Source organism: Marmota monax, unplaced genomic scaffold (assembly GCF_021218885.2).
Source record: "Marmota monax isolate L192 unplaced genomic scaffold, Marmota_monax_Labrador192_F-V1.1 WCK01_AAM20220418_F8-fsc00092, whole genome shotgun sequence".
In the NCBI taxonomy this organism is placed as follows: Eukaryota; Metazoa; Chordata; class Mammalia; order Rodentia; family Sciuridae; genus Marmota; species Marmota monax.
In genome coordinates this window covers 2018736-2266857 of record NW_026692583.1, presented here as the reverse complement: position 1 = coordinate 2266857, position 248122 = coordinate 2018736, and the positions used below count along the sequence as shown (strand labels likewise).

Here is a 248122-nt window from a genome sequence, read left to right as displayed (position 1 = left end):
CACGCTGAGGGCTCTGGGGCAGAGTCTAAGCTTGTTGCTCTTCTGCTGGGTCCTTCAGGGCTTCCCAGGGGCAGCCTCAGGCTCTAACATAAGCCCTGTCCCATCCCGCCAAGCCCGGCCCTGATGCTGTGCCTCCAGTGCACATGTGTGGGCCCGATGTCAGGCCCCAGCACCCTGAGTCCCCAGGACACTGTTTGTGATTATTCAGTTTATCTTCCCTTTATGACAAGGGCCCAGGGCCTGGTACCCAGCAGAGAACTAGCACATGGCGGGGGCCAGGTAACTATGGAATGAACTCAGTCCCAGAGCTGCCTCACGCCCTCAGAAAGGTGGAGGGGGGCAGGGAGGTGGAAGCCAGCAGGTACAGACGTCAAGCTAAAGAAGGCATTGAGTCCTAAGATGATATGTCAATTCCAAATTTCAATAATTTGGGTTGTAGATGTAACAATAATCTCCAAATGGCATTAAAAGCATTCCATGTTTTATTTATTTCTTTATTTGGTACTGGGGATTGAACCCAGGGCTATTTTACCACTGAGCTACAGTGAAGACTGAGCCCAGTCATTTTAATTCTTATTTTGAGACCTCAAACTTGCGATCCTCCTGCCTCAGCCTCCTGATCTGCTAGGATTCACAGCACGCACCATTGTGCCCTGAGAAAGCTTCATTCATCTTCATGTAGCCTTGGTTCTGTGGACCTCAGTTTTACTTCTTATTTTTGGTAGCTCTTTTTATATATTAGGATTTTACTTTAAGCCTATATAGTATGATTTTTTATGTTTTTAGTTCTGAAAATCTCCAGTACACCCAGAAGTAGAGAACGCTATGGTGAATCATCATCACTTTAACAACAGTCCACTGTGGGACAGTTTTGTTCCATTTATACCTCAGCCCTACCTCCATTTTTTCAAAGCAAATCCTAGGCACAGTATGGATTTCACCCATCAATAGCAAATGTGCTTTTTTATACCACTTCCAGAATTGTACAGATTCCTGCAGGGTCCGTCATTAAAAAGTTCCCAAAGGCTTTGTGAGAAGCTATAGAAGTCACCCTCAGTGAGAAACCTGGGGAATGGGGTGTAGTAATTGATCAGATTTTCTGTTTTGCTGAATCATTAGCTAGAAAACCCTACTGTTTAGTGAGGGGAAAAGCTTTCTAAGATAAGAGTCTACTTTCCTGCCTAAGTGGGCATGGTACAGCCAACAGCCTAATCTCTTGATCTAGTCTGACTGAGCTGAGCTCCTGGGGGAAGGGACCCAAGGGCTGCCTGGTTCTGTGACTGTTGTGTGGTGGGAGTGGCCCGAGCGAACCCCACCCTCATCCCAGACTGGTACCAGCTCCTCCCGAGGCCGTCCCTCCCGAGGCCGGTCCTCCTTGTCCAGCTTTTCCTCTTTCCGCTCTTGTCCTTTGATCAAGACTGGCTAAGTTTGAGCGAGGTCAGGGAATTGATGGTATTGAATCTGAGCAGTGAGCCTTGTGAGACCCCAGAGGAGCCAGAAGGGGGCGCCTGGGGACAGCCCTGTGGTAGATGGCACCTGGGCCAGGAGCCTTCTGGCAAGCAAAGGAGCCCAGCAGAGGAGGCACTGGGGAGGCCGAGCCCCGCAGGGAAGGGCAGACTTCAAAGGAAGAGCCGGTTACCAGCCTCGCATGCTGCCTCTTACGTTTTCCTAGATCCTGTCCCTTTACCTCCCTGGGGGCCTTTCCTTGTTCCTTATCTGTCCTGTCACAATTTCCTTTTTTCCATTGACTCATTCATCTCAAATCTCCCTTAAGTCTCTCTCCCACCCAAACTTAATGTGAAGTGGGCTCCACCCTCTCTGCGACCTTTAGCCTCCCCTGCCAAAACCCTCTTCATCCCCAAATGCTCTGCATCCCATGGCAGCACCCGGCTGCTCAAGCCAAGCCCCCCACCCGGCCTGGAATGCTCCTCCCCTTCCCACACTCACCCCATTGGTGGGTCTCCCCGTTGCTCCCTCAAAAGGGCACAGTCCACCTCTCCTGCCGTCCCAACGGCCTCTTACCTGGACACCTTCGTGTCCTCCATGCCTCGCTTCCTGGGCTCATCCATCAATTCACCACCCATGAGGCCGGAATGGTCATTCTTATGACCCTTGGGATGGTGGCCTTCTGCTCAAGCCTCCCAGGGCTCCCAGTGCCCTCAGCCCAAGATCCTCATTCACCAGGGGGCCTGGGTGCGGGATCCCGCTCCAGCCTATTGCAGATTAGAATGGTGCCCGCCTGCGACTTTGGGGATGGGATGCGCCAGGGCGATCTGCGCACTGTGGGTAGCAGGTCTTGTCACTTCTCATTTCTTGAAACTACGCCTGACGAATTTCATCTTCCATGTTTCTCCTTCTTGTTAAAGCCACCCTTCGGGCCACCATCCTTGGTGACACATGGAGGCGTTCCTGAGTTCCCTCAGCAGCCTGCCCTCCGCTTCTCATCTGTCAAAGAGTGTCACCAACAGTGGTCCCATCTCATTCTGTGGATGTGACTGGCACTGGCCAGGGTCATCTCCTAACAGACTCCCCGGCTCTGATCCACCAGGGTCAGGGAGCTGCTTGCGGACACCCATCCCTTCCGACCCCACCCTCTCCCGCCCGCCCCAGCAGGAGCACTCCAATGCTGCTCTTCCAGGGGAAGGCCCAGGCCCTTGCCCAGCGCTTGGGACAATACCAGCTTCATCTCCTGTCACCTCTGGGCTCCATATTCCAGCATGGCATGCTGGCCACATGCCACATGTCTTTCTTACCTCTGCCACCCGTCCCTTCCCCACCCTGAAGTCCTGGTGCTTTCTCCTGCTCCCCGTGGTCTGCCCTGGCCCGGCCCACCCAACCTTGGACTTTGAACTACTACCGGAAGTACACCATTTCTGTCACCCATGTCACATGCCATCTTCTGCCTGGTGATGTAATTCAGTGCCACCTTCACATCACCATCTTGCCTTATGGACAAGGACATCTCATTTTATCAGCCATCTCGCCTAGCACGCAGCTTTTGCACCCTGAGTACTTAGTAAGGTCATGATTTAAATCACATCTACCACTCCCTGCAGGGATGATGAAGCAGGTGCTATTATTACCCCCACTTTAGAGATAAGGAAATTGAGGCTGAGAGAGTTACATAACTGCCCAGCGTCACTACCGCTGATCTGAGCTGTAGTCCTGGGGCGTCTGACCAGAGCCCAGCCCCACCCCACCCCCACCCCCCCACCCCCGGCAGCAGCAGACAGTGGGGCATCCCATTGCCATTGTCCCATACTTATATTTAAAAGACCCTAGGAGCAGGCGTGATTTCCTCACTTCACACACAAGAACCAAGCCTCACCACTCATCCTCAGAACACTCAGCCAACCAGGAGCAGAAGGGAACTTCCTCAGCCTGATAAAGGGCTTCCAGGAAAAACCCACAACGGACACGGTGCTGAACAGCAAAAGACAGAAACTTTCCCCCAAGATCAGGAGCAAGACACTGATGTCTGTTCCTATCTCTTGTCAACATTGCTGAAGGGTCTACCCAGAGCCCTTAGGCAAGACGAAATAGCAGACGATTGGTTTAGGAAGCCAGAAATAAAGCCAGTACTCTCATCTAAGTCCTAACCAGGGCTGACCTTGCTTAGTTGCTTAGGTCAGATGAGAGCGGGTGCATTCAGGGTGGAATGGCCGCAGACAACTCTATGAATGTGTAGATGACCTGATTCTCTATATAGGAACCGTAAAAAGATGCATGCACACAAATGCCCCTATGAGAGCCAGTGAGTTCAGCAGAGTTGCAGGAAACAAGACCAATATACAAAAGGCAGCTATACTTCTGAACACTATCAATAAACAACCCAAAAATAAAATTAAGAAAAGAGTTCCATGTACAATACCATCAAAGAGAATAAGATCCTTAAGAATAAACTTAACCAAGGAAGTGCAAGACTGTTACCCTGAATACTATACAACATCACTGAGGAATATTAGTTATCCATAAAAAGGAATAAACTAATGATACATTCTACAATGTGGATGAACTTCAAAAGCATGCTAAGTGCCAGGCGTGGTGGTGCACACTTGTAATCCCAGTGGCTCAGAGGCTAAGACAGGAGGATTGCAAGTTCAAAGCCAACCTCAGCAATGGTGAGGTGCTAAGCAACTCAGTGAGACCCTATCTCTAAATAAAATACAAAATAGGGCTGGGGATGGGGCTCAGTAGTCGAGTGCCCCTGAGTTCAATCCCTGGTATCCAAAAAAAAAAAAAAAAAAAAAGGCATGCTAAATGAAAAAAGCCAGAGGCAAACAGTCATATACGACTCCATTCAAATGAGATTTCCAGAGTAGAGCTAGCCACAGTGAGAGCGCAGACTGGTAGTTGCCAGGAGGAGGGTGGGGGTAAGTGAGCTTTGCCATCTTAATTGTTACAAGGTCTTTTGGGGATGATGCAGTGTTTTAGAATTTACTATTAGTAGTGGTTACACAACATGATGAACCCACTAAATACCACTGAATCGTACAGTTTATGATGGATAATTTTGTGTCATATCAATTTTGCTTCAGTAAAAAATATTGAGAGAAACTAAAGAAAGTCTAAATAAATGGAAGGACATCCCATGTTCATGGTTGGAAAGACTTAATCTTGTTGTAAGATTGATGTACTCCCCCAATTCAGAGATTCAATGCGGTCCCCATCAAAATTAAAAAAAAAAAAATTTGGTACTAGGGATTGAACTCAGGGGCACTTGACCACTGAGCCACAACCCCAGCCCTGATTTGTATTTTACTTAGAGACAGGGTCTCACGGAGTTGCTTAGCACCTTTCTGTTTGCTGAGGCTGGATTTGAACTTGTGATCCTCCTGTCTCAGCCTCCTGAGTTGCTGGGATTACAGGTGTGCACCACCACACCTGGAAAAAATTCCAATTTTTTGTTGGCCTTTTTTTGCAGAAATGGACAAGATGGTCCTAAAATACATATGGTGATGAAAAGGACCCAGAACAATCAAAACAATCTCAAAATCACCCTTCCCAATTTTTTATTTCCACAATGGCGAGGAGCACTTTCCAATTTTAAAACTTACTACAAATCTACAGTCACCACCCACCCCCCAAGTATTATTCTGGAAATAGGATAGATTTGTTGACCAAGAGGCCAGAACTGAGAGTCCAGAAGCAAATCTGTCCTCTGCCAACACAGCCCAGACCACGGGAAAATCATAGCCTTCATTACTTTGGAACTCAGAGAAAATGCACTGATCTTCCTGATTTGGGACTGGGCAATGGTTTTTTAGATAGGACATCAAAAACATAAGCAACCAAAGGAAAAATAGGCAAATTCATCTGTTTATTTGCTGCACACATTTTTATGGTGGCTATAATTAAAAAACAAAAACATCTAGGCATGGTGGTACACACCTGTAATATCCAGAAAGCTGAGGCAGGAGGATCGAAAGTTCAAGGCCAGCCTCAGCAACTTAGCAAGACCCTGTCTCAAAACAAAAAATAAAAAGGGTGGGGATGTAGCTCAATGGTAGAGTCCTCTGGGTTCAATCCCCAGTACTACAAATAAAGAAATAAGCCAGGTGTGGTGGCACACACCTGTAATCCCAGCGGCTCGGGAGGTTGAGACAGGAGGATCATAAGTTCAAAGCCAGCCTCAGCAACAGAGGAGTGTTAAGCAACTCAGTGAGACCCTGTCTCTAAGTAAAATATAAAATAGGGCTGGGATGTGGCTCAGTGATCGAGTTTCTCTGAGTTCAACCCCCAATACCAAAAAGAAAGAAAGAAACTAGGTGAGGCTGGGGCTCAGTGGTAGCGCACTTGCCTGGCATGTGTGAGGCACTGGGTTCGGTTCTCAGCACCACGTATAAATAAATAAAATAAAGATCTATCAACAACTAAAAAAGTATTAAAAAAAAAAACAAAGAAAGAAAGGAACTAAGTGTTGTCAAGAATCTCAAGCTATTGAACACTTGTGGCCAGTGGGAACAAAAGGGTGCAGCCTCTCTGGAAAATAACTAAGTTGTTCATTTAGAAGTCAAAGACAGAATTGCCATATGACTGAGCAACTGCAGTCCGAGGTACATGCCCCAGAGAAGTGGAAGCAGGGAGCTTCCCACCTTTAATCCCAGTGACTCAGGAGGCTGAGAAAGGAGGATCCCAAGTTCAAGGCCAACCTGGGCAACTTAGTGAGACCCTGTCTCAAAATAAAATAAAAAGGGTTGGAGATGAAGCTCAGCACCCCTGGGTTCAATCCCCAGTGCCAAAACAAAATGAAACCAGGGACTCCACCAAGTCGTGTGTAAATATGTCACGGCAGCTTCATTCCTAACAGCCAGATGCAGGAATGATCCAAATGTCCTTGTACTGACAAATGGATAAATCAAATTAATTTATCTGTGCTGTGGAATGTTATTCAGCCATGAAAAGGAATCAAGTCATTTGCCCAGCATATGCAAGGTCCTCGGGTCCATCTCCAGCACTACAAAAAAAAAAAAGGAAAAAGAAAAGAATCAAGTTCTGACCCATGCCACCACGTGGACGGACCTGGAAAACAGTGTGCTAAGGTGTGGGGGAGAGGAAGTCCAGAGGGTCACTTAGAGTACAGTATTTACCTTCAGTGTAAAACTGGAGTGTAGGAAAAGCGACAGGAGGGATGTCAGAGAGGAAAGTTGGGAGCAGTTAACACCAGAGAGTCACAGCCCCTGACAGTCAGGAGGTGGGGGAGGGGCAGCCTGGCAACAGACAGACCTGAGATGCTGGCTGTCCAGGGAGATCAGAAGAACCCAGCCCTAGACAGTAAAACTCAGGCCCTGGGGACACTCCCGCCCCACAGTCCTCAGCCAGTGAGGAACCCAGAGGGGATAGAATGCTGATCGCAAAGGCTCTGGGTGTGTCACTTACCCAGACACCTGGGCCGGCAGGAAAAGCCTTGCTGGCTCTGTACCTTGGGTCTCAGTCCATTCTTTGGGTTTGGAGAGGTGAGTGTGTTTCTCACATCAGGAAAGAATCCAGGCACCAAGGCCAGACCTGGGGGGTTCTCTGCTGTGGATGTACAGAACAGGAGACTAGGCAGATGAAACAGGGAAATGGCTGCTCACAGGGCGAGAAAGTGTTCTGGAATTAGCTGGTGTTGACTCTGTTCATACACACACACACACACACACACACACACACACACACACACATTGGTACCAGGGATTGAACACAGGGGTACTGGAGCCACTCCCCAGCCCTTGTTCATATTTTATTTAGAGACAGCATCCTGCTAAGTTTCTTAGGCCCTCACTAAATTGCTGAAGCTGGCTTTGAACTGGAGATCCTCCTGCCTCAGCCTCCTGAGCAGCTGGGACTACAGATGTGCTTCATCTTGCCTGGCCCCAGATTGTATTCTTCACAGAGATGAGGTAATTTGTCTAAAGTTACAGCACAGTTAGTAAGTAGAGAACCAGAAACTGAAACCCAAGAAGATCCGCTCTTAGCACTAAGAGAGAAAATATGTCTGGGGCCGCCAAGCAAGTAAATCAATTAAGTTAGGATATTTGTCTTTTCTTTTTCTTTCTTTTCTTTCCTATACTAGGGACTGAACCCAGGGCCTTTCACTCTGAGCTACATCCCAGCCTTTTTTTATTCTTTATTTTGAGATAGGGTCTTGCCAAGTTGCCCGGGTTGCTGTGGAACTTGCCATCCCTCCTGCCTCAGCCTCCTGAGTCACCAGGGTTACAGGTGTGCGCAATGGCACCCTGTGTAAATTGGAGTTTTGGGGAGCCTCATGATTGTCATTTTTTTCCTTGTCATTACAAAGAATTGTCATTTGGATAGTCCCTTAAAGACTTAAAGATCTGGGAAAAGTGATAGTGCCTTTGTGTACTGAGAAACTGGTTGTGCAAGGAAGAGTGTCCCCTAAGGGGCTACTTTTTGTGCCATTCAAGCCTTGGATCTGGAGAGCAGGGCACAATGGACCCTCGGCTAATCTTAGATCAGTGAGAAGAAACGCAGGGTCCACCCCACTGCTCTGGTGGCAAGCCAAAGCGTTTGACCTCTGCTGATCCTTGCAGAACTCTCCAACTCTCCATTTTTCATCTTCTTTTCTCCAACTGCTATTTCATTATTATCATTATTTAGTTGTCGATGGACACAATACCTTTATTTTATTTATTAATCTTTGTAAATGGTGCTGAGGATGGATCTGGGCCTCCCAAGTGCTAGGCAAGTGCTCTACCATGGAGCCCCAGCCCCAACCCCTACTTCTTAAAATTTGAAATCATGTTTATTTTACTAACTTCTAAAATGATATATACTAATTATAAGAAATTTCAGGAAATATAAAAATATAAAGAAAACTATTCCCCTCCCCAAAGGTCCTATTTTTCAATTTTGCTTTCTGTGCATCTGTGAGATAAATATGTTCACTCAGACAGACGGACGAATACACGACACGTGCTTTTTAACTCCGTGGGGGTGATCCTTAAGTAAACTTTTCTGGATGGCGTTAGACTCCATCCCTCTACTTGGGGCATTTTACTGTGCCATTTGATAATTCTTTGAGAAAATGGCCTTGGTGGGCCACCTCATGCCATTGTGGAGACAGGAGAGTATGTCTCCACGTGGCCTTGGTTTTAGTCACTTGGGTTGCATGGTGGTCGTGGAAGGAAGGGTGCCTCTCAGGCCCCATTTTGGGAAGTACAGCTGACAGAGGTCCCATCAGCTTCCCCCAGCCAGTGACCTGTGGCAGGCACCTCAGGGGGCTCATTCCTGGGAGACAGGGCTCCTCGGATGGGTGACTTTGGCTTGGCTTGAGGATTCTCCCAGGGCCCTGCTCAACCCTCCTAGGATGGCCCAGGCCGAGGCGCAGTGGCTGATCCTCTCTCCATCAACAAGGACACAGCTCCCTGCCCTCCCTCTGGTCCTCACTGGTTTCACTGCTAGCAAATCTCTGGCATGATGACCTGGACAAGCAGGTCACATCACTTTTTTGGGTAGGCTCGGATGCGACTCTTAACGCTACGCTACGGTGGCGGACCTGTGGTGTCTGCCTGTCGTCCAGGCCCCATGGCCTGCTTGGGAAGATGCTCCTGGGGGGCTGAACCCTCCGTGAGAGGATGCTGTCTCCGGAAGTGGCTGAGCGGGGCTTTCTCACCAGCCTCATCTCCAGCCTGATCACTTGCAAGGCCTCAGCTGTCGTCACCGTCACCGGCAGAAGGCTGCCCCTGCTGTCTTCCTGGGCACTTGTGGGGCTGAGCAGTTTCACATTTACTGGCTATTTGATTTCTGGGTTTTACATTTAAGCTTTTCTTTCTCTTCTCTCCTCTTCCCTCCCCTTCCCTTCTCCTCTCTCCTTATCTGATGGCCTCTTCTATTTCCTTTCTACTTTTACTCTCATCTCTTAATTCTCCAGAATAAGAAAATGACATTGTTTAAAAATCCCCTTCTTGCTGAGCCTGGTGGTGCCCACCTGTATTCCCAGGTGCCTGGGAGGCTGAGGCAGGAGGATGGCTTGAGCCCAGGTGTTCGAGGTCAGCCTGGGCAACCTAGCAGGACAAATGTCAAAACAAAACAAAAACACAACTTTTCCCTACCTTTATTTATTTATTTATTTATTTTTGGTACTGGGGATAGAATCCAGGAGCGCTCAACCACTAAGCCACATCCCCAGCCCTTTTTTTAAAATATATTTTATTTAGAGACAGGGTCTCACTAAGTTGCTTAGGGCCTCACTAAATTGCTGAGGCTGCCCTTGAACTTGTGATCCTCCTGCCTCAGCCTCCCAAACAGCTGGGATTACAGGCGTGCGCCCCTGTACCTGGCAGGATTCCCTATAGTTATATTACCTCTTCTTCTATGTTTCCTTTATAATTTGACATGCATGAGCTTTTAGTCAACCTTAGAGAATTCCTCCTGAGCTAAATAAATAAATCAGATGATTACATTACTTTTTCTTTTCTGTGATCCCTGGTAGGTTATTTTCCTTTTCTCTGTGGTTTATTGGCACTGAATTTTTTAACAATTTTTAATTTTTTGACGCTAGGGTTTGAACCCAGGGGTGCTAAATCACTGAGCTGCATCCCCTGCCCTTTTTATCCTTTGAGACAGGGTCTCACAAAATTGCTGAGGCTGGCCTCAAACTTACCATCCTCTTGCCTCACCTTTCTGAGTTGCTGGGATTACAGGTGTGCGCCACTACACCTGGTGGCCCTGGACTTTTAAAAGTCATTCTTTTGGGGCTGGGGATGTGGTTCAAGCCGTAGCGCGCTTGCCTGGCATGCGCGGGGCGTTGGGTTCGATCCTCAGCACCACATAAAAATAAAATAAAGATGTTGTGTCCACCAAAAACTAAAAAGTAAATATTAAAAAATTCTTTCTCTCTCTCTTTTAAAAAAAAAAAGTTATTCTTTTTTTTTTTTTTTTTTTTTTTTTTTTTTTTTTTTTGGTGCTGGGGATTGAACCCAGGGCCTTGTGCATGAAAGGTAAGCACTCTACCAACTGAGCTATGTCCCCAGCCCAAAAAAGTTATTCTTTTGGATGGTTTTGGAAGTTGTCCTGTGAGATATAATGTTAAATTTGTCAACAAATATTAAGATCTGCTTGTGTTTTTTTCTTCTTTCTAGATTTGAGCAGATAATTATTACCCCCCCAAAAAATTCTAGTTATTTGAGTTTGCACTTGCTGGGTTTGTCACACGGACCAGATGGGGTTGGCTCTGTCCCATGTTGCTGCTTTGCAAACAGGAATTGGATGTTTTCCCCCTTGCATGGAACCGTGGGAGATGGTCTTGATCTAGAGGCAAATTTCTACTGTAATCTCCTCCCCTGTAAATCTTTCTTGTTTCTGAGAATCTGTGGGCAGAGTGAGCATCACGGCAGATGTCACCACAGTAGTTGACCACCTCAGGGGCCCAAGAAGCAGCACGCACATCCTGAGACCTGTTGCACGGTGGGCGAACCTGGCGAAGGTGATGCTAAGTGAAAAGAACCATGTGCAAAGATCACGTGGCCTGTGATTTCATTGATGCTAAAGTCCAGAACAGGCGGCACGGGGAGCCGGTGGTTGGTAGTGGCTGGGCGAAGGGGCCGGGTTCTTCCGGGCTGATGCAGATGTTCCGGAATGGTGATGGTTGACTGCAAGTATACAGTCATTTGTCACTTAAGGACACCGCCACCCACTGAGAAGCGTGTCGCCAGGTGACCACTAGTCCTTGTGTTGTACCGACATAAACCAAGAGGGTGCAGGTCGGGTGCTTGGCTAGGCTGGAGTGGGTGGGTGACGGGGTGCTGCTGGACTGAAAGGAGTGCTGGGGTGCAGGCGCTTTTTTTCTTTAATAAGTGGAAGGAGTGCACCCTGAAATAATGAGGAAAGTGTAAGATAATGCTATAGTTTGGACTTGGACTGTCCCCCAGGCTCATGGGTTAGAGGTACTTGCTCCCACCTGTGATGCTATTGGGAAGGCATCAAGGTCATCTGGGGTGTGACCATAAGGGGATTATTGGGACCTCAGCTTCTTCCTCTTCCTCTCTTTGCTTCTCAGCTGCCATGAGGGGGATGGGTCTCCTCCAACACAGGCCCCAGAGCAATGGGGCCCAGTGACCCTGGACACTGAAACCTCCAGAACCATGAACCAAAATAAGCCTTTCCTCTTTTTAAGTTGATTTTCTCAGGTGTTTTGTCACAGCAGCAAAAAGCTGATGAACACATACATTAAGCACATAAGCCAGTAACATAGCCATGTATTATCCATTTCAAGTATTATATACTAAACCTACTTGTATGTACTGTACCTTTTGCGGGGGTGGGTGCTGGGGCCAGAACCCAAGGCCTCGTTCTTGGGTTTTAGGCAAATTCTCCACCACCAAGCTGCTCCCAGCTCTATGGAGCTGTGCTGCATGCTGTTGTATGACTGGCAGTGCAATTTGTTTGCCCCAGCGTCATCTCGTACAGGTGAGTCAGGTGCTGCACCACGACATTAGGATGGCTACACTGACACTCATCAGGAATTTCTCAGCTCTAGCAGTATCTTTTTTTTTTTTTTTGGTACTAGGGATTAAACCCAGGGACGCTTAACCACTGAGCTAAATCTCCAGGCCTTTTTATTTTTTATTTTGAGACGGAGTCTCACAAATTTGCTTAGAGCTTCACTAAGTGGCTGAAGCTAACTTTGAAATTCAGGTCATCCTGCCTCGGCCTCCCGAGTCGCTGGGATTACAGACATGTGCCACTGCACCCAGCTGCTCCAGCATAATCTTATGAGATCACTGACATAGATACCCTGTCATTGGCTGAAGCACTGTTGTGCACAAAAACCAAACTGTACACTGAAAATGAGTGACTTTGCCAGGTGCAGTGACACAACACCTGTAATCCCAGCGGCTCAGGAGGCTGAGGCAGGAGTTCAAAGCCAGTCTCAGCAAAATGCAAGGCACTAAGCAACTCAGCGAGACCCTGTCTCTAAATAAAATACAAAATAGGTCTGGAGATGTGGCTCAGTGGTTGAGTGCCCCAGTTCAATTCCTGGTACCAACAAACAAATAAAATGAGTGACCTTTCTAGTATGTAATTTGCATGTCAATAAAGCTGTGTGAAGGACAGATTCCAGGGACCAGCCCAGACCTACTAAATCAGAACCTCTGGTTGTAAAACCCAGGAATCTACATTTTACCCAAATACTCCAACAGGACCCAGCTGTCTACTTTGTTTGAAAAAATGGTAGGAATTTTGAGATGGTGGCAGAAACAGAAATTAAAATACTTTGGGGTCCTTCTGGACGTGGAGCCTGGTGACTGCCTCTGGGCTCCCCCCAGCTGGCCTTGCACCCCAGAGGAAGGTTTGAGATGCTCCATCCAGAGGACGGGGGAGTGTTCAGCGGCAGGCCTCTTCATCAGAGAAGCCAGTTGGGACCAAGCTGGGAGCTGGAGAGGAGAAATCAGAACATCACAGGGTTTCCTCTCCCAGCAAGAGCTGAGGTGGTTTTAATCAGAAGGCTGCAGCGAAGGACCCGAGTCCCGGGGCTGACTCATCTCCAGAGCTGTGGGTTTTCAGTAGCAGGAGAGAGACTGAGCCTGCTGCCAGGTTTGCCAGAAACCCGGGTCAGTCCACCAATCCACCTGTCCTGACTGATTCCAGCAGAGCTGGAGGAGATCAAGGGTACTAGGTGGCCGCAGAGCTGCTATGAGGCCATTGCTCCCTGGGGACCTGTCCCCAAAAGAGGCATAAGCAGCCACTAAGCGCTGGCCTCTGCTGCTCCTGAGCCTGGACCTCTGTGCGTTTGACACCTCTCCTAGCAAGAATTAATTTCCACCATCCCTGCAGGTTTAGGTCACTGGCTCAGGACTTAAAGTCTGCCTGTATTGTCATGGTCACAAGCCCACACCCTAGCTAGCCTCAGGGAGGCTGGGAAGGCAAATCTCTCCTATTGTCAGCTTCTATAGCAGGAAGTAGGCTTTGCTACCACCAAAAGGCTTCTCAGACTATCAAAACATAGCTCTCACATTGCGTGGGCAAGGTTTTATTTAACTTTTGGGAAGAAGACCACAGAGAGCAAGGCTGTCACCAGGCCATGTCAGAGAGGCCAGAACCAGTGGGACTGGTGACAGCCAGCTGGATGGCTTCCTGGAGGCAGTGTCAGGTCTCCCTGTCACCTTGCTGTTTCCCCTCCTGGGATCTGTTCTTGAGAAGCATCCCCCAAGCCAGACGCATTGATGCACAACTGAATCCCAGTGACTCCAGAGGCTGAGGCAGGAGGATCGCAAGTTCAAGGCCAGACTCAGAAACTTAGTAAGACCCTATCTCAAAATAAAAAAAAAAAATAAAAAAGGGCTGGGGACATAGCTCAATGGTAGAGTGTCCTGGGTTCAATTCCCAGTACCACACACACACACACACACACACACACACACACACACAGAAACATCATCTCCCAAACCTGCTGGGGTTAGGAGGGAGTGACAAGTTGACAGTTGAGCTCCTGGTCCTGGAGGAGGAGCCTAAAATATGTAGATATTCATTTGTTAAAACCACTACCATGATTTTACCGCTAGGGGAGATACTTCCATGCCATGGAAATTTCCTGTTTGTCTTTAAAGTTTCACCCATTTCAGCATCGTTCCGAGGATCTTGCCGGGGACCATAATGCCAAGATGCTGTGATGATTTCTGCTTTCCTCTTCCTTTCTCTGTTTATAATTAAGTCATTCTGTAAGGAAACTTTGACCCCTTCCCTCATTTACTTACCTAGTCAATTATTTATATCCTGATGGGCTCGTGGCTAGTTTGCTCTTTGAAAGATTTACAGTGGTCTTTTTTTAAAAACATATTTATTTTTTAGTTGTAGTTGGACACAATGCCTTTATTTTATTTATTTTTATGGGGTGCTGAGGATCGAAACCAGGGCCTCGCACATGCTAGACGAGTGCTCTACCACTGAGCCACAACCCCAGTCCCCTAGTGTTCTTTTTGCCTGTTTCCAAGTTTTGGATAACTTTTAAAAATAACAATGAAGGTATTCTGATACAGGAGAGTCAAAAAGGGTAACTGAAGGCCACCATGGGGGAGTTCTTGGAAGGACAACCTAAACATTGTCACTGGAGACTGGGTCATTGGGGGGCTCAAAAGCCAGGTGTGGGATTGGATCAGAGACACGCATGAGCAGGAATGAGCGGTCCAACACACAGCTGCCTGGGCCAGTCCTCCTGCGACCCACTTCTGCCTGGTTTGTGCGGGCCTTCTCTCTGGGCCTCGGGTTCCCCATAGTTAAGATGAGGACTGTTGAAGGTGCAGGTGGCTCACATCTGTGCTTCTCAGCTGAGAGAACATTGGGATGCCCTGCAGGGCTCGTGAGAACCCAGACTGCTGAGCTGGGGATGTGGCTCAGCAGTAGAGTGCTCGCCCGGCATGTGCAAGAGCATGTGCATTGGGCCCCCAGACCCACATGCACAAATGCACACACACTCACACACATGCGTGCACACTCACAACCAGAGTGCTGGCTCCAGTGTCCTACTATCTGAGCCAGTGGGCAAGGTCAAGGATTTGTATTTCTTTTCTTTTCTTTTTCTAGTTATAGATGAACATAATACCTTTATTTTATTTATTTTTTTTATGTGGTGCTGAGGATCAAACCCAGTGCCTCACACATTCGAGGCAAGTGCTCTACTGAGGCCCAGTCCCAGCCCCAGCCCCAGCCCCCAGATTTGTGTTTCTAATGCAGTGCCAAAGGCCACTGCTGCTGCAGGTCCACAGACCACACATGAGAACCATTGGTCCACAGGATCCCCAAGACACTTAACAGCTCTGGTCACACATTTTATTCAAGGCCTGGTGTGAGGAAGTCCCAGGTCTTTGCAGATGCAGAGGCCCTGGGAATCCACTGGGGAAGGTGCAGCAGCCACTGAGAAACTGCTCTGTGCCAGGCACGGCAGTCGGCACCTCTGAGACCCAGTCACCGCCCAGAGAGGGACAGAAGTCGGGTAGAGCACCACAGCTCAAGCTGGAATCTTGTTTCTACCACTTAACAACTACATGGCCTTGCCCAAGTGACCGAATGACATCCTGCCTCAGTTTCCCCACCTATACAAAAAGGACAGTGATGACATTTGCATGACCTGACATAAAGAAATGCTCCATAAACATTCATCAAAATGTTTTAAGCATAAATAAAAATGGAGCTGGGTGCTGTGGCGCACGCCTATAATCCCAGCAACTTGGGAGTCTGAGGCAGGAGGATCACAAGTTCAAGACCAGCCTCAGCAACATGCAAGGCCCTTTCTCAAAATTAAAAATTTTAAATTGCTGGGAATAAAAAAAAAAATCTCCGTGTTCGAGCACCCTGGGTTCGATCTCCAGCACCGAAAAACAAATAAACAAAACCCCATAGTTATGGCTGCACTTATTATGGAGTCTGTCCTGTGTGGGGAAACCGTGGTGCAAGAAGTGCTAGCTATTTACAGAAAGTCCCTGTCCTCCCTCAGCCATGCCACCACCAACCCAATTCCCACCCATTTCAACCCCCTCACCAAATCCAAAGCAGATGCCCATGAGAAAAATTCAATATAATTTATTAAATAGAGTCTGAGGGCTCCTCAGTACAATAAATATCAATAAATTAACAGAGCTGGCCTCTCCAGCTCTCACATATTAAAAAAATAATTCCATAAATACCAAGACGAATAACAAGGACATAACAGTAACAGAATCTCTTTCAAGTCAATCCAGACATTTAAGTCTCAGCGCCCCCAGGACTGGCCCAAGGCTCCTCGGCGTCCTCCTTTACTTCATGAGGGAGCACCTCTGACCCTCCTTTGGCAGGCTTTTTGTAAATGCTTCCCGAGTCTCGGCCATGCAGCCCGAGAACTGGTGGAGGACAGCCAGGATGAAGCTCTTCCCCTCATAGGCATCCCTGGAGGACGCGGGCGTGGTGGCCAGGGCCTCAGGGGTGCTGTCGTCTTTGAGCTTGTCAAGCTGTTCCAGAACGTCAGCGACCATCCCATCCATTCTGTCCACCCTGTCCGTCCTGTCCGCAGTAGTCTTCCTCAGGTACGCCTGGATGACCGAGATGTTGTGCGAGGCTTGGGGCCCCGGGGTGAAGCACGGCAGCGGGTATTTCTGGATTACCCAGGCTTGGCTGTCTGGCATGTCAGACTCATTCTTCCTCTGTAGGAAGGGGGGAGAAATGGCGGGCATGAGCACTGGCTGTGCAGTGTCACCCAGAGACGCTGACAGCTCATCAGCGGGAGCTTCCCCTGTGACAGACCTGGTGGGCACCCTATCCAACTGGTGCGACCACCCTCCGAGGCTGTGGCCAGCGCCAACCCCATTTCCAGAGGAAACTAGGCCTCTGTTGGTTTACGGAGCTGGCCCAGGATCAAGTGGCAGACCCAGCATTCCCAAGGCCATAGTTCCAAGCCTGTGTTTATAACCACTGCCCCATCCTGTCCCCTCGGCCCCATGTAGCTGAGGTCAGCTTGGGGGCTCCAGGGATGGAGACTAAGAGCAAATCTACATTTCCACACTAGCTCCCTGTTCTTGTCCCCCTGTATGAAAGCCACTTTGATTTCTTTGGCTGGTAGAGGATGATTTTATGCTTGCTTAAAAAGGTCCCCAAGAAACTAGGGAGAATTTTCAGAAACAAACTGAGGACTCAGGGCCACCCCCCTGTCCCTTGCCCCTTCCTAAGGACTAAGGCTTTCAGGTTAAATGGAATGATTAAGAGACCTCATCATCCCCAGCACATCCACCTCTGTATCTTAAAAAGCCAAGCCTAGGGTTTAAATGCCAGGGAGGGTAAGAAGAATACTGGTCTCATGATTGTATTAAGCTCTGGTATTTATTTGTTTAATCAAAGTTATCTAAGAGGCCCTGCCTTGAAGGCAACCCAAGAAAACCCAGTAGTATTCACATTTATTTAGTCTTCCACTCCACTGCCGGGGTCAGGTTCTATAGTCACTAGGCAGAGAAAGCAGCATGCACGCAGACCCTCATCTGCTCACGGCCACCCTTCTCTGATGGAAGAGACCCTCAGAAACCACTATCAACGCCCTGCATTGGCTGGGACATCCTCTGCAGCCCTGATGGACTTTTGCTGCTCAGAAGGTTCCTGCATGTAAGATGGCCCATCTCTGAGGGTGTGCTCAGGCAGGAGAACTCAGATAATAGTACCGTGAACCCAGCAGGCTTGAGATAGAGGCGCGTGAACACACACCCGGCTGGAAACCACTGAGGTTGTGACTCTGGCCGACCTTGTCTCCCTCCCCACTGCAGTTCACTGTCTTAAACATTCCTCCTTAGCTCATCTCCTTCTTCCCTGTCCCTTCCTGGGATACCCACAGCTAGATCAGATCTGGAAAGAGCAGCTGCTTCTGGGGGCAACCGAAGGCTTTTTAAATAAGTGCTTTGGAAAAGATATCTCTAGGGCACTTACGTAGTCTTGCAAAAGCTGTGTCGACAGGTTATCCAAATTCTTGAGTATCAGCTGCACTTCACATACCGTTGGCCCATTGCTGGGCCTATCAGTGGGGAACGTGTGGATGGACGTCCAGGCTGACACACAGCACAGCAGCATCAGTGCAGGCTTCGTGGGTCCTGGAGAAAGAAGAAGCTGTGAGGCACACAGAGCAAACCCCCTGCCCGCCTGTCCTCAGTCACAGAAACCAGGTGGAACAACCGCTGGTGGAGCCCTTCTTTCCAGAAGCTTCCTCCCTGGGGGAGACAAGACCATGCCCGAGAGTCAGCGTGAGGTACCTGTGACAGAGATCATGGTGAGAGAGGAGGCGCAGCTGGCCTTGGCAATGACCTCTGGAGCCAGATGTGCTTGGCATGGCCCCCAGGAGATATATAAAGGGTCAGCGTGAGGAAGAGGAGTAATCGATGTCCCGCCCATGGCAAAACCATTGCTCAGCTTTTCTCCAGAAAACACTTTCAAGATTCTGCCAGCCCGGGCTGGGTGAAAGTGGGGCTGGAAGGAAATGCTGAGGTTACCCTCACGACAGCCGGAGGCCTGACGCAGAGAGCCACCAGCACCCTGCACAGGAAGGCGCCCGCCACTCGGCCTTTTCTTCTTGGAAAGAGCTGTTTGATTTGACTAGAGGAAATTCTGAAGCCCAGAGTTGACAGGCACAACCACCAAGGAACAAGTGACTTACGGGGATTGAGGGTCAGTGCCCAGGGGGATTTTCTGGGGAGATCAGGTGGAGGGTGCATAGGCTTGGAGCTGGTGGGGGAGATCTGTGGACTGCGTTATCTTTGGGAATTTCTGAAGCGTGCCCAGGCTGTGTGCGGGGATGGCCCTCATAACCACTGTGGGTACCGTGAGTCAAAGGCCTTGGATATCCCTGGACTCTCAGCTGTACCTTGCAATCCCAGGCCCTAGAACCAGAACCCAGGATCAAGAGCCACTGAAATCATTTATACCTACTTTGAGTGCTAACTTTTTTAAAAAATGTTTAATTTTTAGTGGTAGATATATATAATACCTTTATTTTATTTATTTTTATGTGGTGCTGAGGATCGAACCCAGGATCTTGCACGTGTGAGGCGAGCGCTCTACTACTGAGCCACAACCCCAGCCCCTTGAGTGCCAACTTTGAACAAGTCCTCTTCTAGGGTCGTAGGAATGGCAGCAAACAAGTTGGACAAGATCCTGTCCTCAAAGATCTGGCACTGGAGTGGGGTAGGGACAGCAATTAAAAAATTAACAAAAAGGGCTGGGGTTGTGGCTCCGTGGTAGAGCACTTGCCTGACATGTGTGAGGCACTGGATTCAATCCTCAGCACCACATAAAAATAAACAAATAAAATAAAGGTATGCTGTTCATCTACAACTACAAAAAATAGTTTTTAAAAAATTAACAGGGGGGGCTGGGGATGTGGCTCAAGCGGTAGCGCGCTTGCCTGGCATGCGTGGGCCCGGGTTCGATCCTCAGCACCACATACTGTTAGAGTCTGTAAACAAGTCAAAATAACACCTGGCATTTTGCCAGGGGAATGTTAGAGTTCATAAACAAGTCTGGATGGTGCCTGGCAAAATGCCAGAGGGAGTGGTTTGAGAAGTAACAAAAGCGAGCCATTAAGTGTGGAGATTCCTGATTGGTTGACTGATGTATCTAGTTTATGCTAATTGGATGAGCTGTGTGGAATGTATAAATACTGCTCCTGTCCTGCAATAAACGGCTTCCACTCCTGCTGTACCAACGTACACAAGTTATTCGTCACCCCCCTGATTATTCTGCTGCAGCCGGACTGCGGCAACATACAAACAAAGATGTTGTGTCCGCTGAAAACTAAAAAATAAATATTAAAAACTCTCTCTCTCTCTCTCCCTCTCTCACTCTATCTTTAAAAAAAAAAATTAACAGGGGCTAGGGATGTGGCTCAAGCGGTAGCGCGCTTGCCTGGCATGCGCGGGGTGCTGGGTTCGATCCTCAGCACCACATAAAAATAAAATAAAGATGTTGTGTCCACTGAAAACTAAAAAATAAATATTAAAAAATTCTCTCTCTCTCTCTCTCTCAAAAAAAAAAAATTAACAAAGAAGCCAGGAGAGGTGGCACACACCTGTAATCCCAGAGGCTCGGGAGGCTGAGACAGGAGGATCACAAGTTCAAAGTCAGCCTCAGCAAAAGCGAGGTGCTAAGCAACTCAATGAGACCCTGTCTCTAAATAAAATACAAAATAGGGCTGGGGATGTGGCTCAGTGGTCCAGTGCCCCTGAGTTCAATACCGAATCAAAAAAAAAAATTAACAAAGAAACAAGAAAGCACCCAGGTAATAAAAGCTATAAAAATAAAACTACATGATTGGTTAATGAATAATGGGTGAGATACTTTGAGAGCGGGGGTCAGAAGAAGTCTCCTTGAGAACATGACATTTAAACTGAGACCTGAAAGGTAAGAAGAACCTATCAGGGAAAGATCTGGGGAAGGCAGAGGGGCTGCGGAATGTGCTCCCAAGAGCAGGGAGAAGGTTGTGGTCGCCGGAGTGTGAGAGAGGTGGGCAGAGGCCAGGTCATGAGGGCCTCGAGGCCATGATAAAGAACTTGGGTTTTCTTCCAAGTGGGATGATGTCACAGGAAAGCAGGGACCTGAAACTCCACACCTCAGTTCTTGTGTTCCAATGAAAGAAGATTTGAAGTCAGACACCAAAATTCATGCAAGAGAACTTTGTTAGAAGTGAAAATGAGGTGAAAAAAAAGTCAAAGAAAAGTGAGGCGTAAGCAAAAAGCACTCTCAAGGGAGAGAGTGGTCATCTCCAAGAAGAGAGCAGCACAGGAGACAACGCTGTCCCCAGTTTTATTACTATTTGATGTTTACCAGCAGAACTGGGGACAACCTTTGGGGGACCACTCTTTGCCAATCAGGTCTTCCACTCCTCCTTCACTCACCTCAGGCGGTGGAGTTTTTGACCTTGTTGGTCCTCTCCAGAACTGTCATGGTGGCCTTCCTATTTAGGGGGGCTTCACAGGTCAATCCCATGTTAACGAGGACGCTGGGATCCATAACTGATCAGAAGTTACCTTAGTGCACCTGTGCTACCAAAGGTACCTTCCTTCCCAGGCAAATGGAGACAGTGTTAGCCATAATCCCTAGCTCCAGCTCCATACCAACCTCAGTGGACCCTGCCAAGAGTTAGTCCCAGGAATCCTTTACTCTGGACGGGTCTTCCCACTAGCTCCTTGGCTTCTGTTTATTTTCTACTAATTAACTACCACCCTTTGCTCTCTTGTCTACTTTGGAAGTAGTCGAAAGAAGGGCCCTAAATAATTTAAAGAATACTCTTGACCTGGCCTGCATCTCACAGCTCATTGCTAGCTAATCCCTAACAATAAGATCCCAGTGGGTGGCTTTAGGTAGAAAAATACAGGATCTGCTATATTTTAAAATTAGAGAGAGAACAAAACCAACCAGACAACCAACCCAGGCCATTGAGTAGAGAGTGGGGAGCGGGAATCACTATGGAAGCAGGTGGACCAATGAGGAGGTTGTACAGCTTTCCAGGTGCCAGGTCCAGCCTTTCCAGCTTGGCCCAGGGCAGAGAGGCTGGAGACGGAGGTTACAGGACTGGCTGATGGGAAGTTGTGGAAGTGAATTAAAGAGATGACTCAAACTGGATGAGGTGGCGCATGCTCCTAATCCCAGCAACTTGGGAGACAGAGGCAGGTGGATCGCAGGTTGGAGGCCAGCGTGGGCAGTGATACCCGGTCTCAGTATAAAAAATAAAAAGGGCTGGGGGTGTCCTCAGTGATAAAGCACCCCTAGGTTCAATCCCTAGTACCAAAAAAATTAATTAAGATTAAAAAAGTGGGGGCTGGGATTGTGGTTCGATGGTGAAGCCCTTGCCTAGCACATGTGAGGCCCTGGGTTCGATCCTCAGCACCACATAAAAATAAATAAATAAAATAAGGTCACTGTGTCCATCTACAACTAAAAAAAATATTTTAAAAGAATAAATTTTAAAATAAAGGTATTGTGTTCATCTACAACTAAAAAAAAAAAAACAAATTTTAAATGGAAGAGGTGGGTAGAAGAGGAAGTCCAAGAGATTCCAAGCATGAGAAGGACTCAGCTGCCATTTTGCTGGCTCAAAAATGGAAGGGGCCATGTGGAAAAGTGTGAAAAGGAAGCAACGACTTGGCCAACAACTTTGATCTTGGGAGAGGAGCCTGAGCCTTAGATGAGAAAGTCAGCCCCAGCCAATACCTTCCTTTGAGTCCAGGAAGCCCCTGTCTGCAGGGTGCCAGACTTTGGACCTACAGAAACAGTTAATTTGCAGTTAGTGCAACAGGGAAGAACACAGTCCTCAGTGGTCTTGTGTTGCCAGCCCTACAGATTCTTTTCAGTTTTCCTTTCATGATCCCTCTATGGGATGTAGTAATGCCAACACTTTTCACCTTCTTTATTTTATTTATTTATGGTTTTGAGGATTGAACTCAGTGAGTGCCTTCCACATACTAGGTGATGGCTCTACCACTGAAATACATCCCCAGCCACTTATTTCTTCTTAAAAACCTACCTCTTCCTTTTTTAAAAAAAAATATATATTTTTTTAAACACTTATTTTTTAGGTATAGATGGACACAACACAATGCCTTTATTTTTATGTGGTGCTGAGGATCTAACCCGGGTCCTGCCTGTGCTAGGGGAACGCTCTACTGCTGAGCCACAATCCCAGCCCCTTTAATAATTTTTTAAGTTGTAGGAGGACACAATATCTTTATTTATTTATTTTTATGTGGTGCTGAGATTCGAACCCAGTGCCTCACACATGGAAGACAAGTGATCTACCACTGAGCTACCACTCCAGTCCCCTACCTCTTCCTTTCTGTAACAATGTTATCCTGACACTCTGATAATGCCTTCTCTGTATTTGAGACTCAGTACTGGCCTGCGGAGCCTTTTATGGACTATCTCCAAGGTGTCCACCTTGACATATATTTCCTATACTTTAATGATTCTCTCCTTCAAATTCTGGGTCTAACGGTCCACCTGAATGTCCCACTTGTACCTCCAACTCAACATACCCAAAGGTGAGGCTCTGAGCCAGGGGAGCAGTGATATCGAAGATGAAGAGGTGTGGATCAAGTGGAAAAACGTACAAGAGGTAAAATTCATAAGAGGTGATGATTGACTGGATATGGAGATGGTGGGATGGGAGGAACTGAGGATGGCTTCCAGGTTTCTGGTTTGGGCAACCGGAGGGATATTGGTTCTACAAGAAGAGAGGATTGCTGGGAGAAGAAGCATTTGGGGCTTGAGGAAAGTGACCCCTGAGTCTTGTACCTGGTGAGGTAGAGGTGTTAGGGAACTCTCAGGTGAGGACACACAGAGGGACATTGTACATTTGCATTTGGAGCCTAAAGGAAGGAATGGAGATTTAAACTTGGGTGCCATGAATACGTTGTGGTTGATAAAACTGTAATCCTCTAAGAGATACCATTCCAAGAAACAGAAGCCGAGTGTGGAGGCTCCGTCAGTGGAACAGGAATAGGAAAAGGATTTAGCAGTATTAGAAGGCATTCTCAGGAGCAAAAGTACAAGAAATCATGTTGTCATGGAAAGAGATAAGAAGTGGTTTTTCCAGAAAGAGGAAATGGTTGGCCTCATCACAGGCCATGAAGAGGTCAAAAAGATAAGCCTGAAGAGATTCACTAGGTCTGGCAACATGAGGTCATCACAGGAACTTTCTAGGGGGTGTTAAACAAATTGTTGGGGTGGAAGCCAAATTGTAGCCGTTCAGTGTGGTGAGGGAAAGGTAAGCACAGGCCATTCCCTCAAGGAGCATGCATGAGAGAGGAGAAAAGAGAGAGAGCAGCGGCTGGAGGGAGAGTGGGATCGAAGGTGGCAGTGGATTCCTGGTTGAGTCCCTTCTGCTGCGTGTCTTGAGGTGCAAGGACCACCCAGACGACTTCAGACCCCCAAATCTGCTTCACTTGCTTTTTGGGACTTGCTTTTAGTTAACTTTACGAATCACAAATTTTGGAGGTCATGCAACTGAGCGGGCTCTGTAATGTGACACCTCTGACGTGCAGGTCATGATGGTAATAGTTACTCAGGTCCTTTTAGGGATTTGAAGGCCATTTTTATCAAAACTGCCAACTCTTCCCTGGGGACTGCACAGGTGATCAATAAGTGACCTTTGGAGGTCAGAAGGCTGAAAACCCCATCCTTACACCACACTGATGCCTGCATTTTTGAACCATCTTCTCTTGAAGAGGGAAGATAGATTCTACATGTGTGGCCCACCATGATGTGACCTCTGATCACCTCTCTCCACACCTTAAATCACCCTGCTTCTTTATCCCATAAATGTCCCCAAACCCTATCCTTGGGGATATGGATTTGAGACTGGAGTCTCCTGTCTTAGTTGCCTTGCAGATAAACTCTGTTGTACAACTCATCATTTCTGTGACTGCAAAATGGCCTGGCGTGGTCACCCTCTTTGAGCCCTTGACTCCTATCCCATGACTGATGTGCCATTGAGTAGATGCCTGTTGGGATCTTGATCTGATGCCAGTGGGCAGCTCCACAGTGGGACTCCAGCAGAACTCTGACCTGCCCCGCAGGCTGCTCTTCCTTGACTGCACACCTCCCCAGTCGCTTCACTAAAATCCCAGGAGCCATCAGTCCTTCATGTTGCTGTGTTTATTTATTTATTTATTTAAAGTTTTTTACACCTTTACTTTATTTATTTATTTTTATGTGGTGCTGAGGATCGAACTCAGGGCCTCGCACGTGATAAGTGAGCTCTCTACACTGAGCCACAAACCCCTCTCCAATTTTGATGTATTTATATCACTGTGGATACCTGGGTGTTTATTTGATCCTTTCAAAGGACATATGGTCATCTTTTTGCCTTATTTCCCAGTTTGAGGATACTTTTGAAGCCAGATTTAAAGTTAGGTAGCCAGTGTAGTTAGGTAAATCGGGTCTAATATTGAGTAAAATCAAAAATGGAAGCCATGTTCAGGAAAAGCAGAACAACTCTTGGAATGTTAATGTCCCCAAGGCCCAGAGCCCATCCCAAAGAAGTGTTAATGAAACAGCTCCCAGCAAACTTGAAGATGCTGACTCAAAAGTCCTTCCTGCCCAGATTACTTCTTTGGCCCACCTGTGCCCCACCCTTCGGGCCTTCCCACCTACATTATATCACTGAAAGAACTATAAAATGGGGAGACAACCGCACTTCCACGAATTCCATCTCTTGGGTCCCCTTCTTCCTCTTGGAGAAGTCTTTTCTGCTGTCCTTTAATGAACTTCTACTTTCCACTCTGACCTTGCCTCGGCGTGCTTCTCTGGTGTTATACTTCAACATTGGGGAAGGAAGGACTCGTCACTGGTCAACAATGGTAACATATTGGAGGTTCCACCGAGATTCTATACCGAGGTAAGCACCTCTCCACACATCACATGTCTGTCTGAGGGCCTCTCCACACACCACATGTCTGTCTGAGGTGCATCTTTCTCTTTCTTTCTGGAGGGTAAGGTGGGCACCCGATGGCTACTTAAACTCAATTAGTGCAGCCGCCACTCTTCAAGACTCGGGTGAGGTTTCCCAGCCTAGGCAGCTCTCAATCACCTGTTCAATATAGAGCAGGTATGTTGGGTTCTGCCAAAGCCGCTTCCAACTTTTCTGGTCTGGGCCCAGAGAGCAATTGGCGTGAGTACACAGTGTCCCTAATCCCGATCTGCCTTGGATGCGTGGAGGTGGAGGAAGGAATTTGGAACAACTGCAGAATTCCTGTCTGGGTTACGCTCAGATGTATTCCTAAGGTTCCTTTCTCTTGAGCCCCCTTGCGACAGCCCTAAGGGGTATCTAGGGTGATCGGTAGATGAATGGCACTGAGGGAAAGCCCCAATCACACTTGCCTCCGTGTGGGCTACGCAACACTCCCAACTCCGCATCCATTCCCTCCTGGATGCTCCCCTTCCTTCCTCGGTCAGAAATTTTAGCAAGTCAGGTTGTAGGACTGAGAGAAAGGCATGGGATAATTAGTAAAAGCTGCCCAGGTTCCCTAAGGTGCATAGGTAACTTTCACTAGTCTGTTCTACCGCTTTGATGTTTAAAATGTGCTGTGTTCTCTTTAAGCTGCTAGAGGGAGGCTTTTTTAGAATCAACTCTTCCGGTAGTCTCTCCAGTAAAAAGCGCTACCTTACAACCAGTAGAAGTCCCTTACCCTCAGGAGGTTCCTTTAGTCTACAGAGCAAAGGCAACAAGATGAGTGTGTGATTTTCTTTTGCTGTGGGTATTTAGTGGCAGGGAGGAGAGCAGTAAGGCCCTTAAGTCTGAATCCTCCCAGGGTCTCTGGCACAGGGCAAACTGAGACCCCAACACTTTGCCAAAGGGGACCAGAAACATGCTTGGCAAAGCAAGGCGAGAGACGGGTTTTCTGGACCGTTTAGGAAGCTCAAGCTTAGGAGACATCCCTAATGAGAATAAGAACAGTTTTCTCTGGTGCAGGCGCCTGAGTCCTGTTTTTTTCTCTTCTCACTCAGATGGGAGCTTCTCTCTCCAATATGCCAGGTGCATCACTAACCTGCATACTGAAAAATTGGGATAGATTTGACCCTCAGATGCTCAAGAAAAAGCACCTTATTTTCTTCTGCCGCCAGGCCTAGCCTCAATACAAACTCCCTGATGGAGAAACCTGGCCACCAGAGAAAAATCAATTTTAATACAATTTTACAGCTTGATAAATTTTGCAAAAAGGAACGGAAATGGTGGTTTTTTCTTTGCTCTAAGGGAAAACCCTAAATTATGCCAACAATGTAAAGTAGACTTAGCTATGATATCTGCCATGAAGAGAGAAAATCTTGGGGACTCACCTACTGAGGAAAAAGAATCAGGAGGACCCACAAAATCTCCATCTGCTGTTGGTGCGCAACAACAGCCCTCCTGTCCTCCATATCCTGGCCTCTCTGCATCTGCCCCAACAGGCAGACCAAATATATTACCTCTCCAGGAGATGCCAGGAGGAGAATTTGGGCCAATCAAAGTACATACCCCCTTCTCCCTTCAAGACCTAAAGCAGATAAAAACAGACTTGGGGAGATTTTTGGAGGACCCAGATAAATATATTGAGATATTTCAAAACTTATGCCAGGTATTTGACCTCACCTGGAAAGATATTTTGCTATTACTCAACCAGACCTTGACTTTCAATGAGAAGGAAGCAACCCTGAGAGCAGCTGAGGAATTTGGGGATGACCTACACCTTGCTCCTTCCCCAGCAGAACAGACTAGGAGCAAACCTTGTCATCCATCTGGAGCACAGGCAGTTCCCAGAAATGATCCTGAGTGGGACCCAAATTACGAGCAAGATGCTTGGAAAATTAGCCATTTCCAAGTGTTGATCCTTGAGGCCCTTAGGAGAATCAAGTAAAAGCCCATTAACTATTCTAAGATTTCAGAAATTACTCAGGGACCTCAGGAAAGCCCTGCTATTTTCATGGAGAAACTCAGAGAGGCAATGAGAAACACACCACCGTGGATCCTGAATCCACAGAGGGCCAGTTACTTTTAAAGGACAAATTTATCACTCAGTCAGCCCCAGACATTCGGAGGAAGTTACAAAAATTGGCATATGGCCCTGATCAATCTTTAGATAACATCCTCCGACTTGCTACTTCGGTTTTTTATAATAGAGATATAGGGGGGAAAAAAGGAGAAAGAGCTCAGAGACAGAAAAAGAACTGAAGCGCTGGTATTTGCTCTTAGAGGAGTAAGCTCCCAAGGTGAAGGAGGAAGACAAAATGCTCCTCAATCCACAAAAGGGACTTGTTTCCATTGCGGAGAGGAAGGACACTTCAAACGGGATTGCCCAAGAGCCAAGCGACCACCTCAAAGGCCCTGCCCTAAATGTCAAGGCAATCACTGGAAGAGTGACTGTCCTCAGGGACATAGGTCCTTGAAGCCAGACTCCTCCACACAGGCCTGACGGGCCCGGGCTCGATTCTGGCTCCCGTAACTCCTATCACCACAGTGAGCCCTGGGTATGCTTCTCTGTAGGGAGCCGAGAGGTCAACTTCCTCTTAGATACTGGTGCCAGTTATTCTGTGCTCACCTCTTACCCTGGACCTCTTTCCTCTAATACTGTAACCATACAAGGAGTGTCTGGATGGCCTATTACCAGAAGGTTTACTCCCCCACTGAGTTGTGAGTGGGACGGGGTGATGTTTTCTCATGCATATCTGATAATCCCAGAATGTACTACCCCTTTATTGGGAAGGGACTTACTTTCAAAACTTCAGACATCCATTACAATGAATTTAGGACCGAAAGGACCATTATGTTTGCCTTTATTAGAAAGTAATATAAACCCTGAAGTGTGAGCTACTGAAGGCAAAATTGGAAGGGCAAAAAGTGCAGTTCCAATCAAAATAGTCTTAAAAGACCCTTCTGTCTTTCCACATCAGAGACAATATCCCCTATGCCCAGAGGCAAAAAAGGGCTTATTGAAGATCATTCAGAACCTCAAAAGACAGAAACTTTTAGTGCCCTGCAATAGCCCATGTAACACACCCATTTTAGGAATTCAGAAACCCAATGGGGAATGGCGACTAGTTCAGGACCTGAGAATAATTAATGAAGCAGTTGTTCCTCTCCACCCTATGGTGCCTAATCCATAACCCTGTTATCCGAGATTCCAGCAGCCACTGCCTGGTTTACCATGTTAGATTTAAAGGATGCCTTTTTCTGTATACCCTTAGACTCCCAATCACAATATCTGTTTTGCCTTTGAGGAACGAGATAGTGGATCTCAACTAACTTGGACTGTATTACCCCAAGGTTTTAGAGACAGCCCTCATTTGTTTGGCCAAACCCTAGCTAAGGATTTAACAGAGTTCAGAGATAAAACATCTCTGACTGTCCTATAATATGTAGATGAGGTAATTGTGTGTGCCTCTACTCAAGGAATGTCAAGGCTACTAAAGAGCTTTTAAACTTCCTAGCAGATAAGGGTTATAAAGTCTCCAAATATAAGGCAGCCAGCAAACTTCCCCGATCTCAAACATAGATGGGGACGATCTGTGTTTCCTTGGTATGATCATCTAGCTTTAGTGTTTATCCCACAAATGGGTTTAGAAGATGTAATGTGGCATGTAGAGACTTTAAACAATTATACTCAAACTGCCCTTCATGATGTTGAGGAAAGTATCTCTCTCCTTAACACTGAAATAACACTTATGAGGAAGGCCATCTTACAAAACCGGATGGCTTTAGAAGTCCTCACTGCAGCTCAAAGTGGTACTTGTGCCATTATTAAAAATGAATATTGTGTTTACATCCCTGACAATACTGGAAATGTGACAAATATCCTTAAAGATTTACATGCTCAGATAGAAGCCATATCCTCGCCAACCTTGTCATGGGAACAATATCTTAGCTCTTAGTTCTCTGGTACTTCCTGGTGGAAAATATTGTTAGTCTCTGTCTTTGTCATCATACTCATTGGCATATTCCTGTGCTGTGGCATTTATTGCTGCTTCAATCTGGTTCCAGTACTAATGAATTCTTGTTTCTCTTATAAACCACCCATCACTCAAATGGTCCTCCAGCCTATTACTTCTCAATCGGACTTCTATCTTGGACCACTCGATAGACCCGATTATTAAAGGGGGATTCCAAACTGCTTGCCCAACATCGTCCCCTTTCAGCCTGAAGAAGCCAGAACGATCTTTGCCATCTTTCCTTACAGGAGTAAGGAGTTCCCAAAATTAGAGGGGGGAATGAAGCCAGATTTAAAGTTAGGTAGTCAGTTAGGTAAATCAGGTCTAATATAGAGTAAAATCAGAAATGGAAGCCATGTTCAGAAAAAGCAGAACAACTCTTGGAATGTTAATGTCCCCAAGGCCCAGAGCCCATCCCAAAGATGTGTTAATGAAATAGCTCCCAGCAAACTTGAAGATGCTGACTCAAAAGTCCTTCCTGCCCAGATTACTTCTTTGACCCACCTGTGCCCCACCCTTCGGGCCTTCCCACCTACATTATATCACTGAAAGAACTATAAAATGGGGAGACAACTGCACTTCCACGGATTCCATCTCTTGGGTCCCCTTCTTCCTCTGGAAGAAGTCTTTTCTGCTGTCCTTTAATGAACTTCTACTTTCCACTCAGACCTTGCCTCAGCGTGCTTCTCTGGTGTTATACTTCAACATTGGGGAAGCAAGGACTCCTCACTGGTCAACAATGGTAACACTTTTTCTAATAATAGTAAAGATATTCCACCATAGGACAGTCAAAAAGATACACAGATGGCCGTCCCAAAGGGCCATTGGGGGAAAAATGACAATCAGTCAAAATTCCTCAAAATTAAAATTTTGGCTCCTCTAAAGACACTGTTAAGCAAGGGCTGGGGCTGGGGCTCAGTGGCATGTGCTTGCCTAGCATGTGTGAGGCACTGGGTTCGATCCTCAGCACCACATGAAAATAAAGCAAATAAAATGAAAGCATTCTGTCCATCTACAATTACAAAAACATTTAAATAAAAAAGATAAAAATAATAAAAAAGGTACTGTTAAAAAAAGCCTAGCCTGGGAGAAAAATATTTGCAGGAGCTGGGGATGTGGCTCAAGCAGTAGCGTGCTCGCCTGGCATGCATGCGGCCCGGGTTCGATCCTCAGCACCACATACAAACAAAGATGTGTGTCCACCGAAAAGTAAAAAATAAATATCAAAAAATTCAAAAAAAATATATGCAAATTCCAGATCAAACAAAGGATTGGTGAACAGGATATATGAACAATGCTTACAGCTCAGCTTTGTAGAGCAGGGAATAGTTCTTTAGGAGTGAAAACAAAACAAAAGCAGTCAAAGAAAAGATACATCATACTTCATCAAAATCAACAATTTATCTGGGTGTGGTGGCCACGCCTGCAATCCCAGCAGCTCTGGAGGCTGAGACAGGAGGATCCCAAATTCAAGGCCATCCTGGGCAACTTATCAAGGCCCTGTTTCAAAATAAAGAATAGAAAGCACTGAGGATGTGGCTCAGTGGCAAAGTGCCCCTGAGTTAAATCCTCAGTACCCCCCTGAAAAAAAGATTAAAATTAAAAATCTAATCAAAAGTTTTTTTTGTGGGTGCTGGCGGTACAGTTCATTGGTTGAGTGCTTTGGGCTCCATTCTAGCATTGTGAAAAACAAACAATAACAACAAAATCTTTTGTGTTAAAGGACAATCATCAAGAAAGTTTGGGGAAAGCCAGTAGTTGTGTGGTGCATGCTTGTAATTCCAGCAGCTCAGAAGGCTGAGGCTAAAGAATCACAATTTCAAGGCCAGCCCCAGCAATTTAGTGAGGCACTGTCTCAAAATAAAAAATAAAAAGGGGGTAGAGAAAAGAAAAGAAAGTGAGAATATTACTCATAGAATGAGAGAAAATTTGTAAAATCATCTATAAGGGCTTAGTACCTAGAATGTATGAAGAACCCTTACAAATCAACAATACAAAGAAAATAAACTAATTAAAAAATGGAAAAAGGATTTGAATAGATTCTTCTCCAAAAAGAGGTACATGAAAATATGCTCATTTTCATTTGCCATCAGAGAAGTGCAAATAAAATCACAATGAGCTACCATTTCATCTCTACTAAGGTGGCTACACTAATAAAAACTATGGGATATGGAAAAATTGGAACCCTCACATATTACTGATGTGAATATAAAATGGTGCAGCCCATGGGCTGGGGTTGTGGCTCAGTGGGTAGAGTGCTTGCCTCACACATATGAGGCACTGGGTTTGAGTCTCAGCACTACATATAGATAAATAAAATAAAGATCCATTAACGGGCTGGGATGTGGCTCAAGCGGTAGCGTGCTCGCCTGGCATGCGTGCGGCCCGGGTTCAATCCTCAGCACCACATACAAACAAAGATGTTGTGTCCGCCGAAAACTAAATAAATAAATTAATTAAAAAAAAAAGATCCATTAACAAATAAAAATTTTAAAAAAATGGTGGAGCAGATATGCAACACAGTTTGGCAGTTCCTCAAAATACTAAAAATATAGTTACCAAATGACCCAGTGATTCTATTTCTTGGTATCTACTCAAAAGTGAAAACATGTTCACACTAAATCTTGTACACCAGTGTTCACAGCAGCATTATTCAAAATAGCACAAAGTGGAAACAACCTAAGTATCCATTCACTGATGAATGAACACATAAAATATGGTCTATTCACACAATGGAATATTATTAGCTATAAAAAATGAAGTCCATCGAAGATGAACCTTGAAAATATCACACTAAGTGAAAGAAGCCAGATACTAAAGAACAATACTGTATAAGATTCCTCTATATAAAATATCTATGTTTTAATAGTCATTCCACTATTTTTAAAAAGGGGTGTGTGTGGCTGGGGATGTAGCTTGCTGGTAGACCACTTGTGGATTGAAGCCCAATAACACCCCCAAAAATTAAAGAGATGACTCAAACTGGATGAGGTGGCGCATGCTCCTAATCCCAGCAACTTGGGAGACAGAGGCAGGTGGATCGCAGGTTGGAGGCCAGCGTGGGCAGTGCAGCGATACCCAGTCTCAGTATGAAAAATAAAAAGGGCTGGGGGTGTCCTCAGTGATAAAGCAACCCTAGGTTCAATCCCCAGTATCAAAAAAAATTAATTAAGATTAAAAAATTGGGGGCTGGGGTTGTGGTTCCATGGTGATGCCCTTGCCTAGCACATGTGAGGCCCTGGGTTCCATCCTCAGCACCACATAAAAATAAATAAATAAAATAAGGTCATTGTGTCCATCTACAACTAAAAAAATATTTTAAAATAATAAATTTAAAAATAAAGGTATTGTGTTCATCTACAACTAAAAAAATTTTTTTTTTTTTAAATGGAAGAGGTGGGCAGAAGAGGAAGTCCAAGAGATTCCAAGCATGAGAAGGACTCAGCTGCCATTTTGCTGGCTCAAAAATGGAAGGGGCCATGTGGAAAAGTGTGAAAAGGAAGCAACAACTTGGCCAACAACTTTGATCTTGGGATAGGAGCCTGAGCCTTAGATGAGAAAGTCAGCCCCAGCCAATACCTTCCTTTGAGTCCAGGAAGCCCCTGTCTGCAGGGTGCCAGACTTTGGACCTACAGAAACAGTTAATTTGCAGTTAGTGCAACAGGGAAGAACACAGTCCTCAGTGGTCTTGTGTTGCCAGCCCTACAGAATCTTTGCAGTTTTCCTTTCATGATCCCTCTCTGGGATGTAGTAATGCCAACACCTTTCACCTTCTTTATTTTATTTATTTATGGTTTTGAGGATTGAACTCAGTGAGTGCCTTGCACATACTAGGTGATGGCTCTACCACTGAATACATCCCCAGCCAATTATTTCTTCTTAAGAACCTACCTCTTCCAAAAAAAAAAAAAAAAAAAAAATATATATATATATATATATATATATATATATATATATATATATAAACACTTATTTTTTAGGTGTAGATGGACACAACACAATGCCTTTATTTTCATGTGGTGCTGAGGATCTAACCTGGGTCCCGCCTAGGTCCCCGCCTAGGGGAGCGCTCTAGTGCTGAGCCACAATCCCAGCCCCTTTAATATATATTTTTTAAGAGGACACAATATCTTTTTTTTTTAAGGAGAATTTTTTAATATTTATTTTCCAGTTTTCGGTGGACACAACATCTTTGCATGTTGTGCTGAGGATCGAACCCGGGCCGCACGCATGCCAGGCGAGTGCACTACCGCTTGAGCCACATCCCCAGCCCACAATATCTTTATTTATTTATTTTTATGTGGTGCTGAGATTCGAACCCAGTGCCTCACACATGGAAGACAAGTGATCTACCACTGAGCTACCACCCCAGTCCCCTACCTCTTCCTTTCTGTAACAATGTTATCCTGACACTCTGATAATGCCTTCTCTGTATTTGAGACTCAGTACTGGCCTGCGGAGCCTTTTATGGACTATCTCCAAGGTGTCCACCTTGACATATATTTCCTATACTTTAATGTTTCCTCTCCTTCAAATTCTGGGTCTAACGGTCCACCTGAATGTCCCACTTGTACCTCCAACTCAACATACCCAAAGGTGAGGCTCTGAGCCAGGGGAGCAGTGATATCGAAGATGAAGAGGTGTGGATCAAGTGGAAAAACGTGCAAGAGGTAAAATTCATAAGAGGTGATGATTGACTGGATATGGAGATGGTGGGATGGGAGGAACTGAGGATGGCTTCCAGGTTTCTGGTTTGGGCAACCGGAGGGATATTGGTTCTACAAGAAGAGAGGATTGCTGGGAGAAGAAGCATTTGGGGCTTGAGGAAAGTGACCCCTGAGTCTTGTACCTGGTGAGGTAGAGGTGTTAGGGAACTCTCAGGTGAGGACACACAGAGGGACATTGTACATTTGCATTTGGAGCCTAAAGGAAGGAATGGAGATTTAAACTTGGGTGCCATGAATACGTTGTGGTTGATAAAACTGTAATCCTCTAAGAGATACCATTCCAAGAAACAGAAGCCGAGTGTGGAGGCTCCGTCAGTGGAACAGGAATAGGAAAAGGATTTAGCAGTATTAGAAGGCATTCTCAGGAGCAAAAGTACAAGAAATCATGTTGTCATGGAAAGAGATAAGAAGTGGTTTTTCCAGAAAGAGGAAATGGTTGGCCTCATCACAGGCCATGAAGAGGTCAAAAAGATAAGCCTGAAGAGATTCACTAGGTCTGGCAACATGAGGTCATCACAGGAACTTTCTAGGGGGTGTTAAACAAATTGTTGGGGTGGAAGCCAAATTGTAGCCGTTCAGTGTGGTGAGGGAAAGGTAAGCACAGGCCATTCCCTCAAGGAGCATGCATGAGAGAGGAGAAAAGAGAGAGAGCAGCGGCTGGAGGGAGAGTGGGATCGAAGGTGGCAGTGGATTCCTGGTTGAGTCCCTTCTGCTGCGTGTCTTGAGGTGCAAGGACCACCCAGACGACTTCAGACCCCCAAATCTGCTTCACTTGCTTTTTGGGACTTGCTTTTAGTTAATTTTACAAATTGCAAATTTTGGAGGTCATGCAACTGAGCGATGTGTTATTAGTCACTTCGGGCTCTGTAATGTGACACCTCTGAAGTGCAGGTCATGATGGTAACAGTTACTCAGGTCATTTTAGGGATTTGAAGGCCATTTTTATCAAAACTGCCAACTCTTCCCTGGGGACTGCACAGGTGATCAATAAATGACCTTTGGAGGTCAGAAGGTGAAAACCCCATCCTCAGACCACGCTGATGCTTGCATTTTTTGAACCATCTTCTCTTGAAGAGGGAAGATAGATTCTACATGTGTGGCCCACGATGAGGTGACCTCTGATCACCTCTCTCCACACCTTAAATCACCCTGCTTCTTTATCCCATAAATGTCCCCATACCCTATCCTTGGGGATATGGATTTGAGACTGGAGTCTCCTGTCTTAGTTGCCTTGCAGATAAACTCTGTTGTACAACTCATCATTTCTGTGACTGCAAAATGGCCTGGCGTGGTCACCCTCTTTGAGCCCTTGACTCCTGTTCCATGACTGATGTGCCATTGGGTAGATGCCCGATGGCATCTTGATCTGATGCCAGTGGGCAGCTCCACAGTGGGAGTCCAGCAGAACTCTGACCCGCCCTGCAGCCTGCTCTTCCTTGACTGCACACCTCCCCAGTCGCTTCACTAAAATCCCAAGAGCCATTTGTCCTTCATATTGCTGTATTTATTTATTTAAATTTTTTTACACCTTTACTTTATTTATTTATTTTTATGTGGTGCTAAGGATTGAACTCAGGGCCTCGCACGTGATAAGTGAGCGCTCTACCACTGAGCCACAACCCCTCTCCAATTTTGATGTATTTATATCACTGTGGATACCTGGGTGTTTATTTGATTCTTTCAAAGGACATATGGTCATCTTTTTGCCTTATTTCCCAGTTTGAGGATACTTTTCCTAATAATAGTAAAGACATTCCACCATAGGACAGTCAAAAAGATACACAGATGGCCGTCCCAAAGGGCCATTGGGGGAAAAATGGCAATCAGTCAAAATTCCTCAAAATTAAAATTTTTGGCTCCTCTAAAGACACTGTTAAGACAGGGCTGGGGCTGGGGCTCAGTGGCATGTGCTTGCCTAGCATGTGTGAGGCACTGGGTTTGATCCTCAGCACCACATGAAAATAAAGCAAATAAAATAAAAGCATCATTGTTGTTCATCTACAACTACAAAAACATTTAAATAAAAAAAGATAAAAATAACAAAAAATATACTGTTAAAACAAGCCTAGCCTGGGAGAAAAATATTTGCAGGAGCTGGGGATGTGGCTCAAGCGGTATAAATATAAATAAATTAATAAGCAAAATAAAGTCCATCAAAAATTCTTTTTAAGGGCTGGGGATGTGGCTCAAGTGGTAGCGCGCTCGCCTGGCATGCATGTGGCCCGGGTTCGATCCTCAGCACCACATACAAACAAAGATGTTGTGTCCGCTGAAAACTAAAAAATAAATATTAAAAAATTAAAAAAAAAATTTGCAAATTCCCGATCAAACAAAGGATTGGTGAACAGGATATATGAGCAATGCTTACAGCTCAGCTTTGTAGAGCAGGGAATAGTTCTTTAGGAGTGAAAACATGTTGAGAGCCACAGCCGAGTTGGGATGGAGCCTAGCATTTGCCAGTACTTTTGAGTTCTTGAGGAGTTCTGGTTGAGTTCGTGGTTGAGCTCTCTCGGGGATTCCTGGAGAGTTCCTGTTGGTGGGTGAAGTTCCGGTGGAGGGAGTTCTGGTTGGTGTGTGGTGTTCCTGGGGGCTGCGTGGGTGGCGTTCAGGAGAGTTCCCGGGGATCGTGTGGGGAGTGTGCTGGTGGATTTCGGAAATAAAGTTTGTTCCTGCTTGAGTGGCTCCTTATTTGTGCGTGCCCAGCCAGACTTCGGCAAAAACAAAACAAAAGCAGTCAAAGAAAAGATACATCATACTTCATCAAAATCAACAATTTATCTGGGTGTGGTGGCCACGCCTGCAATCCCAGCAGCTCTGGAGGCTGAGATAGGAAGATCCCAAATTCAAGGCCATCCTGGGCAACTTATCAAGGCCCTGTTTCAAAACAAAGAATAGAAAGCACTGAGGATGTGGCTCAGTGGCAAAGTGCCCCTGAGTTAAATCCTCAGTACCCCCCTGAAAAAAAGATTAAAATTAAAAATCTAATCAAAAGTTTTTTTTGTGGGTGCTGGCGGTACAGTTCATTGGTTGAGTGCTTTGGGCTCCATTCTAGCATTGTGAAAAACAAACAATAACAACAAAATCTTTTGTGTTAAAGGACAATCATCAAGAAAGTTTGGGGAAAGCCAGTAGTTGTGTGGTGCATGCTTGTAATTCCAGCAGCTCAGAAGGCTGAGGCTAAAGAATCACAATTTCAAGGCCAGCCCCAGCAATTTAGTGAGGCACTGTCTCAAAATAAAAAATAAAAAGGGGGTAGAGAAAAGAAAAGAAAGTGAGAATATTACTCATAGAATGAGAGAAAATTTGTAAAATCATCTATAAGGGCTTAGTACCTAGAATGTATGAAGAACCCTTACAAATCAACAATACAAAGAAAATAAACTAATTAAAAAATGGAAAAAGGATTTGAATAGATTCTTCTCCAAAAAGAGGTACATGAAAATATGCTCATTTTCATTTGCCATCAGAGAAGTGCAAATAAAATCACAATGAGCTACCATTTCATGTCTACTAAGGTGGCTACACTAATAAAAACTATGGGATATGGAAAAATTGGAACCCTCACATATTACTGATGTGAATATAAAATGGTGCAGCCCATGGGCTGGGTTGTGGCTCAGTGGGTAGAGTGCTTGCCTCACACATGTGAGGCTCTGGGTTTGATTCTCAGCACTACATATAAATAAATAAAATAAAGATCCATTAACAAATAAAAATTTTTTCAAAAATGGTGGAGCAGATATGCAACACAGTTTGGCAGTTCCTCAAAATATTAAAAATATAGTTACCAAATGACCCAGTGATTCTATTTCTTGGTATCTACTCAAAAGTGAAAACATGTTCACACTAAATCTTGTACACCAGTGTTCATAGCAGCATTATTCAAAATAGCACAAAGTGGAAACAATCTAAGTATCCATTCACTGATGAATGAACACATAAAATATGGTCTATTCACACAATGGAATATTACTTAGCTATAAAAAACTGAAGCATCAATACACACTCCATCGAAGATGAACCTTGAAAATATCACACTAAGTGAAAGAAACCAGATACTAAAGAACAATACTGTATATGATTCCTCTATATAAAATATCTATGTTTTAATAGTCATTCCACTATTTTTAAAAAGGGGTGTGTGTGGCTGGGGGTGTAGCTTGCTGGTAGACCACTTGTGGATTGAAGCCCAATAACCCCCAAAATCACAAATTTGTACACTTTAAATGGATGAGTTTTATGGATATAAATTAAGTCTCAACACAGATGCTGCATTTACCAATTACAGGGAATAGTCAAATTCATGAAGATAAAGAGAGAGCATTTTTGCCGGAGACTGAGCAGATGCGGATATGGGGTTTGAGTGCTTAATGGGCACAGGGTTCCTTGTAGATTGAGGGGAAACGTTGAAAATCATAGCGAAGGTTACATTACAAAAACTGTAATATCGTGCATATACTAAAAGGTGCTCAGAGCCAGTCACGGTGGCACACACCTATTATCCCCGCAACTCGAGAGGCTGAGGCAGGAGGACCACAAGTTCAAGCCCAGCTTCAGTGCGACCAGAACAATCCGAAACAGTCTCGGGTTCCACAGTGACGACCCCCTGGCTCCGGGGTCAGAGCGACCTACACTGGAACCCCCCCGACTGGAGATGCGTGACCCTGGGCTCTTTCCGCCTTCCCAGATCTGCCAAAGGCCCTTAATAACCCGCTTCTCCTCTCGGAGCCCCTGGGAGGGGGAGAGGACCGGCGGTCGGTCGCGCCCTCAGCCTCTTGGCCCAGCGTTATCCGTTATCACAGGGTGGGGACAAGAACCAGCCTTCACGGAGGAGGTCGGGGCAGTGCCAGGGGCTGGGGGCTGAGCCGGGTGCGACGCGCATGGCGCGTCGGGCGTTGCCTAGCAGCGCGGACGTGCAGGCGTCGGGCGTTGCCTAGCAGCGCGGGAAGCTGGCGGCTCCCACCCGCAGGCATGGAGCAGCCCCCGGCCAGCGGCAGCGACAGCGACAGCGACAGCGGCAGTCGCAGCGCCCCGGAGACCCTGAGCGAGGTGGTGCGGGTGCACCTGCGGAAGCTGTGTCTGCACGAGTTTCCCTGCGGCATAGGCAGCTGGGTGCGAAGGGGGGCTGGGAGGGCCTGGGGGACGGCCCGGGGGACGGCCCTGGAGACTGGCAGCGCCCACACACAGCAGGTGGCTGACCGAGACGCCCCAGGAGAGGTAGTTCTTAGTGTTTGGGCGAGGAGGGTGGACTAAGGGGACCCTGAAGCTCAAGGTGTGGGCAGAGGAAGCTCCGCCTGGGCCTGGGGGCACTGACTTCAGGGTGCAGACCTGGCACCTTCCCATCCGGAGCACAGCAGGCCAGTCTGCACCATGCAGGTGCTTCTGACTGGGTGAAGTTTCTTGGCTTCATGGAGCCCCAGAGCCACGTGCGGGAGATGGTTCCACCTGGGCCCTGAGGCTGCAGAGGCATGGGCCTCCCCTTCTGAGGCTTGGCTGGGAAGGCTCTGCCACTTTCTGTTTGTCTAGAAGCTTCCCTCCTGGAGGAGAACCTGAGGGCTCAAAAGGCTAAGCAGTGCACCCTCTGGCCCACCCTTCCCTGCCGGGGAGAGACAGAGAGCAATGCAGTGTTGAGGAGCCTCAAAACAGGGTGAAAGAGGAAAATTTGCTGCCCATGAAGGTCCTTTTCTCTCAAGCTTCAATCTGTACATTGACCCTGCAGACAGAATCTGTTCAGTGGGGCCACAGGAACTGTTGTCCTCACCTAGGTGGGGTGTCATCACAGGGTGGGGACAAGAGCCAGTGTGCTCAGGAATGTCTTGAGAGTTCTGAATGGGCCAGAGGCTGGGGCCACCCCATCACTCCATGGAAAGGAGCCTAGGAAAGCTGGTGTTCCCTTTTCATAGGAAAACTGAGAGCATTCATTGATTTGCTTAGTCAGATGTTGGTTGAGCACCTACTATTTGTTAAGCTTTAGGGTTTCAAAGATGCATCTTGGACTGGGGCTGTAGCTTGGTGGTAGAGTGCTTGCCTAGCATGTAAGACTCTGGGTTTTATGCTCAGACTGCACCTCTTCTGGAGGTAGGGGTGGGAGAGAGTAAATTCTGGGAAAAGCACTCTTTCATCTTCCACTTCCTGAATTTACCTTTTCCTGGGCTTACCTTTTCAGCCTTGCTACTTCCTCTTGAAAAATTTTTCCTTGATTATATCCTTATATCCTCCGCCATTGCCTGTTGAGCCTCATGAATTGCATAGATTGTGTCAGATATGTAATTAATCTCCCAGAGACAGGAATTGGACCTTTATCTGTACTCATATCATGGCTAATCATCAGCCAAAATTACTGGTGGCTCATCGAGATTTCTAAATTCTTTATCCTCAGTCATCTAGTCTTACAACTGAGTTTCTTTACAAGGACATGTGAGACCTAATGAAATTCTCCACCTCCAACACTGCAGAACAGGTCGCGTTTTCTTCCTCAAACATGGCGAACCTGGAGGGAGCTGACTCCCAGGGAGGAGGAGACGGTGAGCCCAGGGGAGGAGACTGTGGAGGCCCTGCTGGGACTGGTGCGTAGTCCCCACTCACCCTGGGCTCTGGTGGAGGACTCCAGTGCTGAGGACCATTTTCTGAGAGAACTGGCCATCCAGAATCCACTGATGCTCAAAGACACCTTCTTGTACTCCTATTTCCGGTCGCTGAGGATGGTGGACAAGCAGGTGGGTGCTGCAAATGAGCACCAGATTGTAGGGGGATCTCCTGTGAGAGCTGATCCCAAGGTCAGCCCTGACTTCTCATTGAGCTCACCAGCTTGTACAACAAACAGGCCGGTATTCAGCCATGCTTTGTTGAAAGTCTTCCTCCTTCACCCTTGGAGGGAGTCCATGTGCCTCTTCTACAGCCAATTCTTAGCATGCCCTGCACTCGGCCCTCCTGGGTCCTAGTAAAGACCTTTCAAAGGACCCATATTGCTTTGGTTTGGTTTGGTTTGGTTCTAGGAATTGAACCCAGAGGGCTGAGCCACATCCCCAGCCCTTTTTACTTTTTACCTTTAGACAGGGTCTTGCTAACTTGCTTAGGGCCTTGCTAAATTGCTGAGGCTGGCTTTGAACTCCTGATCCTCCTGCCTCAGCCTCCCAAGTTGCTGGGATTACAGGTGTTGTATGCCACTGTGCCTGGGCCATATATATATATTTTTTACTTTATTTAAACTGTGGGGGGCTGGGATGTAGCTCAGTGGCAAAGTGTCTGCCTTGTATTTGCAAAGCCCTGGGTTCAACCTCCAGTTCCAAAAAAGCCAAAAAAAAAAAAAAAAAAAAAAAACCCACCATAAATAAATAAATAAAACCCTTTAAACTGTGGGAATCGGGTTGGGGGTGGGGCTGGAGAACATTGGCATAGTGTTGACTTATTTTATTTCTGTTACTAAAAAAATCTTTGCTTAGAGGGGTTGGGGATGTGGTTCAAGGGGTAGCACGCTCGCCTGGCATGCGTGCGGCCCGGGTTTGATCCTCAGCACCACATACAAACAAGGATGTGTGTCCACCAAAAACTAAAAAATAAATGTTTAAATTCTCTCTCTCTCTCTCTTTAAAAAAAAATCTTTGCTTAGAACAATAACAGTTCAAAAGTTGTATAGAAACTGAGTCTCAGCCTTCCTAAGCCTTTGCTTCCTTTTATGGAGAAACTGGGAAGTTACACGTAACCAGAAAATGAATAGGGTGACCAGTTTGCTTGTGACTTTCCTTGTGTTAGTGCTGCAAGTTTTATGTCCTGGAAAGTCCCTCCATCCTAGGCAAATGGGCATTGGTTGCTCTAGGGAAAAGAAGCCCCGCCAGGAAGGACCCCTGATATCCTTGAGATCACTCAGTTCCTTGGGAACTGAAGATTTATGGGTAGGATGCTGAAGTTTCTCCTCTGACCTTGCTCCGTACAAGCCAGGGTGATTTCTAAATACTTTAACCAGCTTTGGTGCCAGACAGGCAGTAGGTTACCATGGCTCTGCCCTTCCAAGAATCTCAAGGTCCAGCAAGGGACATAGGACATTGGCCTGGAAATCCCATAGCTACTGTCAGTGAAGGGGCAGGGGAGGAAGTGGCCCTGGAGCCCTGCGAGTGGATACAGTGAGATGGAAAAGGGATGGAGGGGTTGGCAAGACTGGAAGGACTGTGTGTTCCTGTTGGCTTGTGCTGCGATGTCACCTGGCCTTCTGGAGGCCTCACTTCCTTCCCTTCCTTTCAGGTGAGCCTGGTGGATAAGGACCTCCTAAAATTTGTAAACCTTGAGGAGCTGATCCTAAGTGCCAATAAAATCAAGCAAGTCAATGCTGCCAATCTGCCCCCAACACTCAAGGTACAGGAGCCCCAGAGACCCTGTCTCTGATCTTCCCTGCACAGGTTTGGCCAGGGAGGCTCTGCATTAAGGCCCAACCTCAGGCCTTTAACTGTAGGCCATGTTCCTCAAAAAGGGGATCCACAACACCTAAAAGGACAGAGGGCAGGATCCCTAACAGTTTCCTGTTCATCAGCGTTTAGTAGCCAGAAGTGGAAAGAATCCATGTGTCTACAACCACACACCCGAGGACAAAAGGTGACCTGTCCACGTAGTGGGATATAATTCATCCATTCAAAGAAAGAAATTCTGATGTCACTGCAGTGTGAGGGACCCTAGAAAACGGCATGCTGGGTGAAAGGAGTCAGACCCACAGGGGCCAATCTCATTTGATTATACTTCTGTGAAATATCTAGAAGAGGCAAATTCACAGAGATAGACAGGGATTAGAGGTCACCGTGGGCTGGGAGAGGGAACAGGGAGTGAGTGACTGCTTAGAGGTCTGTTTGGGGTGATGACGCTTTGGGGAACAGTGGTGGTGGTGGCACAGCATTATGGATGTCACTGAACGGTACACTTACAAATGGAGGAAACGGCAAATTTATGTTAGGTATGTTTTCCACAAAGAAAAGAGGCAGGCGGGCTTCATCGTGCTCTGCTGAGCATGTCGCATGTCCCCAGCCCTAAGCTGAACACCGAGAGTAGTGACCACGGAGGAAGAGAGCAGGTCTGGCTCTGGCTGGAGACACCAGGCTCGGCCCTGGGTGACACGTGTGAGTGAGGAGGACAGTTTGCACATATCCACTTAGTGGGATCCATTCCCTCTTCCATCGGGGCTTTCCCAGGGACACTTTCCCACTGCGTGTCTGCAAGAACTTCCTGCACACCTCTATCACCTCCCCTTCCAAGCTTCGAAGTCACCTTCACAGAAGGGAAAGGAATCTTCCCTCTCTGCTGCAGGAAAAAGTTCCTCCTGCATTTTAAAAAATGCAGTCCTGTTGGGCACAGGAAGGCAGGCCCCAAGCAGTCCACGATTCCTTTCCTGAGTTTCCCGGGGCAGCGGGCAGAGGGCAGGCAGTCAGGCAGAGCCCTCCAGTCTGGGCCTCCTCTGCTGTCAATAGGTGCTGGAGCTGTATGGCAACGAGATCCGCAGCATGGAGTGTCTGTGTGCTCACCCACCCCCTGGGCTCCAGCATCTGGGGCTGGGCCACAACAAACTGCTGGGCCCCTTGGAGAGTCTCTATGTCACCAACAACTACTGGTAACTGGGGAGCTGGGAGGGCAGGTGCGGGAGGGAGGCTTGCTTCTATAACTTCTGGGTGGCTGCAAAGTCGGCTCAGGATTTCAGAATGACTCAATAAAAAATCCCACTGACATCCAGGGAAGGGTAGAGGGAGCCTTGCTTCAGAAGAGGATCTCTCAACGTGGGCTCCATTGACACTTGGGCCTGTCACTCTGTTGTGGGACTGTTCTGGGCATTGTAGCATGGGTAGCAGCATCCCTGGCCTGAACCCACTCAATTCCCTCCTGGGACAGTCAGACAGAACCTAGGAGGAGGGGCGGACTCAGCCCAGGCTGAGAACACTGTCCTAGAGACAGCCCTCGCTTGTCACTACAACTCCAGCATCCATCAGAGTTTGTGCAGAACAGTCCCCTCTTGGTTGTTGACATTGGATTTTGTCTCCTTGGTGGGGGCGGGGGGTGGGTGACAGTGGAAAACTTAAAATCCCAGACCTGAGAAGTGAGAGGGTCACCCACCATCCCTAAAAGACTGCCATGGAGAGCTGGGGCAAAGGGAGCACCCTGCAAGGAGAACCGGGGTCCAGCACCTTAGCTAGTGGTGCTGTGGGTGCAGCTCCCCTGCTTCCTCTGTCACAGCCTGGAAAGGGCTGGAGGTCAGCACAGAAGGCACCTCCTTCCTTGGACAGGCCTTGTGCTCCAGCCACACCTGCTTGGAAGGCAGGGTGCAGTGGAGAGGAAAGTCCCTCTCTCATGATTTCCTCCTTCCTCCCCTTGCTCTGCGGCCCCTGACCAGGCTCGGCCCTGTCCAACTGGGATTCCTTTCTTCCATTGCCCATGGCCATCAGGGAGTATAGACAGAAAACCATATACTTTGGACTTCTTAGGACAGCAAATTTAGGCTCTTGCTGTTGACAGAGTACCAGGTGTCCTGATTTTGATTTGGAAAACATGCCCAACCTGGTGCTTCGTGCCGAATGGGGATCACGTAGAAACCTGTACGTGAGCCTCTGTCTTGGGCTGTTTGGGAATCAAAAGGACATCTGTGCTGATATTGCCTGGTTCTCTTGAAGGTCGGGTCAAGGCTGTGTGCTGATCCCCACGAACTGTTCCTCTTGCATACTTCCCTCTGACTGGCCTGTGACTATCACGGGCAGGACAGGCCATCAAAAGAGGCGAGGGAGGAGAGGGAGGGGGCTGAGTTCACTGTGTGGAAGGTGCTGCTGATGGGTGTTCCCTGCTCTTTTCCTGGCCTCTGTCCTCAGAGCTGAAGTCACTTTGCTTTCTAGTTTGTGACAGTGGGAAAAGCTGCCCCACTCTCTCCTGTGCCTGGCTCATCACCCAGGGCCCTGGGATTCTCCTTTGCCCGCCCTTCCTGCCCTTCACAGGCTGGGATGGGAAACGTCTCCTTTCCGCTTGCTGGCACGGTCTTCACTCTTGTCCCCCAAGAGGCGAACCCAGTGGCCATGTGCCAGTCTGGCTTTGAAGAGTGACCTCCAGCTTGAGACCCCTGGACCCTACAGCTTCACCCACCCTCCTCCCAGGTCCCCATTCCAATCCCACTCCTCCCCTTCCTGCTCTTCTCCACAGTGACTTCCTGTTTGTCAATAGGGAGAACCTTCTAGATGCACATGAAGTTGGAATTTTGGCTAGAGAGCTCTGTGTGACTGGGACATAGGGGTAGGTTGTGAGGGCTGTCTCTGGGCTCTGAGGATGGCAGTGTTCCAGAGAGGGGAGAAGCAGGCTTGGGCATAACCCTGTGTCCAGGACAGAACAAAGTGTGTGGGCCGAGCTGTGTCCTGGGTGTAGGGCATGTCCCCTGCTTACCAGGGTCCCTAACTCCTGAGTGGCCTGCCCCACCTTCCAGGCCCAACCTTGTCTCCCTGGATCTGGGCTTCAATGACCTGACAGACCTGCAGGGCATGATGGTCAGCCTCAGCACGCTCAGGCACCTGTGGCTGCTGGTGCTGCAGGGGAACCCGCTGGCCCTGGTGCCCTACTACCGAGGCTTCACCATCGACAGCCTGACCCGGCTGTGCGTGCTGGATGACATCACTGTGTCTCCCAACGAGAAGCATCAGTTCCAGGGATTCAGCCTCAGTGGTGGTGGGTACAGCCATGGAGGGAGGGGGCAGGGACCCGGCTCCACACCTTGAACCTTTGTCTGTGGCTCCCCATTTGACCCGGGCCCTCATCAGATGTAATAAACCTTCTGGATCTGGGTTTTCTCAGATATTGACCCCTGTGACTGGGCCCTGGGGACAGAAGTGGTAGGAGGGCTTCCACAGCTTTTAGCCAGTTTCTTCACTTTTGAGGTGGCTTGAGTTCACCCCCTTGTGGCCCATCATGCAAGGTGCATCAGAGCCTTCCCAAGGTCAGACAGAAGCCTGACAGCTTCAGCATTCCAGGCACAAGATGAGATGGCAAATATTCCTAACCTCTCACCCTCTCAGAACTGGCTCTGTAAAGCTTCTATTAGAACCTCCATTTTAAAACTGGGAGCAGTGGCACAGGCACCGATGCTGAGGCAGGAGGATTGTTTGTTCAAGGCTAGCCTCAGTAACTCAGCAAAACCCTGTCTCAAAAATAAAAGATAAAAAGGACTGGGATATAGCTCAGTGGTAGAGCGTCCCTGGGTTCAATCCCTGAATCCCTAGTACCAAACAAACCCCAAATAACTCCCATTTGACAGATCAGGAAACCAAGGCTTCAGAGAAGCCAAATGCCATATCCTAAATCACTCCCATTGAACTTGGTGGAGCTGGGACTTGAACGTCTGCATGGAGGGAGGATCCAGGGACGAGTGCCTTCCCCATCCTGTCTTGCTGTCTGCCAACTCCCAGCCCTCCGTGTTCCTCAGTCTTGTCACTCCTTCTTGCAGACTTCCTGGCACAAGAAGCACAGTTTGTGGTGTCCATTGGAAACGTCAAGGGCGTTGTGGACACCTCTATCTGGGACCCAGAGCCAGGCCCCGAAGGCCCTTTCATCACCTACAACTATTACGTGACCTACGACTTTGTGGAAGAGGAGCAAGGCGAGGGGAGCCAGTATGGTGGCGTGCTGGCCAAGGTGCCCGGCTGTCAGGGAGTAGGGTGGCTCCTCGCCCAGGCCCACGGGGTTTCCTGTGCAGGCAGAACAGCCCCTGGAGGCCTGGGAAAATCCTTAACATGGATTCACAGCCCCTTTCTGCTTAGGGCCCTGGCTCCAGCCCAGCCCCAGCCAGGATGATTGTCAGCAGTGAGCACCTTGTGGCCCTGTGACATCTGAGCCTGACACGGGAGCAGCCTGGAATTTTATACCCAAGCCCAGAGCTTCTGGCCCCACTCTACAGTTTCCACGATGTCTTTCACCCCTCCACATCCTATGAAAAGCAGGGGCTCCGTGGGGCTAGGAGAAATGTGCTGCCTCCAACTTCTCATGAGGAGGTTGTGCTTAATCTTAGGTCTCCCAAATGTGCTGCTCACGCCTTGGGTTCCTGCAAGGCTGGGGTGTGGCTCAGTGGTGGCCTGCTTACCTAGCATTCGAGAAGTGCAGTGTTCCATTCCAGCACTAAAAAAGAAAATCCTACTGCCCTGATCTCTGTGTCCGTAGACACTCAAGGAACTTCAGAGGATGTGTCCTGTCTTCCCTGGCAGATTGTCAGGCCCTCCAGCGCAGAACTTGTAGGCGATGAGCTGCAGGGGGTGTCAGAGGTGCAGCTGTTGGAGGAGGCCAATGAGTCCCAGGAGTCGGGGGCGACGGAGATGGGAGAGTCAGAGTTGTCCTTCATCTCAGGCCGCTCAGCCCTGCCAGTGCCCCTCTCCTCCATCAACTCTGCAGAGGAGCTGGCAAAGCTGCGGCCACGGATGGATCCCCGGCTCTTCCCATCCCCTGGGTAAGGATAGGACCCAGCTAGGAGCAAGGACTGGGGTCTCCATCCAGGGTGACAGCAGACTTAGGCTGCACCCACTGCCTCCCCTGAGCATCCTGATGGCTGAGTGCTCCAGCCGAGGCCACAGTCTCTTTAGCTGGCCCCTGGGCCAAGAGCCATAGGGGGTAGGTGTTGGATTGGCAGTCAGCACTCCTTTCCCAGAACCCTAACCTTCCACTCAAGTGCATCTGAACCTCAGGTCCCTGAAGGGCTAAGCTTTCTAGAATGATTGACTTTCTCATTGCATTTTAGCCCTGGGATTGGAAGCTTCTCATACAAGCTTTTGAGTCCATCTGGAATGTACTCTGGCATACGAAGTGTGGCAAGGACCTTCCAGTCTGTGCGCCAGGTTCTTCCTTGCCCTCAATAACTCCAGTCTCATCCCCTCCTCAGGTTTCGCATATGCCACCGGTTCTGCCTTCTTTGTTCCGGAAGCTTCTTTGATGATGGAGAATTTTACTGGAATCCAAGTCAGTTCCCACAGTGTAGGAGCTCCATGAATGGAGTTTGTAGAGTCTCAGAATGTTGAGCACATATAGATTTACTTAGGAATTCCTGTCACAGCTCCCTAATGCTTGTCAGTTGTTTTAACTATGGCTCTCTTCTGTTGGTGTTGGGGTCCCCAAGACTAGGCCCAGGTTTGGATCCATTAGGACTCTCAGGGCTTGGCATCCAGCCTTTCTCATGGCTGAGATTTATTGCAAATTTATTAAAAGCCCAGAGGAACTCAGACATGGCTGCCAAGAGTCCTGTCCCAGAGGACATGCTGTGTTTGGGGGAGTTCCTCTTTGATTCTCTTACCCATTTTTAAAAATCGCATTGCCTGTCTTTTTCTTACTGATTCATAAGATTTCCTTTTGCATACAAACGTCTTCTGGATATACACTCTTCTTGGTGACAAGCGCAGCAAGTCATTTTCCCCTTTGTCTGGTTTGCCTTTTCACTCCCTACATAGTGTCATTTGATGAACAGAAGTTTTCAATATTAGTGCTTTTGTTTAAGGAATCTTTCTATACTCTGCACTGATTTTTTGTTGTTGCGAATTTCCCATTTCTCCACTGTCTTCTCTGTGCCATGTTCCTTCCTGGTCTCCTGCTCCCCTGGTCCTCTCCGGTAATAGCCAGACTCCCAGTCTCGTGCTATTTTGGGGTACGTAGTCTTTTTTGGAAGTCCCCTTAGAGCCTTGTTCCAGGTTCCCAGCCACAGCCCTGGGTGATGGCGCCCATGTCTGCATCTCCCCCTAATCAAGGACCGTCCTCTTCAGCACCAACCACAAGCCCTGGGCTGATGTCATTTCCTACAACTATGAGATGCAGCACACCTTCAAGGACCTGGTGCCACTCAAGGCCTTCCTACTGTCGGGGACCACTGTGACTATTGTGGAGGAGAAGGTGGGCAGAGGCCTGACTCCCTGGTTAGATGCTTCTCAGCCCCTTTCTAGAAAGAGCGAGGGAGAGGTGACTCTGCTTACTTGAGGCCATGTTATGTTCCCCAGATCGTCTCCTGGGCTGTGGTGCCACTTCCTGTTGAAATTCCCTTGCCTGCCAAGAAAGGAAAAGGGGAGAAAGACAAGAAGGAAACTGTTGGGAAAAATAAGAAAGGGAAAGCGGAGAAGGAACCCCGCAAGGTACTGGCACACCCAGCCCACAGCAGGGGACCGCGCGTGGAGGGGACACATGCCTGGCATGGTCCTTTGCCTGGCCCTGTCCCACCCTCCTGGCCTCCCACCACAGGAACAGAAGGCACCCAAGAAAAAGAAAGAAATTCCCAAGGAGCTCCGCCAGGAACCATCTGTGCTGCGGGTGCTGGGTAGCGACTTGGTGGCCCTGGAGCCATTGCTGGCAGGGGAGTCCCAGGTGTCCACTGTGTGCAATTATGGGGTCATCCGCACCCTGGAGTCTGACAAGATGATATTAACTAGGGTAAGTGGGCCGCAACCATGTCCTCTCCTTCCCCCTCTCCAAGAATGCTTGCCCTGCCAGGAGCCTGGGGAGGATGGAAGAGGGACCTTCCCCTGGGAGTGCGGCTGATGCTCCTCCGGTGTGGGCCAGCTCAGGCACCTCCTCACGTGGAGCCCCCCACCCTCCTGGACCAGTCAGAGGCCCTGGGATGGGTGGGAGCCCCCAGGCCTCCTTGGGGTCTATATCTGCCCCTTCCCCAGCAGCCCCTGACCCCAGTCAGCATCTTATTTGGTCATTCTTTCTTTCAGGATTTAAAGAAGACCAAGAAAGGGGCCAAAAAGGGTAAGAGCCAACGCGTGTGGTGGCAGATGGCAAGGGCTGGTTGCTGAGGCCCTGCTGAAGGGCCAGCCTTGACTGGAAGCCACAGGGTGGGTGACTGAGAACTGTATCTTCCAGCCAGTGGGGAGGCCACATCCACCCTGAGGACTGGACCCCCATCCTCCCTGCATGTCCCAGAGGCAGCAGCCTGCTGTGCGGGGTGATGGGTAGGGAAGGGCATTGTGGTGCCCTGGAGGAAGGACCGAGCTGAGGTGGCTCAGGGTTCTTCTGGCTGCAGCTCTAATTGGTCAGATAAGAAGCCTGGATTTATTCTGAGTGGCCAGTGAAGTTTCTGAACTAGGTAAGCTTCAGATTTGTGTTTTTAAAAGATCAGTAAGGGAAAGCAAGATTTGAAAGGATCAAACCTCACTGTATCTCAGGACAAATCTCATTAAGAATACAAAAAAATATCCCTCAGGTAAAATTTACGATGTCTGTCATCCAATAAAAAATTACTAGGCATGAGTCGGGTGTAGAGGCGCATACCTGTAATCCCAGCAGCTCTGGAGGCTAAGGCTGGAGGATCACAAGTTCAAAGCCAGCCTCAGCAAAAGCAAGGCACTAAGCAACTCAGTGAGACCCTGTCTCTAAATAAAATATAAAATAGGGCTGGGGATGTGGCTCAGTGGTTGAATGCCCCCGAGTTCAATCCCTGGTACCCCCCACTCCCCAACCCCGGCAAATTACACAGCATGGAAAAAAAAACAAGAAATACAATATATAATGAGAACCAAAATTGACTCAGAAATGACATGTAAGATAGAATCAGTAGACAAGAATATTAAAGCAGTTATTATAATTTATTCCATACACTCAAGAAGCTAGAGGAGCTGGGTGCAGTAACACATCTGCAGTTCCAGTGACTTGGGAGACTGAGGCAGGAGGATCACAAGTGTGAGGCCAGTCTCAGCAACTTAGAAAGGTCCTGTTTCAAAATAAAAAATAAAATTTTATCTCTCTCTCTCTCTCTCTCTCTCTCTCTCTCTCCATATATATAACTATAATATACCAATTAAACAAAGAAAATAAATAAATAGAAAGAAAACCAATAGACTGGAGGAAGGAGATCAGGGCTTAGAGAAGAGGTTGTGAGGAAAATAGGGAGTATTGGGGATTTAAATTCAGAAAAGTATGTTATGTGCATTTATGACTATGTCAAACCCCACTATAATGTATATCTACAATATACTAAGATATTAAGAAAGATATAAAAATAAAAAAAGAACTGGGAATGTAGCTCAGTGGTAAAGCGTCCTTAGATTCAATCTCCAGTACCCCCCCCCCAAAAAAAAAATCTTGAGGAAAAATTGAATCTGTTAAGTAGCAATAATGAATATAAACTTTTAGAGATGAAAATTATAGTGTCATATGAAAAATACATTCAATGGATTATTGGCATATTAGACAATATAAAAGGAAATATTAGTGAACTTGAGCAGTAGAAACTGTCCAAAATAAAACTCAAGGAGAAAAATCAGTAGGAAAAAATGAAAGAGTATCAATAAATTTTGAGACAAATTTCCAAGGGCCTAATATCCATGTGATTGGAGTTTCTCAAAAGACAGGAAAGGGGCTGGGTTTGGGGCTCAGTGGCAGAGCGCTTGCCTAGCATACATGAGACACTGGGTTCAATCCCCAGCACCACATAAAAATAAGCAAATAAAATAAAGGTATTGTGCCCATTTACAACTTAAAAAATATTTTTTAAAAAATGGGAAAAAATGCCTGAAGAAATCATTGCTGATACCTTTAAAGAACTTGTTTTTTGTTTTGGTACTGAGGATTGAACTCGGGGGCACTCGACCACTGAGCCACATCTTCAACCCTTTTTTTATTTTTATTTTTTTTAAAGAGAAAGAGATAGAGAATTTCAATATTTATTTTTCAGTTTTAGGTGGACACAACATCTTTGTATGTGGTGCTGAGGATCGAACCCGGGCCGCACCCATGCCAGGCGAGCGCGCTACCGCTTGAGCTACATCCCCAGCCCATCAACCCTTTTTAAAAATTTTATTTAGAGACATGATCTCACTGAGCTGCTAAGTGCCTTGACAAACTGCTGAGGTTGCCTTGAACTCAAGATCCTCCTGTCTCAGCCTCCTGAACTGCTTGGATTATAGGTGTGCACCACTGTGACCAGCACATTTCAAAATTTGAGCTGGGCATGGTGGTATGTGCCTGTAGTTCCAGCACTGGGGAGGCTGAGGTGAGAGGATCCTTTGAGTCCAGGATTTCAACACCAGCCTGGACAATACTGCAAAATCCTATAAAATGGGGGGTGGGGTGGGGGGAAGATGAAAACTGAAACTGTAAAATCCTGATCCAAGAAATCCCAAATTTTTTAGAAACTAAGCAACATACTTCTAAATAACCTGTGGGTCAAAGAAGAAATAGCATTGAAAAATATGATATAGGAATAAATGTGACAAAAGATGTGGAAGTCCTGTTCACTGAAAACTAGAAAACATTGTGAACAGAAATTAAAGATCTATATCAATGGAGAGGTATACTATGAGCAGGGATTAGGAGATTCAAATATTGTTAAGATGTAGGTTCTTCTCAAATGATCTATAGATTCCACATAATGGAATGATCCTGCCAAGTCTATGGTTTATAGAAATCAGCAAGCAGATTTTTTTTTTAAACTTAAGTATTGCCCCTCACCACCAATATTAGAGATTGAATCAAGGGGCACTTTACCACTGAGCTACATCCCCAGCCCTTGTTGTATTTTGCTTTTGAGAAAGGATCTCAATGAACTTGTGGAGACTGACCTTAAACCTGTGATCCTCCTGCCTCAGCCTCCTGAGTTGCTGGAATTACAGATGTGTGCCAATACACCCAGCTCAGCAAGCAGATTCTAAAATTCATAGGAAAAGGACCCAAAACAGTTCTGAGAAAGAATGAATTGGGAGGTTCATACTATTGGGCTTTCAAGACCATGCATATATGGGCACATGATTTGTGGCACTTATCTGTGGAGATAAGATAGTTTAACTTTTTTCTGCAGTACTGGGGAGTGAACCTGGGGTGCTGTACCTCTGAGCTACATCCCTAGCCCTTTTTATTTTATTTTTACTTTTGAGAGAGGATCCTGCAAAGTATTGTCCTGGAATTTCTAATCCTCCTGCCTTAGTTTCCTGAGTAGCTGGGATTATGGGCAGGCTGCCTGGTGATAGTTAAATTTTTTTTTCCAAGTTTGTTTTTAAAGATCTTTTAAATGTCTGGATTAACAGGACAGTGGATTCTCATATCTGCGTCTACAGCAAAACTCTTGATATATTGCTGTTGAAGTGTATGAGGAAAATCCAACCTCATACCAACACATAATTAGAAAAGAGGGGAATATTTTAATAGGCTTTCAAAGAATTATGGATATTCTTCCTTGATGTTACAATGAATTTGACAAGCTAGCTTATTACATTTGTTACAAAGTGAAAACTGAATATATATTGATTTTTTTCAATCCAATTAGTCATTAAAGTACATTGATACACACACACACACACACACACACACACCAGGAATTGAACTCAGGGGCACTCAACCACTGAGCTACATCCCCAGCCCTATTTTATATTTTATTTAGAGACAGGGTCTCACTGGGTTGCTTAGTGCCTCGCTTTTGCTGAGGCTGGCTTTGAACCTGATCCTCCTGTCTCAGCCTCCGGAGCATGCGCCTCCATAACCGTTTTATTTTGCATTTTGAATGGATATTTTAACCATGCACTACTGGTAACACGGTTACTTGTAAAATAACAAACATTGATTTACACATTCCATTAAAAATCCAAAAGTCACATTCGTTTTTTAAAAAAGCATTTTCAGTTGTAGATGGACACAATACCTTTATTTTATTTATTTTTATGTGGGGCTGAGGATTGAAACCAGTGCCTCACACGTTGGGCAAGCGCTCTACAGCCAAGCCACAACCCCAGCCCCAAAAGTCACGTTCTTAAATATCACCACCCACATCATTAGAAAAGACTTGGAGTATTGGGAACCTTGAGTTCATGGTGGCAGTGTTCCAAAATTCTAATTTCTACCTGAAAGTTCAAATGTTATAAATTTATCAAAATGCTTTCAGTCCCGTGTTTTCCCCAAAGTGCCATATTTACTTCATTTTAAAGAAAATAATTGTCAAATACCCAAGACTGTACATGCATAGTTCGTCAGAGTTCAACTTAAAATGGTCTAAGAAAGAAACAGCTAATTTTCTTGTAACTCAAACAGCTGTGACTCATTAAATGCTCCAATTAAACGCAATTCTATTCCCTACTCTATTAACAGAGCTGGATCCAATTCAGAGTTGTGCCTCCCTGGACTTGGGTTTTGGGGATGTGTTCCGTGCTTGGAGACCGCAGTCCCCACATCGCTCCGGACTCATTGCTTATGTTTTAATTTTCTCAGAAAAGTCAAAACCGCAGATGCCGAGCTTCGACAGCGACTACCAGCCGGAGCCGCTGACGGTGGAGGTCCAGATCCAGCTGAATCAGTACCGCACCGCGGAGGAGGCGCTCCGCTTCTAGGCGCCCGAGTAAAGGCTGTTCTGCGCACTCGCGCCTCCGCTTCCGTCTCGCCGCGTGTCTGGGCCTCCGGGAGCACCCCGGGCGGGAGGGCGGCCGCAGGGTGAGGGAGAGCGAGGCGGGGCCGGAGCCCCCGGGCTGCGGAGGCCACTTGGGCCGGCGCGCGGCGGCCCCGCCCCCGGAAGCCCCGCCTCCGCCCGCGGCCTAGCCGGCGGCCCGAGCCCCGCGAGCTCGGCTCCCTGAAGCGCTCCATTTTCTGGCTCCGCGGTGCGAGCTTCTCTCCTGTGCCCCGACCCGGAGTCACGCTTAGGTACGTCAGGGGGACAGGTCGTGCAGGGCCTGGGACGGCTGCCACTCTTGCGCGGGGAGGAGGCGTGGGCTGCCCGTGCCTCCGCGCCCGGCACTGCGCGGCTACCGGCGCCGACTCTGGCCACGCACTTCCCGGCTGGTGGGCGACCTCCGGCTGGCGTGGTGCGAGGCCCCAGGGCCGCTAGGCTTTCGCGCCTCTCAGGGCAGAATGGTGCCCGGGCCCACCTGGGCAACCTGCCCCGCCGCCGCGCGCTACCCGCCGTGCTCCGCCCGGGGAAGAGTGTGTACCCCTAGCGGTGCTGGTCCTTGCTCTGGCGAGGGCAGTCCTTTTCATCCACAGAAAACCCTTGTGTTGGAAGAATGAATCTGACGTTGGCCCTTTCTCACCCAGTAGCGTGTTGTCAGTGAGGAACCCAGGCAGCTGTCACCCCAGGAACGCGCGCAGCCCCTCAGGACTCTGCATCCCTCTCGCGGGGTGTGAGCACCCTCTGAAGCCCACGCCGGGCTTTGGGGTCAGCAGAGCGATGGGGGAAGACGTCAGCTAGCAGGAGTTAAATTAGGATGCGCAGGTGTGTGGGACCAAGGCAGGCCCCCTGGCGAGATCCTGGTTCAGGCCGTCGGTGGCGTTCGATCCGGTTTCTCCTGTGGGGAATTGCGTGCAGTTTGGACGGCGAAAGGCGGATTTACGCAAGTTGGCGAGCCAGGGAGAGCTTTCTAAGATATCACGAACAGAACCAAAGCTCTGCGCCCTTCTCTGCTAGTGGAACCTCCCCGCGTCTGGGTTCCTTCCTCCCCTACAGCCGCAGATCCCGCATAACTGAGATCCAGGAGCTGCCACAATGCCACAGCCACACCTTGAATTCTAATTCATTCTCTAGAGGGTCTCCCTGTCTTATTACTTGGTTTTCTAATAGTCCATCAAAGCAGCATCAGCGACAGTGACCTTAAAACAATGAAAATTCTTTTGCTTCTCTGCCACAGCCTCCAGTGGTGCTCCTCAACCCTTCCCTGACCGCCTCGGGCTGCTGCTTTCACTTCACTTTGGCTTTGCTAGTTTTCCTCCTCCTCATTCACAGCAAATCACACTCCAGCGCACTTCCTCAACCCTGGCTACTTTAGCTCTACAAACAACTGTGGCCTCTGCCTGGCATGCACTTCCCCACATTTTTATGTGATCTGACCCCTTGCTTCAAAGGTCTTGCTTGAACATCCCCTTATCAAGTTCTTAGGTGAAGCAACCTTCCCCAAGCCACTTCATTAACTTCTTCTCAGTACATCTCTTGGTATGCATTTTGTGTTGTCTTGAATTAGCACTAGAAATGTTAGGGACAAGGATGATGTTAATACAGCTAGACATACTGAAGGAGAAAGATTGGGATGATGTGGCAATGAAGATCAAGGAAAGGGGACTGAGGGTGAAAGGGGAAAAGAGGCAGAGGCAAATGACAGGAGAAATTGAAATTTGGCTTTTCTCAACCTTCTCTTTGACAAACTTCACGACAGAACTCAAAACTCAGTAGTGGTAGGAAGGGGTAGGTGGCAGGGTAGCCTTAGTGCATATTCCCTGATACAGGTTTTCTTCCTGTCATGCTGTGTGATTTTTGACTTAAACCTTATTTCAGCTCATTCCACCAAGAAATCCAGAACACTGAGAGAAGATAGGTGGGGAGTGTTCTCTTGCTACCCTGCTGCATAGCTTCCAGTCCCTAACCTCAGTACCTGGGGCTCTGTCATCAGAAACACCCAACATAGGGCCTGCCATTTAACTGGTGCAGTGGTTTGGAGAGCTCTGAATGTCATCTCTCATGCTTAGAATGAATTTGACGCAAAGCTAAACTAAGTTTGCCCCATTTCACTGAAACTTTGTCAGGTAGTTTCCTGGAAAGGCTGTGAATGTTTATGGTGTCAATACGAGTGCAAGTCATTTTGGGAAAACATTGACCCCAGAGCCCTCCCCTCAGCAGAAAGCAGGCCAAAGCAGGTGTACTTAGTTCATCCTTGGGGGTGGGAAGAAAATCAAAGAGCCAAAGGATATGTTGAGAATAAAAGGCAATCCTGAATGAAGGCCAGCAAAGACTAGCTGCAGGGTTTCAGGACTCTGCTCAGCTCTCAGGGTCAGGGGTAGAGCACAGGAATGGCTCAGGCACTCTCTTCCTGCAGGGCCCACCATGTTGCACAGGCTGGGCTGGCTGCTGTTCTACAGTCTCATGGTACTGCTGCTCAGCTGTCTGCTCTTTCTGAAGGAGGTCCCCCTGGCAGGGGACCTCAAGACCCACCAATCCTTCTGGGAACCCTCTGGGGCTCACCACAGCCAGTGCCTACCCAATCGCACAGTGGCTAACACTTCCCTATCCCTGCCTGGTCGTCACCGCCTCTTCTTGACTTATCGCCACTGCCGAAATTTCTCTATCCTGCTGGAACCTTCAGGCTGTGCCAAGGACACCTTCCTGCTCTTGGCCATCAAATCTCAACCTGGTCACGTGGAGCAACGTGCAGCTATCCGCAGCACTTGGGGCCGAGCAGGGAGCTGGGTTAGGGACAGGCAGCTGAAGCTGGTGTTCCTACTCGGAGTGGCAGGGCCCACCCCCCCAGCTCAGCTGCTGGCCTATGAGAGTGGAGAGTTTGATGATATCCTACAGTGGGACTTTGTGGAGGATTTCTTCAACCTAACCCTTAAGGAGCTGCACTTACAGCGCTGGGTGGCAAGTGCTTGTCCTCATGCCCACTTCATGCTTAAGGGAGATGATGATGTCTTTGTCCATGTCCCCAATGTGCTAGAGTTCCTGGATGGCTGGGACCCAGCCCAGGACCTCCTGGTGGGAGATGTCATCCACCAGGCCCTGCCCAATAGGAACACCAGAGTCAAATACTTCATCCCACCCTCCATGTATAAGGCACGCCACTACCCACCCTATGCTGGGGGTAGAGGCTATGTCATGTCCAGAGCCACAATAAGGCACCTCCAAGCAGCCATGGAGGGGACTGAGCTCTTTCCTATTGATGTCGTCTTTGTGGGCATGTGCCTGAAGAAGCTGGGGGTACACCCCACACACCATGCTGGCTTTAAAACATTTGGAATACAGCAACCTCTGGACCCTTGCCTATATAGAGGGCTCCTGTTGGTACACCGCCTGAATCCTCTGGAAATGTGGACCATGTGGGCACTAGTGACAGACGAGGGGCTCAAGTGTGCAGCTACCCTCAAGCTTCAGCACTGAGGAGTGAGTGGAGCGACAGCCCTAGAGTTGACTCAGTTGATTCTCATGAAGACAAACTGAAAACCTCAAAAATGGATCCTTGAGGGTCTAAAAGAAATGCCGATTTCATTTTTGTAAACCATTCCTATCTTGTTAGCTCTCATTAAAAATGCTAAAATTGGGGCTGGGGATGTGACTCAAGTGGTAGCGCACTCGCCTGGCATGCGTGTGGTACGGGTTCGATCCTCAGCACCACATACAAACAAAGATGTTATGTCCACCGAAAACTAAAAAAAATAAATAAATAAAAATGCTAAAATTTGGGGCTGGGGCACCACATATAAACAAAGATCGACAATTAAAAATTTTTTTAAATTAAAAAAAAAATGCTAAAACTTGGTGTATCCAGCATTAGCTGGACGAGAGCCAAAACTTAGCAAACACTGCCAGAAATCCAAAGGGGATCCCTAGGGCCCTTTGGGGCTCTGCAATGGGCAATGAAGGAAGGTGCCTGCATAGGGCCCCAGAAGACACACAAAAGTTAAGTGGAAAAAAATACATATATTCTCCTTTGGCTACAATAGAGAAACTCAAAGAAGGAAACACGAGAAGCATGTGTTAAGTCCTGTTGGGAGCACCAGGTGAACACTCTGCATTCATTCCCTTCACAGTTACACTCTTGGCTCCTTGGCCTTACCTGTACAAGGAGCTGGTGGTAAGGCCATATCAGAGAAGGCATTACATATGCTTAAAGAGAAATCTTAAAAACCTGACAGTCTCCCCTTCCCCACCAAACTCAAATTCCTATGGAGGGAATAAACACTAAATCATATTTGAAAATCTGAGTAAGCTTGAAACTGAGGTTAAACAGCTATTGAACTTAAGGAAGTGACTAAAAGACCCCTCTCTGGCCCTGGCCAGTGAAATGCTTTGGGTATAAGGTTAAAAATGAGAGAGCAGGTATGCTGAGGGGGGTGCAAGGTTAAACAGGGCACATACAGTGCCCATGGATTAACAACCAGGTCCAGTAAAAGCTGAGACCATAGGGGAAAGGGCCAGGCATTCAGAGCTCACAAAGGCTTCTGGCCTGATAGGCCAGGGTAGGGCCTGCCGCCTCTTCTCTGGGTAGAGAGAATTGTGCTGTGCTGGGTGGATGGCATCTACCTCTGCTTTCCCCACTGAGTGGGTAGAAAGGGCAGCCAGCTTGGGCCCTCAATCTTCACGCAGGTAGGCCTCCTGTTCCTGGTCGGCCCTCTCGTCCCTTCCCTCTTGTGATTTCTGGTGTAGCTCCTGTGTTTGCGCTTCAGCCAGCTTGGTTTCTGCTTTCTGGGAGAGCTGGCGCACCTCCTGCACCTGCGATTTCACCAGCTGAATGTGGTTTCTGGCAGTTATAGAGGCCTGATCTGCTCCTGCCAAAAGATGGGACAACTGCCTGAGCAGGGTAGAAGGCACACATGGACACAAGGAAAGCCTGGGGCCCTGAGGCTGTCATGTGAGTCCCTCTTGGGGTCATGTTCCCTAACTGGTCTAGCTACAAGGGTGGTCATTTGTCCTAATATGCAAATAAAATGTTGGTTATTTTGGAAATGGGGAAAATTTCTCAAAGCTAAATAATGGTCATCAATTACATCATCTAATCTAAATCTCTAATCTTACAGCTAAGATGAAAAATCAACTGGTACTTCCCTTATCAGAAACAAAACAAAAAAACCCTTCAACCTACCAGATTGGTATGCAGCTTCTGCTGCCATCTCTGAAAGACCAACTGCAGTCATCCAGGTGGTTTCAAGCTTCAAGTATTCTTGTTGTTTTGAAGTCATCTGTAAAGTTAGCAAAAAGCTTTAGGCAATACAAAGAGTTAAATGGATTTATTCAAACTAGCAGATTTAGAATGAATAGTTTATTAGACACTTTAATCCAAAAATTTGGAAATCACAATGAGGTAGGAACACTAATACAAAAGTGCTTGACAATCTTTTGCTTACCTCAACTCTGGCTCCTATAATCACCTGCCATACTTCATCTTCCTCCTGTGAATTCATTTTCCCAAGTAAACTTGTATATTGTCGGTACAGAGAAATTAAGGTATAAACAGCCTACAAATACAGAATGAATAAATCTGTGTAAAATAAGTGAGGCACATCAGAAGGATTAGTGATATTTATACCTCAAAGAGGTGAAGTCCCATTTTAACAAACTGGCTCTCCAGTCCTTGTGCCTCACTGAAATTACACTACTCTTAAGAAATAAAGGCATCATTCCAGAACAGTTACATCTTTACCTAAAACATGTTTTTTTTTTTTTAAAAAAAATGTGCTAGCAATTCAGATGCAAAGTAGAGGAAAAATCAAAAGGTTGAGGGGAAAAAAGTACTTACAAAATAAACGTGTAAATAAGGCATTTACAAAAAAAAAAAAGTTTGTTTTTTTTTTTTTGAGAGCAGGTCCATGTTATTCATTATTCAGCCTGGCCTCCAATTCCTGGGGTCTACCCTCCTGCCTCAGTCCCTTGAGTAGTCGGGGAGTTGGCTGCTTTTAAATACCCATATATGCTTTTCTTTTAGCTCTAATCACTGGTTTTAAAACAATCCTCACAGGGTAACCTCTGATGGTAGACTTTGGGCCCTTTTATCCCTTTTTGAACCAGATTATCTTGGAGTGTGTTTTATATAGAGAGCTACTATATATATTCCGCCCCCCCCCACCCCCGGAAAAAAAAAGGAGGGAAATTCTACAAAAAGCATAAAAAAAAATTTAATGAAGACTCAAGCAGCTTTTTTTTTTTTTTTTTTTTGGTAAAAGCTAGACAGTAAATATTTTAGGCTTCAACAGAGGACTAAAACTACTCAAGGACAATGCATAAATAAATGAGCTGGGCTAAGTTCTGATAAAATAAACATCCCACCAGATTAGGTTGTGAGCCATAATTTGCAAACAACTGGTTGAGAATATCAAAGACTTAGCAAGAGACCTACCTTAGTATATTCAGTGATTGCTTCAATCAATGCATATGTAGTTTGAGAGAGAAAGGTGGAGGTGCTATCTGTTACCAAAGACACAGCCCTCCTCATTAATGCTTCATTACTAAGAGAATGAGGCTCTGATTTCTGAAAGACACAAACATTATCATTTGACTTCCAACCTATATAAAATAAAGCTCATGCTGAGAACTTCATCAAGGACAGCCAAGAAAAAAAAATTCTCATGGTTGCTTATACACTGCAACTGTGCTATACTTATTTGGGCTAATTTTTATTTTAGGCTTTATGATGACTATTTTAGGCAATACAGAGAAAAAAAAGAGTGTGCCTTCTATTTTTCCCCCCATTTTCCATTCCAGAGAGCAAAGTACTTTGTGTGTGTGTGTGTGTGTGTGTGTGTGTGTCAGAGAGAGAGAGAGAGAAGGGGGGGAGTATCTAACCCAGGGGTACTCTACCACTAAGCAACATCTCCAACCCATTTTTCATTTTTTTTACTTTGAGACAGGGTCTCGCTAAATTGCTGACGATGTTTTCAAACTTGAGATCCTCCTGCCTCAGCCTCCTGAGCCACTGGAATTACAGGCATGTGCCATCACGTGCAGCTGCAGCCCAAGAAATAATTTTTGATACATGAACAAATGAACAAACATTCTTATAGATAAAATAAGAATTTTATCTACATCTTTCAATCAAGTAATTACCATGTACATGTATTGAGAAGCTACAAAGGGAAGAATGACATATTGGCTCACAAGAAGCCAATTTCTTTTTAAAAAAATTTTTTTTGGTAGTTGTAGATAGAATGCCTTTATTTTATTTGTTTATTTTTACATGTGCTAAGGATTGAATCCAGTGCCTCATACATGCTAGGAAAGTGCTCTGCCACTGAGCCCCAACTCCAAGAAGCTAATTTTGACATAATATACCGATTAACTTAAGCCTACAGAATATGCTGGTTTTTTTTCTTTTTTTTTTTTTGGTACTGGGGATTAAACCTCGGGGTGCTTTATCACTGAGCGACATCCTCAACCCTTTTTATTTTTTTAAATTTTCTTTAATTTTTTTTAGTTGTGGACAAAATACTTTTGTTTTATTTATTTATATGTAGTGCTGAGGATCGAACTCAGTGCTTCACACGTGCTAGGCAAGTGCTCTACCACTGAGCTATAACCCCAGTCCTTTTTATTTTGAGACAAGGTCATCTTCTTTTTTTTTTTTTTTAGAGAGAGAGAGAGAATTTTTTAATATTTATTTTCTAGTTTTCGGCAGACACAACATCTTTCTTTGTATGTGGTGCTGAGGATCGAACCCGGGCCGCACGCATGCCAGGAGAGCGTGCTACCGCTTGAGCCACATCCCCAGCCCGAGACAAGGTCTTGATAAGTTGTTTAGGGCCTCGTTAAATTTCCTAGGCTGGCCTTAAACTTGGGATCCTCTGGAATCACTGGTATTATAGGCATGTGCCACTGCACACAGCCACAGTGTGCTAATTTTACAATGTGTTTTTGCTTGTTCCTCACAACACTGCAGGTATGACTTCTTTTTAAAAAATGATTAAATGGAAGCTCACAGAACTTACGTAACATTTTCAAAGTCACACATGTAGCCCTCAATCCCTTTCCCTTATGGTCTGCAGACAAAGTAGAATGTCATGGAGACATCATCAGATATCAAAATATACATGTTAAGTGGCCAGAAAGAGGGATGGTTTTGGGCCAGAAACGAGGACAGGTTTTATAGATAGGACTTGATATTGCAGACAGCTAGGATTAGAATGGTCAAGCATCATAGGAAGAAAAAATGAGGAAAAAAAATACATTTGTTACACAAATGTAGCTCAGGGTTTTTAAAGTGCTCCTGTGTTCAGTCCCCAATACTGCAAAATAAAAAATAAAAATACCCTGTGGCTTTTTCAGAAATAAAATTCAAAGCTTTACAATAGTCCACAAAGTACAAAGCATACGATATGATCCAAACTTAATCCTGTGACCTTACCTATTAACTTACATCCTCATTCTATTCTAGATGACATTAGCATCTTTACTGTTCCTCAAAAATACCAGCATAAGCCCGGTGCAGTGGCCTACACCTGTAATCCCAGCGGCTTGGGAGGCTGAGACAGGAGGATCTTGAGTTCAAAGCCAGCCGCAGCAAAAGTGAGGCACTAAGCAACTCAGTGAGACCCTGTCTATAAATAAAATACAAAATAGGGCTGGGATGTGGCTTAGTGGTGCCCTTGAGTTCAATCCCTGGTACCAAAACAAAAACAAAACAAACACCCAGTATATTACTACTTCTAGCCCCCTCCCCCCCCTCCACTTTGGTATATTGGGAATTGAACCCTGAAGTGCTCTACCTCCAAGTTACAACGCCAGACCTTTTAGATTTATTTTGAGACAGGGTCTTCCTAAGTTGTTGTGGCTGGCCTCAAAAACTTGCAATATTCCCACCTTAGTCTCCAGAGTAGTTAGGATTATACTTTTAGGTCTTTGCACCTAACAATTCCTTCTGCCTGGCAGTCTCTTCCCTCCACTGGATAGTATAATATTTCGAATCATAATTCAGATTTCTAATATTTAAATTTTACCTTATCAGAGTAGCTTTTCTTGACCCATTTGTAAATAATAATAAACAATTCCCTCCTAGTATACTCCCCATTTACTATTTGTTTTCTTCAGAGTGCTTATCACCAGCACACATTTTATATTTCTTTTCTTCTATCTTCCCAGAATGTAAATTTTATGACAACAGGAATTTCAAGGTTTGTTTTTGCTCACTTTTAGATTCCCAGTATATGACATACAAAAGTTTTTCATTAAATTATTGCTGAATTATTATTTTGTTGACATGATATTCTTTTATTTCACTCTACTCATATGCAACTTGAGGTACTGTTCCTATAAAATGAGACAATAAAAAAATGGTAACATAAATGTACCTGCTCAACTCGGAAAAGAAAATGCTGGCACAATAAACAGCATCATGTGGGGGACTGGGAAGACTGGTTGTAACTACAGCAGTTTGTATGATGTTCACTTGAGACTTCAAAGGGATACCGCTAAGAAACAGTCACATAATAGTACTTCACCTGAGCAATAGGAACTGCACACAAGGTTACACCAAATGCAGCCGCCACCGTTTTGTGCCATGGTCTTATTAATAAGCGTTTCCTAGAATTAACCACAACAGGAACACACTGTCGGTACCTAGAAATAGAAGCCAAACTTTTAAAGTGCGACCATCAATCTGTAAAAAGCCTCTATGACTTATTTGTAAGGGTTGGAAACGCAAACCAGGCCAAGCAGGACGTGAAAGTAGCCTAAAAGTGACACTAAGTGTGTCAGAACAGTGGGAGGCTTGGGGCCTGGAAAGCCCCTGCCTTGGGCCAAGGGTCGGGAGCTTTCCATCAGGTGTGGAAGTCTGAAATGTAGCTTCAAGGCTGCTACAAACTTGAAGCCAAATTAAACTCCTGCAAGCAGGATTTAGCTTTGCCCAAGAGCTCCGGCTAGAATCGCCTGGACAAACTGGCGAGACCTTGTCGCAAAACAGAAAATAACAAGGACTGTGGCTGAGCGGGACAGCCCCTGGTTTGGTCCCCAGTACGCAAAAGCAAAGCCCCGAGCGGACAGGTCGGGAGGGCAACGCCGACTTTGAGACGTCGTCTCCTGGCGCGCGCCCGCCGCGGAGACGACGTCCTCCACTTTTCTCTCTCTCCCTCCCCAGGCCCTCTCTCAACCCCCTCGGGACGCCGTCCGACTGATGGAACATCAGCCCGGGCTGGGGGAACTCGCTCTAGGGAGCCGGAGTAATGGAAAAGGGGAAGGCGAAGCTGGACCCAGGCGCGACCGAAGACGGAGGCGGAGCCCGAGTCCTACTGGGCTTCAAAGGGGGGCGGGACGCCGCGTCCAAAGGAAGAGCGCGCACCAAGGTCGGCGCTTCCGACCCGGCACAGTGCTCTCTGCGTTGCCTATCCTCCTCCATTTCTGCCCCAGTCCACGACCGCAGCCGTACCTGAAGAAGGAGACTACGCTTCTGGATAGCCAACTCCTCACAGCCGCCATCCCGCGGCGGGCGGACGCCGGACGCACACGCCGGAAGTGACGCAGCATCGCGAGCGGCGGGCGGGGCACCGCCTCCTTCACCTGAGAGGACCTGGCCCCCATGGCCACGCCCTCACCCGAGGAAGCAGTTAGGATTGGACAGATGGGGAGCGAGGGGGCGGGGCCCGGGGCAACGGCTGTAACGGCCGCGCCGGGCTCGCAACCGTTGTAGATTCCGCGCGGGGCGGGGAACGCCTTGGGCCAGAAGGCGCTGAGCTGAGTCGCGCGTGATGACACGAGCGATGGGTCGGGGTTTGGGTTGAGGCCGCCCCTCGAGGGGCAACCTGGGCGCGCGCGTCAGGCGCAGAGCTCTTTGGCTAGCCGGTCCGGCTGGGCTCAGCCGTCCGCCGAGGGGGGCGGAGCAGCGCCGGGTTCGTGCCCGGTGGGGGCGGGGCGCCGGCGCTGTCACTTCAGCACCAGGAAGTAGGTGGTCCAACCGGCCAGCAGCAGCGCCCCGATGAGTACCGTGTAGCTGAGGAGAACGAAGGCGAGCAGCTCCCGCAGCACCTGCAGCACGTGGATGGTGGACGACGCCGGCATTGCCCTGCGGGAGCCGTGGAAAGACCCTGAGCTCGCAGAGGACAGCTCCCGAGCCAGCCCCGTCCTGGGCAGGGGTTGTGGCGGAAAACAGGTCCTGGCCCTCAAACTGAGACCCCAACAGTGCCAATTCTTCCAAAACACCCTCCGCTTTGCATTTGCAGTGGAGAGCTGCTTCTAAAGCAAAAGTCGCTCTCATTCTTCCGCTCAGATCTGGGCTCCGAGGAGGCAAAAGCCTGGTCCTTTCCAGCCCCAGCCCTCTCCTACTCCTGAATTTTTAATGCCGCGGGTGCCACTAATGGGCTTGTGGAGTAAAGCTTGCTTTTCCCATCACTCAAGCTCAGCTCTGGGAAGGAAGGGAAGGCACAGGCCTTCACTGTAGCCCCTCTGCCATTTCCCTGGCCCCAAGGCTTCTCAATAGCAGACTTTGAGGATTTTTGCTTTGTAAAGTCCAGCATGCTTGTCTTCTGGCCAGCCAGGATTGCTGGGGTGCCAAACTGATTGCTGGAGCATCAGTTTGACTGGGCTTGTCTCCCTTCCACCGTGTCTTGTGCATCTGTCCCAGCCCTCCTAACTTCACCTCAGACAGAATCCAGTGGGGTAAGAATCAAAGCAGCTTTTTACCTTCTTTGCTGCCTGCCCAGCAGCTCCCCTCAGTGCCAGCCATTAGCTTCCCTCTTTCCCTATTTCACTCACTTGGCAAAGTTTCCACGACTCTTCCACTGTCGCAGCTTGTGGCTCCTCTCTGTTCTGGTGCTAAAGGTTGGCTTCTGCACACTCCAGCGATCTGAGCAGAGCTGTGAGGTCTTCAGGCAGCAACCGCTCTCAACAACTAGGTGTGGTCTAGCGACCAATTACAACCTCGGTGTGGTCCCTGAGCTCTCAGGAAACTGCGCAGGCAATCCCCAGGCCAGGCGGGGCACTGGCAACTCTGTCTGCCCTCTCCTGTATCACCTCCATGGCCCACAGGGCTCCGCAGGAGTTTGCAAAATTCCTGGCTCAAATGGGCTCAATAAGCAATACACTAGGGGGTATTTCAAGCCTCTTCTTGTCTTGCTAGTCTAAACACTTTAGGTGGACTATGGTGCCAATAGTTCTAATAAACAAGTCCCATCTACTCAATCTGGAAAGCCATTGCCTTAAAATACGGGAGAGCATGCGGTGCGTGTGAAAACCAAGCTTAGATGACCAAGGGCTCCAGAGTACTAGATTCTAATTTACGAAGAGTTTAGCAGTTTACAGACTCCTTACACAGGCATCTTCCCAGGCATCTGTTTCCAATGTCAAGCCTCCAAATGTGAGGCTAAAGGAGCCAGGTGGGAAAGCAAAGAGCATTTTCCCAGAGGTAACAAGGAAAAGTATAAACTTTATGCTGCTTCTGATTATTTTGCTTATACTAGATTTTAGTTAAAGACTTTTTTGACCTTTGAAAAAGCAGGTACTGTGGATATCAACCATTTTATAAACATCATCATTCAGGAGCAAATGGTTCCTTAATTTAATCAGGATCTCTTATTATCAAATCATTGCCTTGGCCACAGCCTAACTAAAAACATGAGCAGAACATTATCAAGCTGCTCAGGAAGTAGTAATTGCTCCCCCAGAGAATTGGTCATCTGAAGGGCTTCAATGTCTTACCTTGTCAGAGGAAAGAAAGGATGGCTGAGATTTATAACCTTGCCCCATAACAAATAAGATAAAAAAAGTCGGGCTGTTCAAAGTAGGACCTATTCTGTGCGCTTTTAAGCTCTTATATCCTTCAAATGGCTATGTCAAGACAGTTACATGATCTAAACTTTGCAGCTTCTACTCACCCCCCAATTTGGGGATTTATTTATTTTTTTAAAAAGAGAGAGAATTTTAATATTTATTTTTTAGTTTTTCGGCGGACACATCTTTTTTTTTTTTTTTTTTATGTGATGCTGAGGATCAAACCAGGGCCGCAAAAGGCGAGCGCGCTACCGCTTGAGCCACATCCCCAGCCCCCAATTCGGGGTATTTACAGAAGTGGAGTAATTGAAGCTAAGAATGGCCACATGACATGAAAGCCTCATGAATTTGTTTAGAAGTTAGAATCTGAGAACTTTTATATCATTGCCCTTTCCTTCAATTTTCTGACAAAAAAGCATTCTCTATTTTCATAGTATGTGATTAAACCATAAGATTGCTGGGTTAGGCGTGGGGATATAGCTCAGTTGGTAGAGTGCTTGCCTCTTATGTGCAAGGTCAGCACCACATATGCACACACACAGGGAAAAAAACAAAACAAAACAAAAGCCCTGCTGGGTTTGGTGGTGTACGCTTAAAATCCCAGCCACTTGGGAGGCTGAGGCAGTAGGATCTCAAATTTGAGACCAGTCTTGGCAACTTAGCAAAACCCTATCTCAAAAGTAAAAAATCAAAAAGGGCTGGGTGTGTAACTTAGTGCTAGAGCATCCCTGGGTTCAATCCCCGCTAGTGCAAAACAAAACACAGGACTGAATACATCAGATACTATCTAGAGTACAGTTCATCATCTACAGATGGTCTGTGAGGCCTGCTTTCCTGTGCCTTGCTATCTTTATCACAGCCTCTCTTCCTGCCTACTTTAGTCACCTAGTATTTTAGTATTTTCTAAAAAAGTATTTTTGCTTGAATTCAGCTGATGAATACAAACACTTCTGTGCTTCTGTTGAGTGACAGGCCTTTTTTTTGGTGCTGGGGCTTGAACCCAGGGCCTTTTGCATGCTAACACACACTCTACCAATGAGCTTCACTCATCCCCAATCCTTGAATGTCTGTTTTTTAATCTTTCCTTTCTTAACTGTTACACTCTTACTCCACAATTAAATCAGTTAAAATACTTATTTCCCTGTTGGATGAAATTCGCAACTGTATAAGACACAAAACAGTAAGCCCAATTAGTCTTTAACATACAATTGAGAATAAGACATAAACCAGCTTGAAAATTCATTTCCAGTGGGAGTAGAATGGAACAAAACTCAACAGACCTTTTCAATTCTCTCCAAGAATGAAAATTACATGTTTTTTGGGTTTTTTTATTTTTGGTTTGGTTTGGTAGTTCTGGGGATTGAACCTAGAGCCTTGAGCATGGTAGGCAAGTGCTCTACCAACTGAGCTACACTCTCAGCCCCGACATGTCCAGTTTTTAATCTTTCCTCTCTTAACCATTACTCTTTTGCTCCACAGTTAAAATACTTATTTCTCTGTTGGGTAAAATTCACAATTGTATAAGAATTATATGTAATTATACATAATTATCTACGTAAGCCAGATGTGGTGGCCTATGCCTATAATCCTAGCAGCTTGGAAGGTGAAAGCAGGAAGATGCCATATTCAGGGCAACTTATAAGACCCTGTCTCAATATAAAAAATAAAAAGGGCTGAGGATGTAACTCAGTGGTAAAGTCCAGTGCCCCTGTACTCAATCCTCAGTACCAAAAACAAAACAAAAACAAAAAACCCCCACAAAAAGTGGTTATCCATGTAGACCTCTTTATTAAAGGGACACTGTCTACCCAATAGACAAAAATCCAGACCCAATGTAAATAATCTGCCTCTCTGAGAATAAATGTGCCATTCACATATCCTTTCTCAATTTCAAGTATTAAATAAATGTCCACAAACACATATAATATGTAATTATCCACCACTTTTTCTTTGCATACAAATGAAGTAATTGATGTCTCATCAATGTTGAATGCATTTTTAGACGCTGACCTAGCTATGCTCTGAGTAAGCAAATGCAGAGTCACAAGTGAATGCAGACACATGAGATTACAACTGAGTGTCTGTTTATAGAACAGAACCCCCAGCCAAGGAGACTTGACCAGACCTGAATTGAATCCCATGAACCAAAACCACGGAGGGACAAGATAGATTTCATTCTCTAAAGGAGCTGAGGCTGAGACAACTGTTAGGGCTCCAAAGTATAAACTAATCTCCCTGGAATAACAAGGATTTGAAAAAGGATTTTCTAAAACAAGAATGGTTTTCCATTTCCAAATAATGAACGTCAAGGCCAGATTAATTCCATGAGAAATCTTTTAAACATCACCTCTGCCACCCTTCATCATTTTACTAATTTTTTTTAAATACAGATTTTCTTTTACGCGTAACATGCACCATACTCATCAGAATCCTACTACTGAAAAAGGTAAGGGAAAAACCTATGTGATTAATAGTTAATGATAGAAACCACACCAGGGATGGAATCTGGCAAAGCTCCCCAGGTTGGTTTTCTCCTGGTTGACCAAGTAATTTTGCTGGAAACTTGGGCAATGGCAGAAAAGCTACCAACTTGGTCCCCTGCATGGTACCCTTAACTCCCCCAGATGCTGGGATGAGCAGAGGAGAGGCAGGGATCACATATGAACTTCGAACTTCTCCACTCACATCCCTACTGTCCAGCACAGCTAACAGTCCTCAGTAGGAATAGTGGCAGCTGAGGTCACCAGATCTCATCAATGAAATCAACCAGGGGCAGCTGAGGTCACCAGATCAAGGACTGCAACCAAACTGAATATTTTCAAGCAAAATGGATGAAAGTGGCCACTGGGAGCTACAGAAGTGCACAGAGTAGTTGGTAACAGGGGTGGAGTTTCAGTATGCTGATGAAGCAAGAGTCACCACTGCTCACGGTGGGACCAACTAGATGTTGGGCCCATGTGGACAGGGAAGAAAACCTAAACCTCAACAGAGGCATCTGTCCTGGAGTGGTTAAATTCTCTGGAAACTGTTCCCCAATTATTATATTCTTCAGTGTAGAAATAGAAAGCCCTTGATAAGTATGGAACCTACACAGATGTAGCTGATCAGAGAAAATATAAATTTTGTGTTTTGGGGCAAGAAGCTCCCTAAAATCTCTTGATGTTTAAGAAGGAAACAAAACTTGCCTTAGGAATAAGATAGAAATTGAAAACACAATTATAATGTGCCATTCCTCTACAGGAAAAATAAATCACTAAGGACAACATTAAGCTCTAGCCCTCAACACATGACCACTATCATAGGCCTGATGCATTTCCTAAAAATATAAAACTGTAGACTAGAAGTTGGACTTCCCCTTCTATTTTCATTTTTACCTCCACAGTGTCTGTGTTCTTATTTTAAGAGCTGTCCCCATTTGTATAGCTATATGGATTATCCAGTCCCACCATCTTTACTGCATTTCCAGAGTCCTATAATGAAGATCCTGAACTTAGAAAATTCAAAACCAAAGTCTCTTTTACCCAGGTTAATTTTCTTCTTCTTTCTTCAAGAAATTATGAACACAGAGGAGCAGAAAGGAGTAAAGGAACAGAAAATAGTATAAGAAGCAAAACACAAAGTAACTTCTGTATTCCTGTTTCTTCTGTGGGTTCACTTCCTTTCAGCAACTTGTTCAAAAGGCAGCTTATTCTGTAGTGCACTTGTGAAGTCTCCTTTGAACACCCTAGAAAGGTTTCTCCATTAGAGCCTCTATCCAGCTAGTTCCATTCATTAGTTTAGTGGTGGCAATTACATACTCTGTACCTCCATCTTCCAACTGGGAGAGAAACCTTAGGGCAGCAATTTCAGCAAAGGTTACACCCCCGAGGAAAAATATCAGAGTAACTCGGTTTTCTCCTGGTTGACCTAAAATGTAAACATTTCAGAATTCAGAAGTAATTATTATTGGTGCCTTTCTTCCTGCCTCTTAATAGATTTTTCAAAACTCATAAGAATAAAAAAGTCAAATATGTCTTAGTACAGACAGCTCATTTGAAACCAGGAACACTGATTTTAATCTTAATGCTTTTTCAAACTCCTGAGAGCCTCACTGCGGAGACTGAGAGTTGTTCCTCCCAAGAGAATAATATGGCTCAACTAACAATATACATTAGCAAGTAACAGAAGAGGTACACTTGACTCTGATACCTAAGTACTTTACAAATGTCTTTTACAAAGCAGCTGCACAATACATGAAAACCACACTAATGGCACATAATTATCTGTAGACACTGGACTGAGACTTACGTTTTTTTTGAAGCCCTGTGGGCAGTGGCTGCCGTTCTTCAAAGTGGGGGCCTGGGAGGATGCGAAGAACCTCCTCGATACTCCGCCAGCCAGGCCTGGAAAGCAGCTGAGCCAGTCGCACACTGAGGGGGGCATAACCACTGTACACATAGGATATGTCTGTGGGATTCTGTCAAATAAATAAATAAATAACACCTGGAGATAGAGATTCAGAGCCACCTGTACCTTTAGAGGAGCCCCAAATTACCTGATTTGAAAGCAGAAACACAACTCTCTCACCCATGCCCTGCTCCAATCCACCCCAAATGGACTTTAGTTTCGCCAGCTAGGACTTCATTTTGACTCAAATCTTGAAAATTCACTCAAAGAAACTCTGGGTATTGAAGATGAATAAGTATCATTTGATTTGCCAAAAAATTTCTTAGATGGTACCATGACACTTTAGCTGAATAATAATGCCTACAAACCTTTGAACCTAGCAATTATATTTTTAGGCATTTATCCTACAGAGGTGCTTTTAGACCATTAGAGATAAACCAAAGAAAAAAACATATTGATTGTAACACAGTAATTGCAAAAGGCTACAAACTGCCAAAATTTCTATCTTAGGAATCTGTTAAATCACAAAATAAGGAATATCCTTAAAACCACCCTGTGGGGACTAGGGATGTAGCTCAGTGGTAGAGTGTATTCTCAGCAATGTGCAAAGCTCTGGGTTCAATTCCCAGTACCAAACAAATAACAAATCAAAAGCCCACTAAGTAGCAATTAAACAGAATGACTGGTGTGATTCTGTCTGCACATCTGTTCTCTGAGGAAACAGTCATATATTTTCCATTCTTCTCTCCCACCTAAATGCATGCATGGAAGATTCAATGGACATGAACATGAGCCCCTTGAGGACCCAGAACTATCTTTTCAGCTAAAGGCTGACAAAGATTATCACATTAAGGTGGATACTGATGAAAATGAGCACAGTTTCTCTTGGGGGCTTTGATATTACACCACCTGTGGACTTAAATTGGAAGTGTGGTTTGGGTCCTGTGCATATTAGGGGACAGCACTTCCTAGTTCTGTAGAAGATATTAATGCAAAAATGCAAGCAAATATAGAAAAAGGTGGTTCTCTTCCCAAAGTGGAGAAGCCAAGTTCATCAATTACGTGAAGAATTGCTTCCAGATGATGGACTGATCAGGACGCTATTTAAGATCTCTGGCAGTAGAGGAATTTTCTTTAAGAAAATAGTTTGTTAAAATTTTCCATCTTATTTCATTTCTGCAATAGTTGATATCTGGCTGTCCTTTTATAATGCAAAGTGAGAACTTTCCCTACTGTTTGATAAATGTTATCCAGGTTCCACTGCCAAGAATGTGTTGTTCAAAATGCCTGTTTGGTTTTTTAAGATGGAACTCCACCCTCTGTTTGGTTTTTAACTAACTATATATGGAATGTTATGATAGGACATAGTAGTAGTTGTGTTCAGACATGGAAATAGTTGTGAAACAAAAATATAGACATGTGAAATAAACTCAGTATTTTATTTTTTAATATTTTTTTTAGTTGTAGATGGACATAATATCTTTATTTATTTATTTATGTAGTGCTAAGGATTGAACCCAGTGCCTTGCACATACTATGCAAGTGCTCTACCACCGAGCCACAACCCCAGCCCCTAAACTCAGTATTTTGATAAAGTAAAAATAAAAAAGAATGAGAAAGAGCAGGAAGGATCACCGAAGCATCTTCAATATCTCTAGTTAAGTGATAGGTGGGTTTGGAGGGAGGAAGATAAGAATGGTAAGGAGAGCTGAACTAATAGATTATGCACATGATGCAACACAAAAATTAAGGGTATCTATTTTCCCACTGGGGGAAAAAATAACCCAATTTTGCTATTGATGGAGAATACTAGTTATAAGCATTTCTTAACAAAGGCAGTCCAAAAAAGTCCCCCAGAAACAAACAAACAAACAAAAGCCTAGAAAACAAAAACCAACCAACCAAATAAAAAAGACAATAAGAAAAAAAATTTAGAACTATTACAAAATACAACAAATGGAAGCCAGGCATGGTAGCACATGCCTGCAATCCCAGCTACTTGGGAGGCTGAGGCAGGAGGATCACTAATTCAAGGCCAGCCTTGGCAACTTAGCAAGACCCTGTCTCAAAATAAAAAATAAAAAGGACTGGGGATACAGTTCAGTGGTAGAGCATCCCTGGGTTCAATCACTAGTACAAAAAAAATAATAATAATAAAAATAAAGCTAACAAATGTAAAGCAAAGTATACATGGGCTGGGGATGTAGCCCAGTTGGTAGAGTGCTTGCCTTGCATGCACAAGGCCCTGGGTTTGATCCCCAGTGCGCTCATGTGTGTGCGCACACACACACATACACTACACAAATGTATATGCTACTTCGGAGCATAAAAACGTTTGTATGTGCATAGAATCTTTCTAGAAGAGTAGATTACAATTGGTTCCAGTGGTTTTACTCTGCAGGAACTGGGTAAGCTGTGGAACTGACTGATTCTTGCTGGTCATTTCCCATCAGCACCTCCTGAGGTTCCCCAACCTTCTCCACAGAGCTCTGTGCCCTGGAGATGGCCTGGAGGTGCTATGTCAACACTCTCCCACACCCTGTTTGTGTTTGCACAATTGCATGGGGAGGGGTGGTGGAGGGCAGCTGGAGAGTAGGCAGCAGCATGAGGTCAAGGCTTGTACCTCCCTGCCTTCTATCTGTGACACTTCTGGGGGCTGGATGTGTGTCTCTACAGTTTTCATCAAGCTTTCTAGAATAACTTCTCTGCCCTTCAGGCCTCAGTTGGTGAGGACTCACCACTGCACTGCCTACTAGTCTCTACTGGTTCACATCTTTATTTTTTTTAGGTACCAGGGATTGAACCATTGAGCCACATCTCTAGTCCTTTTTATTTTTCGAGACAGGGTCTTGCTAAGTTGCTTAGGGCCTCACTAAGTTGAAGCTGGCTTTGAACTTGTGATCCTCCTGACTCAGCCTCCTGAGCCTCTGGGATTATAGGTGTGTGCCACTGTGCCTGGTGCCCACATCTTTATTAATCCTCAGGCTCTCCAGTTTGATAGCATTATGTTTCCTCCTGAGATTCTGATGGACACAACACACAAATGCATTACTTTTTCAAAAAATATTAGATGTGTAGATTAAGTAGCATATGTTGTCACAATAAACTATGAAACCAGTAACTGACTGCAGTTAAAGTGGAGGAGTGCATCTTACTTGTTCGTTAACATCATCCATCCAGAGGCGTAATGTTTTCCGAATTGTTGGGTAGTTGTTTCTGCCCCCTGTCTGTGGCTTTAGCAGGCCGGCCTTCTCTAGGTTGTACAAGGTCAGTATGTGCTCATAGCCATAGGTCTGCAAGAGAAATAATTTGGCCTTGATGTCAGATCAGGAAAGGGGCTTCTTCAATTTTCAAAACAGAGCACTTTGAACAAATCGATTTGATCTGTACTTCAGACAAAATAACAAGGTCCAGCAATAACTCCTGATGAGCACAGGGGACAGGGCATGCTTGTCCATTAATATTAAGGCAGTTCATTGTTTCATAGTAGGATTTAAATATATTTTTTAAAAATTTATTTAAATATAAAAAAATTTAAATATATTTTAGTTGTAGGTGGACACATACCTTTATTTTTTATTTATGTTTTTGTGGTGCTGAGGATGGAACCCAGGGTCTCACACATGCTAGGCAAGTGCTTTTCTACTGACCTACAACCCTAGCCCAGGATTTAAAATTTTTAAAGTCAGAATTTATGGGCTCAACCTAAGTAAGCATCAAATAAATTCTATTTATATGTGGTATATGATTAGCTCTAAAAAAGGATGAGGCAGATCTACACATTCCAATAAGAAGTTGGAGATGGACACATTTATTTACTTTTATGTGGTGCTGAGGATTGAATCCAGTGCCTCACATATGCTACGCAAGCGCTCTACTAATGAACCACAACCACAGCCCATGAATATATTTTTAAGGACAAAAAAGAGTTAATAATAAAATATTATGTATAATAGGATTTTATTTCTGCTTTTAAAAACGATATAAATAGTAGCCAAAACCTGCAAAATACTTTCTATCAGCTGAGCATGGTTCTGGCCTGAGCACTTCATATTCTTTTATGGCTCAGTCATCCTCATAAACCCATAAGGTAGCTGGGCATGATGGTACACACTTATAATTCCGGCGACTCTGAAGACTGTAGGAGGAGGATCACAAGTTCCAAGCCAGCCTCAGTTTAGTGAGGCCCTAAGTAACTCAGCAAGACCCGTCTCAAACAAAAAAAATCCCCCAAAACCAGGAGGTAGGTATTATCTCCATTTGAGTTACTTATTTGGTATCTGAGACTGAACCTAGAGGTGCTTAACCACTAAGCCACATACCTAGCCTTTTTTATTTATTAATTTATTTATTTAAGTTTTGAGTCAGGGTCTATAGTCCACGTCCTGAGTGAGCTATGGAAACCAGGGTCATTCGGGTGAATTTGGGCTGACGCATACAATTCACACAGACATGGAAAATACCTTTGTCTGGGCATTTAGGATGGCTTCTCCATTTCCAGCTGTAAGCTCCCACAAGGTGGGCAAGAGAAAAACACAGGAGGCTGGTGAGAGAGAAGGAGCACGTCCTGAAGCTCAGCTTTTATTGGGGGAAGCTAGTCAATGGAACATTCTATCCAAAAAAGGGCAAGTGGTAGGTTTATAACAGGTGGGTGTAACTCAACTCCATCAGGTAACACCCAATCCCAGAGCTGCACCTCTCCTGGACGAGCAGAGGTAAGTCCACATGCATTGCAGTGGGCACAGTGCCAATCCAGTACCTCTTTACTCAAGACTCAAAGATGCCAGGGCTGGGGATGTGGCTCAAGCAGTAGCGCACTCGCCTGGCATGCGTGCGGCCCGGGTTCGATCCTCAGCACCACGTACAAAGATGTTGTGTCTGCCGAAAACTAAAAAATAAATATTAAAAAACTCTCTCTCTCTCTCTCTCTAAAAAAAAAAAAAAAAAAAAGACTCAAAGATGTGTGCATAACTCTTGTTCAGGGAAGCCCCCCAACAAGGGTCTAAGTTGTTGAGGCTGGCCTTGAACTTGTGATCCTCCTGCCTTAGTCTCCCAAGTTTCTGGGATTACCAAGCCTGCACCACCAGGCCTGGCTTCATTTGAGACTTTTAAAGAACTTGCCCAAGGTCACACAGCCAATAAAAGCAGAGCTGAGCCAGGATCCAGCCAGTATCACTCTGACATCTATGTACATAAATGCACTTTGAATACATTTGAAAATAGGAGACTGGAAGGATCCACACCAAATGGCTGATATGGGACACATCTGAGGAGGGACATGGGACTGAGTATGGGTCTGAGGGATGTTCATCTTTTGCTCCATGTATTTCTGCATCCTTGGAATCTTAATGCATATGTATGCTTTATGTATAACTCAAAAAAAGACAAATGCAAAAAAAAATTAACGAGTCCTTAATTTTAATGATAATAAATTTAAGAATACAGGTAACAGCAAATAAATACTGCCTGAGACATTTTTGAACAGGGGGATTTTTTAAAATAGCAGAGGAAGCAAAACAAAAACAAAAACAAACAAAAAAACAAGCAAAACCAAAAAATAAAAATACATACATAAATAAAACAACTGTGAACGTCTTCCTTATTATAAAGTATTAGGCTTGGGGTGGAGTTGTAGCTCAGTGGCAGAGCGCTTGCCTAGCATGTGTGAGACTCTGGGTTTGAGCCTCACAAAGATAAATAAATAAAATAAAGGTGTGTCCATCTACAAATTTTTATATATATATTTATTTATTTAAAAAAATAAAGAAACAGTTTATTTCTGATAGTAGTTCCTTAACAGGGAACTGTTATCAGAAATTTGCAAAGTTATCTTCCTCCATCATGCAACTGGCTCACTGAGGTGAACATTAGGCCTAAATTGCCTGGGTTTTGGCACTGGTTTTGACATTTACTAGCTGGTGACCTTGGGCCAGTTATGAAACTAGTATATCCCTTAGGGGTTTCATCCACAAACAGGGGATGATAAACTCATCGGGCTGTTGTGAGAGTTAAACAAAAGTATATTCATAAAGCTCTTCAGATAGGCCCTGGCACACAGTAAATGCTCAGTAAATGCTTGCTACTGTTCTTACTATCAGATACAATAAATAACTATAGTTAATCAGAACAATTCCTCTAGGTGTTAAAAAATTTAAGATTGTGGTAGCAATATACCAAAATAGCCATTTTGTCACTTTCTTTTTGCTTTCCCCATTGACCAATAAAAGACTTTAATATATCTTACCTGGAGAATTTCTCTTTTGTAGTAATCCAAGACTTTTTGTTTGAGTCCACTATTGCACACTGACTGGAGGCAGAGCAGCCTTAAGACCTTGGTCAGTGGATGCTTTTGGGCGATGCAATCCTCTATGTAATTGTTGACCTAGAAATAAAGTATATACATAGACTGTTGCTTTTAGAGACTTAAAGAACTTGATGTTTAGAATTATTTTTCTAAGTTAAAGAAAGGAGATGTGCAGGAGAAAGGCTCATTATTTTTTCTCACTTCTCAACCCTGACTAAGGTAGCTACCTCAGCCCCTGCCACACACACTCCCAGGCACCACACAGACACACCAGTTCTCAGGTCAAATTACAGGAGCACCAAGCAGTGAAGACAGCTGTGGCCAGTCCCAATGCCTGCCCTGACAGGTCTATTTCTGTGGACAAACTCCTGAGAGATTGCCAAGTGTTTGGGACTTGTGGGACCTAGCCTATCTCAAGAAAAGCAGCAATTTAGTGTAAAATAACAGGAATATTTTTAGAAGATGGGAATTTTCACAAATGGAATAATTTAGATAATTAATAAGGCTGAATTTTTTTGGGGGGTGGTGGTGCTAGGGATTGAACCTGGGGCCTTGTGCAAGCTAGGCAAGTGCTCTACCATTGAGCTACACACTAAGCCCCTATGGCTGAATATAAAGTCATGATATAACAAATTCTCTCGAAAAGTAAATATCTTGTTTTTGCTTTTTGCAGACTGAACCCAGGGCTTCATGCATACCTGGCAAGCCCTCTACCACTGAGCTAAATCCACAGTCCCAAAAGCAAATATCATTTTTTTAAAGTTTTTTCTTTTTAGTTGTAGATGGACACAATACCTTTATTTTGTTTTTATTTTTATGTGGTGTCAGGGATCAAACCCAGTGCCTCACACATGGTAGGCAAATGCTCTGCCACTGAGTCACAGCCCTGGCCCCCCAAAAGCAAATTTCTTAATTTACTTATTATAGTCTTTAAAAATCTTGGATTTCAGGGACCATATCCCATTCACCATGTATTGCGCAAAGTATCTTACATAGAGTAATGCTAAGTATTTTTACCCGACAAAATCCACATTTTCACATTTTGCATTTGCTCATAAAATTATTTAGGCATGGCACAGGTATCAAAGCAATTGTTTATTTGACTACAATCTTACGTTTGGTAAACTTTCAACTATTTGTTATAACAGTTTTATTGTCTACATACCTTGTCAGTGTCTATTCCAGACATAAACTCTTGTTCCACTGTTAATTTATCAAAGAAGTCTTCAGAAGCTAAAATATAATTAGCAAATTTTCAACTCAGAAATTCAATAAAAGTGAATTTGTTTAAGTGGTTTGCTTTTATACACAAGGTGTGATTAAGAAACAGGACATGCAAAAAAGAAAGCAAGCACAAGTTCAAATCATCAGCCAATGAGTGTATTTTACCACTGAGCTACATCCCCACTTTTTTTTTTTTTTTTAATTTTGAGACAGGATCTCACTAAGTTGCTTAGGGTCTTGGAAAGTTGTTGAGGCTGGCCTCAAACTTATGATCCTCCTGCCTCAGCCTCCTGAGTCACTGGGATTACAGGAATGCATCATTAATGCATTATGAGTTAATGAAAACTCATTTCCCAAGAGTATTTCACTTTTGTCATCAGATTCAACCAATTTGATTTCCACTTCTGTTAACATAAAATCAAAGGACTGATTTTCTAACACAATGTTTAAGATACAAAGAATACTTCATAATCCAAGGCACTAAATAGGTTGTAAAAGCTGAGTAGGAGTAGGCACGCCTACTCAGCTTTTACAACCTATTTAAAATTTTTTTTTTAGTTGTAGATGGACATAATACCTTTATTTATTTTTTTACGGTGTTGAGGATCGAACCCAGGGCCTCACATGTGCTAGGCTAATGCTCTAGCACTGAACCACAACCCCAGCCCCAACAACCCTATTTTTTTTTAGAGAGAATTTTTTTTATATTTATTTTTTAGTTTTCAGCGGACACAACATGTGGTGCTGAGGATCGAACCCAGGCAGCACGCATGCCAGGCGAGCGTGCTACCGCTTGAGCCACATCCCCAGCCCAACAACCGTATTTTTAAATGAACAAACTCAGATCCAGTTTAGTAAAAATCTGAGCTTTTTTCAAAATACTCAACACAGGCTTTCTGTACCAATTTTGCAGAATACTCTCAAGAGAAAATAAAATTAAAAAAACCCCAGAAACACCATATTGTTCTAATTAAGTAATCCTTCACAATAGGAAAAAAAAATAGACTAAAAAAATTAACTGCCTATTAATATGAGAGCAATATTATGCATAAATTTGGGACAGGGGGCAGGGTAGGGGGATTGAATCCAGGGCACTTTACCACTAAGCTACTTCCCCAGACCTTTTTTATTTTTTTACTTTGAGATAGGGTCTTGCTAAGTTGCTGGACTCCTGTGTGATCCTCCTGCTTCAGTCTCCCAAGTTGCTGAGATCACAGGTGTGTGCCACTGCACCTGGATGCATAAATCTTTTCTCTTATCTATATTCTAAATATTTTGTCATCACTAACTGCTAATGTGCACATTTACTTACTACTGAGAAACATAGGATGTTAAAACAGCTGACTGGGCTGGGTGTGTAGCTCAATGGTAGAGCACAAGCTTTGTATGAGCAAGGCCTTGGGTTGCATCCTCAGTGCAGAAGGAGTAAAAAATGCTGACTTTCCCAAGGAAGCCTCAGTGTGTATGGGAGTCAGCTCCAGGTGGAAGATCATGTCAAAGGATACTTACTAGTGACGTCTTTGATCAACTCTGCAATCGAGGTATGATTTGCAAGTGAGCCCCTTGCTGCCTGCATGTGGGGCAACTGGGAAACAAACTGCTTAATTTCCCCCACAGTCTTGGCGTTGTGCCTTTCCTGAAATAGACAAGAGGGCAGCGCCATCAGCAGCAAAGACATTTCAGATGACCGCTAATTACGTTACTGCGAAAGAGTGGACACATACTAGTCAGGCCAAACCCGTCCAACATCACACAGAACAGGAAAGGTAAATATATCACTGAAAGAGGCTGGGGATATAGCTCAGTTGGTAGAGTGCTTGCCTTGCATGCACAAGGCCCTGGGTTCGATCCCGGCACTAAAAAAAAAAAAAAAAAAAAAGCCATAAAAATCTAAAATAATTTGGGCTGGGGATGTGGCTCAAGCATGCATGAGGCCTGGGTTCAATCCTCAGCACCACATACAAACAAAGATGTTGTGTTTGCCGAAAACTAAAAAAATAAATATTAAAAAAAAAAAAAACCCTCTCTCTCAAAAAAAAAAATTAAAAAAAATTTTTAAAAAATCACTGAAAGAGTTCATGGAGTCTCTTAACGACATTAGCACTTCTTTATTATTATTATTATTTTTTAGTTATAGATGGACACGATATCTTTATTTTTTTTTTTTATGTGGTGCTGAGAATTGAACCAGTGCCTCACATGTGCGAGGCGGGCGCTCTGCCACTGTGACACAGCTCCAGCCCCAGCACTTCTTTTTTTTTTTTTTAATATTTATTTCTTAGTTATAGTTGGACATAATTCCTTTATTTGATTGTATGTAGTGCTGAGGATCGAACCCAGGACCCCGTGCCTGCCAGACGAGCGCGCTACCACTGAGCCACAACACTAGCCCCCAGCACTTCTTTTTTAACAACAACAAAAAAATATTTCTTTTTTAGTTGTAGTTGGACACAATACCTTTATTTCACTTATTTATTTTTATGTGGTGCTTAGGATCGAACCCAGGGCCTTGCACATGCGAGGTGAGTGCTCTACCGCTGAGCCACAACCCCAGCCTAGCACTTCTTTTTAAATAAATAATTAATTATTTTTTGATACTGTGATTAAACTAGAGGCGTTCTACCACTGGAGCTACCCCAGTCCTTTTTAAGTTTTTATTTTGAGTCAGCTAGACAAGCTAAGTTGCTTATGGTCTTGCTAAGATCCTGAGGCTGGTCTCCAACTTTCCAATCCTCCTGCCTCAGCCTCTGGAGTTGCTTGTGCCACTGAGCTTTGCACATTAGCACTTTTTTTTTTATAGAGAAAGTGCCTACAATTCTCTTTTCCTGTGTATCATTTCATAGGTTTTGTCAGTATTTTGTGGGCATTCAAGTATTAGTGGACAATATTTGGTAAACCACACAAATTTCTGAGTAAAAAACTAAGATGAAAAAAATTAGTCCTTCTCTGAATGTCAATCTTGAGTATAACAAAATGAACCTGGTTTAGTGATGAGACTGTTTTTCAAGCAAAATTTGGTAATTTCAACTAAAAGTATCCTCAGAAATATAAAAATTAATTAATGAATATAATTCCTAAGACTGAAAAAATTTAGAACTACTCAGTGAAAAAATTTTCTAAAACTTTTCTAATTTATATCTTCTAAGTCTAAATATTCAGAGTCTATCAGCTTACTGATTCCCATGTTTCAAAAAGGAGCTTTAACAAGAAGAAACCAGTGGATGGGCAAGAGGAGGCAGGAAGTGATAATGAGGCTCTGGGCTGCCAGGGACTTTAGTCTCATTATCATCCACCACACATGCAGGGTTCCCCTGCCACTGTCACCAGTGGCTAGACCTGCAGTTTTCATCATGAACTGCAAGTTCTATCACAAAAGAGCTTTTATTTTTAGTACAGCTGGCTTCCTCTTAAGTAGGAAATAATTTAAAGGAAGTTATTGAAAATGTTTACACAGAAAACTTATAAACTACAAATGTGTGCCCTATGTCCTCTACAAAAGGAGAAAAACCTAACAGGACCTCTTTTGTCATGGGTCCGAGAAAAAGTCTGAAAAGAGAGAAATCCCTGGGTCCTTAGGAACCTGCAATTACTCAGGGTAGGAAAATGCGGCTAGCTATTTGCGGCTGTGTGGTTGGAGTTCTTATTCTCCTGCAGGTGGGCACCCTAGCAATGGAAGGTAGCAGGATGACAATCAAAGCTCATCTCACCTCGAAGGCAGCAGAGATGATCTTTGCCTTCTTGCTGAGCACGGAGCCCACCGCATTGAAATTCTTATCTCGGATCTCAGCATAGAGCTCCTCTGCAGAATTCAGCTGCAGCTTCTTTGCTTCTGTGGGGAGGTCCTTCCCACTGTCACCCTGCTTCTTAGGTGCAAATTTCTCTGGGGGTAATTTCACATAACCTGAATGACAATGGGAGGAAACGAGCACCTATGTGCAATTACTGGAAGAAGCAACAATCAAGTACCCAGGCATAAAAGGGAATTTCCAGTTCAACAGAGAATGGAAGACAGCTTAACAAGACAGTGACACATAGCTCTGGGTTTTTATATCCCATGATACAAGTACAGGAAAGAGTGACTCTTGATGGGCATGGTGGTGTACTCTGGTAATCCCAGCAGCTCAGGAGGCTGAGGCAGGAGAATTTTAAGTTCAAACCCAGCCTCAGCAACTTAGCAAGACCTTATCTCAAAATAAAAAATAAAAAGGGCTGGGTGTGGCTCAGTGGTTAAGCACTCCTGGATTCAATCCCTGGTACTACAAAAAAAAAAAAAAAAAAAAAAAGTAATAGTGACTCTTTAGCATTGATACCATGGTTCCATTTTTCTTTGGGGGCACCTATATATAAGCTACCATAGCAATGTCCAGTTCCTAAACTTCTTGAGGAATTAGGTCCCTTTTCCTCTTCTAAGTTAGGTGTGATTCAGTGGCACAGGAATTGCCTAACTTGAGTGAGGCCCTAGGTTTGATGCCTAGCACCATAAAAAAAACTTACAAGGATCTGCCCAATGTCTCCTATGGTTTTCAGACTGTAAGTAATGTCCCATTAGGTGCCATGAAATCAAGCCACTGAGTGGCGAGAAATATTAAAAAACAGAAGAAAACAAAACAGCAACAAACAAAAGAGGAAATACCAGAGTGTATCACATGAACTAAGGGCAGGTGGGGTTTTTATTATTAATAAAACTTCTGTTTTTGTTTTATACATACATATATGCATGTGTGATATAAAATATATTTCTTACTGATCAACAATAGTTTGAAAGCTATTTTCAAACAAGGGTCAGAAACTATGGCATGAGGGCCAAATTCTGCCCAATTCCTTTTTTTTGGTACCAGTGATTGAATTCAGGGGTGCTTAATAATTGTGCTACATCCCTAAGCCTTTTTCAAATTTTGAGACAGGGTCTAAGTTGCTCAGAGCCTCACTAAGTTGCTGAGGCTGGCTTTGAACTCGCAATCTTCCTGCCTCAGCCTCCCCAATTGTTGGGATTACAGGCATGTGCCATTGCATAGTTTTACTTCCTGTTTTTGAAAATAAAGTTTTATTGGCACATTGCCACACCCATTCCATATGTAGTATGCATAACAACCCCTCCCCGATCTTCCTCCTCCTCTTCTTTTTGCAGTACTAGGTATCAAACCCGGGGCACGTTACCACTGAGCTACATGCATAGCCCCCTCCCTTTTTTTTTTTCCCCTAAATTTTGAGACAGGGTCTCATTAAATTGCCCAGGCTATCCTTGAGCATGTGCCTCAGCCTCTCAAGTAGCTGGGTTTAATAGGTGTGTACCACCATACCTAGCTTTTCTACTATTTTTCCAGTTTCCCTAATCAATGTTTAACTTGTTAAAAAAAAAAAAATGCTACAAAGAGGCAGTGAATTAGCTGGATGTGGTGGCACACACCTATCATTCCAGAAATCTGACAGGCTGAAGCAGGAGGATCACAAGTTCAAAGCTAGCCTTAGCAAGTCCCTAAGCAACTTATAGAGACCCTGTTTCAAAATAAAAAAGATACAAAAGGGTTGCAGATGTACCTCAGGGGTTAACTACTCCTGGGTTCAATCCCAGGTACCATAAAAAACAAAAACAAAAGAAAAAAAAAAAAAGAGGTTGTGAGTTTACACGTATGCTTTATTTTCTTGGAAAATCCCTGCTGACCTTTCACCTTGTTTACACAGCCATCTCCTGCAGCCCTTACAGGTCACCCCTTCCCATCCCAAACTCTCTGGAGTGGGGAGTGGTGCACACCTGTAATCCCAGCTACTTGGGAGGCTGAGGCAGGAGGATTGTTAAATCTGAGGCCAGCTTCAGCAACTTAGCAAAACCCTGTCTGGCACTTTTTTTTTTTTTTGGCAGGTGTTGAGGATCAAACCTAAGGCCTTATGCATACTAGGCAAGCACTCTACTACTGAGCTACATCCCCAGCCCAAGATCCTAAAGCCTCAGAAATAAAAGGAGCTGGGGATATAGTTCAGTGGTAGAGCATCCTGGATTCAATCCCCAGTGCAAAGTAAGAATAATAATAATAAATTAATTAATTAAAATCTCTCAGATTTTAAATGCTGACAGAAACAAAGAAGTATCACATGGGCCACAATCAACCAAACAAAACATGTTTGTGACCTCTAACCTAATAACCTGCTATGCCCCAAACCTAGCAGGCCGTCCGATCTTCCACCTAGTGACCCTAACTTCTGTATCAGCCTTGTTCCTGAGGATTTCCCCATCTGTGCTCTCTCCTTTTGTGAGCTTGCTATCACACCACAGGTAGCATTCAGCATGCTGCTCACCCCTCCCCAGAGCCTCCGCCTGAACTCTACCCTTCTTTCCACCCAACACAGCCACCTCTTCACAAGCTCTCCAGAACTATCGCCAGCCATGAGGCACGGTCTGGTTATTCCTCCTCCAGTTATTTTCTTCTTTTTGGATGCTCTTATTTGGTCATTTTATGTATACTATGTATATAGATAGATAGATAGATATACATATAAACTATATATTATACACACATATATAAAATTTATAATTGGCTATGTAGTTACACATGTTCCACATTTATTATTTTATAAAGTTCTCAACCATTTGGATTATTCAGAAAATTCTAGAAAAGAAATGGAAATACAAATTTTTTTGTAAACCTCCTTGATCTCTTTTTTTGGAATGATTCCTGAAGGGACGTTAAAGCTTTGGATTTTCTTGAGCCAAGAGTGAAAGTCTTATGAGTTGTCAAACTGCCGCAAAAAAGGTTTATGCTAATCTACACTTTGAAATCACCATTAGAAACTGGATCTTTAAGTTTACATAATGCTTAAGTATGCCACATAAGAATGGCAGCCTCCACAAAAAAGGGTATTTTTATCATATTACCTATTAATAAAAATAGATGTCACTTACTGTTCTGAATGCCATAGATTTCATCAATGAGTCCTTCATATGTAAGCTGAGTGGCAAGAGGTGTTAATAAATCCACATTTCGATCAAGCAATAAGAGGTTGTCAAAAACAGGAAATATTGAATTTTGGCTTCCTGTAAACTCTCTCTTCATCCTGATCATCATATTGGCAACTTGCTGGAAATAAAATACTGGATCAGGTGGCGCCTTCCAGAACTAGCAGATTTAAAACTTCAGCTAAAAACAGATCATCAAAATAGGAAAAAAACTGCAAGAGTGAGACTGATTAAGAAATAAGCGCTCTCTCTGCTTCCTGGTCACCATGATGTGAGCTGCTTCCCTCTGCCACACACGCCGCCATGATGTTCAGCCTATCAAGCCCCAAGAAATGGAGCCAGATGTCTATAGACTAAGACCTCTGGAAACACATGGTTGTGACCTTCAGTGCTCTAACTTCACGTGTAGAATTCGGGGCTATAGCATGAGAAGAAAAACAGCAAGTGTCCATGGTTCAGAAGAAAGAAAATGATTTCAGCCCCCCCCCGCCCCCCAAAAAAAGGGAATAAGCAGCTATTGGGCTGGGGCTGAAGCTCAGTGGCAGAGCACCTGCCTTGCACATGTGAGGCACTGAGTTTGATTCTCAGCACCACATAAAAATAAATAAATAAAGATATTTAAAAAAGAAATAAGCAGATATCAAAAAGCATTTGCTATTGGCCACCACTTAGAGCCAACAGCAGCCACCAATTCCCAGTAAGGCAGAAAATCAGTTACACTGTGCTTGCTATTTGAGGTTCTACAAAGTCACTGAAGCCACTGAACTTGGCTAGCTAACCCTGACCCACTGCTCCTACGGAAATACAATGGGGTACCTGTGAGCCACTGCACAACTTCTGTCAACTGATCAACACAACATGATTCCACGTGTGTTTCTGTTTAAAGACTCTGACTTTATATATATGTATCACTCACAGCCAACAGCTCTCTCACTGGCCTGAATGAAACTTCTCTAACACACTGATTTCTCCACAAGGCACATCGCAGGTTTTCTGTGCTCAGGAACATTTGGAAGCACTTCAGCACTATACTTGAGGGCCTACTTCAAACAGCAAAATCATCAACAAAAACTATAAAGAGCAGAAAAACAGGACACTAACAGACTGGAAGAGATACTTGTAGCCCAAGAGTGGAAACAAGAAGGCAGAGCGTCATCTTGTTCAACCTCAGCCAGCAGTGTGTTCAGTGTATGACAAATTTCTCACTTCTCTGTGCACGTCCACAAAGTACCATGAGTGCTAACTTGAGGGTCACGCCCAAATTATAGAGAGGAGGAAAAGTCCAAACACAGAATTTGTGAGTTATGGAGCCTGGCTGTACTTGTGAGGAGTCTCCCCTTCCTCCCCAACTTTGGGTGCCAGGGGCCCCCCTTCACCACCAGAAAACAGCTGGTTCTCACCCGAGCACACTCTCCTTTCCCAAAGATCTGGGGGATTGTTCCATACAGAGCCTGCAGTGTCATCAGCCCCTTCGCAGCATGATACAGGCTTGTCTGGTCACCCTCTAGGTAGCACTCCTGTGGAGAAGAAAGGCCAGTTACTATGGATCAGTCTTTTCCCAGGGGCCAGCCAGGTGCCTGCCTCTGTTCCAGTGTTAGGGTTCAGCAAGGGACAATAAAACCAGTTCCAGGGCTGGGGCTGGGGCTCAGCGGTACAGCAGTTTGCCTCACACTTGTGAGGCACTGGGTTTGATCCTCAGGACCGCATAAAAATAAATAAACAAAGTAAAGATATTTGTCTACCTACAACCAAAAAAACAAAACAAAACAAAAAACAAACCCATTTCCATATATTGCAAGCTCTATAAACAAAGTAGAAAGACAAATAGCAGCCAGGCGTGGTGGCTCATGCCTGTAATTCCAGCTATTTAGGAGGCTGAGTCAGGAGGACTGAAAGTTTGAAGCCAGACTGGGTGACTTATCAAGACCCTGTATCAAGGGCTGGGGTGTAGCTCAGTGGTAGAGTGCTTGCCTAGCCATGTGTGAGGCACTGGATTTGATCCTCAGCACTACATATAAATAAATAAAATAAAGGTATTAAAAAAATCAACAACAAAAAAATAAGAGACCCAGAATAGCTAAAGCAATCCTTAGCAAGAAGAGTGGAGCAGGTGGCATCACTATACCAGACCTTAAACTATACTACAGAGCAACAGTAACAAAAATAGCATGGTATTGGCACCAAAATAGACTTATAGTCCAATGGTACAGAATAGAGGACACAGAGACAAACCCACACAAATATAGTTATCTCATTTTAGACAAAGGCACCAAAAATATATATTGGAGAAAGGATAGCCTCTTCAACAAATGGTGCTGGGAAAACTGGAAATCCATATGCAACAAAATGAAATTAAGCCCATATCTCTCACCATGCACAAAACTCAACTCAAAGTGGGTCGAATTAAACCAGAGACCCTGTGCCTAATAGAAGAAAAAGTAGGCCCAAATCTTCATTATGTAGGATTAGGTCCCAACTTTCTTAATGAGACTCCTAGAGCACAAGAAATAAAATCTAGAATCAATAAATGGAATGGATTCAAACTAAAGAGCTTCTTCTAAGCAAAAGAAACAATCAGTGAGGTGAATACAGAGCCTACAGAATGGGAGCAAATTTTTACCACATGCACATCAGATAGAGCACCCATCTCTAGAATATATAAAGAACTCAAAAATCTTAACACCAAAAAAACAAATAACCCAATCAATAAATGGGCCAATGAACTGAACAGACACTTCTCAGAAGATGATATACAATCAGTCAACAAATACATAAAAAAATGTTCAACATCTCTAGCAATTAGAGAAATGCAAATCAAAACTACTCTAAGATTTCATCTCACTCCAGTCAGAATAGCAGCTATTAAGAATACAAACAGGGGCTGGGGTTGTTGCTCAGTGGTAGAGCGCTCACCTAGCATGTGAGAGGCCCTGGGTTCGATCCTCAGGACCACATAAAAACAAATAAACAAAATAAAGGTATTGTGTCCAACTACAACTAAAAAATAAATATTAAAAAAAAAGAATACAAACAACAATAAGTTTTGGCAAGGATGTGAGGAGAAAGGCACACTCATACTCTGCTGGTGGGACTGCAAATTGGAAAGCAGTATGGAGATTCCTTGGAAAACTTGGAAAGAAACCACCATTTGACCCAGCTATCCCACTCCTCGGTTTATACTCAAAGGACTTAAAAACAGCATACTATAGTAATGCAACCACATCAATATTTACAGCAGCTCAATTCATAATAGCTAAATTGTGGAACCAATCTAGATGCCCTTCAGTAGATGAATGGATAAAGAAACTGTCGTATATATACACAATAAAATATTACTCAGCATTAAAAGACAATAAAATCATGGCATTTGCAGATAAATGGATGGAGTTGGAGAATATTATGCTAAGTGAAGTTAGCCAACCCCAAAAAAACAAATGCCGCGTGTTTTCTCTGATTTGAGGATGCAGATCCATAATGGGGATGGTTGGGGAAGCATGGGAGAAATGGAGGAACTTTAGATAGGGCAAAGGGGAGGGAGGGAAAGAGAGGGATAGGAGAGATGGTGGAATGAGATGGACATCATTACCCCAAGTACGTGTATGAAGACATGTATGTGACTCTATCCACTTTGTGTACAACCAGAGACATGAAAAATTGTGCTCTATATGTGTACTATGAATTGAAATGCATTCTGCTGTCATATAAAACAAATTTGAATAAATAATTTTTAAAAAATGGTTAAAAAAAAAGACCCTGTATCAAAATACAATTTTTTTTTTAAAAAAATGGGTAGGGATGTAGCTCAGTGGTAAAGTGCTTGGCAACCAGGTACAAGGCCCTGGATGGGATCTCCAATACCACAAGGGGAAAAAAAAAAAAAAAGAAAGACAAAATGGCAAGGGCAGAAGACATCCTGGATGGCCTACAGAGCAAGGGCTCCCCATGCACAAGGCCACCTAACAGTGTTAGATGCTTCAAAAGAGGACTGGCTCAATAAATCATGGTACATTCAAATAATGGAACACAATACAGCTTCAACTACAAACACAGCAGCACTTTCATAAATGGTAGAAAATGACTCCCAAATGTCTTATTAAAAGCAATATATCAAGGGCTGGGGCTGGTGCTCAGTGATAGTGCACTTGCCTGTCATGTGTGAGGCACTGGGTTTGATTCTCAGCATCACATCTAAATAAATAAGATAAAGGTCTATCAACAACAAAAAAATATTTAAAAAGTAAGATATCAAAATGTGTGTGTGTATGTGTGTATATACAACCATGTGTTTAAAAATGAGAATACTATACATGTTGTGAGCTGCAGCTGCATAAAGCACCTAGAGAAAAAAAGAGTTAAACACACACCAAAACACATCCCGGTGTGATGGCACACACCCTTAATCTTAATGATTCAGGAGTCTGAGGCAAAGGATTACAACTTCAAGGCCAGCCTTACCAACTCAGCAAAGTGCTAAGCAACTTTGCAAAAACCTGTCCAAAAATAAAAAAGGGCTGGGGATGTGGCTCAGTGGTTAAGTAACCCTGGGTTCAATCCTTGGTACCCTCCCCCCAAAAAAAAGAAAAAGAAAAAAAAGAAAAAGAAAATACACACATACATACACACACAAAGAAAGAGTTAGGAATAGGGATTGTTTCTGGAAAGAACTGGTCAGTCTGAGAACTGGGGTGGAGAGTGGCTTACTCTTCACCCTGTGACCTTTCTGACTCAAAAAAATTCTACCATGAGCATGGATTAAGTTCACAAAACATTTTCAAATTATTTTTTAAAAGATAAAGTAATATTCTTATGAGAGAATGTGTTTATTGGAAGAAAAGTAGCAAATAAATACATAAAACACACTGGCAAAAAGACTTGCAGAACCAGAGAGAAAAGATATGTATATTTACTGATAAACCTATGCTAGAAAATAATCAGTGGGCACCAGCAATGCTGGGCCAGTGGCTGTACACCTGAAAGAAAACACGCCAACACCATCCGCCACACAGCACACACACAAACCCAAGTCAGATTCAAGACCTGTGAAGAGGAGAACTCAAAACTTTTAAAAGAAAATGAAAGATTTTCTGTTTTCAGAGTAAAGAATTTATTCAGATACAAAAAGAACAAAGCAAAGCAAAAAAAAAAAAAAAAGTGAGAGATTTAAGTGCTTTGGTTGAAGAACTCATATACTTCCTCATTTCAAACTTACGGCAAAGCCATAGTAATCAAGACTGTGTTGCAGGCAGGAAGACAGACAGATCAACCAAAGGACCAGAATCGAGAGACCAGAAATAAGCACACCCTTATACTTACGGACAACTGAGTTTTTGCAAAGGTAACAAGACAATTCAAAGAGGAAAACAAAGTCTTTTCAACAAATAGTGTTGGAACAAATGGATATCCCCCCATGTTTAAAAAAAAAAAAAAAAAAGTTAGACCCCTCTCTCTTATGTTATACACAAAATTAATTTTAAATGGGTCAAAGACCTACATGTAAAAAGTAAAGCTACAAAACACTTAGAAGGAAACACTGGTATGAATCTTTGTGGCTGGGTTAGGCAACAGTTTCATGAATTTGATACCAAAAGCACAAGTAAAAGAAGAAAAAAAGAAATTGGATTTTATCAAAATTAAAAATATTTGTGCATTAAAGGATCCCACTTTCACTAAGAAAGTGAAAAGAAGCCACAAAATGGAGGAAAATATTTGAAAATCCTGTATCTGATAAAGAGATTTGTATCTAGAATACAATAAGAATTCTTGCTAGGTGCAATGGCACATTACTTCCTGTGTCTCAGAAGGTTGAGGCAAGAGGATCATAAGTTCAAGGCCAGTCTCAGTAACTCAGCAAGACCCTGTCTCAAAAAAGTAAAAATGGCTGGGGATTAGGTTCAGTGGTAGAACACCCTTTGTAAGTGGTAGATCCCCCCCCCGCCCAAAAAAAAATTCTTATAACTTTGTGTTAAAAACAGATAAATAACACAAAGTGGGCAAGTGACATAAAAAGACATTTCTCCAATAGATGACATATAAATGTCCAATAAGCATATGAAAAGATAATCAACATCATTTGTCATCACAGAAATGCAAAGTAAAACCACAACGAAAAACCACTCATACCCAGTTGGAAAAGACGAACAATGACAGTATCAGTGAGAAGGTGCAGCAACTGCTAGTGGGAATATGAAATGGCAGCACTACTAGGCAAGAGTTTGGAATTTCTCAAAGTGTTAAACACAGTTGCCATATGACCAGAATAGATCATCTCCAGAATAGGCCAGTCCATACAGATAAAATAGATTAGTGGTTTCCAGTGGCTGAAGGAAGGAATGATAGAGAATGGCTGCTAATGGGTGTGGGATGTCTTTTGCAGATGATTAAAATGTTCCAAAATTAGAGTGTAGTGATAGTTGCAAAACTCTAAATAAACTGAAAACCACTAAACTGCATCTTATAAAGGGATGAATTTTATGATATGTAAATTATAATAAGTAAATCTATTAAAATTTTAATTATTTATAATGAGAAATGTTAACTACATCATCATTATTATTACTTTGGTACTGGGGATTGAAGCCAGGGGCACTTATTTAACCACTAAGCCACATTCCGAGCCCTTTTTATTTTGAGACAGGGTCTCATTAAGTTGCTTGGGGCCTCACTGCATTACTGAGGCTGGACTTGAACTTGTGTTCCTCCTGTCTCAGCATCCCAAATAAAGTAGCTGGGATTTACAGGAATGACCCACCACACCCAGCAGAAAATGTTTACATTATAAAAAGCATTATAACAAGATTAAAAGACAACCCACAGACTAGGAGAATATACTTGCAGCTTTTATAAACCACAATAATGAGTATACAGAATATAAAAAGGACTCCTAAAAAATAAGCAATGAGCCAAGAAAATGAAAAAGCAATTTGCCAAAGAAAAGATCTTGAACATCAATAAACATGCACAAGCCTCAGCTTCACACTAATCATGGAGTGCAAATTAAAACTGTCTTGTGGCACTTGCATGCTCATAAATTTGGCAAAAATTCAAGTCTGATGTCAGGGAAAGCCCAAACTTACTTTGAATGCACCCTCTGATTCCATGGACAAGAGATCTCCATCAAATGGAATGAGATCTAAACTGTACTCCTCTCTGTGGATAAAGGATCCCAAAACACCAAGGTCCTTCAACCGCTGTTCACACAGCAAGCTACGGCGGGGCACAAACAAAATGTGGAAATCTCTCACTGGGCCACGTCTGTCTTCACTGCAAAGGAAGTAACATCTGTTAGCTTATGATCTCTTAGGTTCAGAGACTATACTGCTTATTTTGACCCCTTTGCCTGGCACAACATGGGCAGTAAATAAACACTGGTTAGATAAATGTAAGAATACTAACTCACAGATCCAAATTGTTCAGAGTTCTATGTTTTCTCTTTTTCAACTCCCAAACAGGAAAGCAGCATTGAACACAGCTATTACTTTGTGGTATATTTTCTAGAATTCTTTTAAATCATTTATGGGGCATCAAAGCTCTCAGGTTTATTAAAACAGGATATCTATACCTTACTAAAAACAAATGGTTCTTTAACAAAACCAGTGCAACAACAGTCTGATATTAAGATGAGACATCACTCTTGATTCCCACCTTCTATTCTCCTTGACAACGGACTTCCAAAAATAGCACATATGCTTTTAAGATTTTAGGGGCTGCAGCCATCAATTGTTCCACAGAGTGCAGACTATGCAAGATGACTTCCTCTATAGATTGGATCCATGTTAAATTTTAATCAGCTCTTATTTTGCTTATGAAATTCAACCACATTACATTCAGTATATTGGAAAATTTTAACCATTAGACTTCCTTGCCTGTTCTAGTTTTCCAAAAGACCACCTTCTAGTGCACTGGCAAGGGTGGGGGTTTGTAATGACAAGGAGCTCAGTACATTAAAACCATTGTAAAGGGCTAGGGTTGTGGCTTAGTGGCAGAGTGCTTGCCTTGCACATGTGAGGCACTGGGTTCAACCCTCAGTACCACATAAAAATAAACAAAATAAAGATACTGTGTCCATGTATAACTAACTAAAAAATATTAAAACAAACAAGGGCTGGGGATGTGGCTCAAGCAGTAGCGTGCTCGCCTGGCATGCGTGTGGCCCGGGTTCGATCCTCAGCACCACATACAAACAAAGATGTTGTGTCTGCCAAAAACTAAAAAATAAATATTAAAAAAAAAATATTAAAACAAACAAACAATCAAAAACATTGTAAAGGGCTGGGGTTGTGGTTCAGTGGTAGAGAGCTCACTGAGCATGTGAAGCATTGGATTTGATCCTCAGCACCACATTAAAAAAATAAATAAAGCTATTTTTTAAAAAAGAAAAGTATTTTAAGGACCAAACCTCTTTTGACCAAACAAAAGCTCTGAGATACCTGAGCACATTTTCAGCGATTATATCCATCAATTCTAGCCTGGGTCTGACAAAAAATATAATATTCTTGACATCTGCTGCTGGCAAACGACTTCCTTTAAGTGTAAACATTTTTTCCACTTCATGTTCCTAGGAAAACACATACACAAAAGGTTAACACAATCCCTGAAATTTATCTATCATTTCCAGACTCAGAAATCATATATACTCCTAATATAATGCATGGTAATGATTTACTATCAAAATTTAGGTCCCCCACAGCCAAATACATAAAGGACGAAGTTTCAGTATGAAGCCACACTCTATTTTTTTTTTTAATTTATTTTTTTTATTGGTTGTTCAAAACATTATAAAGCTCTTGACATATCATATTTCATACATTAGATTCAAGTTGGTTATGAACTCCCAATTTTACCCCAAATACAGATTGCAGAATCACATCGGTTACACATCCACATTTTTACATAATGCCCTATTAGTAACTGTTGTATTCTGCTACCTTTCCTATCCTCTACTATCCCCCCTCCTTCCCCTCCCATCTTCTCTCTCTACCCCATCCACTGTAATTCATTTCTCTCCTTGTTTATTTTCCCATTCCCCTCACAACCTCTTATATGTAATTTTGTATAACAATGAGGGTCTACCTCCATTACCATGCAATTTCCCTTTTCTCTCTCTTTCCCTCCCACCTCATGTATCTGTTTAATGTTAATCTTTTCTTCCTACTCTTCCTCCCTGCTCTGTTCTTAGTTGCTCTCATTATATCAAAGAAGACATTTGGTATTTGTTTTTTAGGGATTGGCTAGCTTCACTAAGCATAATCTGCTCTAGTGCCATCCATTCCCCTGCAAATTCTATGATTTTGTCATTTTTTAGTGCTGCGTAATACTCCATGGTGTATAAATGCCACATTTTTTTATCCATTCATCTATTGAAGGGCTGAAGCCACTCTCTATATCAGCATTTAAATGACTAACACAACAAACTATTGAAAACACCAAGTAATGATTACCTTATATCATGCACAGAGCATTGCACACAAAATGTTAACCATACTAACCAAAATGTTAGTATTTGTGTTTATAGATCCAATTGTTTGCAAGCCAGTCACTCATGAGGAAATATAAAATCATATGTGTTATTATTGCTAAAATTCAGAATTATTAATCCAATAACAAAACCCATTAGCTCATTTACCTTCAGTAGTGAATACTGTGCAATCAGGCCAAAGGGTCCTGTTAGGTACTCATCCCAAACTATTGCCTGAAACAGAGAGAAATTGTCTCTTATTACAGATAATCTCAATTTCAACAATATCAACAGAAAATAGCAGTCATATATAGTAGGAATATTTCTTCAAACTTGGGAGTTAAAATTTTTAATTGGATCACCAAATATGGTAGCACATGCCTGTAATCCCATCTACTCTGGAGGCTAAAGCAGGAGGATTGCAAGTTCAAAGCTAGCCTGGGCTACTTTGTGAGAAATTTTCTAAAAATTATTATTATTTTTCTGGTACCGATGAGTGAACCCAGGAATGCTTAACCACTGAACCCTTTTTAAATTTTGAGATAGGGTCTCACTAAGTTGCTTAATTTTTGAGACTGGTTTTGAACTTGTGATCCTCCTGCCTCAGCCTCCCAAGTTGCTAGGATTACAGGCGTGTGCCACTACACCCAGCTAAAAAATTAAAAATTTAAAAAAGGCCAAGAACACAGCTCAATGGTAGAGCACTTGCACAGAATATGGGAGGCCCTGGGTTCAACCCCCAGTACATAAAATTAAAAATGTAATTGGCTCTGATCACATTCATAGCCTAACAATCTAAATGAAAATGGCATATGATGCTAGTGTGGGTCACAGAGAAATTAAAGAGCTAATTACTGTCCTCAACAGAAAGAAGGAGCTATAGAACCTTTATATCTAAATTGTGGTTTTATTAAATTGAACTATACAGAAATTCCAATTATACAGACCTAAAACCTATGATATAAGCATTACAAATCTTATTTGGGCAGAAGAGGAAAATTTTAAAAGTTTAGGAGTTTAAGTAAGTATCCAAGGCCATATAAGCAACTTGGACTTTACCTATAGCACAAAGAAGTCAAGACTGCAACCTAGGACTTTTTGACACCATAAGTCATTGTTCTGGGACCCATGTGAGTATATCTACCACTAAACTCCAGCTTCATTTCTTTCTTTTTAAATTTGTTATTTACATAATTGTACATTGTCTACTTGTAAAAAATATGACAATCACTGTGCACTTTGCCTGTTTTCCTCTGGTAGTAACAAGTAACTTTATGCAAAACTATAGTATAATATTACATTTCAGTATACTGTCATTGACACAATCTACGATCAGATTCAGATTCCAGCATCATCTGCTGAATTTAAACAAGGGCCCTGTGATTCAGCCCGCTTTCTTCTCTCAAGGGCTGCCAGCCAGCACTCTACCTCTTGGAGTTCTATTCTCTCCAACACTGGTTTCTGAGCTTCCTCAGTTCTAAGGAAAGAGTGGTTACTCAAGGAAACGGACAAATGCTAAGGGGAGAACAGGGCGGATCAGGACAATGTTTCTGGTCTACAGTGTCTGACTCCCTTCTGAGGTGAGTGCTCAGAAGGAGAGAGAACCCTATTTTAAGAAAGCAAAGTTAAAATGACATCATCTCTCATGATGGGTGCGAGCAGGTTACAAGGCGTCGGTGCTTCAGAGACTTGCGAAGGTACTATCTGAACTGACACTTGCGGTCGCTGAAACGAGTGGACACTGAGCCATTGCACCCCCGCGCCCAACTTCAAGCTCTCTCCAGGCGCTGGGCTGCCTATCACGGTGGCTTATCCTGCCGTCACGGGACCACGGCATCTCCGGGTTGGGTGCCCAGGCCCTCCCTGCCTCGTCGTTGCCGCCTGCACCTGGACGCAAGGACAGGGCCCAAAGTTCGCCCCCTTGGAAGACGCAGGGGACCTCCTACACTCGAGCTTAAAAGGTCGGGGACCGGACAAAGCCGGGCCGGCCACGGGAGGAGATGGAGGTGTCGCAGGCTCCGGCTCCTCACCTTGCTTCCCGCGCACTTGTCCAGGAACTCGCGCAGCTCGCGACGCACCGCCTCGCGCAGCACGTTCAGGTTCACTCGTCCGTAGGACAGGTGCGCCGCCATCTTGCCCCCTCCCCTTTCCCTCAGCCCCACCGCGTCCACAGTTCTCCACCCCCGGCCCGCGGTCACGTGGCTGTACATGCACGTGATCAGAGCTGCTGACGCAGGCCAAACCCGGAAGCCGGAGTCGGCCGGATGCGCTTCTCTCCAGTCGGGTCCTAGAGTCCAACTCTTTCCTTTACCTCTTCGCTTCTTCGGACCCTACCTCGGTCCTGGAGTCGTCTGGCCTTGAAAAGGGACATTGGAATTTTGGAAATTGATCTCATTTGACTCTTTTAAAAATCGCCACCAAGAATACTTGCTGTGTAATGGTAATTTGAAGCTAAATTTGTATGCAAATCTTTTTAAATTATAAAAATCCGAAGGTCTGCAGGGCAAAGTGGACCACGGTTATAATCCCAGCTTGGTCTCACTGGTAGACTAATAAGGCAACATGGTATTTCACAGGAATACTGTCAAAACCCGGCTGGCTTAACAGCAAAATCCCTGAGTTGTGAAGACGAAAGAGGATGTAAATTACATCTTGTAACCTGCGTAAAAGGATGAGCTCGGTGCCTGAAACTTAACTGCTCAATAAATTATTAGGATATGATCGTTTCCATACTTTGGGGCAGATACGGGTCATTTTGAGGTAGGATGGAAAATAAAAGGTAGTGAGCTGGGGACTTAGCTCAGTGGTAGAGTACTTGCCTAGCATGCATGAAGCCCTAGGTTCAATCCTCAGTACCACACACACACACAAATAAAAATTTAAAAAGTAGAAAGGAAACAAAGAGAAACAACTAAGGTCCTAAAGTTCCTCATAAGTTCCTCATGCCATTTCTCCCCAGGCCAGTTTTCTCCTTAACTGAGAATGTCTTATCTTAACGCCTATGATAATGTTGAGCTCAGCAGGCCATGTCATGAGCTATTTAAAGATGAGGGTACAGTTTAAGCAGTAAAATGCCCAGGCATTCATGAGTGTAACTAACTGAGGAGAAGCAGTATGGTAAACTGTCCCTAAGCAGGATCAGGATGCCAGAAGATTAATAATGGGTACTTTATTTCCCCGTACATACTACTTATTGTGTGTTAAAAGACTGTGTGTGTGTTTATAAATATATACATATATGAGAGTGAGAAGCACAGGGAGAGTGCGCCTTTTAATCACCTCAGGTCAATACCGAAGTTGAGAACTATTATTGTGGATTATTTAGGTAAGAGTAATGCTTTTCCTCAAGTAGTGTTTTGGAAATAGCTATTTGTTGATAACTGTTCATAAACTGGATGTTCAAAAAACTAGCAGTTGGTTCAGTAATCAGTTTTGTAAATACCCAAGCAACGTTTGAGTTTCTTTCTAAAACCCATCATGGATTAATAAAAATGGTACTATATGGTGCTAATGATGCCACTTAAATTTTTGGCAGATGATACAATGTGATACAGCAGTGGGTAAAACCACAGATAATTACTTTTTGCCAAGTGAGTCACAAAACACTTGAAGAAAGGCATACCAGTTTATTATTTTTTTCTTTTTTGGTACTGAGGATTAAACTCAGGGGTGCTGTACCAAGGAGTTACATCCCCAGCTCTTTTTTGTATTTTTTGATAGTCTTTGAGTTGAGGAGGCTGGCCTTGAACTTTCAATCCTCCTACCTCAGTCCCCCTAGTAGATGGAATTATAGGCGCCAGCCACTGTGCCTGGCCCAATTTATTTTTTTAAGGAAAAAAAAAAAAAAGTTTGTTTCTCATGTTGTGAGATGAACAGCCTCAATTGGTGGAGTAGCCATTTCGTGAATTCACTCAAGGGTCCAGGATTCCGGCACGTGATTCCACAATCCTTTAGGACATTATCCTTGGTAGAATTGGAGAGAAGTCATTTCAGTTTCCAATCTTTGTACTCTCTCAATTCTTGGAATCCACAATGTAATCTGAAGGCAAAACAATTTTCTGAGCAACACTGGAGAACAGCATTTTATAGATCAAGGCCTACAAATGCCTCATATCTTTCCACTTTTAAAAATCCTCAGATTCAGTTAACATTCACAAGCACTCAGGACTCAAGTCTCCAGATACAGTCAACCTCAGAAAGCTGCAGCTGGTATTTTCTTAGCAGCAGCCAATACTGCCCTTGTTGCTTCCAGGGCCACCTGTTCAGGACATACCAATTTCTTAACTGGTGTTTAGCAACAAGACTGTAGTAGAAATTGCTGTTTGGGGTGGACGTGTAGGCTGGTGGTAGAGTGCATGTGAAACATGCAATAAGGCCCTGGGTTCCATCCCCAGGACAGAGAGGATGGAAGGAAGGAAATTGCTATTAGGATCTATAGGGCTTTTTCATTTGAAGAAAAACCATATGACAAATGTGAGAATAATGTGAAATTACTAACACTGGCAAAAAAAAAAAATTATTAAAGAAGATACAGAACACTTGTATGCTCAAATTTTAATACTGCTTTACATGTTTTCTTTTTGTGAAACAATTCCTATTATATTAACCAAAAATTTCTACTGGTAACATTTAATATTCACTTGTCAAACACAACTGATAATCTTAGGGTAAAATACATCAAAGGCATATATACAATTATAGAATTTCTTATTATACATGTAGCATGGAAGATACATTTTATTACATTTTACATATTCTAGAAGACATTCAAATGAAGATAAATAGATTCAGACTGGTTGATAAACTATTCTGGAGGTTGAGGTCCTTCACTTTATTATTTTGTGATAAGAAAATTCAAAATTATTAATGTTGAATTTCTCATCGTACATTCATCTAAGAATAGTTAAAAATCTTGTAAAGGAAGACTGTAGATTGGTTAATTTAGGCATTTTACAGTGGCTTGATAATTCAATGCTGGGGATGTTTGCTAGAGAAGAAAAAATAATTACAGGAAATTCTTTCATCTATTTAGATCTGGTAAAGAACCAAAATGGAAACAGAAGATAAAATAACTGTGAAGCTGCAAGATGCTATTTTTGGCCTAGTCTGTTACATCCTGATGATTTTACAAGTGTTTTATTTTTCATAAAGGTAAAAATCTGAACAGAAAAACATTTTGTTTTTCCCCAAAATATAGATTTTTTTGAAAAATATATACATATGATATATATATATATATATTTGCAAATATATATATATATATTTGCAAATATATATATATATATATTTGCATATATATATATATATATATATATATGCAAAAAATTATGTAAAACCAAGAAAGAAAACACCACAGTTGAGTAAGTGGATGCAGCATATAGATTATAAAATGTCCCCACAGCAGTTTGGGGGCTTTCCCCTCCCTTCTACCTGTTTCATGATTTATAATCACACCCAGTATTGTCCAGCCTACAAAAAAAGGCACTACTGACAACAGGTAGTGCAAAGAGCTCAGATATTATAAAATACTTTTAAATTTAGAGTAAATGAAAATGCAAAATGGTATCTTTTGCAACTCATTCCAGTGTCAATGCTTAACCAAAAAAACCCCCCCAAAAACCAAAAACCTAAATATACAAATGCAGCCCAGAAATATTTAGTGCAAATATGAAGAGTAACAGCATAATTTAAAGTTTCTTAAATAAGGTAAGGGAAGGGCTTGTTCTAGAGGTCTCTGTAGAACAATAAATGTAATGGCATCTGGTGCAGTCTTAAAACTGAAAAATCAGGAAAACAAAATTAGAGGTGAACTCTCACCTACTAATATTTATTATTCTAACTTATAAGGGGAGACTAAAAGATGATTTGTTGAAGACCAAAATATTTTCTTAGATTTCTTGACAGGGGTCAAAAATAACATGAGTTCTCCTGAAGTCTGCGCACGCAGTGCTGGTGTTCAGTTGCTGAGATGCGAGTGCCTCTGAGGGCCCGTGCTGCACGCCACCACATCAGAAGGTCTCGTCATCATTGCAGTTGGTTGCCCAGTGCCCAAACATCTCACAGATCTCACAGTAAGGCCGCTCCTCACTCCGACTACCATGATGTGTGGAATGGGGTGGGTCCTCGGACATCTGTGCCTGGGTGGGACAGTCCTCTGTGTCATGGAGATCGAAGCAGTCACAGATATCACAGAAGAGGCGGGGCTTTTTCTTGGTCTGTTTCTCCTGGTCATCGCTACAAATATCAACATATAAAATCAGAGATTTTATCATAAGAAATTCAAGAGAAAACATCTCATGTAAAGAATTTTAAAAATAAGTAAGAACTAATTATGGCCAACTCTGAGCCTTCAGGGAAAGTAATACATTCCATATTTTAAAAATGCCAGATCAGACCATTTGTAACCTCTCTCTTTGCCGGATTTATGGCAACCATTTATGGCAAAGTAACTGCAGAGCAACTGTACCTTTCTGGTTGTTTGACAACCCCCTGAAGAGCTGAACTTTAAAAACACATTTATCCTGATGCCCTGAGGTTCTAGTCAGTATGGCTCACTACGAAATACCTGTCATAGGTGTTCAGGTCATCCCCATTGCCATTAAGAGCTGCTTCTGACATCATCTCCACCTTCATTTTGAGGTCTTGATTCTTTCTTTGAAGGTCCACTATTACTGAATTTAGGAAGTCAATCTGATTTGTCAAAAAAGAAAAGAAACAGTGAGGTGGGTAACATGTCTAACGTGCACAAGCTGCAGTACCAAGAAGTATGCAGATGTCACATAAGGGGCCACAGTGCCTGTCACTGGACCCATGTTGTTCAAGCCCCCCAGGAACAGAAGTAATGAGATTCTTTGACAAATAGCTGAATTTAAATGAGGCCATATGGCTAGGTGGTAGGGCTAAGGAGGTTTCCCTTTTCCCCTTTCTATCTCTCAACACTCTTCAAATGTTACTGAGTATTTTATATATACTTTAAATCAAGTCTCATTGAATATTTCCCACTGTGAATGCATAAGCTTCACTTGTCATTGAGGCAAATAAAATTATACTTAAATAGCTAAATCTGAGGGTTGTGGAATGCTACTGATTGATGGAAAGTTATTTCTTTCCATAGGGGAAAAAATACAAACTTTCCATCATTCAAAAGCATAATTTTAGATTTGTAGATACATGGGCATGAGTTTTAATTTTTCCTTCTACTACACAAATATATATATACAGATTTTACAAAACACATAAAGTTCTTTCATTAAATTCTAGAACCCATTTGGGATTGTTCTGGAAGACTTATATGGATTTTCTCTTAAGACAGCCATTAACCATTGATAATGACGGTAGGGAACATGGAGGGCTGTGAAGGGGACAGCAAGGCTCCCTTCCTACTGAGGAGAGATAGGCACATGCTAACACAGCAATGTTTGGGAACCACATACTAGAAGGGGACCTATGCTGAGGGTCCCTGAGCGGCAAAGACAAGATGACCACCAGAAGGAAACTATCATCCTAACTCTTCCGTTCAAGCCAAGAGCAATTTAAAACCCAAAGGGTTCTTCAAATAGTGAAAGGTATCCTTTCTCTAAATTGAAAAGATCCCAGTTTATAATATTAAAAATATGTACACACACATACACACATGCACACATTTTGTGGGTTTTTTTTTTTGTTGTTGTTGTTGTTTTGTATCAGGGATGGGATCCAGGGACACTTAACCAATGAGCCACATCCCCAGCCCTTTTTATTTTTTGAGACAGAGCCTTGCTAAGTTGCTGAGGCTGACTTTGAATTTGCAATCCTCCTCCTCAGCCTCTGGATTACAGGTTTGTGACACTGCACCCAGCTACTTTGAAGAAATATTTGGTCTTATTCTCCTGCTGGGAGGGTTATGAGCAATCAGCCCGGTCTTTCCCAGCATTTTATTCCAGCTTCAGCAAGGCCACCTTAGAAAGTGGATGTGCTGAGTCTATTTTTCATTTCTCAAAGTGCATTTTCTAAGTCATTTCCATTAGGACCTCCATGTCAGGAAGAAGAAAAAGCCACAGACTGGACGTAAGTATAGTGGGAAACCACACACGCACAGGCACACACAAATTAGGAAACAGAAAACAAACCATTTGCTGATGGGAAGAAAAGTGTTGTCAGCAGCAGCAGAAACGAATGGAAGCAGAAAGAAAAGAGGGGGGAGAAAACAGTGTTAATTATGTGCCACTCCTATGACACACACTAAGCAGACAGTGCTAACCCAGGGTGAATTAGTCTAAGTCTGATAGCTGTCCAAGATAATTCCTTATAGCATCATTTATGATAACGGACCTAAAGGGTCAGAGACATCCAAAATGTCATGTCAACCAAAGGGAACCGACTTAATTATGGCACATCATATAGCGAGATACTACATAGCTACATAAAAGACAACTACAGAAGGGTTTATGTTGTATGCACTACTCTTATTTTTAAATTTTTAGTTGTTGGACCTTTATTTTATTTGTTTATATGTGGTGCTGAAAGTTGAACCCAGTGCCCTCAAACGTGCTAGGCAAGCGCTCTACCACTGAGCCACAACCCTAATCCTCATTTTTAAATACAAATTGGGGGTTTTGTTTTAGTATTCACTTGAATATGCATTTTGTTGTTGTTGGAGATGGAGTCCTGCTACTTTTCTCAAACTCCTGAGCTTATGCAGTCTCCCACATCAGCCTCTGATTAATTGGGACTACAAGTGCTTGACACTGTGTCCAGCTATACATTTTTATAAAGCTCTGCAAAGGTGAGATACTAGGAATAGTAATCACCTGTTTAGGGATTTGGGAATTGGAACAGAAGAGAGGGTTTGGAGGAAGACTTTTTACTATGCACATTTTAGAACTGCTTACTGTTTGGAACACAGGAACACAATACCTATTCAAAAGATTAAATGATTCTGAAAAGGACGAAGACGACAGAGCAGTGAGGAAGAATGTTACCTGACTCTCCTGGGCTCTCTCATCCTCTTCTGCCTGAGTATCAGTATTACCTTGTATTGTGAAAAACAAAAAACAAGCAGAGGCTGGTTAAGAAAAACCATTACAATCTTTTTCCTTGTTACTTATGTAGTGAAGAGCCAGGGTAGGAAACTCATTTCCACGTGGACTTCCCCATGCACCTCAGAGAACACAGAGCAAGTTCCCAGTCCCTCAGCACTGACTGGCCCTCCCTCCCACTTCCAGGGTTCTCTCCCAGACTGGCCACTACTGGGTGGGAATGTATGTCACCTCCACTGTCCATCGTCCTCCAAAGGGACCAGCCCTGCCCTTTACTGCCATGTACTTTCAGACCCCGCGGTTGCCCTGTCTTAAGTGTGTGACAGCACTCACAGATTACAGGAAGGCCCAGGAGCAGCAATGCCAGGCATCCTGGTGTGGGGGGGCCAGGTGTGACTGGCTTCCTTCCATTAGAGAAGGAGACTAGGGACAGGCAGCGGGGGCAGCAGGGGAGGAGGAGCACCAGGAAGGTGGTGTGTTACCTGAGGAGCTGCCGAGCTGCCTCTTGTTTTCTTTGAGTTGAAGCTCCAAGTTCTTTACCTTGAGCTCGAGCTTCACCTTATCAGACTCTAGAGTCTGAACAACCGAATGCAGAGACTTGGCAGAAGCGTTTTCTCCCCTGAGCACTGTGACCTGCAACACAGTGATTGAGCTGAGGCTGGGAGGTGGACAGGCGGTGGCAGATGTAGGAGGACCCCCGGGGTGCCCTACCTCATTCCTCAGCTTTTCCAGTTCTGCATCCTTCTCTGTGAGTAAAGCACTAGTAATACTGATGGATTTCTGTAAGGAAGCTTTCTCTTCATCTGTCTCTTTTATGTACTTGGATTCTCTAAAAGACCAAAGGGTTAAAGAAGTTCCAGAAATCAACCGAGAGTCATCAGCATACAGTTTTAGAGCAAGCACGCAAATAACTTTAGTTGATGCAAAAAAAAAAAAATATATATATATATATATATAAGGCTATTTATGCTTGCAAAATTTGAAATTTTACTTACTGTGAGGGGAGAAAAAGTTTACCTATGTATAGACATGCCAGAATCTGCATATCATTGTATCCATTTGAACTTAAAAAGACAAATTAATAAATTTGGAAGATGTAGAATTTTTTAAAAAATTGTCGCACTCCCCCACCCCCCAAAATTATACCAAAATAGAACCCCCAAGTTGATTTTTGTTACTTCTGGAATCAATTATTACCAAGCAATGACAATTAAAATACATACATGCAAAGCAGTTATACAGATGTCATGCAGAGCAGTTTTATGCTGGAAGTATCAGTTGGTTCTCACTAATTTCAGTAACTTATTAGCAAGTTCCAAGAGTGTATTTTTAAGGTCATGTGGGCCAAAACAGCAGTAAGATTATCACTATTCAAACTGAAAGATCATGACTTTTCAACCACAGAATCTGAAGAGAACACTGAGTTGCTCATAGAAATTAAATTGCACTTAAAGGCTAGAGCAGAAAACACCAGGAGAGTTCTCCAGGGACAGAATGGAGGCGTGGGGATTCTGAAGGGGAGAGTCAGAGCAAGGCAGAGGGCAGGGCAGGCCTTAGTGAGAGGGAAGCATCTACCTGAGGATCCAGGCAGTGGGCAGAGAAGGAGGAAGGGGAAGGTGAGGGCAAGACACAGAGTTGTGCTGAGGGGCCGGTGTGTGAGTGAATCTTTGTTGTAAAAATTGCATGTGTGCAAAAGTGCTGAGGTCGTGAAAGACAGAAAGAGACTCAGTGAGGGACCATCACTGGATTGGAGAAGCCTGAGGAGACAGGACACCTAAATGCAGTGGGGTTTCCTAGCCTGGAGCCTGAAAAAAAGACAGACAGCCTGGGAGGGCGGGGACTTGGCTCAGTGGAAGTGCACTTGCCTAGCAAGGCCAGACCCTGGCTTCAACCCCCAGCGGTGCAGAGGAAAAAAAAAAAAAAGAAAAGCTGAATGAAGTGGAGAGGCTGGCTAACAGTCCTATATCTTGTTAATTTCTTGGTTTTGATACATGTGTCACAGCTATGTAAAATGTTCACATGTGGCATCTGGGAGAGGGCATGGGGAATTGGCTACACTACCTTTTTGTAGCTCTTCCATAAACCTAAAATTAGTTTAAAATGAAAAGTTCTAAAAAAAAAAAAATCACATGCAATGTGAAACCTGAGAGAAAGACCTCGTTTTACAAAAGTATTTTAGGGAAAACAAAACTGAGAGATGTCCCAGGCAAGCCCTAGGGCTACAAAGCCTATCATCTGAGAGAGAAAACTTAACTTTCACAACAAGACCACAGCTCCCCTCTGTCAGAAGCAGCTGGGTGAGTGCAGAGTATGTGATGGTTCAGTCTGATTCTGAACCAGCTGGAGGAGCAGGGAATAGAGGCCCAGGTTAGAAATGGCAGAATGTATGTCTGGTTAGTGAGACCCAAGATATCCGGCACACGAATCACAGAATTCTCATGGTTTATGTCAAATTGAATTCTACGTAACAATGAAAATATAAGTGTTTTATTTATCTTCTTGTGTGGCTTACACTTACACTTCAGAATGATAAGTAGTAAGAAAAGAATCTGAGACTTACGGAAGTTTCTTGAATTAAAAACAATGGAAAGAGGTCAGTATTGACATATTGTTATGTTACTGAGTAATAACTTGCTAGCAAATGGGTCTTGTTTAGATTTAAACAAAACAACTTAAATGGAAAGAATGTGCAGGCACTTTTTGCTATGTAAAGTATGTGATGTCACCCAAACACTATTAAATCTTGATCTCCTTAACCCATTTTTGCCCCATGGTCCCAGATATAGAACCTACAAAAATTTAAATATAGTATATAATATACAACTACATAACAAATATATTATACATGTTAATTACATAATTATATTAATGCTAATATAATATATATAAATTCTCGATTATTATTTTCCACCTATTTTAATATACCTCTGCCAACTTCACTGAGATATTTGCAGAATTGAAAACATGGGAGTTAATGAGCTGAGTTTCTATGAAACTTATTTGGAAGTTTATTCTATAAAAATGATTTCTAGAGCTCAATATCGGGATTGGGGATTGCCAAGGACAGACCCTCCTACACTCAGCTCTGATTGGTCAGGATCCCATGGACTCAACCTTGGAGAGGGATAAACGCCACCAGCTGGCAGGAGGGAAAGGGACAGGTGTCCTTCTCTGTGCTCACCATCACGTATACACACAACCTCTCCACAGGCTGTTTTCCACAAGGGCCATAGGAGCATTTCCTGTATAAGCTACCAGAGGATGCACAGCCAAGAAAGCTCTGCCAAGTGACAGCATAAGCAGCCCGTGGCAGCTGGTCTTTGTGCAGCTCTCCATTGCTGGCCTGTGCCCACCAGGAGCGGCTGAATTAAACCACTTATGCCAACATTATTTACATCTGAGTTGCAAATTGTATTGTGTTTAAGCCATGTTGGCTAGAATGGCTTGGTATTACTAACGCTATCAAGAAGGGAAGATAAACACAATATAAAATAAGGGCTATAGGGGCCAAAAATTTCTCTCCCCCATCCCCCAAGGGAACACATCACTCAGATTCTTTTCTTACTACTTACATAAGAAATAAATTCCAGTAATGAAGCAAATACCTTAAAGTGTTACTGGGCAAGCTTTAAAAATGCAAGATAACAAGAACCAAATATTAGAAACATGAAGAGAAATGCAATACAGTAAGGAGAACTAAATTTGCACTGAAGTCCTGTGCTGAATAGAGATATAAAAAAGAAATGTGTGTGTATATAATATGTATACACTGCTGAGTATATTTTACAAAACAAAAGCAAGACACAGAGGGACAAAGGCAGCCAAAGAATATATACAACAATTTGGTTTACTAAAAATATATGAAATTTATTTATTATAACGTGGATAGACTTTCTTTAGTCTTACCATGAAAGACACACAGATATAGCAAAGGAAGCAAGAGTAGGAAAGGGAAAAGAGAGGGGTGAAATGAGCATTGGTAAGTAGCGCAAGCTCGGAGACAGTCAGACAGTTCCAACCCACAGTGAGCTGAATGAGCGGAGGCAGCGCAGAGGGCTGCAGACCTGGGAGCCAGCATCGCCAAGCCAGTTTCCATTCCTGACACACACCTTGCATTCACACCACAGAATGAATTATGGCTTCAAGGGCTGTCAGTGTCTGAGACTCTGGCATCCCTTCTTTGACATTAAAAAGCCTAGCGAAGGGAGGGCAGTAGAGCCAAGTCCCCAGTCTGTGCTGGGCTGCAGCACCACAGAGGAACAGACCCGTCCAGTCCTGACAGAACAAGTCAAGTTCTACTCTGTGATTGCTTAGATACCTTGGAACATGTTCTGAAAAAGCTCTACTCAATTTGAAGACTGGCTTTTCAAATGATTACATCTTTAAGCTTAGAGAAAAACCTTGACCACATATTGCTTGCAACTCAATGTTACAGACACCAAAAAAACCATAGTAAATACAGAAGGATGCTACTAATTTCTTTGTTTGTTTTTGCAGTGCTGGGGATGGAACCCAGGGCCTCACATATGATAGGCAAGTGCTCTACCACTAAGCTACACCCCTAGCCCTTTTTATTTTGAGACAGGATCTTGATAAATTGCCCAGGCTGGCCTTGAACTTATGATCCTCCTGCCTTATCCCAGTTGGCTGGGATAATAAGCATGCCTAGTGATGCCTGGCCAGTGCTACTACTGACTTCTTTTCTTTTCTTTTCTTTTCTTTTTTTTTTTGGTGCTGGGGATTGAACCCAGGGCCTTGTGCATGCGAGGGAAGCACTCTACCAACAGAGCTATATCCTCAGCCCCGCTACTGATTTCTTAACAATAACTTCTCTCATCCTACAGTCAGAAGTAAGTTCTGCATGTCAATATCAAGACCATTTCAGTGAAGTAGTTACATATTATCTTGACTAGGTATATTCAATGATCACTTCTAAATTAAATTGTTGACTAAGCACTTGGTTCTTAGATGAGTGAATACATTTCAAATACCTTTATGACTTACACTCTTGGACAAGACTTTTAAACATACAAAATATCAAGCTCTTTTAAATACTATAGTCTTGATAAACTTACTTACCCATTACACACACAGATCCACATACAAAATCCTTTACCAAACTGGCATTTATAAGGCATTTGAGGATCTAACTTATTACCTAAAATACATTTACATTCAGATTTTGAAAACAGAAATAACTTTCCATTAAAGTTAATTAACAAACCAAAAAAAATAAATAAATTCTAAATAAGAGAAAAAAGGTTCTAAATTTTTTCACTTCCAGAAAAAGATTGTCATCTTTATCTACATTTGCTCACCAAAATGAGCAATAGTGCTGGGCATGTGCACGCCTGTAATCCCAGCAGCTCAGGAGGCTGAGGCAGGAGAATCATGAGTTCAAAGCCAGCCTCGGCAAAAGTGAGGCACTAAGCAATCCAGTGAGACCCTGTCTCTAAATAAAATACAAAATGGGGATGTGGCTCAGTGGTTGAGTGCCCTTGAGTTCAAACCCCAGTACCAAAAAACAAGCAAATATTTTCAAGAGACACTGTCCTAAATACCCAGGACATAAAATGGGAACAGAGATAGTGAAATGAAGAGAGAGAATTTCCTAGTCCCCAAATTTGTCCCTCCTTTTTAAGCCATGAAAAAAGTCACAGGTCTAATCATATTTTGAAAGGCATGTAAATTTAGTTATAGTCACAAAATTAGTAAGGACTAGTGAAGCACAGCATCTTTTTAAAATATTTTTTTTAGTTGACAATGGGCCTTTATTTCTTATTTATTTTTATGTGATGCTGAGGATCGAACCCAGGGCCACACATGCTAAGCAAGCGCTCGACCCCTGAGCCACAACCTAGCCCAAAGCACAGCATCTTTTAAAATAATAAATTAAAAGGTTTAAACTACAGGGAGAAGAGAACCCAGGTCTGAGTCTTAAGCCTGCCTCTGCCACTCGCCAGCCTTGTGTCCCTCACAAGCTGCCTGTCTGTTGGGGCTTTAGTGTCATCATTTTAAAACGCGAGCCTCACATCTCTTTCCCTGGGTTGGTTGGAGATGAGATGAATTTGAGAATCATGAAGTGCTACATAAATGAAGGTGACTGTGTCAGTGCTACGCCTGCCCGGTTTTATATGTTCCTCTGTCAGGAGAGTCACAGGAGCAAGCCCTGGTTATTCTTCACATGTTCTTGGTCACTGCTTACTCAAGATCTTTTAAAGAAACAGAAGCTCATTTCTGCAAAATTAAACACCCTGTGGCCCATGGGGACAACGTAGGGTTGGCACACAGGAACAGCCATAGGCAGAGGCACAGCCAAGTGGCCACTATTTCTTGTTGTCCTGGGGAGCACTAGTCATGGCATACACATGTGCACTCTAGAGAATAAACACCACCTTAGTGAAATTTGAAGGAATGAATCTAAGTAGTTTTTTTGCGGGGGTTACCAGGAATTGAACTCGGGGGTACTTGACCTCTGAGCCACATTCCCCAGCCCTATTTTGGATTTTATTTATTTAAGTAGTTTTTTGCGGGGGTTACCAGGAATTGAACTCGGGGGTACTTGACCACTGAGCCACATTCCCCAGCCCTATTTTGGATCTTATTTAGAGACAAGGTCTCAATGAGTTGCTTAGTGCCTCGCAGTTCCCGAGGTTGGCTTTGAACTCAGGATCCTCTGCCTCAGCCTCCCAAGCTGCTGGGATTACAGGGGTGCGCTACCATGCCCAGCTCTTCTAAGTGTTTTTTTTTTTTTTTTTTAAGTTGTAGACAGATACAAAATACCTCTATTTTATTTATTTGTTTTTATGTGGTGCTGAGGATCGAACCCAGGGCCTCACACATGCAAAGCAAATGCGCTACCAACTAAGCTGCAACCCCAGCCCCCTAAGTGGTTTTTGTATGTTTGTTCATTGGTACTAGAGATTGAACCCAGGGGCACTTCACCAGAGTCATGTCCCAGTCCTTTTTTTTATATTTTATTTAGAGACAGGGTCTTGCTAAGTTGCTTAGGGGCTTTCTAAGTTGCTGAGGCTGGCTTTGAACTTGTGATCCTCCTGCCTCAGCTTCCCAAGCTGCTGGGATTACAGGTGTGCGCCGCCACCTGGCTCTAAGTGTTTCTTAACTGAAAACAGAAGGAAAGGCATCTCTGGACCAAGGCCTAATGTCCCATATAGTTTGTGCAATCCAAATATCTTTGTGGGCTAAGTATTAAGTCCTCAATTCCCAAGCATAAGACACACATGTCAATTGAGAGTGGGACGAGGAAACCCTCTGTCCTGACAAGAAGGAACAAGATACTTCCTAAGAACATGGAAGAATTCTTGGGCAGGCTACTCTTGAGAAGGTTTGCTTTTATTTTTAGTTTTTAGTTTAGTTTTGTTTTTTTAATAAGCAAAAAATCATGCCACTATGTAGCCTGCATCTATTCAGTACTCTGCAGCACCACCCTGGATGGGATGTGGCTCTTGGTGACTGCACACACTACACTCATTTGGTAGAAGGTGAGTCACAGAATCATCCTAGACAAAAATGGCATCTTTAAAAGAATAAAGACTATCAGGATGTATGAGCATCAGGCTTCTGACTGTGTTATTTCTGCAGGCCAAGTTCATCCTTACTCAAAAGTACCAGAAAAATTATACTAGGTTCCATTTGAATATCATTTAAATATAATGGAAGGAAATTAAATAATAGAGCTAATTTTTATTAAAAAGTAAATAAAACATTTAAACTGGTGTTACCCCCTGTAATTGAAAAATCAACATTTTAATATAATTTATATGCAGAGCAATTACTAAATGTAAAATTACAATGTTTTTAGTTACTGAAACTAGGAGGTAACTAGGAGGTAATATGAGACATTTGATTTTAGAACACTTTGAATAAATATAACTGAACATGGCTTAAAATTTTAATATCTAAAACTTCTGTAAATGAATTTTCACAAATTATCAATTATCAGTACCAAACTATCACAATGCCATTTTCTGAATATAGAAAGGTAAATTTTTTTTTCTATTGCAAGTCCACACACACCATGTTCTGAAATTTTCCTTATTAAACACACACACATACACACACATACACACACACGCACACATCCAATATACATATAAGTAAAGCCTACCTCTTTTTCATTTCTAATAACTGATTATTGAGCACAGATCGTTCTTCTTCCAGCTGGGGGGGGAAAAAAAGAGAGAGAGTTCAGTTCCCACAGGTCCAGAGAGAGGCCTCTTCTTCACTCTACATGCCACATCCCTGGGCTCCAAGGGAAGAGAAACACTTGGCTCTCCTCACAGGACCTGAGGCCCAGCAAGAAGTCACTGCACATGGGATGCAGTTATTAATCTACAAATCACTTATGACCTGGTGATTCCTTCCTCCTGGACTTCAGATTTAAAAATATTAAACAACAGCACCTTGAACATGGACATCTTAAGCTTTCAATAAGTGTGGCAACAGCTTTAATGAGTGACACAGCTCCACTACTAACACCATCATTCTTTTAGTTAAATCAGAGAGGTCCAGTGTCGCTAGCTAGCAGAGGAAAAGGAGCAGGTCCTCTGCTCTCAGTAGGCTTCACCTGACTTGCCTCTCACTTCAACAGTTGGTAAGGGGCTACTTTGTTCTAAGCACTTGACTATACATTTATAAAACAAGGAGGTCCCAAAATCTCCAGCAGTTCTTTCCTTCTTAAATCCTATTATTATTATTATATGAACCATAAAAAACCAAGATTCATATAATCTGTGAAAGAAGAGAACTGCTCTCAGTATGCACCATGCATCACCATTTTGCCAAATATCAATTTCAACTCACACTGTTAATAAAACAAAAGGGTGAAAAAGCTCTTATGAGTTGTTTTTAACCCAATGATACCTAAAGGTCATGTGATAGTTTCCAATAGTCCACAATTTAAGTTTCTAATTCTTCATATGTTATAATCACAATTAATTATGTATCAGGTATGTATGTGCTTTGTTATGAGGTCATCATATTTAAAACATTCTCACACATACATACACATATGGATTGAATATAACTGTACATTCATCATGAAGTCTAGAGTCAACATCCAGGCTTTTCACTGTTGTCTCTACTTTCCCCGTCCATTAAGATATATGCTTTTGCTGCATGAGTAATTCACAGAAATGCTTAGAGGAAGCAAAAAGAGGGGGAGGCGAACTTTAAAAATGAAATGAGAAGCATAACATCTGGAGAGTGGGATGTGGATGAGAAGGGCTTTCACTTTTGCTTTTTATTCAATTTATAGTTCTATGTTAAACATGAAGCCTATTTGAAAAATTATAACAGGGGCTGGAGAGGCAGCACACATGAGAGGTGCTGGGGATGAGTCCCCAGCACCAAAAAAGTAGAAGAAATACAAACTGCTAAATACAGCTAGAAGATAAAACACTGTTTTCTATAAAGATCAGTACAATGCTGGGCATGGTGGTGCAGGCCTCCCACTGGGGAGGCTGAGGCTGGAGGATCTTAAGTTCAGGGCCAGCTAGGGCAATTTAGAGGGATCCTGTCTCAAAATAAAAAGAACTGGGAATATAGTTCAGTTGTACAGTGCCCTGGGTTTAATCTCCAGTACAAACAAACAAACATATCAGTAAAGGACTGGAGCTGTAGTTCAGCGGTACAGTGCTCGTCTCTCATCATAAAGCAGTGGGTTTGATCCCCAGGTCCACAGAAACAAACAAAAAACCAAAACAGATCAGTATAGTAAGTACTAAACTTCTATAGCTTGGAAATCTGGGCACACTAATCTCCAAGGAAGAGGGAGAATCTCTGCACACTGTTTTTTCTTTATTTCATTCATTCATTTTTACGATACTGGGGACTGAACCCAAGGCCTTGCACATGCTAGGCAAGGCCCTAGCACTGAGCTATATCCCCACCCCTTTTCAATTTTATTTTGAGACAGGGCCTCACTATGTTGATGAAGCTGTCCTTGAACTTGCAATCCTGCCTCAGCCTCCCCAGTGATTGGGACTGTAGGTATGCACCACCATGCCTGGCTTGCATGTTGCTTTTTGTGGTACTGGATGATTTTTTCAAATGTTCATTTATAATTCAAATTTTTGTTTTTGAGTTATGTCGTGTCCTTTATCCATTTATACATTCATTATAAGCATTTTCCAACCTTAAATGTGTTGATTGTAAAAATATTTTATAATCAAATATAAAAATAAAAATATAATAAAAATATTTTTAGGGGCTGGGGTCGTGGCTCAGAGGTCGAGCACTTGCCTATCATGTGAGGCACTGGGTTCGATTCTCAGCACCACATAGAGGCAAATAAATAAAGGTCCATTAATAACTAAGAAAAATATTTTTAAAAAATATTTTTACTGGGCTGGGGATGTGGCTCAAGAGGTAGCGCGCTCGCCTGGCATGCGTGTGGCCCGGGTTCGATCCTCAGCACCACATACAAACAAAGATGTTGTGTCCGCTGAAAACTAAAAATAAATAAATATATATATATATATATTTTAAAAAAATATTTTTACTTCTTGGAACCAAAGATCAAACCCAGTGCCTTGTGTGTGCGCTCAACCACTCCTATTAATGATTTCTAACTTCACAATACTGTGGTTAGAGAACATACATTGCAATGTTTCAAATTCACTAAAAACTATTTTATGGCCTAATATGTATTCTATCTTGGAGAACGTTCCATGTGAGGTGTGAAGAATGTGTCCTCTGCTGTTGGGGGACAGAGCGCTCTACAGGCCACTGCTATGTCTAGCAGTGTTCCATTTCCTTGTTGGTCTTCCGTGTGGTTGCTTATCCATCACTGAAATAGGGAGTACTGAAATCTCCAACTGGCATTGGTGAACTGTTTCTCCTTTATGGTTCTATCGGGTTTGCTTCATGTATCTTGAGGCTTTGTTATGCAAAGCAGGTGTTACATCTTCTTGAGGACTGACCTTTTCGATCATTATCAAAAGTCATCTTGTTTCTAGTAACAACTTTGGCTTTCTAGTCTATTTTGACTATTAGTACAGACTCTCCAGGTTGCTTCTAGTTACCGTTTATGTGGTAGATCCTGTTCCGTCCTTTTAGTTTCAGCCTCTTTGGATTTCTAAATATAAACTATGTCTTACAAACAGCTAGTTAAACCATGGTTTTAAAAAATCCATTCTGCCTGCTGATATTGTGATGCACACTGTAATCTCAGCTTTCAGGAGGCTTAGACAAAAGGATCACAAGTTCAAGGCCAGCCTGGGCAACTTTGAGACTCTGTCTTAAAATTTAAAAGGGCTGCAAACATAACTCTGAGACAGAGAAACTGTTTTTTGAAAAAATCCATTCTGCCAGTCTGGGGCTGTGGCTCAGTGGCAGAGCACTTGCCTAGCACATGTGAGGCCCTGAGTTCAATCCTCATCACCATATAAAAAATAAATGAATCCATTCTGTCAGTCCCTACTCTTTAAATCAAGTACTTAATCCCTTTACATTTACTGTGGTTATGAATAAGGTTACATACTGTTTGATTCCATTTATAACCTACTAGAAAAGTCAAAAACTATGGGGCCAGAAAAGAGATAAGGGATTTGGAAAGATGAGATGGTGACTACTTTATAGGCAGCATGAGAAAACCTCTTGGGGTGAAGGAAATCCTAATTGTAAGGTCAGTTATATGACTATATATATTCATCAAAACTCACCAAACCCCATACTTACGAAGGATGAATTTTATGTAAATTTGACCCCAATAAACAAAACTTGGAGGTAAAACAAGTTCAAATAATTTGTACAATATAACTTTTATTAAAAAATATAACTATGTGGGGCTGGGGATGTGGCTCAAGCGGTAGCGCAATCGCCTGGCATGCGTGCGGCCCAGGTTCGATCCTCAGCACCACATACAAACAAAGATGTTGTGCGCCGAAAACTAAAAAATAAATAAATATTAAAAAAAAATAACTATGTATATGTGTGCATTTGTAAATGCTGCTAAACACATAGCAAATAGTAAGAAGCAGGACATAAAATCAACATAAAAAAAATCAATACTTTTCCTATACACCAATAACAAATTTGCTGAAAAAGAAAACAAATACAATTCACAGTAACCTCAAAACAACAATAATAAAAACCCAGGAAACCCCAACCAGGGAGGTTAAAGACCTCTACAATGAAAACTACGGACACTGAAGAAAAGAAATTGAAGAAGACCTTAGAAGATGGAAAGACCTCCCAAGTTCTTGGATATGTAGAATTAATATTGTTAAAATGACTATATTATTAAAAGCAGTCTACAGATTCAAAGCAATCCCCACTGAAATACCAATGACATTCATCATAGATTTAGAAAAAACAGTCCTAAAATTTATTTGGAAAAATAAAAGGCCCAAAAGAGCCAAAACAATTCTAAGCCAAAAAAACATTGCTGGAGGCATCACAATACCTGACTTCATATTACATTACAAATTTATAGTAACGAGCCGCATGGTACTGGCATAAAAACAGACACATGACCAATGGTACAGAACAAAAGACACGGAAACAAACGGCACAGATAAAGACATCTGATCCCTGACAAAAGCACCCCAAATATACACTGGAAAAAAGACAGCCTTTTCAAAAATGGTGCTGGGAAAACTGGTTACCCATATGTAGGAGAATGAAAGTAGACTTTTCTCTTTTTTAAAACCATGGTTTAACTGTAGCTGTAAGACAAAGTTTATCTCTCTCATCCTGCACAAAAATTAACTTGAAATGGACTAAAGACCTAGGAATTGGAGCAGATGCAACTCTTAGAAGGAAATGTAGGGTCAACACTCCAACATATAGACACAGGCATATAGCCTTCCTCAATAGGATCCCTAAGCTCAGGAAATAATACCAAATATAACAAATGGGATGGCATCAAACAAGAAGCTTCTGCACAGCAAAGAAAACAATTTACACATGAAGACAGAACCCACAGGATGGGAGAAAATCTTTGCTAGCTACTCTTCTGACAGTATTAATATAGAGAATATACAAAGAATTCAAACTTAACACCAAAAAAAACCTAATTAATAAATAGGCAAATAAGCCAGACAGACACTTCTGAAAAGAAGTACAAAGGGCCAACAAATAATGAAGACTTGTTTAATATCTTTAGTAATTAGGGAAACGCAGATCAAAACAACACTGAAATTTCAGTTGAGTAATAGAGTAAACAAGTAATAGTAAATGCTGAAGAGGATGTGGAGAAAAAGGAACATGATCACACTGTTGGTAGAACTGTAAATTAGTACAGCCATTATGGTAATCAGCATGGAGGCTCCTCAAAAGACTAGGCCTGAAACCACCCACGAGACCCCGTTACACCATTCCTCAGGATTTATCCTTGAAGAATTAAAGTCATACTACAGCAACACACGCACACCCACCTTTAGAGCAGCACGATTCACAATAGGCAAATTATGGAACCTGCCTAGGTGTCCACCAGTGGATTAAAAGAAAATGTGGTAGATATACACAATGGAGTTTTATTCAGTCATAAAGAAAAATGAAATTATATCATTTCTTTTTCTTTTGAGAGAGAGAGAGAGAGAGAATTTCTTAATATTTATTTATTTTTTAGTTTTCAGCAGACACAACATCTTTGTTTGTATGTGGTGCTGAGGATCGAACCTGGGCAGCATGCATGCCAGGCGAGCGCGCTACCGCTTGAGCCACATCCCCAGCCCATCATTTCTTGAAAAGTGGAGAACATCATGCTAAGTGAAATAAGCCAAACTCAGAAAATCAAGGGTCATACGTTTTCTGTGGAAACTATAGAGAGTAAAAAAAAAAAAAAAAAAAAAATGGGGGCCAGGATATCTCATGAAAATATGAGCTCAGTACAAGAAGGGAACCAGGGCAAGGAGAAAGGGGAGGGAAGGGGAGAATCCCACTATTACGTATAATTATAACGTACCAATCAAGGAGAAAATAAAACAATGGTAAAGAAAGATAAATAACCATTTTTAATATTGCCTCAGTGGAGTGGTAATGGGAGGAGTAATGATTTTTAAATTACCCGTATCTGTACTGGTGGTTCATGTTACAAATGTGTGATACCTCTAGTTTTAAAATAACAATACAGTTTAAAAGGAATAAGTAATTCTTATTTTTTAGAGATGAAAATATTTGTAGATGAAATGACAGGAATGCATTTGCTTCCAAGCAATTGGGGCAGACAGGGTGGGGGCCAATCGGGAGTGCAACTGAAACCAGAGAGGCCAGGAGCTGGGCTGGGCTGGGCGGCAGAGGCTGCTCACAGGAGGCCCTGGGTTCCATGTTTGCACTGGGGTGGGGTGGGGGGGCCTCTTGGTGAGTGGAACTCACACAGGCATGCTGTACTGCTCACACTGCCTCTATGTTGTGCTTGAATTTTTTTATATTGAAAGAATAAAAAAAAAATAGCACAGTTTGGACCAAACTGGATCAGAAAGTCCCAATAGTTCTGTGAACAGACATGGTAGGTGCTTTGCTTTAAATCTGTCATTCAAGCTAAGACAAGTCCTAGCTTGACTGAACTGAAGGCCATGTAGAAGTTCAATGTCATCATGTGCACAAATCTTACTTAATAGACTCAGTAAAACCACCAAATAAAAATCTTTGTGGGGAAGAGGAGCACTTTGTTTTGTTCACTGCTATTTCTAGTTCTGGAACATGGGCACTTAGTAAGTGATCACTAACTACACCAAGTGAAGGACTGTGATGGTGGGTCAGAGGCCATGCCCCTGGTGAGCGCGAGGCAGGAGTGGCCTGTGGCAGGGCTCCCACAGAGCCGGGCACTCCGCTGAGCTGAACCAGGTAACCAAGCGTCTTAGGCTGGCTCCTCCCTCCTGCCTCTCCTCTAGGCAGGCAGGCAGGCAGGCGTCTGGAGCTCCACCTTGACAGCACAAAGCACACTTCCAAGGTCTGAGGCTCTGGTATGCCTCCCACACAGATGTCTGCTCTTGGAAATGGAGATGGTAATGGGGAGAAAGGAAGAGGAGAATTCAGTGACTCTCAAAGATTTTCGTGGTAATGCTCTTTCATAGAGGAAAGGAAGGTATGCTGCTCAGACCCCACTTTCCAGGCAGGTCTCGTAGCCCAGCGTCAGGAGTGCTGTAAGGAGACAGCTCAGCTGAAGGCCCGTTCAGGGGCTGCCAAAGTGGCAGAGCCCCCTCTGCTCAGGTCACATCCCCTTGCCAGGATAGACCATACTCAATGACCAATCAATGTGGGATTTTATAAGACTGGCTATCTCAGTTCAATTTAGAACAAATCTGAAAGGCCACTCCAGCCAGAGTTCTCCATGGGGTCAGCCAAGGCTGACATGGGGCCTGCACAACACCTCAACATATACACCTGCCCACTGCTGCTTCTCTCTCCACAGGTGCTTCCCCAAGGCTGTCCCTAGGAAACGCCAGCCCTTGGCGCTCTCAGCCTGCTTCCCAGGGAATTTAACCTGCAGTGGTACAGTGGTGTGCACCCAGTAACCAACCTAACTTTTTTTGGTACTGGGGAGTGAACCCAGGGGTACTTAACCACTGAGCTATATCCTCAGCCCTTTTTTATTTTTTGAGACAAGTTCTCACTAAATTGTTTAGGGCTTTGCTATGTTGCTGAGGCTGGCCTCAAATTTGTGATCCTCCTGCCTCAGCCTCCCCAAGTTGCTGGGATTTTAGCCCAACCTAAGTTCTTGAAAGAGTCAGAAAAAGAGAGCATGCCTTAAAGACTGGCTTGAGTTTACATGAATACATAGATGGAGTATATAAATAAGTAAATACGAGTGTGTTTGCATCCTCAAATACATATACACACAGTTTTCATGGTCCTTTATCAAAGAAAGCTGCTGATGAGCCAGGCATGCCTATAATCCCAGCAGTTTGAAAAGCTGAGGCAGGAGCCTGGCACGGTGGCGCATGCCTGTAACCCCAGTGGCTTGGGAGGCTGAGACAGGAGAATCGCGAGTTCAAAGCCAGCCTCAACAATTGCGAGATGCTAAGCAACTCAGTGAGACCTTGTCTCTAAATAAAATTAAAATAGGGCTGGGGATGTAGCTCGGTAGTTAAGTGGCTCTGGGTTCAATCTTAGGACCAGAAACAAGGGGAGGGGGTATAAATTCACATTCACCAAATGATCAAAATTAACATCAGCAATAAGGGAACAAAGTTACATTATGTGAAACCTCCCTGCAAGGTAGAAGATCACTCACACAGGCTCCTGCTCACATAGGACCCCCCAATACCACCGAGGAAACATCATACAAACAGAAAACAAGGGAGTTTATAAAACTTAACTGTTTTGTTTGTTGGCTTTTTATTTTGAGAAAAGTCTTGCCAAGCTGCCCAGGCTGGCCTTGAAGTTGCAATCCTCCTGTCTCAGCCTTCCAAACAGCTGGAACTATAGGGGTGCACTATTGCGCCCAGCAGGCCTGTTCTCTTAAATGTCAGTGTCAATAGACAGAGGAAGCACTCCAGAATGAAGGACACCAGAGAGACACTCAATGAACATAATAGAACCCTGAATCCAAAAACAAACTAAAAAGTGCCATAAAAGGCCAGGACTGGGACCCCAGGAACACGGCCGATTCACTAGGCCACCTATGGAAGTGGTACCAAGGTGAGACTTCCTTAACAGCTCCACCATGTTTACATAAAAACCATCCTTGGAGTATATGAGCATGCCTCGCTCCATTCTTACAACTTCTCACCGAGTTTGAAATAATTTCCAAACAAAATGCTAAACACTGTTCTGCATCTGCCACTCCCAGGGCCGTTCGCTTGCCTGTCCATTTACTAGACTTAACTTTTAGTTTTTGATGGACCTTTATTTTATTTATTTCTATGTGGCGCTGAGAATCAAACCCAGTGCCTCACACATACTAGGCAAGTGCTTTTCCACCGAGCCACAACCCCAGCCCCTAGACTCAACTCTTACGTCAGTATTTTTTCCAGTTTTTCTTTAACTAGGGCCATGTCTCATTTGGCCTGATTTATCATTAGGTGGCTACACAGTTTTCTGATGTCGAATGTGGGCTGCTGAACTTTTTCTTAATTAAAATATTTTATAAGAAATTTGTTTTTCCTGCCTGAGCACTGAGGAATTATTTTTTTGTTCTTGAGTTTCAATAATAACCAGGATTTGGGGGATTGTTTTGTTTTTCTGGTGTCAACTGTTCTGGATTGACTTTTCCAGTGGGTCCCTATAGGGTCTCCATTCAAAGCATCCTGTCCTTTCTGTCTGCACATTCAGTTCTTCCTTCACTTGGGGAAAATTCCTTACTCATCTCCCAATACAACCATGACGCCCCTGATCATGTTTTGGTGAACAGTGCACCCCACACATGATGTTGGTCCATGAGATTGCCACAGATCTGGAAAGTCCCTGTCTCCTAGAGATGCCCGAGTTATCCAGCTACTCACATTTGTGGGCATGCTGGCGTAAACAAACCTGCTTAGATGTGCACACATAAAATTACCCGTGTGCTATGCACAGTACATACTGTCATCTGTGAACCGTAGCTGCACAAAAGGCAGATCCCCAGAATTTGGGAATAAGGTTTAATGTACTTTTTCTGTTTTTGTTTTTGAGGTGCTGGGGATTGAACCCTGTGCCTTGCACATGCTAGACAAACACTTTACCAATGAACCACGTCCCCAGCCCCAGCCCTACCACTGTGTTATAACGGTAGTCAGTACAGGAACCCTCTGTACAGGATTTATAGCTTTGGAGCAATAAGCTGTGCCCTATGACCTACGTGAGCAGGAAGCTATACCATCTAGGTTTTGTTGTTTTTTGTTTGTTTGTTTTTGTTTTAACACTAGGGATTGAACCTAGGCAAGCCTCTCCTCCTGAACTACAGCCCTAGCTATTTTATTTTGGGGCTGGTCATAAACCTACAATCCTCCTGCCTCAACTTCCCAAGGTGCTGAGATTACAGGTGTGGGCCCTGTGCCTGGCCCCCACAGTCTGTGGAAGTACGCTTGATGTTGCTCAGGCAACAAAGGCAACCACCTAAAGACATTTCTCAGAAAGTGTTCCTGTTGTCAAACAAAGCAGAACGGTCCTTTTTCCTTACATTTATTGAGTTTGTTACTGCACGGATGCTCATCACACCCATTTGGATTATCTTCATACTTCATCATTATTATCTTTCATCTAATTGTTCCAATATCTTTGTTTTCTTACCCATTTATGATGAATAGGCCAAGCCTTTCCTTGATATATTTGGAAACATTCATAAGGTTCCATTTCTGATTTTTTTCTTTTTTGTAATTTTTCTTTTTCCTGTTTCTGATTTACTTGGTAGTTCTAATATGGCATGGTTTTTGTCTAAAATTTCTTTTTTTCTTCCCTTCAAGACAGGATCTGGCTAAGTTGCTGAGGTTGGCCTTGAACTTGAGATCCTCCTGCCTCAGCCTGCCAAGTCTCTGGGATTACAGGTGTGCACCATGCACCAGGCTTCAATTTGTTTCCTTAGCTTTTCATTCTTGGTTACAGTTATGTGGTTGGATCACCTCTGTGAGCACTTGGTTTACTCAAATAATTTAAGTTTTTATAAAACATGAAGCACTATTTGGTTAATGGGTATTGTCTGAGTAATGTTTCCTCATGGCCTGAATTTCTCTTCTCGTTGGACTCCTATGTTCCTTTCTTTTTTCCCTTTTACTATAATGGGTATTCAACTGTTCATCTCATCATAGGCAGGTTTACACCTTAATTTGCTAGGTGCATTTCCCCTGAGACCTTCCAACCAGAAGGCCTTTTCTCTCCACCCCCAAGCTAAACTGAGAAGCTGGGCACTGCAGTCTACAGTTTCGGCAGCCCGAGGGCCCTGGGGTAGAGGAAAGATGGCGGGAATAGGAGCAGTGGAATCTGTTAGAGGTCTCTTTTCTTTAGGGTCCTGTACCTCATTCTTCTGTCTGAACAGAGGTGATCCTGTCCCCACAGGATGCCCTTAGGCATCAGTCTTTGGGCAGACATTACAGGGAAGCACTTTCAGCATCTGCTCTCTCCTCCCTGGAGAAGGAAGCTGGCCTCCTGTGGCTGGAGGCCTTCGTGTGATTAATGCTCTCCTGGAGGTCTGAGCTTTTCTTCCTGAATAAGAAGGTGAAGCTGTGAGGAGAGTCCTTGCCTTCTCAGTGGCCTTCCCCTGCTTCCCTCTGGAAGGCACGATCTCTGGAATAGACAAGAACTAACGCTGAGGATGGAAGCAAAGCAGAGCAGAAAGGAAGGGCTGCTCCGCGAGGCCATTCCTGAGGGGCTCTTCCTGCTGGATGCCTACCTGTGGACTGTCAGGGCCCACCAGTGTTTGCTGGCTGGACAAACTGGAAAATGACAATTGGCAGTTTTTCCCACTTATGATAAAGTCCTGAGGTGGAAGGAGAGGACTTCTGCACTCACAAATCTCCCCTGGACTTTCCCCAAGCTGCCTCCTTGCCTTGGCAGTCTAAGGTTTTCCTACTGGATTGAGCTTGAAGATAGGCAGAATTAAAGCAAAAATTTCCAGAATTTTTCTATCCATCTTCCTTGCCACTCACCACTGGAAACACAAGATCAGTCAAACCACAATTGTGTTTCTCCTCTTGCTTACCAACATTAAAGTTTACAGAGTGAAGTTGATTAGCTTTGCTGGTTTTCTGCTTCCAAAAATATATACTTTCGGTACTGAGATGGAACTCGGGGATCCTTTAACCCTGCCTAGGTTAAAACTTTATAAACCTTTTTGTTCTTTATTTTGAGACAGGTCTTACTAAACTGCCAAGATTATCTCAAACTAGCAATCCTCCTGTCTCAGGATCCAGAGCAGATGGGATTACAGGCGTACGACACTGTGCCCTGCTGGAGATATATTTTTTTAAATATTTATTTCTTAGTTGTAGTTGGACATAATATCTTTATTTTATTCATTTATTTATTTTTATGTGGTGCTGAGGATTGAACCCAGGGCTGCACACATACTGCTGAGCCACAACCCCACCCTGAGATTTATTTTTATAGTTAAAAAAAAGTGTTCATATCATTAGGTGTTGAAGGGGGAGAGATTCTGAGATCCAGTTTGAATCAGTCCTATTTGTGCAGAAGTCCCCTGAGCCCAGACTAAAATTATAATAGCTTATTGTCAGGGACTAGAAGGAAATTCTCCTTCAAAGATTAGCCTGACAGCCCCCTGGGAGACATCCTGCCTGGGAGGCATCCTGTAGCTACCTATCTCCCTGGGATATCCTGCGGCCACCTATCTTCCTGAAACCTATCTTCCTGAAACATCCTGCGGTTATCTCACCTTGTGCAGACATCCAGCAACTGCCGATAAGAGAGCTTCCCCATCCCCAGCATATAAATACCCCTGTGTGAACAATAAAAGTTTGCAGCTTGATCAGAACTTTTGTCTTGCTGTCATCCTTCTGTGTCTCTTGTCCCTTCATTCCTCCCCATCTAGGTTCGCTGCCCACGTTGATGTGTCCTGCCGGACGGGACATTTGGCGCCCAGTGTGGGGCTCGAGCCTTTGACTGAGGGGGAACGCCGTCCTCCGGGAAGACTTGGCCAAGCGGGAGCACGAGATCGCCTCGGCAGACACGACCGAGAGAGAGATCCAGGAGGAGAGTGAGGACGACGCAAGGTGAGTGACCCACCATGGGACAAGCAGTTTCGTCACATGAGTTGTTTTTCTCAGGCCTCAAGGAGGCCCTCAAGACACGGGGGGCGCGTGTTAAGAAAAAGGACTTAAAATTATTCTTTTCATACATAGGAGAATTGTGTCCATGGTTTCCCCTTGAAGGGACCATTGATGGTAAAAGATGGCTTAGAGTAGGAGACTTATTATGAAGATTATTATTATTATTATTATTATTATTATGAATGCTTTGGCCCAGAAAAGGTGCCTGTTCCCACCTTTTCTTACTGGAACCTAATTAATTCAGGAAAAAAAAAAGAAAAGAAAAAAAAAATATATATATATATATAATAAAAGAGATATTTTTTGGCCTTTATGTTCTAGAAGTCTGTGCTAGGAGAGTGAGAAAAAGGGAGAGAAAATGTGATGTTTACCTGGAGAGAAATAAGTTTCAATTTTCTACTGTTTTTGTCAATACTCAGAAAGTATGTACGGACCTTTTTACTACATGATTGTCCTATGAATCAGAATGGCTATAACTCAGCCACTGGGGACAAGAGACTTTAGCCGCTGCTGCTTGCTGCTGCTATGGGGTCCTAGCCCCTGCGGGCAGCAGTGCTTTTAATCCTTGAATTACTTGACCTAAATGCCAAACACAGACTAACTTAAGATCTGATGGTAATGCTAGCATTTGCTGCTAAAAAACCTTTGGAGCACCCATGTGCCACAGAAAAAAGTGCAGCATGTACACGAGCTGCAACCGCAGGTCGCAGAGACAGAACAAGCTGCTACCGCAGTAGGATCTTGGCCAGGCAGGGGAAAAGGCAGACAAAACCAATCAAAATGCAATCGGCTAGGAAAACTTTTGCCCCGAAAATGGGCAGCGGACTCCATGTTGTTTGCATCACCATGGTAACCATGGGGTGACTGGCTGGAAGAGCAGGCTTCCTGGTCCCACCTCCCACACTTCCGATTGGTTCTTCCACAGTCACTCAGACAGGACATCTAGTCCCGCCTTCCAGCCACTAACCTGTACTACTGTGTTTCAGATTTCTACCGGAGCTGTTCAGAGCCTGTATTTTTAAGAATGCCTACCTGTAAATGCTAACGAAAGATATCTTTTTCAGACAAAATTTAATTCCACAGGTTTCTATGTTGCAGTCCTAAATTTAAGTTAGTTCTGAGTTAAATAACCTGACTTTTCTCTATAGTTGTGTTACTAAATAATGTTCTATTGATGAGAGATCAAACATGCTTCTTTATATTTTACTTTTAATTTTGGAGGTTATGAGGATGCATTTGCTCGCCACAGGAACAAAGCCGGCAATGTTCCTGTGATGACCAAAAAATCCTTATTCTCATTCCTAACTATAAAAAATAAATATGTATACTCAACAAGGATTTTATTTCAGTTACATCAAGTGACGTCACATAGAAGAGTGCACTCCTAGTTAAAAATAAATTAAAATGGATCCAAATATTTTAAAACCACGTGGTTACATAAAATTAATACAATTATAAGTTATGTTCTTATTCTTAATATATATATTTTTAAGATATTTAGATAACCTATATTTGTTAATCTATAAAATAATTAGCACATGCCTAATTGATTAGTTAATATATATTTGCCTAATTGTTTTTCTTCAACAGAAAACCCATAATTTATGTTTTATAGTTACATTTATCAGATACTCTGCCTTTCCAGTTACAGATATTTGAGATAAATGTGCTTTTAAGTGAAAATACAATCTTCAAGTAGTTTCTAATTCTCAAAGTTACTGTTCAAACTCATAAGATGATAAATAATTATGTCTACAAAATATCTAAGGATTTTAACTATATTTTCATTGATATTTCTTATCAAAGTACAATAATTTGTTTATAGATTCTAAGGTTTTCAGAAATTGTTCCAAGTATAACAAAAAAATTTTTCTAAAAGAAAAGGATGCTTCAACAAAGAAAAAGCACACCTGGATCCTAAAAAGAAAGAAATCATCTTTGGGTAAAACAAGGTCTTTATATTCATATTTCAATGATAAAATTATTTTCCTAAGTAAAAAAGATTTTTATATTGCTATCTAAACAGATGATGTAAAAAGTTAGAAAGATTAAAAAAGAGATTTATATATACTAAACTGACTATAATTAATTTAAGGGTATTTCAGGCTATTTTTCCTAGTTTAACTATACTAATGTGAGCTAAGATTTTGTCCATATTTTGACATGATAAACAACCTATTAAAATGTAAGTTTATTTCTTTAAAGTAAGATCCTTATTGCCTAATAATTCTTACTGTTTAAGACAAAGATTAGTTTTGGTAAATAAATTCACATTGTTGATTAAACATTTAAGTATATTGAACTACTAACTTAAATCCGATTTTAACAATTGTCCTTAGAGACTAAAATCAATTGATTCTAAGACACTGAGATACTAATTTTTACATATTTTGTTTGTTAGATAATCATAAAATTAAAAAAAAAAAACATTTTATTAAGACTAAGGTTCTCCAAATTAAAGTTATATTAATTTTAAACAATAAAGGTTACAAACTTAAAAAAATTCATTGATATTATATAAGTTCTCTGACTAGATCTATTGTCCATAAAAAATACAGTAAGATTTATATACTGCTCCCTACACAGGAAATAACCTTAATCATATTTTTTAAAGGCAACCTATTTAAAGGATAATATTCTAAAATATAGATTTTGGGATCGCCTTAACCATGCATTATTTGCCCTTAATTTTCTTACCCTAGACAGTGAAGGCCATTCGGCCGCAGACAGACACTGGCATCCCTCGTCCAATTCTGTTCGCCCACCTGTAATGTGGCGCGATCCCCTTACAAATAAATGGAAAGGCCCAGATCCTGTCCTCATCTGGGGACGAGGCTCAGCTTGTGTTTTGGACCAAGAGCAAGCAGCCCCAAGATGGTTACCAGAATGCCTGGTTAAACAGGTTAATGACTTACCTCAACCCAGGGACGGAGGCCCTCCCCCTGAGGACAAATTTTCCTCTTTTGCAGATGCAGCCAACAATCTGTGTGAGGATCCTGCTTAAGGCACTTCTGCTGAACAGGTTTGTATACGGAGGCCTTAGCCCTCCACCTTCCAACATCAGGGAGTACCTTTTTGGCCCCCCCTGCGAATGCAGGGGAGGATCTTGGACTCAGGCTCCCACTAGTTGGACCCAGACTGCTGACTGCTTGACTAAGGTGGCTTACCTCCGTGCTGAGGCTGACCATCAACTCGGAGGATTTCATCAGCCTGAATGGGTATGTGTTAACAAGCCAAAGATTATTCCCCCCAGTACAAGTAAAGCTCTCCAAAATTGTTCTGCAACTTGTACGCATACCCAGGCTATGCATGTCTCTTGTTATGCGTCAGCCTCAATTTGTGTTAACAAGCAGGGAGAACAATTTTTTGAAGCCACCCTAACTAAAACTCATGCAGCAGAGGGGACCACTATTCATTATACCCCCCTCCTCTTTGACCGGGGAGGAGAAGGCATATATACCAAGTTACAGTCAGCTGGGTGCCAAGGCACTGTTGGTAAACCCTCCTGCTGGCCCATTAAGGCCCCTACAGGGGTCTCTGATGGTGGAGGACCCACTGATGCTGTCAAGCATCTTCAGATAATCAAACTTTTGAAACCCCAAATCCCTGAGCTCACATATCATCCCTTAATGCTGCCTAAATCCCAGCTCCCAGATTTAGATACCAATACATTAGATATTTTGGAAACTACCTTCTCTTTGCTTAATAATTCCAACCCCACCCTTGCTCGTGATTGCTGGCTCTGCATGACAACAGGGGCAATCATGCCTATGGCAGTTCCTATTAATTCTATCATAGACAGTGATAATACATGTCAACCTGGATTTCCTTTTAAAGTACAGCCTATAGGCACTTTTACATCATGTCTTTTAGGCACGATGCAGAATAATACCTATGATATTGATGTTGGAGTTACTTCCTTTGGAAATTGCTCAACAGTAAAAAATTATCCCTCACCCACCCCATCTCTTTGTCCCCCCAATGGCACAGTTTTTATGTGTGGAGGAAACTCAGCCTTCCCCAGGCTTCCAGCGAATTGGACCGGTGGCTGTGTTCTTGCCTTATTACTCCCTGATATAACTATTGTCCCAGGAGATGAACCTCTACCCATTCCTAGCCTAGACACCTTAGTCAAAAGACACAGGCGGGCAATACAGGCCTTACCACTCCTTGCCAGCCTTGGAATAACAGCTGCTGTGGGCACAGGTACAGCTGGCTTAGGCACAGCTATACACTCTTACCGTCGCCTATCTCAACAACTTATAGATGATGTACAAACTCTATCAGGAACTATTAAAGATTTACAGGACCAAATAGACTCCCTGGCAGAAGTGGTCCTTCAAAACAGACGAGGCTTAGATTTGCTGACAGCTAACCCGGGAGGTATTTGCTTGGCCTTAGGGGAAAGATGCTGCTTTTATGCCAATAAATCAGGCATAGTACGCACTAAAATTAAGCAGCTTCAAGAAGATCTAGAAAAGAGAAGGGAACTATTTGAAAATCCCCTCTGGACTGGGCTTAATGGATTTTTACCCTACCTTCTTCCCTTATTAGGCCCTTTGTTGGGTTTGCTTTTAATGGTGTCCATAGGACCCTGCATTATAAACAGGCTGGTACAATTTATTAAAGAACAGATTAATATTTTGGCCTCTAAGCCCATACAGGTCCACTATCATCTTCTGGAGATGGAAGACCGCGCTGCCAACATTTAAAAGGATGTTCTACCCTTCTCACAGGCTTATTTCTTAAGTTTACATCCCCACAGATCTCTCTTTCTTATATAAAAGTATAAGTAACAGCTCTGACCAACCATCTTCTGCCCTTGCCATAAGGGTTCTCTCCTCCATGGGCCCCTCCGCTTGGGGGAGGACGCACCCATGGAGTGAGGACGTTAGGCCATAATAACGGAGGGTGCAGGAAGGACTGCAGGAGGATGGATCCACGGATCCCAAAACCCAAGACCTCTGAGTGACACGCTCTGGTGCATGGCGGTTGGCATGCTCCCCCCTCAAAGCCGTCTCCTCCAAAAACATGCCAAGGCCACCACGAAATCTCCTAGTGAAGACGCTCGCTCGGATCAGGAGATATTCTAAGGCCTCCTAGAGGAACAGAGCCTCTATCACCCCCTAAAAACATGGCCAATAAGGTATGGTCAAATATTTTATATAAGAAAGGGGGAAGATGTCAGGGACTAGAAGGAAATTCTCCTTCAAAGATTAGCCTGACAGCCCCCTGGGAGACATCCTGCCTGGGAGGCATCCTGCAGCTACCTATCTCCCTGAGACATCCTGCGGCCACCTATCTTCCTGAAACCTATCTTCCTGAAACATCCTGCGGTTATCTCACCTTGTGCAGACATCCAGCAACTGCCGATAAGAGAGCTTCCCCATCCCCAGCATATAAATACCCCTGTGTGAACAATAAAAGTTTGCAGCTTGATCAGAACTCTTGTCTTGCTGTCATCCTTCTGTGTCTCTTGTCCCTTCATTCCTCCCCATCTAGGTTCGCTGCCCACGTTGATGTGTCCTGCCGGACGGGACATTTGGCGCCCAGTGTGGGGCTCGAGCCTTTGACTGAGAAGGAACGCCGTCCTCCGGGAAGACTTGGCCAAGCGGGAGCGCGAGATCGCCTCGGCAGACACGACCGAGAGACAGATCCAGGAGGAGAGTGAGGACGACGCAAGGTGAGTGACCCACCATGGGACAAGCAGTTTCGTCACATGAGTTGTTTTTGTCAGGCCTCAAGGAGGCCCTCAAGACACGGGGGGCATGTGTTAAGAAAAAGGACTTAAAATTATTCTTTTCATACATAGGAGAATTGTGTCCATGGTTTCCCCTTGAAGGGACCATTGATGGTAAAAGATGGCTTAGAGTAGGAGACTTATTATGAAGATTATTATTATTATTATGATTATTATGAATCCTTTGGCCCAGAAAATGTGCCTGTTCCCACCTTTTCTTACTAGAACCTAATTAATTAAAAAAAAAAGAGAGAGATTTTTTGGGCCTTTATGTTCTAGAAGTTTGTGCTAGGAGAGTGAGAAAAAGGGAGAGAAAATGTGATGTTTTCCTGGAGAGAAATAAGTTTCAATTTTCTACTGTTTTTGTCAATACTCAGAAAGTATGTACGGACCTTTTTACTACATGATTGTCCTATGAATCAGAATGGCTGTAACTCAGCCGCTGGGGACAAGAGACTTTAGCCGCTGCTGCTCGCTATGGGGTCCTAGCCCCTGCGGCCAGCAGTGCTTTTAATCCTTGAATTACTTGACCTAAATGCCAAACACAGACTAACTTAAGATCTGATGGTAATGCTAGCATTTGCTGCTAAAAAACCTTTGGAGCACCCACGTGCCACAGAAAAAAGTGCAGGATGTACACGAGCTGCAACCGCAGGTCGCAGAGACAGAACAAGCTGCTACCGCAGTAAGATCTTGGCCAGGCGGGGGAAAATGCAGACAAAATCAAACAAAATGCAATCGGCTAGGAAAACTTTTGCCCCGAAACTGGGCAGCAGACGCCATGTTGTTTGCATCACCATGGTAACCATGGGGTGACTGGCCGGAAGAGCAGGCTTCCTGGTCCCACCTCCCACACTTCTGATTGGTTCTTCCACAGTCACTCAGACAGGACTTCTAGTCCCGCCTTCCAGCCACTAACCTGTACTACTGTGTTTCAGATTTCTACCGGAGCTGTTCAGAGCCTGTATTTTTAAGAATGCCTACCTGTAAATGCTAATGAAAGATATCTTTTTCAGACAAAATTTAATTCCACAGCTTTCTATGTTTCAGCCCTAAATTTAAGTTAGTTCTGAGTTAAATAACCTGACTTTTCTCTATAGTTGTGTTACTAAATAATGTTCTATTGATGAGAGATATCAAACATGCTTCTTTATATTTTACTTTTAATTTTGGAGGTTATGAGGATGCATTTGCTCGCCACAGGAACAAAGCCGGCAATGTTCCTGTGATGACCAAAAAATCCTTATTCTCATTCCTAACTATAAAAAATAAATATGTATACTCAATAAGGATTTTATTTCAGTTACATTAAGTGACGTCACATAGAAGAGTGCACTCCTAGTTAAAAATAAATTAAAATGGATCCAAATATTTTAAGACCACGTGGTTACATAAAATTAATACAATTATAAGTTATGTTCTTATTCTTAATATATATATTTTTAAGATATTTAGATAACCTATATTTGTTAATCTATAAAATAATTAGCACATGCCTAATTGATTAGTTAATATATATTTGCCTAATTGTTTTTCTTCAACAGAAAACCCATAATTTATGTTTTATATTTACATTTATCAGATACTCTGCCTTTTCAGTTACAGATATTTGAGATAAATGTGCTTTTAAGTGAAAATACAATCTTCAAGTAGTTTCTAATTCTCAAAAGTTACTGTTCAAACTCATAAGATGATAATTATAATTATGTCTACAAAATATCTAAGGATTTTAACTATATTTTCATTGATATTTCTTATCAAAGTACAGTAATTTGTTTATAGATTCTAAGGTTTTCAGAAATTGTTCCAAGTATAACAAAAAAAATTTCTAAAAGAAAAAGATGCTTCAACAAAGAAAAAGCACACATGGATCCTAAAAAGAAGAAAGAAATCATCTTTGGGTAAAACAAGGTCTTTATATTCATATTTCAATGATAAAATTATTTTCCTAAGTAAAAAAGATTTTTATATTGCTATCTAAACAGATGATGTAAAAAGTTAGAAAGATTAAAAAAGAGATTTATATATACTAAACTGACTATAATTAATTTAAGGGTATTTCAGGCTATTTTTCCTAGTTTAACTATACTAATGTGAGCTAAGATTTTGTCCATATTTTGACATGATAAGCACCTATTAAAATGTAAGTTTATTTCTTTAAAGAAAGATCCTTATTGCCTAATAATTCTTACTGTTTAAGACAAAGATTAGTTTTGGTAAATAAATTCACATTGTTGATTAAACATTTAAGTATATTGAACTACTAACTTAAATCCGATTTTAACAATTGTCCTTAGAGACTAAAATCAATTGATTCTAAGACACTGAGATACTAATTTTTACATATTTTGTTTGTTAGATAATCATAAAATTAAAAAAAAAACAACATTTTATTAAGACTAAGGTTCTCCAAATTAAAGTTATATTAATTTTAAACAATAAAGGTTACAAACTTAAAAAAATTCATTGATATTATATAAGTTCTCTGACTAGATCTATTGTCCATAAAAAATACAGTAAGATTTATATACTGCTCCCTACACAGGAAATAACCTTAATCATATTTTTAAAGGCAATTAAGAGATACCTATTTAAAGGATAATATTCTAAAATATAGATTTTGGGATCGCCTTAACCATGCATTATTTGCCCTTAATTTTCTTACCCTAGACAGTGAAGGCCATTCGGCCGCAGACAGACACTGGCATCCCTCGTCCAATTCTGTTCGCCCACCTGTAATGTGGCGCGATCCCCTTACAAATAAATGGAAAGGCCCAGATCCTGTCCTCATCTGGGGACGAGGCTCAGCTTGTGTTTTGGACCAAGAGCAAGCAGCCCCAAGATGGTTACCAGAATGCCTGGTTAAACAGGTTAATGACTTACCTCAACCCAGGGACGGAGGCCCTCCCCCTGAGGACAAATTTTCCTCTTTTGCAGATGCAGCCAACAATCTGTGTGAGGATCCTGCTTAAGGCACTTCTGCTGAACAGGTTTGTATACGGAGGCCTTAGCCCTCCACCTTCCAACATCAGGGAGTACCTTTTTGGCCCCCCCTGCGAATGCAGGGGAGGATCTTGGACTCAGGCTCCCACTAGTTGGACCCAGACTGCTGACTGCTTGACTAAGGTGGCTTACCTCCGTGCTGAGGCTGACCATCAACTCGGAGGATTCATCAGCCTGAATGGGTATGTGTTAACAAGCCAAAGATTATTCCCCCCAGTACAAGTAAAGCTCTCCAAAATTGTTCTGCAACTTGTACGCATACCCAGGCTATGCATGTCTCTTGTTATGCGTCAGCCTCAATTTGTGTTAACAAGCAGGGAGAACAATTTTTTGAAGCCACCCTAACTAAAACTCATGCAGCAGAGGGGACCACTATTCATTATACCCCCCCTCCTCTTTGACCGGGGAGGAGAAGGCATATATACCAAGTTACAGTCAGCTGGGTGCCAAGGCACTGTTGGTAAACCCTCCTGCTGGCCCATTAAGGCCCCTACAGGGGTCTCTGATGGTGGAGGACCCACTGATGCTGTCAAGCATCTTCAGATAATCAAACTTTTGAAACCCCAAATCCCTGAGCTCACATATCATCCCTTAATGCTGCCTAAATCCCAGCTCCCAGATTTAGATACCAATACATTAGATATTTTGGAAACTACCTTCTCTTTGCTTAATAATTCCAACCCCACCCTTGCTGGTGATTGCTGGCTCTGCATGACAACAGGGGCAATCATGCCTATGGCAGTTCCTATTAATTCTATCATAGACAGTGATAATACATGTCAACCTGGATTTCCTTTTAAAGTACAGCCTATAGGCACTTTTACATCATGTCTTTTAGGCACGATGCAGAATAATACCTATGATATTGATGTTGGAGTTACTTCCTTTGGAAATTGCTCAACAGTAAAAAATTATCCCTCACCCACCCCATCTCTTTGTCCCCCCAATGGCACAGTTTTTATGTGTGGAGGAAACTCAGCCTTCCCCAGGCTTCCAGCGAATTGGACCGGTGGCTGTGTTCTTGCCTTATTACTCCCTGATATAACTATTGTCCCAGGAGATGAACCTCTACCCATTCCTAGCCTAGACACCTTAGTCAAAAGACACAGGCGGGCAATACAGGCCTTACCACTCCTTGCCAGCCTTGGAATAACAGCTGCTGTGGGCACAGGTACAGCTGGCTTAGGCACAGCTATACACTCTTACCGTCGCCTATCTCAACAACTTATAGATGATGTACAAACTCTATCAGGAACTATTAAAGATTTACAGGACCAAATAGACTCCCTGGCAGAAGTGGTCCTTCAAAACAGACGAGGCTTAGATTTGCTGACAGCTAACCCGGGAGGTATTTGCTTGGCCTTAGGGGAAAGATGCTGCTTTTATGCCAATAAATCAGGCATAGTACGCACTAAAATTAAGCAGCTTCAAGAAGATCTAGAAAAGAGAAGGGAACTATTTGAAAATCCCCTCTGGACTGGGCTTAATGGATTTTTACCCTACCTTCTTCCCTTATTAGGCCCTTTGTTGGGTTTGCTTTTAATGGTGTCCATAGGACCCTGCATTATAAACAGGCTGGTACAATTTATTAAAGAACAGATTAATATTTTGGCCTCTAAGCCCATACAGGTCCACTATCATCTTCTGGAGATGGAAGACCGCGCTGCCAACATTTAAAAGGATGTTCTACCCTTCTCACAGGCTTATTTCTTAAGTTTACATCCCCACAGATCTCTCTTTCTTATATAAAAGTATAAGTAACAGCTCTGACCAACCATCTTCTGCCCTTGCCATAAGGGTTCGCTCCTCCATGGGCCCCTCCGCTTGGGGGAGGACTCACCCACGGAGTGAGGACGTTAGGCCATAATAACGGAGGGTGCAGGAAGGACTGCAGGAGGATGGATCCACGGATCCCAAAACCCAAGACCTCTGAGTGACACGCTCTGGTGCATGGCGGTTGGCATGCTCCCCCCTCAAAGCCGTCTCCTCCAAAAACATGCCAAGGCCACCACGAAATCTCCTAGTGAAGACGCTCGCTCGGATCAGGAGATATTCTAAGGCCTCCTAGAGGAACAGAGCCTCTATCACCCCCTAAAAACATGGCCAATAAGGTATGGTCAAATATTTTATATAAGAAAGGGGGAAGATGTCAGGGACTAGAAGGAAATTCTCCTTCAAAGATTAGCCTGACAGCCCCCTGGGAGACATCCTGCCTGGGAGGCATCCTGTAGCTACCTATCTCCCTGAGATATCCTGCGGCCACCTATCTTCCTGAAACCTATCTTCCTGAAACATCCTGCGGTTATCTCACCTTGTGCAGACATCCAGCAACTGCCGATAAGAGAGCTTCCCCATCCCCAGCATATAAATACCCCTGTGTGAACAATAAAAGTTTGCAGCTTGATCAGAACTTTTGTCTTGCTGTCATCCTTCTGTGTCTCTTGTCCCTTCATTCCTCCCCATCTAGGTTCGCTGCCCACGTTGATGTGTCCTGCCGGACGGGACAGCTTATGATCAACATTTTTTCAAAATAATATATGACAAGCTAAAAATAGCTTTCCTTTCTAACCATTCATATCTGAGAATTCAATTTGGATGATGAGCCCCAGTGGTCTGTGCACAGCCTCTGCTGCGGAAACCACTGGTGAGCTACAGCTGTCGACTTATCTACTCCCACTCCCGTCCCATTTCCAAAAGCAAACTGATCCTCATCCTGCAAATAACCAGGGGAAATCAGCACTGTTCCCATAGTGACTGCTCAGTGTATTTGCTTTCTTTACAGGCTGGAAATCTGTGAGGCTTGGAAATGATAAATCAGACATCTAAAGGTGACCACCCAAGGCAACTACTTCTATTGAAGAACTCACACTATTATTTTTAGCATTCCTTAAGAAAAGAAAGTAACGCTCTGTGTGGTGTCCATTAATCTTGAAGCTACATGACATAACTGAATTCACACTGACTGTGTCCACCATCCCCACACAGTAGATGCTCCACTGATTTGGTGATCAGGCTTTTGGCAACCACAACTGTGTGACAAAGGTATGGAACCAGCAGTGGCTGAAACCAGGTGCAGAAGAGGAGGCAGAGAATCCACCTCTCATGACGCAAAAGAGGACCCAGGGCCCTGGGTAAAACCAGATACTCATCCAGCTCCACATACCCATGCCTGGGCCCCTCCCTTCACACTCTGTGACGCCCACCTACTCTGCACAGAGAGAGGCACTCACGGCAGTGTTCTAAGGAGCAGAGACAGCTACAGAGCAAAGAAGGCGCAGCTTGCCCTGCTGGAGCACAGGCAGTGACATCTAGGATGGGACGATACGGGACCAAAGAAGGGGAGGACAGACAGAAATGCCCACAGGTGAAGGCTGGCAGCCAGGAGTGCAGGGCAAGCAGAGAAGCAGGCACAGGGGTGGAGTCAGCAGGAAAGCTGGGGTACATCGGTGGCAAGGCCAAGGGCTCAGAGAGAGCAGAAAGGAAGCCACTCAATTTTGCCATTACTAAGTGATGACTTTAGTCAGAGCCATTTCTGGAGTGCACTGGTGGCTAAGAGCAGGCAGCAGAGGATGGGAAATGGGAGGTGAAAAATAAAGGCAAAAACCAGATTCCTCTCTTAAAGAAAAGAGTATAAGATGGTAAGTGTGAACAGTGTGGCAAGATTTAGAACTGCTGTTAAGGAAAGGAGGATTTCCTGTCCTCTATAAGATTCTAGAGGCAGCTGCTGTAGGATGGGCTGCAGGCAACAGGGACTGGTGACAGGCTGAGTGGAGAAAGGAGGCGTACAACACTGACCAAGAGGATGAGCAAACTGTGGTACACCATCCAGCAGAACACGATCCCGCCCTGGGAAGGAAGGGAGCACCCACTCCTAACCAAAGTAGGGACTGACACATGCTTCAATCTGGATAAATGCAAAACATGCTCTGTGAAGGAATCCAGTCACGAAGGACCACACAGCATGTGCTCCTATTTCTGTGAAATGTCCAGAAGAGGCCAATCCTCAGAAACAAAAAACTGGCTGCCAGAGGCCAGGGAAGCAGAATGAGAAGGGCCTGCCTCATGGCACAGGGTCTTCTTGGGGTGATGAAAATGTGTTGGAACTAGATAGAAGTGGTGGCCACACAACACTATAAATGCTCAATTAAACGCCACTGAACTATACACCGTAAAACGATTAAAAGCAACTTTTACGTGTATTTTATCTCTCACACACACACACACACGCACATAAGCACACATGTACACATACACACAAACCAACCTGAGGTGACAAGAAACATGGGCAGCAAACAATCAGGGCAACCCTAATTCAGGCTTCATCACTTTGGAGTCATCAAGAGGGGCTAAGTTAGGCTACTGAAGAAAATAATTTCATACAGTTCAATCTAATATATCCTCTCTTAAAAGACAACACACTCTGTGCAACACTAAAAGACTGCTGTCACTGTTGATACCAGATATATCAAACACTTCTGCTGCTCATAATCCTATCTGATCCTGGCTATTGCCCTTCTCTCCACCTAAAATGAAAAAGCCAACTTGGAAAGGAGACCTAATTTTAGTTGGAGCCAGGAACAGTGGTGCATGCCTGAAATCCTAGCAACTTGGGAGGCCAAGGCAAGAGGATCACAAGTTCCAGGCCAGCCTTGGCAATTTAATTAGACTGTGTCTCAAAATAAAATATAAAAAAGGCTTTGGAAGGGCTGGGGCTGTAGCTCAGTGGCAGAGCACTTGCCTAGCATGGGTGAGGCACTGGGTCCGATCCTTAACACCACATACAAAAAAATAAGCAAATAAAATAAAGGCATGCTGTCCATTTATAACTACAAAAAATTCCTTTTTTAAAAAAAGGGTTATGGATGTGGCTTAATGGTTAAGTGCCCCTGGGCTCAATCCCTGGTATAAAAAACAAACAAAACAAGAAACACCACCCCCACAAAAGAAGGTCTGGGGATACATCTCTGTGGGTAGAGAGCCCTGGGGTTCAATCCCCAGTACTTCCCCGCCACCCCACCAAAAAAGTTTTAGCTGGAGAGAACTGTCTGATAGAGAAAGCAGGCCACACAGAATGCACACAGGTGGATTGTTTCTGGCTTAGCCAGCTCCTTTCCAGAGGACTATGGATAAGCAGTTGATTCCCCTCCAATTGCAAAAGTACCCCCTTTACGTAGCTCCTCGGCAGTCAGGTTTCTAATGCAGAACAACAATGGCTACTATCACTCTCCAACTTTTTGTTTCTTTACTTGTTTTTTGGCATGATACTAGGGATTGAACTCTGGGCTCTGCAGATGCTGGGCATGTAATCCTAGCTCCTCAGGCAGGAGGATTGCAAGTTCAAGGACAGCCTGGTCAACTCAGCAAGACCCTATCTCAAAACAAAATAAAAACTGCTTTGGATGTAGCTCAGTGGTACAGTGCTTGCCTAGCACACATGAGGCTCTGGCTTCAATCCTCAGCAACACACACACACACACACACACACACACACAAACGTTTTGAAAGTATAGAGCCTAATGAATTAATTTTCTATAAACTAAGGGTGCTTCTAAGTTATTTTAAGTGAATGAGTCTCACTTGGAAAGTCAAAGGTCATGTTTTCTCTTCTATGTGGAGGTTAGAGAGAAAATAGGGGGAAAAGGGCAAGGTAACTCTTGAAAATAGAAAGGATACCAAATGAATAGAGGAAGGGGACCAGGAGAGGGAAAGGGGAGGAACTGGGGAATGAACTTGACCAAATTACATTATGTGCATATATGAGTATGTAACAATGGATCTCACTAATATGTATAATGCACCAATGAAAAAGATAAAAGATTAATAAATAAACAGGAGATTCTCTCTACTCTTTTAAAATATATTTGTATCAATAATAATCTATAATGGTTTCTGGTAATCAGTATCACTCTCCTCATTCTCTATCATCAAAGCTATTGTTTTATTTCACACCCACCTGTCTTTTTTGAGTTAAATATTACAAAAGGAAGTCACTTTCTTAGCTGGTCCTTATAGGTATTATTTTCTAACACCCTGCAAAATAACTGATTTTCAAATTATTAATCACAAAACCTTTTCAGTATGAAGCTACCTGAAACCCCTCTTGTGAAGAGAATAGAGCTACCAGGATGCAAAGGAGCTCTGGAAACCTCTGTCCAAGGAGTCACGGGGTCTCCTGAGCTCCTTCTAGCACTAAGCAACAGAGACAAGCAATCTGTCAGTCCAGTTAAGCTCAAAACATAAGAGGATGATCTCTTGTTCTCAGATTTATGGAATCTATTCTTTCTAACAAGATATTAAATGAAATGAGAAAAAAAAAAGGAGAAGGGAACAGACTCAACACTTGACTGAAATCCTTCTCTTCAATCTGTCAGTCCAGTTAAGCTCAAAACATAAGAGGATGATCTCTTGTTCTCAGATTTATGGAATCTATTCTTTCTAACAAGATATTAAATGAAATGAGAAAAAAAAAAGGAGAAGGGAACAGACTCAACACTTGACTGAAATCCTTCTCTTCCAAGTCTTGGTGGACACACTGGTATTTAAATGTCAAATGTTTTAGATGTTCTAGCTAGTGCCAGGAAAAAAAGAACCTCTGCTGGTTAAAGGGCTACTATTTTTCATGAACTCCAATTTCTCACACGCTGATCAAAAGACATGCACTGACTCTACATAGTCAACACACTTTGATTCTTTTCCAGATCCAAATCAGAAGATGACATGTATCTCTTGAAACTATTTGCTGAATAATATTGAGCAAATGCTTATGTTCCCTGTGGTTCCATTTCCTCTTTCATGAACAGGATAACATTAGTGCCCCCATGCAGAATTGTGGTAATGACTGAGATGATAGCTGTCATCTATTTGTGCCTGCCACACAGTAAGAGCCTGTAAAGCTACTATCACCAGCACCAGCACCAGCATCACCATCTTGGGCTCTGGAGAGACATGGCACTTCTTGTATGACATGAGAAAACTGTGGAATGCTATAATGAAGACTTTAAAGGACTTAGTGCTGGAAGGAGCTCAGGAGACCCCGTGACTCCTTTAAAGTCTGAAATCAACTCTCCTAAAAATGTTTTCACCACAAACTGCACTGTATCAATGAGCACTCAATACAATGACCCCAAATTCCTCCATCCCAAGTGAAAATTAACGTTTGCAAGACACAATGGGGAAAAAATTCTTTTTCCCTTTGTATTATCAAAGTAAGAATGAATGACTATACAAAAAAAGTCTCCTAAAAAATTTAAAGCTCCTGCTCTGAAAGCAGAAGTGACTAACAATTCAACACTCTGATTTGACTGTTAGCAAGGAATACAAAGCAGAATACAGCGTCCTTTTTTTTTTCTTAATACTTTTAATTGTAGATGAACACAATACCCTGGTGCTGAGGATCAAACCCAGTGTCTCCCACATACCATGAACCACAATCTCTGCCCAGACTACAGCATCCTTTATAATCAATTTTGTTCCCATGGCTAATCAACTTCTGTCAGGAACCTCTGTAATTTAAATATAGAAGCAAATGGCTATATATATCCATTTTATATATATATATATATATATATTATATATATATTATATATATATATATCTCAAATGCACACTAGTGCACACATATTCAATTTCATTAGGAAATGCTTGAACAATTCTTGAAAAGCAGAGTTCTATTTAAAATCAACTGTCAACTCTCCCACAAAAATCCAAATTCTTTTTTTTTTTAAGTTGTAGATAAACACAATATCTTTTTTTTTTTTTTTTTTTTTTGAGAGAGAGAGAGAGAAGGAGAGAGAGAATTTTTCAATATTTATTTTTTAGTTCTCGGTGGACACAACATCTTTATTTATTTATTTTTTTTTTATGTGGTGCTGAGGATCGAACCCAGTGCCCTGTGCATGCCAGGCGAGCGCGCTACCGCTTGAGCCACATCCCCAGCCCCGGACACGATATCTTTATTCATTTATTTTTTAATGTGGTGCTAAGGATCGAACCAATGCCTCACACATGTGAGGCAGGCCCTCTACCACTGAACTATAGCCCCAGCCCCAAAATCCATATTCTTAAAGTCTGCTTCCTTAAAACCAATTCTGATGAAAAAAAATCTTGAGAAAAATAATTTTGAAATCCAAGCAATGGTAAGAAAATATTGTCCCCTTCCATTTAAATGCTTTGCTACAATCACCTAATAAGGACCTTTTTTCCTACTTGCTTGCGAGATCAAGTGTCTTGTGTTCTTTTATTTTATTTTTGTTAATGAATCTGTCAGTTCACTTCTGACCTGAATTCTACACAGCACACTTGAAAGCAAGGAGACACACAGCACAGGTAGCCGGAAATCCCACTTGAAATGGGCGCAACCACACTGAGGAGACTTGAGCAGCCTCCAGGAGCACTGCAACAGCAGCAGATGTCAGCACAGCAGATCCAGAAACCCCACCAAAGGTCCACTGACCTTTTGATGACTTGTGACTTCGTCCCTGCTTCTCCCCAGCTCCTCGGCAAGTTTGACGTTCTCTTCTTGCAGTGCTGAAAGCTGCTGGGACTTCTGAGCTGCCGCCTGCTTTAGGGTTTCTCTGCAAGGACAGTGAGTGCAGGGTTACCATAGAAACAAGACAGGCAAGGAAACTGTGGGAGACAACCAGCTTCATAAGCACTGAGGAAAATAGACCTGGGTCACGTGCCCCATAGGCTCTATAATAACAGGAGACAGTGTTATCTACACACAGGAGGGGCCTCATGGCTTTAATCTCTAAAAGGAGGGCAGCTGTCCACAATTACTGTTTTTTAAAACCTAATAAACACTATAGCCATTCTCCCACCAATCACACTTACTCCACATGAAAGGGAATTTTGCAATGAAATAAATGAGAAGGTCAGTATAGTCCTCCCATCTTTAGGAATATGTCCATTAATGTTAATAAAGTGGTTTAATTTGCTGCCAAGGCTTTCTGTTCTACCTGCACAGATCTATAATCTGTTTTTCTCTGTTAGTCATAAAAATCTAATGGTTCCATTTGCCAGTAACTGTCAGAGTCAAGCGCTGATGTGAATCTGAACAGACTTTTAGGACACCTAGAAATGAAATGCCTAAGGAAATGGCTTCCCAATTAAGCATTAGGTATTTTATTTCATGGTATTCTTTCCATTAATGCTAATAATTTTTTTAAGGCAAATTAAAATATAATATAGCCTGCTAACCCATACCACAAGTATTTTTACTTAGGCAGGTATTTACAAGGAAGGCACGTTTAGTAAATATCTTCCCATTATTAAAATTAAACCAAAATACACATTCTAAATTATTATCCTCAACACATGGATATTCAAAATATTTTACTTGATTGCTGGGTATTAATTTTGTGCCATGGAAGGTTTTGATGCAATTGTGAATTTTAAATAAGCCTGTGCTGGTGAATCTCCACTCAAAGGCTGTCATATGTGGCTGAATTCTGAATCCAGTCATCTGGGCATGAATCCATCTGCTGATGCATGAACACATCTATTTTTAACTTCAATTGTCTAATGGGTGGCAGTGCTTGGCATCTTCAATCTCTCGGTTTCTAATTCTCCACCTACCTATAATATGCATACTGTGAGGACTTCATGAAGATTTGGGGGAATCAATCTACACAAAAATTCTCTTAGAACACTAAATTAGACCTATAGAGATATTTAGAAAATGAGGAAAAAGTGAGAAGGAATTTTAGTTTCAGGTAATTAGTGACTCAAAAGCTAGAAGGCATGATTTTAATTATGGATCTATCTATTGCTGTATCATTCACTCACACACACATATATAAATATGCCCACACCACACACTGAAGTTCATCTGGCCAAAGTCCAAAAATCCTTGATAAATCGGAAGATTTTACTTCTGATTAAATCATAAGCCAAACATTGCATTTCTCAGGTGGTCACTACCTTCAAGAGGCCATCTGGTCTCAGCATTTGTGTGCCTGTCACATCACAGTAATATCTGTGCTGCTCCTCTCTTTCTTCCCTCTTAAAAATCCCCCCCCCACTTTTTTTTTTTTTTTGGTACTGGAAATTGAACCCAAGGCCTTGCACATGTTAGATAAGTGCTCTACCACTGAGCCACAGCTCCAGCTTTTTTCATTTTATTTTGAGACAGAATCTCAGTAAGTTGCCCAGGTGGGCCTCTAACTTGTGATCCCCCTGCCCCAGTCTCCTGAGTAGCTGGGATTACAGGCATGCACCACTGTGCCTAGTGATTTTGTCTTTAAAAATATTAATATTAGGGCTGGGGATGTGGCTCAAGCGGTAGCGCGCTCGCCTGGCTTGCGTGCGGCCCGGGTTCGATCCTCAGCACCACATACAAAACGAAGATGTTGTATCCGCCGATAACTAAAAAATAAATATTAAAAAAATTTTAAAAAAAAAATTTAAAAAAAAAATATTAATATTAATATTAAGAGGCTGCAGTAAGGAAAATTAAAACAAGGAGTCAAAGAAGTAATCTAAAATACTTGAAGTCAAAATATCCTCAAGTACTGATCTATGAAAATGGAACTTACAGTTTTATAATTTAAAAAATGCTTTCATGTACATTTTCTCATTTAACCCTCAAAGCACAGGAAGGATAATATATATTTATATTTTAAGATTATAAAACTGAAACTGAGAGAAGATTTGATCTAAATAATGTCATTAAGTCATAGAACCAAAAGAATTGGAAGCGATTCAAATAAAAGGACACCATTTAGTTCGTCTCTAGTAAAGACATAAATTTCATAGAAGGTACTCCCACATCCCTAACTGTGGAGATACTCAGGCATGATTCTGAAAACACCCATGAAAACATTTCTAACAATTTTTAAAGAAGCTACTTTTCTGCGGGACAAGATGTCTTGAAACAGAAAGGATTCTACATCTTTACAACAGAGAGGCAGGCATCCAGGGGAGGTGGCGCTCGCCTGTAATCCCAGCAGGCTGAGGCAGGAGGATCTCAATTTCAAAGCCAGTTTCAGCAACTTAGTGAGATCCTGTCTCAAAATAAAAAGGTTGGGGATATGGCTCAGTGGTTAAGCGCCCCTGTGTTCAGTCCCCAGTAACACCAAAAAAACAAAAACACCCGAGAAACAAAATAAACATTGTTAATATTGACTTGTAAACTTTTTTCTCATGAATCCATCATAAATCTATTCATGCTAAATATATCCTAATTTATTACTAAATAAAAATTATATTGCTTATAGCATTTTTTCTAAGATACAAAGCTACATATCAGTGAGAGACCATTTTATTAACACGTTCCCTAGCTAAAATTAAGGGTTTTCCTAAAATCAGTCTAGTAAATAGCACAGAGGAGAAAAACATTCAATTACCAGTGCTGGTTTCCCATAGGCCAATGTCCCATAGGAGAGTGTCCTGGGAGAACTCCCATCTACACTGGAATCCCCACCTTTTTTCCTTTTGAGACAGGGTCTGGCTGGGGGCCCAGGCTGGTCTCAAAGTTCCTATCCTTCTGCCTCAGTCTCTGAGTCACTGGGATTACAGGTGCACACCCCACAACCAGATGGCAACCCTTTTTCTCTAGGGAGCTCAGTCCTATCGGGTGAAGAGAGATGTCAGGACAGCTTTGGAAGACATGTCCAACCTCAGGGAAACGGGCAGCTGCTCATTCTCCAGCTTTGAGCACCGAGGAATGCACCTAAGGGGCACAAAACCACCACGCTGCTTTGAGAAGTGCTGCTCCCATTACATGGTCTTTTGATAGCAGACGGTCTTGAAGTGTGGCCAAGTCTAGGGCAGGGAACAATGAGTATTGGGACAGGGTTTGAGCCGACTCCCTGGGCCTCCCTCCTGCAGCATCTATGGAAAATTGCAATCTGGCCCCAGAAGCACAATCAGATTGGGGTTCACAGGGTGCACAAAAGATGGAGTCTCCTCAAGCCTGGTGGGACAGCCTGGGCTCAGTCTGCACTGGAACCTTCTTCTTCCTCAGGGAGCAGCAATAGGGAGGACAGGCTCCGGTTACTGTGATAACAGCTGGAGCCAAAGTCTTTTACCCCCAATCCTTTGCTTCCACAGGCATGAAGCAAGATTGTCATTAGTAGAACAATACAAAAGGGGCAAAAAGACAAACACAATTTTGCTTTCTTCCTTTTTGAATATAGGGAGGGAACTCAGGGCCTCTTGCATGCTAGGGAAGTGCTCTACCACTGAGCCATACCCAGCCCCAAAATTTATATCTTAATGGGAGAAACCAACCCCACACTGATTGGGGTAGGTAGGTGATATGACAGGGCTTAGGACTCTGACCATTGAAGAGTAATCTCACTGAAAAACTAGACCAACGTAATAACCACTACAATATTTCTAAATACTATTGCAGGAATGTTATCTAAATTCCAAGAGCTCTCTTGGGTAGATCCACTCTGGCCCTGCCCCCTCCATTACCTAGTGTGGCCCAGAGAGCTCAGGAGTGGGACTATGGCAGTGGGAGGTTGGTGAGGGAATCTTCTGCAGCTCACATCCTCCCTCACTAGCTGCCTGTGTGACACAAATGAACTAAAGTCAACTCAGTGTTCCAAAACGCTCAAGGTTAACATAACTACTTGTGTCACAAGGGAAAATCCTAGACTAAATAATCCCACCTTCTTTGAATCCAATTAAATTGCCATACTGTAACGAGGGCTTTTTTCCTGTCACAGTGTCCAATAGTCTATTTGTGTTACTTGGCTTTGGCAATTTAAGACTCCCCCAATGGCCATAATCACAATTATAAACATGTAATAAACTGTGTGGATGGAATTGGTGGGAACTGCTGAAACACAAGCTAGAGGAACACTGTCGACCCTGAGGCTGAAGAGGGGAATCAGCCACCAACAGCTTGAGGTGCATGATCCTGAGGTGAGGAGAGTAGATCAAACTATTCCTTGGAGAATCTGAAGAATTCCTAGAAGAACTAGACATGTACTAGTTTAATCCAAGCCTCATGAACAAAGAGTATTGAGGAATGGATCTGTTTGTTTTATTAGAACTGGAAATAAGTGATATAAACCTTTAAAGGGCAGGACTCACATCTAATTTATCTGTGTGTCCTTCCTAGCTTTTTGTACCTAGCATGAAGGACACACACACTCACATATTCACCAGATTAACTTTTAGATTTTTAGGTTCACACAGTTGATACAGTATAGTCATCAAATAGAAGACTAAATGAGATCTACACTGTAACCATCACTTAAAATGCCAGGTAAACACCAATCTCTGATAATTACAATAAATCAAACATGAAAAACCAGGACTAGGCTGGTGTCAAAGGAAACATGAATGGTCTGGCAGCCTAAGCCAAGGGGCAGGCTGAGGACACATCCTAATTTGAAGTCCTCCAAAATGCTGGCCATTTAGTGTCCATGCCAAATTTGATACTGAAAGTCTTGCAAGTGACGTGCTGCTGCTTATTTTCTATAGAAAAATCTTGCGGGATTTCTAAATAAAGGATCTGATGCTTCAAAACTTTAAGACTGGCTGTCACGTAAGCAGACTACTCTAAATGTCTGATTCTACTTGGGTTTTTTTGGCTTTACAAAGTCACATTTGAATCTAAAACATCTTAACTCATCAGGCAGCACATGGTCCCCTGTGATCCTTTAATGTAACTGTCGTTCTGACTTACCCCTGGTTACTGAGGTGGCTTCTGGGGGTGAAATAGTATTTGGGATACAGAAGGGCGTATCTATCTTTGCTTTATGTGCTTTTCAAATATTTTCTAAATAACTGTTTTCACTTTTGCAATTTAAAATAAGTTATGTGATTTCTCTCAAGGAGATTAACTTACATTTCTTTCCTGAATTCTTCCATTTTTTGATTCTCTACAGTCAGAAGTTCTTTTGATTTGTTCAGCTCTTCCACATTTTTCAAGTTGTTTTCTTTAAGCGTGTCCAACTTAAAGACCAAAAGAAAAAGTCTTGTGAAATATTTTCATTTTCCAATGGTATGGTTGGATAGACAAATTATTCATGAAAATGCACATTTTTAAAAATGGATGAAAATAGTCACTTGCAAAAAAAAAAAAAAGTGTCACGGGGTAAAGAAATCACAAATGGGACTGGGGTTGTAGCTCAGTGGTTGAGCACTTGCCTCGCACGTGTGAGGCACTGGATTCGATCCTCAGCACCACATTAAAATAAATAAATAAAACAAAGATATTGTGTCCATCTACAATTAAAAAAAAAAAATCACAAATGATGAGTCTATTATAAACTGCAATCCTCCTTACATTAAGTCCGACCATTTTGTGTACACCTGGCCAAAATGTCAAACTGATTTGCCACATAAATTAAAACAAAAGTTTTCCTTCATCTTGTGCACAATTCTCAGTAATTATTACTGAGCATACTATTCAAGTATGATTCATTTTTAAAAAACAAGAAAGAAATTGTAAAGCACATCAACATCAGCAAGGGTTATTCCTTGTACTGAAATGAAATCCCTTTTCTTCCCCCACAGAATAGTAACATATGATATGACATAGTCTAATTTCAGTACCAAATTTACACAGTCCTTGTTACAAAAGCATTTATTTGAACAAAATATATATAGATTGGAAAAAAATTAGTCATCAATCTGAACCTCAACCTGAAAGGGGACTAGGCATACAGGAAGACTGCGGGCACTCTCATCCCTCAGCCCCACCACTGCCCACAGCACTCACAGCCAGCTTAGAGCCTGAGCCCTGGTGGAGAGCCAGGTATGTCAGGGAACAGAGGGGATGTGACTGGTCCTGGATCTGGACCCCTGGTGGGAGAACCAGCAAGGATGGGCCACACTGGCTCTCTCCTTGTGTTCTTGTTTCCCATAGTCAGGGAGAAATGTCAGACTCCTTTTGCCATGTCACCTGCCAAAAATCCCGGAAAGTGTCTTGCTAGCTTTTGTTTTTGCAATGCTGGGGATCAAATCCAGGGCCTTGTGCTGCCAGCCAAGTGCTCTACCGCTGGGTAACACTCCCGGCCCTATGTCTTGCCAGTTTCAAAAACCGTACCTTCCTTTAAATACCTTCTAACATTCTAGATTTCCAGAACAAGGAAAAAAGTCACAAGAAATGGTTCATCCAGTCTTGTAATCTGGCTACCACAGGTATATCCAGGGAGGAGAATCCATGGGAGGACACAATTTTCCCTGAGTCCATCTTCAATGACTAGAAACATTCCCCCAAATTTTCTCAAATACTCTAGCTTCTAATTCAGATTATCATCTGTGATTTATTTTATTTTGAGGTGCTGGGGATAGAACCCAGGGCCTGACACATGCTAGGCAAGTGCTATACCACTAAGCAACCGGGTCTAATTGCCAGGCTGACACAGACTTGTGATCCTCCTGCCTCAGTCTCCCAAGTAGCTTGGATTATATTCATATACCACAACACCTGGCTCATTCCCTTCTCTTGCTTTTTTGGTTTAGTATCTTACCTGCCTGTAACTTTAAGAAGCATCTGGAGTTGTACAGACTTTCACACACTCATTTTAGTGAATCAGTCCTCTAGATATTTAGACAACAGCTTTCCAAGGAAAGAATGGGTTGGTATAAGATAGAAGAGTGGGAATAGGGGAATCAAAGAAGGGCCAAGGAGAAATGCTACTTGTGGATAAAAATCAAAATATCTTGACACCACAAATTTGTCTCAGCTTCAGAAATGACTAATTCAAGTTGACACAAAAGCAAATCAGCACTAAACTTGGCCAACAAAAGGCCTACATTAAATTTGGGGCTGCAAAATGGAATTTAGTGGCTCCAGGTTGGGAGAGAATTGAGGAGAAAAAATGCATATGACATAATATAAAGAATCTAGTGGCTGGGGGTATAGCTCAGTTGGTAGAGGGCTTGCCTCACATGCACAAGGCCCTGGGTTCAATCCCCAGCACCACTAAAAAAAAAAAAAAAAAAAAAAAAGAATCTGAAAGTAGGGAATGTCATCAGCCTTCTCTCTCTCCAGTGCTATCCCTAAGTAATTAACCAAAAACCACACTCTCAAGGTTTTCCCCTCAATTTTCAAAGGTTCATCCTACTAAATAAGTAATAAAGTGATACACTTTATCAAACATCCTCATGGCCCTGGTGTACACTCCATCAAACCTCGAGTGTACCTTCCAGGGATCAAACCTCTGGAAGGCCATGCTTTCAAAAAACACCCAATCCTGAGTTAGGATCCGGCGTCCCGTGAGGTCAGTAAGCCATTTAAGTCTGATTACTTCGCTTTGCAGTTTTGCGTTTGTTTGCCTGGTGTCCTCCAGGGAGGCCAAAGTCTCGGACTTCTCCTTGGTCATCTGCTCCATTATCTGCATGGCATCTTCCGCAGTCCAAGCAGCCTGAACACAAGAAGATAACGTGAGGAACGCTGCACTGGCAGCTGAGTGTTATGTGGCTGAGACACACCGCCTAGAGACAGCCCCCACCCAGCATGAAAGCAGAGGGCCTTCACTCCGAAGCAAAGTCAGACCCTTCCCTGCCACTCCTCAGTAAGTTGACATTCACACCATTTCCATGTTTCTGGACTCCTCTCAATCTCCACGTTCCAGGGACAGTTCCTAGTTACACTATCACGCCTTCGTCATTCTGACCTACATTTGAGAGGCTATTTAGTGACTGTAAAGAATGACAACCCTAGAAAACTGAATTTTTCCTAATTACATTTACTGTTCTAAGTTAAAAACTTTTTTTTTTTTGTTACTGAGGATTGACCCAGGAGCACTTTACCAGAGAGTCACATTCCCAGTCCATTTCATTTTGAGACAGTCTCGCTGAGTTGCTTAGGGTCTTGTTAAATTGCTGAGGCTGAACTTGTCATCTTCCTGCCTTAGCCTCCCAAGTCACTGGGATTACAGATGTGTGTGCCATCAAACCCAGCAACCACAACAATAACAAAAAACAAAATCCAAAAAAACAGAAAACACTATTCTTGCTATTTCAAATTTGGAGCTTTTGAAATCACTCAATTTAGGCTGGAAAGCTTCCATGCAAGATAAAAATTATTTGGGCATTTATAACATAAAACTGAAGTGTTTCATGAGAAGCATTTAATGGAAAAGTCTATGAGAGAAACTATGGATAATGAATTTATATTATGACTGTGAATAAAAAAAGATGTATGCAAATGGAGGTAAATTCTTAGCTGCCTAATATAAAAATAATCATAAAAATAAATTAAAAGCTTTCTAGGCACTTACTTACATTCTCATTTAGTCTAATGAATTTCATGGGCATTCCACGTTATACCTGCCCCATCCTTGGTCATGGAGATTTCAGTGAAATCATTCAACTCCAATGGACAGACCCAATGAAACAGTTAAGAGCCAAACAGCAGATACTATAGTTTAATATATGCCCATTCTATCATTGCCTATTTTTTCTCCCCTGGTACTGGGGACTGAATCCACTGAGCTACATCCCTAGCCTTTTTAAATTTTTTGATTTGAAATAGAGCCTTGCTAAGTCGCTGAGGCTGGTCTCAAGCTTATGATCCTCCTGCCTCAGGCTCTGGAGTTGATAGGATTACATGTGTGTGCCACTGTGCCCAGTCTATTATTGTTCTTAAGACTCTAAAAACCACAGTTAGTTTTTTCACAAAGTTTATCCTTAAGTTAAAAAATAAATCCTTTTTATTCACAGTTTGCAACTTCTTCCCAAATGGGGTAAGACGTCTGCACTCAGGCATTTAATAAATAAATGCCCTTGCAGACCCTAACGAACAACTGAAAACATAAAAGCAACCCATTTAATGAGGTGGATTTGCCTAAATAACAATAAGGAAAAATCAACTAAGCCACTAATGTTAATGCACAGGGTTAGTAAGGAGTCTGAGATCTTGATACTTGAACCTCTCACTTTACCGTAAATGAATGAAGAGTCTCAAGCTCTCTAATTTTAAGGGTAAGCTTGCTCCTGTCTTTCCTCAAAGTACGGTTTTCACTCTGAGATTCTAGGAGGTTGGCTGAAATGTGGCTATTGGTTTGGGCCAGCTGGCTAATCTCCTTCTGGAGAATGAAGTAGCTTTCTCCCAGCTTTTCCTTCTCCTTCAGGATCTCATCCTTTCTAAGCATCAGCTCTCTTTTCTCAGCCAGAAGGTTCTTGTTGTCTTGTATCACTTGGGCTCTCTCAGCCACAGTCACTTCATGGTTCAGCTGGAGGTCACCCAGGATCTTGGAGAGGCAGCTGTGCAGCTCCTGCAGTTCTAACTTGGACTTGGACAAGGTAGCAAAATCGCTTTTCAGGGTCTCTATGTTGGCAGCGAGCTGAGCTGTTTCCACACTCAAGAGTTCCTTTTCTTTAATGATCTCTACCACCTTTTGCTCCGATTTAGTCTTTTCTTGGATTAGTGTGAATTTCTCAGACTGGAGCTGTTCAGTACACACTCTTAACTCCTCCACCTCCTGCTGCAGGAGCACCATTCTCCCGTGGAGTTGATTGTTTTCATACAAGGATGACTCGTTTTCCTTCACTCTGGCCTCTTTTTCCAGCATTAAGGACTGCTGCATTTCATGGATCGTCTTGTTTAACTTCTGACATTCTTCTTGCAGGTTCAAGCCATCCCTCAGCAAAATGTTCTTTTCACAGCAACAAGTCTTAAGCTCAGCGTTCAGATTCTCCTTTGCTTGCATCATACTGGTGTGTTCTTTTTCAAGATTCTCTTTGGCATTTTGAGCCTCTTCCAGCATCAAAGAAAGGTCACACTTACTGGTCACCAGTTCCTGGTTTTCCCTTTTTCTCTCCAGAAGTTCTTTTTTCAGAGCATCAACACTGCTGAGTAGTTTCATCTTCTCATGCACAATTATCCTTTTGTTTGCAGCCTCTTGATCATACTTCCTTTTAAGGTCTCCTATGGCTTTGATGGAACTTTCTCTCTCTGCAAGTAAATCTCCATTTCGCATTTCCAGGGCTGATTTTTCTTGCAAGAGACTCTCCTGTTGCTTTTTAAGCTTAGTTATTTTCTGACAAGCCATCTCTTTCTCAGAAGTTAGGTATGTGATCTTCTCATTCAGGCTCTTCTCAACATGGGTGGCTTCTTCCGAGCGCTTGCTGAATTTTTCAGCGATATTCCTATTTTCACTTAGAAGTTCCTCCTTCTCGGCCAGGAGTTTCCTTTCAGAGGCTGCCAAAGTCTCTTTCTCATGGAGAAGCTGGATGCACTCAGAGTCTGTGATCGCTCGACTGGTCTTAATCTCCTCCAGGAGCTTTGTGAGGCTTGTGTTGGTGGCCTGAAGTTGCCTTGTCTCCAGCTCAGCCTTTCTCAGTGCTTTGCTGGCACAGTCCAGCTGCGTGTGCAGCGTCTCAGCCTCTGTGCTGAGCAGCTGCTTGACCTGGAGGGCAGCCTCCAAGTTGGCATTCAGCTTTTCCTGACCCTGACGCAGCACGTCCTTCTCAAATTGTAGGTCTCTGTTTCTCTGGAGGAGGTCATCTCGTTCTGTTTTCAGGACCAGGCATGCATTATCAAGGCTTGACTTCTTCTCTACCACTGACTTCTTCTCTGACGTGAGCTCTTCAATCTCCTGGACCAAAGCTTTCTGATCCTTGACTAGCTCCTCATAAGCGCTCTGAAGCTTCTGAATCATGTCATCCTTATCTTTTACTAAGAGGAGATTTTCTGCAGTAAGCTTCTTGATCTGATCCTCCAGGTGGTTTTTTTCTGCCCTCGCCTTCTCCGACTCAGCTGTCATGGTATCTTTGAGGAACCGGAGCTCATCAATGAGCACCTGCACACCTGCCTTGGAAGCTTGCAAAGAGTCATTCTCCCTATGTATCTTTAAGAGTTCTTCCTGTGCAACATTGATTTCTTTAAGCAATTTCTCTCTCTCGACAGCCAAAGATTCTTTATGGAGATGTTCCTGCTGGTAAAGCTTTTCAACATCTTGTTTTTCTTCTAAGACTTTCTCCTTCTCTAAATTAAGAGTTTCATTTACTGACCACAGTTTCTGCTGGTCTTCCTGAAGCAAAGTCATTTTGGCCTCCACTTCTACAAGCTTTGATAAAAGCGAACCTTTTTCTAACTTTAAAGCATTCCCCTCCTGAGCAAGAAGCTGCTTCTCTGATTTCAGACCCCTCAGCTCTTCTGATATTAGTTCAATTTCTTTTTTGGCTGATGTTAACAAATAAGTTAGCGACTACAGAAACAGAAGATGGAAAGAATGGAAACAAAAATGAAATCAAGCAGACAAATGCAAGCCCAAATAACTTAATGTAGCCTACATGGTAAAAGTCTAAAATTTTCTACCATAAACTTAATAGAAACTATGTGAATAAGGGGAAGAAACCAGAGAAACAGCCCATAAAGGGATGATACAAAGCAAAGTTAGCTTTGCAACATGCTTATAAATCTACTCGCTGATTTTCTTTGAAACAACCTGATAACTCCCTAGAAAATAAAAGGGTAGCTTGATTTTGGCATCAGGGCATAAGATTCTCTCTTACCATTCCAATTATCTAATTATTGCTATTATAGAAAGGATTTGTAGAAAAAATTTAAATATACAAAAAACTACAAAAAATGAGTATATATTAACCAAATACAAGGGAGAGGACGACAGCAAGGGAAAATAAACTGCTGCTTTTCAACCTAACTGCATGACTTTGCCAAAATGACAGTCACTTGGCTGAGTGTAGCTTAGCCCCAGTAATTTATTAAATACAGAACAACTTCTAGGCTACGGTGATTGAGTAGATTTTTAAAAATATATTGATTTATAAGATAATTTGACCACAATGAATACAACAAAAATTTAAAAAAATATTAAGACAAAAAAAAAAAGCTGTGGTTTGGTCAGACTACCACATGTTAAAGGAAACACTAAAAAACTCGAAGTCGAGTCCAGATCAAGGGAACTGCACAGGGCTGGGGCTATGGCTCAGTGGCAGAGCACTTGCCTAACATATGTGAGGCCTGGGATCGATCCTCAGCACCACATAAAAATAAATAAAATAAAGGCATTGTGTCCATCTACAACTAAAAAGATATTTTAAAAAATATTTAAAATAAAGGAACCTTACAAACAAAAGATGGGGAGCCATAACCAGTGCTAAATGGCTCATATAAAACTGGAGAGTTACGGAGAAGAGGGAGCCTTACCGCCAGCATAGGCAGAGGGAAGCTGCTGCCTCTTATGTTTGACACGCACTATGTCATACGACCTTAATCAGTAGGAAGTTTTCCATAGGATTTGTCTCAAGTTATTTTCTAATTTATTTCTACTAAACTCCTACATAAACATTTATCTAATACTTTAAAAACACACAAAGATAAGTATTTACTTTTCTTTGAGCAATAAAAAAGTTCAATTGTAGTAGGAAGTTAAGTTACCAGCGTCAAAGAAAATATTGGGGCAGAGAGGCAACCTGAACACCATAAACTGAAATTCAATGTATCAAGTTCTACTCTATTCACTAAGAGGATGTTTCCTCACTGCCCTTGAACCCAGCTTCCTTGTTGATAAGCCCTCTTGGAATTTGTCCTTTTTTGGTTTAAAAAAAAAAAAAATTTTGGTTAATTGAACCTGAATTGAACCCAGGTCTCACACATTAGGCAAGTGCTCTATTACTTAGCTATATCTCCAGTCCCTTTTTTAAATTTTTATTTTGAGACCAAATCTAAGTTGCTAAAGCTGGCTTTGAAATTTTGATCCTCCTGCCTCAGCCTCCCAAGTAGCTGGGATTAGAGGTGTGTGTGCCCCTGTGCCAGGCATCCAGAGTTCTAATTCTTCCTGCGAGAGCTCTGTTTGTCCAAGAAGGCTCTCTCCATTTCTAACTACTGGCTCGTGTGTGGCCTTGCTCTGCCTCCTGCTTTTCGGCAGCTTGCCTCTCCTAACCCCAGTGCAGGGTGGCAGCAGGCTCAGCCAAGAGGAGAGGAAGACACTTTTCCCACACCAGGGAAACTACTACAAGCAGGCAGACAGCTCCTGCAGCATAGGATGCTTTGTGCCAGCTAGGAACAAGCAGCAAAGGGGGTGGTGATGGCTACATAATACATCCAGGGGAAAGACCTGCAGCCATCTCCATCCTGAGAAGGAAGAGTACCTGGTTCCAAAAAGCTTGAAGTGACCTGAAATGCAATCCACCACCCTGCCGTCCAGAGAGGTTAACATTTGCGAAGTTCAGCTCAAGCTTCGCGTCTGCCACTGCTTTCAAAGCAACTGCAGCCTTGGTGCAGAACTCGAGCGAGCTGTAACACCACGACAGCACACCCCAAGGACCTACTTTGGCTTTGTCAGCCTGTACTTTCAGGTCCTCCATCTCCTGCATCAGGCCTCTGTTCTCCTCCTGGGCAGCCTTCAGCTTCTCCTCCGTGGCCAGCAGCACCTTCTGTAGGTTCTGCAGAATTTCTTCATGCTTTGTTTTCGTCTCAGAACTGGCCTTTTCATACCTGGATTTCAGATCCTGACACTGGTTGTGGCTCATTTCCACCTTCTTTTCCTGCAGAGACCCCAAGGGAAGGAATGAGTCATCTGGCCCAATCAGGATCACCCTGCCCTCCATGCCAGCCAACAGTCCCACTTGCTCTCTCCTTACCAGGTCTAACAATTTTTCCTCCAATTCTTTCCTTTCTTCCTTGTGCTTTCTGGCTGCTTCCTGCTGGCTCTGTTCAGCTTTAAGAGTTATTTCCCCAATACCTTTCTGAAGAAAACTCGCATTTTCATTGGCCTTTGAAAGTTTTAGCTGTAATTCTTCCACACATCTGGAAAAAAGTTTTAATACAAGGTGCCAGGTCATAAGAATGTTTTAAATTTAAGAATTACATTAGAAGTATACTATTAATAACAATTGTATAATGATTATAAAATTTATGAGTAATTAATACCTGAACTAGGCAAATTAAAAAAAAAAATCACCTGCTTAAATAATTTTAGCAACTATGATAGTTCTAAATATTTTATTTAGAGTGACAACTAACACAATGTGAAGATTATTTTATGTTTAGATCATAGTGAAAAATAAACATGTTAAAGAAAATGAATTTTTTCAGCAGACTAGATTACTAAAAACTCATTAAAATACCTCTTGGGAAGAATGCAAAAACGGCAATAAAAAGCTTAGAATTTCTTGCTTAAAGAGAACTGTGTGGCTGGAAAAGGATGTATGGAAAGCATGAACACTTCCAGGAAGATGGGCTACTGAATGAATCATAGAACACAGGAAGCAACATGTAGGCACCTCTCGATTCTACCTGTATAACACCTGTGCAGCATACCTCCCTCACAGCAGGCCTGGTCACCAACCACCACTACCTCTGAAGTGTGTGGGGGTGAATGGATAGTGTACCTGTCATTTTCCAAGTCTTAACACTTTGAGAAGTAGAATTCTAATGGTTCTAAAATACTGTCGAGAAGTTTCTGCTGTATAAAAAACATTTTGAGAGCTGGGGATGTGGCTAAGCGTTGGCGCGCTCGCCTGGCATGCGTGCGGCCCGGGTTCGATCCTCAGCACCACATACAAACAAAGATGTTGTGTCAGTCGAAAAACTAAAACATAAATATTAAAATATTCTCTCTAAAAAAAAAAAAAAAAAAATTTTTTTGAGAGCCTATGTAGGGGAAAAAAAAAAAACCCAAAGCAATAAGAACCTCATAACAAAGACAAGAACAGACATTAAGCCTCAAGACTGAGAAAGTACCATATAGCAAGAGCAACAGGGGTCCAGGTAGCCAAATCTGAAACCACAGGCAAGTTACTCATCCCCAGGAAGTCTGGGTTTCTCAGTTTCTCTTTCTTTAAAATAGGAATAATAAGATAATTAATAACAAGTAGTGTAGGCCTGTATTTCCAGCTACTCGGGAGGCTGAAGCAGGAGGATCACAAGTTCAAGGCCAGTCTGGGCAACCTAGTGAGACCCTGTCTTAAAAAATAAAAAGGGAGATAGCTCAACTCAGAGGTAGATTTCTTATTAAGCAAGTGTGAGGCCCTGGGTTTCATCCTTAGCATTGAAAGGAAAAAAAAAAATACTATACCCACCTCATCAGGTTACTATGAGAATTAGAAAATGCACTCCATATGAGCTATCAATATAGTGCATGGCACAAAGTAAACTCTTCACTGAGTGTTACCTATCATTACGTTGAAGTTAAAACTACCTTTAACTGCCTGTAAAAAATGTTATTGCCATTTCTTTGCAAATCACCAAAAAGTCTATAAATAATATTGTATTCATTAACTCCATCCTCTCTCGACAAGTGATATAGGTAAAACCCATAGTAAAAAATTAAAAAAAAACAAAAAAAACAGTTGATTCAGGACAAACTGAGGTTGTAACAGAAAGGAACAAAGGTCTATGGGTGTAGCTCAGTGGGAGAGCACTCACCTAGCATGCGCAAGGCTCTGGGTTCAACCCCCCACACCACACCCCCCACACACACACACACAGGGAAGGAAAAAAAGAAAAGGACACACAAATCTTAAAACACAGCAATTCTAACCCTGTGGTCCCTCCATGTATAGACCCTACTGCAAAGTGTAACCTAAAGCGGGCACTCATTCTCTTCATGTTCATACAGACCTTTCTTTCAGACGTAATTCATCATTCATTTTCGTCAGCTGAGAAGAATTATCTCCTGACATCTTCATTATTTCGGCAATGTCATTTTCCAATTTTTCCTTTGCCTTTATCAACTGCTCTTCTTTTTCATCTCGTTCTCTAAATTTCGCCTCCATATCTAAACATATATAGGAAAAAAAAAAAGCACTGCTTGTTAACAGCAAGAAAGATTTACTGAGTACATCCTTGTTCTGGGGGTGACTGTATACTGCAAGCCCCACCCTCAAGAAAGTCACATTCCAGCAAAGATGACAGTCATTAAACAAGATAAAGAAAATAATAATGTAATACAGATAAATGCTAAGGGGAAAACTAAAAGCAGAGAATGGAGCTGGGAAGATTAAAATTCTAGATGAAGCCTCTCTGAGATGGGAACATTTAAGTAAAGACCAAAATGAAGGAAGAAGGAAAGTCAAGTGCAAAAGACTCAGAGGCAGGAACATGTCTGCTGGGTCCAATATCAGCAAAGGCTCAGGTGGCCAGGGTGGAAAGAGCAAGGGGTAGAGGAGTCCAGGGCGAGACCGTGAGGAATGGGCCTGCCTGGGGTAAGGACCACAGCTCTTAGTGAGTGAGATGGGAGCTGCCTGAAGGTCTCGAAGACAGAGGTGATAGGACCTGACTTCGCACTCAAAGGCTCACTCTCTGGCTGCTGCAGTGGGAACCACAAGTTGAGGCAAGGGCAGTAACAAGGAGCAAGTGGTCAGCAGTTAAAGATGGTTTGGGCTGGGGTCAAGGCTGGCCACAGAAGTGATGGGAGTGGTGGATCTGGGCTCTTTTGAGAACACAGTAGAGGACTTGTTGGGGTCACAGATGGCAAACAAGTATCCACCCATTATATCACCATGCGGGAAGAGGTCATGCCTCAACAGCAGATATGTCACTGAGGCACACGACAGCCATCTTGAATCCTTGGAAACCTACTGTATTTACTGCTTAGTAACCAGAGGTTTCTTACCTGATAAATTTTCTCTTAACTTCTCCAATTCAGAAGACAGCATGTTAAACTCTTCTTCCTTTTGGTGCAATTTATTTACAGTTTCTATTTAGAATAAAGTTAAAAGTTTACTATATTTCATATTTAATAGGCTATCTAGAGCTTGGCTATCTTACAAGCCAATCAAATCATATGCCTGTGAGATCTGACAGCCCAGGAATGCTGAAATGTCCCCTTAGGTTTTTTGTTTGTTTGTTTGTTTGTTTATTTGTTTGGAGGGGGTATTGGGGTGGGGGCAGATACTGGGAATTGAACTCAGTGGCACTCGACCACTGAAACCACATTCCCCAGCCCTATTTTGTATTTATTTAGAGAGAGGGTCTCACTGAGTTGCTTAGCATCTCGCTTTGCTGAGGCTGGCTTTGAATTCGCAACCCTCCTGCCTCAGCCTCCCGAACCGCTGGGATTACAGGCGTGCGCCACCTCCAGGCGTCCCCTCAGAACGCTGCGGAAGAAGCCTGGCTCTCTCCCTCCCACATGTGCGTCTCAGACAGGCTCCCAAGCCTTTTCCCACATCTCTTTCTTCCTTCCAAATAAAACTCAATTAAGCTATCAATGACTAAACCTCAAACAAGGTAACACTTTTCCCAGGAATACTTACATTGTATTACGGACTAAGCCTTAAGCCAAAAGAAAAAAAGAATTACTTGGGAATGTGAAACTTGGGGAAGCCAATAGAATCGCGCATTCCTGCACGCTTGGCAATGCCGGGACAATGAGATTAGACTGTGGAAAAGGTGTACTGAGCGGCCAGCTCCAATGGGGCAGTGTGACGTGCCCTAAGGTGACCTGATCATACTGTCATGAGACATACCTTGCATACTTCTCTGGACAGAGGCTGCCTCCTCCGAAGCATCAGCAAATTTTTCTTTCTTAATAAAAAAAAAAAAAAAAAAACCAGATAATCAGAAGAGAGATTTCAAATGATAAAAGGTATCAGTTACAACCACAACACTGTCTACATTGTGTTGCTGGTTTTGTTTCATTAAAACATACAAGTACCAATTACTGGCCAAAGGTGTACCGTGCACAAGTGCATGTATACATACAAGTAAGTGAGGCATGTGTGGCCCGTGCATGCGCAGTGTGTGTGCATCCCTGTACCAAGAGTAGGAACTTATCCACTTATGTAGATGTACACATAGGCATACACATGTGGTGCCTGCGCATGCTTTGTCACATTGCTTACACTCAAATAACAACTTTCTGTTCAGAAGTCTGCTTGAGACAGTAAAAAGTTCTGGATTTCTTTATTTCTGAGAATAACCTGAGAAAATTTAACTAGATTCAGGTCTAACATCTTGATTCTAGATCAGTCTCAGAAATTTGTTCAAGGTTTCCTTTTCTACACATGACAACAAGCCAAGATAAAACCACTATCCTGGCTGTCCTGAGATTAATTTTGAGCTGATTACCCCAGAGAATGTTTAAATGAATATTTCTAACTAAGATTACTAAAAGATGGACATACAAACCAAAGTCCATCAAAACCCTTAGAATGCTAGTTTGTGTTATTCCCAAAGCCAGACTTGAGGTGGCTTGTATTCTCCAAAGAGCAAATAGAGGGATACTCTGATTTAGGAAAAAACCAAGGCATCCTGAAAGTGTAGGAAGGGGACAGAGAAATGGGGAACTCAAAACATTTTCTTAAAGGATACCAAATCACAAAAGGGTGATTTCCAAGTCAACTTCTTCACATAATGTAGCTAAAAAATTATATGCCAGAACTGTCCAACAGAACTTTGTATGATGGTGAAAATGTTCTCAACTGCTCTTTGGCCTTTAGCCACATGTAGCTACTGAGCACTGAAAATGTAGCTGGTGTAAGAGCAGAATTAAATTTCAATTTTATTTTTAATTCATTTAATTTTATGTGCATAGGAGCCACCATTGAAAAGTATGGCTGTATAATTATCATTAAAAAGTAGAGCCGGGCATGCAGGCACACACATGTGATCCCAGCAGCTCAAGAGGCTGAGGCAGAGGATTGAAGTTCAAAACCAGCCTCAGCAACCTCGAGGAACTAAGCAACTCAGAGAGACCCTGTCTCTAAATAAAATACAAAAAATGGCTGGGTGTGACTCAGTGGTTGAGTGCCCCCGAGTTCAATCCCTGGTACTCAAAAAAAAAAAAAAAAGTAGAAATCTGTAACATTTAGATAAGAAATCATAGCCAGGCACAGTGGTGCACACCTGTAATCCCAGCAACTCAGGAAGCTGAAGCAGGAGGATTCCAAGTTTGAGTTTAGTCTCAGCAATTTAGCAAGACACTGTCTCAAAATAAAAAGGGCTTGATGTGTCAATGTTAAAATACCCTGAGTTCAATCCATAGTAACCAAAAAGGAAAAAAAAAATCAAATCATATACTTTTTTGTTTACCACTGTGGTTAGCTGAGAAGTATAGCAAGTGGGGAACAGGAAGGTAGGTTGTGGAAGAGCTGGAACAACAGACTCTGAGTAGCTACCATTTCTCTTGTCTAGTTTCTTCATAGGTTTATGACTTTCCTCTTCCATGACACATGAGTACCACAGCCCCTGTTCACAATTACCAGCTTTGATTAAGATCAGGTTTTTGGTGTAGAAGGCAAAGTAGGAGGGGGAAAAAATTGAGAAAAGGTTAAAAAAAATCTGTTTCAAAATCTGGAATTAAGAGGAAATATGAAAAAGACAGTAATTACCTAAGGTTGAATACAGCAAGTTGTAACCAGTGGAGGGCACTGAAGACCAGGATAGCCAGGCTGCTGCTGCCCAGCAAGGTCACAAAGCAGGAGGTGAAGGCACAGCACAAGACATAGCCTCACCAACAAAGAAACCTAAAATGCTGGGTTTGCAACTAGGCAGGGCTCCAGGTTCAGCAAAGCTAAACAGTGAGTAACGTTCCAAAGCAGTGCTTTACCAAAGGCAAGAGAACAAGAAAAGTATACCTACCGTTACTGCCAGTTTGTTTACTCCAATTCCCCTCAAGATAATTTATCAGCCAATAGCCAATACACTCAATTTAAATAGGCATTTTGAAGGAGAAAAGAAATAGCTTAATCTTTCTCTTTATGGAGATTTAAAAAACAACAAGATTAGGAAATGGCCAGAAATCCTGAGAATCAGGTTCCCAATAGGTACTTACCAAAATATGAAGTTCTTTTTCCAAAGCCTCTTTCACTCGACTGACTTCACTCAAGTTTTCCTCAAGGTTAGTAAGCTTTAGCTCTTTTCCCTGGAGCTCTCTGGCAATGCTACTAGCCTAACACACAGAGTTACATGGTATAGAAGCAAATGAACAAAAAGGAAACAAAAAGAATGATAAGGAAAAAACAAAACAAATATAAAAAAAATTAAAAGAAACAAACACAACAAAACAAAACTGAAAGGAATAAAAAGGGTTTTTTTTAAATTCTAAGACGCCAATGACTTTTCAAATAATCAGTTCTAGATATGATCATCTGTCTAATGGTTTTTTGTTTTGTTTTGTTTTTTATCAAAATACACTATTTTCCCACACCTAAAATTGAGTACCAGCAAAATCCGAAGCACAAAGTGCCAATGCTTACTTCCTAAATGAGCTCCTTGACCAATTTACTTCCTGGATGTTAAAAATCTAATGCTGAGAGTGCAGCTCTGCAATACAGCCTAACCTCAGCATGTGGGAGGCCCTGGGTCATCCCCATCATTAAAAAAACAAGGAAAAAAAACAAAAAACCTTAAAATAGGGATGGTGGGTGCATGTGGTCTGTATTTTTCCATACTTTTATAAATATACATTCAAAACAAATTTGGAAATCCACTAGACAATAGCCACCAGAACTTGGCTTTCATTAAATCTTGACGTGAAAAAGTGACCCAACCATTAGTTACTTATTCTCTTCTAATTAAAGTTTGTGTTTTGATTGGTGTTTTGGAACCACATGAGGAGATTAGAGAAAATTTCCACAGCTTTGTCATCTTCAACTACAGGTAACAGCAACATCTGCTATTTGTCTGTCCTCACCTCTCCCCATTTAACCAAGACAACCCTTCCTTCTTTTGTGGGAGCAGCTTCTCCCACAAAAAGCTCAGAGCATTCAGCATCAGTACCACCACCTCAACCATGGTAGGACTGGGAAGATCTCTTCAAGCAGTCCTTAAAAATAAAGAAGACATGTAACAAGGCTAGTTAGTAAGAAATGGAGCAGGCTGATGGTTCATAATTTCTATGTCTTGGCCATAAGCATACTTGTCTTCCCTCAAAAAAGCAGGGGACAGGCCAGGAGCAGTGGCACATTCCTGTAATGAGAGCCTGAGGCAGGAGGATCACAAGTTCAAGGTAGCCTCAGCAACTTAAGAGAGGCCCTAAGCAACTTAGTGAGACCCTATCTCAAAATAAAAAATAAGGGCTGGGTTGTGGCTCAGTGGTAGAGCGCTTGCCTAGCACGTGAGGGGCATTGGGTTCAGTCCTCAGCACCCACATAAAAATAAATAAAGTCATGCTGTCCATCTACAACTACAAAGGGGGGGGGATGGGGATGTAGCTCAGTGGTTAAGTGCACTTGGGTTTAATCCCCTTCCCTCACCCCCCAAAAAAGCAGGGGCCAGATCATTTGCTTGTGGCATGGAAGAAAACTTCAATGCAACATTAAGTGGCAATGCAAAGGGCTCTGAGCTCTTGACCTTCTGTGAATGTTATTTATCACAAATGTTCATTCACAATAGTCTAGAAGCACTCAGTTCACACTGTTTTTATATATAATCCTACAGACAAGGCAGTGATGTGGGTGGGAAAGGAGGAGACAAACTTATGTTTTTATCTTATCCATCCACTCATCTACCTAACCCCACCATCACAGGGAGTTCTCTATTTAAACAGAGTATAGACTAGAATTAAGCTTACACAGGAGTTCACATCATAGTCTAGAGATGAAGTGGTAGATAAAGTACCCAGATTCAAGGAACCAAAATAAACTAACCCAGTTGGGCAGTTATTTTCTTCAATCTCCTCACATGAAACCATACTTGAGATCCTAAGAAGACACTATATATTATATTCAATTAGGAGCGCTACACAATTTGTTTTCATTAAATAAGGAATTTGGGGGATGAATGACCTCAACTCAAAAGTAACATACAATGCAAAATAAGAAAAACCAACAGAGAAGGAAAAAAAAAAAAAAAAAGATGGAGGACTTCGATACAAACCTTGTCACTTTCAGCATTCTTTTCAATCTCTAAATTTTGAATCTGTTTCCCAGCTGCCTCAAGCTGCTGTCTAAGTTTCTCCATATCCAATTTACCTTCGGAACTGGCTTTCCGAAGTGCATCAAGATCCAAGAGCTTTTCTTCAGCAGCCTTTAGCTGTGATGTAAAATTATCAATGACCTTGGTTTGTTCACTGTATTTGGTTTGCAGTACCTCTAGCTCCTTTACCTTTATTTCAGCTTCCTGCAATTTGTTTAAGGCTTCTTCCATTTCTACTAGGTGCTGGTCTTCTGCTCTGTCCAGTTTGGACTGGATGGTTTCCAGGCTGGTCTCCTTTTCCTTAATGATCTTCATCAGTTTAGATCTTAGGGTTTCCATCTCTTTAGCGTGCGCAGACCGCTCAGAGTCTTGTTTGTTCTGTAAATTTTCTATTTCGTGCTGGTAATCTACTCTCAGTTTCTCTATTTGCGTCTTTAATTCAGCAAACTCAGCGGACTCTGTCCCAACCCCTTTGCTAAAGGACACCTTCAGCTCCTCCATCGCCTGCTGATGGGACGCAATGGCAGTCTCCAGTTTGGACTTCCACAAAGCTATCACATCTGAATTCTCCTTGTTGGCATGGTCAAGCTTGCTCCTCAAGGACTCATTCTCTTTGGAAAGTTTCTCTGTGGCTGTGTGCAGAGCCTTTATCTCCTTCTGATATGTCTCTTCCCGGACCCCGAAGTGCTCCTTCAGAGAAGTTATTTCCCTCTGATGGTCAGCCTGTGTGACTTCTAACTTTTCTTGCCAAGAGCTTATCTCTTGCAAAAGGGAAAGTGACATATCCACGTCCCCAGCAGGCTTACTGGACTCCAGCCTTCTTCGGAGCTCAACCACTTCCTGTGCTCTCAGCGCTAGGTCTTTCTCTAATTCCATTATCCGAGACTTTTCTGACACTGTAGCCACCTATTAATAGCATTCCAAAGAAAAAGAGGTGATTTAAATAACAAATCACTGATGATTTTCTTCACTCCAGAAGATGGTAAGAACTACCTTATCTCAGGCAACAAACCATTACAAATGCCCACAGGTGAATTTATCTCCCACTGTGATAATAGCTTAAAAAGCCCAATTCTGGTAGAACCAATTCAAAATTATAATCTCTGGCAAACTTCCACCTTTTGATACGCTGAAGAAAAATCTAAAATGAATATCAGTTTAAGTCACTCCAAAAATACTTTCTTCCTTTAAAGCAGCATAAATCAGAGAAGTACCCACTAATTAATAATAAGTTAACAGGAACTTTGGAAGTTCTCAGGTATAGGCCCCTGAGGAACAAATGCTCTTAATTTGCCCAGTTTTTTCCACCCCACTTCATCAAGGCTGTACAAATGCCCCTCTGTCCAATGCTGGTGGCTATGGAGTTGTGCCATCCAGGAGGAAGCCACTGGCCATACACAGCACTGAGCCCTGAATGCGGCTCCTTTGGGGTGAGGTGATAAGACACATCAGGATTTGAAGACTCAATGGAAAAAGAATATAAAATATCTTGTTAACAATATGCTAAACTGATTATATAATAAAATTTTGAATATATTGGTTTAAATGTGTTATTAAAATTAATTTCTCCTGTGGCTTACTAAAAAATGAATATGGGTACCAGAAAATTCACAAATTCTGTATGTGTGGCTTATATTCCAAGTCTATTAGCACTAGTATAAAAAGTCTGAAATCATCTACTAAATGTTTCAATGAATAACATATCACCTGAACAGTAAAAGCTTCAACTACATAATAAAGAATTTTCTAACTTTTTTAAAAGAACAAAGTAAGAATGATTGCTTACCTGTAAGTTAATTATACATTAGGCTCTTAACAGACGGTCCCCTTTCTGGATTTCATAATTCTATCAGCATTTTGATGTACAAATCGGGTTGCCCCAACCCAGTGGTTCCCAACCCATTAATCATCTGGAATGTATGTCAAAAATGCAAGTTCCCAGCTACTCCTACATGTTTGGGTTCTATTTAAGTTCTAAAGGTCTTAAAATAAACACCCCAGAGCTAGGAAAAACACTGTCTAAACCTGTGCCCTTTCAGTCATAGAAAATGATTCTCCCTGCTACCTGTTAGACAGGCAGTTTAGGGCATGCACTATGTGGAAAATGGTAGCTTCATATGTAAAATTATTTGACTAACCTGGGAAATAGAAGGGAACACAAGTGATTTAAAAATATCAGTGAGTCCCAACTTTCAAGGATCAAAACTCCTCTGAATTTAAGACTCCTCTCCCATACTGCCTTTGTTGGGACAGAAAAAAAAAAAAAGTTCCTTTCATTTCCTCTGGCTACCTGTGTGGGTTGTGATACTGATAGTGTGCACAGGAGAAAAGGAAAGGAAAGCACGCGAGTCTAAAAGTGCACAACCAGCCATTAGATATTTCAAAGCTGACTGGAACTGCCGAGCTTCATGGTTACAGATGCTTCAGGTTAAAGGTGTTAATTAATTTTCATACTATTTTCTGGGGAGGGGACAGACTAAGAATTTGGTACCTAAAAATAAGAAATAAAACATGTAATAAACTCCACTACAAAGTCTATAGTATAAAACCCTAAAATCCAACAGGGCAAATTGTTCTTGGTCATAACAAAACAGTCAAATGGAGAGAATACTAAGTAAAGAACAGGTGGAAAAGGAATAAATAAGAGTGTGATTATTTCTTATATGGCATTTTCATTTATGGAACAGCACTACTTCTATTTTTAATTTTATTTCCCAAAGTCTGTTGGAAGTCAAAATTATGTATCTGCCTCTCCCACTAGCTTGAGGCCACAGAAGTCCATAATTTTTCCCCCCCTTGGGTGGGGATGGAACCCAGGACTCCACACATGGCAGGCAAGTGCTCTACCCTAGCCTTCATGTCCTATACTTCCCTCATATTTTCACAGTACCAGGCACATTGTTTGTGAACCAGACTAATTTGTTAAGAGGAATTCTAAAGTGCTCCTGAGAAGGAATGGAGGTGATAATAAACTTACATGGGTCACTGGTTATTTGCACACTTGGCAAGCCAAGAGCAAAGATCAATAACAGAAGATATACCTAGCATGCACAAAGTGCTAGGTTTGGTCCCCAGTATCACCAAAAAAAGAAAACGTAATTGTGGAATCATGTACACTTTAATTTGAAATAACTGGATAAACCATGCTGTAAATGGATGCTTTCTTATCCAAAGCAAAAAAAGAAAGCACTGAAGTTGTTTGCTGCCAATACTGATATATAGGAGAGGAGTTCAGAAATTAAAAATTCCACCCATCCTGACTTCAGCAAAATCATATTGAAGGGCCTGGACCTCACTTGGTCCCTGGTATTTCCCAGATCAAGTCTTGGGCTCTCAGTACAAAGAAACAGCACCAAATTACCACTGTTTTCTCTTTTCTGAAAACCAAATTCACATAAGAAACCTTTAGTTTTGAGGTTGAGAATATTTTCTTTCTTAAAAAATAAAACTTAAGATTAAGAGAAGGAAGATTACTTGGTTACCTGGATTTTTAGGTCAGTGATTTCTCACCAAAAGAAATTGCCATAAATACTAATAATTTGAAAGAAAAAATGAAGATACCAAATTTGATCAGTGACAGAATAATTTTTGAATTTTTAAAGTTAAGGCCAATCACAGTCAAATTCATGATTTAAAAGTTACATATAAACACATTTTTATACATAAGTGATTCTGATTAATTTGTAGATCTTTCAGCACAAAACTATTTTCATAATATCCTCTGATAGTTAAGAGTACAGACTCTGGAGCCAAATGTCTTAGATGAAAATTCTGGCTCCACTATTACCATTAGCTGTGTGACCCTGGGCAAGCTGCTTAATTCCTCTGTGCCTTAGTATCCTCCTCTGTAAAATGGGAACAATATTACTACCCACTTCCTAGGGGCATGGCAAGACTGAATAAAACCTACAAAGCACTTAGAGCAACATGTGGCATGATGTGAGCATTCTATAGGTGCTTTAATATGTAAATAAGCTTAAAACATGAGGAATGCCCTGGCTCCAAGGGCCAAACACAGTGGGCTGGGGACAGTGAGAAGCCATCCTGTTCCCCATTTGCATGTCCCTCCTGGCCGACTTTAAGACTTTAATCTCCCAGGTGATGGGAAGGAGGGAGGTGCAGAGAAAGATCAGCTATCAAGAAAAAAAAAAGGAGAGAGAGATCACCAGGGTCAAAGACCCTAACTCTCATTAAAAAGAGCTAATGTTCCAATTTCCTTCCCCTCCTTGAGGCTAAGGGAAGAGGCAGGGAATAACCAATTATTTTGAAAATACAGTAACTAAGAATATGAGAACAAGAAGACAACTGATGCTTGTGGCAAACCAGACAGGTGAACTCCAAGGTACTGATACAAAAAACTCAGAGAGGGTGGTGGGTATCCACATACTTCATGAAGTTTCTGATCTTGATCTTGATTTTGATTTTGGCTGAGTTAACAAAAGGAAGGGGTCTTCATTCTTTTGAAAAAAGATCTGATATGAGCATCTATACCTAACCACAGCTGTAAGCTCATGAACTCCTGAGCAGGCTGAACCACTGAGTCAGGGCTCAGGCCAACCGCAAGGCCACTCGAGGCATCCACCACCCACACGCAATGGGCTGCTTCATTAGATAGTGAAAGCCATTACCCTAGTGTCTTCTAACTCCCTCTGCAGTTTGTCAGCTTTGGTCTTTTCAAAGAGCAGGCTCTGTTCAAGCTCCTTAATGCGGGCATGCTCCAGTTTGGTCTGCGTCTGTTAGTGAAAAGGAAGAGGAAGAGAACACAACAGTGCCACCTGACATGCCAGCACGAGAGCGCGAGCGGCATGCAGGCTGAGCCATCAGTACCTTCTGCCAAAGGATGGACAAAAAGGGCATGGAGGAAGGAAGAGAATGGAACTGCAATGAGGAGGAAGGTGAGGATGGGTTCTGTGCGCGGAAGGGTAACAGTGGGCAGAGGACATGAGTGAGTCTGTTGAGAAAGAAAAAAATGGAAAACACACGAGGCAAGATGAAGTGTCAGATGCATGCAGCCAAAAATAGGTTATATTGATAAGTTTATCAGCATAAATTAGAATAGTTAATAGTCCTCTAAACTATCATCTTCCCTCCACCCCATGTTGGCTACTTGACATTAACGTGTATGTAACTGACTTCCTGACTTCAAAAAGCAGACTGACTCTCAGCATGATCATCACTAGCACCTCCCTGTGGAGAAGACAAGGTCATGAATCATCAGGTGTTCAGCAAGTCTGCAGAGCAGACCCTTGCACCTGGCTAAGTGCCATGATCAAGGTCAAGAACCAGTCTTCGTAAAGGGCATCCAAGTACTAGAGCTAAGGAAGTCACGGTGGCAGGCTCTGCTCAGATGGGTGAGAAGGTCGGAGGGAGGCTCCCAGCCATGCTCTCGGGTGAGGTCAGGGACAGAGCCACCAAAACTAACCCCCCTCCAGCAAGATTTTCCAAAGGCTGTTTGTTTCCAGGGACAGAAAAAAAAGGAATCAGGTTTACAAAGAAAACTCAGTAAAGACTGAGAAAACTCAATCTTTACAAAGATTACCCTTCAGTCTAAAAAGGCCAAAAAAGCAGCTCAGAGCAGGGGATAGTTCAGCTCAGACTATAAAGGGGCTTACTTTTATCCTAAAATGATGTTGTTTTTACCAGCTAAGCAGTCAGAGAGGTATGAAATGGTGACAGCACAAAGGCAGGAGACTGTACTCAGACCAAAGATTGGGGAAGAGCCCAGCATGAGTCAGGAGCTCCACAAACTCAGTGTTCAGATTACCTAGGGGGACAGAAGGTAACCACTGGCCAGTGGGCTCCAGTGCAGCAGAATCTTGCCCAATTTGAAGCAATCCATGTATCAGTCCAAATGTGTCTCTTCTCCCAACTACCTCCCCCACCAGGGACCATCAGATTGATCCTCTGGCCAAGCCCACTGACAAGCTGCTCTTGGCAACTGCTGGTTACTCGGATTAACTTAAATATCTTGTGGTTCTTACTGGCCTGAGCTATAAATCTTGACAATTAACAGGCAATGAAAAGTGACAAGTCTTAACCAAGTGACACCAGGTAGTCCAGAGTAGGCATAGGAGGTGAATGTGAGGCAAGGCTACAAACACCTTCACTCACTCCCTCAGCACTCTAGGGGCTCCAGGGCATTCCGAGGCCACTTTTGCTTATGAATCAGGCATAAACAAACTATCATGGATATGTAAAAGATGAGTGAAAAATATTTTAAAATCTCCACCTGCTTCAGCTCTTCATCTTCAAAAAAAAAAATCAGAACCAAATATCCTGGATAGTCCCCACCTTGGTCCAACATGTGCCTTACACAGAGTCATTCAGCTTATCTACTTTGACAAGAATCTAGTTCTAGAACTGGAATCAGCTTCAGGAACTGAAATCCAAAGGAAAAAGAAAAGGCAACAGTCCCTTTCTCCCCTTGACACTTGCCCAAGTGTCCTCTGGGCAAATCATCACTGCATGCCATTTACTGTGGTATTGCCCCCATGTGGAGATGTCCCGGCTGAGTGCCGCAGCCCCCTCCCACAGGGCGTGCACACAGATGACCGGGGGCCCATGGCCTTCCACCCCTAGCAGCAGGAAGCCAGTGATCCACATCCATGTCATGGCCGTGGAAAAATGGGACACGGAGCAGGACAAGCCTCCCTTTAAAATGATGGCTTTTCTCAGCACACAGGAGGGTTTCCTGCGGGGAGAGTCCTGGGACAGGGAACTGAAAAGGAGAGCAAGGCCCATGAGAAGCCATAGAGAGGCAGGAGGCAGTTCCCATGCACACCGATGCTGAGGGCAGAGCAGCTGAGCCTCTTCTGGAAGCAGAGAGGAGACTCGAGTACTGAAGCAGCTCCGCAGAAAGGACCGCCTCAGAACCAGGCTTTTAAAACACTCCGACTCGAGTATTCTATTTCAGGATGATAGGAAGAAAAATAATTCTTTAATTTCACTCTCTTGTGCCAGTAAATCAAAGCAAAATGTTTTGGGGTTCTTTTTAACTGGATTCACAGCTGGCAGGGTACACCAGAAGCAGTGCTCTGAATGCCACTTTGGTGAGGTTCTATTGGGTGTTTATCTTTTTTTTTTTTTGTCTTTTTTTGGAACTGGGGGGTCAAACCTAGGGCTTTGAGAAGGCAAGGTAGACACTTTGCCACTCAGCCAACTCCCAGCCATATTGAGTGTTCAATCAGAGGAAGGAAGAAAAAAAGCATGCCCAGTGGCATTGTACTAGAAAAAGCTCCCTTATAGTAAATTTATTTTGTGTGTATGCGGGATGGGTGCTGGGGATCAAACCCCAGGGCCCATATATGCTATGCAAATGTTCTACCACTTAACTGCATCCCCAGTCCAAGTGACAGTATATTTAGAACACAATGTGGTCACTGAAGAATGCTGGCCTCTGGTTTCAGAACTAGGGAATATACTGTAGCTACAAATGGGAGTTTATACTTCTTGTCAATAGCACTAAAGGTGCTGGCCAGCAGGGGGAGCGCATGTGAAGCATCAGTGCTGGAGCTCACCCACAAGATCAGACAACTTCCCAAGCAAGTCATCTAATGTGTCCTATGCCGTCAGCCCTCGCAGAATAATTCTACTAAAATTAGAAGACATTAGGGATTAGGTGAAGAAGGCCAGACCTCCAGACAAATTTTTTTCCTTTCATCAAATATTCTTTATAAAGCAAGCACTTGCCTATTAATTAAGCAAGTGAATTTGTGGAGCTTAGTCATTACATACAATTTCTTCAGGACACAAATATAATTGCTTTGAAAGCCACATGCACAGAAATATTAAGGTCAATGTCCCAAGGTCAGCTTATGCAGTTAGTATTTGAGTATATCAATAAGCATTTTAATCTGGAATCAATCTGTGTTAACAAGGGAAATATCCACACAGTGAAGTGCCCTCTTACATTCTCAGGATCTTCAGAAATCTGGCTCTTTTGCTATCAGTAAAAAAAATAAAAAAAAGTAAACAACAACAAAAAAAGAGATTGAACTAAGTTTTCAACATGTGTTAGAGTTTCAAGATGACTAATTAATTTCAAGTAAGTTTATCAGACAGACTATGCCAGCCTCGTGCAGATACATAATTTTAACTCAACCCTCCCCAAAATACCAGAGGCTACAATTCATGTGAATTAGATGATGACATGAAACTTCTAATGAGACTGTGGGGTGTTTTTAAATGGATGAGAACAACACAAAAGTCAACTGAAGGAATGTGACCGTATATGAAATGGATGAGAAAGACGACTGTACAATTATTAAAAACCATTCTGTTCTGGATCCTGTAAAACTAGAACTCAAAAAGTGTTCCCCTTGCTCTTTGCCGACTGCAAAAATATTTATTTCCAAAGAAACCAGAGCTGCTGTTGGAAAGGGCCCCTGAAACCCAGTGTGGACAGCCAATGGACCCAAGAATCGTGATGGTGGCAAAAATGTTACCTTCTGAGAACCACACTGACCTGTGCAGCTTTTACTAAAACATATTACAGATTAAAAGAATAAAGCATTTGCAAAATTTTTAAAAGTTGGTAATTTACATTTGTATTCATATACCTGGCAGTGGTTTGAAAAGCATCAAAAACCAATTAATTCTGGTGTCTAATTCAAAATTAATATGAATAATTGTGAAGAAGAGACAAGATATCTGACTGTAAAGGAAAATTTGTATGAATTTTAAATATGCCACGAAAGTAAAAGCTAAAATGCAAATTTGCTCTTCTTTTTCGCTCTGGTAACTACTTTCTTTTTTTGTATATGGTGCTGGGAATCGAACCAGGGCCTCCCATGTGCTAGGCAAGTGCTCTACCACCGAATCACATCCCCAGGACTGACTCCTTTAAAATAATAAATAAATAAATAAATAAATAAATAAATAAATAAATAAATAAATAAACGATTGCAATATAATTTATTTCTTTTATAGAGTTACAAAGATTTGTCCTGCTCAACTGAAAAACAAAGCTGACAAAGGCTTTGTTATGGTCCTTGTTATGGTCTATTCTGATGAAATTTAAAATGCTCTTTTAAAATGCCATTTCTACCCTAGCACCACAAAAAAAGTATCATTACTTATTTATTTGGAACTTGAGATTAAACCCAGTGACACTCTACCATTGAGCTATACCCCCAGTCCTTTTGATTTTTTTGAAATAGACAGGGTCTTGCTAAGTTGCTGAGCCTGGCCTTGAACTTGCAATCCTCCTACCTCAGCCTTCTGAGTTGCTAGGATTACAGGGGTGTCACCTGGCAAAAATGCCTCGCAAAAAATGTCATTTCTCATAATTAGAGGAACGGGTATAGTCTCACTTAGGATAGTTTTAAATTGAGAACACACTGCCAGGTTATGACTTAATGAAATCCAATTCACAGCTTTGAATTCTGAAACATGAGCACAGAAGTGAACATGTCACTCTGCTACAAGAACTGGGACACAAGTACTTCAGGCTCCAGGACAGGAACCATCACCTTGGCCACAAAGCCTTGCTCACAGCCCTACTTGGCAAGAGGCTAGGGTGCTGACCATTCTCTCCTGAACATCTAGCAACAAAGGTCAGCGGGCACAGGATATCACCTACATTTGTCAATATAGGCACCCTTTTTAATTTTAGGGAGCTGGGAGGGTTTACCTCAAGATCGCCTTTGGTAATTGATTCTTCTTCAACCCGGAACTGAAGGTCCTCAACCTTCCTGTGGAATAAAATAAAAAGAAGCACTTAAGAAAGCAACTAAGGACCATGGCTACTTTGTACCCCCACCAAAATCTGTAATCAGTATTCTGGAGAACTCAGATGAAGTGAAAAGGAATACCTTGGAGTCCCAAAAATAAAGAAATGCATCTTTGGGGCTCCAGTTTATAATAGTTATATTCTAATTATTTAGAAAACACCAAAGTTTTATTCAAGTACAAACTCCAGAAGACATAAGGTTAAGATTTGAGAAAAATGCTGGGTGTGGTGGTGCATGCCTATAATCCCAGGGGCTCAGGAGGCTGAGGCAAGAGGACTGTGAGTTCAAGGTCAGCTTCAGCAATTTATCAAGGCCCTGCAACTTAGCAAGATTCTGTCTCAAAAATAAAATATAAAAAGGGCTGGGGATGTGGCTCAGTAACGGTTAAGTACCCCCAGGTTCAATCCCAATACCAAAAAAAAAAAAAAGAATTGAGAAAAAGTAACTGGTTTCCTTGGTCACAAACACAGAATGAATCTATCAAGACAAGACTAGCCTAGCCAGGTATGGTGGTGAACACCTGTAACCCCAGTAACTGGGGAAGCTAAGGCAAGAGGATTAGAAGTTTGAGGACAGCCTGGACAACTTAGTGAGACTATCTCAAAATTTGAAAAAAAAAAAAAAGATCTTGGGATGCAACTTAGTGGTAGAGCACTTGCCTACATATGCAAGGCTCTGTGTCTAGTCCCCAGTACTGCACACAGGTACACAAGGTATGACCAGCCTAAGAAGAAAATGTCCGAGTCTCATGGAAACAGGCTCAAGGCTTCAAGCGTTATTCCTAATTTTCAAGACAGAAGCCAAGGGAGAGTGACGCAGAACACAAATCTCTCTATGTCACCTCATATCAGATGTTTAGGTGAGGCTAGCAGGCTTCTCATGCAGAAGAGGCCCCAGTTTTAATGTCTCTAAGGCAATACCAGCACTGCTCCAAGGTTAGGGAAAACGGAGTGAAGAATGATTTGGGGAGGAAGCCATCAAAAATCCTATTCTTTGACTCTAAAATGCACATTTTCTACTTTCTCACACTGTGAAATCTGACACTGGGCATGGTTTCAATCTATGTCATCACAAAGTCAATTAAATAAAGTGATATTCAGAAGATTTAGAAAATCTAAGTAATGTCCACACTATTAATCTCCCACCTTTTTTTTGGTGCTGGGGATTGAACCCAGGAGCATACACGCTAAGTATGCACTCTACCACTGAACTATGTCTCAGCCCCACATTATGCATCTTTCCAAAATTGCGTGCAAACAAAAGGGAAATAGGACTGGGATTGTGACTCAGTGATAGAGCGCTTGCCTAGCACATGTGAGGGTTCAATTCTCAGCACCACATATAAATAAATTAAAGGTCCATTAACAACTAAAAAAATGTTAAAACAAAACAAATTAAAAAAAAAAGAAAAGGGAGACAAAGTTCATACTCTAAGTGCAAAAAAACCGAAATTCTTCAAACTCACTGTTACTTCTACCAAAATTAAGAATAAAAAATCCTATTCAATTAAATGGGAACTCTCATTATGCGTTAAAACACAAGACTATTTGGGAGCTGGGGAACATTTCTGCAATCAGAGTGATTTAGAGACAGAAGCAAATGGCACTCTCAATCTCTCCTTGCCAGCCAGTTTTTGAATGTTTCTGTCTCCAGTAAGGAAGACAGGCCTTGGCAAAGCCTGTATGGCCCTCACTGTGTACCTGGGACTCTCCTGGGCAGGCAGTAATATTGTTATTACTGAACTAAGTTGCTCTTATCAGAAATGACAGGATGGTAGAGGACAGAGGACAGCTTCCCAGAACCCAGGAATGGTCACACAGTTTCCATATAGACACTTCTCAGAGGTCTTGTTTGTTCGTGGCCTCAAGGAGCCTCCTTGTTTAAGAACCAAATTTCTCTATCTCACACCACTTAGCATTTGATTTCATACTGACTTGAATAATTCTCTAGTTGCTCCTCATGTGAGAAATTCCTAAGGACTAGAACCTTGCATCAATCACCAGGCATAATATAATCCCATAAATAGTAGTGACTTGAACTAGAACAGCCACAGGTGAAAACTGGTTGGAATTACCTCCACATTTCTGACCAAGGACACCCTCAGGAGATATCTCAGCCTGCACAGGGAGCTCAATAAATCTGTTAATCAGGTCATGTCTAAATGAATCCAAACTTCTTAAAAAATGTCAAATCAAAGTGCATCTTCAGCTACTTGGAGAATAAGGAAAGAAGATCACAAGTATGAGGCCAGTCTAGGCAATTCAACAAGACTGTTTCAAATAAAAAATAAAAAGGGGGCTGGGACTGTAGCTCAGTTGGCAGAGTGCTTGCCTCTGACATACAAGGCCCTGGGTTCAATCCCCAGCACCAAAAACAAGGGGAGAGGGTGCTGGGGATGCAATTCAGTGGTAGAGCAAGCACCCCTGGGTTCAATCCCCAGTATTGCCAAAAATAAAAAATACAAAGCACACCCTCTTCATCTGCAGGAAGTGTTGTTGGGTTTCTTCTGAACACACTCATCCCTTTGGTTCTGAAGGTGAACAAGAAGGTTGTTGCTGGGAAATTTCTTCCTAAGATCATTTAAAAGGAAAAGCACACTTGCACTCAAGGACAGTTAGGGATCACCTTTTCTCCTCCTCCAGTTGGTTGAGAAGCTCCACCTTCTCTCTGTCGGCTGCTTCCACCATGGTTCGCAGCTGGTCCATCTTGGCTTCCAGCTCCAGGACATGCTGGAGAAGCAAGAAGGAGAGTGAATGGCCACATTCTGACCAAGACACAGGCCGGGGTCCTCCAAACAGCTACTGGTAAGGGTTACCATGTTGGGTGGGCATTACTCTAAAACCCTGTCATCTCCAAATGCTTTCTACCTTAATAGGCTATTCTCAGCAGCTTTCCGAGAAACTACATGATGAAAAAACTACCATAAAAATCAACAAAGGGCAACAGTTAGCCGACTCTCCTCTTTCCTGAAGCTGAAATGCATGTCAATAATAATCGACAAATGGGAGCTAGGATGGCTGCCAAGGCCCAAGTGAACAGTGGCTTAACACAACAGGCCCAGAAGCCTGGAAATAAAGACCAAAAGGCTGAGGACGGATCAGAAGAACAAAAAACTGCACCTAGTCACAGCTTTCAAACGAGCTCAACCCAAAAGCTGACACGCGGTGCTCTCAAGACCAGCTCTTGGCTCCAAGCACCAGGTGCACCACCTCCTCACTCAATTTAGGAACCATCACCATCTCCACAACAAGGTCAGCGCCAGTCTTCACCTGGTCATGCCCGTCCCGGGCCAGGGCTAGCTCCTGCTCTATCTCCCCCACGTGGCTGGTGGCCTTGGCCACCTCGGCCCGCTCCAGGTCCCGCTCAGCCAGCAGCTGCTCAATGTGCTGCTGCTTCTCCTTCAGCGCCTCCTGGAGGGCAGTGGTGCCCGAGATCTTGCGGGCGTAGCGGGAGGAGGTTTCAGTCAACTGCAAAGGAAAGTTAGAGAAGTGAAGGGCCATGGCGCTACCAGGGAGACAAGCAGGGAGCAAGGCATGCATGGCGGGCATCTCCTCAGCAAAGCAAGAGCACGCACGGTTGGCTCGAGGGTCTGCCAAGTGCTAGGCAAGGTTCTCAGCAAGAAAACAAGACAGCATAAACCTTTGCCTGTGATCCTCACATCAGCACAATGAGCCCAGGGAACAATCCAGAAGGCGTTTAGAAGACCACATGGCTCAAATCACAAGCGCTCTGGGCTTGGCTGACTGGGCCTTGTAGGAATCTAGAAAAATCCCACAGGACCCATTTAACAAGTTTCTCTAGATTCTATTTCAGCCTGTGCAACAGTTATCTTCTCATGATGACGTTTTGGCCAATCTTTTGATCCTTAGACTTGAGGTTGAGACCTTTTTAAGCTTCTTAATCTTCTAAATACCATTAAGATTTGAAGAAGTCACCCTTGGAGTCACAAACTTTTCTTCAACTGATTAAATAGTTGGTTTTTTATCAGAAATCTTCATCCTTCTTTCGAAAGGAAAGACATGGGAGATCTCACCCAGGAATCCACTTCAGGCCCTATTCCCCAACCAGCATAGAGGGAGATAACGGTACCTGCTTTCATAAGCATATGGCCCTGTGTGATTGAGTGGGGTGTCTGGGTGTGACACACAGACAAGAATGGAGGGGAAAGCAGATGGGGAGAGAGGGAGAGAGAAGTTTATGGACAAAGAAAAATAGGCTAAAGGGAAACACGTGAGAAACAGGAGACCAAAGGAAGAAAACAAGGGAAGAGAGACTGGCCGGGACCGTCAGCCTGCCATCTGCTAACTTTTGCTATTTTATATCCAATCCTCCACCTTGGGCTAAAGTCACGTAAAATCCCAAAGACGACGATGCACTGCTAACTGATGGCAGGTGACTAGAAGAACTGAGGGCTCCTCTGCGCTAGACCCTGGAGGAGTGAGCAAATGGCTCTGCCCGCGGCCCTGTCCAAGGCGTTCAGCAGAGCCCGGCTCCAGGGCTATTTGGCCTTTACTCCACCTTCTCCAGTCAAAGCTCCGCTGTCGCCTGAGTGCTCTTCAGTCAGTCTGTCAAGCCCTCACTGCAGGATGTGGACTGATGAGATCTTTCACAATTAATAATTCAGCGATTTGGTAACTATATAAAGAGTAAGGGATCTGGTCAAACCCAAATTGCCTTTTGCTGTTTCATTTAGTGAAACTTCTGGAATTAGTTTAAACATATTGTAGGGAGGGGGTTCCTATTCTTTTAACCATTTGACCCTGACTTTCTACTTTCACGATATGGCTAAATTATTCAGTTATAACATCTCTTATGTAGCTAACATCTCTTCTTGTATATATTAAATGTAAGGTCCCAAACGAGGTACAGAGATGCCCAGGGGGCTCCTGCAAACACACAGGGTCATGCAGGAAGCTTTCAGACGCCAAGGGAAACAGAACATCTGCTGGACACCCTGGAAACAAGTGGACAGAAGCGATTTGGTTTCAATACTGCATTCCAATTCTTTCCACAGCTCCCCATCTTTGCAAAACTGGGTTTTGGCCACTGCCAAGATAAAAAACAAGTCCTGTGCAAAAATCAGTGCAGTCTAGCAAATGAAGGTGGAGATGGTGAATCTATTTTTTTTTTTTAAAGAAAGAGTGAGAGAGAGTGAGAAAGAGGGAGAGAGAGAGAGAGAATTTTAATACTTATTTTTTAGTATTTGGCGGACACAACATCTTTGTCTGTATGTGGTGCTGAGGATCGAACCCGGGCAGCACGCATGCCAGGCGAGCGCGCCACCGCTTGAGCCACATCCCCAGCCCGAGATGGTGAATCTAAAGTTTGACAAGAAGTGCCAGAACAACAGGGCACAGTATGTCACTGTGATTATTAAAAATGAATTTAAAACATTAATTTTTCTTTCAGCTTCTCTTTTCCTGGGACAGAAATGCATCTCTGAGCAATACAGTCAAAAAGACACTTTTAATTATTTTATATTCTTGTCATTTTCATTCATGGTTATTTCTGATTCAGAAACTATAGCCACCCTGGGCTGAGGTGGTCCACGGTAGAGCACTTGACTGGCATGTGTAAGACTCTGGGTTCAATCCTTAGCACCACTGGGGGGGGAAAAATGAAAGGAAGGAACTGAAGCTACCTTACACAAACACACAGACAGGCTGTACCACAGGGCAAGGAGACTCATCTCCCACGAAATTTTCCTCACTAAATGAGATAAGCTAAAAGAAATCAGAACTTGCCTAAGTAAGAAGAAAGACTGGTAGGAGCAGGAGGGGCTGGTATTTCCCAAAGAAATGACGTCCATATTGGAGCTTGCAGACCCTCTCTGAACAAGGCTTTGTCCAAACAAAGGGGTTTTCGTCCACCTCCAATTCATTCTGGTCACACTTTCCTCCTAAGGATCCATTTGTAATTTTTCTGTTGAGAATGCAGTCCTTTTTTTCATATGCAAACTGAAATAGTCCCCGTGGTATTTATTTTACCTGAACATAAAAGGGGAAAACTCCAGCTGGCTGGCAGAAGAGTCCAACCCCACCTAAAGAGTCTAGTCCTCTCCTTTCTCGGTCCCGAGAAAATGAGGTCAAGGGCATTCACCGTCATGAAGCAGAGACACTGAATTCACTCTGGAACAGAACCTCATGCTGCCACTTTTGATGTCAACGGCATCTACCTCACCTCAAGTAAATACATTTAAGGGCAGGGGATGAGGCCAAGAGTCACTGCTCTTGGCCCCAACAGAATACCATGTTAACAAGAAGATCAAGGTGCCATTGTGACTCTGATGAACATATTTTCATTGCCCTGAATGAGAAAAAGGGGAAGGAGATAAGGGTCAAGAGAGGAGAGGAGAGGGCCAGGAGAGGGAGGAGGCACCATGAAGTGGCTTTTCCTTGCACTCTCTGGTCATGCCAGGAACATGTTACACACTGACTGCTTTCAGGAAGCCAGACTGTTTTAATATAATATTAAAATCCAAAAAACAAGCTTTTCTCAAAATACTTAGTTCCTAAAAATATTTGAAGAAAAGAGAAAGAGACCACACTTGAGAAAAAAGATCCTCCAAACCTTCCCATCACTTTGTCCCAAAGTAATTTCAGAGAAGAAATTAAGCAGTAGTTGCAACGGGTTCACCAAAAACAGGTAGATTTTTAAGTATAAGAATCCTAGCCAGATGTGGTGGTGCACACTTAGAGCTCTTTGGAATCTATGACTTAGAATCTATCCCAGTGGCTCAGGAGGCTGAGGCTGGAGGATTGCCAAGTTCAAGACCAGACTCAGCAACTTAGCAAGACCCTAAGCAATTCAGCAAGTCCCTGTCTCAAAAACTAAAAAGTGCTGCAGATGTGGTTCAGTGGATAAGTGACCCTGGGTTCAATCCCTGATACCAAAACAAAAAAGAATCTGAAAAGCGCTATTATAAACCCTTCTTCTGTCAAAAGCTGCATTCCTGCTGGAGTTGGCATGTTCAGAGCTTACTTGCACAGCCCTTGGCAGCAAGCCACGGCCAGCACTCAGCACAGGGACAAGCAGAGCAAGGGCGCCCGCAGGGGGCAGCACAGTGCCTGGGAGGCAGAGTTCTAAGAAGAAGGGAGGCTTACTAGTCCTGTCCGACTGGGCTTGCTGCTCACAGAGGAGGCCACGGAGCTCATGGAGCTGAGGGAGGAGGCGGACGGGCTGCGCTTCAGGCTGGCAGACGTGGTGGCCATTACGCGCCTCACTGCGGCAGCCTTGGCTTTGGCTGGTGTAGTGGAAGGGAAGCCAATCTTGGTCACTTTGTGGACCGGAGCAAACAAGCCATATTTGGGTTGACACTGAAAATACCTTCAGAAAAGAACAATAAGAACAGCAACAAAAACAATTTAATTACAAGAAGTAACACCTGTAACAGAAAGGCTCTCCAAAGTAAGTGTGCCTGGTGTGCTGGGACTTGCACCTGGAAGCTGGGCAGGTGGCTTTCCCACCTGTGTAGCTGAGTGTCAGGTGGTACGCTGGGAACAGCATGGCAGCACACTGCTCATTTGCAGCTCAGGTTCAACACATAATATTTCTACCACCTGGTAAATGTATAGCAGAGAAGCTCAACAATACAGTGTCCCCACTTAATAAAGCCAGGCCACACAAAGGGGAAAAGCACACAAGTCCTGACTGGCAGATCCACCAAGTCAACATGGAGAAATTCTAGTAATGTCAGCTATTGGACAACCTTAGAGCTCTTCATCCTTGAGAATAATGATGGTCTAACATCAAGAACAGGTGGTTTCAGATCCACTGCTGCACCAAGAGGTTATTATCTCCACAAGTCATTATATTTGGCAGATTAAGCCCACATGTGTACAATCGACTGTGCGTGCCCTACAGGTAGAATGTTACCCACAACACTTCAAAGATCAAGGGAAGCATTAAACATACTGTATACTACTAACAATGATGCATCCCCGGGGCTGGGTGGTGGCTCAGTGGTAGAGCGCTTGCCTAGCATGTGTGAGGCACTGGGTTGGATTCTCAGCACCACATATAAATAGATAAAATAAAGGTCCATTGATAACTAAAAAATATTTTTTAAAAAAATGATGCATCCCCATCACAGTGCCCAAGGCCTCCAAAACATTTAAAAGTAAATGAGAGAAATCCCCCTTGCACTCCTTTGTGCTGCTCTTTGACTCCCATCAGGTACTGGAGGCCAGAGGCAGTGGTCCCTGGACCATGGCTCTCTGGCCAAAGGATGGAATTCTCATCAGACAGGAAGACACATATTACAGTTCTTTTCCTAACAAAGGCAGTCACCTTCTCTTCTCTCCATCCCACCCCCAGATGTCCTAGAACTTGTAGGAACTTCCTATAGTTTGCTATCAAAAGGGAAAGAAATAGCCAGGTGTGATGGCGTACACCTGTAATCCCAGCAGCTCAGGAGGCTGAGGCAGAAGGATAGCGAGTTCAAAGCCAGCCTCAGCAACAGCGAGGCACTAAGCAACTCAGTGAGATTCTGTCTCTAAATAAAAGACAAAATAGGGCTGGGACTCAATAACTGAGTTCAATCCCTGGTACCCAAAAAAAAGGGGAAGGATAGCACGATGTTTCCTATTTTGAAAAATAAACTGGGTGAGGTGTTACAGGAGTGCGATCCCAGCTACTAAGGAGGCCAAGGCAAGAGTTGAAGCTCAACCTGTGCAACTTAACGAGATCCTATCTCAAAATAAAAAATAAAACTCAGAAAAATGAGAAATTATACCCCATCTGATTCAAATGTATGATATGTCAAGATCATTGTACTGTCATGTTTAATTAATTAAAACAAATAAAAAAAGATAAAAGATAAAAAATAAAAAGGGCCAAGAGTAGTGCACACACCTATAACCCCATCATCTTAAGAGACTGAGGCAGGAGGATTGCAAGCTCAATGACAGCCTCGGCAATTTAACAAGGCCCTGTTTCAAAATAAAATACAAGATGGGCTGGGGAGGTGGTTCAATGGTAAAGCACCCCTGGGCTCAATCCCCAATACCAATAAATAAATAAATACTAATAAAGGCTGGAGATATATAGCTCAAGTGGTAGAGCACCCTGGATTCAATCCTTAGTACTGGGAAAAAAGAGACAGAGAGGAAAAAACAACTGCTGCACTGGTTCAGAATCTATCAAGACATATCAAACTTTACTAAAGAGACAATCAAATTCCAGCAGGATCTCTGGAAACAAAAGCACAGCTCTTCAGAACACTCGTTCCTATTGCACCACGCACACGGACAGTAGCTTGAGTAGCCTCACATACAAGAGGAAGACACAACCTCAAGAATCCCAACCAACCTTGTTCCAGCGACGGCACCATCATTCTTCCCAAGAGGTTCGTCCAGCTCCACACCACACCATTCCCCCTTGGCAAAGTCAGTCTCCCCAAGAAACCGGACAACACCAGCCTTGGTGCCACCAACCTGGAAGAAGAAAAGGTTAAAATGATGAGATGGACATGATTCTACAGCTTACTCCTTCATCATTTCAGCAGCAGCAGCTTCTCAGCTCTTTGGGAGCTGTCACAGACTGGCAAAGTTACTGGGTGACTGACATTGCCAGTCTGATCCCATACCTGGCATATCCCAATAATGAAACAGCTCGTGTAATGTACAGTCACTAACACTGCTCTCCAAAGCAATTGCTCCCTATCTTAGAAAAATACTTTTATTGCTCCAGAGCAATTTTCTTGGTTGAAAATAAATTTTTGCTACAAATAAAACCTCTACATTATTAAAAGGAAGCAGAATTCACCCATAATCCCTACATAACAAGTGCTGTTTATTTTCTCATAATTTTTCTTTCACATATTGGTCCATGAAGGCAGTGACATGTGCATATCCACACATCCACAAAACACGCTTAGTTTGGGCCTAACTATAAGGAATATGAAAATCCACTGTGAAGCTCTGTTTCCTCACAACTATTAAAATCACCACTCCTGTGTGTGTGTGTGTGTGTGTGTGTGTGTGTGTGGTGTGTGTGGTGTGTGTGTGTGTGTTTTGTTTCTGGGAATCGAACCCAGGGCCTTATGCATTCAAGGTAAGCTTTCTACCAACTGAGCTATATCCCCAGTCCCTCATGTTTTATTTTATGTGAACTATTCCAAGCCATGATTCACGCTTAACTTTGGTCCAAGCCAACCTGGGCAACTTAATGAGATCCTACCTCAAAATAAAAAATAGAAAGAGCCAAGCATGGTGGCACATGCCTAGAATCCCATCAGCTTGGGAGGCTGAGGCTGGAGGATTATAAGCTCAATGCATCGGCAATTTAACAAGGCCTTGTCTCAAAATAAAATACAAAAAGTTCAATATGTGAATGCTATCTTTAAAATTACCCAACCAGCACTACTAATTGCTCTTTCCCTCACATGGACATGAAAGCACATATGTGTTTGAGTCTCTGTGCATGTTCAGAAGTCCCATATTTTAGCCCCTGCACTGGTAGTACAGTTATTGCTACGGTACAGTTGGCATTGCATTTGCTAGCACTTGTCTCCCTTGCTCCTGTACTGCTTCAGAATGTTCCTTGATTTTTTGCTTTTTTTCTATTTCTTTTTTCTCAATTTCCATTTCAAAAACTTCCCCAATTTGGGGCTGGGATTTCGGCTCAGTGGTAGAGCAGGAGGCTCACATTGGTGAGGCACTGGGTTTGATCCTCAACACCACATAAAAATAAATGAAGGTATTGTGCCCACTTACAACTAAAAATATTAAAAAAAAAAAAAAAAAAAAACTTTCCCAATTAGAAGAGAGGTCACCGCCGGAAATTAAGACTATCACCAGCAAAATTATAAATACAATGCATGTACAGTCAGAGACAGTCGCTGCTAACGTTTGGATTTATTCTCCCCCAGCTTTCTGTGGTTGAATATGGTTTGTTCCCACCAAAATGCATGCTGAGGCCTGGTTCCCCCAGCAGCAGTGTTGGGGGTGGGGCCTGGCAGGAGGTACTGAGTCACAGGGACAGGGCTCTTATGAATGGATTTATGCCTTCCTGTCTGAGTGAGTTCTAGCTCTAGTTGGGAGTGGATCAATCACGCCACAGTGGCTTGTTATAAAGCGAGTTTTGCTTTCCCTGGCTCTCACTTCTGCACATGCTGCCTGTCCTTCTGCCATGGAGCCCTCATCAGGAACTGAGCAGATGCCTCCACCATGCACTTGGACTTCCCAGACCCCAGAATCATGAGCCAAAATAAACTTTTCTTTCTAAATTACCCAGTCTTGAGAATTCTGTTACAACAAAAAAATGAACTAAGAGGCTATTTAGTATTTCACAGAACAGATGAGCAGCAATGTGCAATTTACCTACTTTTCTTATGAAATGGTCCTCTTTTTTTTGGGGGGGGGGGTACTAGGGATTGAACTTGGGGGTACTCGACCACTGAGCCACATCCCCAATCCTATTTTGTATTTTAATTAGAGATAGGGTCTCACTGAGTTGCTTAGCGCCTCACTTTTTGCTGAAGCTGGCTTTGAACTCATGATCCTCCCCTCAGCCTCCTGAGCCTCTGGGATTACAGGCATGTGCCACCGTGCCTGGGGGGTCATCTTTTTCTTGTCGATTTCAAAAAACTCTTTCTATTTGATGAATTAAAATACTATATAAGTTAATTCTTGAATAGGCAATATATTCTTAAGACTTTAAAAAATATAAACCTGTAGAGCAGGTTTACTTACTATACTCTTATATGCCCTTCATGTACATTCAAACCACCACAGGTAACCAATATTCCTGATTTTGAGGGTGTCCTTGCTCCTGGTATTTCTTTGGCACATAAAAGCAAATGTTAGGGCAACCCCTATCAGGTCCCATCTTGCCCTGCAGGAACTCACTCTTTTCTTCTCAGTTGAATAAGTCCTACTCAAAATAAAAGCAGATGTTAACTTATATTTTTCTTCTCTCCTTTTATTTTTACCCAAAAGGCAGTGTTTAATAAAAAAAAAAAAAAATTACATGTCATCTCACCATATAGATGCATTCATACATTCTAACTTCATTTTTTTTTTTTCTGGGTACCAGGAATTGAACTCAGGGCACTCGACCATTGAGCCACATCCCCAGCCCTATTTTGTATTTTATTTAGAGACAGGGTCTCATTGAGTTGCTTAGTGCTCGCTTTTGCTGAGGGTGGCTTTGAACTCTCCATCCTCCTGTCTCAGCCTCTCAAGCTGCTGGGATTACGGGCATGTGCCACTGCAACCAGCAGAGGATCAGGTTTTTTTGAGTTAATAAAAAAGAAGAGTTAGAAACTCTAAGACTCTAAGAGTTGTTTAGCGCCTCACTGAGTTGCTAAGGCTAGCTATGAACTCTTGATCCTTCTGTCTCAGCCTCCCCAGCCTCTGGAATTATAGGGGTGTGCCACTATGCCCAGCTGCATTCTAACTTCTTAAATCAGCTTCTACAAATGGACATGTAGGTTCAACAAGTTATTTAAAAAAAATTATAAAAATCAGCTGGGCGCAATGGCACATACCTGTAATCCCAGTGACCCTGGAGGCTGAGGTAAGAGGATCAAAAGTTTGAAACTAGCCTAAGCAACTTAAGGAGACCCTGTCTCAAAAGAATAAAAAGTGGGGGTGACTGGGGGCATTGCTCAGTGGTAAAGCACCCCTGGGTTTAATTCCTGATACCAAAAAGAATAAAAAATTAAAAAAAAAAAAAAAAGGCTAGACATGTAACTTAGTGGTAGAGCATGCCTGGGTTCAATTACCAGTACACACACACATACATACATAAGTCATTTTGATTAGTTCTTAAGAAAAAAAAAAGAAGAAGAAAGGGGCTGGGGATGTGGCTCAAGCGGTAGCGCGCTCGCCTGGCATGCGTGCGGCCTGGGTTCGATCCTCAGCACCACATACAAACAAAGATGTTGTGTCTGCCGAAAACTGAAAAAAATAAATATTAAAAATTAAAAAAAAAAGAATTCAAAAAAAAAAAAGAAGAAAAAAACCAGAACTTGTTAAAGTCAGGAAGCCCGGACTGAGAGCACAACTCTACAGACCAGTGGGAGTGCTTATCTAGCATGCTCAAGGCCCTGTTCCCATCCCTAGCACCACAAAATGAACAAATGAATAAAAAAATTAAGAGCACCTTTGGGAGATAATTTATTTTATTGGTCATCACAAGGAATCAGCTTTTCTAAGTTGTTCCTTTTTTTGAAGTTCTCAATTTGTTTACTTTGTCTTCATTATTTTCTTTTTCCTTTTAATGTACTGCTCTTCCTAATTTTGCAAAATCAATAGTTTACTTTTAGTATATCTTTTTAATACCTAAGGCATTTGTTTATAATTTTTTCTGAATACAACCTTCTGAGTTAGAAGTAAAGCATGCTTCTTTTCAGCTTTATTTAACCCTTTGCCAAAGAGGAAAAATATCAGAGGCTCTGGAAGAAAAACTTTTTGTGCAACTGTTAAGGGGTCCTCCAAAGGACCATAAGTTGAAAGCTTGGTTCTCTGGCTGGTGGCCCTACTGAGAGGTGGTGGAAACTTCAGGAGTTGGGGTCTAGTTAGAGGAAGGAGGTCATTGGGGCTGTGCCCCTGCAGGGAATACTGGGATTCTAGCTCCTCTTCCTCTCTCTCTCCTCCTGGCTACCTTGAGGTGAGAAGTTTCCTCCACCAACACTTCTGCCAGGATGTACCCTGCTGCCACAGACCCAAAGACAGGGCCAAGTGACCATAGACTGAAACCTCTGCAATCAATTTCCTACTTCTGTGTGGTTTATCTCAGGTATTCTGTCACAGGGATGGAAAGATAACACAAACCAGTTTGAGGACCCAAAGGATGATGCTTTCAAGGCAGTATGGGCAGGAAGGGCATGTGAAAGTGACAGCGGCAGACAGTTCTGGGATATTTCAGAAATGTTCTGATGTCATGCGGACAGCACTGTCCAAAGCTTGAGGGGGTCAGGGAGAAAACTCAGTGGACAGGAGTTGTCCCATGTTTGGCCATGTCACCTGCAATGCCAGCAGAGTAGGCACGAAGCACAGGTGCTGAATAAATGAAAGGTGACCTTCCCAGTTTGCACCCGCATGGTAAAGGCTACTTTCCCAAATAAATCAAGCAAAAGGAAAATGACAGGGGCTCGGGCTGAATTTGATGTCTCCAAAGCAGCAAAGAAAGGAAGGACTAGCGAAGAACATGGGCCCTGAAGTAGGCCAGGACGAACGCCAGCTCCGTCAGATGAAGCCATTTCCGAGATTCCTAACCTGCTTCCTCATTAGTAACATGGGGGTAATCACAGGGCTGTGAGGACCATGTGAGATGATCCACATACGATTGTGAGCACAGTGTGTGACCATGGAGGAGCAGGCGGTCATCTGCAGCGAGTGCACCCCGCTAAGAGCACAAGCTGCTCTGGGCTTCTTGGTGCTCCGGCTGGGATCCAAGGCCCAACGTCACCTGGGTAAAACCGACCTGCTTTCTCCTTCCTCTACACCAGCCATCACAGCAGCAGTCTAACCAGAACATTCTGAGGGGGACACGATGCAATCCCTTCAGACAAGCTTCCGCTCTGTGAGGGTGAGTCCAAGTTGCTGCCAACGACAGCTTCCTCCAGGAGGCATCTAAAGAACTGTGATCAGCAACTCCCCAGCAAACGCAGGCTCATTCCAAGGGTTTCACAGAAAACACTCAGGACAGATGAGCAACTGGTTTCTAAACAATGACCCTAAGAAAGAATGTATTTCACCAGGAAGTGGGAGAATGCACAGCCACCAGGTCCTAGAATGGGGGTTTCCTTACCCCTTTCCTCCCATCAAACTTAGAAATCCTACCTCATAAACGATGCACTTTCCCCTGTGAAAGATCAGCAGTGATCACTCAAAATAGCTTCAAGGGAGATAAACCATATAAAGTCCTAAAATCTCTTTTCTACTTTGTCATTAACGGTCAAAATTTTATGTATTTAAACATATCTTTATAAAGTTAATTTCTGCCAGGCACAGTGGCACACACCTGTAATCTCAGTGGCTCAGGAGGCTGAGGCAGGAGGATCACAAGTTCAAAGCCATCCTCAGCAAAAGTGAGGTGCTAAGCAACTCAGTGAGACCCTGTCTCTGAATAAAATACAAAATAGGGCTGGGGATGTGGCTCAGTGGTCCAGTGCACCTGAGTTCAACCTGTAGTACCAAAAAAAAAAAAAAAAAAAGGTTTGTTTTTTTTTTTTTTTTGGTAGCTTGGATGAGTTCTGGAGATTATAGAACATTCCACCGTGTGCGTTTGCATTAAATTTAAGCTACTGACATGGCTACCTGGCCACCAAGCCATGCAGCCAGCGCACTGGTCCCTGCCCAGAAGCAGCAGGGAGGCAGTAAGCATGGGCATCAAGTATGCAGAGCCCAACATGCAGGCTTAGGCCCGAGGCGAGCCAAGGCAAGCACACCTGTCACCCCACAGTAGCCGGCCCGTACAAGGTGCAGATGCCCGCTGAAGAAGCACACTCCCCAGCCAATGCAGGCTCACTCCAAGGGTTTCACAGAAATCACTCAGAACCCCTGCCCAAGCATGTGCAATTCAGTGACTTCAATCTCCTACTGAAGTAAGGCAAACCTAAATGGGAATCAGAACTAACCAATAGCATTAGTACTTTTCCAAACCCTAATTAATGTAAGTTTGGAACCAGAGCACTCAAGACATAGGAGTGTGAGGCAGAAGACTGCAAATCCCAAGCCAGCCTGGGCAACTTAGCAAGGAGTGGGAATGCAGCTCGGCGGTAGAGTACTTGTATAGCATCAGTAAGGCTCTCAGTTCAAGTCCCATACCATGAGGAGAAAAATAAAGACAGCCAGGCACAGTGGCATATGCCTATCATCCAAGCTACCTAGGAGGATGAAGCAGAAGTTCAAGTACAAGTTCCAGGCCAGCCTAAGTAACTTCGCGAGGCCCTTGTCTCAAAAGATAAAAAGTAGCTCAGCGGTGGGACTGGGGTTGTGGCTCAGTGGTAGAGCGCTCGCCTAGCATGCATGAGGCACTGGGTTCAATTCTCAGCACCACATTAAAAAAATAAATAAACAAAATAAAGGTATGTGTCCATATACAACTTTAAAAAAAAAAAGGGGGGGGTGCTCAGTGGTAAAGTGTCCCTTGGTTCAATCCCCAGTACAGGAGGGGGAAAAAAGAGAAAGGGAGTGAGCGAGCTATGAAAAGCCAGGGGAGAGTGACGGATATCTGTGGTTGCTGACCCTCTCCTGTGAGCCTCTGCCTGAGTAACTACCAGCCACCAGTCATGAGAAGACCTGGACAGAACAGTCAAGCAAAATAAACAAATCCTCAAGGAGGAATGAGTCTGGGGTGTTGAAGACACAGCAAGGAGCCCAGAACAGCTGGCATGGAGTGAAGAAGGGGCAGGTAGACAGGAATGAGGTCAGAGGTCACACTGGGCCCTGCGTTCCAAAGAAGGAACTTAGACTTTATTGCAACACAGTGGGAAGCCCCATTAAAATGCTGTGTTTTCTGCATTGGTCACCACCAACTCTCCAACACCTGGAGACATGTCTGACACACACCAGCCAAGCAGTATCCTTACCGAGTGTACTGTGAGGGGTCATGATGAATCACCGTCCTAATTTCTCTGAGCTAAATAAGCAGTCCCACTTTTGTTTTGTTTTTGGTACTGGTGTTGAACCAAGTGGTGCTGTACCACTACTCAGTCCTTTATTTTTTTGAGGCAGGGTTTGGCTAAGTTGTCCAAGTTGGCCTTGAACTTGCAATCTTCTTGCCTCAGCCTCCTGAGACTCTGGGATGACAGGGCTGTGCTACTCTGCCCAGCACAGACCCAGTTATTTTAACTATTTCCTTTTGATATCATTTTTCATCTCCCAATTTATAACACACAATATTAAGTAAATCTCCTTAATAATAAGTATGCTCAACGCAGATGACATTTAACAAATACTCTCTTGTAACTAACTCCCCAGAACAAATAAGCAACAAAAGATGGCCTCATCATGAATAGAAGATGCTTTGGTTTAAAGATGAAAAGTTATGCTTGACTTGCACTTTATCTCTTGCAACTCTTTCATCTTCCTTTCTGAAAAGCATTTGAACTTCCTCAGAATGTAGGATCCCCAAAATACTAAGAAATAGCAAAAGAGGGACAGTTAAGCTGGTTACTTCAGGGTGGTATAATACTGCTGCTTTAATAGCAGCTCATAAGCACCAAAAATTTTGTTTTAAACTATGAGAATGAATTCCTCCAGCAAAAATATAAATTAATTACAACTAAGTACATTAAATAGATAAAATATGGTATGTCCACAAAATGAAATATATTTAGCAATATAAAGGATCAAATACTGATATATACAACAGTAAAACAATCTCTCTCTCTCTCTCTCTCTCTCACACACACACACACACACACACACACTTCAATTCCACTTGTGAGACTGTCCAGAAAGGGCAGGGCCTCCAGAGATAGCGAGCAGATCAGTGACTGCTTGGGGCTGCAGATGGGATGAAGAATGCTTACAGGCTGGCATAAAGGCACTCCTGAGTGATGGGGACACTATAATACTGAGCCGTGTGATGGCTGCACAGTCCCCACTCACTCCAACCATATTCAAAACATGCTTTGCGGGCCGGGGATGTGGCACAACGGCAGAGCACTTGCCTAGCATGAATGAGGCACTGGGTTTGATCCCCAGCAAAAATAAACAAAGGCTGGGGTTGTAGTTCAGTGGTAGAGTGCTTGTCTTAAATGTGTGAGGCCCTAGGTTCGATCCTCAGCACCACATAAAAATAAATAAATAAAGATAAAGATATGGTGTCCATCAACAACTAAAAAAAAAAAAAAGAAAAACACGCTTTGCCCCAAACTCCTAAAAACACCGATGAAACAAAAAGCCAACAAAACCCAATATATTCTATAGTTATGATTTTTGAAGTAGGCAATTTAGGCAAATATATTTCCAAGGACTCACAAATATTTCGACTTTTAAAATATTTTAATGGTTTAAAATATTAATAGAAAACCACAAAAAAAAATTCTACTCCTTTTATCTCTGGGGTTGATAAAGTATAGAATATCTAATCGCCAGAGGCAGTCCTAATGGCACTAAAATAAAAAAGCATGATGCCTGACCAGAATGATATTAGCAGAGTTTGCTTTTCTATACAAGATCATAGGTCACAAGATATTTTTATAAATATGCTTAAAAAATCATGGGAGCAATAAAGCTGTTTTATATTGGGAGGCATGACTTAGTAATAGAACTTCCACACCAGCACTTGGGTTTAGGCCGAGGTTGAACTGTCCTCTGTCTGAATCCCAAAGCAGCACTCCACCACGTGGGCTGGCTCCTTGACCCACAAACAAACAATTGCAAGAGATATACCAACTTTGGCACTGTTGGGGCTGAGATATTGGCTTCAGTTTGCAAAAAGAAAGCACTGCCCCATTACTAAGCTCCACAGAAACACTAAACAGCATGAAAACTAAGCCGTTGTTGTGGACAGGCTGGGCTCTGCACTAAAGGATTTTACCCAGAGGAATCACATCACTGATCTGTGCTATGGACCTCTCTCTCTCGCTCTATGTAAAGAACAGAACGCAGGAGAGACACACCAGCCTGGAAGTCCAACTAAATCTAATACAGCCTGACTCAGAGCAGCGAGGGCAACAGGTCTGGAGTAAGAAGGGCCAGTGAATCCCATAGGCAGATGGATGAGCTAGCCTCAAAAGAAAAAATGGGGACCCAGACACTCAGGAGCCTGAAACAGAAAGACTGCAAGTTTGAGGCCAGCCTTAGCAACTTAGCAAGATCCTGTCTCAAAATAAAAAACAGCTTCTCATCAGCAGTGTGAGGTTCTAGTTCCCTACTGGGCAATCCCATAAGGCTATGTTGAATAAGATTTAGGACACGTGAAAACTGAAAATGAAAAAAAAAAAAAAAATCAAAACTAAAATCAGAAAAAAATGATTCAAATCTGCAGTAATCATCACTGCAGAGGACATGGGATACTATCTAACCTGCTAGAAAAGATCTCAATGTCAGGCAGGATTTTTTTTTTTTAAATATGAACATATGAGCCCTACAAAGTAATAGACAAGAATGTGGAGAAAAAGGAACACTTTAACACTGTTGGGGGGATTGTAAATTAGTACAGCCACTATGGAAATCAGAAGTTCCCCCCAAAATTAGGCATGGACCACCATATGACCCAACTAGCTATACCACTCCTTGGCATTTATCCTAAAGAATTAAAGTAAACATATTATAATGACATATGCATATCCATGTTTGAAGCAGGACAATTCACAATAGTCAAATTATGGAACCAGTCTAGGTGTCCACCAATGGACAAATGTATAAAGAAATGTGGTATATATACACAATGGAGTTGTATTCAGCCATAAAGAAAAATGAAATTATGTCATTTGCAGGAAAGTGGATGAAACTAGAGAACATTAAGTGAAATAAGCCAAACTCAGAAAGTTAAGAGTCACATGTCTTCTCTCATGTGAAAGCTAGCAAGGAAAAAGGAAAAAAAAATGTGACAGGGCAGGGGGATCTCATGAAAACCAAAGAGAGATCAAGACAGTAGAGAAAAGGAACCAGGGAGAGGGAAAGGGGAAATACTAGGGAATAATATTGGCCAAATGATACTGTTATATTGTGTGCATGTACAAATATGTAACAAAAAAATCCCACTACTACTCACAACTCTAATGCACCAATTAAAAAAATAACTGATTGGGAAGGAACCTGAAAATCATGACAGGTGTATAGGCACTGCTATAGTTTGGATACCTGTATCCCAGAGATCCACCTATTAAAGGCTTGGTCCCCAGGGTGGCAATACAGAGAGGTGACAAGACCTGCAGGAGGTAGGGCCTTAGGAGAAGTGTTTAGATCACTGAAAGTATGCCCCTGAAGGGGATTTGGGGACCGGAGTCCCAGTCTTACTCAATCTCTCTTTCCTGGTTCTATAGTAGTAAATTTTTTCTGTAAAAAAGAAACTTTAAAGCCTTCTTTCTTCAGTAAAAAAAATGTACCTTAAGAAAAAGTCTTAATATTGTAAAAATGTCCACTTACATAAATTAATCTATAAAAAAAAAAAAAAAAAAACAGAACTTTCTGCTAACGATTACTATATCAGCAATCAAGGAAATGGAATTTATGGTACAGAATAGCTTCCCCAGAGCATGAAGCCCCACACAACCTGAGCACATTAGCTGCCCAGATAGACGAACAAGTGCCCAGTGTAAGGGCAATGACCCAACCAGATTCACAGCTTGCGGGGCTCTAAGTCACTGGTAAAGAGGCTTGAGAGAAACAGAAGAAATCACATTTGTACATTAATTCTAAGAACATAAAATAGTAAGGGCTTTTGGGGCTGCAATTTAGTAATACCTATTACATAAATATTAAATATTTATACTCTTTGCCAGGTACAGTGGCACACACTTATAATCCCAGTTACTCAGGAGGCTGAGGCAGGAGGATTCCAAGTCCAAGACCAGCCTGAGAAATTTAATGAGACCCTGTCTCAAAATAAAATAAAAAGGGATGGGTTGTAGCTGGGTGGTAGAGCACCCCTGGGTTCAATCCCCAGTACCAAAAAAAAAAAAAAAAAAAATACTCTTAATTCAAATTTTATTTCCGGGGGGAAGAATGAGAGCCTATAAATGCCTATGATTAAATTAGGTATAATACATACATCCAAACAATATAATATCAAATAGCAGCTTATTTGATTTAAATGAAGAACTATATTCCTTGCACAGAAATGCCTAAAATCCATAAAGGTTTATTATGAAATGATGTATGTATAGTGTGACTCCATTTTCCACTTTTAAATTTACATATTATAGATAAATCTAATACAATGTCAAACAAATGAATAAAGACACATAAAAAGCTTATGTTGGATGAACTACAGTTATTTGAGGTTCAAATGCAAGCAAAGTAAATCTTGTGAAGAATTTTTTCCCTTTTACAATATCAAAAGACCTTCATAAAAGTGTTGAGAACAAGAAAAACTCGCTACCAGATTCCTCGTAGAAGAGCTGCTCATAGAAAAATAAAATGTGTCACTTTAAAAACAAAAAGTTGATGAAGCTCCTCATATGGACATAAAGCTCAGAATTCACAGAGGAAAATACAGTCCCCAATGCAGACACAAACTGCTACAAGTTGGTCAAGTTTCTCAAAACACCTGACATTATAACCTTGAAATATCAAAGACACTAAAAAATGAAGAAAGACCCTCTCAAAAACATTCCAAGTAACAAGTTACCCTAGGGACTTCCAGTCTGCAAAGAGGTCTCTGAGAGTCAAACACAGCAGAGCCTCCACCCCAAGAAGCTCCTCATGCAGAACAGACTAAAGCAACCTCCAGCAGCAAGATCCAGAGAATGTTCACATGGACAAAGGGAAAACCGTAGCCAGAGGCTCAGTACTAGGATGCAGACAGGTCCGTGCCAAGCCCCTGCCAGCCCACATCAGCTCAACTCACCTCACCTCAAGCCCATTCTTTTTTTTCTTTCTTTTTTTTTTTTTTTAGTTGTTGATAAACCTTTATTTAGTTATACATGGTGCTGAGAACCGAACCCAGTGCCTCATACATGCCAGGCAAGTGCGCTACAGCCCCAGCCCCTCGAGCCCATTCTTAACCCACACCATTTTTCCAGAAAGACATTCTCTCATAATCCCTTTCACCCTCACTTCCCACTGGGCAGGAGGAGAAGGCAGAACTCCCAGCCGACTGCCTTCCTGGAGGGTGCAGCGGGACCTCCTGTTGGGATCCTGTGGAGGCCACAGCAAACCTGATACAGAAACGCCCTTTTCTGCCAGTTCTGGTTCTGGTTCCATAGCAAGAGAAGCAGAAGTTACGAGGGCTGAAGGGTGTGAAGAAGACAGCCCCTGGCAGGAGCCCCAAGGGCACGGCAGGTGGCACTGGGGAAATTCTGGAGCAATCTAGAACCTCCCACAGCAATGCTGACTGTAGTGCCATTAGTATTCTGGTGATGGATTTTTCTCTTGGGGGGTGGGGGGATGAAACCCAGGGCCTCACACATTCCCACTAAACTACACCCCCAGCCCCAATTTTTTTTTTTAAATCATGAGAATTTCAAATCAAACATTTCATATTCTAAGTCTACTTTTAATTTTCAAGTCAAAATGTTTTCTGTTTCTATGTCTATAATCCAGCTACTCGGCTGAAGCAGGAGGATCACAAGATTGAGACAGAGTATGAGCAACTTAAGGAGGCCTTGTCTCAAAAATAAAAAAAAAATTAAAAGGGTGGGGATGTAGCTCTGTGGTAGGTCTCCTCCCCCTCCCCCCCGGAGTTCAATCCCCACTACCATTAAAAATAAAAACTTATTAAAGTGAAAAAAATACAAGAACTAGGAACAAAAGGACACAGGGATGCTGCACACATGACTCACCAACACTCGGTCTCCAATTTTGAGCTCTCGCTCTCCTTTCTTGACTGAGCCAGCCTCAGAAAGGTTGGAGATTGACTCGCTGGCAGTTTTCGTAAGGTTGCTGATCTGAGGCGTGGCTGGCGGTTCCTTGGCTCTTGGCTGGGAAGACTTATGGGGAATGTTTGAGGGTGTGGCTGAGGAGGACACCATGTTGGCTACAGACGTGGACAGAGGTGAAGCGGCTCTGGATGCCTGAGCTGTCTGCAGGCCATTGGCTTCGTCCTCTGTCTGCACCTTCCTGGTTAACTTTGAAGGTCGGGTAAAGATGCCTTTTAAAGGTTCACACTGGAAATACCGAACTCCTGCCACAGAACCATCGTTCTTGCCAATGGGTTCATCTAAAACGATCCCAGCCCACTGGCCTGGGGCAAACTGAGTCTCTCCAAGAAACTGGATGAATCCAGGCTTATTCCCATTCACCCAAACACGCTCTCCAACTCGAAAGTCATCCACAAACTCCTCTGGGGTCTCAGTGGAGGGAGCACTCGAGGCTCTTTCACTAGATATCATTTTTTCTACCGGGGCTGCAGCTGAAAACAAATAAAGATCAGAAAAGATTGTTTTGTTTTGTTTTGTTTAATATTTACTTATTTTTTTAGTTATCGGCGGACACAACATCTTTGTTTGTATGTGGTGCTGAGGATTGAACCCGGGCCGCATGCATGCCAGGCGAGCGCACTACCGCTTGAGCCACATTCCCCAGCCCCAGAAAAGATTGTTTCATATTCAAGCACCAACTATTACCGTAATGGAAAACAAACAGTAAGAGCGACAGCAGGGGATGGGGCTGGGGCTCAGTGGCAGAGCGCTTGCCTAGCATGCGTGAGGCACTGAGTTCGATTCTCAGCACCACATACAAATAAAAACAAAGTAAAGGTATGAAGAAAAAAAAATAAAAACAGCAACAGGAGTAGCCTGTGACAGAAGAGTCCTGGCTTGACTTTTCTACTGCAAAAAGGCAGAGGACTGGCCCCATCACTTCACTTTCCAATGCTGTTAACATTCAGTGATGGAGTTTTTCATTTGTGATTAAGACTATAAGTCAAAGTAAGAGGAAATTAGTCCCTTGCCAGACCTATACTTACAGGTCTGACCTCATTTTTTACTCCACTTGCCCACCATACACAAATGCCCATACAGATCCATTGAGACAGGCTCTGTTCATACATTTGAGTAGCAATCAAAGCAGACAAAACAGGGACTACTTCACCGCATAGATTCACATTTAGGCTTAAAGAAGGACAGGGTTCAGGGCTGCAGCTTACATCATTACTATTGAAAGACTACTACACCCTCTTCCTTTGATGACAGAGGTGGAAATCACAGCAAAGACAGCACCAGGTCCAACGCAATTTGCCTTTGTGCAATCGCTACCCTAAAGATAGCAGTTAAGAGTTCTACAGAAATGTGATATCTGCAATGGAAACTCAGCCATGCAGCCATCCAACAGGAATCTATTAAATATTTAGTGTGATCTGGCAAAGTGGACGTTCTTGATCATTCTATCAGTTACCGAGCATATCATCATCTCAGGCTGTGACATGACCTTAGTTTAATTTCCTCAACTGTAAGAGGACAGGAACATCTCTCAAGGGCTTTTAAAATGAGAATTAAATGAAATAATGTGGGCTGGGGCTGTAGCTCAGTGGCAGAGCACTTGCCTAGCATGTGTGAGGCACTGGGTTTGATTCTCAGCACCACATAAAAAAATAAATAAAGGCACACTGTACATCTTCAACTACAAAAAAAGACTTTAAAAAAATGAAATGATGTATTTATTCATTCTGCACATGCTCATCAAATTCCTGCTTCTGTGTGACTAGTGCCAAGTACTGCTCTATGCAGGGGACAAAGCAAAAAGAACATCATTTGTGTCCTTGCAGAGACCAGAGTCTAGAGGTGGGAAGGTGGCAATTCAACATTCAAGGTACTTGCAAGTGATCTAAGTGCTGTGGAGAAGATAGTGCCTTGGAAAGGGAAGTCAGGGAAGGCCTTTTGTAGGAGGTGACATCTGATAGATGCATAAACTACACAAAGTTAGGGACGTAACAGAACTGTCAGCAATAAATTTCTGTTGTTTATAAACCACCCAGCTAATGTACTTTCTTATATAGAAGCCTGAATGGATTGGGTCAGTTCATGTATGAGCTGTCTGGGAAGGTTCCCCTCCAATTACAGGTCAATTAGTATGTCATAAAACTTTTGGGCTAGAATATTGTTTTTTTCTCTAATCCCCACAGAGAAAGGCCTAAAGAGTTCAGGAAGACTCATGTGGAAGAATCAAAAGAAATACTTTAACATTTTGCGGTGCTAGGGATTCAACTCGGGGCCTTGCACAGGCTAGCAAACACTCTACTAATGAGCTACACCCCGAGCCCAAATTCTGTCTTTTACAATAACTTTTAATGATATGAAAGGAAATTTAATCAGCATAACCACACCTGGAAGACAAGGGGACCCATATTCTTAGCCCTGTCTTCCAGAGGCTGGAATGACCCTGAGGTTTTATAGAAAGGGAAGGAGAGCAAGGGCTGGGGGCGTATAGGTGGAGAATTTTTACAACTGCCAAAGTAGATGATCTTGATCAGGTGTGGTCTGTCCATCATGATCTCAGGTGGGACCTTGTCCCCAGTAAGAAAGTTACTCTTGCCTGGGAGACCAGACCTTATTCCTGGAGACCAAGCAGAGCAAAGGAGACTCCTGCAAAATGGAAGCAAAGATGCCAAGACTGTAATCCTGCTTTTAGCCACCCACTGGACATCTGCAGGCAAAAGTGCAGAGCCTTGAGTCTGTAAGTCCTTGTTTCAATCCTGCCTTTTGTCCACTCCTCAGTGCCGAGAGAACCAGGCTGTCAGCCAATCTGGCTTTGCAGCTTTCCACCACAGTGATCTCTAATCTTTGAATAATGGCTAAAGCACGTAAGTGAAAAGGGTCAGATGATTAACCCTAAAAGTATAAGTACTATTACAAAGTACACAAAAGATAGAGTATGAAGATATCCAACTAAACAAATCATGTATAAATAAAACACTCCCTATAAAAAGTTCTGTGCGTATGGACTACTAAAAAACATATTTGGGAAAAAATCATTTTCTTGTTTCTACTTAAATAGAGGAACCCTTGTCTGAGCCTAGTTCTGCTTTTTTTTTTGTAGGCATTGGTGGGGTTGTGGGTCGGGCAATCCTGACTAAGAGCCCTCTCCACAACTTCCAGCTTGACTGACTTTGGTAGGGTTGACACAAATGCACACCTCAAGTCACATTTAAAAGGTCCACAGTCTTTAATAATGCAGGTATCACTACTCTTTATGACTCTTCTGCCCTTGTGTTTGTACACTTGTCTTTGGTTACATCTTCCTGCTGGGTATTCAAGGCCAAGTCAGTGATCCCTATGTTGGCCGAAAATAAATGTCTTTCCTTTCTACTAATCAAAACTTTTTCAAATGTTTTCAAGAATATGAAAACTGGTTATACATATATATCCTTATAAACATAGATATATATATATTTTTTTTGGGGGGGGGGGGGACTGAGTATTTAACCCAGGCATGCTTTACCAGAGAGCTACATCCCCAGTCCTTTTTATTTTTTTTAATATCTAAGTTGCTGAGGCTGGCCTCGAACTTGTGATTCTCCAGCCTCAGCCTCCTGAACTGCTGGAATTACAGGTGTGCACTGGGAAGCACAACTATAAGGTTATCTCTTTAACATAAAAATGAAAATTAAAGTCTCATACAGGATAATTTATTTGCTATTGAAGAAAACAAAGTGTTACCAGCAGCAGGTGTCTTCAGGGCTGTGCTTCCCGGCTTGAGGATCTTGGTAGGGGCCTTCAGCCCGCTTGGCTTCAGCAGACTCATTGTCTTTGTGATTCAGTCTCTCTTCGCCTGTTGCCACTGTCTTTCCCCGACCATTGATAAAAGTGTGGGTGTTTCTATCATACAGTCAGTCTCTAGATTAAACCTGCACAGAGAAACAAAATAAATTCTTAATCTATAGGGGAAAATAAATAGAAACAATGTCTGTTATGAAAGTCACTTCATAGGCTAAGTTTCCCTCACATTCAATAATAAACCATCTTCACAATGAGTCCAGAACTGGTCACTAAAAACATGAAAATGCTGCTGAAATGAATTTAAAGGTGATTTATAGCAATATATTCACTTTGCTTTATATTATCTAGTATCACCAGTTCAGTAAAAGGCCTAAAACCATACAATTTATAAAAGAGAATTCAGAAAAATCTGCACCAAACTTAATGAGAGCAGGGGAAGGGAGTTTTTAGTTTTTATTACCACAGGCCTATATTAACTATTTTTAAGTCCACAGAATTATGCAATTAACAATATAAAATTGCTTATATGTTAAAACAGAGGAGGGCCCAAACTCTGAAAGAAACAGCCTCATCTGGGAAGCAATGAAGTAAAATTATCTTTACTCTGCTTAGAGAAAAACACAATATGCTTTTTTCTTGGTATCCTGCCTATCTGGTACATTAGAGAGGTGCTCTGCCACTAAGCGACATCCTTTTTAATTTCAAAAGCAATGGGACCAAACTTTCCTAGTCTTTTCTGAATTTCGGGCCAGCCAGTGCAGGGGGAAAAAGAGCCACTTTCACTTAAGAATGTCAAGAAGCACTTAAGAAAGGAAAAAAAAAAGATCTTATCAAGAGTCAACCCATGGGGTTTGCCCAGTGGTAGAGCTCTTGCCTCACAAGTATGAGGCACTGGGTTCAATCTTCAGCACCACATAAAAAATAAATGAATAAATAAAGATGTTATGTCCATCTACAACTTAAAAAAAAAAAAAAAGAGAGAGTCAACACGTGGATGCAGGCCTTTTTAGAATTGAGAGGTCCAGCAGGTGCCCTGGCTTCACACTGCTGTGCATTGACCGTCTCAGAACAGCACCTGAGCAAGCCTAGCATGAGCTCTCTCTTTATTTCTTGAAAGAAGGACTGAGAAACTGGGGTATTCTTGGTGCTGGTGGTGGGAAGATACCTTCTCCATAGTGAACTATGTGCATCTTGCACTTAAGGAAAACAAATGTGTTGACCATGATGACAAGTAAGCTTTACAGACAAACTTAGAATTTTGGAAGACATATTCTTACAGTGAGCTTGACAGTTTCCCAATACTGACAACCTTTCGGATGAGATCGATTCTACTAACAAATGTAAGCTTTTTCTGGCACTGAGGACTAAACCCAGGGGCACTTTACTGCTGAGCTACATCCCCAGGCTCTTTTATTTTTTGTGACAAGGTCTTGCTAAACTGAAGAAGCTGGCCTTGAACTTGTACTCTTATGGCCTCTTTGTTTGTACTCTTCCAGTACCTTTTTGGTACTGGAGATTGAATCCAGAGGCGCTGTACCACTGAGGCACATCCCCAGCCCTTTCTTAAGTTTTTATTCTATTTTGAGGCAAGGTATCACTAAGTTGCTGAGGGCCTCGCTAATTTGCCCAGGCTTGTCTCAAACTCTTCCTGCCTCAGCCTCCCAAGTCCCTGGGAGGCTGCACCACTGTGACCAGTGACCAATTCATGTGATTTCTTAATGCTACACAATGAAATGTGCCCATATGTGAAAGATCTCCTGACTCAGAGAATTTTCTCCACCAGCAGTGCATATCTGTAGAAGGCTTTGCTTAGAGAAAGTAGTCACTCAAAGCACAAAGGAGGCCAATAGATTTTTTTCTGTTAACAATAAGAAAAGTTCATCTCATATCCATTTCAGATTCCACCTTTAAAAAAACTACAGCCTGGGGTGGGGTTGTGGCTCATTGGTAGAGCGCTCACCTAGCATGTGCGAGGCCCTGGGTTCGATACTCAGCACCACATAAAAATAAATAAAATAAAGGCATTGTGTCCAACTACACCTAAAAAATATTTTTAAAAAACTATTAATTTTGTAGTAGTATCAAGGAAAAATCTCCATAATTACCTGAAAATCCTCTTAAAAATACTCTTTTCCTTTCCTACACATCTGTGTGGGCCATTTTTCTTCATACACTTGAACCAAAACAAATTATTGCTATAAATAAAATGCAGAAAAGATAAAAGAATCAAGTTGTCTTCTCTTAAGCAGATCATTAAACAGATTTGCAAAAAAGCAATACCATCTCCCCATAAGATTGTTTTAGAAAATAGTTATTCTCCATTTTAAAAATTATGTAACCTACTAGTTTATTGTTTTAAAAAAAATTTTAATACCTTTATTTTATTTATTTTTATGAGGTGCTGAGGATCGAACCCAGGGCCTCACACATGCTAATTGAGCTCTCTACTGCTGAGTCACAACCCCAGCCCTAGTTTATTATTTTTAATGAATTAATGTTTTAAATATCATTTTTTACTCTCTAATATGGTAAATATCAATAGATATGAACTACATAACCGTTCTTTGGATATCTCATTCACTTTCTAGAATGCAGAGGGCCGAGCGATAGTGGTGCATGCCTGTAATTCCAGCAGCTCAGGAGGCTGAGGCAGGAGGATCATGAGTTCAAAGCCAATCTCAGCAATGGTGAGGCCCTAAGCAACTCAGTGAGACCCTGTCTCTAAACAAAATAGGGCTGGGATGTGGTTCAATCCCTGAGACACACAAAAAAAAATGTAAAAGGGTCCTGAAAAAAATGTTTGTTTGGGCTCTGCATTTGGAGTCATAGAAGTTTAAAATCCATGTTTCCTTAGGGCTTCCCAAAGTATATGCCCCTAGTTCAGATACTTAAAGAACTGGGTACCACATGTGCAAGTTCAGTATTACCACTTTCAATCATTGTGGTTATGGCACTGAACTAGGGGCTGAGTAACAGAGGCCTGAATTACAACCTATGGGAAAACCCGACGACATGTCCAGAGCAACAGGAACACCAGGTGCATCAACCCTGGGAACGTACATACATACAAACATGGGTGATACTCTTCACAGGCAGCATCAGTTACCCAGGAGGACTTATCAGGAATGAAAGCCCCACACCACTGAAACAAACCACAGGGTGGGCCCAGCTTCATGAATTTTAACAAGCCCTTCTGATGATTTCAGTGCTAGCCTGAGAATCACTGCTAAATTACTGATGAAGAAGTCATCTGAGGGGCTGGGGCTGTAGCTCTTGGCTGAGCCCTTGAAGTAGCATGTACAAGACCCTGGGTTTGATTCCCAGCACCACAAATAAATAAAAGATGACACTGGATATCCTTCAAGAAATATTACCCAATTTATTAAAAAGAAAGGAAAAAAAGAAGAAATAATCTTTCCTCAGTTTCATGGTGTGAATCACCACATGCCTGACTCTGCAGACCCTCTATGGTAGCCTTTCAGCTCCCCATCCTTGGAGCTTTTGTCTCAGGGATCCCCTCCGCCTCCTTGTTCTTTCTAGCTGTGAACCCTCCTCCAGGGCAGACTCCCCCGCTCTGCAAAATCCACACCAATCCTCTCCACTGCTCATCCTCCCGTTCCCAGTCCTGAGGGTCGATGTTGTTCATAGCACCTACCTCACTTAGATGTTGCTGTGGTCTACAGATTCCACCAGACTATCAATCCCTTGGAAGAAACTGTACTTTGACCACCTTTGTATTTCCCACAGTACTTTATAAACAATGCTTACTAAATAAAATGAATAAAAAGACAGTCTCAACTGTTTAAATGACCCTACAAACCAGCTGAGGTGCACTTCGTATTTCTTTTTAAATTTTACTTGTTGCTCACTACAGATAGCATTAAAATAAATATATATAATATATATATGAGACAGACAAAAGCACAAGGAATTTATGATGTAAACAAATAACTAAGACAACACAACTTATGAGAAATATCAAACTACAAGGCCGGATCTACACCTGGACTGGGACTGAAAGTGCATAGCATTGTACAGGGGATGGCAATTAGGATTTTTAGAAAGGCAGAGGAGCTAGGCAAGGTGGTGCACACCTATATACCAAGCAGCTCAGGAGGCTGTGGCAGGAGGATCACAAGTTTGAGCCCAGCCCCAGCAATTTAGCAAGAAAAAAGTTTTAAAAAGGGATATAGCTCAGTAGAAGAATACCTTCTGGTTCAATCTCCAATTACACACACAGAGGAAAGTTTCAGAAAAGAGACACCAGAAGAAAGTGGAAATTCATAAAGCATGTAAATTAATAAGCTCAGTTGCACTAACATCAAGAGATTCCTGTAAGAAACCAAGTTAAAAAGGTAAATTGAAAGGAGACTCTAAAGAGATCCATTGAAGAAACTATGATCAATTGTGCTTGCCTTACACTTCAAATGAAAAACCTTCTTTAAGAGCCTACTGTACCAAATGAGAGCCACCCAGAGTTGACTTAAGCTCTATCTTACTTCACTACACTTCAGTCATCTCAACCTTCCCTTGTCAACCTGCCCAGATTGAAACTAAAAGTCAGCAGCCATCTTCCAGTGGCATGCCAAGTGAGTCCCAGGTTCAATCCAACCACAGGCACAGGTAGCAGCTGGGGGCTGCCAGGGCAGGTCTTAAATTTCAGGGAAGAAAAGTCCTGAGCAACAACATGCCATAAAGATTAGAGACCACTGAGCACAGAAGACAAACCTCAGCCTTTTATACCTTCAGAGCACAGCGCAGGGACCAGATATGCTACAATTTACCTTTCCTTGATAACTTCTGTTATCTTTCCATACATAAACTGTTCACCCTAATCTATCAGCCAGACTAAGACCCCAATATCCTATATCTGCACTGCCCAACAGGGCAGCCACTAGTTACACATGCAGCCACTAGTTTACACATGCAAGCAGGTGACACCTCTAATGCCACACACAGGACAATCTCCATCGTGGCAGAAAGTTCTATTTGATAGTACTGTGCCAGAATCACCCGTAAAGTGACCCCAGATGGCAGTGACCAGCTCAATCTCTCACTGCTCTTGACTGGACCTGGCTGAAAAGCACTACAAGCTGTTTCCAAAATCTGAATCAAAATACCTCAAAATATAAGGTTGTGCAACTACCTTGCAAGAATATATTCCAGACTCACAGCCCAATTATGGGAGTTCTAAATTTTAATGACCGTTATTACTACGATAAATGAATAACACCTCTCCATATGAAAAAACTTCTATTTTTAAGTCATCACACTGCTTTATAATCTCAATCTCCAAACAATAATATTGCAACATACACCTATACATCACCCCAATTCACACCACTGATTGATGGCATGATTACAGCTATTTTTTCAAGCCAAGAACTATTTGTAAAATGTTTATCTTTAGAACTTGGATCACTTCTAAACAGTTAGAAATAGCTATTATTCTCCTGTACACTCTCAGAGGGGAGAGGCAGGGAGAAGACCTGCGGAGCACCCACTAGGACCAGGTAGCAGAGCTCAGTTCCTGCCCCTCCTCTCCCTTCCCCTCCCATCTCACTAAAGGGTCACACTTCTACCCCAAAGAAGGAAGCAGAGCTGCCAAACATCAAAACTGGAGGAATGGTTTGTTTTGTTTTTTCCTTCATGACCACAGGTCTATTTTAAGACACAAAGCCAGGCCTGACGTAAGCAAAATTTTAGAACTAGATTAATATCCCAAGCTTGTGATTTAACTCAGATCTGACCTAAATAACAGTGGCAAAGAGACAAGACACTTATCTGAGAGAAGCAAATAACCTTAGAAGGCCTACCCTCTGGGGTAGTTCCAAAAAAGAAGCATACTTTATAAATGCGTCAGCTTTCCATGAAGCTGGGATTCCAGGAAGAGAAGCTACCACTCCACCCAACAAAAAGACAAGTTCCACCCTCTAAGAAGTCAGGTCTGGAGACCCTCCTCCAAGGTCCAGGCAGACTCCACAGCCTGCATACCCACCACCACCAGCCTCCGAGATGCCTCAAACAGGGAGGAAAATGCCAGTACGGTGAGCAGCCTTAAGGCTAGCCATGACCATTTCTAAGAACCCAGGCTCCTACTCTCCTCTCACTGCACATATCTGAAGAGGAAATTACATAAAACTCTGTCTTCTGTTCTCAACAAATTTTCAGAGGCTGGATATACAGTTCAAGACCATGGCCTTCTCAAAACATAGTGGGTCTGCTTACTGTATTTGCACTTTTTAATAAGCAATCCCCTATGACCTGTCTCCTGAACTGAGAATAGGGCTGTGGTGTAGCTCATGGCAGAGGCTCGCCTGGCATGTGCGAGGCCCTGGTTCCATTCCTAGTGTGCAGAAAAAAACATAAACGTAAGAATATTCAAAACATTTCAATAAAGAAAGTATTTCTTGTAGCAGAGAAGAATGGGTTAGTAACCTGGACCCTGAAGGAAAAAAGTCAGAAACACAACTCTACTAATGAGTCCCAAAGTTTGGAGGTAAAGCCAGTGTCCACCTGACACCTCCTGCAAAGCACAAAGGGTAATCAGGGTTACTGCTGCCCCAGGAAACAACCACTTCGGGACCCTCTGGGACTGCTCCCCTTGGATCATACTTGCTACCAGTTCTGATCCGCTCAATGCCATCCTTCCACCGGAGACCTCGAAAAGGCTGTGGGAACTCAAAAGTGGAGTCATTCTGTTCTCCCCCCTGAGGGCACATGCTGAGGGCTGGAGTGGGGCTGGGTGGCAAAGCGCCAGTCTGGCATGCACAAGGCCCTGGGTTCCATTCCAGTACCACAAAAGAGACCGAAAAACCCTTAAAAAAAAAAAAAAAGTATGCCTTAATCCTCAGATACGAGCCTTCTGAGTAGCTTATGAACCAATACCTTTTCTTCCAAGTCCAACTGAAATAGGTACAAACAACAAAGCAAATCAAAATAAAATGCTGGCAACTTTTCAATGTGATGTATCAGAATTTAGGTCTTTGGGTCAAAAATAATTTATACTACTGATAACCAAATCTCTTAACTTCAAATGGTCATTGCCTGGCACTGTCAGATACATTTTCACAGAACTAAAAATGTCATTATTTCAGTGACAAGTGATTGAAAATTACTAAGCAAATACAGTACCAACTACCCACAGACTCATTCACATAGTAAAAACACTTTGCTATTCAACTAAAATTTTCTGCTTTTAAAAATCCTACCTGAGCACAATGATTTTCTTACAATTACACAATCTCTTTCAGTAAAAGACAGACGACCTGGCATCCACATCTACTTTTTACATACAGAAGCTGCAGAAAGACAACACAAGTCTAGCACTGAGTCAAAGTGGTACCTCATGGTGTCTGTGGAATTGGACCAGCCTCAGATCACACCCTGGCAGAAGCTGGGCAACGTTTTGAACCACCTGGCTGTGACCTCATGTTGATGACCTCACAAACAGGAATTCTGATGATAGTCCACATACAAGCTACTCTTCACTTTAAAGAGGAACCCGAGGATCTGTACCCCTGAACCTGGAGCTGCCGACCCAAGCAATGAACCTTCTTCCAGGACTTTATCCTACCACCATCATCTCCACTGCTGAGCAGGTGAGCAGAGAAAAGCGCAGGCACCTAGGAGTCTGCTCAGCACCCAGAACCCCAGCAGGGAGGCTTCGAGTTTGCAAGCTGCTATTTTGGTTCAGCTTCAACACTTTTTCTTTCCCTCTTAGAAAACTAAGCTTATTGAACAATTCTGAAAACTGAGTAAACTAAACTATAAACTTAAAATGTTGTCCTGACCCTACCACTCTAACAGAGCACTAATTCACCACCACCAATAGTTTACTCTACTTACCATGAAAAATGAGGATTAAGATTTGTCAATTGGGCTGGGGTTGTAGCTAGAGCACTTGGCCTGGCATGTGTGAAGCACTGGGTTCAATTCTCAGAACCACATATAAATAAATAAAGATCCATCAACAGTCTGGGGCTCAGAGGTAGAGTGCTTGCCTAGCATGTGTAAGGCACTGGGTTCAATCCTCAGCACCATATAAAATACATTGTGTCCACCTATAACTTAAAAAAATTTTTTTAATGTATAAATTGGACACAATGGCACACGCCTATAATCCCAGTGACTTTGGGGCTAAGGTAGGAGAATCCCAAGTTCAAGGCCAGCCTCAGCAACCTAGGAAGACCCTGCTTCAAAAAAGGGGGGGGAGGGTGTGCTGGTGATGTAGCTCAGACTTTAAGCATCCCTGAGTTCATTCAACAGTACCAAAAAAATTAAAAAAGGACTGTGAATGGTAGTCTAAGTGATAGAGCACCCTAAGTGATAGAGCACCCGGGGTTCAATCTCCAGTACCACAAAAATATAAAAAATGAAAAGAGCTAGGGATATTGCTCAGTGGTAGAATGCCACTGGATTCAAGCCCTAGTACAGAAAGAAAAAAATCTTCAGTTGTAAGGAACTAAGGGTTACTAATAATTATCTCCAGTTGATGGGACTATTTGTAGTGTTTGTACCTTGGTGTTTTCTTGGGTCTTGAATTTTATTTAATGAACAGATAAAATTAATTTCATAAGGAGGAAAAAAATATGATAATTTCTGGGCCACTATACAATGGCTTCCTCAGGGAGGTATGGTAAGGACCTCTCCACCCAGGATGCAAACATATCATGGCAAAGCAGGCACCCAGGCCTGTGGTTCCTTCTGTTCCTGTGGCAGTTCAGACCCGCCCCAACAGAATGAGAAACTCACAAGCAGCATGAGCACTATGCTACATCTAGGCCCAGCCCACGCCCACAGGCAAGCCCCCACACCTCTTCCTCCCAGTGGCTTAATGAGACTCTCCCAGCATCCAGCAAGCAAGTGCTGAGGATGGCAGGATCCTAGGATGGGAGGTCTACAGCTCTGAATCATCATCCCCATTTCTCTTGGTCTGTCCCAGAACTAAAAATAAGCTTATCAGTTCAAGTTACTAAAATTAGTGGGGCTATTTGTTATAGCACCTTGCTCATCTTACCTAATACAGTGGTAAAGAGCACTTCGGTTAGAGCTTTCAGATCATCCTAAGTATACGACTCAAAGACATTAATTTTTAGGATAAGCATCCTCAAAATCCTCAGAGATAGAATTGTTTCATACCACAAAAAGCATAATAGTATGAATAATAAATCAAAGTACTCAATTTTCCTAAAAGCAAAAAGACATTTTACTGGCAATAGCAAAATACATTTGAAAAACATGGGAGTTTGATTATCATGCACTAAAATATTAAGACAGACTGATGATAGACCAAATACAAGTTGCGGATGGTGTTATTTTCTCTACTTCTGCACGTCTGAAACTTTCCACAATTAAGAGGTTTTTTAATTATAGATGATACATACTTTAGTAAAATCCAAACTCTTACATTCTACTGGACCCATGACACCCTTAGAAAAGTTTTAAGAAATTTACGTAAAGAGGAGGCTCCTCAGAACAAGTAGGTCACAAAAACAAGCAAGGAGGACTAAGTTCTGCTCAAAACAAACAGCATTCTTCTTAATTCTTCCCTAATTTTTTTCTTCATTTTTTTTTCTTATCTGATTTCTTATCTACTTTTTTAATCATGGATTTAAAAAAAAAAGTTAAAAAAAAAAAAAGACAGCTAGCCTGGAAAATGAGACATCTGCATTTTGTCCCAGCTGATGATCTTAAATTCATTTAACCTGTTTCCAGACCAGAGGGTTCTCATTTACAGCCTGAGGATATCAATCCATCAAGATCAGCTTCTAACTTCATCTTGTGTGATTCTACTAACCAGAAAGTGAAAGGGAAGGGATCCAAAAGTGAAAGCGACTGTGGCTCTAACTTTGCCAAAGTAAAAATAACCAGCCACCAATGGAGGAACCCAAATCTGATTAAGGCCATCCAGAGCACAGGTAGGACCCTGCCCTGCCCTGGGCAAATCACACTTCTGCACATCAGCTCAGACCTTTGTGGAGGGTTCTACTTCTCCTCAGCAAAATGAAAACACTAAATCTTGAAATCCTGTAGAAAGCAGAGGAGAGTTGAAGGATTTGCAATGAATTTAACCTGCCAGGAGAGGGAGTTTAACACCATGTTTCCAGAACGCTGCACCTGGAAGCCCCAGGTTTCAACTCGGCCCTACTGGACAACCTAAAGGAAATTGAGCACCAGACAGGTTCAGTGACTTACCTAGAAATTGCTGCACTGAGAGCGCCCTTCTTCTACAAGAGGATACGCCATGAACCAGGGAAAGTTCTGAGAGCAATGGGGGTCTAGTTTGAGAAAAAGACGATCCTGGTGCTGATTTTCTAGTCAAACTTGAGAGAAAAATTGAAATGCTGTGTTCTAATATCATCTCACTGGGCTTGGGAGGTTCATTCACAGCTTAATCCTGTCCGCTGAAGTCATGGTTATGTAAGTGTCTGTTGGATGCTGTGTCACTTGCTGTCCCCTGCCCCCAACACAGGAGCTGCAGTGTAATCTGAGCTGCTGTCTCAAGCCACTGAAAACACACCATACTGGGTAGGATTCCAAAGTGACTGGTTTCCACTAAAGGCAAGTTAGTTTTTTCTTCTGTCTGATTCACAGTCATAGTTCTGTGTATATACAGGAAAGTCAAAACTGACAGACACTGTCATATTTTCTTCAATTCCTGAACAAAGGAAGGTCAAGTATTTCAACTTAACAGCCAACTATCAAAATCTAATCTAATCTAAGGGCTGGGGTTGTGGCTCAGTGGTAGAGTGCTCCCCTAGTATGGGTGAGGCCCTGGGTTCTATCCTCAGCACTACATAAAGATAAAGAAACATAAACAAATAAGCCTGTAGTCTGCTTGGGGCCAATTTTAAAACATCTCCTCTCCTAGCTGAGTGGACCTAGGGCCAGCAGATAGGAAACACAGTCAGGCCTATCTTCCACGTGGGTGACCAAGTCCCATCCTCTGCTGCCCCATGCAGAACATCCCCATGCAAGGTTTTCAAGGGGACACAGGAAATGACTAAAGAATACAAGGAGACACAGCCCACAGCCTCAGTCTCTTCTGACTACCCTTCCTGCCGCTCTCTTCCTTCTCTGGACTGCTGCTCTCTTCCTTCTCTGGACTGCTCGGCCACTGCGCAGTTTTCTGTTGTTGAGAGATGAATCACAGGCTCTCCTGTTTGCATATCATGCTATGACTAAGTGCCTGTGGCCAGCGATGAGATGTGACTTGTCTTGGCATATAAGACAAGAGCCAAAAAGAGAGTATTTAGACCACGGGAAGAGTTCGAAAAGGTTCTAAACTGATTCAGCATCTAAATAAGAACTCAAGGGGCTGGGGATGTGGCTCAAGTGGTAGCGCGCTCACCTGGTACGCGTGCGGCCCGGGTTCGATCCTCAGCACCACATACAAACAAAGATGTTGTGTCTGCCAAAAACTACAAAATAAATATTTAAAATAAATAAATAAATAAGAACTCAAAATGATGCCAAATGTTGCAATTTTCAAGTAAAGGAACCTAACCCACTGAGCACCTGATAAAGACAGCAGCATTACAGGGTTTCCCAAACCTGAAGCCTCTTTTAAAAAGTAGGCCAATGAAACTATAAGCAAACTGTTCAATTACTACCTCCAAAAGAACTGTCAGTCTCAATCAGGCACAGAGGTGCATGCCTGTAATGCCAGACACTCAGGAGGCTAAGCCAGGAGGATTAGAAGCTCAAGACCAATCAAGGAAAAATAGTGAGAAATTATCTCACAATAAAATTTAAAAAGGGTTGGGGATATAGCTTAGTGGTAAAGCACTAGTCCAGCATGCATGAGGCCCTGGATTCAATACTCAGTGCCTAAAAAAAAAAAAGTTAAGTCTCAGATTCCATGATTACATTTGTTGACATTGCTATACTTTCTAGAGCACTGTCCAATAGAAATATAACATGAGTCTATAGCCATTCCACCTTGAATGTACTTGATCTCCCCAATCTCAGAAGCAAAGCAGGATTGAGTCTGGTTGATACTTGGATGGGAGAAGTATAATGTGAGACAGAAGATTCAAAATTACTCATTTAACAACAATATTTTTAAAAATTAAAAAGAAACAGGTGAGCCAGACATGGTGACACACGCTTGTAATTCCAGAAGCTCAGGAGGCTAAGAGGAGGATCATGAGTTCAAAAGCCAGCCTCAGCAACGGTGAAGGGGCTGAGCAACTCAGTGAGACTGTCTCTAAATAAAATACAAAAAAGGGCTGGGGAAAGCTGGGGTTGTGGCTCAGGGGTAGAGTGCTTGCCTGGCATGCGTGGGGCTCTGGGTTCGATCCTCAGCACCACATAAATATAAAAAATGGAGAGATATTGAGTCCACCTAAAACTAAAAAGTAAATATTAAAAAAAAAAGGGCTGAGGATGTAGCTCAGTGGTTGAGTGCCCCTGAGTTCAATCCCCAGTACCCCCCCAAAAAAAAGAAACAGGTGAAATTAATTTTAATAATGTTATTTAACCTAATCTATTATTTCAAATGTAATCAATATAAATTAACAATAATTTACATTCTTTTTACTGTGTAGGGACTGGGTTGTGGCTCAGTGGTAGAGTACTTGCCTAGCATGTGTGAGGCACTGGGTTCAATTCTCAGCACCATATTAAAAAAAATAAAAATATTATGTCCACCTACAACTAAAGAATTAAAAAAATCTACTGTGTATTTCATACTTACAGCACATCTCAATTTGGACTCACCACATTTCAAATACTCAAAAGATTCATGAGGCTTGTGGTCCACTGAATTGTACAACAAAGACCTAGAAAATTGTGTGTGTGTGTCTCCCCAGTACTGGGGATCCAACCCAGGCAGGCACTCTACCACTAAGCCATACCCAACCTCTAGAATATACATTTAAAGCAGAAAATAAAAGCAGTTCCCCTCTTGGCATCAATAACAGCAATGCCAACCAGTCCAAGTCCCCTTGGGGATGTGACATTTGTCTTTCACACACCATTATACATACACGTGAGGGAAAGGGCAGAGGAATGAAAACTCTCAAATATATAAAACATGAATAATTGTTCTTAGGATTAAAAATGGGGGGAAAGGTACTCATAATAGGAGGAACTCTGATGTCTCTGTTTGACAGGTGGCACACAATGAATAAGAAGCCCTGCAAACAGCACAAGGCACTGCCCAGTGAAACTGAGAGCTCAGCACTAACAGTCTGAAAACACACCCACACAAAACTCAAGGCAAAACAGAGACCAAGTTATAGATGAAAAATGTAATGCTGGGGCTCAGTGGTAGAGTGCTCGCCTAGCATGCGTGAAACGCCATTCTGTCTATCTACAACTTAAAAAAAAAAAAATTTTTTAATTTAATGCACCAGGAGGCAGCACCTCAAGTACCAGGAGCAGAATGAGCACTACCACACTGAGGCCAAATCCTGCTTGGCTGTGTCTATCTTTCTGAGTGCAGGAAACCACGCGCGTGAGAATATGTGGAAAAGACAGGCTTGGGGTCTACAGGGGAAGGTGTGAAGGATGTGGCTGCAGGGCCAATTATTTACCTCTCACTAATGTGGTATCCACACCCCCCAAACTTCGGTAAGTTGCCTTTGATTTAGAAATAGTCTACCAGCTATCATTTAAAATGTAAGATCCAGCCAGGCAGGATGGCGCACGCCTGTAATCCCAGAGACTCCGGAGGTTGCAGCAGGAGGATCACAAGTTAGTTAGAGATCAGCCTCAGCAACTTCAGGAGGCCCTAAGCAACTTAGCAAGACCCATCTCAAAATAAATAAATAAAAAGAGCTGGGGATGGGGCTTAGTGGTTAACTATCCTTGGGTTCAATATCTGGTACCTAATAATAATAATAATAATAAATAAACAAGTAAAATGTAAGATCCAGGGGCCAGGGAGTGTAACTACTTGTTTTGAACTGGAACTGAACCCAGGGCCTCCCCTAAGCCAGGCAAACACTCTACCACTGAGCTACATCCGCAGCCCTTTGAGACAGGGTCTTGATTAACTACCCAGGCTGGCCTCAAATTCACAATCCCCCCCCCATGTCAGCCTCCCAAATAGCTGAATTATAGGCTTGTGCCATCAGTATAACTGCTTCATTGTCCCAATTTCTATTTAACATCTGGAAACTTGTTAGTCTTCCAAATGAAGATACAGAACACTCCCCGTGCAGTGAACACGTAAGTAAGAGTAGCCAAATGACATGGTAACACTGTGTGACTGAGCAGAGTGTCTGCCACAACAGTAATCCTATGAGCCAGAAGGTAAAGGCAGAAATGTAGAGGCGGGAGCACCCACTCTGGAGGATCTGGAGAATGCTTCCAAGTGATCAGCCAGTGAGAACGGATGGCAGGTGACGACGTAAAGCCATCTTAGCACATCTTTGCTCTGACCTCTCAGAAGCCTGCCCCTAAAACAAGGGAGATCGTGTGTGATGTCACCAAAGGCAGGTTAGGGCCTGGGGCCACTATAGAGCCACTGCTTCTAGTCAGTGTCACAGTGAGTAAGCCCAGCTAGAGAAAAGTCATGACACTGAGCACAGAGCGCTCTGGCTTCAGCAACATCCAGGAGGCTGCATGAAGGATTGAGGTTGCATCTACCACTGTGGGACAAAGGGACACTGCAAACTGCCCCATTTCTTTATCCCTGCATCTCTAGCAAGAATATCACAAAGGAAAGTTACAGCCCCGTCAGAAACAAGCACACCCAAGGAGGGAAAGAAAACCACGTCCCAAAGTAGAGAGAAGCCACCTCCCCGGAGTGGCTCTCCCACAGGAGCATGCCTGACAGGTGAAGCAGCCTCTCTAGGTGGTTCAGGAAACACAGAAAGCTGAACAATTTCAGAGAATCTGGGTACAATGATGTTGTTAATAAACATCATGAAATACTGACATAGCAAGGTCTAAAATTTCTAAGTATATAGTCACGGAGCTAAGACTTGAAAAAATGAACCAGAACTCCTACACAAAGTGAAAAATGAAATTAAGAAAACCACTGTTGTGTCAACATACCTTATATATAATCAGAGATATGATAAATTATGGTATAATGGTATATTAAGAATTGTAATGCAAAAATTTTTTAAAAAAGGAAAGAAAAAAAGAAAACCACTGTTCACTATTTAACTTTTTATACGAAGTGAAAATAGCAAGTTCTTGGTCTAGTTTGAAGAGGACCACCAAAGACCACCTGGCAAGAGAATGCTATAAGGATGGGAAGTTGCAAGGTTGAACAAGTTATCCTTCAACCACTTTTTTGTTTTGCTTTTGTTTGGTTGTTTCTTGGGGGGAAGGGTTGAATTCAGGGGCACTCTACCACTGAGCCACATCCCCAGTCCTTTATTATAATTTTTATTCTGAGACAGGGTCATACTAAGTTTTTGAAGCAGGCCTCAGTTCCTGGGATTACAGGCATGCATCACTGCATCGGCTCCTTTAGCCAATTTTTTTTTTTTTTTTAAGAGAGAGAGAGAGAGAGAGAATTTTAATATTTATTTTTTAGTTCTGGGCGGACACAACATCTTAGTTTGTATGTGGTGCTGAGGATCGAACCCGGGCCGTACACATGCCAGGCGAACGCACTACCGCTTGAGCCACATCCCCAGCCCATCCTTTAGCCAATTTTGATAAATTTACAGTTAACCCACAAGCTGAAGCCAGAGCTGGTAACTATGTTGTATAGTGCTAAATTTATACATATCAGATATTATTCTAAATCATGGCACAAAATAACAGGAGGGAAAAGGAGACATGGAGATGCATAGAAAACTAAAATGGTAAGATTACCATTTTAACTAAGTCCCTTAAAAGGAACTGAAATTACTAGGCCTAGCTGTATCTCCAAGAGCACAAGTTGCTTTTCCATGCTGAATATTTAACTCCTCATAAAATTACAAGTTCTTCTGACAACTGTTCATTAAAAATGTGCCCTTCAATAATGGCAAAACACTCCTACTCATATTAACTTTTTTCCCAATGGAAAAAATCTCACCAACTTAACCATGTGTCCCATGCCCATACTTCCACCCAGTTCCACTAGCTCCCCCTGGATTAACCCTATCTTTACCACATTCACTTGGGCCAACTCTGAAGAGCCAGGTGTCAGAGCACTTACAGCTAGCCTCAGGAACACGGTACTCATTGTCTTGAGGGGGATATCCTTATTAACTTGTGATCAGCATGCCTTTCACAGGGTAGGTTACTGAAATGTTTACTCAACAGTCTGTCCTTCTGTATTCCACTGTCAAGACTATTCATAGACACTGATACTTCATCAGTCATCTCCAGCCTTTGTGTAACCCCTCGGAGTGTCCTGTCACATGTCATGGATACCTTTGCTGTTATCACCATGGACTCATAAGCAAAGCAGTCACTGAAATAGCAGAGTCAAAAAAAGTTAGTATGAGCTGGCACACACCTATAATCTCAGTGACTCGGGAGGCTGAGGATTGCAGGTTCAAGACCAGCCTTAGCAACTTAGCGAGACTCACTCAAAATTTAAAATAACAAGGAACTAAGGATGTTCCTCAGTGGTTGCTCTGGGTTTAATCCCCAATAGCAAAAAAAAAATTAGCATGATCCCAGCAGCCACGGCTCTAGGTGTGTCTGTCTGGTGCTGGGGATTGAAGAAGAGCCTCTACATGCAAGGCAAGCGCTTCACGACTGAGTTACATGCCCAGCCCACTCTGGGTCTTCAGCCTCTGTCACCTTAATGAAGTAGGACCACTAGATCTAGTTTCACAGAGTTGCTTACATAAGTATTTAAGTATATTTCATGCATAACATGAAATTTTGAAAAAGGCTATAGACTCACACAGCTTTAAAATTAACAGGTTAAAAAAGCATGCGCTTATCTCTAGCAAGGATAAAAGTACAAAAAATGAAAGATAAGTAAACAATGTACTGTTTGAAAAAATCAATGTGGAGTTTGTTTAGAATTAAGGGATCAACCAAGCCAGTAAGGGTCAGAACTTTAAGTGAATCCATTCAAAAAATTTGCAAGGGGGTTTTACTTCCAATTTCTAACTGATAGTCTCCTTACAGAGCAACTTAGAAAATCAACCTGTCAACATTAAGTGTTTGTTAATCTGACAATAGACACTGATGATAAACAGTTTTACAACATCCTTCTATCAAAACCAGAAGTAGGCATAATCCTTTGAAAAATTATGTTTTTAGAACTTAAAGTGTGCATGACATAGTATAGGGTACAAGTTGTACCCAGAGTGGTTCAAAAAAGGAGGGGGAGAGAGTTGAAAACCAACCCCAGCAGAGCGCTGAGACATTAGACAATGTTTTTTAAAGATAGAACTCTCTGCTATGATGCAACTGCCTGCAATTATGAATGTCTGTGTACAACTCTGTTCGAGTGAGGATGTATTTCATATTTCCTATGACTTACACAAAAATAAGCAGTATTCCAAAGTTCTTCCATCTGCAAAGGAATTTTTTTTAAAGAAACAGCTGAATAATTTGAGCTATTTTGCTCATTTACACAACATTCTACAAAAGTCCTGTGACTCTGAAACTCTGATATGCATATCACTAACTTAGAGATAGATCTTAAAAGGGACAGAAATTACCAGGCCTGGTTATTATCTCCCAGAAGAACTTACTTAATAGGTCAGCAGCAGTCAATTATACTAATGTGCTTAATATAGCATATAAAATGTTGGAATCAAAAGAGAACTTGGCAATCTAGTTCAACTTCCTCATTTTACCACTGAGGAAACTGATTCTGAAAGTGAGATCACTTGGCAAGGTCACAGTTATCTAACAGTCTAGGACTAAAACCCCCATCTCCAGAAGAAAGACTCCTTACCCAAAAGCATGCTGACGAACAGAAGTTTCTCATCTGTTACAAACAGCAGCCAAAGAGTCACTCTCAAAGCACGAAAACTGGCTTCCCTTTCCAGTCCCGCAAAGGAATAAAAGAAGGCATATTGGTGCTGCCCCGCCACAGCCAGACATGGCCCATACTTAGAAGTGGAGGCTTTCCAACTATTTGTTCTGAACAAGGAAAGGACACAGACAACTCACAGAAGAACCAGGGACTTTCTTATTGGGGTTTATTCTTTTATAAAAGCTTTCTTGTTCTTACTTTGCAAATGAACAAACTTAATAGCTGCTGTAGGTCTTGACATCCAATGGAAAAAACAACCACATTTCCACTTTCACAATACCATAGAGCACCTGGCTGTTTCAAGAGATCAATCTATTAAACACTCACTAATCCATGAGAAAACATCTAGGATGGTGGTTCAGAAACTGTCAGTAGGAACCAAGAATTGATTTCATCTATTTTGAAACCCACCTTCAATGTTGGTTATTCTCACTTTTTTTTTTTTTAACTTTTAGTTGTAAATGGATACAATACCTTCATTTTGTTTTTATTTAGTTTTATGTGGTGCAGGGGATCAAAGCCGGTGCCTCACTCATGCAAGGGACGTGCTCTACCATTGAGCCACAACCCCAGCCAGCACTCACCATTCTTTCTTTCCCCCCCTTTGGCAAGAAGACACAAGGGATGACAGGCAAGAGAGAAAAGTTCTAATATTCACTGAGTTGTATGTACATTAATTCAAACTTGAGATCCTCCTGCCTCAGCCTCCCCAGTCATTGCAACTACAGGCATTTGCCACCATGCCAGGCCTATGTAAACTTCCATACAGACACCTGACATGTTCCATCACACTTTAGAAAGAAAAAACTCACATAATTAAATTGTGGGAAATAAAACTGACAATGCAAAAGGACTTGAAAGTTGGCAAAGCACAAGTTCTGTCATGAGGAGCAGGAGCTGCTTTTCCATGCTGAATGTTTGACTCCTAATAAATTACAAGTTATTTGCTGGCAACTGCTCATTGAAAATATGTACTTGGGGGGCTGGGGATGTGGCTCAAGCGGTAGCGCACTCACCTGGCATGTGTGCAGCCCAGGTTCGATCCTCAGCACCACATACAAACAAAAATGTTGTGTCTGGGGCTGGGATTGTGGCTCAGTGGCAGAGCACTCGCCTAGCATGCGCGGGGACCTGGGTTCAATCCTCAGCACCACATAAAAATAAATGAATGGAATAAAGGTATTCTGTCCAACTACAACTAGAAAAATAAATAAATAAATATTTTTTTAAAATGTTGTGTCTGCCAAAAGCTAAAAAATAAATATTAAAAAATTCTCTTTCTCTCTCACTCTCTCTCACAATAAATAAATAAATAAAATATGTCCTTGGGGCTGGGGTTGTGGCTCAGTGGTAGAGTGCTCACTTAGCATGCATGAGGAATCAGGTTCGATCCTCAGCACCATATAAATATAAAAAAAAATAAAGATATTAAAAATATATATGTCCTTCAGGGTCTGGGGCTGTGGATCAGTGGTACAGTGCTTGCCTAGCACATGCAAGGACCTGGGTTCGATTCTCAGCACCACATAAAAATAAATAAATAAAAGTATTGTGTCCATCTACAACTAAAAATAAATAATTTTTTTTAAAGTGTCCTTCAGTAATAGCAAGACAATTCACTCAAATTAACTTTCCAAAATATGGCGGGAAGAAAGGTTTTAATCTTCCAAGCCAGGAAAAGTAATCTTCCCCATTCTGATTTAAATGAAAGAATAAAACTTAGTAGCTTAACTTCCTTTCCCAACAGGAGATCAAGAAGACACAAGGGGGGCTGGGGATGTGGCTCAAGCGGTAGCGCGCTCGCCTGGCATGCTTGAGGCCCGGGTTCGATCCTCAGCACCATGTACAAAAAAAGATGTTGTGTTCGCCGCCGATAACTAAAAAATAAATATTTAAAAAAAAAAAATTCTCTAAAAAAAAAAAAAAAGAAGACGACACAAGGATGACAAGCAAGAGAGAAAAGAAAAGTTTTAATATTCACTGAGTTGTATATACATTAATTCATTTAATCTCCACAACCCAAGGACGCACCCATCAGCTCTAATTTATGGATGAAGAACCTGAGCTCCAAAAGGTTAAGCAGTTATACAAAATCTTCCATATACAGAGCCATATACAGGCTAAATTCTTCTTCTTAACCCCACCTCTGTTAACAGCTGGTTCCTCGAGAGCAGGGTGTGTGCCTGTTTTCAATTTGGTACACTCAAAGTATGAGTAAGTGCCTCCTTGTAGAAGTTGCTCAATAGATATCTGATGACTATATGAATTAAAAGACAACTGATATTCTTTAGTAATTTTTTTAATCCCAAATGGTAACATATTATTGTCCTACACGTTTATACTTAATACTTTGAAAGCAAAAAAAAAAAAAAAAAAGAAACAGGGCGGGGTTGTGGCTCAATGGTAGAGCACTTGCCTAGCACATGTGAAGCACTGGATTCAATCCCCAGCACCACATAAAAATGAATAAAGGCATGGTGTCTATAAAAAAATAAATAATAATTGGTATACATTTCCAAAGAAGTTATCAAAATGGCCAGGCACAGTGGCGCACGGTCAGGAGGCTGAGACAGAATCTTGAGTTCAAAGTCAGTCTTAGCAACTGCAAGATGCGAAGCAACACAGTGAGACCCTGTCTCTAAATAAAATATAAAATAGGGCTGGGGATGTGGCTCAGTGGCTGAGTACCCCAGTACCAAAAAAAAAAAAAGGGGGGGGGGAATTATCAAAATGGCCAATAAGTCATTAGAGTCATCAGAGAAATGCAAATCAAAATCACAACTAGGTATCAAACTTCACACTTACTAGGATGACTATAAACAAAATAATAGGGCTGGGGATGTAGCTGAAGGTAGGGCATGTACTTAGCATGCACAAAGCCCTAGGTTCAATCCCCAGCACACACACACTTAAAATCACTGAATTTTATATAGTTTAAATAGATAAACTGAGGCTGGGGTTGTAGCTCAGTAGTTGAGTACTTGTGGAGCACAAGTGATCCTCAGCACCACATAAAAATAAATAAAGGTATTATGTCTAAATCTTTTTTAAAAATTTTTAAATAAATAAATGGATAAACTGTATGGTATGTGAATTATATCTCATTAAAGCTTTTTTTTTTTTTTTTTTTTTTAATAAAGGTTCAATGGTAGAGTGCTTAACCAACATGCACAAGACCCCATGTTTTTAAAAAAAAAAGCCAGGCACAGTAGTATGTACCTGTAGTCCCCAGTGTCTCAGGGGGCTAAGACAGGAAGAACTCTTGAGCCCAGGAATTCAAGGCCAGCCTGGACAACAGAGCAACACCCCATCTCAAAAAAAGGCCAGGTACAATGGCACACACCTGTAATCCCAGCTACTCAAGAGGCTGAGGCTCAAAGATCACAAGTTTGAGGCCAGCCTGAGCAACTTAGCAAAACTGTCACAAAATAAAAAGGGCTGGATGTAGCTCAGTGGTAGAACACCCTTGGGTTCAACCCCAGGACCCCCAAAAAAAGAAAACAGAAAAATACATACAGATCCAGAATGAACTTTATTTTTTTTAAGTTGTAGATGGACACAATACCTTTATTTTTATTTATTTTTATGTGGTGCTGAGGATCAAACCCAGTGCTCATACTTTTGAGGCAAGTGCTCTGCCACTGAGCCAAAATCCCAGCCTTGTTTATTTTTTAAAATATTTTTTTAATTGTAGATGAATACAATATCTTTATTTATTTATTTTTATGTGGTGCTGAGGGGCAAACCCAGTGCCTCACATGTGCAAAGCAAGCACTCTACCACTGAGCCAAAAAAGTCTGGAAGGGTATACTTTCAAATATTGAAATTATTTTCTCTAAGCATTAAAAAAAAGCAATGGATAATTGCTTTTTCAGTGTTTAGGTACATGTGTATGTTTTATAATTTATGCAAATAACCCATATGGTTTTTTGAGTTTTATTTTAAGTTGTCAGTAGACCTTTAGTTTATTTATTTACTCATTTATATGTGGTGCTAAGAATCGAACCTAGTGCCTTTTGGCTGGGCAAGCACCAAGCCAAAACCCCAGCCCCAGAATCCATGTTTTAAGAAGAGAACATGTTGAGGCTGGGGTTGTGGTAATAGAGAGCTTGCCTAGTATGTATGAGGCACTGGGTTTGATTCTCAGCACCACATAAAAATAAGTGAATAAGGGAGGGAAGGGGGGAAGGGGGTTAAAAAAAAAAAATGGTGGAATGAGATGGACATCACTACCCTAAGTACATGTATGAAGAAGACATGAATGGTGTGAATATACTTTGTATCCAAGCAGAGAAAAATTATGCTCTATATATGTAATATGAATTGTAATGCATTCTTCTGTCATATATAACAAATTAGAATAAAAACTTTTTAAAAATATATAAACAAATAAAAACATCCATCAACATTAAAAAATATTTTTAAAAAAGAGAACATGTTATCAAAATATATAAAAACACTGTAAAACTGGTATATATTAACCTGAGAACCTAAAAAAAAGAAAAATTTCACTGGAAAACATTCTCTAAATTTAACTTGTGCTGGTACACCTGTAAAGCCAGCAACTTGAGAGGCTGAGACAGGAGGATCACAAGTTCAAGCCAGCCTCCGCAACTTAGATGAGGGGAAGAAAAAGAAAAAGAGATCCTGTCTCAAAAAAATTTTTTTTTTAAATCTAGGAATATAGTTCATTAATAAAGTGTCCCTGGGTTCAATTCCCCAAATAACATCCCCACAAAAAAAAGATCTAAACTTTAATACTAAATACTCAGTATAACAACCTAAGCAAGATATACACACCTTACAACAGAAATTAGTGATATGGTTTCATGTGATGAAGACACACTTTTTTCTTGTTACCCATTTATAAAGAAATTTAGTAATAAAAGTTTGCTTTCACTTAGGCTATAAAAAAACTACCCTGATTATACAGTTTATTTATTCTCTAGTCCAGAAGGAAAAGTCTAAATAGGTTCCTTCCTGCCTTGAGGTATTGAGAACAGACTATCTTCAGTAAGAAGGCTTTACATAGGGTAAATCAGTATGAGAGAGAAGGCAGGCAGGCAAAAGACTTGATTAAGAGAGTTTTAGGGGACTGGGGCTGTAGCTCATTGGTAGAGCACCCACCTCTCGCATGTGAGGCACTGGGTTCAAACCTCGACATCACATAAAAATAAATATATTGTATCCAACTACAACTTAAAAAATACTAAAAAAATAAAAAAAGATTTTTAGGAAAACATCCCTAATATCGCTTATTTTCCCTGAGAGGGAAATATGTGCCAAATATATCAGTGCAATTCTTGAGTAAAAGAAAGAATTTGTAGAATGAATGGGGAGAGGGTTTGATTAAAACTGCCTTCCCTCAGGGGCGGGGACATAGTTCATCCCCAACACTTAAAAAAAAAAAAAAAAAGAACCCAGAAAGAAAGAGAGCAAAAAAGAAAGAACAAAAAGCATCAATGATTTGCACATCCTGCACATCTGGATCTCCAGGTCCTTTAATTTCAAAAAAGATATTGTAAATCCAGGACTTTGTAATTTTAAATGTCAAAACTGGGCAGAGTTAAAATGAAATCTATTCCAAGCTATACTCAGATATATAAGCAAAGAGCACAAATATCAAATTATTTAATTCAAGTCTTAAGCATAATGGACTTCATCCTATATAAAACATAAGAGCAGCAAATGTCTATCTTGGTCTCATGGGGATTCCTAAGAGGAGGCAGATGAGAATACATTATTTCCCCAGGGATGGAGACACAGGAAAGGCTTCCCGATAGGGATTCCATAATGGGAATGACTATTTCCTCTTTTCCAAGATTTCACAAAGAATACTTTTAAGATGTTGTAGCTGGACCACAATAAACAATTAAAAAACAGACCCACCCATTGAGTTAGTGCTAGTGGAATCTATCCTTCTCCAAGTGCCAGATGGAGATTTAAAAAAAAGCTCTCAACTAATTGTAGCCAAGATTCCTTGGTATTTGGTGCCAGGGCCAGGATATTAACCCAGATGTCCTCGCCAAATTCAAGGTTGGTTAAGTGCAGTCTGCCAACCTACCAAAAAAAAAAACTCCTTCTGTTCCCAATTGGAATCTGAGCTCATTCTTCCTTGAAATTCTTCTAGAGTACCATCAGTCAGTATGTTTTCCCTTAAAACTGCACTGTAACTCCAATGGTGATTTAAAGCACATGGATTCTTTTGAGTTTCCAACTATATGGGAAACATACACTATGTATATTAAAGATATAGAAGATACTGTAGGAGTTTAAAACTTCCCTAAAGAGCTATCTAAAAAATCAAATCCAGGGTAATACTGACATTGCTTCCCCATTAAGATGGAAAAGACTTACGTAAAGGTTTACCCTAAAACACAGTGTGTACCACGAAATGTTTAAAACTAAAGGAGGGCTGTGCTGCCAGGAGCACAATTCTGGGGAAAACCTATGTATGCAAGTATCATTACATGGCCATCCAGGGGTCACCAAAGACCCTGAACAGATGCACACAAATAAGAATATACTCAATACTAAGCCTGAACATCAAGTACCGAGCTGGCCTGCTGGCCACCCACTTGGTTCTATTGCCAAGGCATTCTGTACTCTGCTTAAAGGCACATCAACTGGGCTGTGATTTCTAGCTCTATATTCACTATCTGTGAACTTTCAGAAAAATTAGCAAAATTCTTGGAACCTCAGTGCCCCCACCTTTAATATTCCTCAAAATCATTAACACAGCATAAAATTATTTAGTATTTTTAAACATTTAAATAAATATGCATTTTGAGGACTATATACAGCCTGTATAAAGCCTTAAATTATCTTCCCCTCCCAAGCTGCCCTTTCAGGACCCCTGTACTTGCTATTCCTTCTTCCTAGAATGCACTTCCCTCTGGGATTGACATTCCCTCACTTCCTTTAGATCAAAAGTCACATTCTCAGATCTCTTGCCACTCTACCTAAAATTTCCAAAACTCAAACCCTTATCCCCCAAATTTCACATTCCCTCTTCCCCAGCTTATTTTTCCTTACCATTTATCACTTTCTAGCAAAACATACTCTTCATTGTCTGGACCTCCTCTAAGTGGAATTCCAACAGAAGAGGCATTTCTGTTTTATTCAAGAGACTGTGTGACTAGCACACAGTCTGAGAATCACACCTGCCACACAGTAGGTAGCTCAATAAATATCTTGTGTGAATATCTAATGAGACCTCATTACAGTCCACAGTTACAGCCCAGCTCTATAACCTGCCTTTGGGGGGATATCACACTTCAAAAATACCACAAAGGAGAAGTATAGGCCTGTCAGCTGATACACACCCGTGTCGACTATTCACATCAGAGAAAAACAAACTGGAGCTCCCACCTCATTTGTACAAGGCAAGGAGGAAAGAAGTTGACAGTACTGAGTGGAAAAGTCTCACTTTAGTTAACAATATATAGACAAAGTTTTCTGATACAATTAACAAATATTAAACCATTTTCCTGTGCCTTTACTATGCTACCTTCTATTTCTCTCTTTCATTTTGACTCCTATAAAACCAATCTTGGGGGGTGTAGCTCAGTGGTAGAAGGTGTTTTTAGTATGCATCCTGGGCTCAATCTCCAGCAACATCAATTAAAAACAAACAAAAACAAAAATCTTGAAATTTATGGACCTCGTATTTTCAATTAACTAAATAATAAATATTTATTGAGTACATGGAACTCTACAGAATGCTGCAGAAGATCCCATGAGATGAAAGACAAGGTACAATCTTTTGCCCTTGATATACAGATTCTAGGAAGACCAGAAATCCATCTGTAAATAATAAGGAACAGGGCTGGCTCAAGCCGTAGCACGCTCCCCTGGCATGTGCGGGGCGCTGGGTTCGATCCTCAGCACCACATAAAAGTAAAATATATTGTGTCCATTGAAAAAACTAAAAATTAAATAATAATAAAGAACAGCAGGCATGGCATATAAAGGAACCAATTCATCTTATATTCCATCCATTGGGCTTAAAATCCTAATAGCACTTAAAAAAGTAAGAGCTAGCTTGGGGTGTAGCTTGGTGGTAGAGTGCTTACCTAGCATGCACTCTTGATCCCATGGGGGAGCCAAAAACCAAACATTACTGAGTCATTTCACCCAGGATGTGACAGACTTGATGTTAGACACTGTATAAGAATTTTCTTTTCAGATAAATTAAAAAATCAAAGTCTAAATTCATTAAGGACAGAAGCCTGATTGGCTTAAGTTGTGCTCTAGCAAATGACAGGAAAGAACAGGGATGGGCAAAATCCTGATATTCAAGTAGATAACTGTAGGTCCCACCCAGTTTCTGTTTTCACCCCAGAGCTGGGAGTAATGGGAAGGCCACTTAACTGCTTTATCTCAACCTCAAAAATTGGGAACAAGGGCTGGAGTACAGCTCAGTAGTATAGGAAGGACTGGCCCAAGGTTCCATCCCCAGGACCACACACACCCACATCCACATCCACACCAGGCAGAAGCCTTTAACCAAGCAATCACCCATTTCCTTTGCTTTAATAAAGTCTGGCTTTGCTCTGGGCCCTAGATTCACCATATTAACTTAAAACTAAGCACCTGGAGTCAGAAGAACTGAGTTCAAATCTTTATCCCTCAGATGAGTGGCTCTCAAATTACTTGACCTTCCTGTGCCCTCTTTGTAAAATGGGGATGACGACAATACCTCATTGCGTTGGACTGATTACATGAGATAAAAACACACGACTTGCTCAGAGGCTGACCACAGAAGCCTTCAATAAATATTCACTGTTATTATTTCCAGAGGGGGGAAAAATGCCCCAGGGCTGAGGAGCTACATACCTGAGGATTTTTGCAGAAGGTATCATTAAACCTAAAAGCCAAACACAATGCTCTCCTATCACAGCAGCAATAAAACCCCCGAGTGATAACCATAAAAACAGGCTCCACAGCACGGGTACTTACAGAGCTCCGACCGCCAGGCACTGTCCTAACCTAAAAGAGGAAGGCAAGGCTGCTGAATCACACAAGCAAAAACACATCACGGAATCTCTCCACCCTCCTCCTTAAAAGCAGTCACTGGCGCCCAAGTTTTGCTAAAAACAGGTATCTACACCGATTACAGACTTAATGTGTAATTTCGCCATGCCCCAGAGGTGGGGCTGCGCAGGGCGGAGGGTGGTGCTCGGCTGCTGCCAGGTGGAAAGGCCACAGGAAGACGGCAGGATCGGGGCTTCACCCCGGAATCAAAAATTCTGCGGCACCGGGACCTCCAAATTCTGGGGGCCGCCAGCCTCTGCTTCCCAAATCACCCCCGACCGGTGTCGCGGTCCCGCACCGGTGCCCGCGCGGCCGCAGGTCCAGGTGGCCGGCAGCGGGACCCCCAGGACGCGGCCCCCTCTAGCCCCGCGCCTCCCCGGGAAGCTCGGCCGCTCGGGAGCTAGACAAAGCCGGCGGTCGGGCGCCAGGCCCCACGGAAGGCTCAGGTGGCGGCGCCCAGGGCAACAGGTCGGGCCGGGCCGAGGCCTCCCGGGCCCGCCGCCCACCGCCCCGGGCGGAGCAGTGCCGGAGGTCGCGGGGCAGCGGCGCGGGCAGGCCGAACCGGCCGCGTCCCAGGCGGGCGGAGCGAGGCAAGGCCCGGCGCGGCGCCCTCGGGCGGCCACCGCGCGGCCTCCGGGGCGGCCCCAGAGGGCGCCGCGGCGCAGAGGGAACCCGGGAACGCGAAGGGACAGGGCCGCGCGCCGCGCTCACCGCCTCGGACGCCGCTGGTCGCCTCCACCTGCACCTCTGCAGCAGCCGCTGCCGCCGTGGCCGCCGCCTCCCGCCTCCCGCCTCCCGGCTCCTTGGTCGGGGCGGGGGAAAGCGTGACGCGCCGCCGCCGCCGCCGCCGCCGCCGCCTGGAGACGCCGCACGGCCCCTCCCAGCCCCGCCGCCCACGCCCCCGCCCCTTTGTCTGCTGCCCCCGCCGGTGCCGCCGGGTCCCCTCCCGGCCCGCGTGCCCCGCCAGGTGCGAGCCGAAGACGAGAGGCCTGCGTCCAGGGCGCCGCGGGCTTTCGGCCGGTCCTCGGCTTTCTACGAGCGTCCCCAGAATTTGCAAGTCACCCCCGTTAGCTCCATTGCGACCTGACAGCAGCCTGCCGTCTGGGCTGATTCATTGGTTCGCCCTCCCCTTCCCGCCGGACCCGGGTGGGAAATCCTTTGAAACGAGTTGTAAGGAGCTAGCTGCCCGCAGCGATTAAGCTTAGGAAGAACCATCCCTGCTCTCCCGGGAAACACCCGGGGTTAAGAATCCTTTGAAACAATCCCGGAGCTGGCTCCGTTAGCTTGAGAAAAGCCTCTTTTATTCGCCCCAGTTGCTTGGACTGAAGCCCAGGTTAAGGTCCCGTCCCCACTCCTCCCTGCAGGGATCGCCTGTAAAAAGCTTTTGAAAGGGACTGGAGCGGACTCTGCAGCAGCCCGCTCAGGGCTGGATAGCAGAGGGCGGCCAGCATTTCACTCCCATGGACCATGGCAACCCAGAAGTTTTGCAGCTCCAGGCAGGACTCAACAGCTGTCGGGGAAGCCCAGGAGTTTGCAGTGACTGATGGATAAGGGGCCCGGGCTTCCTCCTCTTTCCCGGTAGAAGAGAATAATCTGGAGGAAGGGTGACCTGCCCTGCTGACCTTTATTCAAAAGCACCGAGCTGCCCAGACCAACAGACATGCACACAGCTGGCGGAGGAAACCACCCTGGAAGTGCAGGAAATTTTGAAAGAAATGAATTTATCTGCGAGCCCCTCCCATCCATTCAAGTTCTTTAAAATCACAGGATATTCTTTCACCTTATTCGACATCGCCCTAATTTACAAATTGCAAGATCGGATGGTGGCGGTACTCCTGGAATCCAGTATCCATATTCCTATTCTGAAAAGCACACCTCACCTCCTTCACCTGGAACTCTTTTCAGCTTTTAATATGCAACCGATGTGGTCATAGATGCCCTAGAATGAATAGAAGACCGCAGTGCTAATGTGGGGTGAAACTGTTAACACTGGTTTTCTCTCTTCTACTCATTCTGCTGAGCCTATATTTATTTAAAATATGGCTGTTTTGTTACTCGTGGGTTAATTGGCATTGATTCTGATTTTTTAAAATTGTAGTTGTAGATGGACAGAATGTTTTTATTTTATTTGTTTATTTTTTTATGTGGTGCTAAGGATCCAACCCAATGCTTCACACATGCTAGGCAAGTGCTCTGCCACTGAGTTACAACCCCAGGCCCTAATTCTGATTTAAAATATTATTAACCAGGACTATTGACTTTTTAGCGCCCCCTTCAATATTGTGACCAAAGCACTATAGAACTGAGAAAGTTTCCTCAGTCCTACCACAAATGAAGCACTCAAATTCTGTTTTTAGATGGATTCACTGGGCTTTTTTAAATGCATGTCTCAAAGTATGAGAACAGCTCAACTTTTGAACCAGACTTTTGAAGGTGGAGTTCCAAAATCTTCCTTTCACAAAAGTGGAGAAGTTTGTTTTCTCTGAAACAGAAGAATAAAAGTTTAACTTTATACCCAGGGGTGCTCTTCCACCAGGCAACCCACACACACACCCTCAGTTTTATGGTTCATTTTATATATATGTAACTTAGTTTTTTATGTGGTGCTGAGGATCAAACTTAGTGCCTCACACATGCTTGGTGAGCGCTCTATCACTGAGCCACAACCCCAACCCCTCAGCTTGTTTTCAAAAGGTTGGAGGAAGATGGACTTTGTGTTCACCCAGATCCTCTGGAGGCTGAAGGATGGGCTATAGCTTGAGCCCAGGAGTTGGAGAACAGCCTGTGCAACATCGTGAGACCGATCTCAAAAAATAAAAAGACCTAGGCAAGGTCGCCTGTACTCTCAGCTACTTGGTAGGCTAAGTCAGAAGGATCCCAAGGTCAAGGTTAGCCTAGGCAATTTAGCAAAATCTTATCTCAAAAGACAAAAAACACTGAGGATGCAGTTAAGCGGTAGAACAATCCTGGGTTCAATCTCCAGTATCAAAAAAATAAATAAAAGAATGGAGTGTAAGATCGCCCCATAATGAATAACTGGGATTGTTTTTCCCCTGTATTTTATTTCTCTCTCTCTCTCTCTTTTTTTTTTTTTTTAGGAATAGATGGGGCTGGAGTTGTGGCTCAGTAGTAGAGCACATTCCTAGCATGTGTGAGGCACTGGGTTCAATTCTCAGCATCGAATATAAATAAATGAATAAAATAAAGGTACATCAACATCTAAAAGAAATATTAAAAAAAGAACAATCGATGTTCATTACATAAAAGTAAGACAAGCAAAAAGGAAGAAAACAAAACAGTGATAACTCCACATATCTAGAGAAAATTACTATAAATAATATTTTTAATTAATTGATTATACTATTTAGAAAGTTTTAAATGTCTCCCTAAGGTACTTACAGTTCTTATCGCCCTTCAAGGACAACACAATATAAAATAGTGGTTGGCAAGTACTTTGTAAACTGATAAAAATATTCAAGGCTGTATAGAATTTTTAAAATAGAAAATGAAAGAGAAACTGTCAACTGTCAAAACAAGAATGCCTCTCTTTCTCACTTTTTTTTTTTTTTTGGTATTAGAAATTTAACCCCGGAAACTTGACCACTGAGCCACATCCTCAGCCCTTTTTAGTTTTTATTTTGAGAAAGGATCTCCTTGAGTTGCTTAAGGCCTTAAGTTGTTCGCGATTCTCCTACCTCAGCCTCCAGAGCCACTGGGATTACAGGTGTGCGCCATCGCACCCAGCGAATACTTTTTAAATTAAAAGCCAATTTTCTTTTTCCTTCTCCCTCTTTTTGTTTTAAGTTCTGAATCATATCTATAGGTAACAATTCAAAATTTAGCTGGGCCAGGGAATGGAGGCACTCACATGTAATCTCAGCTACTCAGGAGACTGAGGCAGGAGGATCACAAAGTTCGAGGTTAGCCTACACAATTTAGTGAGACCCTGTCTCAAAATAAAAGTCAAAAAAGACTGGGGATATAGTTCAGTGGCAGAGCACCTGCCTGGAATATTGTGAAACCCTGGGTTCAATCCCCAGTACCATGTGTACACACGCACGCACGCACGTACACACACACCCACACAAAATCATGCAGTATACCATAAATGTATACATTTTGTTTGCTTAGAAAATAAAAATTAAAATATTTTTAATTCCAAACTTGCTTCATAAAGAGAAATGGAAATTCATTTGCACTGTTATTTTTTACATTTCATCTGCTTCTATTAGCATTATTTCAGAAGCCAGAGTCAAATTAATTGTATCTACTCATTCAACAAGTTATGTTCAGTTCCAGGTACTGTTCCAAGCTCTGAGGGTACAGAGTGAAGGTCAAGTCGCTGTCCTCAAATGCTGGGACTCATGTCTGGCTTACTGAATCAAGGTGGGGTAATCACTTTTGCATAAAGTTCCCTGGTATAAAGCCAAGATGAGCAGAATATACCAGACCACACCCCTTGTCAATTTCATTTTAGCCCCAGATAAAAAATACAAAGATCTTAGTAACACCCAGTACAAGCAAAATGTTTAAATTAACTCATGTATTGGGAAAGGTAAGAAGCTGGGGCTGGTGCATTTAATTAAAAAGGACTCAACCAAAGCAAGACAGAATCTTAAACTACAACAAAAAGAAGCAAAAATAAAACAAAAAAAATCACAATAACTATTTTGGACCAAAAATTAATCTTTTTACAGAAACCAATGAAGACTAATATGTCTATTCAAACAATGCTGATGATAGTGAGGGTTTGGGGTTTTGTTTTGTTTTCCTTTTGGAACTGGGTGTGTAACCCAGGGCCTTGAAAATACAAGGCAGATAGATGCTTTGCTGCTGAGCTACATCCCAGCCCATGATGATAGTGTTTTTTGTTTGTTTGTTTGTTTTTGGTACTAGGGTATGAACTTAGGGCATTCAACCACTGAGCCACATCCCCAGCCCTATTTTGTATTTTATTTAGAGACAGGGTCTCATTGAGTTACTTAGCGCCTCGTTTTTTGCTGAGGCTGGCTTTGAACTTGCAATCCTCCTGCCTCAGCCTCCCAAGCCACTGAGATTACAGGCATGCACCACCATGCTTGACATAATAGTGGTTTTAATGAAAACAGAATTTTTATTGTACTGGAGATTGAACTCAGGGTTGCTTTCCACTGAGCTACATCCCCAGCCTTTAAAAATTTTTTTGAGACAGGGTCTCACTAAATTGCTGGGTCTGGCCTTGAACTTGGGATCCTCCTGCCTCAGCTTCCTGAGTTGCTGGGATTATAATCCTGTGTCACCTAACCCAGGCTTTAAAGGAATTTTTTAAAAAGCAAAATGATGAAAGAAAGTCAAACTACTAAATTTAAATTTATACAATCACTTTTTAAAAAGAAAACAGGTCCCGAGTTAAATTCCCAGCATCCAAAAAATAATAATAATAATAATCAAAATAATCAAAAAGAACAAAACAAAAGCCATATTGTACATATTCAATTAACAAAAAACAGTATCAGTAGGGTAACACATATTATGATGTAATCTATATTTAGGGCCTTTTAAATAGACTAGTGCTTTGAGTACATGCAATTTTACAGTGAGGGGGTTGAATAAGATCTCTTAGAAAGTTCCAAACATTTTAAAAATTCTCTGTATCCAGTAAAACAAAATATTTGTGAAATCAGTTGTTGGTATAGCAGTTCTACTTCAACAAATCTTTCTTGAGTTCATGAAAAATTGAAGATAGCTTCAACAAAAATCATGCAGATTACCCAGTTGTGATGGTATCTGTCTGTGGTCCCAGTGACACAGGAGACTGAGGCAGGATCACAAATTAAAGGCCAGCCTGGGCAACTTAGGGAGACCCTCTCTCAAAGTTAAAAATAAAAAGGGTTGGGATGAAGCTCAGTGGTAAGTTCTACCCAGGGTTCAATTCCTAGAAATACACACACACACACACACAAATGTATTATGAGTCAATATTTTTTTTGAGGGGGTACTGGGGATTGAACTCAGGGGTGCATCCCCCGTCCTATTTTGTATTTTATTTAGGGTCCCACTGAGTTGCTTTAGCACCTTGCTTTTGTTGAGGCTGGCTTTGAACTTGTGTTCCTCCTGCCTCAGCCTCCAGAGTCCCTGGGACTGCAAGCGTTTGCCACCATGCCCGCCTGATTCAATGGTTTTTGTATATTATTTTATTAATTTTTAAAAATTGTGGTAACAGGGGGTTGGGTATATAGCTCACTTGGTAGAGTGCTTGCCTAGCATGCACAAGGCCCTGGGTTCAATCCCCAGCACCACACACATACACAAAAATTGTGGTAACATATATAACATAACATAATTTAACCTGTGTGCGTGTGTTATGTGTGTGTGTGTGTGTGTGAGTATGTATGTGTGTGAGTGTGTGTGGCCAGGGCAATCTTTTTGTTTGTATGTTTTTGTTGTCCTTGCTCTTTTGCAATGCTAGGATGGAACCCAGGGCCTCCTGCATTCTAGGCATGTGCTCTACCACTGAGCTACACCCCCAGCCCTGCAGTTTTCATTTTAAGTACACAGCCCAGTGGCATTAATTGAATTCACAATGTTTCTCTTTCTAAAATGAAACTTCGGAGAGAAAAAAAATGGTTTGATATCTTATTTGACAAAAATGGCACTGTCAAGTAAGAAATGATTTGTAAAAATGTCTTTAGCTCCCATTTCTCTCCTCGGGGACCTGTAAGACCATGGAGTGTCTGTTACGAGGTATGAAAGAAGGTCCTGTCTTGGCTCTAGGTCTGGGTATGAGAGGGAAAAGAGGACATAGACATGAGAGTGCCTGCCTTCCAGGCCCAGCAGTTGGTGGGGAGAAAGGAAGAAGAGGAAGGGGTGACAGGGAAGATGCCTGTGCTGACATCTGGGACAGAGAAGGGAGCCTTTGTCCTCCTCCATATTTGAGAGTCTAGGAGAAAACCCTTAGGCAAGTGTGGCCTCTTGCCAGCATTGTTAAAAAAAAATGGGAAAGGTCAGGCAGCAGGAAGAGCTGGGTTGTGTTCCTGGGCTTGCACTTGCATACTTGGCATAAATAGCTGCTTGAGAGCTCGTGTGCCTGTGCTGGAACCCGCGGCAGCATCAGGAGAGAGTCCATAGGAGACAGCCCATTGGTACCATGAACGGCAGGGAGGGTGGGATCAGCAGGAGGAGGCCCTGAGTCCTGAGTCCTGACTGGGCCTAGACGTGTATCAGGAGAAGACTTGACCAAAAGCTGACTCAAACATTCAGGACAACTGCCCCTCCAAAGACTCAACAGTGGCTGACCATGCTAATTGCCTTCCTTAGACCCATTCTCCTTATGTGTGTGCAGTGCTGGGGTCTGACCCCTGAGCCTGGTGCTTTCTGGGCAAGTGCTCCACCACTGAGCGATATTCCTGGCTTCTATTTCCATTCCCCCCCTCTTTTTTTTTTAAATATCAGAATCAAACCCATGGTTGCTTCACCACTGAGTGACATCCCAGCCCTATCATCTATCTATATATCTATCTATCTATCTATTTTTATTTTGAGATAGGGTCTTGCTAAGTTGCTGAGGGCCTCACTAAATTGCTGGGGCTGGTCTTGAACTTGTGATCCTCCTGCCTAAGCCTCCCAAGTTGCTGGAATTATAGACATGTGCCACCCTACCTGGCCCCCCACTTTTTGTTTTGTTTTACTGGGGATTGAACCAGGGAGAACTCTACCACTGAACTACACCCATAGTCCTTTTTATTTTATTTTTAAATAGAGCCTCACCATGTTACCCGGGTTGGCCTCAGCCTCCAGAATAACTGGGATTCGAGTTGTGGGGTTCCCCACACCCAGCTCCCACTCCCCTTTTTCAACTACAAATGCTGACTCTATTTGGTACATTATTCATCCAACAATTTATGCTCACTTCCTGAAATTTCCCTAAGAAAATCAGCTAAAGTTGCCTCTGAGAAAACCTTTTCTTTCCTGATAAACGGTGGCAGACACAGACATGCTATCAAAAGGCCAAAGTCTCAGAGGCAGAAGATTGAAAGAACAGAATCACTGTCCTTGGTAGATCTCTGTTGATCTGGATCAAATACTTTGATAAGAACCAAAATATTTAGATACTTAGAACAACACAATAAATTTTGAATGGCTTAAAGGACTGTTTGAAAAAGAGCATTGAAAAGAAAATAGAAAATGATCATTTTCGAATTTGTATTGTTTTACTGGGTATTGTGTGTAGTAACTGTCTTTCTCCATTTTTTTTTTCTAGAAAATGTCCATCACTTTTTTTTTTTGCTTTGTGGGGATGCCATGTAGTCCTGAGTCCTGCTTCAAGCACCTGGGATCAGAGGAGAACAAGTCTGCTTATAGGAGTTTCTTCTCAGTGGAGGATCCATAAGTAGAACTTGAATCTTCCATAATATATATTATTGACACAAGCATATGAGCACAACTAGTATTTTTACATAGAAGTCACCTCATTACTCTGGGCCTTATGCCAGATAAAGTGATTTATTATACTTTTATTTAACTTTCTGCATGCAGGGGTGGGTCTCAGGTTAGACACTGATGCCAGGCCAATGACTCATCCACCTTTTCTCCAGCGCCTCCCTATCTATCTTCTATTTCTCTATTTGGCTTTTCACGAGCATGTAGGTCTTTGTAAGCTCTTCTATCTTAAAAGCAAAAAAGAAACAAAACCCTCCCTCAGTGAACCTTCACTCTCCTGGGCAAAAAGCCTAAGCAACTTCTCAATGCCCTATGCCTGCATTTCCCCATTGCAGTCTAGCTTTTTCCCTTAGCTCAGTGGAAATTGCCACAGCCAACATCATGGATTGACAGTGCATCTTTTTTTTTAATATATTTTTTTTATTTTTTTAGGTGTAGATGGACACAACACAATGCCCTTATTTTTTTATTTTTTTATTAGCTATTCATGATATTACAATGATCTTGGCAATTCATACATTTGAATCATTGGGGTATAATTTCTCATTTTTCTAATTGTACAGATTGCAGAATCACACTGACAATGCCCTTATTTTTATGTGGTGTTGAGGATCGAACCCGGGTCCCGCCCATGCTAGGGGAGTGCTCTACCGCTAAGCCACAATCCCAGCCCCTGACAGTGCATCTTTTAGTGAACCAGCCAACATGACTATAGTTGATGACTATGGCAGTAGTAGTTTCACCTGAGTGGTGGAGGCAAGAATTGGACCTCCTTGGCCTCTCAGTGGCAGTTCCACTTTTGGCTATTCTCTCTGTGCTGTGTTGCAAAAATGGACTGCACAAACAGAGCTACCTAGATAACTTGCAAATGATTGCAAGGTGCATCAGGGAGCTGAGACCAGAAGAACTGTACAAGCCAGGCACCGTGGTGCAAACCTGTAATTCCAGTGACTCTGGAGGCTGAGGTGAGAGGATTGCAAGTTCAAGGCAAACCTTGGTAACTTAGCAACACCCTGTCTCAAAATAAAAAATTAAAACAGATATGGGGATATATTTAGTGGTATAGCACCCCTGGGTCCAAACCCCAATATACACATACACACACACCAAAAAAAAAAAAGGAGGAGGAGGAAGAGGACTACCACCCAACTGAGAATGGCCTAAATTTCCAACCCACAGAATTACTAGCAAAATGAACTATTGTAGTTTTAATCCACTAAATTTTGGGTGATTTGTTACTTAGCAGAAGCTAACTGAAATGTCCTCTTTCTACACCCTTTTCTCCTCATTTGTTTTCTATGATATCACACTCTCATTTTTTTCTCTCATCTCTGGCTGTTCCATTTAATCTTTTATGGAACACAATTGAGCAATGAATATAATGATATAAAAGAATATGTACAAGTGGTGAGATCTGGGAATCTCTATGGATTGTATCAAATGTCTACTTCTTTTCGTGATAATGTACTGGGATTGTGTAAAATGTTAATGTTAGGATGAATGGGACTTCCCTGTACATATCTTTACAACTTCCAGTTGAAACTAATTATTTCAAAACAGAAAGTTGAAAGAAACAAAAAGCATCCTCTGGAGCGTGGGGGAGGGTACATTATTCTAGATTAAAAGACAATAGAGACATAACTACCAACTGTGTCAACTTTCCCTGGATTCATAATTTTCTTAGATATCCTGATGATAATGTTACCATATAGGAGAAGGTACTTATTCCAAGGACATGCACCATGACATTTTACAATTGTCATGTCTGCAGTTGACTATTCAAATGGCTCAGCAATGCACACGGCACAGAACAAAACAACATAGCACAATATTAACAACTGTTGAATTTAAGGGATAATTTGTGAGTATTTGTTATTTCCTTGGTTTCCACAAAGCTGGAAAATTCACCATGTGCTTATATCTACTCCCTTCCTAAATCTGCCCCAGATGGTAGTAAGGGGATGAAAACCCACAGATAGAGAATGAGAGGCACCAACGATAATATTTTTTCTTTTCCAAAAATATATTTTCGGAGGATGAAAGGCAGATAAAATAATGAAAGCTAAGAGTACCTTCAGAGGGCTGCTGATGAGAAGCAAGTGGATTCGCCTTGCAAAAACCCTGGGAAGGTCAGGAACGAGGGACATGGGCATCACCAAAGATAAGAATGAATTTGGGGGCTGATTTTATGTCCCTGGACACCTGCAGCCTCTCTTTTTGGTTGTCATCCCTGCTGAGGCTACAGGGGAATCAGTTTTAGCCATGATTGGGTCTTCATGTTACTTTCTCAAGGTCAAGTCTCCACAGGGTCATCCCAGTGGCCTAGCTGGATCCAGGGCCTGTGTGCCAAGGATGCAGCTAGGGGCTCAGACCCTGTCCCAAGTTCCCCAGATTAGAATGGCCTCTGGATTCTGGGCAGCAAGATGTGATTAATGCCGGGGGTGGTGGCGCACACCTGTAATCCCAGCAGCTTGGGAGGCTGAGGCACGAAGATCTTGAATTCAAAGCCAGCCTCAGCAATTTAGGGAGGCCCTGAGCAAGTTGGCAAGACCCTGTCTCTAAATAAAATATAAAAAAGGGCTGAGGATGTGATTCAGTGGTTAAGGGCCCCTGGGTTCCACTTCTAGTACCCCCCCCAAAAAAAAAAGTGATTAATGTTCGCTCACCCTCTAAGAGTAAAGCTTTTCAGTTCTAAGCAACCAGAAGGGCAATTGATTGACCATCTCACTGGTCAAAGAGGTCAGAATACTGACAACCCTCCACAAATACTAAAGATGCCAATAGCATCCAAATGTTTCTCAAGTTATAACCCTTAATAAAGGATTGCATAATTCCATGAGTTTAATGAGATTAAAGTATTATTTTAAATACTTAAAGTATTATTTGACCAAAAATCATGAACAGGGTGGGCTGGGGTTGTGGCCCAGCAGTAGAGCATTGGCCTAGCACATGTGAGGCGCTGGGTTCCATTCGCAGCACCACATAAAAAAATAAATAAATAAAGGTATTGTGTCCAACTACAACTAAAAAAAAAAAAAATCATGAACAGGTATCACTACCTCCAATTTTCCACTTAACTGCTAGTCTCCCAGGCCCCGAGACCTGTGGCTTTTTTTAGCATCTCGAATGAGTTTTCTCCATGTTGCTCTAGGTGTTTTTTTCACTTTGTAGCTACAGGAAAAAGTGTAAAAGCAAAAACTGGCACCTTTGGTGAGAAAGTTAATTTTAGTTTAATAAGATTCTTTCTTCATCATGGAGCAAGGCTGCTAAAGTTAATGCTCTTTTCTGTTTATTTCAAGCTTAAGTGCAAAAGAAAATTAGTTTATATTTATTTTCCACCATATAATCTTTATATAGTGTTTCTGATTGGCATTAAAAATATAAACTAAGGAACAACAAGATATATATATCTTTATATTTACATATATGCACCCACACATTCATATATACACATATGTATATATACATATGTAAGCATATATTTCAAAGCTAAGTGCACAAAGTCATTAAATACGTTTCATCTGGACTCGGGATGTGGCTCAAGCAGTAGCATGCTCGAGTGGCATGCGTTGAGGCACTGGGTTCGATCCTCAGCACCACATTAAAAAAATAAAGATATTGTGTCCACCTAAATCTAAAAAAATAAATATTTTTAAAAAAATTTTATCTGAGTGAATTTATTCACATATGATATCTCCATCAGAAAAGAGAAAATGAAGGTGATAAAAATAGTATTGCTTAGGGGAAAGAAAAAATGCAATCTCTTCCTTCCAGAAAAGTTAGCCTTCAAACTAGAGACCCTTAAACCTGTAAAAAGGCTGCATTAGAAAACTACTGCCAGACGAGGCATGTTGACACACGTATGTAATCACAGCTGCTTGGAGGCTGAGGCAGGAGGATCACAAGTTCAAAGCCAGCCTCAGCAATTTAGCAAGGCCCTAAGCAATTTAGTGAGAACCTGTCTCAAAGTAAAAAATAAAAAGGTTTGGGGATGTGGATCAGTGGTTAAGCACCCCTGGGTACAATTTTCAGTACCAAAAAAAAAAAAAGTACTTTTTAATAGACATCTGATGTCTATCACAGTCTACCTCATCTAGTACTGAACTATATTGTCTCTTTACTCCTAGTTGTAGAGATCTTATTTCTTTCTGCATAAAGGGATCTCTGGAAAGTGGGTCAAACAGATATCTATTAGTTATCAATCATGTGACACGAACACATACAACATGAACTTGAACATGGTATTTTGGGCCAGTCATAAGACAAACAAACCCTTGGAAGAGCAATCTGTTCTGCAAGTCAAATGGATAAGATTAGAGTGTTTTAAAACTTTAGTGCACTAAAATTAGGTAGGCTTGCTAATATTTCTATTTGACATTCTTATCTTGGCAGTTTCTGATCTCAAATAGTATCTTATTTCACTATTTTTTTCCTAGCCTGAGAGTTAATGTGTTTTTAATCTCATGTAGTTCCAAAACAGGTGAGTTTCAAACCCCAATTTTGGGGGGTTTTGCTTTGTTTTGTTTGTGGTACTGAGGATTAAACCCGGGGGTGCTCTACCACTGAGCTACATCCCCAATCCTTTTTATTTTTTTACTTAGAGACAGAGACTCACTAAATTACTCACTTTGCAATCTTCCTGCCTCAGTCTCCCAAGTAGCTGGAATTACAGGCATGCATCCCCACATACCTAGCTCAGAAGTTTTATTTATTTACTTATTTTTTGCAGTACTTTGGACCGAACCTGGGGCCTTGTGTGTGCTAGGCCAATGCTCTATCACTGAACTACATCCCCTATCCTGCAAAGACAGTTTTAAAACTTGCTAGAATGAAAGGGCTCAACTGTGATCACATAATGTGAGAATCCTATGTTAAAGACTTTACTTGAGATATACAGCACATACTGGTTGACTAAACAATGTAGCCACAGTATTTTGTGGCTCATCTCATCAAAAGGACAATCTGGCCAGGGATGCTGGTGCTCACCTTTAATCCCAGCAATTTAGGAAGCTGAGGCAGGAAGATTGTGAGTTCAAAGCAGGTCTCAGCAATTTAGCAAGGCCCTAAGCAACTTATCGAGACCTTTTCTCAAAATAAAATATAAAAAGGGCTGGGATGTGCTCAGTGGTTAAGCATCCCCAGGTTTTCTGCTTTTGCTTTCTTGGAATGCTTTTGCTATGGGTAAATATACTCAATATAGACTACTGAATGATATGAGAGAGGATCAGCTGACAACTAGCACCAAGGCCCCAGATATGGCAGTGAGGCATCTTGGACCTTCTAGCCCCAGTTGGAACACCAGCTGAATGCAGCCACTTGAGTGAATTTAGACGATGTGAGCAGAACTTCCCAGCCAACCTACAGAATCATGACAAATAGCACATTGTTGATGCTGTAAGTGTCTTAGTTTGGGGATGACTTGTTACACAGCAATAGGTAACCGACACATGTCTGCACTTTATCCTTGTGTTAGCTCTCCATCACTGGGACAAAATATTTCAGATAACCAACTTCTAAGGAGGAAAGATTTATTTTGGTTCATGGTTCTCCAATTTTTCATATGTTTTGTTTTATTTGCAGTACTGGGGATTAAGCCCAAGGCCTCTCATATGCTAGGCAAGTGCTCTACTACTGAGCTGCATCCCCAGCCCCACAATTTTTTCTTAAGAACACAATAAGGCCTATGATTGCCTCTATATCCTAAATACACCCAGGAATCAATCATTCACACAAACCATGTTAAATGTGTTGGTAATTTTACTCTAAACATTAGAACAGATAATGAGTTTAAAAAATTAGCCAGGTGTTGTGGCACATGCCTGTAATCCCAGCAGCTATGGAGACTGAGGCAGGAAGATCTCAAGTTCGAGTCTAGCCTCAGCACCTAAGGGAGGCCCTAGGCAAATTAGTGAGAAAGCTTCTAAAATAATAATAATAATAAAAAAATTAAAAGGGCTGGGAATGGGAATATTGCTCAGTGGTTAAGCACCCCTGGGCTCAATCTCTAGTAACAAAAAAGAAAAAGAAAACTGTATCAGTTCATCAAAAATAAAACGTATTATAAAGTGAAGGAAGCTTAAGTTAGAACCAAATGTAGAATCTAGAGTTGGAAGCTATGGGGCAGGGGTGGTATGGGGACCTTATGAGAATAGAGGGGAGGCTAGTAGAATGGAAGAAGGGGATTAAGGGGGAGGGACAGGGCATAGGGAGTACCGAAAATGAAATTACGCTAACTCCATGTGTGATTAACCACAATTGAAGCCTGCCTTTTTATATAATTACAATATACAATTAAACTATTAATAATAATAATAAAAGGGAGATCAGTACAGGAAATCAAGCAGGTCAGAAGGAAGAAGAAAAAGAAAAGGTGTGGGAAATATGATTGATTAATTTATGTTTTGAGCATGTATAAATATGGCATAATGAATTCCCCTACTAAATATAATTATAATGCCCCAGAGAGAGAGCGTTCGAAGCCATCTAAGACCTCACAGAATTCAAACTCTTCCCTGTGCATGAATCCTCTTTTCTACCACGATGTCAATTTCTAAAAGGTAACAAGCCTGTGGACTACTTCATCTTTCAAATCTTCACTCATTGGGGGGTGGGGCATGACCTAGTGATAGAGCCACTTGCCTAGCACATGGGAGGCCCTGATTTCAATCCTTAGCACTGCAAAACAAAAATAAAAACAAACAAAAACACCACATTCCTTCAACAAAACTTTACTAATGTACCAGTCACTGGGATGTTCCTGAGGACAGACAGATCCCTGTTCTTGTGGAACTGAGGTTTGCAAGTGAGAATGCAAATAAACAAAAAGCACAGTAGAAATAATATGCTAGTGAAAAATGCTGGAAAAAGGACTAATTAAAAGCCCACTGGGTTTCAGTTGAAAAACCGCCCAAGCAGAAGAAACAGAAGCAATGAACTTCTCTTTTGATTGCTCTAATGCAAGTTTTTCAGTGGACCACAACATCTTTATTTTATTTTAGGTGGTGCTGAGGATCGGACCCAGCGCCCCACACATGCCAGGCGAGCACGTTACCACTTGAGCCACATCCCCAGCCCTAATGCAAGGTTCTTAAATGAGGGTCCATGGACCTTTCCGATAGAATTCAGGGAAACAGCATTTCCTTCAATTATGGCCATAGGTAGTACGTTCTATTCCCACCACACACTCCTCCTGTCCTTATCTTTAAGTTATGAGAAGATGTCAAGTTTCAGCTACACTGATATCATAATCCTCCAAATGTTCAAACATGAAAGATTTAAAGTTATCTGGACCTGTCCAATGAACAGAACTGTAATTGGTTCAGAGTCTAGCTCAGGACAGGCATTGCAGGCATGTGGAAGGAACAAAAGCAAACTTGTTACCAGCCTGTGAGAAATTCACCCTGAGTCTAGTCCCACAACCTGTCCTAATCCAGTTTCATTTGTCTTTCTCACTGATGACTAATGAACTAGACTCCATGGCTGAAATCGCGAACTCACTGTGGTATGGGGTCACCCTGCAAGAAGAGCTGGCTCAGCTGTGTGGAATGACAGAGAGCTGGGCAAGCGTTACAGCTCTTGTATTTTCAGTCCTTTCTTGTATGACAAAAATTCCAAATTAACCACATTGTTGATATTGAGTTTTGTTTAAAAAAATGCATGGTGGCACATGCCTATGATTCCAGTGGCTCAGGAGGCTGAGGCAGGAGGATTGCCAAGTTTGAGGCCAACCTCAGAAATTTTGGGGATCCTAAGCAAGTTAGCAAGACCCTGTCTCAAAATAAAAAGGGGTGGGGATATGGTTCAGTGGTTAAGCACCTCTGGGTTCAATCCTTAGTACAAAAAAATCATTTTCAATATCTAGAATTTGTGATATACAGAATTTTCCATTACTATAGATATAATACAAGGATTAGGATCATAACTTTTTTAAAAAGTTCACACTCTCTGAATCTCCCTCTTTTTTAATATTTATTTTTTAGTTGTAGTTGAACACAATACCTTCATTTTATTTATTTTTATATGGTGCTGAGGATCGAACCCAGGGCCTTGCACATGCTAGGCGAGCACTCTACCGGTGAGCCACAACCTCAGCCCCAGGATCATAATTTTTTAAATTTATTTTTTAGTTGTAGTTGGACACAATACCTTTATTTTATTTTATGTGGTGCTGACAATCGAACCCAGGGCCTCACACGTAGTAGGCAAAAGTTCTACCACTAAGCCACAATCCCAGCCCTATGATATTTTTTAAAACATGATCTGCTCCATCTTGGGTTAGTTATGACATTTTTTCTTTTTTTTGGCAGGGGGTACCAGGGATTGAACTCAGAGGCAGTCAACCACTGAGCCACATCCCCAGCCCCATTTTTTTGAATTTTATTTACAGACAGGGTCTCCCTGAGTTGCTTAGTGCCTTGCTATTGCTGAGTCTGGCTTTGATCATGATCCTCCTGTCTCAGCCTCCTGTGCACCACTGTGCCCAGTTGTTATAATTCTTTACATTTTGTTACACTGTGCCATAGTAATTCTAGATTTTCCCCATTTAGTCCATATGTTTAAAAAAAATCCAATGAAAATGCTGGGTGGTTGCTAGCTATCTATGGGCTTCCTATGGGCTACAATGCATTGAAGCCTAATGAATAGGAGAATCTGGTGTCTGGGAATGACCAGTAGACATTTCCTCTAGTTGACTGCCCTCATTGTGAGACCTATTCAAGTTCTGCCAAAGGTTCCACACAGCACTGGAGATGAGGTGACGTATTGTAGCCACATAGCCCCTCTGAAACGGGGGCAGACCTGCCAAGATGTCAATCAACCTGCTGACTGCAAGACTTCATAAAGCAAAACTACACCTTCAAATCTTATCCTTCAAATCTTATCCCTGCCTTTAATGTACCCCCTTTAATAAACCACTGGAGTATCTTCTTTTGTCTAAGTCCAGCAAAAAAAAAAAAAAAAAAAAAGATGGGTGTGGTGGTGCAGGCCTATAATCATAATAACTTGGAAGGAGGGGGCAGGAGCAGGAGGATTGCAAGTTTGAGATCAGTTTGGGCAACATAGGGAGCTCCTGTTTCAAAAAATAGAAAGGATTGGGAATTATTGCTCTGTGGTAGAACACACTGAGTCCAGTCTGAAACAAACAAACAAACAAATGATGTGTTAGGTTCACAGTGAACTGATTATCTGCAGTAATTAGTAAAATCATCTACACAAAAATAAACTTAGAGAATTTCTAAGACTATTGGCTTGGTCAGCTATGGTGGTGCACACCTATAATATCAGCAGTTTGGGAGGCTGAGGCAGGAGGATCACGAGTTCAAAGCCAACCTCAGCAGAAGCAAGGCGCTAAGCAACTCAGTGAGACCCTGTCTCTACATAAAATACAAAATAGGGCTCAGTGGTCAAGTGTCTCTGAGTTCAATCCTCCCCCCCCAAAAAAAAGACTATTGGCTGGGGCTGGGGATGTGGCTCAAGTGGTAACGTGCTCACCTAGCATGCATGAGGATTGGGTTTGATTCTCAGCACCACATAAAAATAAAATAAAGATACTGTGTCCACCTAAAACTAAAAAATAAATATTAAAAAAAAGACTATTGGCTTAGTAAAATCACATCACTTAAATACCAGGGAGGAATTAATTTCACAATATCAGTTTCAGTTAATAAACCATGTTGTTGAACATTTGAGGGTGGATTTGTAAAACGAATTCTTTTGAAAAACAACTTCTTATCAAAATCATCAATTCATAATAGAAATGATTCAATAATTTGAAAAGTACTTAGGGCTGGGAGTGTGGCTCAGTTGTACAGAGGTTTCTCAACATGTGCAAGGCCCTGGGTTTGATTCCCAGCATCCCAAGGGGGGAGAAAAAAAAGTCCTCAAACTTGGCTACACATATTTTCACAGGAAAAAGACATACAATGAACAATGATTTTTCTCTGAAAGTTGTGATTATAGATGACATTTATTTTATAGTACCATTTTGATTTAATTTATACAACAAACACGTACTTATTATCAGCAACAGAATCAAGAATTTCTATTTTGGGTAAAAGAAAAAAGAAGACTAGATTTAGAAAATGGTCTGGTGGAAAAAATAAATTTCTATACTGTATGAAGGAAAATGGCAGTTTATTTTCCTTCAAATTTATGGCTTTATTATTCTTTCTGTATCCAGTTTTAGAAGTAATAATTTGATATTTATTTGGTACTAGGGATTGAACCAGGGATGCTTTACCACTGAGTTACATTCCCAGTCCATTGTGTTTTTTGAGACAGGCTCCCCCTACATTTCCCAGGCTGGTCTCGAACTTGTGATCCTCTTGCCTCAGCCTCCCTATAACTGGGAAGAGTGTACCATCATGCCCAGCAACATATAAACATTTTTTTAAAAATATTTTTTAGTTATACATGGACACAATATCTTTATTTTGTTTATTTTCATGTGGTGCTGAGAATCGAACCCAGTGCCTCACATGTGAGAGGCAAGCTCTCTGCCACTGAGCCACACCCAAGCCCATGTAAGCATTTTATATAAAGAAAAATCAAGTGTTGGACTTGGGAGTTTAGCTTAGTGGTAGAGCACTTGCCTAACATGCACAAGGCCCTAGCTTCTATGCTCAACACAGCAAAAAACCAAAAACAACAACAACAAATAAATGAAGTATCACATTTTACTCTTTAAATGGCTAAGAAAGAGTATAATTTAATTACAAATGAAAATGTGCTAGAAGTTGAATCTAATGGATAAATGTATAGGCATTTCATATCAGCTTTAAGAAATTTGTAATTTAGGAAACTTTCTAGCATTATCTATTTATCAGATAATGGGGACCAGGTCATCTAAGGATCCTGAGAACCTGACCACTTTAAACCATCTGTGATCACCACACTGATGTCATCCCTACATACTTTCCCATACCCTGCCTGTACCAAGTTTTCTTAAAAAAAAAAAAAAAAAAGAGCTGGGAATGGGGTTGCCCCAAAGTATCTCTCTCTCTCATCCTTGAGGTGGCCCACATTCTCCCTTGAACATGTATCTGCTTTCCTCAAGGAGGCGATTTTCTAAATAATAAAATACACAAATTTAGAATCCAAATGTGGATGATAAAGACGTGCCCTGTGAACAATTATGAATGGGGAGGGAGGTCGTTGAGCATCATTTAATTTTATAGTCTTGTTCTGTCCCCTCTGCCCCTCCAGATGCAGCCATTTCTTTTGGAAAGAGAAAAAAAATTTCCCCTTTTTTAGTATGGTTGTTACTGTCCCCCTCCCCACTGTAATATAAATATTCACTCTAGCTACATTGCTGGTGATTTAGCCATGCTCCTAATTTACTAAGACTTTAGAAGTGGCTCTGTAACTACTCATGAACACTTTCCTTTAGCAGAGTAACTTAATCCTGAATATTTTGAAGTGAACTGATATATTAAATCAAACAAATCCTTTAAGTTGAAAGAAAAGTCATTTTCCTAAATCCTGAAACAAAACGCAGACTGTGTGAGGACATAGCAGTTTCTGGAAACCTGAGCCATGCCTTATGAGCAGCTTTCCTACTAAAACTCTTCATGAGGCCCTTGTTGATTTTGAGTGCTCCTGATGATCTCTAAATTGCAAGACAGAAAAATCAACCGATTCCAGCAGAGGACTAGAGGAAATCACCTAGGCTCTGACTAGTAGAGGGGAGACTGTATTTTGGATCACCTGAGGATCAATGCAACTTTTTTGAAAAGTTGTTTTGTATTTTAGTAAGGCAGCACCTTCTTTCCACTTACCTGTTCCAGGAGATGACAAAGAGCTGGCCTTGTTTTAGCAACCTGTGCTACAATTCACATTCCTTTTAACCCAAGGCAAAGATTAGAAACCCATCCCACCCCTGCTCCAAGTCTGTCTTGAAGAACAAGTGTTTGGTTGTTACTTCACCTCTCCACACCTGGAGACCTGTCAGGAGGGACAAGCCCAAACAGGGACTCCTCCTCCACCCAACACTCTCCTCTTCACAATACTCAAACACAGCAAACAAATGCATTT

The 248122-nt window shown here is 42.7% G+C and overlaps 8 protein-coding genes across 30 annotated transcripts; 3 read left to right on the top strand and 5 right to left on the bottom strand.

Moving 5' to 3' along the window:
• Nucleotides 1-16232: 16232 nt before the first annotated feature.
• On the bottom strand, nt 16233-18219 carry Il31 (interleukin 31). Its single transcript, XM_046445986.1, has 3 exons — nt 18204-18219; nt 17884-18044; nt 16233-16616 (listed from the first exon to the last, which is right to left on the bottom strand). Exons 1-3 carry the CDS (start codon nt 18217-18219, stop codon nt 16233-16235), a joined length of 561 nt encoding a protein of 186 aa, XP_046301942.1.
• A 20864-nt stretch (nt 18220-39083) lies between these two features.
• Lrrc43 (leucine rich repeat containing 43) lies at nt 39084-54442 on the top strand. 3 transcript variants are annotated; one of them, XM_046446106.2, is made up of 12 exons: nt 39084-39242; nt 40586-40846; nt 42369-42479; nt 43580-43719; nt 45565-45803; nt 46579-46766; nt 48728-48756; nt 48857-48998; nt 49103-49234; nt 49341-49529; nt 49817-49850; nt 54297-54442. In XM_046446106.2, exons 1-12 carry the CDS (start codon nt 39102-39104, stop codon nt 54413-54415), a joined length of 1725 nt encoding a protein of 574 aa, XP_046302062.1. In that variant the 5' UTR covers nt 39084-39101; the 3' UTR covers nt 54416-54442. The 3 variants fall into 3 exon arrangements, with proteins under 3 accessions (XP_046302062.1, XP_046302061.1, XP_046302060.1); XM_046446105.2 differs by lacking the exon at nt 48728-48756 and adding an exon at nt 47333-47571 and having other exon boundaries at nt 48872-48998; XM_046446104.2 differs by lacking the exon at nt 48728-48756 and adding an exon at nt 47333-47571.
• A 156-nt stretch (nt 54443-54598) lies between these two features.
• B3gnt4 (UDP-GlcNAc:betaGal beta-1,3-N-acetylglucosaminyltransferase 4) lies at nt 54599-58101 on the top strand. Its single transcript, XM_046446108.2, has one exon. It carries the CDS (start codon nt 56890-56892, stop codon nt 57937-57939), a length of 1050 nt encoding a protein of 349 aa, XP_046302064.1. The 5' UTR covers nt 54599-56889; the 3' UTR covers nt 57940-58101.
• Nucleotides 58102-58459: 358 nt separating this feature from the next.
• Nucleotides 58460-65052, bottom strand: Diablo (diablo IAP-binding mitochondrial protein). Of its 3 annotated transcripts, none has more exons than XM_046446109.2 (6): nt 64910-65052; nt 63987-64104; nt 60893-61024; nt 59904-60014; nt 59642-59738; nt 58460-59327 (listed from the first exon to the last, which is right to left on the bottom strand). In XM_046446109.2, exons 1-6 carry the CDS (start codon nt 65005-65007, stop codon nt 59131-59133), a joined length of 753 nt encoding a protein of 250 aa, XP_046302065.1. In that variant the 5' UTR covers nt 65008-65052; the 3' UTR covers nt 58460-59130. The 3 variants fall into 3 exon arrangements, with proteins under 3 accessions (XP_046302065.1, XP_046302066.1, XP_058435823.1); XM_046446110.2 differs by having other exon boundaries at nt 63987-64068; nt 64910-64988; XM_058579840.1 differs by lacking the exon at nt 63987-64104 and having other exon boundaries at nt 64910-64928.
• A 16-nt stretch (nt 65053-65068) lies between these two features.
• LOC131424226 (uncharacterized) lies at nt 65069-68288 on the bottom strand. The gene is made up of 2 exons (XM_058579841.1): nt 66232-68288; nt 65069-65542 (listed from the first exon to the last, which is right to left on the bottom strand). Exon 2 carries the CDS (start codon nt 65536-65538, stop codon nt 65404-65406), a length of 135 nt encoding a protein of 44 aa, XP_058435824.1. The 5' UTR covers nt 65539-65542; nt 66232-68288; the 3' UTR covers nt 65069-65403.
• A 725-nt stretch (nt 68289-69013) lies between these two features.
• On the bottom strand, nt 69014-97733 carry Vps33a (VPS33A core subunit of CORVET and HOPS complexes). 2 transcript variants are annotated; one of them, XM_058579838.1, is made up of 14 exons: nt 97596-97733; nt 95734-95799; nt 94538-94665; nt 93185-93371; nt 87512-87628; nt 86058-86232; nt 82867-83060; nt 80669-80795; nt 79101-79168; nt 77876-78013; nt 76454-76519; nt 74787-74924; nt 71533-71701; nt 69014-71151 (listed from the first exon to the last, which is right to left on the bottom strand). In XM_058579838.1, the coding sequence occupies exons 1-14, from the start codon at nt 97695-97697 to the stop codon at nt 70970-70972; spliced, it is 1857 nt and encodes a 618-aa protein (XP_058435821.1). In that variant the 5' UTR covers nt 97698-97733; the 3' UTR covers nt 69014-70969. The 2 variants fall into 2 exon arrangements, with proteins under 2 accessions (XP_058435821.1, XP_046302063.1); XM_046446107.2 differs by lacking the exon at nt 76454-76519.
• Nucleotides 97734-100104: 2371 nt separating this feature from the next.
• Nucleotides 100105-228493, bottom strand: Clip1 (CAP-Gly domain containing linker protein 1). 18 transcript variants are annotated; one of them, XM_058579824.1, is made up of 30 exons: nt 228386-228473; nt 227600-227629; nt 212093-212162; nt 202845-202934; nt 200680-200867; nt 196867-197435; nt 183768-183892; nt 181562-181784; nt 177728-177925; nt 177084-177187; nt 174359-174419; nt 172637-172669; nt 169356-169460; nt 164689-165633; nt 162644-162760; nt 160338-160395; nt 159485-159568; nt 158491-158647; nt 156510-156675; nt 156198-156413; nt 150206-150322; nt 147796-147902; nt 146412-146504; nt 142444-142564; nt 112711-112763; nt 105294-105411; nt 105065-105215; nt 104526-104575; nt 102131-102255; nt 100105-101799 (listed from the first exon to the last, which is right to left on the bottom strand). In XM_058579824.1, exons 5-30 carry the CDS (start codon nt 200762-200764, stop codon nt 101574-101576), a joined length of 4407 nt encoding a protein of 1468 aa, XP_058435807.1. In that variant the 5' UTR covers nt 200765-200867; nt 202845-202934; nt 212093-212162; nt 227600-227629; nt 228386-228473; the 3' UTR covers nt 100105-101573. The 18 variants fall into 18 exon arrangements, with proteins under 18 accessions (XP_058435807.1, XP_058435805.1, XP_058435818.1 ...); XM_058579822.1 differs by lacking the exon at nt 202845-202934; XM_058579835.1 differs by lacking the exon at nt 202845-202934 and having other exon boundaries at nt 164917-165633.
• LOC124093534 (basic salivary proline-rich protein 2-like) lies at nt 227780-228761 on the top strand. The gene is made up of 2 exons (XM_046445985.1): nt 227780-227992; nt 228039-228761. The coding sequence occupies exons 1-2, from the start codon at nt 227780-227782 to the stop codon at nt 228759-228761; spliced, it is 936 nt and encodes a 311-aa protein (XP_046301941.1).
• The last annotated feature ends 19361 nt before the right edge of the window (nt 228762-248122 follow it).

What these genes read in the sequence shown, in the direction of transcription:
- Il31 (XM_046445986.1), bottom strand. An exon ending in CACAGCTTTTGCAAGACTAC is followed by an intron (nt 16,617 to 17,883) that starts GTAAGTGCCCTA and finishes CCCTTCCTACAG; the next exon opens with AGGAAGAATGAGTCTGACAT.
- Lrrc43 (XM_046446104.2), top strand. Translation starts at nt 39,102, where the DNA reads ATGGAGCAGCCCCCGGCCAGCGGCAGCGACAGCGACAGCGACAGCGGC. An exon ending in ATGGTGGCGTGCTGGCCAAG is followed by an intron (nt 46,767 to 47,332) that starts GTGCCCGGCTGT and finishes CTTCCCTGGCAG; the next exon opens with ATTGTCAGGCCCTCCAGCGC. An exon ending in CGGCTCTTCCCATCCCCTGG is followed by an intron (nt 47,572 to 48,856) that starts GTAAGGATAGGA and finishes CCCCTAATCAAG; the next exon opens with GACCGTCCTCTTCAGCACCA.
- B3gnt4 (XM_046446108.2), top strand. Translation starts at nt 56,890, where the DNA reads ATGTTGCACAGGCTGGGCTGGCTGCTGTTCTACAGTCTCATGGTACTG.
- Diablo (XM_046446109.2), bottom strand. Translation starts at nt 65,007, where the DNA reads ATGCTGCGTCACTTCCGGCGTGTGCGTCCGGCGTCCGCCCGCCGCGGG. An exon ending in AGCGTAGTCTCCTTCTTCAG is followed by an intron (nt 64,105 to 64,909) that starts GTACGGCTGCGG and finishes TTCTATTTCTAG; the next exon opens with GTACCGACAGTGTGTTCCTG. An exon ending in GTGCAGTTCCTATTGCTCAG is followed by an intron (nt 61,025 to 63,986) that starts GTGAAGTACTAT and finishes TGTGTCTTTCAG; the next exon opens with AAATCAGAGCCTCATTCTCT.
- LOC131424226 (XM_058579841.1), bottom strand. Translation starts at nt 65,538, where the DNA reads ATGCCGGCGTCGTCCACCATCCACGTGCTGCAGGTGCTGCGGGAGCTG.
- Vps33a (XM_058579838.1), bottom strand. Translation starts at nt 97,697, where the DNA reads ATGGCGGCGCACCTGTCCTACGGACGAGTGAACCTGAACGTGCTGCGC. An exon ending in ACAAGTGCGCGGGAAGCAAG is followed by an intron (nt 95,800 to 97,595) that starts GTGAGGAGCCGG and finishes TCTCTGTTTCAG; the next exon opens with GCAATAGTTTGGGATGAGTA. An exon ending in ACAAAAGAGAAATTCTCCAG is followed by an intron (nt 76,520 to 77,875) that starts GTAAGATATATT and finishes TTTATTTTTTAG; the next exon opens with TTTTCGGCAGACACAACATC.
- Clip1 (XM_046446101.2), bottom strand. Translation starts at nt 200,764, where the DNA reads ATGAGTCTGCTGAAGCCAAGCGGGCTGAAGGCCCCTACCAAGATCCTC. An exon ending in TTACCAAAGGCGATCTTGAG is followed by an intron (nt 165,634 to 174,358) that starts GTAAACCCTCCC and finishes TGCTATTAATAG; the next exon opens with GTGGCTACAGTGTCAGAAAA. An exon ending in AAGTCACAAGTCATCAAAAG is followed by an intron (nt 112,764 to 142,443) that starts GTCAGTGGACCT and finishes TTCCCCCCCCAG; the next exon opens with CTGGAAGAAGAACGATCTGT.
- LOC124093534 (XM_046445985.1), top strand. Translation starts at nt 227,780, where the DNA reads ATGCCCCAGAGGTGGGGCTGCGCAGGGCGGAGGGTGGTGCTCGGCTGC. An exon ending in CGGTGCCCGCGCGGCCGCAG is followed by an intron (nt 227,993 to 228,038) that starts GTCCAGGTGGCC and finishes GGCCCCCTCTAG; the next exon opens with CCCCGCGCCTCCCCGGGAAG.